The sequence below is a fragment of the Drosophila miranda genome, chromosome 3, assembly GCF_003369915.1.
Source record: "Drosophila miranda strain MSH22 chromosome 3, D.miranda_PacBio2.1, whole genome shotgun sequence".
NCBI classification, from domain to species: Eukaryota; Metazoa; Arthropoda; class Insecta; order Diptera; family Drosophilidae; genus Drosophila; species Drosophila miranda.
Window position 1 is genome coordinate 23,983,125 of NC_046676.1, and position 226,313 is coordinate 24,209,437.

Below are 226,313 nucleotides of genomic sequence, written 5' to 3' on the forward strand. Positions count from 1 at the left end.
TTTTGCTTGCCTTGATGCTGGCTGTGCCTGCCCGCGTGGGTGCGCTTCGTACGTGTGTTGTGTCTATGTGTGTGACAAAGGGATAATGACTGGCAGCCACACCAACTCACACGGCCCCGACCCCGGATCCGATCCCCCGCTTGAAGCAGAGGTGATGACGTCGACCGCGCTGCCCTGCGTGTCTTATCGCCAATGAAGGAAAACACGCATGCCACAGCCAGTTTCTGTCTCAAGGATATTCCACACGGGACGGTGCGACAGATAGAACGTCCATCTGACCCCAAGACGGAGATTATGTCGGGAGTCTAGTTCGCACTGAGCGCCTGGTCAAGTGGACACAATGGATTTGCATCATTTCTGTCTATAGTCAGCAGCTTAAACGGAAGTTTTACATTAAACAATAACTCCACAGTGTAAGATACCAATCACGAATTCAGCCAATTAAGCTTGAATGACTATTCTGAGAGTGGCGGCTTATGTAGCATCTAAACAAAAGGCTATTAAGCCCTTAAAAAACACTCCTCACGAACTTAGGCAGTTGAAAAGATAAAGATGTCGTATTTTGTTACTCGAACGAAGAACGACAGGCTTGAATTCCTTGAATTACTTAAAAGTGGCGCAGAGAAAAACATAAATACAAAATCGTTAGAGTACAAATATTTGAATTTTTCCGCCAAGAACCAAGATATTATCAAGGAAGTGTCATCTCCAGAAAAAAGTACACTGTCTTTTCAATAGAAAACGCTAGGTGGCGGTATGTCAGTTGAAACCAAATTACGCCAGGTGGCGCGGCACAATGTTGGCAACCAGCAGTTCGTTGATATTTTACAGCACTGCTAAGTGCATACTATTTGGCGCAAATATTCAAAATTTAAAATTAACTTTACTTACTTTACTTTATTTTTAAATGAAAAAAACGAGGATATAAATATTATGTTAAACTAAAATAATTGCACTTTATTTACGGTAAGCCCTAAAGCTCATTACATTTACAGAATTATACAATAATTTGTTCAACAAAATCCATTGCGCAAAAAGGCGAACCCTGCCACGCCCACAATGCAATAGCAACGTCAAAAAAAACAACAAAGACGATCAACGACTCGATCTATTAAATTTAAATGACTATTGTTCCTTGACTCAGTTTTTCCATCGGAAGGGGGGTCGGTATGCCTGTGGGAGCATATTTGTGGTTCCAGGACCGAGAGCGGTGCTTTGTGACACGACATCGAATAAACATATATATATTCTTCGCTAATTGTAGTTTTAGTTGTAGATTTAAGCACTAATTATCACATAGTAAACTTATAGTGTAGGCTTTTGTTTCCACTTGGACTTGCATTGACTTGCAGTTGACTCTGGGACTGGACCGCCAGCTCAGCGATATCCCAGCAGATATTTGGGCAGATAGGTGATCGAAGAGAGCAGGCTGTAGCTACGGATTGGGTGGAGATAGAAATAGATTGCCGGGGGCACGTGAAATTTAAGAACTTCTCTCATTTATTGTCATCTGAACATTACAGAATCGTGACACCATCAAAAAGCTATATAACGTATATATGTATGTGTCTGTACAGTCCTTATAAGTACGAGTATCTCAACCACCAATGTTAACCACAACCAAATCAATCGGAGCCCAGAACTCTGTAGTTGTCTGCTCCCCGGATGCTGGGAATTCTGTCCGATCCTCTGCGCTGTGTAGGGTTTTAGTATTTGGTTTTTCGGTTGTTGTTTTTTTTTTGTTTATTGTTGAATGAACCACACCAGTGCAGAAAGTAAAATAACTTGATTATTTATCTTGTTTAAAATAAAGTGTAAGTGAAAATGGAAGATCACGATCACGAGCACGAACTAGTGAAGAACACAATCAAATGGAAAATAACCAACCACCACAGGGAAAACACTTAGGATTAACTGAATAGTACATACGAGTTGGTCAGTCCACGATAGAACCACGACTTCCACGACTTGGAGGACTCCTCATCGATCTTGGACTCGACGTCCGCGCAGAAGTGCTTCCGATCGTGAGAGCGTCCGCTCTTGCAATCGCATATCAGACGCTTCTTGCACTCGGCATCGCAGGTTGGCCGAGCCGGCGAGTTTTTCCAGTAATATCTGTTGAAGGATCAATCAGCCATTAACTAAAGGCGAAGATAGACTTTTGTGGAGTTTAACCTACTTGTAGTAGAGCTCAAAGAGCTCCTGATTGTTGGTCAGTTCGTTGAGGAGGTTGTTCCAGTCGCTGGGCCGTAGGGCCTTCATATTGTAGGCAGCTCGGGCTGTGTATAGCTTGTACCAGATGGGATAGCCATACAGATTGGCCTCCTTGAGGTTCATTATCCACGACTCGTGGTCGATGACCAGCCGCGTCGTAGAGTCGTGATCCCCATCCACGTAGTACACGCGGTAGCCAGGATTCAGATCGTAGTACGGAGACACAGAAGGTCCTATATACGCTATGCTGTTGGGATGATCTGCAACAGAATATAGAAAACAAATAGATCAGAAACGTTGCAAATGCTGTTGATCTGTAGATCGTTTCATACTCAGATCATGTGGGTCGTAGAACATTTCAAACTCATCGTAGTGCGTGTGGCCGTAGAACTGAGCCGTGATGGTGCTCTCGTAGCGGGAAATGATCTTGTAGAAGTTGCGCGACCAGACCTTCAGACAATCCGAATGTCCTGGCGGTATGTGGCCTATCACATGGACCTTCTCATTGGAGAACTCTGCACTCTGCAGCTCGTAAATGAACCTAAAGTGATCAAGAGATTTTGAAGGATCTGGGATCCATTTCATTGACTCAAGTCCCTATGCTCACCATTGCAGCTCTGTGGCCGGATCCGTGGAGTTGAGCAGCAGCCACCAGTTCTTGTTGTTGCAGTAGTTCATGTTCAGCGAGATGATGCGGAATCCGGGACGTACCAGCACCGAGTAGAAGGCACCACGCCGCACCGTATGGGTGACACTCTGGGGCAGCCAGCGCCGCCATTGGACGTCGAGTTCGTCGTACAGCCAGCTGATGGAGATGTCCACCTGGTTGACGTATGGCGGCGGAAAGCTGTTCACTGGGGCACTCTCATGGTTTCCCAGGGCCGGGAATATGGGGATGCCGGGGAACTTCTCCACCATCTGCTTGACCGTCTCCTTAATGATGGCCAGGTTCTCCTCCTTCGTCTGGTTCCAAACATCGTGGGGCGGCAGGTCGCCGGTCCACAGGATGTAGTCGATGTCCTTGTGGGTCTCGGCAATGTGCTCCAGCATGTGGTCCACCGTCCGCTTAGGGGTGTCGCACTTGCGGTAATCGCCCCACTTGCCGGCAGCCGCATTCGGTGTGGCGGGCCGTCCGCTGCTCAAGCGGCAGCAGAGAGGCTCGTTGCAGTCCGCGTTCGAGCCCTCGGCGTAGTGGGGGTCGTAGTGGGTGTCGGAGATGTGCAGCACCTTGAAGAAGGGGGCCGCCTCCAGGGGAATGGGCAGATCGGCGAGACGCGGCGGCTTGGGCACCGGCGGGAAGATGACCTCCCACTCGTGGTACGGATTGTAGACGTCGCCGCAGCCATCGCCAATGATGAAGCTGCAGAGCTCGTCGGGACTGAGGTTCACCCGCTTTATCACGTAGATCAGCTCGCTGCCGAAGAGCTGGGCCACGCCCTGGCACACTCGCGCGCTCTGAATGTTCAGGTTGGTGCAATAGTCTGAGATCATGCGGATCAGCTCCGCGTCCGTCTTGCCCGACTGGATCTGGTGCTGCAGCATCCCGGATCCGGCGCGGCAGGCCGTACAGGTGACCTTCGACATCACACTGTTCTCGATCTCGAACGCCACCTGCTTGAGATTGAGCAGCTTCAGCGCCTTGTCCACAAACGGCGGATACACGAGGCCATCGCCGGAGCCCACATCGTACCACAGCATGCGGGATTTGGACGTCTGGTTGTGCCTGATGCTCACAAGGCGCTGCAGGAACTCAGCATCGGAGCCATCGCCAGATGTGGCAGCACTGTGGGTGCGATTCGGATGGTTGACCAGATCCAGGTGCGGCTCAATGCTCCGCGGCTGCTCCTCAATCACCCACCGCTCCATCCGCGGCTGCGTCCAGTTTATCTGCGGCCTGAAGCGTGTGAAAAGGAAGGGGAGTGCTGTAACTGTAAGTGAAAATCCAATTAGAAACGATCTCCCATTGTGTGAGACGACTCCACTCACGACGGTGCTCCACTTACCCTCTGTCACCATAGATAGAACTGCGAGAAGAGCGAGTATCATGAGTGCGATGAGCCTGCAGTTTCCTCTGGGACTCGGCCATGGCGGCTGCTGTGTCATAATTGCTGGGAGGACGTTCTGCCTCTGGAGCGGCCAGTTCCACGGGCAAGTGGCAGTCGGCAGTCGGCAGTCTGCAGTTGGCAGTCGGCGGCTTGACCTACATGCATCCGAGAGTACATGCATGCATATACCCGAAAGCAGAGACAACGAAATTGAAGAGTCATTATTATGTTAAACGAGTTTCATTATTATGAGGAGTGCTCCTTCATCAACGTTTTTCGGTTTGCTTTGGTTTTAATATGCAGTTTCTTTTTCCTGCTTTTTCAGTCTGTCGACCCAGTAAAAATATAAAAAAATATGAGCAATTTATGTAATTTCTGCCATAGGGTCGTAAATAACCATGTAACATAACTGCGTCTTTTTTTTAGTGACTTGTTAAACAAGCTTCGCAATTAAAAAGCATTGAGGAAATGCCTATATTTGTTACACAATCCTGAACATACATCCCACGACTTATTTGGCTTTATGAGTCTCCCTTCAATATGCATTCCAATATCACACACTTAACCTTTCAATTGCCCAACACTGGCAGAATCTATTTTCCCGTTTGCATTTGCAATTCCATCTGTGTGTGTGTGTGTGTGTGTCTGTTTGTGTGTGTGCATGCGACTTCTATCAGCATTTGACAGCACTTAAAATCTCGTTAGCTGTAAATGGCTGACATGTTGGAACACCCACAACATCAGCGTCAGCAGGGGGCATGCATCAGCATCATCGGTTGCCTGGCAACTGCCACCACTTGACACTGCCATTGCCCCACGCAACATTAGATGAAATTGTTGCAGTGCTGTTATTTGGATTGACAGATACATTTGTATCTCTCTGGCCCCAATGACTCGCGTTCTTTTATTTGGTGTGCCTAAAGCGCATATCACAGATCAAATGTAATAGCTTTTCATAGTTTTTAGCTGCCTTATCAGCGTTTCCCTGGATTAAAAACAAATAGTTGCGCTTTAAATAAGATTTAAACTCTTTAATTGTAGAATTTTCAGATTGTTTTCCTTCATTCCAAGAGCCAGAGAGAGAGAGAGAGAGAGATAGAGAGAGAGAGAGGGTTATCAATCTACCGAAACTGTTGTTGTGCAGCTGCTGCCAGATCTTATCAGTGTGAACTACATATACAGCAAGATGCACAAGGCACATACATACAAATAACAACACTCTTATCAACATATAAGACCTCATGTTATTCAACTTCTGTTTCTTTCCAGTTTCGAGAGAGGTGAAAGTTCACCTATGTACATTTCCAGCCTATGATTCGGTTGAATATCACATTTGAATCCCTCAGAGTGAATATCCTCCTCTTGTATGAGTAATAGCAAGCTAAATTGTATCTTTTTATTCGTATCAATTGCCAGAGCTACGTATCAGAGTATCACATGACACGAAATCAACATAGCAGCAACACTCGTACTCGTATAATCAAAACAAACAAATAAAGCAAATTGATTTGTTTGCCTCCCATCCGAGCCATGGCGGGGCTGCGGCTGCGTCAACCTTCAGTAGAGCTCAATGCCATCACATTGGATGTCATCCAGACATGCCTTATGCCTTATGCCTCATACCGCTTGGCCTCATCTATTGGTTGGGTCTGCCAGACAGATAAAGCGCCACTGTTCAGCCACTGGGCGGGGGCTCTGGGGCTGTGTCTGTGGCTGTGGCTGTGGTTGAGGGTACATTGGCCTCCCTGGAGTGAAATCGTCACCGTCTCGGAGTAGAAAGAAAACCAAACTTTTTATTTGCCATTTGCCATTGCGATTTGTGTAAAAATCGAAAGTGTTGCCCGACCCAGAGCACAGGGTTCACTTGGAATATCCACTATTGTATTAACACACTACAATCGGACGGGGAGGGGAGCGGAGGAGAACTCGTTTCGTGGACAAGGTTAGGCACCGCAGGTTAGGGACAGCACTAATTTCCAGCTGAATGCAGGTCAAGTTAGAGCCGTCAAAATGCTTGAACCCGACAGCACAACAGCTATACAGATACACAGCTACACAGCTAAACAGCTCAAACAAAAGGCGTTACAAAACTATCAAAAGCTAAACGAACACATAAATGTTTTTTACAAATGTTTCTTGGGGCTTATCGAACCGGTTTATCGGTTATGGCTGCTGCAGCACGTGGTCGGTCGGTAAGTGGATTTTTGGCACACCATCTGCATCCGATGGTTCTCAGCTTTCCCATTCAGAGTCGCCTTCATTCAGGGCACGATTCCCCCCCCCCCAAGCGTACAGCCGTCCAGCCCGCCTGCCCCCGAAGAAGGGCCAGGGCAACGCACAAAGAAATCAGCTCCGCTCCCGGCGCAACGGTAATTCCGAAAGAAAAAGAAGTCAAAAATGTTGTACGCGCCCAAAAACTTTCACTTTCTTTAGAAATTATATTTTTGATAATTTTCGTATAATTTCTTCTTTCTCTCTCGCCTGCCCCGTGGCAGCGGCACATGAAATACTCTGGAATGTGCTAACAACCAGCGCTGCTCCCGCACCGCACCGCACCGCACCGCACCGCATAGTCCCGTCCCCAACCCACACCCAATCTTGTTGGCTTTTTATCTCAGACTCCCTCTGCCTCCTCTGTCTTTTTAGAGTCTATTGTATAACGGTGCAGGCAAACAGGCAGGCAGGCAGACAGACAGGCAGGCAGTCACGCTGCATGTAATGATTTAATGAAAATTTCTTGTTTTATAATAATTAGGAGAGAGATGGCAGACGACCCCTAGATGGATGCGGGGAGGGAGGCGGAATGAATGATATGAAAACGAAAGTGAGTTTCTTTTGTTTTTCCAGAAAAGCCTTAACCAAATGTGGAAATGCAATACACGTATGCTTGGATTTCACAAATAAAAGCACGTCAGGGAATCCAATCCAATCCCAAGCAAAGAGCGCGTATAATTCTGAAAAGCATTACATATCAATCCCAGTTGATTTCAAATGACATTTTTGTGAGTTCCAGACAAGGAAGAAATCAGTTCTACTGCCATTACCACTTGAGGCACGTCGTACGGAAAACAATGTAAAATGTGGTAAATTAATCAGCAAAAGTCTGATCTGATCTCTCCTTCAAGAAGCATTTGTTGATCTTTAATCCACACCCCGAAATTTCTGGGATTGATATTCATGGTCAAGCTTCAGTATTCGTACGATGCCTCGTACGGAATAGCCTCGTCATGACCAAACCAAACACTGGCCTATTTATTTGCTTTTGGTTAGCAAGAGCTAATTAAATATGCACCCGCCGAATACCTGACACGCACAGCAAACTGCACGCGAATAGAAACAGAAACATAAACAGTAACAGATACAGATACGGAAAGCCAAAGACGGACAAAAATAATGAAAGCGCTGCGTAACCATCAGCCGCTCAAGAAGTCTTGCGTATGCCAAATGAATACAAATTCAATAGAGAAAAATAGAGATGGAAATACAGAGAGCGAAAGATACATATGTATTTATGGAGACAGAGAGAGAGAGAGAGAGAGAGAGAGAGAGAGAGAGAAAAAAAGTGAAACAAAGTGCAGACGGATGAGATGACAGATTTACAGCATAACTCATGATTTTGCAAGCAATTCAGAAAATGCACGGTCTGCGCATGCGTGACAGACAGTCACAAATCCAGAAGGAGGAGAAGGCAGAGAGGCAAAAGCCAACGCCAAGTGAAATGCGCAAACGTGTTTTTCCTGCGCTTCTGACGAAATGTGTAACAGTAAAAACAGTAAGAAAACTACCACAACTGGTTTAGCAGAAACAAAAACCGAATCAAACCAAAATATTGATAGCCACCACCCCTCCTCAATGGATGGGTGTTCAAGCTTTTTGACTTGCCGCGTAAATAAATAAATAAATAAAAAAAAATAAAAAAAAAAAAAATAAATAAATAAATTCACAAACAATCAATATTTCTTTGCTTTTCACACACACAATCTCACCGGCGAAGACGAAGACGAGCCTGAACTTTCGTTCTTCACTTGACTTGACCCACAACGAACCGAACCGAAACTGCACTGAACTTGCTTTTGTTCTTTTTCTTTGGATTTCGATTTGAGCTTAGGCTTGGAATTGGAATTTGATGGGTTTTCGTTTTCTATTTCTTTCTCTGTTTCGCTTTTTCTTTCTTCAGCTCTGCTTGGCGCTTTGGCTTTGGCGGGTACACTTTATTTATAGAAAATATTGTGCCATAATTCGCGACTCTCCCTTGTCGATTGGCCTCATTTATTTACGTTTCATCTGTTTAGTTTAAGCTTTTGCTACCCACACACAATACAATACATTACAATACAATACGTACTCGTATTTTGATATTTCTTTTTTGGCATGCACTTTACAATCGTTGCTTCTGCTTTATTGGTTGCTTCTGTCGTAGATTTCACCCGCTTTGACTGAGTATTCAATGGAAGCCAAACGCGTTTCTCCGCTCCGAGAAGAGTCAACCCGCCGTGAAACGCGAACAGACAGAATAAATGCGATGGATGGCCAGAGTAGCTTTCGAGCCGAGCTTGTTGATAAAAATTCATGATCTGTACACCAGAGAGAGAGAAAGAGAGAGAGAGAGTGAGAGCGGGAGATCTGTGGAGCGCATTTCGTATGTTGTAGAGAGCTCCATGCTTTCAGAGAGGTAAAGCTTTTTATTCACCGAGACAATAACAGAAGAGAGAAGCGTGTGATGTACTTTAAGCTCCGGCGACCTGCATGAATAACTTTTGACTGTTAATTAGTTAGTCTGATGTCTAATCTCCCTAATAGAAATTGTTCTACTATTGTTTCGAAACGGAAGTACATATACTGTGCACAGCAACCAGCTAATGAGCTTATTAAGTCACCGTAATTAAAATTTGTTAGTTTGGCTTCCATTTCAGTGTTTTAATCGGTTGGTGTGGCTATAACTTTATAATGTCTGTAGTTTTCCACTTCTTTTATTTGAATATTTCAATTACATTTTTTGCACACCCACATTGGTACATTTCAGGGCAGAATTGCAGGGAGTGTGTTGCCTATCAGTGGCCGTAACAATCATTTTCGCGGACTGGATTGGAGGGGGACATTAATCACTCTATTAATCAATCTCTGCTAACCGTTAGAAACCGTTTATGGCAATGCACTCGAGTGATTTATGACGCTGCCTATCAGTATCAGGCTGAGGACTCGATTGACGCACTCTGGGAATCGTCGCGGCTATTGGCGACGGGGAATACGTCATGCTTAAAGCTGAAGAATCGCTGTAGGCTGCTCGGATCGGCCTCCATCTCGACTACTCGCTGGGCAGAGGGCTGCTCCACGCCCAGTACTTCAGTGGTCGGTGGTGGATCGTGCGCGGGATAACAACGCCACGTGATAGTCAGCTGTCGGAGGCCACAGCAGAAGCAGAAGCACAAGCCGCATCGCTTCGCCGGCTCCGGGGATTCCGTGGGCATTGGTCCGTCCTGGCCCCGACCGGGGCGGCGGCAGCAGATTAGGTCCATGGTCTTCTGCTTCAGCAGGGATACAGTGCGAATGGTCTGGGTGAGGAAGGTGTAGAAGAGCGGGTTCAAGGCGCAGCTGAGAAGATTCAGGATACCAAAACTGAAGTAGAGCAGCCAGTCGACGGGCTCCGAGTAGGAGCCGTACAGGCGCATGATCAGAAAGATCCAGGCGGGCAGGCGCAGGCAAATGAAGACGGCCATCATTAAGATCACCACGACAACCATGCGCCGGTGGCGAGCCTCGCGAGCCTGAGCAGCTGGTCCCATGGCACTCGGTGGCTCCTGATTCATGTTGTTGGTCCTTGGAGCTTGTGGGCTGGGAGGGATCGAGGGCAGGGGAGGCTTGTCGATGACAAATGGCAGGGCCACGCCCATCGCACTCGCCAGGGAAGAGGGCATCAAAACATCCCCATTACTGGCCGCCGGGAGGGGCTTGAATTGTCCCTCCTGATCCGGCTGCTGCTGCTCTTGCTGGTGTTGGTGGTGGTGGCGCCGCACCCAGAGCTGCCGCGCTATCACCGCGTTCAGCCAGATGAAGCTCACGATGCAGGGCAGGAAGATGAGGGTGAACAAAATGACGTAGTAGAGGCCCTCGTTGCTCTGCGTATAAATAGAATTGCATAAATGTTTTTTCCCACGCCAAGCGATAAGATAATAATCCCATAATCGCTCCGATCCCCACGTAGTGCGATAATCTATTCATGGACTTACGACGCCCGCCAGGCACATGCTGACCAGCTCCAATTCTGTGACCTCCAGCTTCTGATCTGTCTCCCCGTCGTCGTCTGTTGTCTGCTGTGTCGGGGTCTCCAGCTCCAGGAGATAGATTCTTTGGTACTCGTAGATGCCAAACAGTGGTGCAGAGGCGCCTATGGAGCACACCCATATGAGGCCCACGCAGAGACAGCTGTAGCGGATGTCAGGATTCCAGAAGCCCAGCACTGGCCGCATCACGGCCAGGTAGCGGTCTGACGCAATGGCCACGAGGGTCAAGCTGCCGGAGAGCACCGATGTGGTGGTCACAAAAGGCACAAACCTGCACATAAAGCTGCCAATGGTCTGGAAAAACAACCAAATTCAACAAAGGTCGCCAACCGATTAAGCGCGGGACTCACCCACAACTGGAGATAATCCGCATGGAACTGCGCTATATAGGACACGGTGCAGAAGACACTGGAGACCACATCGGAGAAAGCCAGCGAGAGCAGGCAGGCCCGAAAGAAAGGGCGCAGTTTCCTCCTGGTGTTCACATAGATGGTGCTGAGATTTCCAAAGAATGCCATCAGAAAGAGGGCGCCCACGACGCACATAAAGGCATTCCGCTTGAAACGATTCAACTGGCTGAGGTCCTCCACGAAGATGCCCGGATAGGGCTCTCTCGCAGGACTCTCCGTCACTGTGGTGTTCTTGCCCAAGGCCCATTTCAAGTACAGCTCCAATTGCTTCCACGTGTAATGCAAGAGCGCCATTTTCAGCTGCGCCCACAAGTACGCAACAGTTTTTCCGCGAGCACGCACTCCACCAACCTCGAAAGCGTTGGCATCAAAACTGTCGAAAGATTTACAACAGATATGGGCTTTTAACTCCGGCTACCTACCGCTACCGATTGGCTTTTATGTTATAGTCCTAGTATTATCGCTTCGTCGGAACCCGCTTATCGGGCGACATCCCAGATAGCTATCGGTTGTCATTGTTATGCGCACCCCGTTGCACATCCCATCAGGATGAATTGAATGGATGAATGATGAATGAATGGTGATGATGATGATGATAGTGGTAATCGCAGAATATTGATCCAATGCGTTGTACATACAGCTGAGGTCAACATAATAGTAAGTTGTTTTTCTTGGTCGTCTATATTTTTGAATATAATACTAGAATAATCGTACATGGAAGATGGAGGATATGTGATTGCAATGACTTTTCCAATTTCTCAAGTAAAAGATTGTTGAACACTTAGATTTGAGATAGCTTTCATTTCATATTTATTTGCGACATTCTCTTGGATTTTTCTCCATATATAGCACATTTGTTTATTGTCCACCTTAAGTTGCACAAGTTCAGCTTCAAAAAAATACAACGCCTTCAACGCACATACATACATATACATATACATATATATTCGTAAAGGTATATTTAATATATGTGGTATATAGTAATATATAATTATGCTTAGCTAAAAAATACACGCAAATTCTTTGATTACGGATTAAACTTAACAGCAAAAGCCTAGAAAAAAGTACCTAAATGTAAACTATTTGTAAGAGTGCTAAACTAAATATCGAAAAAACGATTACATATACGCGCAGGCAGGCAAAAGGAAGGCAAACGAAACATTTTATACAAACATTTATAGAGCTAGCTACGGTCGAAATTACAAAACTAAGCACTCGAAAATACTTGGAATCTGTTGGCAAACATAAATCACATACTCGCACAGACACGCGCACACAGATACTGACATACTGACAGATACAGTTACAGACACAGACAATCACTCACACAACATTTGCCACGAACATATGTATATTTGCATAGGTGTATAGTATAGTCTTTTAACCAGCGTAGTATTGGTAGTAGATAGTTTTTTTAGATAGTTTAGTTATCATATAGTAGGTATAGTAGATTAGGTAGCTTTACAACGACGGATAGTTTCTTGCTTTATTTGTGGTATTCGTATTTGTGTTTTTATAGTTGCAAATGCAGCGAAGCTTTTAGTGTTGGGGCCCAGTTAGTAGTAGGATTCGTGGGATCCATCCAGGCACTGGCTGGACATGTGGATGGTGAGCGTCTGATAGGGAAGCGGCTTGCCCATGCTCAAATTGGCCGTCACATAGACGAGATAGCTGGAGCCGGGCATTAGGTTTAGTATGGTCTCCGTTTCGATGTTGTCGGCGCTGTAAAGAATCGCAAAGGTTATAAGACATGACAGATGCACTGAATCTTCGGCTTGCCTTTGCTGCCTCTCCCGACAGGTCATCCACTGGAAGTTCTTGTACTGCATCACCTGCTTGGGCACAAAGTCCATGCAGTAGTTGGTGGAATCCACAACGCTGCGATTACGCTGCGGCAGATTAAAGACAATGATGCAGTAGCTGCAACGAAGGGAGAGCAAACGTGGCTATTGGAGAACTGTTATTCCGATTACTGGTATTTTTATTGATCTACCTGAGATCCCGCTCATCGGGTGAACCGTTCCAGGCTATGGTCGCTCGATTGCATCTCGTACGCACATTGAAGACGCTGATATTCAGCGGCAGCTCCGGGAGATCTCTAAAGAGATGCTCACTGCTCACAGCCACCTGCAGGAAGGGGGAGAACTATTGCTTAGCCGGGGGCTCACCAAAAAGGGGCTTTTTCATCCATCCTTACCAACACTTTCTGGGCACGCACCGCCTCGTCCTCGTTGCTGGGCTCGAAGCGCATCAGATAGCGTTCGCCGGGCTGGACCCCATCCTGCCGAAGATAGGTGGGTCGGTAGAAGGCATCCGATCTGACTACCTCATTTCGCTGGCGCAGCAGGTTGACTCGAATCTCACTGCCCGAGCAGGGAAGAAACAAGTGGCGCATATACGCCGGTGGCGGCTCCGTCTGCGGCACCTTGAAGCTGTATACCTGCATCCCGTGCTGCCCGCCGATCTTGAGCAGAGTGAGCGACTGCTGCCGCAGGGCCATCGGCTGGGTGCGGTTGAAGCTCACCTGGCTGCTGCTCAGCAGCATCGTGAGGTTCTGGCGACTCTGATGGACCCCGTAGAGATCCAGCTGGTAGATGCTCTTGGGCAGCAGGCGGCGGAGCACTTGCTGGCGTCTCTTCCCAGTGCACACAATGTGAAGATTGTGGCGCGGATTTAGGCGACGCTCGCGCTTTGGAGGCGAGCCCCAGACCAGATCCAGGGGACTGCCGCCGGTGGAGCAGCCAGAGGCTTTTGGATGATTTTGCTCCACATAGGCCCCAACGGCCTGGCAGAAGTTGTCAAACGGATTGCGGAACGACGCTGTCACCATGCGCTGGATGACCAGACAATAGTGCATGGCATGGTAATCGAATTTGCTGCAAGGGAAATCGAAGAAAAAGGGATTCAGGCTGTACATTAACATAATTCAGCATTTCCACTCACCTTCTATCCCATTTGACCACCATTTGACGCTTTCGCACCCGATTGTGGGTGCGAATGTGGATGCGATGCGTTTCGTTGAGCAGCGGCCACGACTGCTGCGGATGCTCTGCCAGGGCGTCCACCTTCAGGGCGCCGGCCTGTCGCGCCTGGACAAAGAGATCGTACTGGCCGGCGAGGGCGCAGGGAAGCACGAGACTGCCCACAGCAATGCCAGGGCCAGGTGTAACGGCTGCTGGTCGCAGTACATTCGCTGCGGATCGGGCCATTTGATGATCACGATGATGAGGTTGTGGTTGAGACAGTGCTGGGACAGTGCTTACCTGTTTGATTGTAGTACATCTTGCGGCCCACGGTCACCGAAAAGAGAATCGTCAGCGGCGTCGAGGCGTTCAGGTTCAGCACAAATCTGCAAGACGAGAAGAAGGAAGACGAAGGCGTGTTCAGACGATGGGACGGACTAAGTGAGCTGTTAACGCCCTTTGTCAAAAATGATGACACTAAATTATCACACGCAATTTGTTCTGACTGACGCCTGTGGCTCTGTCCCGAGTCCGGCAAATGAGTCAGCAGGTTTTGGCTATACTATACCCTATCTAAGGCACTTTGATTACTATATATATATGTTCATTCGAAGTAGGAACTTATTTGAATGGCCATGAGTGCCACACGAACCAATCAGTCGCATTATTGGGGTTTTAAAAACTTAAAGGAGTGTATCGTTGCTTGAAAATATTCAAGGAAGAACGAAGAAAGATAATCACTCCATAAATGGTAACAAAGTCAAACCAGACCGTATTTAAAGAGTATCCACACTTTGCCTTGCCTCACAAGCAACTTGTATTTGTTTGTCCATCGCCTTGATGCTGTTGCAACATTGTTGCAGCCAAAGATTGAGTCCAAGTAGTCTGTGTTGCTGCCTGATGGAAGTTCTTTCTGCATTGTAATTAAATAAGAAATTTACGAGCAGTTTTTCTAATGACAAACAACGGCAAAGACAAATGACCGGCCCGATACACCCACACAGGTCCTTATATGATGGGCAGTATAGGATGCAGGATGCAGGATGCAGGATGCAGGATGCGGGACGCAGAGGATAGCTATTGGCCATTGCAGCAAATGACTCATTGACTTGGCTTATGGCCGTTGGCCATCTCAAGTTTTATTTTTATGACCAGCTACTTCCGGCCAACGCCATTTGCCCAGCACAGTCCTCAAGCGGCGCGCCCCCGCAGCAGAAGGATGTTCATGTCCGTGGACATGGATGGTATATATGCATGTTTTTGGCTGGTCTGCCAAAAGGTTCTCTCTCTGGCATTCCCCGGCCCAGCACCAGGCCACCAGCAGAAGAGTGATGGAGTGTTTTAATGCATTCGACCATTGTTGGGCGGCGGCGCCGCAGCGACTGAGCCAATATTTGCTTTAATTTAAGCCTCGCATGTTGCAATTGCATTGTTTGCTGCCACTGCCACTGCCGTTGCCATTGCTGTTGCTGCTGCCACTATCCTTGTTGTCGGCCATCTGATGACAGCAGTCAATTATATAAGGCAAACATCAGCCAAAGACGAAAGTTGAATGCGCTCGATGGGCAATGATTTAATGGATTATGTCCAATCCGACTCATCCGACCCATCCCACCCATCCGAGAGCATAATGGACTCGGAATGGCTGCGAGAGTGCCATAAATTTCCCAAACTCCCAAGGAAGATGACTCAGGACAACCCAGCTCCAGCTGCCGATATGCTGCAGCACTCGTATGTAGGGTGTCGGGCAGGCACATCACATGCAGCGCAGGATTCACAGACATGTGCCCCACGCAGTTGACTACCCATCGTTCAGCGTGACAGACAAAATGTGGTCGAATTACCAGAGTGCGATCTGCCGTCCTCTTCTGCTGCTGCTGCTGCTGCTGGTGGCACTGGAAAGGGTACTCGTCGTGTATGCCATAGTGAATCCCTCAAATGACACAGCCAACACGGTGATTTATATGCTGCCCGCCAAGGATCTGGGCCCAGAGACGTGGCGTGCAGGGGTGGACTGCCTGGACAGCTTTTCCCAGATCTTCTTCTACCGGCATCCCAGGGAACGCTTCACCCGCTCCTATAACCTAATGCTGACCAATGCCTTCAACCTGTCGACGCCCGCGGATCAGATCCAGGAGGGATTCCACAAGCTCATCAACGAGGCGGTCACCCAAGCGGGGGAGCCGCATCGCTCGGAGCTTTTTCAGCTGCGCGTCGTCTCCGACCACATGAGCCACCAGGAGAAGAGCAAGAACTTCGGCGAGCTGCTCCTGGCCGACAACTATGTGATCATTGTGGACACCGTCGAGCGCCTCCTCAGCCTCATGAGCCGCTATGTGAGCCAGATGCGCTCGTGGAATCCAGGCGCGCGCTTCCTGGTGCTCTTCCACAATCCCCAGGTGCACAACCGACCTTGGCGCGTGGCCTCCCAGATCTTCAGCGAACTAATGCACAGCTTCTACGTGCACCGCGTTGCTCTAGTATACGCGAACTCCTCGATGGACTACAACCTGCTGGTGAACGACTACTACAGCAACGTCGACTGCCGCATCCTCAGTGTCCAGAGCGTGGGCCAGTGCCACGATGGCCAGCTCTTTCCCAACCCCAATGCCGTGCACGCGGCCATGACGGACTACATGACTGGCTTCAGTCCGAAGAACTGCACCTTCTTTGTGTGCGCTTCCGTCTCGGCTCCTTTCGTCGAGGCCGACTGTATCCTGGGGATCGAGATGCGGATATTGGGATTTATGCGCAGCCGATTGCAGTTCATGGTGAGTCCAAACGATATTCCAAAATCTGCTTCATTCCGTATTCTTTCCCTCAATCAACTAGATAAATCAGACGTGCAGTCTGGAATCTCGGGGGGAAATGGACAGTTCTGGGAACTGGAACGGCCTGCTGGGCAAACTAACAGATGGCGAATGCGATTTCGTGATGGGAGGCTACTATCCCGACAACGAGGTGGCAGAGTTCTTCTGGGGATCGGACTGCTACCTGCAGGATGCCCACACCTGGTACATCAAGGTGGCCGATCGCCGGCCCGCCTGGCAGGCTATGGTCGGCATTTTCGAGCCGAGCACCTGGATAGGCTTCATTGTGGTGCTCCTGATCAGTTGGCTCTTCTGGTTCGCCCTGGTTAGCCTGCTGCCGGAGCCGGAATACTTCCAGCAGATCAGCCTGACGGCCATCAACTCGCTGGCGGTGTCCATATCGGTAGCCGTCCAGGAGCGGCCCGTGTGCCAGACCACGCGTCTCTTCTTCATGGCCCTCACCCTGTACGGCCTGAATGTGGTGGCTACCTACTCGTCCAAGATGATAGCGACCTTCCAGGATCCCGGCTATCTGCATCAGCTGGATGAGCTCACGGAGGTGATGGCCGCAGGCATACCTTTTGGTGGGCACGAAGAGAGCCGCGACTGGTTCGAGAACGACGACGACATGTGGGTCTTCAACTCGTACAACGTTTCGCCGGAGTTCACGCCGAAGACGGAGAACCTGCTGGCCGTGAAGTGGGGAAAGCGCTGCATCCTCAGCAATCGCATGTACACGCTCCAGAGCGCCCTCGCGGACGACATATTCGCCTTTCCACAGAACGTCTTCACCAGCCCCATCCAGATGATCATGAAGGCGGGCTTCCCCTTCCTCTACGAGATGAACAGCATCATCCGGTCGATGAGGGACGTGGGCATATTCCAGAAGATAGACGCAGACTTCCGCTACAACAACACCTATCTGAATCGCATTGCCAAGATGCGTCCCCAGTTCGCCGAGAAAGCCATTGTCCTCACCACGGAGCACCTGAAGGGTCCCTTCGGTATCCTCGGTGTGGGAGTTCTCTGCGCCTCCGTCGCATTTCTGGGCGAGCTAATGATTCGCTATTGGCCCTTCAGGCTGCAGGTCAAGCAGCAAAGTGAAATCTCTGCTACTCCGCGTACTCGTCGCACTCGCAGGAAAAGGACCTCTCGACATTTGCGGAGGAGCCAGTGGGAACGGCAAGTTCAAGTGGCTCCAGTCATACGATTTACGCCAGTCAAACGACGCAAAGTTCTCTAGAGACAATAGGGAATGTATTTGGATTTGGTCTTGAATTGGGATTGGGATTGGGATTGGATAGATAGACAAGCAAGGCAGAAGGCAAACTAAAACAAACTACGAGGAGTAGCTGCCCGCTTGGGCTGCGATAAAAATTGACTCAATTCCCATAAATTTGCAATTGAGAGACAACCCCAACGCGGTCTTCCTTGTCTTCCTCCTCGTCGCTGTCGTTTGCGTCGTCTGGTCTGGTCTGGTTCTGCGTCTCGTGTCTCGTGTCTGGTCTTTGGTCTGGTCTGGTCTGGTCTGGCCTGGGTCTGGTCGCTTCTGTTACTTTTCACGCGAAATACTTAAAATCAGAGACAAAATTCTATTTTTGCAACTATCACGAGAGAAGACAACAAAAATGAACAGCAGAAGCAGATGCAGGCAGGCGGGCGGGGAGTCTTACAGCACCCCTTGTTGGGCGGCAGCCACCACCCCTGGCACTCCACTTTCCGCAAATTGACAATCAGCTTCTGCTTCTGCTTCAGCTTCAGCTTTTCCCAGCAGGAAAAACTCCAAACCGAAAACAGAGATAAAGAACAAGTTAAGGAGCCATTCCTATAAGTAGCACATTCGCTGATTGCACAGTCCCTGTCCCTGTCCCTGTCCCTTTCCGTCCCGTATATAAGAAAAAGTCACTGCATCCAAACAAATATCTCTTCTAGTACCTAATCGGATTGAACAAGTTTTGATTTGAAAATACTCGTATCTCGTATCACACATAATGAGTGAAAACAAATTCTTTTTGTGGAGAAAAAAGCAAAAAGCATATTGGAAATTACTTTGAAAATTTGAATTAAATCTATAATAAATTCTGAGGAAAGAAATTCCTATAAATCTGTTATCGCTTTGAAAATTTCTTTGGAATTTACTCTTCTGCCGGAGAACATATTGTTCCCTTTTTGTATCTGATACAATTTGTCATCAAGTGCAACAATGGCTTTCAAAAGAAATTTCCATCCAATAGGATTACTATTTGGTGTAAATAAAGTTTGATTTCCACTCGTATTTCACTTTGAATCTTGTCTGTCTGCTACTTATTTCTCTATTATTTGATATCTCTATTATGCCGCAACATACCGATCCTATGAATGAGTCAGACCCATAACAATGCCACACAGAAATGGACAGAGGAGCCACACTCAATTACTCACACCGAAATGGGCGCAGTGAGCACTTAGTGGCTCCTGGCCCCCTACCTTTCGTTCTTTCTGTTTGGCGAAATTTTAGACTATTGAACTATGGCGCTGAAGTACCTACTCGTACTACCCATTTGCCTTGCCTCAGTGTGTCTGACTAAGAGAACTCTCAGCCCCAATGCGTCTCAACACAAATCGAGCGACGACGCTTCGCGACGCCCCTGTGTCTGATATGTTCGTACGGTTCGGTTCTATTCTGATGTCGATTCTGATGGTGATGCTGATTCTTATTCTGATTCCGATTTCAGTTTCAGTCTGCTGCCGTCTCGGCCGAGTATTTTCGTACTCTGGCCAGTGCTATAAATACTATACTATACCCACTGTAGGAGATATTCTCTGGCGACGCAGAAAGTTGCTCCGAATGATGACGATGACGATGCCGCTGATGACTCTGATGTTGATGTCGATGTCGATGTCGATGTCGATGATGGGGCAATGGGTATTGTACGAAATTTCTGCGGCAAGGTCTGTGCTGTTTCACTCAAAAAAACAAAGAATTATGCACAGCTTTTTATTGCAAATTGTTGCCGTAGCTGTAGCTGCTGCTGCTGTGTTGCGGTGTGGTGGCTCCTTTGATACGCTTACAAATAAATAGTTTCACGCCATAAAGCAGGGAACGAGAGCACAGAGAGAGAGGTGTGGGAGGAGACTGTCGGCCAGGGCAATAAAAGTTGTTTACATCGCTTGAGCCTGCGGCGCACATAAAAATGCAACAACAACCCAAAAAACAACATCAACACATTAACAGAGTTTTGTTTTGATATCCTGTAGACATACAAATGTGCCAGGGAAGGGTATACTCGAATGGAAAGATCTTCGATAAATCTGGTAAGACCTAAGAAATGCCGAGATATACATATATTGGATCGTAGTATCCTTGATAAATAGCAAATGACTTATGTAAGGGGTATCCCAGAGTCGAGGTCCAAATGGTGGCCACTACCTGGTGCCTATTGTGGTGCGGTTCTGTTTTGATTTGAGGCCGCGCTGGCTGGATTGGATGGTTGTCTGAGTGGCTGCCGCAACTAGAGAGGATAGCGGATGCTACAGGTGGCCGCTGTGGCGCGGTGGTTTGGCAGCGAATGATCGAATTGGGAATTGGAATTGTGCCGTCGAATTAAGTCGTTAAATTAATATTTATGATTTGTTTGCGCAAAAATATTAACGGCTGGCAAGCAGTTGATTGGCAGGGACCCAGAGGGAAGGCAGGCAGGATATGCGGATACGAACGATACGAGCGATGCCAACCGGGTGGGACATGCACTTTGAGGCGGATCGTTGCTGATTCTAGCAAAACTCTTAATGACTGCACGCGCCATAAATTGCGCTCGCGACTCTGGCGACCGACTCGCTCCTTTTCACACGCTCCGCAAACTGGCAACTCGAGACGAACATCACGTACTCGGAGTCTGACTCTGACTTTGGCTCTGGCTCCAACTCGCACTCTGGAGACTGGAGCTGGATACTGGATACTGAATACTGGATACTGGAGATGTAGTCGGTCAATTGGAGCACTGCCGGGTCGCGCGACTCTGAAACTCAAGAGAGAACCACTAGTAGTCGTACTCGTACCTCCAACAAAATGAAGTAGAAATGGCTCCGAAAAAGGAGATGGCGACAAACCACGACATTAATTTAAATGTTTGCTAGCTGTTTGCTGTATGGCATGCCGAATGATCGAATGTTATACGAGCCATAAGCCAGGGGTCTCTAGTTCCTGCAAACCGTCGAACGGAGAGCACGTCCATTGGAGATGATGGAAATGAAAATCCCTGGCCCGACGCAGGCCTGCCTAAGCGAAAACGTGACGGGCCCAAGGCCCAAGCCCAGGTCCAGGCCCCGTCAAAGCAATGAAACTCGGAAAAAAGAAAAATAACATTGCTCATACGCCACGTGTTACGCTGAAGTGCCACAGTGGTGTGGCGCGGCGCTCATGGGACACTCGTGGTTATCAAAGGGAATTCAGATTTTAGTTTGCAGAGTAGGCTTGCAAGTTCTTGACTCTTTAATAAAGAAGTATTCCATTGCATTCCATTTGACTCAAATAAAAGACGTATTCTCACAGCAGTAATGAGATATCAAGTAAAAATTTTCCAAATATATAGCCAATTTTTCAGGGAATCCCAATCCAATGTGCCAATATGTGGCAGCAGCTGTAAGGCCAACAAAAACCCGCACACTAGACCCACAAAAAGAGGCAGAGACAGACACATGCCCCTGTGTGCACGTACTTATATGGGCTACTGTACAAAAAATCTGGCTCTGGTTTGAATTTTTTTTTTGGGCCAGCCACACGTCGTGGTTATAAATTATTTTTCCCCTGCTCGGTTCTTGCTCGGTTTTCTTTGGAGGCGCCCCTAGGTTTTTGGCGTTGGACATCTTTCGTGTTTGTTTGGCCATAATTTGATTTGTGTGACAGGCGGCGTCGCCATCGCACTTAGCCATATTACAAGACCGCGTCACTACCCGCTACCCCACTTACCGCTTCTTCTGCCGCCCCTCCAGGGCGATATGCACGGGCACATCCACATACAGGTCCTCCACATCATCGATGTCCTTCAGCAGTTTGCGGTATCTCTGCAGCTTCTGACATCGCGCCGTCGCCGACGTTGGCACCGGACCGGGCATCGGGTGCACCGGCGATGACAGCTGCCCGGATGGGCCCATGATGATTCGATTGCTGGCCAGCGGCATGTGGGAGATCTCCGCCAGAAGCGAGCCACTGAGCAGCAGCACCAGCAGCAGCAAGAGTCCTGGCATCCTGGCCAGCTTTTCCTTCACTTCACTTTCTATATATGTAGTAGTTTTTTTAACCAAAGACTTCCTGTTTTACTTTGCTGGATTTGCTTTTGATTTTGTTTATTTGCCTATTTTGGCATTTGGTAAGCAGAAAAAAATTTAATTTTTTGATTCTGTGTGGTGTGGTGTTGTGTTTTGTTTTGAGTGTGTTTGCGGGTAAATTTCTCTATAAGATTTTTGCTCTGCAAACTTGAGTCATCAATTCTGCCATACTGCATAAGAAAGGCATCTTTGCTAAGATCAAAGAGAGTGATGTATTCTTTTACCCTTTTTCAGCTTAAATATCATTCACTGAAGCATTCCGGAATGAGGTGAAAGATTGAATTACTGGCTTTAAGAACTCGAGATAGTACAACAGGTATCTCTGTATGGAAAAATGTGTATATTGGCAGAGTAAGCCATGATGGTGGGAATGCTCTATAAGTAGAGGGCTATCTCCTTGACGATTTTTCCTACAATCTAATCCTTGCTGCACGACATCTGCTCCATTATGACGCACTGTTCTATCTCTTATCCGATTATCCGAAGCCTTTAGCTCTCCTTGAGGATTCCTGCCGCTCCAAAGAGATTCCCAGGCAAAAGTTCAGCAATCCTTCATGGGCCTGCTCTGTTCCCCCTCTGTTCTCTGCACAATTAAGGCCTGTCAAACCTTTGACACACGTCGCCTGCTGTCTGTCCCCACTTCTCCTGCTGCCTCCTCTCCCTGCCCAGCCCTGCCTGCTACTTTCCGTTTTGTGTGGCGACAACTTCTTTGACTTGCCGCAAAATTGACAAAAAGAAAAAAAAGAAAATATGGCCTTCTTTGAGGGGAGGCACACTGCGCCTCGTCTTCCCTTTTTTTCGTCTTTTTCTCTTCTCATTTTTATTTTTTTTATCTTATATTTTTTGTTGGTTGTTTGGGGGCGCCCAATTAATTTGGGGCTGCAGTGAATCGATTCTTGGAACTGTTAGATTTGCTAATTGCGGCTGCCCGCTGACCCTTGGCTCTGCTTCTGCCTCTGCCTGTGGCACGCCACACACCAAAATCAATTAACGTTCTACGAAATTTGCGTGTACCGCAACAATTGGTCAGGGGATTGAATGCAGCAGGGGGGCGGCGGAGAATGAGGGCTTTGCCACCTGTGGCTGGGGGCAACAGCAATTAGCCGGTCACACACCCACACACGCACACACACACACTTAAAGCAGCTCCATCTACTCTTACTTTTGAAAGCACTTTTTCATAAATTGTGATTTGTTGTTGCACGCATAATTGTGCGGGGGCGGGATGGGGGAAGGGTATGGGATACTTTTATCACTGTTTTGCTTCTCCTTTGGAAACTCCTACTCGACGGACGGCACACACGCGACACGTTTCCCGGGTGTTTCGCTCGGTTCTCTGGTTCTCGTCCGCGATACGAGTACGTAACGGAAGCGATGTGGCACAACTGCTTTGGGGCTGCTTGCCTCGTCTGCCTTCCTTGACGTGCAAACACAAAATGCCCGAGAGTCGTGCGCAAAGAAAGCCAAAAGCCCGAGCGCATAGCGCGCCAGCGTCCCACAGAGCAGCGACGTCAGCCGTGGCAGTAGCTGAGCCAGAGGCAGCGCAGCCGGCAGGCAGGCAGCAGCCCCAAAACGAAGAAGAAGTCCGTCCCCATAAAGCACGAAGACGACACGAAGTCTCCCCCACGCACACGCACACATATGTATATGTACATGTATATGTATATGTATATTTATATGTATGTGTGTGCCTCAATTAATGTATTTTTTTTGTGTGTACTTTTGGGCCCGCTCATTGATGAGGCTGCTGCTGCTGCCTCCCTTCTTCTGTCTTTCCTTTTTTTTCGCCCTCTCTTTTTGGACTGTTTTTGTGTTGCTTTTTGCCGCGGCAATTTTTTTTGTTGTTTTTGTTGATTTTTGAATTTCGTTTTCATTTCATTGAAAACAGAAGAACAGAACAAGAGTCGCCTGTCGTTGTCGCTGTCGCTGTCGCTGTCGAAATCGAAGTCTTAGTTGAAATTGAGGCAGAAACCGATGAACAACATGAAATGCGTTGATTTTTTATGCCCGGCACGTGACTTTCGGTGCAAGCATTGAGCGCCACTCGGCCACATCCATCTGCAGATGCTGCATCTCCTGCTTCTCAGCGCCTAAAGTGCTACCCGCCATGTAATCGGAGCTGCCCCAAACACGGAAGATACACATTAGATATGAGATACGAGTGATCCAGTGAGCGGGTGATCTTGTTGCCGCAGCTCTGGCACCGCGACATCTGATCATCGTTTATGCGGAGCGGAGCGTGAAACTCTTGGGAAACCATTCGAAGAGTATATCTCTAGATTCTGCACTGATGATATTTATTACCTTATTAAGCAACAAATAATCTTGCATTAATTCCCCAGCCATTCCGGAGTACGTTTCATTCAGACGCATAAACCAAAAATAGTATGTACATATTGTATGTACATAGCTATGTCTCAATCTGGGGCTGACCAGCCCCCAACTGCAGTTCCCATTCGAAAAACTGCGCCAACGTCAGCGCGAAACCGAAAACGCAAGAACATTGTAAAATTTTCACAGGCCGCTTGCAGTTTTGCTGAATTTTATTAAAAAAAATGTTGTCTCCCCCTATCCTACCCTTAGACGCCTGTCTGGCCAGCGGCCGCCGCCTTTCCCTGGGTTCACCTGTCTGCTTGCATCTGTCTGCTGTGTGTGTGTGTAAGGGGGGCTTTCCCAGAATTCTGACAATTCAAAACGTACGAAAAAAAAAAAACACCATTTATACTGAAACAACATTTCTTCGCTGCGGCAGGAAGGAAATGAGTCTGGCGTCTGGCGGTAGTGAAGCAACAAATTAACAGCAAATTAGTTAGAAAATCAGGCAGCAATTTTAGTGACTTAATCAGCGGCAGCGGCCAACAGAAGGGAAAACAGGGGAAAAGGAGAGGGGAGCAAAGCGGTGGCAGGGAGAAACATCAGATGTTGACAGCGGGGCAACCTTGGAGGCTCCCCCAAAGCGCATTACTCAAGGGTCTCCGTCTCTCCAGCATCAACTCGGTGTCCAGGTCCAGGTCCCGGCTCATGCATAATGCAAGGCCCAGTCTCTGATTGGGGCGGCTCTGATGGTGGCCCAGCGACGGCGTTGCATTTTCAACAAATTAATTATTGGCAAAGAGGTGGAACAAGTCAGTTAGTCGGCTGACTGCAAATGAGTAACAGAACAAGGGTCCAGTCCATCCGTACTCGTACCCTTGAAAAATTTCCGATAGGTTTTCGGTACAATCAAAGGAAATCTTGAAGAACAATCTAAGCAACAACAACAAAAATTAAAGCATTTCGGACCAGAATATTTTCTTAGTTAATTAACCAATCGAACACTTGCAACATGCCTTTATCAGCACTAAAACTTTACTAAAGAAATGTATTTAAAGGTATTATGATTCAGCTTTGGATTTCTCGATGAATTAAGCATCCACCCGCTGTCCAAATAAATGACTACAGAGTGAATGCGAATTGAATGCAATCAAAATGTTGACAAAATACTTCGATTCGCTTTCATCTGTTCATCTATCCGGATGGAGTCAACCGTGGATGTTCCCTCGACAATCGATCAACAATTTGCGGCCCTGCCACCAGCCACCAGCCACCAGCCACCCTTCCTTTTTCACCAACACCAGCAACATATTTTTGGTACAACATTTTTGCCCCACACTCACACTTCATCAACGCGAAATGATTGGCATGCCATCGTCAACCGGCAGAAGCAGCAACAGAAGAGGCAACATCACCACCAGAGGCATCAGAAAGGACAACAGCAAAACAACAATAAATGCGGCAACGTTGGCGGCGACAGACTCCGACATGTGTAAAGGAATCGTTTAAAATAAATGACAGCGGCGCCCCCCCACTCCCCCAACTCCCTCCATCCTCCCCCCGAATGCATAATTACCCACAGAGCAGGGCACACGGCAGATCACAATAATCAATACGGTCAGGCTGATGGGACAGGTAGCATACGCGAGGTAGGGCGAGGAGTGTGGCCGAGTTTTTTTGTTTTGTTCTTGCCCCGCTGCCTCTGCTAGTTGGTGCCACTGGACCTCTGAGGCACTGATCGCTGTGTCCAGGGTGTGCGTGCGTGTGGTCCAGCTCCGGGTTTTTACATGTTTTCGGTGGCTTTGGCTTCGTTTGAACTTGGGCGCCGCTCAGGGGCAAGCACTCAGTACTCAGTCCTCTGCCATCCATCTCCGTCCAGCCTAGATCATTTGTTTACACGCATCCACAAATGGAGCAACTAGGGATGGATACTCAGATGCGGATAAGACATACATATACCAGATTTATTTCCAGTACGTCAAACCCGATCATTAACTATAGAAAGACCACAGACTATTTCATGATTTCGTGCCATGAAACTTCCCAAAGTCTTGACCCAAGTAATCTTCATCATTTGCGATCCTTAAGCACTTCAACCCAGCCCTAGAACACAGAATTATCATGGCAGACCAACCAAGCCTTAGCCTGGAAAAAGATGCACTCAAGTTTTTAGCACATTACAACACCTTTCGAACGAAAACTTTGCCGCGGGCAGCAGCCAAGGCAGAGGCCAAACAACATCTGGGTCTTGGCCCAGGACAAACACTCCTCTCCACTGCGTGCCCCACCTGTCCGTGGCTCCAGTGGATTGACAGATAGCTGGGGCGTGGCTTTGGTAAAATCAAAAACTTTAAAACTTCCTTTCATCCCCGACTGAGGATAAGCTCAGTGAAAATTGTCAACTTGGCACGCATTTTATTAAATGAAAGAATTTTCCTTAGCTACAGTCAGGGGCTGATACACGGCGAGGGGTGGGGGGGGAGGGGGGGTGGGAGGGGGGTGCTTGGGGGAAAGTCAAGAGCTATCCATGCTGCTCCTTCTGCTGTCAAAGTTACGCAAAACAAAATCGGAAAAGGCCATCGCCGTCCCATCTCATACACACACACACGAATACACAGAAAGAGCAGACAAAGATGGCATGGGGCATGGGGCACGGGGCATGGGCATCTTCTCCTTGCCAGCGACAAAGTGAAAATTTTTTAATTGCATTTTTGCCAACTGTCGCAGCGGATTATTGGCAAGCAATTCATTCCGTTGGAAATTGCAGCGGAAAATCTTTTCGCCCCGCCAACACAGAAGTTGCATTAGGCTCTGTCTCAGTCTCTGCCACTGTCTCTGGCTTTGGCTCTGTCTCTGCCTCGCTGAAGAAGAGGAAACCTTTCATTAAAAATTTTTCATTTGCTTGTTGAGCGGAGCGAGCCATTGTATTCGGGAAATAGGAGAAATAAAAAGAGATATCCGTATTCTATGAAAGCAAAGGAATATTGCTACTTATGCTAATGATGAATCGACATGGAAGTCGCACAATGCTAGAAGGTAAAGGATAAAGGTGATTGCGCTAAAATTCTTGCAAATCTTTTCTCTTGGAAAATACGAGAAAGTTTTCTAATTAAGATGCTTGGTGCATTATCAAAGCATCTGGACGTCCATTCATTGATTTGCTTCAAAGGATGGATGAGCAATCTTGAGCAGGGAAAATCAGCATACTTTAAAAAATGCTTAGATTGCTTTAGTTGCTCGCGAGCAAGCGAAGCGAGTGAGCCGGAGGTTGGCGTATATTCATGGCTATGCATAAGCCCCTAGTTATTTATTATTATTTATTTATTTTATATTATGACTTGATTATGGAAAATGATAGTTGCATGTGGGATTCTATTTTTTCTGGCTTGTATATATGTATATTTAAATTTAACACACAAACACACACCCAAAATCAATACGAATTACAATTTAGGTCGTTTTTTTTCTCTCAGGATTTTGTTCAACTTGTTTGCCGTTTTTATTTTTTCTTACGTTTTTTGTTAAACGTTTCGGCCGGCCGCTTGTCATGCGATGAAAGAGCTTTCGATGGCCGAGTGTGTATGTGCGTATGTGTGTGTCCGAGCTGTTATGCGTCGCCACCCAGAAGCTCAAGTTTATAAGAGCCACCACCATCTACCATCTACCATCTCATCATCATCGGTAGCATCATCCTTATTCAGAGTCCCAGGAAACTTCGTCGATAAGTTGTTGCTGCCACGCAACCAGCACGACAACAACAACAGCAGCAACTACACCAAGAACTGCTACAAAAAAAAAGGGGCAACCTTTGTCATGACCACGTTCATCATCATGATGATGATATCATCCTCATCATCATCAGCAGCATCAGCAGCAACAACAACCTGGGGGCACGATGATCATGATCGATGCGAATGTTGGCAATAGGCACAGCGCCCCAAAGGCAAACGGCGTCTGCGTTTGATTTGTTTGCTGCCGAGATTCTGCTGCTGCTTGACCATTAAAAGTACAATGACCAGAGAAAAATAACGTTATTAAGCCATCCAAGCAGGCACCAGCAACCAATGAAAGCTAAACCCTATAACAACAACAACAACAAAAATACATAACCCTACGGAATCGGAATCGGAATCGGAATCAAAACAAAGTGACCAAGAATTGGACCCAAAACACACACACGCAATCCCGGGGCCATGGGGATACGAGTATTGTATATGAGTACTAATGCCCATCAATCCTCAGAAAAGCCAAGGGGTATGTTGAATTCGCTGACACTGATACTAAGCATGTGCCAACGAAATTAATGACAGGAGTGATTAAGCATTTTTTATAATGATCGTTGGACAAGATGATAGATTAACGAGAAGCGTGCTGTTTTCTGTATTTCCGATAACCTTTTTCGCTCTTTGTAACCTCTTTGTAACTTGTCGCGGGTAGAGGGTAACTACCCTTCGAACACATTAACTTGAACTGCTTTACTTTTATTTTTTATAATTTTGCTCCACTTGGCATTCAGGCACGATCGAAAGCGAAAACGCTGGGGGTCCGGTCCGCGCCTTGCGTAAACAAACCAGAAGCAAAAGGAGCGGAGCCCCACATCCAATCCGAAGTCACAAAATACGTATTTCCGATTCATGGTCTTTTGATTTTATGTTTTATGTGGTTTTATTTCGCTTTTGCCTAACTGTTTATCACATGAGAGCTTCAACTAATTGGCTGGAGTCCGTCCTGCTTTTTGAGTTGGGTTTCAGTCTTCTCTTAGAACCTTTTATTAAAAGCAAAAAACAAATTGTGTGTTTTCTGGAAATTGGCGGTAAATATCGGATTAGCAAATGCAATGCTTTTGAAAATATATATACAATTCTAGGAAAAGAAATGTGATTACAATTTTGAAATTAAAACTTCTACGAACATTCTTGGAACTTGGAGGAACCTCAAATGTTGAAACTTCATCCTTGACTACCAAGCTCTAGAGTTTTACCAAAGCATTTCTCTATTATCCTCTTTTGCTGAACGCATCGCTGTGGACTCAGGCGAGTTTCCATTGAATTTCCAGCTTGGTAATTGCAGGCAGTCAACTGCAAAACGGCTAAATTGGTTGGCCCGATGTACCCTTTGTCTCTGGCTTTAAATTGATTGAAATTATCAGCTCTGGTTTCTGGCATGTCGCTCTCTATCTGCCCCTGCCTCTGTCTCTTTCTGATGCCAGTGTGTGCGACATTTAATGGGTTAAACGAGGCAATGTGTCGTCGTTGTCGACATTTGCCAGAAAGGCTGTTACTTAATTGGATTGGATTTAAGCTACAAAATTACAGACAACATGGCTCACAATAACAATAAAGTTGTAGTTAAATTGCTCTGTACGTATACGTGTGATTGTCACTGGGTCCCTGGTCTCTGTGTCGAAATGATTGCCTCAAATCTGTGGCAGCTGCTCTTATCGCACATCGAGCCAGGCCCCGCATAGATATGCGGCATTCCGGCCTGTCAGAAATCAGACAAAGGATCCTTGACACGACCCTACTGCTGCTGCTGCTGCACATTGTAATTAGCCATGGCAGCAAATCCTGGCAACCCGTTACCCAAAATGTCAAAAATTAAACGCTTCGGCAGCAAAAAATAAAAGGATATGCGAATTAGTAGCGGGAGCGGAAGCGGAGAGCTGCAAACACAAATGACAGAAAACCACAAGCCCAAATGCTAACAAAATGGCGATAGGTCAGTAGTATGTTATGGGCGATATTCCGGACAGGAAAAGCTGATTACAAATTGTGTGAAGGGTACTTAAATGTACCAGAATGGACTGGCCTCTAGTTCCTTCAGCTCACACCCACAACACCTGAACGCAAATAAATACAAATATACGCACGAGAGTATGCGAAAATTTGTGAATAAACGCTAACATTAATCTGTGTATTCCAAGAATTTGCATACACATACGATATAAATTTGCTTCTAAATGCGAGCCAATTCGGGATGCAATTAATCAGAGAGCTCTGCGCACAACCGACTAACCGCAGTCTATCTCCAAAGGTTAATGGTTTCCGTACGAAAATGCTCCATTTCTGACATTCCTGCCAGTCAAAATGCACAACTAATGCTTCTGGAAGTAAGCTGGGAATTTCTGACATGCCTTTTACATCTCTAACATGGTTCTTCGGCCCGACTTGAGGTCGGGGCCTGCCAACAGCTAACTGGCAAAAAGGAGCAACTCTAAAGGATCTCTGAAGGAACAGCAGTTCTGTTGATGCTGCCAGGCAACATGTTGGCAGCCACTTCGTCTGTCTGTCTGTCTGTCTGTCAGATACTCCTCTTGTATATAATAATATATACATTTATACATATATATTTATGGTATACGAGTACATACGCCTAACTGGGTATCGTGCTTTGTTTCGTTGGGTTTTTGTTTTTCTTTCGCTATGGCAACATATTTCACTGCATAATTTCCTAGTTGATGTGACTCCCTTTCCCCATCTACCTCTTTGCAACGCATGCAAATGACAAAAACAGAAACTAGGAGTGGCGGTTAGGGGTGGGAAGGGGAGAGTAGAGCCAGCAGGCAAACACTAAAAAAGTTGACAAGGGGCAGGCCGCAACAAACATCTAACTGACAGTTGTCTTTGTCTCCTAGTATCCATGGAATACAAGAAAAGGTATATGGACTATGTTACACTACCGAGAATGAGAGATAGCTAGATAGTACGAAAGGATGAAATCCCCTCTATCTTTTATTTACTTTGAAACAATAGGATCTCAGCCACTAATCTTTCTAACATAAGTTCTCGATATGTGTATAATTTCCTGTATACGATGCACAGGTATTTAACCCAGAGAAGAGCACACCGCCATCTCTCTTAATCTCTGTGCCGTAAACAGAAAAGAATATCATGCTCTTTTATGGTTTAAAGCTCTTAAGAAGATCATTCAGCAGTGCCCATAAAACCCTTTTAGTATCTTCTCTGAAATAACTCAATAAAGATACTCCTTTCGCTATAATATTTCCCTGTTAGGATTTTTTACACCATAGTCAATAGTCTAGACGCCCTTAAATAAATGCCTTTGGTAGCCATTTTCCTGCCGTTCCCTTGGCTTGTTATCATTTTTTAATAACATTGTTGCGCACAGTGGTGAAATTTGCATAAAGCGCACAGCAGGACACTGACGGGACGACAAACAATGGAGAAAGCAGACGGGAAGTACAGCGGAGACAGCGCGTACAACATGTGGTATGAGTAATTTCTTGCTTAAGCACAATACAATGACACGAGCGTGCTTTATGGGTATGTGTATGTGCGTGTTTGTGTGTGTGTGTGAGTCTTGACTGGATGAAATAAAACAATTTTCATACAAATTCCGTGCATTTGCATAAATTTCATGCACTCCGGACGTGGCGATGTCGTCATTCTCATATACTTAGCAAAGTGCAATGCAACACGAATCTCTCATGGAGGATGGGGCCGGTCCTAACGAAGGCATCAGAGCATGACAATTCACTGACGTGAAGAGTGTGGTGTCCCCATCTACTACCGCTGCCGCTGCCGCTGCCGCTGCTGCTGTCCCTGCCCCACTCTATCATACCATTTACCCCCCCTGCCATTGGAACAGGCGGTGTGTTGGGAAAGTTTTGCGGCAAACTTTTTTGTCGCTTTGGCAATAATCATAAAATTTCACTGCATATGAAACAAAAAACCATAAAAACTATACAAGAACGGGAGAAAAGAGAACAAGGAGAAACGTGATTGCAACATAAAAGCGTCATTTACATGCCGTTGTCGTTGTCGTTCAACTTGCATCACTCTCCTGGCATCCGCTGCAGGTCCTGCGGCCCTATCGCAGTGTCTCTGGTCCATTTACGCATGCGCCGGAAACTTTTCCGTTTGCCATTTGCCGCCTCAATAGTTACCGGCTCCACGCTCTCCGGCCCCTCTTGCCCCACGGCTTTATTGAGGTTTTGTTTAAGCTTTTAGCGTAGTTTTCTGTCTCTTTTTATCGTGGAGAGGGTTCTTTAATGGGCTCTGTGTGAGTGTGGGTAGGGCAATGGGACCCCTTAGCCAAAAAAAACTTTTTCGGTTCTATGTGTTGGCCGGCAGCATTTTTGCAATTAGGCAACAGTTCTGTATATTTCCTTTCTACTTTTTGTTTCAGTTTGCCAAATGCAATGGAACTTTTCATTTTCGGCCACAGTTGCAGAGTTTTCATTGCTAACAGCATTCGACAGACACCACACTGACTCCCACAAACACTCGCACATCGCACATTGCACACTGCTGTGAACAGTGCACAGCAATTGGTGCGTAATTGAGACTGACTGTACAGTGAATTGGCGGAGGAGGGGGTGCTGAGCCGTGGCGAAGTGCTTGTCGGAAAATTTTGAAGAGTATTAAATTATAAGTGCGACGGATATCTATGTGAGAAAAAAGTAAAATGTTTAATTGGATGTGTATTTTTTTTGCATATTGGTAGCAGTATCCACATTGAATGGGGTGAGCCTGGGGCTACCTTTTATGGTCTGTTTCATCCGGCACCCATGAAACGTAAGCGACAGGTTCGACCATGTTGAGTTCTGCGCCCCAAAGAGAATGGAAAATATAGGGCTGCGAATTTCCACTTTAATTTAATTTAATTTAATTTAATTTAATTCACATTTGAAATTTCGTCCAGTACGAGTCTATTTCATTCCTTGCGTATCTAATTGCTTGTTAAACTTGTGTTTGTTGGCACTTCACTCCATTTAACACCAGGCAGGCAAACCATGTACGATTCGTGCTGCATTATGGAACGCATTTATTTGGCAAAGAGCATGAGACAAGCAAAAAGACAAGTCGTGGCCAAAAGCCCAGGCATAAAGATAAGCTAAGACGCTCTTATCGCCCACAGATGAAGGCAAGAAAAATGGCAAATAATCTGAGCAGGAAAGCACAAACACAGCCTCACGAGCAAGAGGTGGCACGTGTGCGGGGCAGCAGGACAGGGAGATGGACATGGACATGGAGGATACGAAAATATTGGCCACGTTGACAGCTTAACGTACATAATTAATGTGACAATCCAATGGAATGTGTGTCCGTGTCGTGTCGGTGTGCTTGTGTGCGGACATTAATATATGGGCATTCGGCCGGATAAACATGTTGCCAAAATGATCAGCCACACATGAAGACACAGATACTACACCACACACACATTGCCATTGCCACACATCTGACACTGTTGACATTAATTAGGGCTAAAATGTTTTCTGGCCAGTGCCGCCACACTTAAGCCGCCAACTCATTAAAGAAGCGGGCCCAACAGGGCGTATGCGTGATGCGTGCTCAACAAAATTGAGAGACAAACAACAAACATTAAAAGTTTTTATTGTCGAAATGCGTCCTCCCTGAAAATGTATGTACATATGTATGTATGTATATGTTTGTGGACCCAAACTTACATATAGTATATAATCTATACGATATGCAGTGTAATAGCAATCCCCCACTTGCCCGGGCAGACAACAAAAAGCATTAAATTACTTTATAATCCGTTTATAGCTTGTGCCGGAAGTGATCCAGACACACACACACACACACACAAACAGGGGGATATAGCACAGACAAACACTCACAAACATGCTCTATGGTCTCTGGCTCTTGGGGAGGCAGCTCAACAGCATAATCAAATCAAAGATTACGTTGAAACATTGAAATTACGTCTAGAGCAGAAAGCACTCATAGTCATGGACACAGTCTCCCCAGCAAGCACACATACGACAAACACAGTGCGCTTGCTCGTCAGTCCCTATAGTCCCCACAGTCCTCAGTGCTCGGTCCCTTGTTCTCGGCCATATCTAGCCGAAATGAAATGGTTTTTGGTAACACTCTACCAACTTTATGATACTTTGGGAATGGACTTAGCTAGGGAACTTAATTTTTTCACTTGTCGGAGATCAATCTATCAGAATGATATTTCCATAGAATATTTCTAGAGAATATGCCAATGTACGATATGTTTCTATGTACAGATAGGTTGTCGTACAGATCAGTCACACCCCTTTTCATGAATTATCTGTTGTTTTACTTTTCCGCATGAAAGGCGTTTCAAGTGATATTACCACACCGTTCATTTGCTACCCATTCCTATTCATACTCCTATTACACTGCCTAACATGAGGCGGGAGATGTGGCCGCCGCAGCACAAACAATTACAAACATTAGGGGAAATCCTCTACAACTTTGACCCTGGGAAACGTAAACAGAAAAAAACTATAGAAGCAACAACAGCAACAACACAGCCGACAAAAAGAATGAGAGGCGGTAATAACTTTGCTTCATTCATTCACACACAAGGTGATTCATGTTCCACAAGAGAGCGAGAGAGAGAGAGAGAGAGAGAGAGCGAGATGTCCTGCGCACTCTCTCTCTTAGTCAGCGTCTCTCTCTTTCTCGCTCTCTCCCTCGCTCTCTTTCATTCTTGTGGCCATCTGGCAACGCTACGTAGCAAAGCTGGCTGCGGCCAGCGTCTGCTATCAGTTGGCCTGCTGTCCTCGGCCAAGCACGACGCGTTGGTTGGCTTCCATTTCCGTGTCCGTTGGTGTTCTGCCTGTGTGGGAGAGCGTACGTAAGTGCGTGCCTCTCTCTGCCTGAGTTTGTATCTGTGTGTGTGTGTGCCTGTAGGTGTAAGGGCGCCAAGTGGTTCACCAGTTAAACAACAACAGTCAAACAGAGACATTTATCCTTCTAGAGGAAGACGCAGACAAATATTTATATAGACAGATAGACAGCCGCAACCAAAAATATCAAACCAACTGAAAAAATTGGAGAAATAGGCGTCCACAGCGGAATACGCTGAGAAGCAGGCAACAGTTCTGTTGCCGGCTAACATGGAAATGGATGTTAATCGCCAGACACGCCACAATGGCAACCTAATGACCATATCCGCACGCTGTTCCAACAACAATTCAACAGCAACAATAGCAGCAGCAACAGCAGCAGCCACTACAGGAACTGAGGCAGCAGCAGCATCCTATTCGGCGCCGCCGAGCGGTTGTTGCGGCATCTTGAGTCGCCTCTTTTGTGTTAATCGCCACAAGGCAACGCATTCGGTGGCAGGCAGCGAGTGCCACAGCAGCGATCCATTCTCGTCTCAACTGCAATGCAAGGCGGCCACTGCATCCGGACAGCGACGCCGACGGACGCCACAGGAAATCTACTTCGAGAGTCGCGGCAAGTCCTGCAAGAAGCTATTGAAATTCAATGGAAATTCCAATAAGGTGAGTGCCACAGGAACGGGTGGGGCATAAGATTCACAGCACAAAGAAATTGTGATTTAGTGAAAAGAAAATGAATTACTCAAAGGTCTTGCATACATCAAGCAGAGCTTGAGATTCAATGGCTTCAATTGGGTTGAAAGGGAACAATCAGAGTGGATTCTTGTTACAGACTGAGGAGATCTACAGAGATAGAAAATAGAGATAGATATGAGGATAGATTTACAGATTTGGGGAGATTTAATAGCGTCGCTAGATGGACTGAATTTAGCATCTTCAATAAAGTAAATCTCCCGCGGCTCCCATTGTTCTCCGTCTGTGAAGATCTTGAGAGATTTCCAATCATTCTCGCATAATGGAAGAGCTTCCCTTTTCGGCAATCCTCAAAAGTGCATAAATTTTACAGTCTCCTGGTTACATTGTTGGGCCAAGAGCCGGGACCCTAAGCTAAGAGCTACTCAGCCGTAACGTGGCCAATACGTGGCCCACGGGGGGTGGGCTCTGCTCTTTTCCACATTTTCCCCTGCATACACTTATGCATATGTTAGAGTGTGCTGTAGTGTGTGTATGTGTGTAAGCCATTGTTATAAATTTTTGGAAAATTTGTAGCCAAAGCTATGGAGTGAAGCGGAGTGAAGTTTACTCGATTTCCACCGTTTTGTTTTGTTTGGCTTGTCGGCCTAGGTGAGAGTGGGTCGGAGAGGAGCTGGAAAAGAGAGGGCAGCAGAAGGCACACACTTTTGTCTGCTTATACCACTTTGCATATAAATCATTTGTGGCATTGCGGCGAGAGCGCAATGTGCTTATGAAATATTTCGTTTTGTTTAATGCGCCAAAGGACAAACACTCTGCAGCATGGCACAGCCCTATCCCCTCTTCAGCCGGCCCCACACTCTGCAGACTAATTAAAAACTTGCAAAAAGAAAAGCCAATCAAACAGGTCGATGCACAATAATGGATCTGCCTCCGTTCGTGCCTGTTTCCGAAAACAGACAAAAGGACCATATTCAGATACGAATACAAAAGCAAATACGAATTCGAATACGAATATATGTACATACGTATGTGTGTCGAATGCACATTTCAGGCATTGTTCCACATGTAGAGTCGCCCGACGCCCCAGTGGCAGATAGACAATAGCATGTGCCGGCCATCTCTGGCTCCTAGGCACGCACTGAAGCGCAAGCAACAGGATGAATTTGTTAAACAACACGAACACGAAGGCTCTGGCAGCTCGAGAATGGGGTTTTTGGTTTGAGGAGCGCATGTGAGAAGTGAAAAATGAAAAACCCCCACGCCCTATCAAGTGACATCATCAATTTCAGTCCATTTTGCAACACAGTCCACAGTCCTGGTCCTGGTCCTGGTCCTGGTCCTGGTCCTGGTCCTGGTCCTGGTCCTTGGTACTGTTTCTGGACTAAAGACTGCAACAATGCCAGAGGACATTAGCACCAGAGTCCGTTGACAACAGTTCGCCTTTTGCATGTGTCTGCATTAGGAGCAAGGAAGCTCTAGTTGAATTCAATCGAATCCAAAACTGGTATTGTACTCCTCTCTGTTCTGCTTTCTCTCTAGCACTTCCTTTGACAATCAATCGCATTAACTCTTTTGTACTCCTTGGATGACTCGAAACAGAGGGTGGTTTGCACCGAACCCCCAGGCATCGATTTTTTAATGAAGCAATGGGCAAGTTGAGATAAAAAACAGTTTGTTTTTATCCAATTGCAACCCCCCGAAAAGAGAAAATCCACCCTCGGAGGAATGGATACTTCACGTATAATGCTACATTGAGGTATTTCTATGGTGGGGGGAATGGATTTATCCTTCTAACCAAATGCGCTAATGCTGTAATATGTACTTTGGTACATCCACAGCTGAGCTTATCAGGTGAGAAAGTGGGATGATATTTATATATGCAGAGTGTAAATATCGCACAATTAATGTCTCTACTATTATTTATGCATCGTTCTATTGTACTTTTCCTTTCACACAATTAGTTCATGGCCAGTGCTAAGTATAAAAACACTCAAACATACTCTATTCGAATTATATTCCAATTAGGGCAATCCTGTTCTGACCTAATGTCATAATTCCATAGACGTATCGTATCAAAATTAAGCCCAACCACAAAGGTAATTGCAATCAAGCTCGGAGAGTGCTCAATCATTAGAAAGTCTATTATACTAAAATGGAGGGCCTCATGAAGCAAAGCGGAAATGACCAGCCACTTTCCACCCATCTGCCCCTCCTCTGTCACCCTTGCTTCTCCTCTGAACATAGTTATATGTATGTATGTAAGCTGCTCCTTGTCCGGGGGCATTGAACATACTCGTACTCGTGCATATATATGTGTCTATCTGTGCATACATATGCATAAAAAAGGGAAGAAAAATGCCATCAACATTGCAACGTTGTAATTGCCAACAGGCAATGAAGAGCCACAGCCAAGAGGAGAGCATGAGATAGAGAGAGAGAGAGAGAGTGTGTGTGGTACGGGGCAGGCACTGTAAACTGGCAACTGCCACATGTCCTGTCAACCCAGCTTGGAGAAAAAAGAGAGCTCTTAGCCTGGTCAGTCACCAGCAAACGAGAGTCTACCCACAAACTTCTCAAGAAAATAAGAGAGATTGAAGCATAAATTCAAAAACAGCCTGACCCCAGAAGAAGAAAATACTTCCAATTGTTCCTGTAAAGCATAAAAACCCATAAAACCAACCATAAATCCAATTATTTTACCGCCCCAACCGAAACTAGAATATCTAGTGTAGGATCGACCCTCGTTTTGCGCTGTGTGCGTTGGGGCGACTGAGCTGTGCGACATTTTTAGCACGCTGCTAATGTGTTTTGGCTGCTGATGCTGATGCTGCCACAGTCAGGGGCAGCTACACAGGCTAAAGGCGGAAATGCAGAAGGAATAACCAGAAGCTTTGCGGTACAGTACAGTCTGCACAGACTGACTGATGACCTGATGGCCAGTCGGCTGCCTGTCTCTGCCTCTGGCTCCTACCCCTCCTTGCTCTCCTCTATCTGTGGGTTCCGATGGTGAGCCTTCGCCTTTTATAATTTTGGTTCGGAGTCAGACCACAACTATTCATTATAATCAGGCATGATTATGTCTGGCCAAAAGTTAAACAGGCCAAGTCAATTCAAGAGTGAATTTACAGCCGCAATTCTTTTTGAGCGAAGTGCTGAAAAGGAAATCCCAAACAGCAGAAAGCGGAAAGCTGAATGCTGAGTGTAGAACGTACAATATTTTATATAAAATAAAAAGTCATAAAAATGAACCGTTAATCCAAGTAGTTGAAACACAGAGAGAGATATACTACATATTATATAGAGAGAGGATGGCAGCCAGTGGAAGGGGTACAGGACCCTTTTTTAGGGGCAAGCAGATGAAGCGGTTGCCTTTATTTGGATGCCTCCCGTTGCCGTTTCCCCGATGGCGATGGCGATGACGATGACAAGGGTGCTTTGCCGCCTCACTGACTAAATAAAATTGGAATTTATTATCATGATTTGTAGCAAGAAGGGGAGGCACCAGCAGCCGTAGCTCCAGAGCCGGAGACAGGCTGAAATTGGCGGGCATAAAAGGCACAGCAGTGGCTCCTCCCTATTCCCCATTCCATCCCACCCATAGCTAACTCTGACTCATCGCCAGAGACTGGCAAATGCCTAACCCAAAGTCATGGACTTGGATAAGTGAGAGCGGAGCATTCTTAAATTTATATGCCCAGGCACTGATTTAAATCACTCTGGTCAAAGTTGAAGTCAACGCCTGCTTCGGTGGCTTCTCTGAGAAGAGGCGTGCCACTGCCATTGAAGGAGGCAGCATCACCAGTAGGGGAAACAGCAGCAGAAGACTTAACTGTGCACTTTCTTGCTGGTTTATTAGGGTTTTCCCACAAGCTGGTAAGGCGATTTGCTGCTGCTCCATTCTAATTCCCAGCAGCCACTGCAGCTGCTGGCCAACAGGCGCACGGGTTGGGACACGCGATGTGGCAGTGGCGCTGCCAGCTTTAAGCTATCAATGAGCAACTGAGTGGCAGGCTTTGTAATTGTTACGACGCAACATGGGCAAGACCAATCCAAGGAAATCTGTACAGATTTATGTGGCACGAGGTAAGTCGAGAGGGGACTTTAAAGAGGAAAAATTAAATTTTAAAATAATCCCAGAAGAAAACTTGTTGGTATTGAAACTAAGACTCAAAGTTAAACTTTACCCTCAAAAATAATTAAAGTAATTGCTAAAATAATTCATATTGGAATCTCTAAGCTCCCCAAAATATTCTCTGACATTCTCCACAGATTTAAAATCCCAATTAAGTACTTTTCATCGAATGGAAATCCACTCTACTCTGACTTCTCTCTCTTTGCCACAGACGTATGCCCTCCCCAAGATTACAATTTGGAGTTAAAAACAAGACTTACCATTCCTCCACCTTTTCCTTTTCCATTCCTCCTGCCTGTCTTTCATTGTTAAACCCCTTCGAGAGCTCACCGGCTCGGTATTGTTTAAACCACATTTTCCATTGCCGTTTCATAGTTGGGAAATGGGAGACGACGAGTATCCGTATACATATATCGTTTTTTTGTTGAATTTTTCCCAGCTTTCTACTATTTTTCATTTTCAATAGGATCCTCCCAAGTTGTAGTCTTGAGAATGGGAATGAAACTGAGGCTGAAGTAAAAGCCGCATCAGAATAATGTGTAAATGCAGCCCACGCAATTTCATTTCACCTGTCAGCTCAATGTTCCATTTTTTCTCTCCTTTTTATGTAGCTAAAACATAGACATTCGTACACATACTTACTGCATACATATAGGTCTGCTTATATATAAACAAAAAAATGTTTCTCTCGTTTTCCGTATATTTTTGGGGAGCTCCAAAGTTTTTTGGAAGCTGGCTAAGCTGTCGGCTCTGGTGTCTGCCGTGCTGTGACAAATTGCGTTAATGCCAAGTTAAGCTGGTCAGAAGAGTGGTTGGGGAAGGGGAGAGGAAGGTACTGTGCTGTCTGGGCTAGATCCTTTTACCGTTCCTCGCCTCCTATTCCCCTGAATGCAGTTAATTATTGTTGCATCTATTTAGCCCTGCTGTCTGGCCCTGAAATGTGTGCTATGCCTTTTGCCACGCTCTAAGCCGAGCCTTAATTTAATTGAAACTAAAGCAAGAGTAACTCACACTCTACACTACACTCTACCAAAAGTGAAATATTAAATTATGTGTAAGCTGAAGACCAAGCAAAGTGTAGATGCCACAGTGCAGGTGGATCCCTGCTGCTGGCATAGCTCTCGTGTACAACCTCAAATCCACAAGTATTGGCACTCCTCTCAGTTATGTCTACACATTCCTGGCACACATTCGCTCTCCTACCACATCCCCATATCCACATATCCAGGCACATGCCATGCACACAGCTGCCGCTTGATTAGCCCGTAGAGGCTGCCAAGACCAGAGTCAGAGCAAGATCCAGGGTCAGAGCCAGAAGAGGAAACAATTTCTTTTTCATACGAGTATGCCGCCACATGTGCTGTCAACAATATTTTGACTTTGTCAGCAACACGAATCCAGGACTGGTCCATGTACCAGCCAGCACAAAATAGAAGAATTAAAAAGGCATTTGTGCCGAAAATTAAACCGACTTTTCCCTTAAGCAAGACTTTCTATCTATGTCCTCTTCCAACAAGTGGAAACCTCCCCAATTTAATTCAATTTATTATCTCCTACTGGGTCTGGTCTGTGGGCGTGCGTATGAGGGGCAACTCAATGAAGTAGACAACAAAATAGGCTACAATTTTGATGCTCACCCAAGTGAGTATCGGGTTCGACGAGCACCATCAAGGGGCTCTAAAATGGTTTGATACCGATGGGTTGGGGTGGAATGCTAGAAACCAGGAGCCTCCCCTTTTGCAAATTTTGACAGCACAGAGTCAGAGCCATTGCCAGTTGCAGAGAGCCTTCATCCGAGTACATACTTGCTCGTATAAGGCACGCGACGCGAAGTATGACACCCCCCGAGTCATATTTGATGGATGGCATCGCTGATATGCTAACATGCTGGCAGCCAAGGACACACGGTCTCAGGGTTCACGGGACAGGACGATGGCATGCCTTTGATGTCGAGCACTCACATCCCATCGCACAATGGGACAACCGGGTCGCAGCGAGCGTCTTCTAAGGGTGGAGGCACAAACAGTGATAGGGGCTCGAAACTCAATGATTGGAAATGGGCTGCACTCACAAGGAATTGGAGAGAAAGCTATCATTCTCCTATATGTAGCTATCGAAATATCTTACCGTTTAATGGGCTAATGTCTTTCGATGAAACGAAAGGCAATTTCCCTGTCTTTAAAGCTGACTGAAATAAAATTCTATTTTATGTTAGCCATGCTCCGGATATGAAACACAAAACAGGATGGATGGTAAGAAATGGGGCAAGGGGAGGCTTATACCGGTTTTTTTTATTTTATGTAGCGCCATATAAATACGGTTCGCTTCAGAGTCTCGTGTACAAGTACGCATACCCGTACTTGAGGTCCCTCCGCATTACGTTTATGGCTGCCTAAATTAAACACAAGGAGCCGAAGCCGACGACGAAGTAAGAGCGGAGCCCAGCGATGGCGAAGTGGCAGCGTGGAAGAGTGGCAGTCAGTCCCTGCCCCTAGGGGTAGCCGGGGACCGGGGAGCGCGCAAGGGGAAATTGCTACAAGTTGCTTTATTTTATGCGCATATTTGCGCATATTACTCATACGCCCGGCTGGCATATATCTTCATTTACGGCAAACGTCTTTGGCTGGAACTGAGCGGAGTCGTATACTTTTATTTTATTAAATTTTCATTTCATTTCGCCTGTTAGACAGTGCCGTACATTACACGCTCAACATGTTGCATGCCATGCTATTTTCGAGAGACTTACTCGCTCTAAGCGGCAGGACGACGGAGTCATCTCTCATTAAAAATAATTGAAAGAAACATTTTCCCGCTGATGCGTTGATTGCCAATGAAAAAACCACACAGATGCTGGAGATTTACAGGCTCGGATGGGGATTTCCCATTTCTTGAAATGCCTCTGTCCGTCCGTCCCTGATTTATGCTACTCAATTCCCCATCCCAACCTCCATCCGAATCCGAATCCGCACCGGAGTATGATTACGAGTACGAGTATGAATGGCAAAGTGAATAAGCGAAACTGCGAGGAGCAGTCGCTGGTGGGCTTACCATTTTGTATCCACTAGGATATCTGGCTCAAAGCTGTTTCCGATTCCCAGTGGGTAAGGTCATGCCATGACCTGGCCTCTCCTGCCCTGCCCTGCTTTGCCCTCCTCTGTGCTGTGTGGAGTATCGCACAAATGGGTTATTGATGAGCTATTCTATTCGGTGAGCTGGCAGAAGTGGCAAAGTTTTCAGTTTGTGGCAGGGGGACCATTCAGTTTTAGGCTCACTTTGTGACTTGGAGCGTGACGGGGACCATTGGGGCTGCTCTCCGGTGCCCCTAATGAGACAATCTCAAAGATATCTGCTTTGTATTCGATGCGCAACGTCTCAAGTAGAGCCATCTCACAGAAATGCACCCCTTTACCTACTTCTTACCCTTGACAAGACCAGAACTCTCTCCAACTTCTGGCAACTTTGAAGCCAGAGCTCAAAAAGCATCGGGCCAGGACTGGTTCCAGCCATTTTTGGTCTTGTCGGGCATACATTTAAGTTGCAGCTGCCTTTCGTTTCCACGCAGGAGCTCAAATTTCATTAGTGCTCAACTTTAAATTGTGGCACATGCGTGGCATGCGTGGCAATCCTGCCTCGCGTGCTTATCCTTCTGCCACTTAGCCTGCCCCTCGCTGTCGCTGTCTCTGCTGATGTCGCACTTGTCACATAAATGTGCTTAATCTTTTACACCGGCAAAGCCCAGCCAAGGAGCCACGGAGCCATCCAGGCAGTGGAGGGAAAACACACCACACATTCGATGTGGCTGGGAGTCAGCAATATTTTGGCGCAGTACGGAAATCTCTCAAGGAAATTAATAAAATGAAAATGCATGGCAGTTGAAGCCCTACGACGATACGGGATTGAAAGGAAAACCTGTTTGTTGGCTCCCAATATAATATTTATTGAAAAAATATCTATCCTTCTCAGTCAGTTCTTTTGCAACATTACTTCCTCGGAAATAAATTCGAAATATTTCACCATTATCCCACGTATAGTGTCAATACAGGATGAGAGAAAGTAAACATGGATTTAAAGAGATTCGTAAATTAGATTTTTCAAAGGCAAACTGTATTATTTTTTCCTACTCATTCATTCAGATTCTTTTCAAATAGATAATCCCAGATTAATTCATCCTATACTAAAAATAATATCATTTACATCCAGCCAAAACCCATATCTCTGTTTCCCCCAGCATTAACTCTGTAATTCTCAGCTTGTTATGTCAATATTTCCTTCTATTTCCTTCCGCAAAGTTTTACTGCACTTATCGCCCATGGTGCAGCAGAGCAGCAGCCGCCACAGAGAGGGAGGCTGCCCCGCAGCGGTGGCGTGTGTAGCCAGGACTTGTCTAACATATCAAATTTGTAGCTACGCATATCCTTGTGCGCCTCAACATGTCAACTGGCAGCAAGGAGGAAAGTTTTTTAGCCTCTGCCGCCTGTAGTTTGGCAAAGAACTTTAATTTGTGCATTACTGGAGCTGCCACAAGGCGAGGTGGCATCATGCGGGGCGGCGAGATCCGGAGGCGGTATCCACAAACTTTGCCATGTACAAGTTTACACCAAGCTATGGCTGTGGCTGTGCCTCCGACAGCCTCCGAGAGCTACTCCTCTCTTTAAGTTGCTCGTAATACAACTCATTAAATTTAGAAAATACGAGGCACTCGCGGCCCAAGTTGGGCCAAAGAAAAGTTTCGTTTCTTCCTGAGCCCCGGCATCCGTTGACATCTCCATCTCCATTTACAGAGCAAGCCATAAACTTGGCCAAGATACGGGGGCACGGACATGGTTCTGGCTAAGACACCAAAGCTGCCAAAGGCACTGCCGTGGCCTGAAATTTAAGTTTTCCCTTTTGCAGTTTAATTGCAACGGATGTTGGCGTGTAAATTATTTTGTCTTGCTGCCGCCTCGCCGGCCTCATTTTCTGTGCTAATGAGCAACTTATTAAAACTTTTACCAACCTTTCTCCTTCCCGACCACCCACGCCGATCCGGTCCGAGACCCTTGAACCCTGTCCTGATGCCAGAATGAACCTGGACTTTGGCAAGAAAAGATGGCAATGGGGATAAAACAGAAATAACAGATACAATTGGCATTGCCAATTGAAAACAAAGCCAGCCGAAGCCAGCAGATAATTTTTACAATCAGCGTGCAAAAATACTCTTAACCATAGGAAAACTTCAATTTCCGCCCGCCATGAAATGCTTTTCCGTACACCTAAGAATGGCGTACAGAACACCAAGCGGAAGTTTGCTCAAGGTGCGCTCCAGAGTGAATGAAACAAAGCTCTGCTGCTGCGGAGACTTTCAGAAAATTATTGATCGACTAGGTGTTGTGCTGTTAGTCAATGCAATACTGTTCGTCTCATGGTACTTAAGGATAGGAAGCTGCAAAGAAATAATAGAAAGCAGATACTTTTGTATATTTTCTGTTGTTTTCAATCTACTCAGAAATCAGAAAAAATGAATCGTTTTCTAATCTTAACGGCTTGGGCATGTCTCAATTGGGAAACTCTTAATCTGGAAATATGATCCGCAAACTATTTGACTATCCTTAATCCCCTTCCTTGCTTACAGCAGTGCCCAATACTTTCGCCACCCTTCGTCTTCATCCATAGTAATCTTTGTTAGGCGATGTGGCCCCTGCGCTGCAGCCCCAGAGTGGTTGTCGATGGGGGTGGGGGTGAGTGGGCTCTTTGAGTGCTCAGACAATCGTGTTGAAGCTTTGATTTTCAAGCTTATGCTGGAATCGAGTGCCTCCTCTGGCCTGCTCTGTTCTCTGCAGCATACTTATAAGGCGGGTAATTAAGTTGAAGTGCCCAGAGATATACACATACAAAGCAGAGGCACAAACACAAAGACAATTTGCCTAAGTAATGAGTGAGTCGATGCCTGAGTGACGGGCCGACTGAGTGACTGACTGAGTGCCGGACGAACTGATGGACCGACCGACTGGCAAAAGTGTTGAAATGTCTGTGGCAGCACTTAATTAATTAACGTCGAACGAAATGAGAAAAGTTTCTGTGACGGCTCAGGGCTCCGTGCTCCGTGCTCCGTGCTCTGTGCTCCGTGCTCCTTGCCCCCAGCTCCCGGTCTGAAGGCTCTGGAAAACTTGCCAGCTATTTGTTAAGTTGCAGCCGTTCAATATTTGTCATTGAACTCATTAAGCAAATTAATAGACAAAGTTGCCAATTGCTGACAATGGAGGCAGCCAGCCAAGAACCCAAGCAGCCAAGCACTTTTATTTACTGAGCAAGCTGGAAAGCCAAGCTAGGATGAGGGTCACCCAACAGAACCTATCCCAACCCAACCCGGGAGCCTGAGCGCTGCTTTGGGTACTGTTGGAGGTGGAGAATTGTGGTGGCAATAAAATGGCACGCAATAAAAAACCCCAAAGTCAACAAACGATTTCACGAAGGAAGCCAGTCCCTGTACCAGTGCCAGTGCCAGAAATCGATTATGGACGCCTCAAGTAAGCGCCCAAGGAATCGACGACCCAGTCTCTCTGCCACGTTTTCGATTCCGCCATACGACATTCGCCACCTGATGCCCGTTGCTCTACGAGTGGGTTGCCCCGTGTTCCTCTATGCCACATCTCCGCGACCCATTTATCTCCTCGCCTCTGCTCTCCTCTGCTTTCCTAGCCCGTGGCTGCGAAATTGCCAACGTTGCAGCTCAAAAGCGGAAGTGATTTTCCGGCGTGTACGTGTCTCTCCCTCTTCTCTTCTCTTCAGATGTGTTCGTGGGGGAGTATGTGTGGTGTGTGTGTGTTTGTGCGTAAATGGTTACTTTGATGTGTATGCTAGAAGGCATGCTACCCAATTCCAAAGAAATACTAGATATACATATCATAAAAATACCATGCTAAAACCAATACCCATAGATTGGGAAAGATTTGATTGATTAAATAACAAAGAATTGAAAATATTTAAGACTAAAATAAATTATTCATAAATACTAAAAAATACAAATTTATATTTTTCATATAACATTGTAATATCTATCCTAAGCATTATAAACTGATTAAATACCGAAAAATGGGGAATATCGAAGGACTTTTCACCTATATTTTTCACAGTGAAATCCCCCCAATTGGCTTTTTTCGCCCACCTTCGACGAATCCTATTCGCGCACCCTACAGATGGGGAATGTGGAACGTGTAACGGAAAACGGGGTGGCAGTGAAGGATTTTATGACCCTTGATAGTGGCAAGCGATTTGTTGCGTGCATTGGTCCTCGCTGCCACTGCCACTGCAACTGCCACAGCATTTTCAATTTCGCAGGGCGCACTTCTGGCAGCTTTGAATAATGCAATGGCGACTCCTACTCGCATTTGACTTCAGTTAGCGTATTCTGGCAGCTTATTAAGGCAGCCCGTGCAACTCATACACCGCCAAGGATCCCGATTCTACGAGGGGGCCACGACTATGCTGCTGAACGTTTGTTCAATTTTTCCTTATTTTCTTTTCTAATTTTCAAACACGAGTGCGCCATTTGAGGGAAGCGAAGCCATCTCCATGGCACCACTCACCATCGCCATCACCATCTCGTGGCATGTGCAGCAAGTTGACAAATATACAGCACGTGCCCTGGCTTGCTCAAAGAGCGGTTCCTCCGGTTGGACCCGCCGATTTCTGTGTCATCTTTGCAGACAGACGATGGCAGCTCTGCAGCAAACTATGAAGATTTTATGAAGTTGAACGAAATGAAATGATGTGGAAAACTAATGAATGGAGAATATGTCATATTCTGAACAATCATTTGATTACTTGACAGTCTTTTCTATTCCTCGTACCGAATTTAAAGAATGCACAAAAAATATGGGGTACCTCTCACAGCCGTCCATTCTATCGATCCTTATATAAACATATCAATGAATATTCCATTTCCTTGCGTAAATCATAAGATCACACCCTGAGCTGTTTATAAAAAATGCCTCTGTGCATGCACGTTCGTATTTATTCAGAGCCATCGACTCTCGAAAATCGTTTAATTTTCATTAATGGTGAAGAGGATTTTCATTTCGAACTTAATGTGCCGTGTCGGGCGAAGCTTTTCCCATTCCATCCTCCGCATTCTCCTTCGCATCTGCATCTGCCTGGGCATTGTTTTTGGCCTACCATTGTTTTAAAGCGTGAATAAAGGGCAAATTGATGCATTTTTAAGCTCTTCTGTGAGGCACTCATTTTGAACAGTTTACCTGGGGCCAGGAAATAAAGGGGTTCTTTTTTATTTTGTATTTTAAAGTCACCACAGACCAGTAACAAGCGTAGCAGTCCGAAAAGAGAGGAGGAACAAAGCAGGCAGACCCCGGGAGCCCCTGGGGCAGAGCTCGTGGTTGCAACTGCAGCCGCTTCAATTTCAAAAGCATCTGCTGATGTGGCTCCCAGCCCTGCTCTAGGTTCTGTTCCGGGTGTGGGTTATGGTGCTGTGGTGGCCATTGGCCATTGGCCACTACCTCCTTTCTCTTGTTCTCCTCTGCGCCATTTCTCTTTTGTTCAAGTATTCTTTGGAGTTTTCCCTGAGATTTCCCCTTAGTGATTTACCGAGCAACCTTGAAGCCAGCTTCAGCGTTTGATTAGCTCGCTTCCTCCCTAAAAATCTCTCTGTGGATGGCTTACTTGCTGCCTATTAAGCATACGCCTTGTTGTGCACAAATATTTGGAATATCTGGCATTTAAAATGGACAGAGTATATTAATTAGAATCGAGAAACAACCGCACACAAAATCGCAAAGCACCATGGTCTGGGGCCTCGATTGCCATTTGGGCAAATGATAAACTAACTAACGAATTTTATTTATGGCCTTCGGATGACAAATCCACCATATGCCACACGTGGTAGTGGCTGGCAGACTGCTGCAGTTGCAGTTGCAAACATCCCGTTGCGGTTGCAGCAGTGGCAAAATGTCCGTGCGATAAGATATATACATAGATGTATATGTAGATGTATTTTAACAGGGAATACCCATAAAGCGATAAAACTGGAAAAATCCAGACATGCATATCACTGGAAGACAAACCTATCAAACTATCTTTAAGGAAAGGGGAATATAATAGAATGCATTTATCATCCTTAAGTGGTCCACCTTAGTGAGGTGTCACTGTGTTTGTGCGTGTGCTAAATATGCCACAATAAAAACGACAAAAGCAATTCCATGTTAATTTAACGCTCGTTTATTTTGACCAAATTAAGCGTGTTAACAACGACTGTCAACTTAATGAGAAACACTTCGGCCTGGACTCGATTAAGGTGTATGCGGGCGGGATAGTAAAGCGAAATCTAAATCATGGCCAAACAATTTGCACGATTTTAATTGCGATTTTCAATTAAAGTGCGACACGGAAAACCAATTTGCAATTGGCTCTCGGTCCGAGAATCTCAGTATGCTTCTCTCTGTGTTCCTCTTTGACTCAATCGTCTCATTCATCTTTCGTTGCAGATATTGCTTTATCCTGAAGAGGGCTGGGCGCGCACCGCCTCGTCCAGCTACTGGACTATCACGCCCTGCTGGTGGCAGCCCAATCGGTGCCGCATTGTCGAGTTCTCCGGCACCCAGCGTCGGGCGACAAAGGCACAAATGCTGCCACTGGAGCAGCAGGGTTCCCTGCTGATTGCCGGACACTTTGGCAGGAGCACGCCAGTGGCGTCGGCATCGGCAGCAGCAGCAGCATCCGGAACTGTGGCTGCCACTCCAACATCTGCTGGATCGGGAGCAGGAGCAACAACCACTGCGGCGGCAACAACAGGCTCTCGGGGCAGGTCCAAGGGCTGTGACAAGTCACAGCCTGCGTGGAACGACGAGTTCAAGCTGTATCTGACGTCGAACATCTCGATGGAGGACTACAACATGGGTTACTGCCTCACGGGCTTTGTAGAGAGGCGCTGCCAGCTGACAAACACCTTTCAGATGACTCACTTTGCCGTCATCAAGCGGCAGTGGCCGCCATCGCCGTCCAATCTGAGCAAATCGTAAGATAACCTGGCTCCAACTGCAATTGCAACCTTTACAACCCCCCACACATTTGTGATTGTGATCCGGTCTTTGGTTTAGATTTGATCCCGATTTTTGTAAAATTTTTAGCAATTAAGTAGTGTGAAATAATTGTTGTGCAATCTCAAATCGAAATCAAAAGAAATACACCTTCAGGCAGTGCCCTGAACACGGTGATAGATTAAACTCTGTGGCTATAAAGGAACCTAATTCTAATGAAAGAGAAAACTTAGATGAGCTCAAGCTTACGCAGCGGGTGTATATTTAGCCTCTATTTAAGGGACGACTGCAACTTCGCTTCTGTGTGTATTTAGTGAGTAAATTGTATTTTTATCTAAATGTTCTAGAGAAATGCCAGCAAAAACTTAGCAGAAACCCCAAACCGAAACCAAAACCGAGAAAAAAACTCTATGTGTGCTTTCAGTGTTGTGTACTACAAAAAATAAATATATAAAAAAACGCATGAAAAACGAACTGTTAAATGCCAAATGAAACTAAACCGCTTAGCCAATACACACACACACGCATAGTAGCAGCAGCAGCACACTCATACAGTTGCAGCACTTGAGCTTGGGCAGCTACTTAATTCCTCAAAAAAGTGCAACAAATTGAAACTTGTGCTTGTCGAAGCATGTGATTGTGAGTGCTCCACTAGGGGCACGGCACCTAAGTGTGCAAGTGTGCAAGTGTGCAAGTGCGCTGGTGGGCTTGTGTGTGTGTGTGTATGTGCTTGATGGCTGGGTACTCCCTCTCTCTTCTACGACATACATACATACTCTTATATGTACTTAAACGGCCATGTTTGCGAAACTTATTGCCTTTAAGCTTTAAAATATAAGCAAAGACAGGAGCAAACAAGCCAACAGCTTGAAGGGATGGCATCAGCCACTAGGCAGCGGGAAATGATTGTATTCACTCTGTGGGGTAACTGCTTGAAAATTCAACTCGAACTTACATGGAATTCCATATCCATATAGTATCCCCACAAAGGTGCTGCTGCTTCTGTTGCTGCTGAGTGGCTGGCATCAGTCCTTTGGAAGTCAAGTCCAATGTTTGCACTGTCACACACTGTCTAAGCTTAGCTAGCTCTACGAGTAACTATCTCATCCCAATCACCGACCCACTCACCACTGACCCTACTCTCACTTGTGCTGTCGCTCTGTCCCCTCATCCACTCACTTTTGAGCATAATACGCAACGTATATCAACAATTCGTCCAATAATTGGAGTCTTTTGGCGCACAAATTGCCAAGAGAACAATTGGCAAGGCCAAAGCTCCAGTTGCCAAAGAACCCTAAGTGTTAAAAACAAATAAACGAAAACCAAAGCTAATTAAAAACCAAAAAACTGTATGTAGTTTAAGGAATACATAGTTTAAAAGTCGAATATTTACAACTAGAGTTTATGAAATCTATATATTGTATGTGTGTAGGCTGAAACTTTTTGCGAGAACTATATATGTATATGTATATGTATATGTATATGTGTATATGTGTGTATTTATATATAATTGTATTCCATATACAATAACATTTTTGCTGTAGTTTGCATAGCTCGCTTTTAGGCGCTTTACACGCAAGCGACAAATGGGGAAAAAAACTCTTCTTAAAATCCCCCCATGGATATCCCATAATTTTGCTTCAGACACTCCGACGCCCCCGCCACTGCAATCCTCATCTAATTGATATTTACGTGTCAGGTACCTGCCAGATTCATCCAGAACATTTACATAGTAGGAATACAAATATTAAACAATGAATTATGTGCAAATATTTGAGTCCATTTTGATTAGCAAATACACCGAGAAACTGAGAATTACTCTATTGTTCTATATATTTATTGCATATGGGTAGATTCTAGATTCTAGTACTATGCTCTGTGTGGTGTGTCCCTCTCTGTGTGTAGCATACATTTCTGCGCTTTAGCTCGAAACAGAAAACAGAACAGACCCTGGCTTAAAGCTGAAACCCCCTAAATGAAAATTAAATATATTATAAACACAAGAACACGCAATGAGCTTCTTTTGTAGAAATTAAACAAAAAACAAATTGATATTTAACATTTGTAAGCTGCAGATACATGAAAAACCAAAAACCAATTAGGCCATCTACGTGAGCAAATGGCAAAGGGCTTAAAATTAATTCATTAACATTAAGCTTGTATTTAAATAAGCGATGTGGAAACCCACATATAGATTGTAGCAGAAATATGTATGTACGAGTATGACGATAAAATTGGTAGACAAACAAAATTGCGAAAATATAATTCAAATCAAAGGGAAATCGATTGGAAAATGAAAATAAAAATGCAAATTTAAATCAAAAATGTTGACATTGATGCAAAAGTATAAATCAAATAAAAAACGAGCCAACAAATGCAATTTGAGTCTGCGGTGGAAATGTATATTCAAGGTAAATACTTGGCCACCGGAGAGTAGTTCTGCTCCCGAGTGGAGTGGACAATGAGGCAGAACTCAAAATACAGAGATTATACCGAATACTGAAAATCAAAACATAGAAAATAAAGAAAGAAAGCTGACAACAAATCGGTGAACGCTTATTACTGCTTTTGAAAATGATTTTATAGGGAGTAGAAAAGGGTGAGTTCAAAGCTTGAAAGTTGTCTTCACGGGGGACATCTTGGATACAATATTCAATATTATTTCAGCGTAGAACGTGCCACACCACACACTCCTCTACACACTGTGTACTCCGCTGCCTTCACAATTTGCCAGAGAATCAAAGGGAGATCTAACCCCTGAAGTGGGGCAAGCCATTAACTTTTACCATTGCGCGAGATTCACGCTTCACTCTTGTTTCGTTAGCCAAGTCAAGGGGAAGAATGCTGCTTTGCAGCGACTTCTTCTCACCGATACCCACACTCACACCTGCACCGGCAGCCATTGTGCCGGTGGCATAAATCGCGCCATGAGTCTCTACTTTCAACAAAGATGTAAGCCAAGTTAATTGCTTTTTGTTGCCTTTTTTCCAGCTACCCTTAGCCGCTCTGCCCCGCTCCACCCTGCCTTTGCCAGCGAATGTCAACAATGAAACTAACGTCAGCCAGCTCCAGCTCCTGCTCCTGTCCATGTCTCTGGGCATATCCCTGACCCCGTACCTGTCGGGCACCTAGCCCACCTGCTAGCTCTCTCTCTCTCTCGTTGCCCGTGCTCGTGCTTATTTGAACAGCTCTTCACAAACGAGAACTTGGCAACATGGAAGCATTTACCAGAAGCGTTTCGCGCAACCATTTTGTTGCCTTGGCAGACAAACGGCTCAGGCCCTTGGTGGCTCTTCAGAAAGGCATGGCCTAGCATTAAAGCGGAGGAAATTCCAGAGCAACCAACGTCAAGGAGAACTGAGTCAAATCCAGAAATGGAAATGGTAAATTCTTGAGGTGCAAATGGAAAATATTCAGCAAGAAACAGAAGGCCAGAAGAGAAGGTCATCTTAGAAACATTGCATTTCTTATATCTTGTTGCATCCTCCAAAGGTTACACTTGGCACGGCTCAAAGAGCAACGTTCAAAACGTATTTCCTTTAATCAGTTTTCTTCAGACCTCCTTCACTCAGCCACCATTATTAATGATGACTATAACCGGGATGTGAAACGGACAAACGAATATTGCAGGACCTTCTTTTGGGGGCGCCTCAATCAATTTACAATTCATGGTGTAAGCCCAGGGAAAAGGCGCTGCTAGAAATCGAAATCAGTCGTCTGTGAATATTGCAAAATGAGCTTCCGTCTCCTGCCTGGGCTCCGACTTCCGGCAGCAATTTCCGTTTCCTCATTACCTTATTTTTTTTTCTTATTTTTCTGTTAAGTCCGGAGACTGTTAAGTGGAGGCTGCTGTGCAGGCGTGTCCATGCCTCCTGCCATATGACAATTTATTATGCCCCAAGCTTCGATTTAAATTGCTTGACAATTATTATACAATGACGAGGGCCAACAGTGACAAAAAGGACGATGACGACGACGACGACGACGAGAACGACAAATGAAAAATGTTCTTGTTCGACAATTTTCCCAACCAGTCCGCGCCCCTCAGCTTCGCTCTGCTCCCTGCTCCACTGAGCGCCCTGCCTCAGAATTAATGATGGCAAATTTGCAAAGTTCACAAATTTCTTATTAGTAGTCCATGGCTGACGAAGTTGGCTTTTCCTCAGCCACCGCCCCGCCTCCATCGTCCTTCCTGTGTTCCAGGAGCACTGCCTGGGGTTCATATTTCATTTTAGGCAGTTAGTTTTGCAGGGATGGTGGGAGTTTCCAGAGGGGAGGGGGCCCTTCCCTGAGGTTTTAAGTTTTCGCACTCTTGCCGCCAGCCAGAAGGAAATTTCCCAAGCGTTCTAATTTGAATTTTAATTGAGGTTCTCTTTGTGGTTTTTCTTCGTGCTGCTCCCACATTTTTTTTTTGTGTTGTGTTTGTTCGGTTGGTTGGATGCTTTGAAAATTAACAATAATTATAAATAATTAATATGCCGAGCAGGTTTTCCTTCACTTTCTTTACTTTTTTTTTTTGATGGAACGTGACGACTGAGATTGCTTTGGAAAAAAGAAATACCAGTCAGGGAAAATATTGATATATACTTTTATAAATTGCTTGCAATCACATTTACGTTTCCATTTTAAAAAAATATTACAACTAAATGGTGTATTTTTTTCAGATTTATTCATCAATTGAAAACTCTTTGTAAATATTTGACAGGGAAAATAAATGAGAAAAATATATATTTTCAACGATGTGAAATCAAATCAAAGCGAAAATCTTTTATACAGTTTATGCAAATATAAAAAACAAAAGCAAAAAATAAAACGTGGCTACGTCAATCGTTAAAAAAAGTGAAAAAGTGAAAAGACTCATCAGCTTCGCATAAATAAAAAATCAAATGAATATGGAAATAATGTGAAGCAAATACAATAAAAATAAAAAAAAAAACAATACCATACTCGATCGAAGGGAAGGGAAGCTCGGAATGGCCATCGAACTGTGGCATACATATATCTCGATTGATATATCCCTATGCCGCCGCGGATGAGGAAAATATTGCGGGAAATATACCTACATTTAATTGCATTCAGCAAAAATATGGAGAAAAAAAGTGGTCTTTCTGCGAAACACTCTGCCTGGCTGCCATAGAAAATGTAAATTGATATTTCAACAGCTAACAGATTTTCTAATCAATCAAAATGTCTTTTAAGCATTGGAATAATAATAATTATTGCTGGAATATCTTTGTTATTTTTATGGAGCTACATTCTCCCAATTCCAAATATAAAATATATTTATTTTCAAGCAAATTGGAGTTTTTTCCCACGCCAATGATATCATTGATGATTACTCTCCGCGTAAAAGCCTAATGATTAAATAACTATGACATATCCTTATCAATCAATCAATTATCATACAATTTTTTACCTTTCTCATCTCTCTTTTTCCTGCACTTATTATTTTTCATCTTTAATTTTTCCCACCTGCCATGGCCTGCCCTTGTGTACCACATCCATTATGGGGGCAAAGAAGCAGAATTAATTAAAAATGCAATTCCCATTAAACGAATGCAATTTCTTGAAAACAAAATGCCAGTGAAGGAACAACAGACATGAACTATGGTCTCCCCCGTTGGGGTCTGGCCCCCTCCCCTCATCAAGGGATTTCACCTGACCAGAACCGTCGCGTCAGACGGAAGATGAATGATGAAGACGACGACGACGTTGATGATGACATTATCTCATGCCCATTGAGCGCAAATGTGGCGTGCTTGTTGCACGTCATAAAGGATCCCAGAAAAACCAAAAACATGCAACAAACGAGAATCACTGAGAATTAAATGAAACAAGTTGATCACAAAATACTCTACAGTGCTTTAACATTGCTTATGCTTCATATGACTAAAGATTTTTAGGATCATGCCAAGAAAGAGTCGGAAAGAACAGCACTTATAGCCTAATATATGGTTTAAATAAAGAATTCCATCTAACATTTTTAAGGGTACACAAAAGCCGGTAAAAACTAAAAGATGTAAGAGAGAAAATGACAGACATTCAGTCCCAACCAGACCAGCCCCATCCACTCACACTAGTACTCATGGTTTATGTCACTTTTTTTGAGTGAATTGTTCGGTGATGCCTTTGTGTTACAGCATGAAATGAAATGGGAGCTCGAGTTGTGGTCGAAAATCTGGCTGTGCCAGGGAAATTTTGACTAGATGCTGCCAGTGGCTTTTGTTCTGTGCGCCGAAACAGGTGAATGATCGGTTAAATATTGTGTTGCAATCTGTTGTTTCAGTTCATTGACTTGTTTGTGGACATAATTGGAATATTAATGCAATATACTACAGCTGGATAGTTAAAGCAGGGGAAAGTTCTGTAGTTCTGTTTACGAATTAAGTGGAGGCGCTTGAGGCGCATTTAAATTAAGTTTAATAGTGCTGCCTCAATCCTCTGGAGTTGGCTCCTTGGAGTTCCTTGGCTACATCTCGCTTCGTGCTAGAGCCACATTTACGCCAAGTACTTAACAACTTTAATGAGCGGCCAGAAGGAGAGAAGAAAGCAGGAAAAACGCCCTGCCCTGGCCTGTCACCCACATGAAATGGGAGGACGCGGAGGCGAAGGCGAAGGCGAAGGAGTAGCTTCCAAAGTAGCCAACGCGCACTTAATACTAATGGCTGTCATTATCCTTTATCCTTTTGGCTGTCGCAACAACTGTCTCTGAAACACACTCGCACTCTCACTCTCCCTCTTTTTACGACTATCTATCCCTTTTGTTTGCACGCACATTTATTAGGCAAACCAAAGGGCAAACTTCCGTTCAGTCCACGTTCCAGTCCCCCCAGACAAAAAACTTGTCCAAAACAAAGGCAGCAAAAAAATTAACTTAACTCAATTTAAAAATAAAACTTTTATTCTTATTTTTGCTGGTTGTTTTCTTTGCTGTTGACAAAAAACGAATTAAGCTTCGAGCAAAGGCAAACTTTAAGTAGCTTTTGTGCGAAGAAAGTATTAAAATCGTTTTTCAGATGGACCTAGAAGAGGGGGAATGGAGGATAAGTGGTATGGGGTATGGGGTATGGGGGTGGTTGGGTAAGTAGCCAAAAGGATTCCTCGCCAAGTCAAGTGTCCTTGAATCAAATTTACTTAACTTGAAGCTGCCTTTGCAATGTTGTCTTCGCCTCGCCCTTAGTGCTCCCGCTCAGAGTTTTCTTTATTGGTTTCCCGCTTTCACCATTTACATAAAATTTTCCTCTTTTATTTTGGCAAAAATGAATTTTCATAAGTCTCCTGAAAGCGAGTATATGGTTAATATGTGATGGGTTGCGCATCCGTTTCAGCAATCTTCTGAAAAGTTTCTTTGGTTTCAGGTCAAGTTGAGATTGAGTATTAGAGCACTGGCTGCAGAAGAGAGTATTTAAGTGGTTGTTGGACTTTGAGTTTGAGTTGTAAAAGTGTTGGTTCTATAAATTAGGAATTGGTTCAACGTATGTATCTATCCTCTCCAGGATGCTCTTGTGACGCAGCTAAATAAAGGTAATATTTATGGGGGACATAGCATATATGTACGATTAAAGAAGATACATAATCTCACTCGTTAAACGGCTTTTAATTTTGACCTGCCTCATCTGACTGGGGGAACCACACTCAATTATTGTCTGCCATCCAGCCGGGCCGGCATCCACTCAACCGATTTCGACCTCTATCATTGGGGTGTACGTCACATCTATGGATGTGTAATAATTTCACACGCTCTCGCCCCGCGGTCATTTTAATTAGCACGATTGCATTTTCAACACGTTCAGACAATTCAAATGGTAAATCACATAGGCAGCCCCAACATCTGCTGTTCTGCTGCTGCTGCTGTCCACAGTCATTCAATCACTCAGTCAGTCAGTCAGTCAGACAGGCGTTCATTATACGCATACCTATGTATACGAGTGGGCATGGTCCAACTGCGGCCTGGTGCACTTCAGTGCGTTTCACAGCAGCAAGGCAAATCAGCCCGAAATTGGTCTGTAAATTAATTCTGCTAATTAGTGCATCGAGGATGAATGGGAGGACTTGGGGGCTCTCTTAGGGGCCTGATTACCATCCAATATAATAACACATTAATTGGGAAGATTACAAAATCTTTTAAATGGTGCAGAAAAATGCAAAGTATTCAGAGAATAAAGAGTTGATGAATGACTAGAATATTTAAATCCGAATTAAGAGCTTGAAATGCGGGAGAGTTCTGTTCATCTTTTCTAGGCCATCCTCCTCTGCCCCGACTCACGCCCCGTATGATCCCCTCAATGGCTTGTCAACGGGCAAACAAAAGATGTAAATGTATTTATTTAAAGCAAGCCCCCCTCTCCACCGCCATTCACAGTCACTCATTCAGTATTTGCATTGCGTATACGCGGCGTTTGCCAGAGAGACGCACACAAAACCAGTCAACAAATGCACTGACTGCCACAGTAGCCGCTCGAACGTCACTTGGCTATAACCATGCTCGACATGAAACTTTGCGTAGTCTTTCTGCTGATCAGCAGCAGCTTTCTGCTGAGTGTCAGTCTCGGGCAGGGCCTGATCGACTCCGTCTGCCAGATGGCGCAGCTACATCGCCTCGAGTGTCAAGTGCATCGCGTGCAGACCGCCGACGGGTATCTCTTGAGTCTTCATCGCATTCCCGCGCCGCGCAACCAGAGCTGCCCCCGTGAGACCAGGGCCAGGCTGCGGCCCTTTGTGCTGATGCACGGACTCCTCGGCTCGGCCGCAGACTTCGTGACTGCGGGACGGGGCCAGGCTCTGGCAGTGGAGTTGCACAGGCGATGCTTTGACGTCTGGCTGCCAAATGCCCGGGGCACAACGCACTCCCGTCGGCACCGCACTCTGCAGACGAGTCAGGCGCGGTTCTGGCAGTTCAGCTGGCACGAGATTGGCCTCTACGACCTGCCCGCCATCGTGGACCGTGTACTGCTAATGACAGGCCACCGGCAGGTACACTATGTGGGTCACTCGCAGGGAACCACTGTGCTGCTGGTGCTCCTGTCGCAGCGTCCCGAGTACAATTCGAAGTTTGCCAATGCGGCCCTAATGGCTCCCGTGGCCTTTCTCAAGCACCTGAGTAGTCCGCCGCTGCGTTTGCTGGCCAGCGACAGTTCTGGGGTCACCGTGCGTATATACTTGATGAGCGGACACATCACCAGAATGTGATCCTAGAATCCTAACCCCTCCCCCCTTACAGAAGCTACTCAACAAGCTGGGCCTCAACGAGCTGCTTCCTGCCACGGCGCTGACCCAGGTGGGGGGGCAGTTCTTCTGCAGCGCCACCCTGCCCACCTACACCCTCTGCACGTTCTTCACCTCCCTCTATGTGGGCTTCAGCGACTATCCAGTGGATCGTGTGAGTACGATTATATATGCGGGCCATAATTTAGCCAACAAAGCGGCCCCAAAACTTTTTTCTTGTTGTATGCAAAAGTTTTTATTGCACTCAGGAGTGGGACTGAACCAAAACCCCATGCTGCCACACACACACACACACAGGCAAATACACACATACAGACAGAGAGAAAGAGAAAAAGAGCGGAAGTGGAAGGTTGGAAGTTGGGGGAGAAGCCTTAGTTTTGGTAATAAAAGTTATTTGAATTTAAATGCGTAAACGAGCTGCTCCTGCCGGGTCTCAGCTTCCTGGTTGGAAGTTAGGTCAGAACTATTGTGGATAGGAAGAGTGCAGATGGGTATATCGGTATAGGCTTAAAGTTTATAACCTTTGGACTGTAAATATCCAAACAATCGAGAACTGTGAGATGGTCCGTCAGACATTCAATTGGATCAACAGATTTAATCCATATATATCTGTATATATATATATATATATAGCTTTATTAAATAATCACATCATTAACCATTCAGAGCATCTGCATATAGACTCGACGGCACTTCAACCTTTTGTATATCTCCTTTAATGTGCAGCCAAAAGGTACGCTAAACTTTTCCACTGCCCAACCGAACTATAACCCTTTCCAGGAATACACATACACACACAGTTCCCCACCGCCCGCTCCGCTGGCGCGGCTAACTAGAGTATAACATACATTACGTATACGGCACGCTGCCTTAAACACTTTTTGTTTCCCTCTCGCATGCGAATGGTACACTCGGTACATTTGAATTTTGTTTTGCCGTGAAATATGGCGAATAAATCGCGCCCGTGCAACGAAAGAAAAAACTTTATGGCTTATCTGTGTGTTCGCCATGTTACGGGGGCGCGTGCTTAAAAGGCTTACCTATCCGACTGGAGTGAGTCTGTTGGAGTGTGCCTGGTGTATGTGGCATGCTCCGGACGGACGCCAAGTGCCGCTTGTTAGTTATTAGGGTAAGGGCTTGGGCCAATTGGTTTTTGGACCAGGCCAATGCTGCCGAAGCCGGATGTTCACTTTTTATAGTTGCCAAGAGACAGTGAAAAAATGGTTGGAAACTGTTGGGGAATATAACTCTAAAGACTCTTTCCATATGCAGCCATAAACAAGCATTTAAAACGATGAATAAAACACAGTATAACTTAAACAAAACACTCCCCTTAAAAAAGTACAACATAAAAAATTGATCGTTCATGGAATATGCAACAATGGAAACGCAATCAATTTATTATAAATAAATACGATTTGTCAGATTTCTGAGAGTCTTACTAGCTTCAAATCAAAGAAAGTTTTATCGCAGGAATTTCAGAATATTCTATTTTGGCAACCAATCAAAGATTCATTTTATTTCAATACCAATTCCAAGCGAATCCCTTCAATTGATGACTCTTCCTCCCAGGGAAGAACCAAGTGAAAACCAGTTTCCCTGTACATGAATAAGTTTGTCAATTTGAAACTTCAACGCCGAAACTTCGGAGCGCCAAACGGAGGCAAGTCAACAGCAATTTGGCAGCTACTGCCACTTGACACAGGAATCACTAAGTGCAACCGCGTGCCATATCTGTCGGATCGTCATGGCTTCCATAAAAAAGTCAACAAACTAGTCACTGCAACCAGTACAAAAATAAAAATAAAAGGAGAATATATGGCTAAGCAAATAGGGAGCAAAGACGCTCAGAGTTGAGCAAATGGAGCGAGGCGATGGCGATGGCGATACTTGCGACAACTGTCGAACATGCCACACCATACAGATAGACGTCCGAATAAATATTTGTGCATATTTAGTAGAGGCGGGCTGCCCCTCAAGCCGGGGCCCGCATGGAGTTCAACAGACTTGGCCAACAGCAATGCTGCAATGCGTCGAGTAAGATTCGAGAGGGAATAAAGAATGTACAGAAAAACGCAAGCGAATAATCTTGGGGAATGGGCAAAGAAAAACTCTGGAAACACAAACAAGCTGGCGGCACAAAAATTGCTCGTATTTGCCACAAGTTGCAAGCTGGTTGCAACAAAAATAACAACAACTGTCGTGTGGAAATGCAACGGCCAGGCGGAAAATCAAATAAACATCAAAATAGCAACAAAAAACTAAAACAAAAAATATGTCGCCGCAGGACGCAGAGCGACACTCAACGGGCAACGCGACGCGGGGCGACAGGACGCGACACTACGCCACACGAAGCGCCACGACGCATGCAACGTTTCAATGGCTTGTCATGGAAATTTAAAGTCGCCGGATTTACATAAAATACTATAACACAGTTAAAAACTCCATTCAAGAGTCGTTGCGGCATGGAAAAAGAATGCCACAAACATGCAGTCGACATCCACAAAAAGTGACCAAGTTTTTGCGGATATTCCAAATGAATATCCCATTCGTATTCAATCAAGCAGCGATTTCTTCGTTTTAAATTAAACTTTTTCGATAGAGTTTAATAGTATCAAAGGAAAAATTGGCAAGATGTTTATTCAGTGTTTTTGGGGAATAGAAAAACTAGGCGGAGATGTCTTGTCAAATGAATCCGTAGAATAAAAATCAATTAATCAATTGTGGAATTTAAGAAAAATTGTACGAAAGATAAGCAGATTGAGAATCTTTGTATGTCCGACTCTCTTAATAACAATATTAATGAAAGCTTTTTAATCTTCCGACTCTTGCCCTTAGTTTAATTTATCCACCCCAAATCAATCTTAATGAGTTTTAATTTTAAATGGAAAATTCCTTTGCATTTTCCTTAATCAAAAGCTGATCAACAAATAAGCAGCTAATTTCTAAACAAATAATACAAATTCCAAGCAACGGTCGGAGCAGCCATCAAAGCAAACGGACCTCCTAGCCTTTGGCCTGCGACCTCGCTTCAGTGTTTTCTCATGTGTGTTTGTGTGTATGTGTGTGTGCTTGTGTGGACTTCCGTATGCTTTGTGTCGCAATGAAACGGAAATAGCAGCCTGAACACACACCGATACGACGGCCGACACACACATGAATGGTCGAGAGGTCGTATATCCGGCTTCATATCATACAATTTAAACGTTTTGGAAGTTTAAGCCTAACAAAATGGCTTCATGCTTGCCTCTGCCTTGGCTTTTGCCTTTCACAGAACCTCTTGCCACGCATCCTGGAGACGATTCCGGCGGGCATCTCGCGTGGCCAGTTGCAGCACTTCGGGCAGCTCATCAATAGCGGTAAGTCGGAGAGATGACATATGCCTGATGCGAGTGGGAAGGTACTCCTTCTCCATCCTGCTGATGTCTTTCTCCGTTTCATCCGCAGGCAAATTCCAGCAATACGACTATCGTTCGCCGAGGCTGAACAGCCTGCGATATGGCCAGCCCACGCCCCCCTCATATCAGTTGAGGAATGTTCGCCTCCAGCTGCAGATCTTTCATGGTACACGCGATGCCTTGTCCAGTCAGGCGGATGTACAGCGACTGGTTAACGAGCTGCGCCAGAGCCGAACCCGGCTGTATCAGGTTCCAGGCTACAATCACATTGACTTTCTGTTTGCCGTCACTGCCTCGCAATTGGTTTATGAGCGCATCATTCAACAGGCCTGGCAACTGGATGCAACAGCAGCAGCAGTAGCACTCCAGGGTAGATGATGGTGATGATGATGAATTACAGTGGTAGAGGGACAGCTAAGATACTTTTATTCTATTTTATCAATAGGTTTAATCGTCTCAATCGTGGAAATATTCATTATAGTTTGTTACACTCATAGATTGTTATGGGGAAACAAAATCTAAACTAAAAATAATCAAAAAAAAAACCTTGCTAAACAGACCTCAAAAGCTTCATTCTTTACACATCGTATTTAGGTATCTATGAAGAACTGGAATAGTTGCACTGTCTGCACCGCCTACATCGCCTGCCTATGTACCAGTGTGCCTGGTGGGTCCCTTGGATTGGAGTCGTGTTTTCCGGGTATGGGGATATGTGTACCCTGTTCAAAGGAGAGTGGTACTGTGGGTGTATAGGTGGGAGGCAGATTAGCTGAGCTCGAATCCCACACCGGACTGTATGGCATAGAGCAGCTTTTTGCGCATTTGTTCCACAGTATTAAATGGCGGCAACTTCAGCAGATTGGTGCAGGTGCTGGCCGTAGGCAAGCGCTCCATATCTCCAGCATTTTGTATGAAGAATGGAGGATCCAGGTCCTGCAAACGATATTTAATATAAGATAAAACAGGTTCATATGAAATTCCATCTAGTGGTCACACCTTAAAACCCAACAACGGTGGCCTGGAACAGCTGGTAACGAACTTTAGCAGCTGCCTGCGCTGCAGGTCATCGAAGCCCTCTAATGCCTCCCAGAAGGCCACAATCGAGGGATGCTCCGGCGTGTATTCGCCGCCGTACTTGCAGTGCTTCTTGAGATCCTCCAGATCGATCGGAATCTCAGCACCAGAGATGAGTATTTGCAGCTCCTTGTTGCTGAACATGTACAGCCATTCGATGGGCAGGACATTGGACAGACCCTTGCGGAAGGCATTGCAGTGGCGACGTATCTGGACATTGAGCTTATAGTCGGCTATCAGCTGGATATACTCAATGCGATTTGAGTTGGTCACCGGAGTGCTCTGGCCCTGCGGCTTCAGCTCGACAATCTGTGTCTGTCCCAGCGAGCTGCTGGCCACCGTGAAATCCAAATTCAGTTCACTGACATCCCCCGTATAGTCCTTCAAGTACAATAGATTGCGATACAGTTCCGGATCCAGCGAGGCCAACTGATGTATGTCCACATCCGAGTATTTGCCAGCCAGTTTTGTCAGGAAGAACTCGGCCAGCGGCAGCTCCACGAGCAGATTCTCGTATATCGCCTTGCCCAGAATGCGACCAATGAAATAGTAATGCTTCTCAAAGTCGCCAAAAAGATCCGCCACATTCGGATTCGGATAAAGCTTGTTGTCCGTGGTTACCCTGGTAATGCCAATATAATGAATAAAGGGATTTCCCCCTTGGGTATAACTAATGTGCTCACATGAAAAAACCCCGATTGGGATCGAATGCAGATTTGATAAGCTCTGATAGGAATTCGCGAAAAACTCCGCCGCCATCAATTCCCGCCTCATCCAGACCCAGCGAAGAGACAAACTGTATGCGGAATTTCGGACGTAGATCCGGCTCTGTAAGAAAGATCATTTCATTAAAATCAAACATTATGGAATAGGAGGGGAGAGCATACCATTCTCCGGGCGCAGCTTGTCGTAGGCATCTTCATATAGATGCGTCCGCCGGACAGTGATCATAATGGAGGGACCCTGGAGGAAGGCTTGTAAGTGGCCCTGTACTCGCATCTTGTTGGCTGCCACCAGACCTTGAAGAATGCTCACACGCTTGCTGAAGGCCACCACAAATGGTATTTCGCGCAGAATGGTTATTGAGCGTATCTGCTTGGTGGACATGGGCGGACCGTTCTCGAAGTCTTCGCGTGTAAAGTCCCGGATCGGTTGAAAGGGACGAATGCCGCGCAAACGGCTGCTATGAGTCAGGGGAAGATCGGTTGGCCTATCGAGCGGCAGGTCCAATCGGCTGACAGTCCAGTGCGACTCCGGACAGAAGCCCATGCGCAGGTCACGCGTGTGTATCTGGTTGAGCACAAAGACCACAACATTGAGCAGATTGGCCCAGATCTGCTTCTGATGACGCAGCTTTTTGTCATCGGCCTCTGTGTGGCCCAACACGCTGCGATAGTTGGCCAAATTGCTGCGCGTTTCTGGAAAGGCCAGCTCCACGAGGCCCAAACTAATGTCCTTAAGCGTCTTTGACATTTGCACAATCTCCGCAATAGAGAATGGCATCAGTCGAACGTGCGTCGTCGGCATCAGCTTGTTCTCCACAAACTCTACATCGTGCAGAGTGGGCAGCAGACGTCCAAAGAGCATACAAAACGTGGCCAACAGTGGAATGGTGCGATCCACTCCTTGCTGCTTCGCTGTGGAAATGTGAAAGAAATGGCAATTTGTAATGGAACCAAAGAAGCTGTCTTTCATTTTAAAGAGCACTTACGCACAACCCCCTTGGAAATGAGGGTAAGCGGTGCTGAGAAGCCGAGCTGTGTGGATTCGGCGGCCAGCTTGAACCATACGGCGCGTATAAACTTCGGAGTGAAGGCCAGAGTGTAGAGCAGCCTGCAAGGGCGAAAGATTACTTAACTGAATGCTCATTATTGACCATATTCTCACTTATATTCGAAGACTGCGTGTTTGTTGTAGATCATTAGGTTGTGGCAGATCTCGCAGAGGGCGTAGATCAGTTGGCTGTGCTCGATGTGAGGATCCAGCTGCTGGACAATAAAATCCACGCGCTCCGTTTCGTTCATTGTGGCTATAGACTCCAGCAGACAGTCACGCTCCTTGCTGCTTAGTTCCGCGCTCGTGCGGCATGTCTGCTCCATATCGTAGTCCAGTGTGTGAGCGACTGGCTGGTCCTCCTCTTCCTCCTCATCCGATTCATTGTCGCTGTCCACATGCCGATGCGGGGCATTGGCATGCGTTCGTAGAGTGGACTTGGGAAGGAGCAGAATGTTGGGCATCATTTCGGCTATGATTCGCACGTAGACAGTGAGCAGCGAACTCTGCTGCAATGTGGCTGCAGACACAAGACAATTTATGATGGATATTTGATCCGGGTACTCAAATACAATATTTTTGTAGCGACCTACCCAGCTGCCTGCGGTCGAGCACCAAGAGAGAGTTAAGTAAGAATGAGGTAAACAAGGCATCCATTGGTTGGGCCACGGTTTGCTTAGCGCCGCCGCTGCCCGTGTCTGCTCCATGGAACAAGAAGCTGCGCCGACTGGACGCACTATCTGACTCCGATGTCGCAGTCACCGCTGCTTTTTCCAGGAGATCGATGAGCGAGCGCATCAGCAGATCGAAGGGGAACTCTGGACAGTCTGCCAGGCAGGGGAGTACGAAACAACGTATGGCATCCGTGTGGGGCGTGGCCAGGATATCCTTTATGAAATTCTGGCACACGAGCAATGACACGGGCAATACTTGGCCCCCATTACAGGCTCGTTTGGCCACTGCCAACGGACGCAGCAGCAAATGGAGTAGGGCATCGGCCTGCGGACTGGGGGCATGCAGCGTTTCCCCATCCAGCGGCGGGCATTTTTCATCCAGCAGCCTGCGCAAGCGAAGGAAATAGTTGCGTGCGATTAGGAACCCAAACACACGCTCTAAATATTTGAACAGCAATGTCTCATCGTCCACATAGCGTTCCACGGAGGTGACGGTTGTGAAGGTTTCCAGCATTCGCAGGGGAATGGCCTGGGGAGCCTGGGAGAGCGTCAGCTGGAGCAGGCAAGCGTCTAGGAGCTTGCATACACGAAACAGCCATATCGGATCCGAGGCTGAATGCTGCAATAGGCGACCAGGGCTACGCAGGATTTGTTGACAGACTTCAATCTGGAAAAGCAAAGCATAACCCGGCTAGCGAGTGGAATATATAATTGACAGTTGTACGAGTCATACCAAACGTTCGCCGTCCTTGGCTTCGCGACTGCTGTAGAAGAAGTTGAGGCGACGCAGCAGAAAATTCAGACTCTCATCCTCCGTCAGGCGGTGGCGATTAACCTGGAGGTATATGTCAAAGGCCTCACGCTCCGCCCTTTTGAGACGCTGGCGATGAATGAAAGAACGGACATAGGACTGCAGCACCACCGCGCCGTTGGCCTTCTGGCGCAGCTCATTGCGTTTCTGTCGCTCCTCGGCTGCTTTCCGTATCACAGTCTCCCGGTCGTGTGTGTGCGAAGCGCCACCAAGACTTTGCACCGGACGACGACGGTACTCGCCATCGAATCCAAACATGACGCTGCACTTGTCTTGGTTTAATATTGAAGTTGTTCCGTCTTGTTTCTATTACGTTCCTGTTGTTGTTGTTGTTATTGTTGTTGCCAGCAGCTGATCTCGTTCTCTTTACTACCTCGCACCACCTTCCTAGGACTTTCAAAAGGAAACGCAACACGAAACAGTTTGCAAAAAAGGCACTGTGGCAGAGGGCCTTGCTCTATAATCTTCACTTGAACAACTGAGCTTCCTATCAAATTTAAATGCATAAAATAAAATATCTAATTGCAAGTTTTCGTATGTATTTTTCTGGCATAGATGTCGATATCATTCCAGCTAACTTGTCGTCAGCTGTCCACCTCTAAGTTAAACCAAACTGGCAGTGGACCATCTCTAAGCGTCTGTTAATGGCGACTGTTAACGATGCTGTGTTAACAGACCTGAAATATTTCATTGTTTTTTTTTAAATATATACTAAATAAAATTGAATAAATAATTTTGTAGCACAACGTTGTCATTTAATATGGTATGAATTGCTGTTAGAATGGATGAAATGGTTAAATCTAAACCACTTAATTAGTAGCTTCTGCTGTGTGTTTGCTAATAAAATTTAACACTTATTCCTGCTAATGAGAAAGCAGGAACGTTTTTTGAGTACGATACAGAGGGACTACGTATTTTTGTCCGAGGTTTCAAAGGGTGCTCTGCGTTGTGGCCTGCTGCTTCAGCTGGTGCTGCTTTTCGATGAGAGCGAGCAAAGCCCGGGGCACATCCATTGTTTGATCATCCACCAAGACGATATCAAATGTCTTCATGTACTTATCCATATTGGCCTCCACATGTTCGAAAAGGAAACCAATTTTTATGATATGCGAAGAGGCCGGAACGCCGGAGGCCATGTCAGCGTCTCCCAGGGAATCCCCCATCACGATGATGTGGTCGCGTGTGTGGACCAGGTTGTAATACTCACTGCCGTCCAGGACAGTTTCGTTCTTGTTGAAGGTGTGTATCATGGGCTGCTGGAAGCCGTCCAGAAGTCCATTGCGAAATTGCAAGAAATTCGACACCACCTTTACATTGGGATGCATCACATTTGCCTGGCGCAAAACGGAGACCACAGAGTTGCCCAGTCCGGCGGAGAACACCAATGTGGGAATGCCCAAGCGCTGTAGATCGGCAAAAAACTCATGAGTACGGTCACGTAGCGCGTTTTTATACTTGCTGGCAATCTGATCTATTTCTGATTGATCGAAGGGGAAGCCGGTGGCCAGCGCACCCGACTTGGTCCACCATTCGACCATGTATTGAACCTTCTCGGGGATGGGCATGTGCGGATCGATCTCAATTGGCCTGTACTTATGGTATAGTTTGTCCGACTCCGTTTTGAAGCTATCCGGCAGCGACTGGCAGGCGTTGAAGATCCCAAAACTGGAGGGCACCACACTGCCGTCCTCAGTCCGCTGTTTGGTGATTGTATAGTCAAAGTCCGACACAAGTTGCATGCGCTCCGGGCCGCCCTGTACGAACTCATTGATGATGCGCTCCACCTTGGAGGGATCTAGCATGCGACAGTGGTCCTGCATCAGCACCGGAATGTCCTGGATGCGCAGGCTTGGCTTGGTGGTTTCTTGCTTCTCCTCACAACCCATGTTAGTTTTCTCGGACACAAACAGAAAGACGTCTGCCTTTTAACAGTGCGAACGTTGATATGGAAAAATTGTCGCTGACTGCACCGATGGAAATTCGCTGGGGGAGGGAGCTTTCGATTCAGCAGTATCTGCAAATGTTATAGTGGTTAAGCGAATTAGTGCCGTCGCCTATATCCCGATTGTTTTTGCTTCCCCAGCACTTATGTATGTCAGCGAAGACGAGTATGTGAATGTGGTTGCGCGTTGGTCGTTTTATATTATGTGTGGCTGACCTTGGTTGTGGTTTTTTTTTAAATTTGACAATTCAATTGCTTTGCTTTGCCGCCTCCGATTTCCCCCCTATACCAGTACGAATGAATGCGTGGGCGCTTATCAGCTGACTATCGAAGCTTTAATATGACAAGCTTTTTATTTATATATCATATGAACAAAAACAATGCGGAACAACGCTGTGTAAACAATCAGCTTATTTAACTTGTACTCGCGTCGCGCGGTTTTTGCAATAAAAACTACGAACAGCTGTTGATAGCATTCAATTTCTGGAACGCTGTGGAACTGAAACTAACTTATCGAAATCCAAGCAACAGCTGTGAAGCGCCTGAAAACAAACCAATTTGTTTTGATAAAACAACGAACCGTGTGAAATAGTTTAGTTGGAAAAATTTGTTTTTCAAAAAAAGAAAGCACACATTCTAATATATATAAATAGTTCTGCAACCAACTTTCAGATAGCTGAAGCCAAGTGGAACTGGAACAAAGAAACAGCTGGCCAGCGGTCGAGCGAAATGAATTTGAATCCACATTTTTATAAACTTAAACTTATGTAAATAAAAAAATAGCTTAGAGATAAAAAACATTGGATCATGATCAACTTAAGTTACAAACTAGATAGTTTACATATTTCATATGTATCAGACAGACATACGAAACGATGATGAGCGTGATTGGTAAAGTATGTGCAGTGTATAGCATATACATAGTTCTTAAAACTAAACAAAAAGTGTTTTTGTTCATGTAATGAGACGACAGCAGTGGTTTTTTCTTTTCCTATTTTTGGGATCAATCTTCGATTTCAATGGCGGCCGGTGGCTCTTGATCCTTTGCTGGCCCTTTCGCGGTTGTCGTCTGTTGCCTCACATTCGACTGTGGGTCTGGCCGGAACTTCCAGTCGGCTGGCAGCATGGCCCTGCATTCCGTCTTCCGCATGAGTTCGCTTCAAGAGGAAATTGAATATTGAAATTGTGTGATTTACGTGGACTTTCCTGTGCTACTCACCGATTGAGGTAGGCGCCAGCAGTCACGCGATTCGCGAAGCGCAGAATTCCCACATGTGGCATCTTTAGAAAGAAATCGTCGCCCGACAGCTTGGTGCGATAGCTTGGCAGTCCATTAGACACCATATAGCCATATATACACTTTGCCGCCACCCCTTCCGTTTGAGTCGCACTTAGCTCCGTCGGTATTTTGGCTGGCAGGGATGGCCGCGAGCGGGCCTGCTCCGCGGCAGCAGACGGTTGGCCAGGCAAAGAGACGCGGGCGACCATCCGACCAGGAGTGACACGGACGTACGGTCGGTTTGCCTTCTTTGCCGGTTCCACCTCCCCAGCAGCCGCAGCAATCGGAGCCGTTTCCGGCGGTGGGTCTTTTACCGCTCGTGCTCCTTTGTTGGCGGTGGACGGTCCTACCCTGGAGGGGTACAACCTCACACAGGTGCCCGCCCTTGCGGTGGCGGGTCCTACTGGCGGTGTAGGACGTGGTCGTATCGGCTGATGATTACCTATGGAGAAGGTAGTTGCCGACTGCTGGATAATGGTGGGCCCAGCCTTGGATGTACACGCTGTAGGTGTGGCTGCGCGTGGCTTCTCTGTAGACGCGGTAGTCGGTTTAGGTAATAGTCTTGGCAAATGCCTAGGCCCCCCAGAGACACTACGCTTGGTGCCAATCTTGATGGCTTCACAGCCCTTGCCTAGTGATTTGGAAGTTGCTTTGGATTCATTGCCATCCATTTTGGTGACGGTTATGCTGGCAGGCAGGGCGGCTGTGGCTGTTGCTGTGGCTGTCGGGGTGCCGCTGCTCAGTAGCTCTTGCAGCGATTCGTTGATCCTGACGCCAAAACTGAAGCGACCCATCTTAGGAGCCGGCGGTTCCAAGGAAGTAACATTGGATGGACTTGGCTCGGGGGCGGCGCCGGCTACTGTTTGGGTGAGTTGGACCTGGGGTGTGAGGAGCTGGGTGGTGGGCGCCAGATCCCCAATCGCCGGCACATTGGCTATGAAGGGTACAAAGGCGCCAGTCAGCTGCCAGTTGGTCTCGGTACTGTCTGGACGGGAGGATTCTGGGGCAGCATCTGGAGTGGCGGTGTCTGGGGTGATATGCAGGGCACTACTGCTGGGAATTGTTTGAATGGTAAAGTTCATGCGCGGTAGCTCCTGCACTCTCTCCGGATTGGACAGTGGGAGAGGTTCCACCACCGCCTCAAGATCTGTCACCGTCTCCATTGGCTTCTCGTTAGCACACTGGTCCTTTTCTTTGACATGTTTCTCCGACACTTCATCATCTTCGTCTTCGCTGTCGATGATGACAACCGGCAAATCGTTGGCGGGCACCAACTGTTCGCTGGGATTGCCAGGAAGCGGAACCGGAACTAGGTTCCCAGCGGATGGTAGAGGGATCTGCGGGGCATTGGAATCAGTAAGAGTCTTCTGATCCTCCATATCGATCTCAAAGTGCAGCTGTCCCTGAACTTTGAGCACCCAAAAGGCCATGCTCCGGTGGTGGGGCTGAACGGGAATGGAATGCTCTCTCTGGTAGACCTCTCGCAGCATCATCTTGCCATCGACGCTCTGCAGCAGCACCAGAACGGGTGGCGACATATCTAGCCGCAGCGGCCCGAAGTAGATCTTCTTTCGAGAGGCGGCCGTTACGAATGCATCGTATGGGGCCTGGTGGAAGAACTGAAGCTTCACCAGTTTATTCTTATCACGGGCCACCCGCATCACCTTGTGTATCCTGTCCAGCGATATCATCTCCCCGAAGGCGGGCACAAAGATGTGCGAGAAGTCATCGACAAGATCCAGCACCACCCAACGATGGTCACCCTGGTAACTTTCAGGTATATCCAGTTCATCCACATCGTTGCGGGTGACCTTGCGGAACTCGATATTCGTGCGGATGTTGGAAGCGTTTGCCTTTGTGAGGGCCTGATTGGAGGAGGCTGCTGGTCTTAGATCGGCTTCTGAAGCAGCCACAGATACAGATGCAGATGGAGATGGAGATGCAGATGTAGGTGTAGATGTAGATGGAGTCTGTTCCTCTGGCACAATCGTAATGGCCGGAGCATCAGGGGCAGCAGGCTTCTTATGGTGTTCACGAATGCGCTGCTTCACCAGCAGCGAGCAGAGGACGTTTATCTTCTTGGTGAGCAGTGGATGCGTCTGAGGCGTCGGCTTGGTGCAGGCGCTGCCCTGCATGTGGCGCAAAAAGCCCTTGACCAGCCAATAGCTCTGCCTGCCCTGCATCACCACGGCCAGTCGGCTGGTGTACTCGTTTCGCTTGCTATCCATCAGCATGCGCGCCATCATAGGGGTATCGGGGTTGACGGAAGCGAATCTGGTGTCCCCAATGGCGATGGCGCCGCACACTGCAGGCATCAGGTTGGTGGTGGTGGCCGCCAGGAAGGTGTACGTCTTCATTTTTACAATCCAAATGTACACATAGTTACATTCGTAAGCGGCCAGGAAGTTGGTCCACTTGATGATGCACAGAATCTCCTCGTTGGGTGCTGGTATGATTTTGCTCTCGCGCTGCAGGGCCAAATCAATGTCCTGCATCTTCTTGCTGACTAGCGAGTTCATGTTCTTCACCACCTCGTTGTAGAAGGAGCGGAAGTTGTGCGCGTCCGCATCGGCCGGGGTGGGCCCTATGCCACTAGCAGCCACGGCAGCAGCGGCCGCTGTATTCATGCCAGCCCCTAGCACGTCCACAGAGGCAGAATTCAGCGAGTAGCAGGCTGAAATGCGTGGCACCTGTATATCCAAATGAAGCTTGCCACTCTCCATCGGAGCCCTGTCTGATTGCAGTTTGGTGCGTTTGCTGGGAGGCATAGGTGGCGCATTCTGACGGCCTGACGACGGTACACTCCGCTTTCGGCTTCCTGTCTGCTCGCTCTCATCCGAGTCGTCCCGCACGACGATGACCGGGGCCTCCACCCGGCCCTGGCTCTCAGCCTGCTGGATTAACTGTCGACGTCTCTGCTTTTCCAACTCCTTGCGATAGAAGAAAATGGCGCCATCAATGCGACGCCTGAGCAGCTCCTGCGTCTCGGTCGTCTCCGTCTCCCTCACGTACTCGCGGGTGATATTCATGCGACAGCGATTCCGCCGTGTATAGGAACGCCTGGGCACGGCTACGGCACGACGGCAGAGATAGGGACGCGAAATGTAGTAGGTGTAAATGTTGTCCAGCTCAACGCTGCGTTCATGCGGAGACGATATGCGAGGCTGTTGTTTGGAGGAGGGTGCAGAAGATGCGGAAGGTGCGGAAGGCGCGGGAGATGCGGAAGGTGTCGAAGATGCGGAAGATACTGCTACCTTCGGCGTACACTCGTCTTTACGCACATTCTTTGGGGACTTGGGCAAAACAACTTTAGGCTTTGTAACCAGCATCCCTTCTAGTTTCGGCAAAGGCGGCACCGGCAGTACCGTGGCCTCCTCCTTTTCAGCCACCGCCAGCTCGGGTGGGTTTTGCTTTTTTCTGCCCCTCTTCTTAGGCTGTTGCTCCTCCGGTTGTCGTTCAAAGCTATAGTGCGCTCGGGTGGCCAGCTCTGGGTTGTAATGCGATACGGTCGCGTTCCACTGCTCCTTCTCGATGATCACGGGCTTTCCCTCGGTGACCTCGCCGCCACAGAAGCACTTGTAAAGCTGATGAGTCATGCAGAAGGGTGCTATGTTGTCCATATCGCGCAGGCGACGGATCGGAACAAAGCAATGCTTCAGCTTGGCCAGATCCGTGTCCTTCACGGTGCAGCTCTTGGTGAGAGCGGCAGCGGCATTCTTGGCGCTAGCAGCAGCTGCCGCCGAAGCCGCCGCCGCAGCAGCTGCCGCCGTGGCAGCCGCAGTCACAGCATTCCTCTTCGATGTGGTCCGGGAGGGAGAGACTATTTCGTCGTCGTCGTCAAACATGTTCGAGTCGTCAAAGTCTTCGTAGCGTTTGGGGGCCTTGGTGCAGCGTCGCTTCTTATCGCCCTGCGACTCGTTTATCAGCAGCGTCTCGTTATCCGTGAGCACCAGTGTCGAGGTGAAATCCTTCTCCATTTTGGCCAGTCGAGCAGTGGCCTTACGTCGCAAATTGAACGCATCCTCGTTGGAGATGCTTCGCCCCTAAAACAAGCAAAAACACACAAAACGAATAAGTCTCACCCGAAAAGAGTTCGGAAGAGGTTCCAATGAGAGCTTACATCGGCCGTTTGCACTCGCATCACTCGGGACTGTTCGCCGCCCAGGCAATGACACGCGATTACGCAGTCGGCGCGTCCGCAATGGTCCCGCATCGGCAGCTCGGCTCCGCTCAGACTGGCACAAAGGCAGCCCAGCTGGCAGTGTTCCTTGATGCAAGGCTTTTTGGCTGCAAAAAGGATGCAGGATTAAAGGATTCCTGACTATGACCTCGAATGGGTTTAAATAGCACATACCATCCGCATTCCTGGCGGCCGCATCTATGATGGTGGCATTGAGACGACGCAACTCATTGGCCAGTCGCTTCTGCTTGGTGGGACGACGCTTCCAATTCCCCACGGACTTGTCATCTTCCTCCTTGAGGAGACTCAGGTCGGCGGCAGGCTTCGGTGGGCTGCTGATCGCTGCGGGCTCGTCCATTGTCAGAGTATCCTCGGTGATGAAGCTGTTCTCGCTGCAGCTGATGGCCACCGTGTTGATCATGTCATTAATCATGTTTGCACAGTCCAGCATTTCAGCGTCGGGCTCCTGGGGCAGAGCCTTATGGAAACCGAACTCTTGCAGCTTGTGTGGCTCCTGGTAGAAGCTGGGATCCATCTGTTCAGACCGATCTACGACGCGACGCACTAGGATGTGATTTCGATCGTTTGTATATGGAATAACGAAGGTGAAGCTCTTCCGTCTGCCGGCTGCCGTCTGGGAAGCCTGCTCCTCGGCCTCCTTCATGCAAACAGGCGGCTGCTGCTGCAGCGTCGACACACTAAACTCGGCCCACTCTCTGGTTATGTCATGATGGGGCAGAATATGCTGCAGATACCGCCTGGCAATCTCGTCCAGTGGCCGCCCCAGCTGTGGCATTACTTCCAGCTGGACAGTGGGCATGCTGACCACAGCCATGCTGCCGCCGGCCAGCAAAAGGGCTGCCGTGTCGTCATCCAATGGCTTCTGTAGCGGCTTCATCGACAGCGGACAGGGTGGAAAGATGGCAGATACTGGATACTGATTGAGCCGCTTGTGATGCATGGCATTCGTCGCTGTAGTGGGTAGAATATTCAGCTTGGGTTGAATCGCTGCGTCCAAGCACAGGTCGTTGCAATAGACTGTGGCCGCCTCCTGGGGCGTCAGTTTGCTCTTGTAAGGACGCTTCTCCCGCTGCAGATTGTTGCCTTGGGCACCTGGCAGGCGAACCCTCTTACCGTCCACCTGGATCACCTGTCGGCATCGGAAATAGAATTTTTCAGTCAATGGACAGCTGGAAGGCATTCAAAACTCACCTGATAATAATACTTTGACGTTTCAGTGGCCACATAGCTGGCCGCCTGCCAGCCCTGGCGGGTGAAAGGCATCTGAGTGGTGAGGGCCTGCAGGTGCTGCATCGCCGCAATCTTGACCTTCCGCTGGCGCTGCTTGCGCTGCAGCTCCCTGTAAATGTTGGCCTCGTTGTTAATGATGGCCATCTTTTGGTTCTTGGAGCGCTGCAGGTACGAACGACGCTCGGCCACCGTGCGGAGCCGCTGCAGGGCCTCGGGAACAGCTGGCATATCCATGGGTGGCGGCAAACTGTGTGAGGTTACCTGCCCGTCGTGACCCATGGGCTCCAGGAGTTTCTCCTTGTCATCGTTGATGTGATGCTCGCGCATGTACGCATCGAGAGATTCGCTGACGAAGGCCGAATTCCCCTCCAACGTCTTGCAGCTCTGTGGCACAATGGGAGTGAGCAGCATTCCCGGCTGATGGACGCTCTCATCGAAGCCGACAAAGTCGCCGCTGCCATCCTCTTCGGCTGTAAACGCAGGAATGGACGCTGGACAGGTTTCAATAGGTAAATTCGATTCCCGGGCGTAGGAATTGACGCGCGCTTTATTGATCAGCATGTCCAAAAACTTGGTGCCACCGGATTTCTCTGATTTCTCCGATTTGTCAGCTTTTTCGGTACTAGAGCAAGCACTGGTCTGGCTGGTATTCTCTTTGCTGGGAGTGGCTGGCGTAGGAGCATCTTCCTGGCCGGAAAACATTGATTCGGGTGACTTTGTGGGTGTCTTCTCGTCCGTCTCCTTTGAGGGGGCGATGTCCATTGGTTTAACGCATTCGCTCTGACCATTGTCCTGGCCGATCCTTTCGGCATGCGATCCTATTTTGGCAGCAGTCTGACTGATCTCTTTGGCTTCGAGCATTTCGACATTTTTGTGTGAGTCTTCTATCAGGCAGAGAGTCCGTTTGCCAGTCTTGAGCAGCTCCAGTTGTTGCTTCATTTTCTTGGACAGCTCCTCGGCTGGCAGCGGCTCGGACACGTTGTATAGCTCCGTCTCCTCGTGCTCCTCGATGTGGCCCATTTTCTTGTAATAGTTTACAATGCTAAATGACCATTTTCTGATGTTCTTCTTACGCCTCTTGATCATCCGCTTGAGGCGCGGATCGAAGAGACAGATGCGAACGCGTTTCCGGATAACGACACGGTTGCTGCGTCGCATGCGCCAGGCGTAGTTCCGCAGGACACAGCGTGGCGTCAGGGCATAGATGATAAAGCGCTTCACGTTCCACCAATTGCGATTTAGGAATTCCCTGGACACCGGATATTTTCGTTTTAGGTGACGATATTTGATCAATTGTTTGCCTTGTAATATGATAGGCGGCAGTTCGCTGCTAGTCATGCTGTAAAATATTTACAAGCAAAAGTGTCCATTAGCCCCACGAAAATAATTTATTTTCACTAAATCTATTGTACCCGCCCCAGGAAACGATCGACTGTATATTAATGGCCAGCACTTTTTTGATACAATGCACGATCACGTTTCGCAGGACCTGTCATTTTAAAATGAGTTGACAGCGTAATTCAGAAACTTAATTTTCATTTACATTTACCCGGTGGCGTGGCGTGGCCACATCTTGCGATGCTTTAATTGCGTTTAGGCGAAAGCAGGCTGGTGCATTACACATATAATTAAACAACTTTTAGCCAAGAAAAGTCTCGTAGCCACGTGCAGAATAACAAGCAGCGTGCTGCCGAGTTTGCCGCATGAATCTTGCAGTGGGTTGGCAGCACCGTCCGCCGGGGATACATATGTACATACATATACACCTGGAATAAACCGTATTCCCCGGCAATCATCGACATGTAGCATGCATCTTATTAATTGAAATAAATTACCACGCACTTCTTTCAACACTTCAAATATCACAGGAACGATATTGTTGCGATTTGGTTTTGCGCCGTTTTCCCAGTCGCAGCAGTGCACACAAACACTCACACACAAGCAGACAGGGCAGGCGACAAGAGCCAGAACCATATGCACCAGCAGCCATCAACAAAAAATGTTACACTTTGATTTCTTTTCAGCACTGACGCCAGCCACAATAAACAATTGCATTGCCCAAAGGCATTGCGCATGTGTACACAAAATAGCTTTTATCAGTGCATGCAAACAATTTTTTTAAACGATTTATAATGCAGACAGCGCGTGCGAATTCGCGATCACAAAACAGCATTGATTCCAACCGAGTGAGTGACGCTGCCACCGTCAGATGTGTGTGTGTGTGTGTGTGTATGTGTGTTCTTTGCGTGCGTGAATATTGGGCAATTTCGGTTCCAGGCGTTCCCCTGGAATACATGGCAATGGCACACTGGCTGAACCAAATGTGGGCGGCGAGGGACTGGACCTAGATACATATATGTAAATATACATGTACTGTATGCTTACGTTCGTTTGTAAACGTGTGCACTGATTACCGATGAATTATGTAAACCACAAATAAATGCAAAAGGAGCGGGAGACGAAGAAAGTCCTTACTTTTTTAACACTGAAAATCGGCGTTTAAACGTGGAAAGTAGTGTATCTAGGTGGCGTACCTCCCTGAACCTTAGAACCGCGATCAAAGCTATATTTATTGAATCCTATTTTATATTACCACATCAAAATGCAACCATGTGCAACTGCATTTTATTCATGTTTTATTTTACGAAGTCGTCACTCAATTTCAGAAAATAACCTCAAAAGATTCCCACACTTCGTGTCAGTCAATCGACGTTAATACATCTTAAAACTTAAAAAAAAAACATTGATGTATCTGGTCATTGCAGGTTAATTTCCTTGCGACAATATAATTCGGTACAGAAGCGATCAAATACAAAACAAAATTCAACATGGCGTCTCTGGTCGTCAGCAGATACATACAGAACCGATCACATGCGTCACGCAAAAGCACCCCCTTTTGCGCGGCCATGTAGAAAAATCTCGAATAATAAAAATGTCCTTTTGCACAACTTATTGCTTTCAGATTATTTACCTGTACAAGCAGTGGCTATCCGCACCGTGCAAGTTCCGAAACAATCACAAATCCGTGTAGTTTTTACTATTTTACAAGCTATTTTCACAATTAATCAACAGCCAGCTCTCGTTGCTCACGTCGAAAAAAGCCAGCGAATACACACACAATGCGTGAGACACAGATGCGCACACAATGACGGGCTCGATAATTCCAATATGGAGACCGATAGCTGCCCGCCAAGGGGACCAACGTTTGCAACATTTGGAATGAAACGCAGGGTTGCATATTAGAGTTTGGTCTTTTTATAACTGGTATTTTCATTCTAGAGGAAATGTGCAAACACAATTCGAAAATAAACCTGCACACCAGATAGAAATAAAGGGACAGTAACTAGATATGGAGGTCTTTTGACGGCAAACAAAGTCATTCAATTTAAGCCTTGTCAACAATGCCCAATAAAAAAATGTTGCGCACGCTTCTTCTTGCGCTTTTTCATGGCAACTCTGTACGTCACCTGATTCCCGCACAAAATGCTCAGAGAGAAAAAAATGCGCAAGTGGAATTTTATTCTGTGGGTTCATTTATTTTGAGTTTTTATTCATTTAATTTTATATTTATATACAGTCAACGAAAGATAAGTCGTCAAATAAATATCAGCTATAACAAGTGCTTTAGAAATGAAACAAACCTTTTGCGATTACGTTTCTACGTGGTGAGGCAGGCCACTGTAAATGAATAGAAAACGTGTCGGTTAGTTCTTTCTCAGGATAATCTTTATAAGCTTTTAGCATAGTTTTTATATTCAGTAGGACCTATTGGATTTTGTGTTGCGGTTATGTGAAAATCATGCCACATTATTCAGTTTTTTTTTAACATCATTTTAAAACAGAATCGGTTTTAAATGTATATAAATATTTACCTTGAACAATGTAGACAATCCGTACTTGAGCTGCAAAAGATAAGGAAGGAAAACTTTAGTCGATTGCAGAAAATATAAATGAATAATTAGTTATAACAAATTGAATTCAGTAAGACCAATCTCGCATTCAACAGGAGAAGTTTCATTTTTCAGATAGGGGCGAAAGTTTATAGCTCATCAGAGAGGGGAAAGTAGTGGACCTGTAAGTTCTGTATATTCACCTTTGAGTTGGGCCGATTTTGTATAATCATCCAATGTGAGTAGCAAAGATTGGGACACATCTGGAAGAACAAACAAACAACAAAAAAAAAAGTTCAGTATAGAATCCTACAATATGTTGTCTATTCTATTGCGATGATAAATTTCAGTAAGACCAATCTCGCATTCAACAGGAGAAGTTTCATTTTTCAGATAGGGGCGAAAGTTTATAGCTCATCAGAGAAGGGAAAGTAGTGGACCTGTAAATTCTGTATATTCACCTTTGAGTTGGGCCGATTTTGTATAATCATCCAATGTGAGTAGCAAAGATTGGGACACATCTGGAAGAACAAACAAACAAAAAAAATACGTTCAGTATAGAATCCTACAATATGTTGTCTATTCTATTGCGATGATAAATTTCAGTAAGACCAATCTCGCATTCAACAGGAGAAGTTTCATTTTTCAGATAGGGGCGAAAGTTTATAGCTCATCAGAGAGGGGAAAGTAGTGGACCTGTAAATTCTGTATATTCACCTTTAAGATGGGCTTATCTTGGGTAGTCATTCAGAGTGAGTAGCAAAGATTGGGAGACATCTGGAAGAATAATACAATAAATATTTTTATTATAGAATCCTGTAATATATTGTCTATTCTATAGCGATGGTAAATTTCAGTAAGACCAATCTCGCATTCAACAGGAGAAGTTTCATTTTTCAGATAGGGGCGAAAGTTTAATGCTCATCATAGGAAATACATTGCGTAGAATACAACAGATTATTTCTCTCACCTTATCTTGTGGGTGACAGAATCCAGATCCATCAACGGCTTTCCAGCGACTGCAAGAGATAAAAAGAAACGTTAGTTAGATTTGTTTATTTGCTAATAGAAGTTCAAAATGATAGAAATGTTTTTTTCAGTAAGACCAATCTCGCATTCAACAGGAGAAGTTTCATTTTTCAGATAGGGGCGAAAGTTTAATGCTCATCATAGGAAATACATTGCGTAGAATACAACAGATTATTTCTCTCACCTTATCTTGTGGGTGACAGAATCCAGATCCATCAACGGCTTTCCAGCGACTGCAAGAGATAAAAAGAAACGTTAGTTAGATTTGTTTATTTGCTAATAGAAGTTCAAAATGATAGAAATGTTTTTTTCAGTAAGACCAATCTCGCATTCAACAGGAGAAGTTTCATTTTTCAGATAGGGGCGAAAGTTTAATGCTCATCACAAGAATAATTACCAGAGAAGCACTCCAGAGAGGCACTCACGACACTCACCTTATAATTTTGCTGAAATTTAGTCTTACGTCGGGCCACTGGTTTCTCCAAGCTGGAAATAGTTGCAAAATTATATCCATCAGGAACATATTAGTGTCGGATATGGAACTCTCAAAATTGCTTGCTTGCTTATTCATTCAGTAAGACCAATCTCGCATTCAACAGGAGAAGTTTCATTTTTCAGATAGGGGCGAAAGTTTAATGCTCATCATAAGGCAGCAGCAAAAGCAGAATTTGACAGAACTTTTAATCAATTTCAAATTGAACTTACCTTTAGTTGGGTTTAATGTCTGGCTGCTCACTGAAAAGCTAAACAGAACTGAACTACTGGGAATATAATACAGACAATATTTAGATTCTGCTGGTATATGTACAATAAAATATATAAAATTTATTGCATTGCGAATGTCACCTAAATGCATCTGAAATTTGTTTGCATTTCTAAACATAAAAACACTTGTTTGTAAAGATAGACTCCTCTTTAAGCTTAACCACTAAGAAAATGTGTTGAAAATAATAATTAGATCTCTACAAAAAATCGTAGAGCTCTCTTAGAAAACCTAATCCTATAGGAACATACATATCCTATTCCTGAGCTTCTTCTCTTTCCCTATCCTTATCCTTCTTCTTCTTCTTTTTCTTCTCCTTCTCTACTGGCTCCACATCAGCCGTTGCCTCCTCCTCCGCCGCGGGGGCCTCTTCTTCGCCCTTGTGCTTCTTCTTCTTCTTCTTTTTGTCAGTTTTGGCAGAAGAATCTTCAGCTCCCGTTCCCTGTGCTGCCTCCTCGGTACTGGAGGTGCTCAGTTTGCGCTGAAAAGTATGTATTTGATAAGTGAAAAAAGTATAACATAGAAGGTAATGTATAATCCCCACCTTGGACGGTTCGTCCGAGCCATTGGAGTGGGTTTCTTTGACGGGTGTCTGTGGGGCCACTGCCGCCGCTGGCTTCTTGGCATTGTAGTCGACAAAGCCGGTGAGCCATTCTTTAGGCGTGTTCTCATTGGGCCTGCCAAACTTGTCCAATTTTCCGACAGCGATGAGTGCCTTCTTAGCGGAAGCCTTGGGACCCAATCCCCACTTACGCGGATATATATCGCGCTCCATTATCACACGCTTTATCTTGGCCACAACGCCATGATCACACGACGACATGGTGGCCGTGGTCATCAGAGCAATGGCCAGGCAAATGGCCTCACCCTTGGTTGTGCATATGACAATCTCCTGATCGATCTCAATGCCATCCTCATAGCGCAGGACACCAGGCAACATGATTTTGGCGCCATAGCACACAGCATTCACCTAAGAGAAGAGCAGCATCAGCATACAGATTTGCAAGTTGTGTCGAAGATGATTTCGAATTCGGTCGGGCTTGGAAGTGTAGTCTGAAATTTCTTTGTCGAGTGCGCAGGAAAGAGCGCTGCCCAACATACACACATCAGCACCTTTACTGTTCCCAATCAAAGTCACAGACGCTTATGGGGGATACGGGCGTCTGCCGGCTTAATATCATGGGGTCATGGGGAATCAAAAGTGTAGAAACACTGTTGAACACTTACCGAACTGTCCTTCATTATGATGCGCTTGTGGTTGACCAGCAGACCCTCCAACGGTTTTATCACACGACGCAGCATCGACTCGTCCTTGTGGTTCTCGTACAGCCACATGGCATCGAGGACGTCATGCATGGTTACCATGCCGTCGCCCTCCGATTGAATGCCCGAACGCACACGACGCAGTTCCAACATTTGACCGCCAACGCCCAGGACTAGACCCAGATGGACGCACATGGTACGGATGTAGGAGCCGGCCTCGCAACTAACCCAAAAAACACCTAAACGTGAGTAGGGGGCAGATATTGTGGTGTTGGGGCATTGGGAGGGGAGAGAAGATACAGAGATGTTTTAACTAATAACTGTGCATTTGCATGTATGGGCAAATACTGAGATTTTTTACTGTACTAGCCGAAGCATCCAGCACGTCCCTGCCATACAGATTCATTCAAGCAGCGACGCACAAGCTTCGAATCGAATAAAATTAAATACAAATAAAACGAAAACTTACCCATATTGCGACTCTCATCGTAGTCCAACAGCTTGCTGTCGTACACTGTACGCACTCGGAGCTGTCGCTTGACGGCCGAGATAAGCGGGGGACGCTGGAAGAGAGCACCGCGCAGCTTCTCCAAGCCCTGACGCACTTTGGCCACCGATTCAACAGCACCATGGAGCTTAAAAATAGCCACATACTCCTTGCCGGCACTCTGTTGCGACTTCACTAGACGCGTGGCGCGGTCGATGCAGACAATCAAGCAACCTGCCGAGCAGAGCACAACACATGTGCGTTGGTATTTGGAGGTTATGTTGAGGCGGCACATGCGTATCGCTTACCTGTAACCTTCGGATCCAAGGTTCCCGAATGTCCAGTCTTCTCTACCTTGAGAATCTTCTTAATCCAGGCCACCACCTCATGGGAGCTGGGATTGGACGGCTTATCCAGGTTGATGAAGCCCGTCTTCATGTACTCTTTGATGTCGCGGTTGAGGGGCGAGGAGCCATGTGCCAGGGGCGTATAGTGATTGGATCGAATATTTAGTTTGTCGAAGTTCTTCAAAAGCAACGGCCATTGCGATGTGTCCAGCTCGGCTATCTTCGACGAGGGTTTTATTTGAAAATTACCCTGCTTTTGCAGCGTGCCAATATCGTCGGCATCCACTGGCTCCTCCTTGATCTTCTTCCTTCGCTTCTCTTTGCGTACATCTGCAACGATTCGCAGCGATGCCTCTTGTAATCCTAGCACTAGGTTTAGTCATCACTTTGCTACTCACCACCATCAGCCATTTTTACTTATAAAAATTTTAAAACGCTTGTGCACGCGGTGCTTGGTGGAAGAAAAAGAAAAAAATGGACGATCCAAAGAACACGTGTTGCGATGAGTGTGGCCACTCAGAAATATACCGAAATATACGGTCTCATTTTCAAAATATACCGTACATATACTGACGAATTCAAGTTGTGTTATACATATTCCTCGTTTTTGATATTCCGTCGAATATTACTAGCTATATAGTACATTTAGCCATGCCCACTCAATTTTGTACGATTGATGAATCAATTCTATACGTGATTGGTCTATTCGAAATACTTGCATTTATTGGATTTTTATATAACATTGAAAATTAAATTAATAGATGACAAAAATACCATTTAGCACTAAAAAACACCACATGGGAGCGCGGCGAAAACCAGTTTCTACAGTATGACCCTCAGAACAGCACCGAAATATACGGTCTCATTTTCAAAATATACCGTACATATACTGACAAAGTCAAGTTGTGTTATACATATTCCTCGTTTTTGATATTCCGTCGAATATTACTAGCTATATAGAACATTTAGCCATGCCCACTCAATTTTGTACGATTGATGAATCAATTCTATACGTGATTGGTCTATTCGAAATACTTGCATTTATTGGATTTTTATATAACATTGAAAATTAAATTAATAGATGACAAAAATACCATTTAGCACTAAAAAACACCACATGGGAGCGCGGCGAAAACCAGTTTCTACAGTATGACCCTCAGAACAGCACCGAAATATACGGTCTCATTTTCAAAATATACCGTACATATACTGACAAAGTCAAGTTGTGTTATACATATTCCTCGTTTTTGATATTCCGTCGAATATTACTAGCTATGTAGTACATTTAGCCATGCCCACATAATTTCATACGATTGATGAATCAATTCTATACATGATTGCTTTATTCGAAATACTTGCATTTATTGGATTTCTATATAACATTGAAAATTAAATTAATAGATTGATGAAATTGACAAAAATACCATGGGAGCGCGGCGAAAACCAGTATTTCCACAGTATGACCCTCAGAACAGCACCAAAATATACCGTCTCATTTTAAAAATATACCGTAAATATACTGACGAATTCAAGTTATATTTTACATCTTCCTCGTTTTTTATCATCCGTCGAATATTACCAGCTATATAGATAATTTAGCCATGCCCACGTAACTGGCGTATTCTTAATACTTGTTTTTATTGGATTTCTATATACCGTTTAAAATGAAATTGACCATTATATACCGATATACAGTCGGTTCAATTTTGACCTGAAAAAATACCGAAAAGTTTTCAAAAATACCAAAAGCATATCGATATAAATATTCAGAAAAGTCAGACAGGGATGCAATTGTCACAGAGCCACCTGGCGAACATCATTGGCGATACTATCGCATAAATGCGACTCTGTGGTTGAAGGCGTTGGTTTGTCATCGGGGTTCATCGCGTTCATTGTCATTTTTCATGAGAAAAAAATCGTCGAGTTCAATTCGAAATTTTATAATTTAATACGAAACTATAAGGGCTAGACGCATAAGAATCAACCAGTTTGTGCCATTTTGTAAGCAAATTAAGTGTCGAATTCGTACTGAGTGTTGTAAAAATCATCATAAATTGTAAGTGAGAAAAGTTGAAAGAGCAGTGAAAAAATTCCACAGAGGCACACACACGCACACAGAAGCAGCTAGCGCAAAGGCAGAGACACACACAGCCAACAGCAATGCGAGTGGATGATGAGATGTTTTTGGAATAAAAGCAAAAGCAGCGGGCACGGGACGAGGAGTTTCTTTCAGTGGATTGGAGAAGGGAACGGGGCTGACGGGCACGGGCGGGCCCAAGCCCTATGACGCGACTACTTAGGACAAAACTCGAAAGTAATATGCACCAGGAGTATGGAACTCGATTAAAGCCAAACAATTATGAACTGAATCAAAATTTTCAACGCGGACATTGGTCAAAAAGAAAAGAACCCCCACTTTTGACTATTAGATCGTTGTTCCGTTCAGTCAAGAGCATGACTAAGTGTGTGTGTGAGAGAGACAGGGCGAAAGAGAGCGAGCGAACGTGTGTGTACTGTTGCGGTGTGTTGGAGTGCTGCTGGTGTGAGTGCCGTGCCGTCTGTGCGCCTGTGTGTGTCTTTTTCATTTTGATAATTTTGAACAGCTCGCGCAGTTTTCGCGAATAAATCAAATCAAACAGAACTCGGATTTCGACGAACAGAAGAACGTGCTGCCTAGTATTGCATCCACACTCTCTTCCTTTTGCCATTGCAGAACTTCCAATGACGACGATTCGCAAGAAATTGGTAATTGTCGGCGACGGTGCCTGCGGTAAAACTTGCCTTCTGATTGTCTTTAGCAAAGATCAATTCCCCGAGGTGTATGTACCCACTGTGTTTGAGAACTATGTGGCCGATATCGAAGTTGATAGTAAACAGGTAAGTTTTCTACAAGCCATGCTATACCACACCCTGTCCCCCTTCCCTTTGGCAGTGCCAATCATCTGATCTCGTTTTACGTGAGATTTGTGCATTCAGCAAATTCAAGTGCGCGTATCCTCCTTATTCTCCATTGTACTCACACATCTGTGCCTCTGCATCTGTGTGTATGTGTGCATTGTGTATTTTCTTTATTATTCGTATTTCTCCACCACCCACAACTCCCGCCCCACTTCCCAAATACGTTTCCTTTTGCGGGTCTTAAAAAAAAAAACCGTCGTGAGTCAATACTGGCACACATAGCCAGACTGAGAGAGAAGCACACACACAAACAAAGAGCAGTTGGCAGCACCAACACACACAATAAACAATCATGCAGCTCCCTTCCTTCCGTTTCTTGTTGCTCGTTTTCTTTATTTTGTATTTGACTTATACAAGTCCGTTTGCGCACATACAGTTTTGTGCGTTGCGACGACCCGATAGCCCCCTCCTCTGTTGCCCCCCGGACTACCGCAGCCTACCATACCCTAGCCTCTCTTTATCTCGTTCTCTTGCTGAGCACATTCTCCCTACCTGTGTGTTATGGAGCCAGCGCTCCCGCTCTCTCTCGCTCACTCGCATTTGTAATGAATCTTTTTGCGATTTTTTCTGGGGAGCCATTAAGTCATGATTTTGAGTTTTCGCTGTATTCCATTTCTAATATTTTCATTCGGTTTTCGGAATAAAAACGGAGAGTGTTTGTGCTGCGCAGTATATATGTATACATATGTATAGCTGGTTTCTGGGGTGTCGGAAGCATGGAAGACCTGTGTTTGGGTAACGTTTACATACCCATTCCGCACACACATTCGCACATGTGCACATATGTATGTACATATGCTGACGCTCGCGTCATTCTACTTTGATGTGATTAATACGTTCGGTATTTCCGCCGCCAAGTTCCTTAGCCCTGCTCTCCCTCGCTCAGTCGCTATCTCCAACTTGAAGTTGTTTCCTCTGCTCTTCCATATTCTCCCCATACGTCCCTCTGTCTGTAAAACCGTCTGATGAGCACCCATCTACACCGACATATGTATCTATTTATCTGCGATCGTCCTCTGTATCACCTACTAATGACATTGTTGCCATTATTTTAGGTGGAGCTGGCCTTGTGGGATACAGCCGGGCAGGAGGACTACGACAGACTACGACCGCTGAGCTATCCGGACACAGATGTAATACTGATGTGTTTCTCAGTGGATTCCCCCGATTCACTAGAAAATATTCCTGAAAAGTGGACCCCAGAGGTGAGTGATTGGCGTAGCCTTAAACCGTGACCAACAACTAATCTCTGAAATGCCATTCTCGCAGGTCAAACACTTTTGTCCAAATGTTCCAATCATTTTGGTAGGAAATAAGAAAGATTTGCGAAATGATCCCAACACAATTCGGGTAAGTCTCTCTCATTCCTTTAGAGGGTAATCTAATTAAATTTATGTACCTCCTGAAGGATCTCGCAAAAATGAAGCAGGAGCCTGTTAAGCCGCAGGAGGGACGCGCCATGGCCGAGAAGATAAATGCCTTTGCCTATTTGGAATGCTCGGCCAAGTCCAAGGAGGGTGTCCGGGAGGTGTTTGAGACGGCAACCAGGGCTGCGTTGCAGGTTAAAAAGAGGAAGAAGACCAGATGCCTTTTGCTCTAAAAGAGCAACTAACAAATGAAAATCTTTAACCATAATACAACAAAAACAGCAACAACAACACACATAAACACCACACCCTCTTTCACCACACACCCACACACACAACACACACCTTTTAAAAAAAGAAAAAACGACAGCAACAAACAACAACAAAAACAACATCGGTTGGAGGATGGATCATCAGGAGAACGCCAGCAACTAACGCAGCAAATCGTAGTGAACCCGGGGTAGAGTGTGTCCCATGCGGATTTGATTTTATATACAGTTTAGTGTAGTTATAAACCGAAGTAAATCCACAGTAATAACGATGGCATTATTAATTGTATATCCCAAGGGCAGCAGACCGACCAATCCAGTCGAGCGGCTACAATCCAGAAATATATATCGATATATGTATACATATTCAAGTTGCATCCGTTTCTGTTCACCCCCTATCCTGCCCTGTTCTTTGATGCTTTTTGTGACCTTGTTGCCTTGAGTGCAGACCCGCCTGCTTGTGCGAGGGTGTGGCAAGTTGAATCAGTTGGAAATGTCCTGTCAGACGCGATAATATGATCTATTATGTTCCCTTTTCACAAAAACTACTTTATCAAGTGACACAGAAACCGCCAATAAACGATGAAAGCGTAACTACACTACAAGCAAACACACACAGAAAAGATACAAGATACTTTCAACACAAACGATTAATGTTTATTATTTGACTAAAACGTAAGCCACAAATGAGATGCATTCAGTTTTCGGGAGTGGGTTGAGTCCCAGGAATATGGAATCAGAGCGAAAAGTTTTTAATATTTGTATTTTGCATTAAAACAAATTGAAAAAAATATAAACAAAAAAAACGATGCAACAAGCTACCAAACTAAATGTATGAGGAGGATTTTATAATTTTATAAAATGCCAGTACCACATATATATATATATATATTAATATATATACATACATCTAAATATACAGTGCATATATGTGTGTATGTCTCTTTTTGTATTTTGTACCGTCAATCGTGTAATTTCTCACACAGAAAATGTTTAAACAAAAGAACACTCAAGGGAAAAGTGCCGTTTTCTACAGCAACAACAGAAAAAAGCAACCGCAAAGGAATAAATCTGAATATTTTCTATATAAGTGTAACTACGCTACTATTTTCTACAGTTACTATTACACAATTTACTAAATTTATAAATAAAGAAAACAAAAATAAATACAAAGAAACAAAAAAAAAACTAAGATCGAAAACCAGAGTCGAAAGTAAATTTGTGCATTCAAAGTTTTGCTTCCTATACAATAAAAAAACACACATTTACCAGATTACCAAAATTAGATTTATATAAATTCCATATATGAACATTTAAAACGAAATGATAACTAAAACCAAACAAGCATATTATTTATACATTTTTTTTCAAATTGACCAGAGATTACGAAAATCGAATCCGACGTTTGGTGTCTTTTGTTGTTAATTTAAAGAGCAAAAATATGAAAAAAAAAATTATGTGAAACGTGTCAGAGGAAAGAGAAAATGAGGATTATTAAAATAATAAAGAATTTTTCGAGAGTCTATTGTGCATTTTGCATAATATTCCTTACAACAAATTAGAAAAATAATGAAAATCATAAAAAAAAATTTGAAGAAAACAAAATGGAAATGAATAATTAAAGGTAAAAATATTTTACTAATATACATACATATATTACATATATAAAAAATAAATAAAAAATGAAAAACGATACAAAAATCAAATCATATTTTGAGTTTTATTGAAGATCGCTCAGGTGGTACGTATAGACGGCCTCCAGCTAAACTTGCAATTATGGATTAAATGAGAATGTTCGAATTCTCCAAAACTCTTTTGGTTGGGAATGTAAATTTCGTGAAATTCCAGTGAAAGTCGTACTTTTAACGGGGGGTTCCAAAAATCTTTATTTCTTTTTGTTCATATTTTATTTTTCCATTGTGCATTAGTATTCCATTTTTGTTTACATTTTAAATGTATATAACATTATGAATAAAAATGGGGTTTTGGTTTCTCATTTGTTTGGGCATTACAATCCAAAATTACTCGCAACGCTCCTGGAATATGTCGGCCGTTTTCGAAACGACCAGAGCTACGACAGAACGATGGTGTTACATACAAACTCGTATGTAGGTATAGTTTCTAGGATGTTGGGGGAAAGCGTACAAGGCTGGCTTTTTCTTTAGATTAACCCGCATTCCATGACGCGCTTATCGCTTGTGAAGTTGGCTATTGTTGTGTTTTGTTTTTTTTTTTTTGTTGTTGGCGGGTTTACACAAATTAGTCATCGAATCGTTTCATGAGGGGATTTGTAATAACAATATATATGTAGTTATGGAGTAGTTCCAACGTTCAACTGCTTAAGTGGGTTTCATAACAAATGTTGGAGTAATTAAAGCCGTTTAAAACTGTTGTTTGTGTAGTGTAGTGTTTTCTGTAGTAGTGATGATAGTTAATAATATTAACATGTATGAGAGGAACTCATGGTGAACGCTTAGAGAACGTGATGTGTTGCGTAGAGGAGTTGTTTTGTGTGTAAAAAGTAATTAACAAATGTGTTAAACTAATAATAAATAAACTTAGAAGTAAACACGTGTCCTTAACAATAAACATATAAACAATAAACATTTCTCAAACTTAAACAACAAATGCAATCGGCTGTCTTGGGCTTAAATTACATACATACATTATCTCTCTGTATATTTAGGTGTATATCATATATGTATATATATATATATATATATATCATTATCAATTTGGATTGGATTTGGATTTCAACAAAGCTCCAGGTCAAACACACATTCTGAAATGTTCCCGCGTTTTACATTCTTATATCGTAGATCGATCGATTTATATATATATATATATCTGTATATATGAATTAGTATACATTAAATTCAACATTTATTCGATTAGTTAAATGTGTGCTTGTGTGTGTCGCGTGTCCTGCTGGGGTAATACATGCATTACATAAGTTCAAAAATCCACCATCAATACTTTCTCTGCCAATATCCATCCACTTCCCTGACAGTAACGCTTGGCATTCACACTCACTTGTGTTGTGCTTTGTGTGTCCTTTGCTAGGATGCAGATCTCTCAGGTGTGTCACGATTTGTTATAAGATTATTGATTTTGGTTTTGGTTTCGCGTTGCTCTGCTTCGGCCGGTCTCAGCCTCAGATTGAAGCTTCAGATTGCTTCAGCTTGAATTTAAATGCATGTCTACTTTTTGCTGCTTTTGCCAATTGCCAGCCAATCTGTCACGCCTGCTTCTATTCTACCTCACCTCGCCTTAGGAATCAACGTTATTTGTTTTATTTTGACTACATAAAACATATGTACGTGCATTGTTAATATGTATCATTTTGGATCGGTGCTTAAAAATATTGATATATTCTATCGTCTACCTCCGCTCGCTGCGCCTATCTTTGCTTGTCTGGCCAACAACAAATACGTTAAATAGTTTGTAACAAATAATAAATAAACGACTGACCGACCATCCCTCTTCCTCTCCACGGTGGCCATAACAATAATTATGTAGTTTCTTCTATCTCTCGATTGGTAAATTCTTGTGGTTTTGCCTCTGCCTTTGGAAACTTCGATCAATTACAAATAATCGTAGATATATATAGGATCCTCGGATTGGTTGTGCTATATACAATCCGTGTATATAGCGACACATAGAAAGAAAAGGTTACTCGCATTGGTTAATATTGCACTGATTCAAAGAAATTGTTAACGCGCGCGCACTCTTCTGGCTCCAGCTCCAGCTAAAGCTTTATCCCCCAGTCTAGTTCAAGTTGCGTCGACGACGGAATACCAAGGCGAATATGGAGCGTATGCGCCACCAGCGGCTGCGGTGGCGCGTGTGGATTTTCTCCGAGCTGCTGTCGGTGCCCTTCTGCTGCTCCTTGCGACGGATCTCTCGGACGAGTGTGTAGAACGCCTCGTCGATGTAGTGGCGTAGTGCCGCGGACGTCTCAAAGAACGGACAGCCAAACTGATTCGCCAGATTTTTGCCCTCCTCGGTGGTGACGCGACGCTGAGATTCCAGATCCACCTTGTTGGCAATCAGCACCAGCGGTATCTCTTCGGACAAACGCACCCGGGTAATCAGTTTGCGGTACTCCGATGCCTCCTGGAAGCTGTGGCGGTCGGTGACTGAGTAGCAGATGATGAAACCTTCCCCACAGCGCATGTATTGGTCCCGCATGGCCGTGAACTCGACCTGGCCGGCAGTATCGAGTATATCGAGCAGGGCGGCCTCGTTGTCGATGACCGCCTGTTGCTGGTACGAGTCCTCTGCGGCAACGAGTCGGCAGCATTTAAGGATTAGTCAAACGAGTTCAAGTCTATCGGGATGCTGCAGCACACTCACCAATGGTCGGGTCGTGGTAGTCCAAGAAGCTGTGGCTCACGAACTGCAGGGTAACAGCTGATGTTCGAGTGCGCAGGGTTCAGCCGAACGCCCGAACGAAGGCGCCGAGACAGACGGATTGGGGGTGGTCGGGGCGATGGTGCGTGTGGCGTGTGGAGGGTGGGCAGTGATGGGGGACGGACAAAACAAAGCGTAAAAGAAATTGAGATAATTTATTGATTTTTCGCAACCACAATCAAAATGCGCAGTGATAACTTTGCAGAGCCTGGTAGCCAACTTACCCGACTTTCCGACACCGCCATCCCCAAGGATGACTATCTTGTACACCCGGAGGCCACCTCGCATGTTCTGGGGCGGTGCTGGGGCTTGTTTTACGCTGCCATTGTCCATGCGATTGTTGGCTGCTATGTGCATGGAGTCCGTGTCGCCCCCACTGGTGCAGGACTTTAGTTTGCTCGACCTTTTCAAAGCTGAACAGCCAATGGACATGTCGCCGGCCATTACTTTTACTCCCTACCCCTGGGGGCCCTTGATCTTATACGTTTTTCAACAACACGGCCCGCCACAACCCAGTTAGAACTCACTAAAACCAATTTCTGTATTTATTTTCTTGTTTTTTTTTTTGGGGCTCGGGTTCAGTGTGATTTATCCATAAAATATACCGTCAGTCCGAAGAAATATACCGAAATATACCCAAAATGCCGATGAAAAATTCGAGCTAACCCATTCAACCCCCTCTGTTTAAGCCGGTGAACAACTGCTGTTTGTTGTGTATGCAGTCACATTTCTTTATTTGTTGAACACAGTGGAATAATAATGATATTTATGGGCAAATCAATGAATATTACACTTGCTTGGTGTTTGCTACTGGGGTTTCTTAAGCCGCTAGCCTGGCCGTATTTGAATAATTGTTTACCGCCTCCAACACAGAGCTGCCACCCAGTTCGACTGTGCTCGGGACTTGAAGGACCAAAACAATAAGTTGGCTCAAATGTACTTTTTAACCACCAAGTTTAGTTTAAATTGCAATTTACTATTGCAATATATATTTTCCCATCCACAGGACGTCTGGCAACGTCGAAACGCAACGGCGCACATTTTATAAATAATTTCCAACGACGACGAGCTGCTCGCATTTCGTTACGTACAGCGATCGTGTTCGGGAACGCTGCCAGCCCGGTCTTTGTGGCCGCCGACGACACCTATAGACATCTGGACACAAAACAACATACGTTTCCCCCCCATCATATTGGCATAAATTTAGTGTCAGGCCAGGAAAATGTCGGGGGATGTGCAGCCGCGAAAGCGCAAGGATAAGCGCAGAAAACGCGGTAAGTTCTCCATCACTCCTTTCCCTGTCATCAGTGACGAACGGTGAAATGCAGTGACCGTTAGATTGTGTAAAATTCCCTGCGGCCGCCGCTAAGAGCGTAGCAAGCAGTTCATTTCTTTTATTAGCAAAATAATATTGTCGAGTGCCTTTAAAAATAACTTTGCCCTATTATATAAAATTATACATCTCGCCTGTTTCTGTCGCTATGCGTGTGCCGATCCACTATAGAAAAATATGTATGTATGTATATGTATTGGACATATGCGGGGGTCTATGTGTGGCTTTTATGACTCGTAGAAAGAAAAAGGGCATTGAACATTTCGGGTTGGTTAGCTTAGATTTTAATTTGAAATTATTTGGGGAGACTGCTCTGTCTTTTATCTTGTATCTTTCACTCTGTCCGAGCTATCCCGGGTCTTATCTCACGGCTTATCTATAAAGACTAACAACTGGGGGAGGCTAAGAAATCACCTCGACCATAATTCATGATTCCAACGCTGTTAATGCGCTGCACAAAGACACGGAACGACACTTCCCGTTTCGTCTGTGGCCATTACACCCACAGAAGATTCTCTTTTTGGACAGGCAGTGCAACAAAAACACCGAAATTATATGTAAAGCAATTTAATTTTATTTGGCCATCTGCCCAAGAGCATGACTGGCGGGTTCTTTGTTTATTATTGCACATATTTAGGCATAAACAAATCCCTCTCTTATCGCATTGTAATACCGGTGTCACACAAGTGGGGGAAATTCTGCGGGTACAATAATCCAGGATGGAAGCTGTTTTCGGGGTAGTACATTCTAAATGGCTTTGGCATTCATTGTAACTAACTATTTGTGTTTAGATGATCGCAAATCTGACGGCGATGTGACTGTTCTGCGTCAGTCCAGCTTCCAAGGTAGCCAAAGCCCCTCCGTCCCATATCCCATATCCACATCCGTCGTCCTACCCTCTCCAACCCCCTAAATGGTTTTCTGTTACTAAATCAACCGCTTGTCTATCCCCACGCTGTCTGAAGGTGCATTTAATTAAACAATTTGTAATCACATGTGTTTATTATTCACTACCATGCAATCGCACACACGAACTCACAGATGACGACGAGTCTTCCCATGGCGTCCACATTACGAAGATGGGAAACGACGATGTACACTTGCACGTGCATCACGAGCACGACACCGGTGGCAATTGGTGTGCCAAGATCATATTCTTCTCTCTGATGGCAGTTCTCTTGGGCCTCGTGGGCCTAATCATCTTGGAGAATCGTGGCCTTGAAGATAGTAAGTCCAGAAACCACTAAATGATACTTGTTTGGGTAATGAAAATATATTTTAGTGGACACTCCGTTATCTGAGTCACGCTTCTCAAACTATTTTAATGGTTTGGTCGACGAGCATCGAAGGGAGCATGATGCCCATGACGTAAACAAACCTTCTGGAGAGGCTTTGGATGAGCATGATGATCATGACGATCACGATGAAGAAGGTAGGCCGAACACACTAATGCATAACTCTCTTTTTAAAGCTTTTTCTCTTTTAGAAGAACCCCTTTCGGAGGAAATAGAAGAGGAAGAAGAGGATGATGATCATGACGATCACGAAGAAGAAGGTAGGCCAAGCATTACATAATGCATAAATATATTTTTAAAGCTGTTTCTCTTTTAGAAGAACCTATTTCGGAGGAAATAGAAGAAGAAGACACAGAGCAAGAGCAAGAAGAAGATGAAGAAGAGGTGGAGCAGGAGGAGCAGGAGCAGGAAGAAGACGACGAAGAGGAGGATAACAATGCTGGCGAAAACATCACCGACGAAGATCCAGAAGATGACGATGAAGACGAAGACAATGTTGAAGAGGCCACTGTTGAGGCTACCACAGAGGCCACCGCAGAAGCCACCACTGAGTACGATGTAGAGGAACCCGAAGAAGACGAACCCGAGGACGATGCCGAAGATGAAGTGGCAGAATCGCAGGAGCCAGCTCCTTCTACAGCCAAATTGGATGAGGTAGAGTCTAAGTTTTGTTTAAATATTGAACACTTAGATAACTATCTGTCTGCCATCTTGCAGGAAGATGAGGAGGACAACGATGAGGCTGACGAGGAGGAGATCGAAGAGCCTGTTCAATCGAAAGCACAAAGGGTCCCTGCCACAACTAAATATGCCAAAGTTGATAAATATGATGAGGTGAAAGAAAGCAATTTCTTTGAAAATAAGTTTAATATTCGATACACGATCTGCAGGACAAATACAATGATGACGACTTTGAGTCCCTCGATGAGGAACCCGAAGATCTGGTGCGGCGAGTGAGAAGACCCGACCTTGACGAAAGCGAGGAGCAGAAACAAGACGATGATGAGGAAGAACCGAAAGAGGGCTCTTCCTGGTTAGCATCGCGTAAGTTGAGTCCCTTTCTGAGGCGATACCTAGTGGAACAGTGAACGGATGTCCCTAAGGCCCTAGAACGTTAAGAACTGACAGACCATCTCTTGCTCCACCTTATTACAAACACGCACACACAAACCACAGAAAAAATATTGTACAAGAAAGTGCAAAACAAATCTTGTTTGTTCTCTGATACTAAAACCTGAATCATTTTACAGTTGCCGTTAAATTTGGCGTTGGCGTTGCACTTGCCTTAGTTTCACGTCTTGTATTGATCAGGAAAAGTCCGAATACAAGTGAGTCTTCAATGCTTGACCTACTCCTCCATTGCTCTCTGCTCTGTGATCTGTGATCTCTGCCAAAGCACGCCAAAATCAATGTTACTGCATCTCTCTATCTGGCTGTCTGCTTGAGGACTGTATGTTCGGACAGTTTGTAACCAAAGCGACGCTTTCCTTTCTAACCCACCAAAAGCCATTGGCAACAACACTCTCAATGTCTCCAATTCGATTTGTGACGTATTAACAGAACTAAAACAAAGTCTCGGCTCTCGATTTCTCTCTTTTCGATTTTCAAAATATACAAATTTCTTTTATTTTAAACGAAATACGTTGAGAAATCGGGGCCAGAGCTAACCTTTTGCACTTTCTTTATTATTTATGATTATGATTTTTTTTAATTTTGTAATTTTGTAATTTTGTAAATTTATTGTAGTTACAGCTTTGTTTAACTATTTCCACCAATGTATGTATGTATGGAAATTGCTGTATGGCTTTGTTGTTGCCCGTCTAGTAATAGTTTAATCCGCATTATGTTGACCAAAAATATATCCCGTGATGAATGTGTAGCCGAAGACGAGCCGCCCCCACCGGAGGCGATCATGAGGCGCCGCCTGACGATTGCCACGGACGAGGATCAGATACCAGACGACCTGGAGGAAATTCCGCTGCTGGACGATGGTTGGAGAGCTCATTTATATCCCAATTCAGAACTTCGGATTATCGAAGATGCTTCGAAATCATTTCTAGCTGCAGCTGGAAGTGATCTTGAAGTCTTTAGTTAGGATCCAAAATGTATCCATTAATATTAATTTGTATAATATCACATTCCTTCACAAAAACAAGAATATTCCGAGGAGGAAATCGAAATCGAGGAGGAAATCGAAGTGGAGATCAGCGACATCGAAGAAGAGGATGCCGGTGATGGTGATGTGGCATTGTCGGCCAGCTATGTGCCCGAGACCTTTGAGCAGATGAGCTCTATGTACAAGTCATCGCCAGAACCATCAGATGAAACGAAGAACAAGGAGCCAGAGGAGACAAACGAACCAATAAAGCCTTCGGTCTTCAGTGATCTTTATGTGGAATACGAGGACGGGGCTATTGAGGATTACGAACACGATGGAGAGACAGACGAGGAGGACGAGATATCCGATGAGGAAGAGGACGAGATATCCGACGTGGATGATGCCGATCTAATGAGCAGACTGGAGGCCAAGTACGGCCGTCTGCCGGTTAAGGAGTACGAAAGCGATCCGGACTCCGACGATCCAACCTGGACACGTAATTACTAAATGTACAATTCACACAGTATCGCCTCCGTCTCTCGATGTCCTCCACTGCATTGACTTATCCGACATACTCTCGTATTGTTTAAGACTCTAAAATAATCTCAGTCATGGCCATAAGCTACACTCTACTTTAAGACACACCATCTGATCCATAACCGATCGTAAGTGAAGAACTTCTCCTACTCCTACTATCAATAGAAACGCCTCACTAACACTTCATATGTATAAGGTGGAGCTCTGTCTAGGCCCTAACCGTTCAAAGAACTTTTCATTGCACTGTATAAACATCAAATCCAATCAATCTTTAACCCAACCAGAAATCAAACCCAAGGATCCTACCACAGATGCTCCGGCTTCGGTTCCGGTTCCGGCCGCAGATGATTCGTTTCAACAGGAGCTGCGTCAGGCCAATGCCGAAATGATCCGGGAGGTAGGTCACAGATTTGAAGACTTCGTGCCAAGGAATAACCCAAGGAATCTCTCGATATATCTCTAGCTCAACAATCATTAAATCACACAAAACCAAACTCATTTCATAGCTTTAGTTTCATGTTTGCTTTGCTAGTCACTAGATCTATAAACTGTTTAGCTTTATAAGATCCAAAACGTAAGATTTGGCTTGTTGGAAACCCTCTTGTCAAAGCTTTTCAATTGGGCGCAACCAATGGCGGCCTCCTCCAGCCAGACACACCCACTGGAGGGGGCCTCCTCGATGGGATGTCCCCCTGAAGTCCTCTGAAAATTGTGTTTCCTCTTCTAATGAGCTTCATTATTTTTGTACTAATTGCATGTTCTGTAAACCCTATCTAACCCGTCTTTGTGTGCGTTTTGGCTGACGAACCGCGAACTAATCCCCGCCCAAAGAACTATGCCCAAGCCCTGCGCTCGTTTAACACGCTCATCCAATACTATGCCGACGAGCCCTTGGCCCATCTGGCCCGTGCCCACTTTTTGGAGCGCCTGGCAGAGAGGGAGCGCAGCAACCAGCGACTGTTGGAGGCCATTGATTCCTACAAACGATATCTGGCCTTTGGCGAGCTGGTGGCCAGCGATGGAGAGTTTCATTCTGCTGGAGAACGCTGCATCGAGCATTTGCGATTCATGGGTGAGTTTTGGAGATGCTGTTCTTCTTGAAAAATCTTCTCATGATGTCTCTGCTCCAGGTTATCATCACCAAACAGTGGCCATTCACGAGCTGCTCATCGAGCGTTTGCCTGCTGATCCGCGACTGCGCAATCAACTCTCTTTCACCCACCTAACGGCCAATAAGTAGGTGAGCTAAGGTTCAAGCCCAAATCCTATTGCGGCTCTAATCTGACAAGATTGCTTGCAGCATGCGCCAGGTGAAGCTTGTGGCAGCTGAAACCTTGAAGCTCTGGCCAGCAGATCCAGTGGCACAGCTCCACTTCGGCCTGGCCCTCAAGCAGCTCCATGGAGACTACGTTCAGGCGCTGTCCTACTTGCAGAATGCCATAGAGTCAAAGGCAGATGGCACACAGGAGGCTTACTTCTACCTCGCCCTGGGAGAAACGCTCCAACGTTTGTCCAGACAGCCAGAGGCTGTGGAAGTGCACAGACAGGGCGTGGCTAGGGGATTCTTCGTCAGCGTCTATCAGAGATCGCTCTACAATGAGCCCAAGCTGAGAGCTCAACCCTTTTGGCAACCCTCGGAGACGGGCTACAACTCGCAGTTAAGGAAACTACAGCACAACTGGATAGCCATCCGTGAGGAGGCCTTGGCCCTCCTCAGCCATCGCGGCTACTTCGAAGATGAAACGGAGAATCTGCGCCACATGGGCATCTGGCAGCAGTTCGAGCTCTTCGCGAAGGGGCAGCTTATTAGGAAGAACTGCCAACGGGCTCCCATCACCTGCAGTCTGCTGAAAGAGTTCCCCGAATCCAGCGGCTGTCGACGGGGACAGGTGAAGTTCAGTGTGATGCAGGCAGAGACGCATGTGTGGCCGCATTGTGGTCCCACCAATTGCCGCTTGAGAGCGCATCTCACGCTGGTGGCTCCAGAGCCAGAGCGAACCTCACTTCGAGTGGCAGAGCAGGAAAGGTTAGTGGAAATGGAAGCTTTTCACCATCAAAATCTCATTTGATTTTACCTTTTAGAACCTGGCGCGAAGGCGAACTAATCATCTTTGATGACAGCTTCGAGCACGAGGTCTGGCACAATGGCACTCGCCCTCGGCTGGTCCTCATCCTGGACATGTGGCATCCAGATCTAACTGCCTCACAGCGTCGCAGTCTGACAGCTATCTGAGATCAATATCGAGCGTCTTATTAGATTTACAAATGGTTACGGTTCCTAGGCTTCCCGTATAGACAATTTCCGCCCCTTTTGTTCATTGTTAGTTGAATTCATTCACTAGTTATAGAGTCATTACACTCAAGTACTAAAGTAATTGTATCTCTTAATTGTTAAGCTCAGTTGAATGCGTGTTTAGGCCATAGGAAAATGCACTCTTGATATGTATTTTACATACGATCTGCTTTGGTGGGCAGCGACTGTTTGCCTTTTGTACTTTAAATACAGAATCAATACAATGTTTTTTAAGATTTGAAAATAGCTGGAATTATCTTTTGGGAAGCTTGGCGACATGAGATTGAGATTATTGTACCCTAGAGTGTTCGGTTAAGTTTTTCTATAAAAGGGAGCCGCACTGGCTGCCCGTACATGAAACTAAAATGCGCCTGCTCTGGTCTGGAGCTCTACTGACTCTAGCTTTCTGCTGGCTTTCGGTTACCGGCGATTCTTTAGATGTGTGTCTGAAGGATCTGGGCTGCCTCAGGGGCACACATATGCCAGGATATCAGGGCGAGGTTTTCGAGGCCTTCATGGGAATACCATTCGCCCAGCCTCCTGTGGATTCCCTCCGACTCAGGGTAAGTTCAGGACAGTCCTTTTATAATTTTAGCATAATAATGTATACCAATCTAGAACCCAGTTCCTGCCATTGCCTGGGAGGGCATCTTTGATGCAGGAACAGCCAAGGACAGTTGCCTGCAGAGGAACTACTTTGTCGAGAAATGGCCAGTTTCGGGCGTAGAAGATTGCCTTTATCTGAATGTCTACAGGCCAAAAGTTACGTTTGATGTGCAACGGAAAGGCAGATTTAAACTAACTTTCATTCCTTTCATAGAGACGCGATAGAAATCCCTTTCCCGTCATGGTCTATATCCATTCTGGGGCTTACCTCAGCGGTTCTGCCCATCCGGCTGCCAGTGGTCCCGAATATTTGATGGATACGGAGCAGGTGATCATGGTCAGCGTACCTTATCGCCTGGGCCCATTAGGTGAGCTCTGAGGAAGGAATTGTCAACAGTTTGAAGAGAGGATCTCTTGCAGGATTCCTGAGCACTGGCGATACAAATATGCCGGGAAATTTCGCTTTAAAGGATCAGCGCCTGGCCATGAAATGGGTGCAGCAGCACATCGGCGACTTTGGAGGGGATCCCCAGCTGGTGACGATCTTTGGCCACAGTGCGGGAGGGATGTCGGCCCAATATCACATGCTCAGCCCCAGCTCAAAGGGTGGGCTTTACTGTACAATCATTTGACACTCGATTAACTCTTTTCTTCTTTATAGGACTCTTTCAACGGGCCATGTCCTTGGATGGCACCATTCTATCACCATTATTGAAGATAAACAGGGATCCTCTGGCCCAGGCGATGCAAATTGCTGATGTGACAGGCATCGAAAATGTGGAGACCTTGAGCACCAAGGACCTAGCCCAAGCTCTACGAGAGCTGGATCCCATTAAGCTGCTCACCGCGGTAGATTCCCTAAAAGTCTGGGAAAACTTTCCCTTCATCAGCAATACACCAGTCGTCGAGCCGGTTGGATGTCCGGAAGCCTTCTTCACCGAGGATCCGGTGCAGGCTCACCTTGAGGGACGCATCAATCAGGTCCCCTGGCTGCTGGGCATCAATTCGAGGTCCGGAGAGGGTTCTCTTGCCCTTCTACACGTCTTCGACAATCAAAACCTGCGGACGGAGCTCAACGAGCGCTTCTTGGAGCGTTTTTCACAAATTTTGCATTTGCCTGACGGCACATCGCCTCAGGTTGTGCGGGAAATCTTAGACGCCTATGGATTCGAGGGAGAGACCATTAGCAACGATACACTCGTGCCGCTGGCCGAGATCTCGGGCGACTTTGGGTTTTACTATCCGCTCTACGAGTCGGCCTCCACGTATGCGAGCTACGCCAATCTTCAGGAGAATCCGCTTTCCTTATACATTTTCGAGTACCGTGGTTTGCGCACCCTCTCGCCGCTGTTTAGTGGTTCATCGGTGGAGTATGGAGTCGGTACTGCCCACATGGACGATGCCTTGCACGCCATACGGTTTCCGGCTATTGTCGAGGACTATCCCAAGGATTCGGAGGATGCTGAGGTCATTAAACGAGTGACCTCATTGATGGTGGACTTTGCCAAAAACGGGTGAGGTTTTATTCCATTTTCTATGAAAGAGCTTCTAAGCTATATGATATATTTGCTGTTCCCTGATTTAGGATCTTCCACAGTGGCACATCCTGCAAAGCTTCGGATTTCACGGATCATGAGATGTGCAGCTATGTCCATTTTGGTGGCACCATTGGCAACTACAAGGAAGACATACTGAAGGATGTCCAACTGCTAGCCTATCCAATATGGAAAAGGTTGTTTTTCTGAGAATCCATTTCGAGATCCGACTGTATTCTAGTGTTAATTTTGTTATACTATTAAAACGAATGTCTCTTAATATCTGGAACTGGAACGAGAATTTTGTAATTAAAGAGAAGTGTCTCTCATCTGTTACACAATAAAGAAATTAACTGTAACTCAATATCAGTGGTTATTGTAAATGGAGCTGAAGGTCACAGTGCACATAAAAGGCCAACTTTCCCGCTGGAGAGGAGCTCGCGAATCAACGGTACGGTCTTCTCTACTTTTCGTACGTGCGTCTCCCTGGCATCGGTTGTGGAAGTATTGTTTTTGGATTTTCGGGTGTCGAGTCTTGCATTAATTTGGCGCGTCATGCACATGCAATGTATGTTGTTTTTGAAACTGTTGGGCAATCCTCTTTTGCAGCATTAGCTTGCGTGTGTCGAGTCGCGCAAATGTGTGTAAATAGGTCGAAAAAAGGTTATGGTGGGTTTTCGAAAACGACAATTACCGCCCCCTATTTTTATTGCTCATTCACTAGTTATATAGTCATTATTATAATGTAATTTTATCTCCTAATTGCTGAGCTCAGTTGAATGCGTGTTTAGGCCATAGAAAAATTCACTCTTGATATGTAATTTGCATACGAACTGCTTTGGTGGGCAGCCACGGTTTGACTTTCATACTTTCAAATCAACAACAAAATATCGTATCTTAGGATTTGAAAATAACTGGAATTATATTTCGGGGAGGTTGAGCAAGTGCAATCTACAATTGCGGGACATGATTATACAAATTTGTGCACTCTAATGTCAATGGGAAGTCGTAGTTTTCTATAAAAGGGAGACGTGTTTGGCTGCCCATAAATCAAAGTGAAATGCGTCTGCTCTGGTCTGGAGTTCTTCTGACTCTAACTCTCTGTTGGAGTGCGGCTGTCGGCGATCCTTTAGATGTGTGTCTGAAGGACCTTGGCTGTCTGAGGGGCACACATATGCCAGGATATCAGGGCGAGGAGTTCGAGGCCTTCATGGGAATACCATTCGCCCAGCCTCCTGTGGATTCCCTCCGACTCAGGGTAAGTTCAGGACAGTCCTTTTATAATTTTAGCATAATAATGTATACCAATCTAGAACCCAGTTCCTGCCATTGCCTGGGAGGGCATCTTTGATGCAGGAACAGCCAAGGACAGTTGCCTGCAGAGAAACTACTTTGGCACCTCATGGACAGTATCTGGCGTGGAAGATTGCCTCTACTTGAATGTCTACAGGCCAAAGGTTGAGCTTGAGGGTGCAACGGACGCTGGGATGGTCTAATTTTTCTTTCTTCCACAGAAACGCAATGGAAATCTCCTGCCCGTCATGGTATATTTCCATGCTGGAGGTTTCTTTAGCGGCTCTGCCCATCCGGCTGCCAGTGGTCCCGAATATTTGATGGACACGGAACAGGTGATTATGGTCAGCGTATCCTATCGCTTGGGCCCATTAGGTGAGCTCTGAGGAAGTAATTGTCAACAGTTTCTTGAAGAGAGGATCTCTTGCAGGATTCCTAAGCACTGGCGATACAAATATGCCGGGAAATTTCGCTTTAAAGGATCAGCGCTTGGCCTTGAAGTGGGTGCAGCAGCACATCGCCGACTTTGAAGGTGATCCTCAGCTGGTGACGATCTTTGGCCACAGTGCGGGAGGGATGTCGGCCCAATATCACATGCTCAGCCCCAGCTCAAAGGGTGGGCTTTACTGTACAATCATTTGACACTCGATTAACTCTTTTCTTCTTTATAGGACTCTTTCAACGGGCCATGTCCTTGGATAGCACAGTTCTATCACCATATCTGAAAATCAACAAGGATCCCCTGACCCAGGCGCGAAAGCTGGCTGCTGTGGCGGGCATTGAGGGGGCAGAGAGCCTGAACTCCGAGGACCTGGCCCAAGCTCTGCGTGAGCTGGATCCTATTAAACTGCACACCACGGTAGATTCCCTAAAAGTCTGGGATAGCCTTCCCTTAATCAGCAATCCACCAGTCGTCGAGCCAGTGGGATGTCCGGAAGCCTTCTTTACCGAGGATCCGGTGCAGGCTCACCTTGAGGGACGCATCAATCAGGTCCCCTGGCTGCTGGGCGTTACTGCGAGGTCTGGAGAGGGTTCTCTTGCCCTTCTGCACGTCTTCGACAATCAAAACCTGCGGACGGAGCTCAACGAGCGCTTCTTGGAGCGTTTTTCACAAATTTTGCATTTGCCTGACGGCACATCGCCTCAGGTTGTGCGGGAAATCTTAGACGCCTATGGATTCGAGGGAGAGACCATTAGCAACGATACACTCGTGCCGCTGGCCGAGATCTCAGGCGACTTTGGGTTTTACTATCCGCTCTACGAGTCGGCCTCCACGTATGCGAGCTACGCCAATCTTCAGGAGAATCCGCTTTCCTTATACATTTTCGAGTACCGTGGTCTGCGCACCCTCTCGGCCCTGTTTAGTGGTGCATCGGTGGAGTATGGGGTGGGTGCAGCCCACATGGACGATGCCCTGCACGCCATACGAATTTCAGCCATTGTCGAGGACTATCCCAAGGATTCGGAGGATGCTGAGGTCATTAAACGAATGACCTCCATGATGGTGGACTTTGCCAAAACCGGGTGAGGTTTTATTCCAACTTTATATGGAAGAATTTCTATATGTATTTATGATATGTATGCTCTTCCCTGACTTAGGATCTTCCACAGTGGCACATCCTGCAAAGCATCAGATTTCACGGATCATGAGATGTGCAGCTATGTCCATTTTGGAGGCACCATTGGCAACTACAAGGAAGACATACTGAAGGACGTCCAATTGCCAGCCTATCCAATATGGAAAAGGTTGTTTTTCTGAGAATCCAGTTCGCGCACCGATTTCTTCAAGGTTAACATAACATAAAGCTACAAATTTGAATACTACACAATATCTGGCACTGGAACGAACATTGTAATATTAAAGTCTCCTCTAAAAGACACTTTCGTTCCACAATACGTGTACTCAATGTCAATTGTAACTGTGTGTGGGGGGGGCTCTACTTGCACTTGGGGCTGTTTCTCACTCTCTCTCTCTGTCTATATATCTCTTCCTCCCTTTAGCGATCGGCATGTTGCTGCTGCGATTGCGGCTGTGATTCCGAAGGTCAGTTTTGCATATTGCAGACAATGCAAGAAACGAGATTAAGTGCGAATAAAAGACACGATGGGCCCGATGGGAAGAGTGATGAGATAAGATACCCGACAATCAAGGCCAATGTAAATACATATATGGAAAGACAGGGGAAATGGCAATTCTCCCTTTCAACAGATGCGTGGAGAGTCTCGAAACTCAGGGCAGCAAAATGGAGACGGTTCCAGGATAAAAGGAAAAGTGAACTGGCAATCGATCGTAGTCGGAGCGGAGCCGTTTTGCAGATCAGAGTAAGTATTTCCACTATCCTCTCCCGTTGGTGATCTGGTACTGCTGGATCTGCCCCGTGTATTACCTCAAAGCGATCGCGATTGCGACTGCGACTGCATCAGAAATGCAGTTCCAGATCAATTGATATCCGCTCTGATCAAGCATACGCCTTGTGTGAGTTTTACCCATTGTACGGGTAGTGCTGTTGGTTGTTGAATTAATTTTCCATTTCGAGTTCAGTCACTCAGTCGAGATACTAGACAAGAGCAATAGCAACAACAACGTACGGCTCGGCTAGCGCAGAGCAGAGTTTTCTTCGAAGCAACGACTACAGACCAAACTGTAAGCTCCACCAACGAAACCCCTCAGATCAATTTGGTTCGCCGTCGTGTAACGTTCTCCAGATTTTCTATATTCCGAGTGAGTTTTCCTTTCGAGCTGCAAGGAGTCTTATGCAATTTATGCAACGGCAGCCCCTGGGAACCGTAGAGAGTGTCACATCCGAACCGATTTAACGTTGACATCATCTTGAGGGGCAATAGCAAGGTTTTGGAAGCATCAAAAAACCGTTCATAAATAACCATCCACTCGATATGCATAATTAATGATCCATAAAGATGGCCATTAGCTTGGCTCGGCTTCGATTTCGGTTTCTTTGTAGCCAGACGATGAATCAGGCGATACAGTTACGGATGATGCTGGTGCCGCTCGTGCTCATGCTCGTGCTAGAGCTCTTCTCGTGCCCGACTCTGGCTCTGGACCAGCTGACCGTCTGTCCGCCGAGTGTGGGCTGCGTGAAGGGCACGCACCGAAAGGGCTATCAGTCGGAGCGGTTCGAGGCCTTCATGGGCATTCCATATGCCCTGCCACCCGTGGGAGAGCTGCGACTCAGCGTGAGTTCTGCGCGAAAATCCGAAAGGGAAAGGAGTTCCATGTAATGTCAGGGCGGTATTTTTCCATCTAGAACCCCAAGGTTATGCCCAAGCTGCTTGGCCTCTACGATGCCACCAAGCCTAAGCCGGACTGTATACAGAAGAACTATCTGCTGCCTACTCCCATCGTCTTTGGCCAAGAGAATTGCCTCTATCTGAATGTCTACAGGCCAGAGGTGGTGCTATTCTAACTTGTTTTATCTGCCTTTAGTCTTTATCTGAGTCATTTCTGCAGCTTCCACGTTCTGGACAGGCCCTGCTCCCTGTAATGGTCTACATCCATGGTGGTGGATTCTTCAGTGGCTCCGCTGGACCTGAAGTCACGGGACCAGAATACTTTATGGACTCGGGTGAGGTTATCCTGATAACCATGGCCTATCGCCTAGGGCCTTTCGGTAAGCACCAGTCTCTGTAAACAGTTGTAGTTCATTAAAAGTTCATCCCATTTCCTTGTCCCTTGTTGTGGCAGGTTTTCTATCCACCCAGGATGCAGCCATCTCTGGAAACTTTGGCCTCAAGGACCAGAACCTCGCCCTGCGCTGGGTGCAACGCAACATAGAAGCCTTCGGTGGCGATCCCAAGCGAGTGACCATCTTTGGCCAAAGTGCCGGGGGAGTGGCCACGCACCTGCACCTTCTCAGTCCCAGGTCGAAAGGTCTTTTCCACGGCGCAATCAGCATGAGCGGCACAGCCAACGTGCCCTTTGCCATCACGGAGCAGCCCTTGGAGCAGGCCCGTCTTGTGGCCGAGCTCTGCGGAATCAAACAGGCCCAAAACCTGAGCACGGTGAAGCTGGCACGATCCCTGCGCCATGTGGAGGCGACGAGACTGCTGGACGCCGGCGATGGCCTCAAGTTCTGGGACGTGGATCACATGACAAACTTCCGTCCCGTGGTGGAGCAGGGTGTTGGCGCGAAAGCGTTTCTCAGCGAACACCCCAGCCGACTTGTGGCACAGGGCAGTCGAATGCCCATTCCCTGGCTGGTGGGAACAGTTCCGGACGAGGGAGCGGTCCGCGTGGTGAATATCATGGGCAATGAGACGCTGCGCAAGAGCTTCAATTTGAGATTTGACGAGCTGCTGCAGGAGCTGATGGAGTTCCCGACCAGCTTCAACGAGGAGCGGCTGGCCAGCAGCATGACCCTTATCCTGAAGGAGTACTTTCAGGATCAGCACGAGGTGAACGAAAAGACTGTCCAGGGGTTCATGGATGTAAGTGACTGATCTGATGGACCTATCAATCATATGTATCTAAATATCCTGATGCACTTCTCAGCTCATCACTGACAGGGGATTTAAGCATCCTTTGTACAATGCCATCAGGGAGGATGTGCGCCAGCAGCGCCCGCCTCCGCTCTATCTGTACAGCTTCAACTACAGAGGTCCCCTGAGCTATGCCTCCGCGTACACCTCGGCGAATGTCAGCGGCAAGTACGGCGTGGTCCATTGCGATGATCTGCTCTACTTGTTTCGCACTCCGCTGATCTTTCCCGACTTTGAGCGGAACTCCACTGAGGCCAAGGTGATTCACTCCTTTGTGGATTACTTTGTGCACTTTGCCGGATTCGGGTGAGTGCTTGGAACGGAGCCAAGCGTTGGTCAGATATTAAATAGTTCTCTCCCATAGCAAACCTAGGAATATGGACTCAGTGAAACCTTGTACTGAATCGCTCCTTCAGTCACGCCCCAGTGGGATCTGTGATTACCAGGAATTTGTCAATGCGCCGGCCCCCTACAAGGGGTTTGAGGTGCACGTGTCTAGCGAATTCCAGGGGCCACGAGTCAAGCTTTGGTCGAGTATACTGAACGAAACCTCCTTAAATGAATACTAAAGGAGTCAGTGAATGAATATTATGTATACGCATAGTTCCCCCAAACCTCAAAGATGTATTAGGACCTAAGATGAAACCAGAGAGTACATACATACGTACGTAATGTTAGAAAACACCTAAGTTTTAATCGTTGATGTAGAGGATTCTAAGGTTTCTGGCTTTCTTTCGTCGATACCTAAAAGAAAACTTATTCTCATATATGTATTGCTAATATATGCCCCAACACCTGGAAACTCTTTGTTTGGCATTATACAATTCTGAAAAGTGGAAATTGAATTTCATGGCCTCATTATCCATGAAGCTTCTGTTTGAAGGCAGCAACTAGATTTTCAAATACAATATACAATATTCTACCTATAATAGCCATGTTTGCAATTCAACATTCTTTAATTGCTGGACGGGGCGGAAGAAAGGTGGCGGATAGTTTAAGCCGGTTTAGCAGGAACGGGAAATTAAGTACCGTCAATGGGGAAATGGGAATAAAGATTTCTAAATCCATGTTAATTTTCACAGCCTGAGTAATTTGTTGAATATTGTACATATAACACTTATTGCATAACATATGGCATTTCGTAAGGGAAATAATATAATTTATTGCCATTTCCTGGGAGAATTGAAATAGTACTTATTGCCATTTCTAATAATGGTTTGCATCACATTTAATTGCAGTTGTCCTCATTGAGAAGCGAAAGCTCAATGAACTTTTGTATCTGATGGATTACCGTTGCGGGGGTGGGTCTGGTGGGAGTGTCATTAGCCCGTCAAATTGAGTTGGCGCATGCAAACCGCAGATACAGTCAGGTGGCGAGACCCTTGTGGCCAGTTGTGTGCCAATTAAAATCAATAAAGCCAACCCAAATCAGTAGAGCTTATGACAGCTCCTGCAGGACACTGCCGAATCGTTTCAGTTGCATTTGGAAGTGCAGCGCGAGAGCTTCATCCATGGAACTAGCACGGAAGATTCTGATTCGGATTGTGCCCCTGTTTTTGCTCGGATGGCTCCTCACAATGGGCGAGGCCTACCTGGAGAGTGTCCGCGTGGAGGAGATACCGTTTGCCGGCCACAAGGTCCCGGCTAACCGTCGTTCTAGTGGGATTCACCTGATATCCAGCCTTGAGCATCAGCGCAATTTTCTGCACCTTTTTCATGTGCCCTGTAAGTGAAGGAAAACATAAATTTTACAGATATATTAGATATATATTTTATATTCATATTACAGACATAATCTGTTTCTATGCCGCCAAAGGAAAGTGGCCGTATGTGCCGGGATTCATGAAGTACAAGGTCGACAACGCAGCTCGCAATTTGTTCCACAATAACGATAGTGCCATAAGGCAGTTCTGCAACAAGTGGATCCAAGTGAAGGAGTGCTTCCGGCCCATTTTTGGTGAGCTTAAGTAAGAATTTTAAGAAAGCCCCTCATCTGCGACATCATTCTTGCAGACAACTCCAACAGGACCAGTACCGATGATGTTGAGACACTGAACGGAAAACTCCAGCAATGCAACTGCGAGAAGCTCCTAGCCACGGAGTCTCCCGTTGTGTACTTTGATAAGAACTATATTGGAAACGTTAGCTCGGAGACCATTCATAATACGATTGAGTTTTTGGAGAGTTTCCTACCGCCGCCGACTAAAAAGCACAAGCGGAAGAATCGCGTGCGTAGTCGTGTAGATGAAATGGATATTGATACCTAATCAATTTACTCAACACATCATTTACATTTTTACCTTTAAAAAAAACATTTTCTTAATACAACATTTCTAAGCCGCTGGAAAATTAAATTTCATTTTGAATTCAACCGAATGTCGTCATTACTTGTGTGGTCACACTGACAAATCGAGGCAGAAATCTGGTTGCAGGGGGTGCTAGGACAGCGAGGTGTGCTATGTGCTTCTATGAATTACCAAGTACCAACAGAATTTGTATACTAATTAAAGGAAATAGGGTATAAAGATGTCCATACTCATACCTGTTGAAAAACAATAATGACTAACGTTCTTACGTTCTAACGAAAATATGTAGTTCATATGTACAAATATGTAGTAATTATGTAGTTACCATGTAAGAAAACCCTTATTTTATAAACAACCCTGTAAAATGAGGTCGTTAAAATTAGCCGTCGTTATATTTACGGTATATTTTGAATGTGATACCGTATATTTGGGCATTTATTTAGCTCTTATAGCTCTCTTACGTTTTATTTGTTTGACCTTTTTCGCTATAACTTTTTTTTGACAGAATCTATAAAAAGGGAGTATTTAAAAATAGCCGGATAAAATCATGTGGGCATGGCTAAGTGTGCTATATAGCTAGTAATATTCGACGGAATATCAAAATCAAGGAATATGTACAATATAACTTTAATTCGTCAGTATATTTACGGTATATTTTGAAAATGAGATCGTATATTTTGGTATTTATTTGAATCGGGTAGAATCGGTAATAACCGGTTGACAGCAATGAGTCTCATTCCATACACACATACCCTGGGGGAAATGGATGGTATAGAATTCTGAATATGTTTGTCATCCCAGGCAAAAACAATTTATTTTCAATATATTTTAATATAATTCATTATTATTTAATATTATTTTCATTATTTCAACGATATTTTAAAGCTTAATGTCTTCTTGTAGGGACCATGAATAGGTATCAGGATCGAGATATATATACAAAACACTCATCATATACATGAATATGTCTAAGAAATGTCAATTTGAGAAAAGGTCTTTATTAGTTACGTTTTATCTTCATATAAAATTAACAAAATAGGGTATACAAAGGCCTATACTACGGCTTACACGCAATATAGCGACTCTTTTTTTGTTGAACTTTTTCGTTTAAACCTTTTTTTTACAATAAATACAATAAAAGCAAGGATTAAAAACTATCCAATCTTGTAGAAAATTTATTCATCAATGGGATAAAACTATGTGGGCATTGCTGAGAAATTTAGCTAGCCAGCATTATTCAATGGAATATCAAAATTGAGCAATATGAACGAATTTCTTTTTTCGTTTGTCTTGATTGACCTATTTCGCTAGTTGTTTCTTGTTTGACTTATTTCGCTAAAACCTCATTTTACGCAAAAGGCAATAAATGCAATTATTTCGAATAGGCCAATCAAGTAGGAAATAGATACACCAATCGTATAAAACTAAGTGGGCATGGATAAATGTGCTATATAGCTAGTAATATTCGACGGAATATCAAAATCAAGGAATATGTACAATAGAACTTTAATTCGTCAGTATATTTACGGTATATTTTGAAAATGAGGCGGTATGTTTCGGTATTTATTTGAATCGGGTAGAATCGGTAATAACCGGTTGACAGCAATGAGTCTCATTCCATACACACATACCCTGGGGGAAATGGATGGTATAGAATTGTGAATATGTTTGTCATCCCAGGCAAAAACAATTTATTTTCAGTATATTTTAATATAATTCATTATTATTTAATATTATTTTTATTACTTCAACGATATTTTAAAGCTTAATGTCTTCTTGTAGGGACCATGAATAGGTATCAGGATCGAGATATATATACAAAACACTCATCATATACATGAATATGTCTAAGAAATGTCAATTTGAGAAAAGGTCATTATTAGTTACGTTTTATCTTCATATAAAATTAACAAAATAGGGTATACAAAGGCCTATACTACGGCTTACACGCAATATAGCGACTCTTTTTTTGTTGAACTTTTTCGTTTAAACCTTTTTTTTACAATAAATACAATAAAAGCAAGGATTAAAAACTATCCAATCTTGTAGAAAATTTATTCATCAATGGGATAAAACTATGTGGGCATTGCTGAGAGATTTAGCTAGCCAGCATTATTCAATGGAATATCAAAATTGAGCAATATGAACGAATTTCTTTTTTCGTTTGTCTTGATTGACCTATTTCGCTAGTTGTTTCTTGTTTGACTTATTTCGCTAAAACCTCATTTTACGCAAAAGGCAATAAATGCAATTATTTCGAATAGGCCAATCAAGTAGGAAATAGATTCACCAATCGTATAAAACTATGTGGGCATGGATAAATGTGCTATATAGCTAGTAATATTCGACGGAATATCAAAATCGAGGAATATGTAAAATAGAACTTTAATTCGTCAGTATATTTACGGTATATTTTGAAAATTAGGCGGTATGTTTCGGTATATTTCTGAGGGTCAGACCGTATATCTTATCGATAAATCCGCGGTCACACTGGCTATGAATTTGTTGTTTTTCTTGTTGTTATCGTCAGAGTCGCAATCAAAACTTTTCCAATTTCTTGCTTAAAATTCAAGTGCTCGGTCTGTTGTTATTCGTCAGAGTAGGCTATTTGTTTCGCAATCCAATTTCTTGCTTAAAATTTCATCGTGCTCACGTCGCGGATGAAAAAAAAAAGTGATAAATATAGATGAAGCACTGCAAATGCTTTTAGCACATAATCGGGCAAGAACACCGCATTCGATTAGACAAGTTAGCAAATAAGTGGCAAGTGCTGGCCAAGCCAATTGATTAAACGCCCTAATTGAACTAAAATATACCAGGCGCGAGTGACATAGAGAGATAGAGAAAGAGCGAGATCGAAGCATTGAAAAGCTGCCAAAGAAATCTTGCCACCAACACACATTTTTTGCATTCACTCTTTGCTCTCGGCCGCTTTCATCGCGTGTTGTTTGTGTGTGTGCGTGTGTATATATTTTGCCGCGTTGCCTTGCTGGCTCATTCGTGGTCTCCTGAATTTGTTTTTGTCGCTGGGAATCGCCCGAAAGCGCTGTTGGAAGAGTGTGCAACAAGAGGCACGTGAATGTCGCAAAAACACCAGAAGCAGTCCTACCAACCGCTCCCCACCGCCGCGGCCGCCATGGACAATCCGGCGATGACCCAGAGCAGTAGCAGTAGTGGCGGCAGTAATGAAAATGTCGCCAACATACCTCCGACTTACTCGTCACAACAGTTGATGCCCTCGGATTCCGACAGCATGGAAGAGGAGCGTCAGCTACGTCCCACTGGAACTGCAGCCAACCTCGGTGCCGGCCTTGGTTTACCGACCGTGCCCACGCGCCTCTCCGCGGTCGGCCGGTCGCAATGGTTTACCGTTTCCGTGCTTTGCTTTGTCAATCTCATCAACTATATGGACCGCTTCACGATTGCGGGTAAGTGCTCTCTTTCTTCTTGACAGCATTCTCAGAAAAGCCGTTACTCCCAAAAAGCGAGGGCTAGTGATTGTGACGTCAGTTGTTGTTATTTACTTAAAAGATAAGGAAAAAGTATTGTTGATGATAGAAAAACAGCCGTTCTTATATGAATATTATTGTGAAGTACAGGGTCGGGTCTGTCGAGAATTGCCAACAGAATCGTACGAGTTGTGTATGTGATAAACGCCTTTGGGGATGACTAATCAGCGTTTACATTTATTTTTGAATCATCCGATTCGAAAACACGGACATACATATGAGCACACTCATTTGGATACTTTTTTTATCGCTTGCTAATAATATAGCTATTTGCTTCCTCTCTTTGGGTACATTTCCACGGGAAATCAATCAAATCGGGGGTGCGATATCAGCACCTGACCATGGGGTGGGGGCACCAAAGGCTGAGCCTCAAGTGGCTCCCGCCCGCGTGACAATTGACAGAAATCGTATGTTATGGAAGTAAACTCCCCTCTCCTCAAATATCATCTAATTCCTGGGTAATTGTTTGTGCTCTTATGCGGGTCTTTCCAAGTTTTCAGCTTCATTTTGATACTAAAACAATAATTTGTGGGATTGAGTGCTTCCTTCGGCGTGCAAGACGAGAAATAATGATACCAGCCAAGTGTCAAATTGTCTAAATTCCTAGTAATTGACATGATTCGAATAGAATCTTTGTGTTAAAATGCGGGCCTCTAAACTTTCAAAAGAAACAATAGCAATGCCACCGTTTCGAATAGCTACAATTCTGAAGTAATCGTCTACATTGTTTCTTTGCGGCTCAATGCGGGTCAGCTTTGGTCTTGGATCGTTGTGTCATTTCAGTGGAATTTCTCCCAAGTTGGATTGAGGATCAAGTGCAATGGGGATTTTTAGTTATCAAGAAAACAAAGGAAGGAAATAAAACAGTAACTTTATTATTTATAGAGCTCTCTCGACGCCGATTGCCAGGTGCAACAGGTTACGTGTATGACGTGCCGTCGTCGGGGGCGGCCCCTAGAAATGGGACGGGTGGCTGGTTACACAAGTCGTATAGCTGTGCAACTGGTTAATTTCCGCACACAAATACCCATAGTTTGCATTTCACATTAACGATCTTGGAAAAGTCTCTGGTCTCTGAACCTGAACTTTGCCAATTGCGATATCAGCGAAAACTCTTAGCCAAGCCAAACGCACACCAAGGTCAACAGATAAATTATTTTTCACAATTTGCACTTCCAGGGAGATTAAATGTAAAGACAGTTGATTGATTGATATAGAATCGATCACAAATTGATTTTAAACTCATGTGTTGATATTTTAACCCCTTTGTAGTAAGCTTTTAATGGGTAATGAGTGGCCCAAATGCCTAATATATGTATATGTATGTACATACTCGGATATGTGGTGTATCGTATGACTTTTAATCAAGCAAAGTCGGTCCCGTCAGACAGGAAGCGGATTTTCACCGAATTCTTTACCGAAAGGGCGATAACATTTACATTTAAAGCTTCCAATGAGTCCATCATCCATCATTTGCACTCACTCGCACTCATTTTGGGGGGCCTCACTCATTCATTGACTCTCATTCTCTCTGCCGCACGAGCGCCCACTATCTTATTTGCTGACTTCCACGCAAATTCATATTTGCATACCCTTGAAAACAGGGTATTATAGCTTTGATCAGGTGCCTGTAACTACCAGTATTTTCCAGATTTCCGAAAGCTTTCCATCCCTTTCTCCAATTGGCAAGGGTATAAAATCGTTGGCCTTAGAGCCTGCTTTCCTGAATTTTTCATATTTTGCTTGTGCCTCTAATTAATTAGGAAAAATTTTGTATATTTAGAACAAAAACTAAAATAACGGCTATCACATCTCTTCTCTCCAGTCGTGTCTTATCAGTTTCAGTGGGGCGCAGCTGGTGGGGCCAGCGGCCATGGGACACGTGTCGGGAATTTGTTTAAACAATTTCGCATTGATTAGATTGGCAGTTTCGTGGGTTATTTATTTACTTTTTGGTTGGCCTTTTGTGTGAATTTCAACATTTTCCACATAGATAAATAAGCAACAATGCATTTACTGTTAGCTATATGCATATTTTTATATATATGTACATGTATATATACATATGATGTCTGTCAAGTTCAACGTGATGCATCTAATTAATATTTTAAGTACGTCTTGGCCTTTGCGAACGACCCCCGACTTTGCTATGGCCTGATATTATCTCTACTCTTTTCGGTCGAGGTATTCGCTAACTTTTGGCAAAAAGCCTTTAAGGTTCCTTTAAATGGTGGTTCTTGTTGACACCGAAGTGAACTTTGGATCAAAGATATTCTGCTGGTACAGGAATCGGTTATTTTGGTCGCCAGATATGTAGTCTAAATGAACGACACATATGTATCTCTACATAGATCTGTTGTGCCATGCCTCCTACGTAATTTTCTTGGCCACCTTCCAAGGCGCCAAATAGAACAATTGTCGTTGTCCAATTGATTGCAAACAGTTGGTTGGCTTATAGGATCTGCAATGTGATAAAGAGTATCTTTTGCAACCATATTGAGGTGTTTGTTTTTTCTCTTATTTCGATTTCATTATGCGCTTATTTTGCATTTCGTTCAAAGTCGCTGAGTTTGTTTTTATGTCCACTTGAAATGTTTTCTCAACAAAGTGTTTAGGGTACACACCGAAAAACTTTCCATTTTGTTGCCTTCATGGTTGGAGAAAGAAATAAACAAAATGAGATGAAACCTTGACACACCGAAGTGACGTATACCCTTGGATGTACGTATGTATGTACATATATGAATATTAACAGAAATATTAGACAGCGGAATGCATATGCATGGATTTGGTTAGGAAAATACCATTGGCTGTACAGAACCTTTCCCAATTCGTATTTAGGCACACCCGTTCCATAATACTTTTGTGCATTGGGTCTTGCATTATGCAGAGTTTGTTGCAGTTTTTGTAGTTGTTGGATTTTGCACTATTTTGCAGCGTCACTGATTCTATTGTGGCCTTTTTCGGTTCAACGAACTGCAGAGTCAGGGCGGTGGCAGTCGGCGACTTGCAAAATAGACATTTGCCTCGAAATTGAATTAACCAGAAACCCGGAGTCACAATACGAATAACCATAATACAATCTAGTTAATCGGTCAGTCGCCTGTTGGGGTAGGGAAGGGAATGTCTATGTGAATGCGGTAAACAGGGAAATGTAGGGACGTTTTCTAAGTTTTGTTTGTAAGCTTTCACAATTGATTTCCATTTGTGTTTATTTCCACCTGCCCCAAAAATGAAAGTTTTTCTCTGCAGCGAAAGTGTCTGTCGCGCTGCTCCGCCTTTCAGGTGCAAGAGCACTCCAAATATCAACCCAAGTGTCTTTTAAATATCCCGGATTGGTTAATCATTGTCCGATTTTAAAGCTTACGCGGCAGATATCGCGTGATATTCAAGGCCAACGTCACCAGACACACACAGAGAGCGCAGAGAAGAGGATGAGCGACGCGACGAGCGGGACAATCACTTTCAGTCCAACAGCTTTTTCATTCATGGTAATGAGGTGGCTTCCACCCCTTCACCTCTCTCTCTCTCTCTCTCTCTCTCTCTCTCTCTCTCCGATAACATTTAATGACTAGACGTAGTAGTAGCAACAGTCTCCGACCTCCCCCCTTTTGGCCAGGTCCCCTGTCTACAGTACGTTTCGGCAGTGTAAGAATATGATACTGTATCAATTATTCAAACCGATTTGGCTATCAAAGAGAGCCATTGGCTTTTTGTTATGCGACGTACTGTCTTGTGCTAAATAAAAGAGAGCAAACAAGAGTGCCGCAGAGGCCGAGAGGTTGAGAGAGTCAAACTGGTTCTTAAATGGCCAGAACCGGCAACGAAGAAAAACACGTACAGACGTAGGCAGAGGAGACTTGACTTCTGAGTTTACTGCTGCTGCAGTGCCCCCAAGGCAGCGCCCCGTCTGACGGCCCCAGCTGGCAAAGAATGCCATAAACACTCGGCATTCCTTATGCGGGAACCCGATTACACCTCGTGTATGGGAGGGAAAGACCCCACTTTACCACACCACACACTACTATTTTTCTATCGCGCTTTCCGTCTGTCCCCACAACCCCCTCTGCCATTCCACTCCCATCGCATATCGCAATGCATTGCACACACACACAAGCACACACTGTTTATCGCGTGGCGTCCTCCAACCATTACGTCACTGGGCAAACAAAAGCTCTGATTGGTCGAAAAACATCGTACGATAAATTTCTCAAAGCGAAACGAGCAAAAAGAGACCCAGAAAATGAAATAATTAAAAAGCAAACGCTGATTCACGTCCCTCTTCGTGCCACGTTCGCCTAAGCATTCGGCTCCGCTCGGCTAAAGTTCGTTGGGGGTTCGTTCGGCCCACAACTTGTTGAGCTTTTGCTCGTCTCCCGCTGTTGTTTGTGTTGTCTCTGTGCGGTGCAATTACCGGCTTTTGATCTCTCTCTCTCTCTTCTGTCTTTGCTCTCTCGATTGTCACTTTATTTTTGGGTGCTCGAGCACTTTTTTTGTAGACCATTTGACCGCGTACATTGGCCCCGTACGCTGACGGGGGGCTTAAAAGCCATGCTTGAGCTGCAAGTAGAATGTAGGAAATAGCGTTAGATGCTCAAACAGTTATTGGCGGAGGTCGTTTTGGCCATTAATGCGGCTTGCACATCCGTTTGATAATGAATCTTTAAACGATGCGACGAAACGTGCCGCCCGGTTGTCTTTGCATGAAACGGAAATAAACGGCTATTTGTAGGCGAAGGTGATTCATAATATTAAAATTCATCTTTGGGCTCGTCTTGACACGGATTGAGATACTCTCGTATATGTGTACATACATACTTATGTATTTATTTCGAAAGCGGGGAAGCCCATATCAAGATGCATCTGATAGCAGTGCGATATTCCTAATAGATCGAGCGATTTGCATTATTTACTAACAAGTCTTGGTATACCCATTTTTAGCCACTCATAGTGATTGATTTTGCCACTTTCTGCTGCTTTTAGTTTGGTTGTTTTAACATTTTAACGAGTCACGGTGAAGAGGAGTGACTGTGGGACTGTGTGACTGTGGCGTGCTAATTGAGGAAGGCACCACCGGCACCTCTCACCACTCCCATCGAATCCCATGGGGCTTACGTAAAGCACTCGAATATAGCATATTAACAATTTATTTATTTGGACAATTAGCGTCTACTGGTGTTTGAAATAGGTAGTACACACCATAAAATATCATACATACAATATTTATGTATACATCACGCGCTCCCAAGTTGTATCAATATTAAAATTCTTTTAATTCCTTGCAGGGGTTCTGAAGGATGTGCAAAACGACTTTCAAATTGGCAACGATAGTGCGGGACTCCTGCAGACGGTCTTTGTCATATCGTACATGGTCTGTGCGCCAGTCTTTGGCTATCTGGGGGATCGGTACTCCCGGCCGTGGATCATGTCCGTGGGCGTGGCCCTATGGTGCACCACCACGCTGTTGGGCTCGTACATGGAGAGCTTCGGCTGGTTCATCACGTTCCGGGCTCTGGTAGGGATCGGCGAGGCCTCTTACAGCACGATAGCGCCTACGATAATATCGGACCTCTTCGTGGACCACATGCGCTCCAAGATGCTGGCGATGTTTTACTTTGCCATTCCTGTCGGCTCCGGTATGGGGTAAGTTCTATGACCCACAGCGGCGGCAGTAACGGTGCTGGAGAGTAAACAGGGGTCTTATCAGTGGATCGTCTGGGTGTTGCGTCTTCGACTTTGTCACTCCTCGAGAATCCGTTATCAGCTGCTGACAACAGCAGATCGGGTGCAAAGTTTGTCTTGGGGCTCGACTCAAGGGGATGCTCTAATCAGCGTAGCGTGAGAAAAGTCACGTGACTTCACCCGGATCACCTTCAATTAAAAGTGGAACTGGAAACTGGAATTGAAATTGATTTATTTTTGGAACGAAGAGATGGCTTGGCCTTAATTCAATTAAAGTGGGGTCAATTGGGAGGGGGGCCTGTTGCGTTGATTGAAATTTATGCGCCGCGCCAATTGGCAGCCAATGCAATGGCGGACCAAGAGTCAACTAATCGCAATCAACTCTAATATGTTCTCTTCTAACCCTTCCAGATATATTGTCGGCTCGAAGACGGCTCACCTGGCCAACAACTGGCGCTGGGCGCTGCGCGTGACCCCCATCCTGGGCGTGGCTGCAGTCCTGTTGATTATGCTGATCAAGGATCCGGAGCGCGGCCAAAGCGAGGGCTCCCACAGCATGGAGGCCACCTCCTACAAAAAGGACATCAAGGAGCTGCTCAAGAACCGCTCGTTCATGCTCTCCACGGCCGGATTCACGTGCGTGGCCTTTGTGGCCGGAGCACTGTCCTGGTGGGGACCCTCCTTCATCTACCTAGGCATGAAGATGCAGCCGGGCAACGAGAACATCGTTCAGGACGAGTAAGTGTACAATCCTCCCCCTGCTTCCCTGCTTCCCTGCCCCCAATGTCCCCGAAATTCCCCAATCGAGCTCGGCGCCTTATACCTTTACCTCTGGTTCTATCATCGAAGCATCTCGTACAAGTTCGGAATAGTGGCGATGGTGGCGGGCCTAATCGGAGTCCCGATGGGCTCCGTGCTCGCCCAGCGACTGCGCAGTCGCATGGAGAACTGTGACCCGTACATCTGTGCCGGAGGACTACTGGTATCCGCGCCCATGGTGTTTGCTGCTCTGGTGGTGTCGCGGACGAGCGGATCGCTGTGCTTCTTCTTCGTGTTTCTGGCCCAGGTGGCCCTCAACCTGTGCTGGTCCATTGTGGCCGACATTCTGCTGGTAAGCTGGCCGAAAATCGTTTCTTAACAGAAGCAACAGCAGCAAAAGCAGCCACAACAACGAAAGCCGATTACTAATGCGCTCATCCCCAACCCCCAAGCTCGCAGAACAGTTTATACTCTCCGCCTAAACTTTCTTTCAAAAACTAACCTGTTCTATCCCTCCAATTCCAAAATTTTCCCCCCAATCCCAGCGTTGCATTCAATTTCGGAGTGATCACAATGGTGGCGGGCCTGTTGGGCGTGCCGCTGGGCTCGTTCTTGTCACAGTATCTGGTGAAGCGATACCAATCGGCGGATCCGGTGATCTGCGCCTTTGGCCTGCTGCTCAGCGCCCCGCTACTGTTCGGCGCTTGCCTGATGGTGTCGTCCCACGAGCTGGGCACCTATTTGCTAATATTTTTCGGACAGTTAGCTTTAAATTTGAATTGGGCGGTTGTGGCGGACATCTTGCTGGTAAGCCGAAAGGGAGAGACACCTACCTCCTCCAAAAATTTCTCCAGTCTTGCTTTTGTAATCTTGCACTCACTTTTTGTTTAAATATCAGTATCGTAACTGTAATTACAACACGTACAACACGTAATCTTAATATTAACTTTTTACTGTTATAATGAGAACACTATCACACCCACCCACCCACACACACACACACACACATACACACAGCATGCTTACACTCACATTCTAACCAATATACATTTTTGTGTTCTCCTCCGCATCCTGTCTTACCGGTGGTGGTCGTTGTCCCTGTCAGAGAGAGCCTAAAAGGAGTCTTAACTCTAGGGAGTGGTACTGAATTAATAACCCCTTAAATGGTGCACATTTCAAAAACCTTGAATTTATTATAATATTCTAGTCTTTTACTTTAAACTTATATTTCCCTTAAAGATGTGGCTCTTTTGCAACTATCTTAAAGCTGATAAATGCACTGTCCCTTTTTTTCCCTTGTACCCCCCAGAGAGAGAGTTGACATTTCTTCTTATTACCTTTCTTCTTCTTTCTTTTTTTTTTTGCAAATGTAAAGCTCATCTTTATTCTTTTATATTCTGCTCCTTGGCATTTTCCACCCCTCTACGCCAGCTGATGGTTGTCTGGGGGTGAAAGAGAGTGTGACTGCCACCCCCAGACACTTGCAACTTGGAATAAATTTCATCACACTCAACCCCCCAATGGGTAATGGGATGGCAACCTTATTACAGTCCCTCATGGTACACAACCCACAAGTGCAAGCCAACGCGTCATACCCGGCATACCCCCCATAACCCCCATACCCCAATGAAGATAAAATGTCGAAATTTTCGTATTTATATTGTACGCTTCTGTCTGGCAGTTTTTGGGGTTATCTGCACTGGCGAGTCACGTTTGCTGGCTGCCAACTGATAAGCGAGAGATAGTCGCACTCCAGTCACACATATAGATACGCACTAGTAGATACTCTGTCAATCAGATATTGGTTGGTTCTTGATTACTTTGATTTCGGTACGATTCGATAAAGAACCTTTAACGAAAGTTGATAAGCAGAATTCATGATCGATTCGATAGTAGATTTATGATTTAGTTAACTACGTATATGGTATACCTAATTCAAGAACGTATTCCATTTATGTATGACCTTATGTTTGATACTTGACCCAATTCGACCCTGAAGGGGTATTTCCATTTCAGATAATGATATAATCCGTATCTTGTAAGATTAAACTTCTTATCTGTGCTCTACTTCAGAACTCGAGTCATACAATTTCCACCACTTAAACTTAGCTAAGAGCCATAGGCATCTATAAGATTCCTACTTGGGAGCTTCGTCTGCCTTGTGAATGGTCAGGGAGAGCTGTTTAAACAGCTGATGTGCGCAACCTATGCGCCAAGATAGTGGATACTACTCGTAGTATGTAAATATATATTCGTACTGTGTCCAAAGCCACTTGAGTACTCGCAGACGTAATACTTTCAAGTGGTATGTATGTATGTTATGTGGCCTGTTCTAAATTTGGCAGTACGTCAGACCATACTATACATATGTATGTATGTGTATATACTATACGTACACCCCTCTCAATGCATTATACTATTTTATTTTATTTGGTTCCGAGTCTCTTTTTCACCACGCACTTGATTTGAGTGTATGCTTCTCGCTTTTTTGTTGCCTTTTTGGCATTGCAAAATGATTCCGTTCCGTGACAAAAATAAGCAATCGAAAATGATTATCCAACCCAAAAGAGACCCAATGGTGGCGCTATTTTAATTGGTTCAGATAAGGAGCTTTGATTAGAAACCGGGTTTATCTAGGGTTTTCACTGGAATGGGAATGGAATGACCTACACCAAAGTTAGATCTTTCGAGAATGTCTGCAGAAATCATAGGTTTGCTTTGCATAATTTCAGCTTCCTCTTTAGCACACATCTAAAAAAAACACACACACGCACACCTCCCAACACACACACTCTATTGTAATTATAACAGTAAAAACTTAATTTTGCTTGAAAGAAACTCGAAAGTTAATCAATCAAAATTGGTAGATCAACAAAACAATGCCACAATCAAACAATTCAAGGACTTTCCACCCAGTAGTTGATGTCCGTATATCCTTCAATGCCGATCGGCATAATATAGAGAGCCATAACGGTAAATTCTACATGTCGAAAGTACCGCTAGCAGCGCCAGAACTGTTCCCAGGGGCACGCTCGCCAGTGTTCCCAAATGCCGCCATTGTTGACACGAACCTGCACGCGAATTGGGGCGGGAGCCCGTTCCTTATCCCCCGCATTGCCAAGTGGCTCCATCTGTGGCGAGCTTTTGGCAGCATCGCAGCTTGTTTGATTGTGGCTGCTTCTTGCACACACGTACACGTACACGTACTCTAGAACTCACGCACACCTACGCACCCTAATCGATTTGATTAAACATTTTTGGTTGTGGTCTTGGCTTAAAAAATTCCATTGCATTGTTTTGTTTTGATGTTGTTGTTGGTAAAACCGCTGTTGGCTTAAATTAAACATTGATCAATCAAAATTAAACTAATATATAGTGACATATCCATAATTCCCCACATCCCATACACATTATGTTTATGTACAATTCATCCACCCCATCCACACAAGTAACAGGACCCCACTCAAGAATCAATAACTGTTTCTTCCCATACTCCAAGCTAGGGCCCCCCATAATATAAACAATGGACCACATTGTTTCATCAACATTAGAATCACGCCACTCTAGAGAAATCGATTCTTTAGAATCACGCCACTCATGAGGACCAATCAATGCTAGACATAAAACCAAGAAGTATCACATTCCTAGCTCCGTCATGTAATGCAACACCGATCGCCAGCAATGGATGCCTTTCATCAAAGCCGACGCATCCCCAAATATCGATCCAGGCACGTACGCCACCGACACGAAGATGCAGCCGAGCAAAGCAACGCCCGAAGCCAGAGTCGGGAGTTCCAAGAGAAGGGCTCATGGAAACTCACTGATGAAAGGCATCCACTGCTGGCGATCGGTGTTGCATTACATGACGGAGCTAGGAATGTGATACTTCTTGGTTTTATGTCTAGCATTGATTGGTCCTCATGAGTGGCGTGATTCTAAAGAATCGATTTCTCTAGAGTGGCGTGATTCTAATGTTGATGAAACAATTTGGTCCATTGTTTATATTATGGGGGGCCCTAGCTTGGAGTATGGGAAGAAACAGTTATTGATTCTTGAGTGGGGTCCTGTTACTTGTGTGGATGGGGTGGATGAATTGCACATAAACATAATGTGTATGGGATGTGGGGAATTATGGATATGTCACTATATATATTTTCCCTCGTGATGCAGTATGTAGTGGTGCCTACGCGTCGTTCCACAGCGGAGGCCTTCCAAATACTCATCTCCCACGCCCTGGGTGATGCCGGCAGTCCCTATCTTGTGGGAGCGGTAAGTTTTATGATCTCTTAGCTGTGGAAACCCATTACTTATACCTATGTATATGCTTATTTGTACCCTTTTCAGATGTCGGAGGTCATCATGAAGCATCTGCGCAAGCATCCCGACGCTTCGGGCTTGACAAATGAACTGCAAAGCATGTCCCAGGTGCTGGAGGCGCAACTCGTCAATGCCACGGAAGTGGCCACGATAGTGGCCTCGGAGGCTATCCATTCGTTACAAACTAATCTAACAAAGTCAGTTGACAAGCTGGCAGAACAAGTGGGTTTTGGAAGTTCTTTCTATACTGGACTATCTTAACTTTTGCTATTCCCGCAGTTTACGGAACTCGAGCAGTTTGAGGGACTTCAGTACGCGCTGTTCTCTACCAGCTTCGTGGAGGTGCTGGGCGGCATCTTCTTCCTGTTCACCGCCTGCTTCATACTCAAGGACAAATACAAGGCCGCGCAAAGTGTAGCTGGTAAGGATCACCCATGAGTCCGATGCTCTAGCACATGTGTCCTCTATCTATCTCGTTGGCAATCTTCTGTCAATTTCGGATCTTTTGTTTTGATTCTGTTGGTTTCGGCAGGCGATAAGGGACTAGCAGTGGCAGCGAAAGACGTCGAGTCTGTCAATTCGGACTGTCTCGTCCTGTACACTGACATTGCCCTGCGGGAACGCGCGTGATAATGTAAGGCGCCCTCGAAATAAACCTATTTTGGCTTCAGATCCCATAAGGTGGGTTCCTCTAAATTCTCGTTTCGTTATACGTTCTGTTCTGCGTGCCTTTCATCGTTCAGCGTTGCGTTCTACTAATTCGACATGACCGCAAGGCCTGCCCTAACATCCAAATTGTCCTCAGTCCTCAGACATGGCTTTTCATATGTGTTCCTTCGCTTAATGGGATATATCTAATGAATTGTATTTCTTTCTCGATTTTACAGATGCTCAGGATCAGCACCAGCAGCGGGGCAACCAGATTGCCTAATACCAGCCTATCCTGGAAGTTATGCTGCGCACTCAGAGCACTGATGGCATTTTGGGTGAACTCATACTGACTGAAAATCATCTTTAATTTAATCTCCACACACACACGCACACCACGGATTGGTTTCATTTGGAATTTGGATAATGTGTAGCCCTACGTAGGATACATGCTCAATTTCCTATCAGAAGGGAAAGGACAGATAGCCACGACATCCATACATACCTAAACAGTTCAGTTATGTAGATATATACATACATACACTCTCAATCATCCACTCCCAAACTCGCGAGTCATATACTTCTTATTGGTTCATTTTACCTGTAAACGATAATTTACGTAGTCGTAGATAGACCTAGTTCTGGTATTTTAGTCTAAAGAAAAATTAAAATGGAAAAAAAATACAAAATAAAACAAGCAAACACTTCATGCGATTTCGAGGATGTTCTCCATTAGGCGGCCACTGCTCTCCTCTCCAATCAAGACCGAAACTGTTGTAAATAGGTCAAGAACCCTATCCTATTAAGTGGCAGAAGCACCGAACCGCACGGATTATCTCAGGCAACGTATGGAACGCATGGAGTGTCGATTGTTGCGATATTTATATACAATAAGCTACACATTTAGAGTATAATATATGAATACATTTGATTTGTAAATATGGATACGCATTGGGCCATTGTATAAGTGCATAGTCTCTATAGATAATCAAGCTAATCGTAATTCTGTAATTTTATTTTAACTATAACTTTAATCGTAATCTTAACTCTAGATAGATTTGTGTAACAAATTGAATGAAATATCTGCACCCTCAACTATTACTGAATATTACAAGCTAACTATTTAAACAAATGGAAAAAATCCTTTTAGCTACAGAATTAATCTTCTGGGATCATATATGTTTTTGATGTTAACTCTTAGTCCAATGTTAGCCACTTCAAAACTGAAATAGAAAGCGACAAAAAGACTGCAAATAATCAAAATCGATATTCGTCTTAGGAATAACCCAAAGATAGGGCAAACAAATATGTGACAAATATGATTTGACAATTGAGGACTACTGGGGCAATAAAGAATTTTCAAAAAAATAATACCCAATGTACTTATTTCGTTTGACATTTTCGAACGGAGGGAGTTGGTAACAACCCAGCCCGGCTGATAATCGGACTAGTCTGCGTCGGACCATATGTATATGTTACATGTGAAATATACACATATATGTATTTTATATTCATTGATAAGAAATACTTATATGCGAATCAGGGATCTGTTCAATGCGGAACCAAGCCCTGAATACTGTCGACTAAGCGAATCTATGACATCCACATCGGCCCCAACTTTAACAGAAACGAGCACTCGACTGATTAAAGCAGAGCCAGGTGTCGACAGCGAATCTCCGGAAGAGTTAGCAGCGAAGGCAGCCGCCGACTATTGTCCGCCCGTCAAGTGGGCCGCCATGTGCCTTCCGTTTGGGAATGGTTACTTTATTCCCATGGATCCCAACAAAACTTATCCACTTCTTCAGGATGGATGGTCGTCTCGTTATGTGCTTATAGTCTTTTCTGTAGCACCCGAACTGATTTTGTTTTTGTTTTTTTTTTTTTAGTGAATTTAACCAATGGATCAGCGAAGAAGATATGAAGAAATATAAACGAAACAACTCCTGCAATATATACAAAGGAGGAGAGCTTTCATAGATATAGCACTACTTTTAATTGTTATAAACTTTAATGGGGACATCAGCGTACATACTTGTTTGCGTCGCTTGCACTCGTAACTCTCGGCATTTCGGAATGTTTTCGACCCATATGTACTCGTACATATAAGAACTGGGGCACGATACCCAATTCAATAACGAACTTAAATCCTTCCCATACAATTTCGTCAATTTATAGCTTAAAAGAGAAGTGCGAGGGACACTTAAATGCGAGAATCTGGCGGCAGTGGATGATTGGACGGGAAAGGAATTCTCGAGTACAAACAATCTTGACCATAGGAAATGCGACCAAAACATTCTTCTCCACTTTAAACCATTAAAGATTCTAACTTTTGAGTATCAGGCACCAGACGGCTTATGTTACAAGCCCAAGACAAGGACCATTGTAAGATGAGTAACGCCCATAAATTTCAATTGTTATATGCAGCAAGGTTCTTTGAAGCCACCCCGCTCGCACAAATTAGAGAGCGCCCAAATCTAACGAGGGGGAACGTTGTGAGTTGCTGCGGACACCGCAACTCTACGGTTATACCCGATACTAAGTCAGTATGGCTCTCCTCCGGCAGACGCCGCTAATATTAAACGACACGACAAAGAGTGCGTGCGAGAGAGACAGAAAATCAGTCTGAGCGTGACGTCGGGCGCTGCGTAGCCACTGCAAATTGATTTGTTCCTATTGGCTATAAAAATGATCTGATCTGATCCAGATTCAGCAATCTGATAGATATGGTCATTATCTATGATTCTGCGTTTTTGGTTTTCTCGTATCTTTAAAATTGTGGATGCCACAGATTTTCGTCCTTTGTGGGGGCGGAAGTGGGCGGGGCTAAGTTTTGAAATATTTTTGTAGCAGTGACATATCACAGAAGTCTGGATCCAAAACATCGTTGCTCTAGCTCTATATGGCCATACCTTCTGTGTCCATGCCTCCTTCAGTCAAAGGGAATGGCAGCAGAAACACGAGGAGTTGCACCCATCCGCTGTCCAGCGCACCCAACTTCTTGCGTACATGCTGTCGTATTATACATCATACAGCATCCACCCTATTTAGAACCCCCATTAGAATTAAAATTAAGTCAATTACACGCTTGGGCATCCATTAATGCATCATTTCCGATATGGCCAATGGGAGTGCTGCAGAAACACATATGTATGTAGGCCTGTCGCCAACAAAAGGATTAATGCATGAAATTCTTCCATCCGCGGCCCAGCGGCTGACGGGCCATCAGCTTCAGATTAGTTTTCGAGGTTTCAAGACGTGCAACGTTCGATCATCCTATCGAACACTTCTACGATATTCCCAGATAGTAGTGAATCAAAATAATTAATAATAAAACGAGAGCACCATTAATATTAATTACATATTCCAAGTGCAAGTGAAACACGCATTCGAATCCATTTGTGAGACGGAGGGGTAAAACGGAGCCCAGAGACATAGACATACCAAAAGGTGCAAAAAGGTTGTTTTCCAAGCGGCATTTAATCTATTGTAATTTATTTATAAAGAGCTTTCAAAGAGCCATTACACGACTTACATATGTATGTATGTACATACATATGTAAGTGAACGGCAATTATTTAAGCTAACACCACTATGCACTAGTAACTATATATACATATGTATGTACATACATACATATATCCTACGGTACGACGACTCTCTTTTTATCCATCCAGACACGAACGTGCTTGCTCTCCTTCAAAATTTGGTTGCTCTATAGCTCTTATAGTCTTCAAAAACTAGACGACAACGGACGGCTAACGGGCGGCCAGACGGACAGACAAACATACATATCGACTCGGCTACTGATGCTGATCAAGAACATACATACATATGTATGTACATACATGCACACATCCATACAAGGTTAGGTTAAGGCGGTAGCCGGGAGGGGGGGGGGATAAGAGCCTCCCGCCCCCAAGCTCACTTGGACCTATAAAAGGTCCGTTGTGTTGCCATCCATACAATATGTATGCACTTTATGTGTTCGGATACTGTTTGCGGTACCAGGGGGGTCATTTCCACACCCCCGCATTGCTCCTTGGAATAGGGAAGATCTAACCCAAAAAATCATAAATATTATGTTAATTACATATGTATGTATGTATGTACATATGTATGTATGAGTGGAAAATTTTAATTACATACATAATTATATATGTACATACATACATATGTATACATACATATTCATGCAGATTTTTGTTTGTAGATTTATCACACCAAATGAGAAGCAAGGAGCAGCAAGCCCGTTTTATTATTTTCCTCATTCCTCTTTCTCTCGTAAGAACTGCGCGCACTTAAAATGCACACATCCATATGTACATATGTACATATGGATGTATGTATGTAGACATGGTTTTGTGTATTGCCATCGCGTTCATATTTCGCTCTCTCTCTGTCTTCCTTTTCCTCTGTCTCTGATCGCTTGCGCAGTTTTGTTTTGTTCATTCACTCGTCGACGGCAGAAGGGGGAAGTTGAAAACGAAGGAGCTCAGCGCCGTTAGACGACGAGATAAAGCGTGGAATAAGCAAATCAAAACGGAAAGAAGCGCCGAAAACGCAACCTCAACAAACAAACAACTGTACATTTCGCGAAGCGTCTAGAGGAACTTTGTGTCAGCAAGTAAGTGGACATGTGGACTTTGGTTTATTTCAAGATGCTTATGGTCAAAAAGTCAGTTTAACTGCAGAAAATGGACAAAGCATCATCACAGACGGAGGCGGACTTGTCTGGCCTCCACTTGGGATGCCTGCTGTGCGAGAAATGTTTTGTCGGCATAGATGCGCTCCAGGAGCATCACCTGTCCCACTTTCCGTCGGTCAGCCCAGAGCCGATCCCCAAGAGCCACACCTGTGACCTGTGTGGGCGCGCGCTGCACTCGCTGCAGGAGCTAAGGAAACACTACAAGGAATACCACGAGGCCCTTGTTAGCACGGAATCGCGTACGGGCGAGTTTTTCGAGTGCGATCGTTGCGCCAAATACTTCGTTCTAAGAGACTACCTCAACCTCCACTTGAAGCTAAAGCATTCCGAGTGGGAGATCAAGAAACCAAATGATTCAGATCATGTCCTACAGAATCCCCAAAATCAAAATTATCCACCGTACTCCGCTTATATGAACGGGTAAGTTCAGTGATGGATCTTTCTTCGCCCACTAACCCGACGTTTCGTATCTAGGACTCTGCGCACCGACTATTACGTGTAGGAGCGCCTACTTCTCAAGATTGTTATTATGGAATATTATTTGATTTAAAAACCTCTGTTATTGCTTATAAACAGGGTCATATCGGCACTGAATGCTAAATTACTGGATTGACGATAGATGCGATAGTGCGCAGAAAGCGTGCCTGCATTTCTTATAAAATATAAAAAAATGTTGTACGAACAGTATAATAATAAAGACAATATATGTACATACATACATATGAACTATGTATATTGTATGTATATAGCAAACATCTGAATTAAATTCGTTCATTTCAAAAATCATCAGCAGTCCCATGGCACATGCTCCTGTTGAGCATCGTTGTTGATACGAAGTTAGATAAGAAGTTGCAGAAGAGCAGCTCTCCCGGGGTAAACGTTTGTTCCTTTTCAAATAAAATTTACAGCAGACACCCTGTATCGGCATATGTTATGTTCTCATTTCACTTTTCGCTGACATGCGCATTTTTAACCCCCAGCCGATGTCCCGGCCGATGTCTCCACCGCTGGTGGTGAGCCCACAGAGCGGCCATCTCCGTCGATTTTTGTTATCGCTTGCTGCAGCTCTTTCTTAAAATTTTCTCGTTGGCGTTCCGTTCCTCGTAGTCTTCGTTTTGGCCTCGCTGCGTCGACCTGCTGGCCCCCGGGCCCTGTCGTCTGTTCACTTTGCAACCAGCAAAAAATAAAGGTTATCGTTGAAACTACATATTCCCAGCAATTGGCCATAGCGAAGTGGAGCTGCCTAAAAATAGCTAATCACAGACAGACATTGAACAGTCCCGTCCCAGTGAATCGTCGTGCCTCACATGTTGTCGGTGTATGTGTGTGCGTTTGCCTGCGAGTGAAGTGGAAATCTGTTTAAAAATAAAACAACGCCGAGACGGAAAAACAGTGCCAAGTGACATCCATCAGCATCAACAGCATAACAAAGCCCCCAACTGCCTCTCCAGTGGACGCAATCGTCAGGTGAGAAGGGGCAGAGATTTAGTTAATCTTCAGGAGTCCTGGGGAGGTTGTTTCCAACTGCAAATACTCTCACGCTTCCGAGAGAGTCACAACTCTCTCTCGGACCTCTCTCGTTTGCTCTCTCGCTCTCCAGCTCTCCCGTTTTTTTCCCGCCACGTTCAGTGTGACCAGACTGTCTGTCGGCTTTCCAGCCTTTAAACATATTTTGTTCGAGTGTATTTGCAATTACTTCAAGTTTTCAATCAACGGCAGGGTGGTGGAGCTTCCAGGGGTTAGTGTACCTGTCTTATCTTACGCTCAGAATGACTGCTATTGTTGGAGTGCACTTTAGCCTTTTGAGGGTATGTCTTCCAGACCACTTGGCATGATTCCGCCAGGCCTGCCTGTAATTAGTGTAATTGCAGCATGGCTTAGCCGAACTTCCTTGGCAGTAGCTGCAACAGTACACCCCCACACTGCAACGCCTCGATGCACAAAGTGAAATGCAGTCTGTATCCTTGAAACCTGCTGCTGCAATACGAACTGGCCCACGCGCTCACATGGTTACATTTCGTCGTTGCATGGACGGGAAACTGTTGCCATGCTGCTGCAGCTACTGCGTACGCACGATATGTAGTTCAAGGTCATCTGGTGGCCAAGCATCGGCCTCCAAGCAACCCAAAAGCCCAGAGTTTGAGTGTAAGATCACGCTCATTAGCGGCAATTGCCTGGGGAAAACCCAGGAAGGGAACCCTTCTGCAAGTTTAAGGACATACGGATCATGCGAATGTCGGGCCATCAACTTGAGACGCATTTTCTGGCGTGGCACTAATTTGCTCCCCCTCCTCCACTGCCTCTTTCGTGTGAGAATAACTGTAAACGTGGCACTAATGACCGGCTGGCATGCCACGGAAAAGCTACGTGGCCAGGCGACCCCATTACATGGGCAACGTGTTAGTGAACTCTGCCCACGGACCTGGCACTTCGCCAAGACACCTCCAGCTCCAGCAACAGGAAGCGCAGTCATTGAACACTTAATGGAATGCAGTTGGAACGGAAATAGGCGCCAACATTCTGGGCCACTGGGCCTCTCTTCCTACCCGCAGATGAAAGTGACCATACATTTTCCGCTTGCATCAATCTCCTGGGCAAAAGCCAAGAGGGGGCAACCTACTTAGCCCTGCTTAATACCATCTAATTGCATTTTGCAGTTTGGGGGCAGCCAATAGAAAGAGAAAGAGAGAGAGCTCCGCTTAGACAGAGTGTCGTCAGTTGGTCGCCATCGCCCCACCATCCTTGCCACCAACCAAGTTCAATGGAGCGCAAATTGTTGTTATGGCAACGAATAAGTATAGCAGCCCATTCGGCTGGCAACAATCTCCAGTGTCTGGCGGCGTTCCCTGCGGCGGACGAATGACGTAAAAGAAGTCGTTGTGGGGGCGGCGCTATCCTTGGGGCTGGAATAATCATACAGCCTTCTCCCACCCCCACCCTGTTGACATGTTTATGCGCAAATTTTCAAAGTTTCCTTCGTTCCGTTAAAGCCAGCTATTGATTTTGTTAACTCAATTACAGTAACAGCGCCGCGCCGAAAGGATAGCCAAGGATAGTGGTAGTGCTTCGTAGGCCGTTGAGTAGCATGCTAGCTGCAGTTATGGCATCGGACATCAATTGGGATCCAGGTGAGTGGCTTGCCAAGGATTTCAGCCGAAGGGCTGACTCAAACGTTCTCCTTTGTGGGCTTTCAGCTTTGTCTAAATTGTTTACCACGCTCAAGGAGTCAGAGAACCTCTCCAATGACCAGGAGATTGATTTTCTGAAAGCCCTGCTCGAATCCAAGGAGCTGAATGCTCTGGTCAATGTGCACACAAAGGTGGCCAAAGTGGGCCGGGATGATCGCCTGGCCCCAGTGCTCTCCACCTCTGCCCAGGTGCTGTACGAGGTGCTGGAGCAACTATCGCAGCGCTGCCATCTGAGCGATGACTGCAAGGAGGCCTTCCACCTGCTGCAGGATGCCCATGTGCAGGTGAGTGTCTTTCAAACGGAGAGATCAGGATATGTATTGCTGACCCTTCCACTCGCTCTAGCATTTACTGTTTGCACACGATGCCATCGCCCAAAAGGACTTTTATCCGCATCTGCCCGAGGCGCCCTTCGAGATGGACGAGGACGAGGAGACCATTAAGATCGTGCAGTTGGTGAAGAGCAACGAGCCCCTGGTAAGTGCCTCTGCCTACATCTCTAGCGCTCTCTCTCTCTCTCTCATTCCGTCGCTCCATCTCAATCTGCATCTACTTTCGGCTACACTGTCCACCGATTGATCATTTTTCCAGGTCCTGTCGCTCATTGTGATCGTGACAGTGCTCTGTGTTGTCTCTCATTCCCTACCATCCCCCCACCCCTGCCTCTGTCGACTATTCAGCCAACTGCTCCCCCTCTATGCGCCTCCATTCATGCATTCGTCGTATCATCGTATCCGTCCCATCCGCCGCATCTATTTCAATTCTTCTCCAAGCTAATCAATTTTGTAAATTTTGCTTTCGACCAAAATCGAATACGATCGAATCGATATCTCATTAAAAAAACAAACAACTAAAAAACATTTGCTAAACAAAAATTAAATTAAAAAACACAGACAGGAGCACAGAGTGCGGAGCCAATTGTTGTAAGTAAAGTAAACGAATGTCCATAGCTGTAAAAAGTTCCACCATAAACTACAACAAAAGAAATCCCGTTCCAAGCACCACTAAAAGATGGATACGATATGTGTATTCCCACAACGACATAGCAAACTGTACAAAACACACACATGCATACACACCGATGTACTCTGTACTCGTGCGACTACAAGTTGTTGGTTGTGTGCCGCCCCATTTGGTTGTTGTCGCACGTCCATCAGCCACAGCACACGAACACTCCCACATACACATAATACACACATCGGAAACAGCACTCTCTCTCTCTCTCACTCACACACACGCACATGAGCCGACTTTTGATTGGCGGAATATTGAAATGCGTTTGGCTACTTTTAGGGGGCCACCATTAAGACGGACGAGGAGACCGGCAAAATAATCATAGCTCGAATCATGCACGGCGGCGCTGCCGATCGCTCTGGTCTGATACACGTCGGCGACGAGGTCATCGAGGTCAACAGCATTAATGTGGAGGGCAAGACACCCGGCGATGTGCTCACCATACTGGTTAGTGCCCAGCGATCCCATCGACCTGACTCCCACTACATTCTCTCTGTTTGCTAGCAAAACTCGGAGGGCACCATCACCTTTAAGCTGGTGCCCGCTGACGCCAAAGGCGCCCAGCGCGAGTCCAAGGTGCGGGTGAGGGCCCATTTCGACTACAATCCCGATGTGGATCCGTACATACCGTGCAAGGAGGCGGGCCTGGCCTTCCAGCGCGGCGATGTCCTCCATATTGTGGCCCAGGATGATGCCTACTGGTGGCAGGCACGCAGGGAGCACGAGCGCTCCGCCCGCGCTGGCCTCATCCCGAGTCGCGCCCTGCAGGAGCGTCGCATCATCCACGAGCGTACGCAGCGGGATGGCAATGATCTGGACTCCAAGCGTAAGCATCCATCATACCAGCTGGTTCATGAATCTGTCCCTGACTCCCCCATGCCCAAGCCCAGACTGAAATTGATATACTTTCATGTCGCCTCTTAATCCGATCATCCGCAATCTGACTAAAAATTGGTCGCCTCCCCTAACATCAACCATCAATCAGCCGGTTCATGCGCATCACTCTGCAACACCACCCCACCCGGCTCCCCCCGACTGCACACGAGCAGCAGCAGCTCGTCGTGCCGCCAGCCCAAGACTAAAAAGATCATGTACGACTTGACAGAGAACGACGACTTTGATCGCGAGCAGATCGCAACCTACGAGGAGGTGGCCAAGCTCTATCCCCGGCCTGGCATCTTCAGGCCAGTGGTGCTCATCGGTGCCCCTGGTGTGGGTCGGAATGAGCTGCGCCGCCGTTTGATAGCCCGTGATCCCGAGAAGTTCCGTAGCCCAGTACCATGTAAGTCGATTTGTGTCCCCATATTCATGACTTTACAAAGAGTTTCTTTCTTACAGACACCACGCGACCCATGCGCACGGGCGAGGTGGCTGGACGTGAGTACATCTTTGTCGCGCGCGAAAAAATGGATGCGGATATTGAGGCCGGCAAGTTTGTGGAACACGGCGAATACAAGGGCCATCTGTACGGCACCTCGGCGGAGAGCGTTAAGTCGATCGTGAATGCTGGCTGCGTCTGTGTGCTGAGTCCCCATTACCAGGCTATCAAGACGCTGCGCACGGCCCAGCTGAAACCGTTCCTCATACACATTAAGCCGCCAGAGCTTGATGAGCTCAAATCTACGCGCACCGAGGCGCGGGCCAAGTCCACGTTCGATGAGGCGAACGCCAGGAGCTTCACGGACGAGGAGTTCGACGATATGGTAAAGTCGGCCGAACGCATCGACTTCCTTTACGGCCACTTCTTTGACGTGGAGATCGTCAACGGCGAACTGATCAACGCCTTCGAACAGCTGGTCCACAACGTGCAGCGGCTGGAGAATGAGCCGCTCTGGGCACCCTCAATCTGGGTGCAGTAGAAAGCCAAGAAAACCAATCCGTAGCTGCCCATCTATAGGTGCATTTCATGCAATTTGTTAAACCAAACACCAAAATTTTTTTTGCCATACGAATTTAGCGATGTGCTAAGATAGAAGAAATGTAGTTGAATAGTTGAGGAACGAATAGGAACTATAGAGAGACACTATGACACCCGTAGGCGGTCCTGCTGCTGGGCTGGTACACTCCCGTCCAGCTTTAGTCCTTTCACGACAAGTACCTTTTTGCGTAACAGTGAAAACAATGAAATGAAAACAATAAACAATTGAAAGAACTTAGAAACCAGCATCTATAGAACGGATTAACAATTACACTTACCATTACAATTACAATTAAATTATGTGAAATTGTTGTACAAAATTGATTATTTGTGTTCAAATCGAATAACTTAAAAAATTAATGTATTTATTACACGTTGTTAAAATCAAAAGAGTTAATCCCTACGACACATACCCCTATAACTGTAACTTTACCTCTAACGCTAACTGTATTGTATCTCAATTGTATATACACTCTCACTATCTGGGGCATATTGGATACAGTATGGATCTACGTTCTATATGTGACATTTCTCTCATTTCTAAACTGATTTCATCTAACGAGGAGCTATTGTGCGGCGATTCATTGTTAAAAACAAGTGAGAAATTAATAAAAACCTATTTTAAAAGGAAGTTTCATTATTCCCAAGGGGGAACATTTCAATTTAGATCAAATAAAAGAAGACTTAAACACAGCTTTATTGGGCAGCACATTTTGTATACATAATACATATCGACACTAAACTCACATATTAATGTATATAGTACCTACGATGTATAATCCTTCGTCTAAGTATAGCCTATGTGGTACATTGTATATCTTATCCATATCAAAGTCTATGCAGGATGTTTCATCAGTTTTCTTGATTGATTGCTAATTGCAGATTGTAATACGAAGACAAAGACTAACTCCCATCTTTCATTGCACTGAAATCATTGTCAGGTATCGCAGTTCGCCCTCTCTCTTTCTCTCTACCTCTCACTGTATAGCTAGAGCTGCGACTTGGTCCCGGACCAAGAAGCACTCTGTCCGTAAAAGTCTGCCAACCGCTTGGCCTCACGCCACCCGGCCTCGACCGCACCATGCACCGTGGAGTAGTAGTGCTCGCTGGAAGCCTCGCCCGCAAACTGGACAATGGGCTTGTCGCAACGACTCTGTTGCAGCTCCTCCGACGGCTCGCGCTCCCGCTCCGGGGTGGTGGACACCACAGTGAGTGGGTGGGCGAGCTCGCGGGCTCCTGTGCCCAGGTTCTCTGTTTCCATGGAACGGTAGGAGTACGAGCCACGGAAGTTCTCGTTTGTGTGCCAGGCAGAGGTGCGGAAGCTGCTTGGCTCGGGGATGTTCCAGTGCAGGAAGCGGCGGAAGAGATACATGCAACCAGCCAGAATCTCATCCTCAGGCAAGGTCTCCATGTGCCTGCCGTTGACATTGGTTATCCAGCCGGCCAGGATGCGGGGCTGATAGCTCACTCGATAGAAGCCAAAGACGTCCTCCAGCCATGCCCGTGAAGTCCCCCGAATGTCGTCCAAGTCCTCGTCCCGCCAGAGCAGCGTGAAGCCTGTCCAGTCGTCAGGCCAAAAGGCCACCGGAAATTCCACAAAGATCTTGTTGACGGTGCCAAAGGCCAGTCCTTCGATAGCCCGCTGCTTTTCCACTGGGAGCTTTGGCTCGAACAGACGCCAGTGCTGCTCCTTGAGCACGCCCAGGGAGACGGTTACCACCACATGATCGGCGATGCAGTTCTCTCCGTTGCTCAGCTCCAACTCCACGCGTCCATCGTTGCGGTTCCAGTTGATCTTCAATGCGCGGGTACCCAGGAGCAGGCGCTGTTCCAGGACCCCCAACTCGGACTTGAGCTCGCGGGCGCGCATCAGTAGTTTCAGCAGCTCCACGTAGCCCTTATCCTTCCAGTTGAGGAGGATGTCGCCCTCACACTCCCAGTAGTCCAGATATCCACGTCCTGACACCTGGTCCAGCGTGTCGGAGGCCTCCACGGAGTTCTCGAACTTCTGATAGTTGTCAAAGAACTCTCTGGCCACCACCGCATCGATGTCGGCGTTCTCCGGCCGGCGCAGGGTCTCATAAAACTTGTTGGTCAGGTAGCTGCCGAGGGATCCGCTGCAGTGGCGCAGCTCCAGCTGCCGCGAGACCAGTGAATCCCCCACGATCGCCTTGAGCCGGCTGGCCACGTTCTCTGGTACCACCTCCCGATTGGAGCGCACACACTGATAGTTCTCGTAGACAGGGCCGGTGGACTCCAGCAGTTCCTCCTCCTGTCTCCTGGTCAACTCGTACACAATGTTATCCCTCTCACCGTGACACCACTGGGCGCCCAGATCGATCACATTGTCCCCAAAGGGGATGGTGTGTATGCGTCCTCCCACACGCTCCTCGGCCTCCACAACGAGCACGTTCTGGAAACCGTACTCCAGCAGCTTGGTGGCACACGCAATCCCCGAGGCTCCGGCTCCAATTACAACGATCTTGCGATCGAGATTCCGCTGCGACTGGCTCATTCTGGGCAACTAAATCTGGGAATGAATGCACAAAAGCAAATCAAGGGTGAGGTACATACATATGTACATAAGAATACTCGAGCCAATTGATGGAAAATGTGCAAATGCACACTTTATTCACATATTTGAGTGGGAGGGGAGGCATGGGTGGGGTGTCAATTCCAACAGCAACCGAGACACCGTTAGTTGATTTTCTTCGGAAATTGTTTTCATTTGAATAGCTGTTGCAGTGCAATTCCAGGCACTTGAGAGCTTTATCAATTCAACTTCTACAATCATACAATCAAACGAGGGGGAACGTTGTGAGTTGCTGCGGACACCGCAACTCTACAGTTATACCCCATACTTAGTCAGTATGGCTCTCCTCCGGCAGACGCCGCTAATATTAAACGACACGACAAAGAGTGCGTGCGAGAGAGACAGAAAATCAGTCTGAGCGTGACGTCGGGCGCTGCGTAGCCACTGCAAATTGATTTGTTCCTATTGGCTATAAAAATGATCTGAAGTGGGCGGGGCGAAGTTTTGAAATATTTTTGTAGCAGTGACATATCACAGAAGTCTGGATCCAAAACATCGTTGCTCTAGCTCTTATAGTCTTTGAGCACTAGGCGCTGAAGGGGACGGACAGACTGACAGGGCTCAATCGACTCGGCTATTGATGCTGATCAAGCATATATATACTTTATGGGGTCGGAAACGATTCCTTCTGGACGTTACACACATCCACTTTTACCACAAATCTAATATACCCCAATACTCATTTTGAGTATCGGGTATAAAAAAGACTAGCTCTGAGGGACCGAAGCTGACAATACCCTTACACACCGTACAGGGAAATCTTATAGACATGACAGTTCATGGGATTCAGTACATATACGTGTGTAGAACTGGTCTTTTCTGGTTAAAGCCTGAGTACCCTTTGATAGGGTATATACGCTTCCTTTCTGTTTCGATTATGAATTTGTAGTGCGCCCGCACGGCAAACGTAACGGCATTTCAGCCCTTGATAAGAGTCTTGAAAAAGCTCCCCAGCAACAAACAAAAAAGCCATTTCAGCCACAAGTAGGAGGTGGGGGGATGGGGATAGTCGTGTACATACGTACGAATGTTTGGTCTTTGGCTGCATGAATTTATTAATAGTCGCCACATTGTGAGTGTGGGGGGTGGGGCGGGCCGGGGCGCCGTGACCAGTGAGCATAGCATAGGAGCCTAGAGGAACCAGTGGCCCAACCGGACCAGCGGGTTTTACCGAGGCGGCATTCCTCTGGATCTAAAATGAATGCTCAGTGAAAGAGGGAGCGCCGCAACTTCCTGGTCGCGAACAGAGAGTGTGTGAGAGAGAGCGAAGCATTGATTTTATATTTGGCAAAAATTTTCAAGGTTTTCTTCGGCAGGCGGCAGCAACAAACAAAAATACACCAAAAAGCCACCACTTGACACCCCACAAAACATGTGTGCGGAAATATTTGACTAAGTATTTGGGTGTCTATCCAATCAAATCACGCTCCCATCGAGCACTCACCGAAAACTTGTGACTTGTATTTCAAAACTGCCGAATATATTCACAATCAAACATTTTGACTGCACTCTGGAGGATTTTGTGGGTCCAGGTCCTATGCCGAAAACTGGAAATCGAGAAAAATTCTGACTGAAGCGGCTGCTGCGTCTGCCGCGGCGGGTACACAAACAAAACTGAATGCCGAAAAGCAATGAGCATATGGAAACGTGCTTCTTTGGCCATGCTTATGCTGTGCTGCCCAGTGGCGCTGTGGTGTTCTGAGTGGGGGCCGCTGTCGTATTGGTTGCCCCGTCAAATTGTTGCCCACGTCTCTGGGCGCTCTGCGCAGACTTTAAGCTTGCGAAGAGCTTTGAGTGAAAGCTGTGCCGGTACAGCTGACTGCCCGAGGGAATGAGGGAGGGTGGTGTTGTGAGTTCTCTTCGTTGGGTGGGAGATTAGGAAAGAAGGAAAATGTGGTATGATGGATGACATGACCCCTTGACCAGACCAGCATGGATGCAATGTGCACTTGGCGCCATTAGAAAGTGTTTTGGGTTTGGTTTTGAATGATTCACATATATATATATATATATTTACTCAACTGCATACAAGTTTAGTTAAATTAGTGGAATTGGCTAAAACTCTTCATTAAATAACTCACTTGATATATGCGCTCGTGTTTGTGTTTGTGTGTGTGTGTATATAAGATATATTCTTCGATGTATGTACATGTTCCTTTGGCCAAATCGGGAAATTACAGACAGGAAAATCTTGATTATTTGGTTTATATATGCATGTATGTATGTATATATAGTTAGTTTTTATTACATGATCATTCGGTTCGGTCTTTGTCTTTAACTTTGGAAATGCATATGTATTCCGTATACTATATGCACGTTAGTGGATTTAAAATTTAAGTATATGTACGTGTATATACAGCAAGGGAGTTTACTTGGATTCTGCTGATAGTTTGTTTGAATATAAAATATATTATTTACTTTCGAATATCCAAACAAAGGGGAATCCAAAGCATTAACTAATACAACTAATTTACACTAAATAAAATTAAAAATAACTGATTTGGAAACAATCGAAACAAAATGCAATTACAAAATAATAAATAGAATTATCACAAACAATAACAGCCCCGTTAGGATGAGAATAGCAGCCCACTGACGTTTATCTGCAAGAAGGAATTAAATCATTACATAATTTAATCATTGGGTATTGTATTGTATTGCATTCCACTCACCATTATTCATGTGCAACACTTTGGCAACCTTCTTCATGGTCGTGTCCAGCTTTGACTCTGTTGTATCGAACTCGTTCCCGAAATCATCCAGCATCACAGCCTGTTCATCCAACTCGACGCCGATCTGCCGCGATACAGTCTTCAGGGTGCCTATGGAATCACTGATCATGTCGAGCTGCTCGTCCTGACCCTGGATCATGCGCTGCTGTATGGACACCGTCTCGCCCACATACCTGTGGCCGGGGCTGTCCAGACTGCTGGCTTGATGCGGCTGCCCGTAGTGACTGGGACTGTCAAGGGCATTCTCCAGCTTCGAGTACCTGGTCCCGCTGTGGCGGGAAGCAGCTGCTGCCGCTGCTGACATCGTGCCCGCTATGGTGTTGGCCACCGCCTGACTGCCGCTGTTGATCAGTGAGTTGCCGTTCAAGGTGCTGGGGCACTCCACCAGGTAAGTGCGATCGTTGTGCGGATGGAGATGGTACTCGTTTGAGTTTGTGTTGGAATTGGAATTGGAGATGGTGTGATGATTTGGTTGATTCTGATTGGGGTTGTTGCGATCGTTGTCGAGGAGTGGCTGGTGTGCGGTTATGTCTCTGTCCCTGTTCCGGTTCAGGCTCATCTTATCCTTCATCTGCTTGACCTCATCGCGGGTGTTGTCGATGAAGTGGCGCCGGCTGGAGAGTTCGCGGTTGTCGATCCGAAACTTGGTCGGATTCTTCTCGACAATGCGTGCTAGTCGGTTGCCCAGGGTTAAGAAAAACCTCGGAAAAAAATGCAAAAAATGTCTCAGCTAAAAGGGAAAGGTTAGGCAAAGCGAATTGATTTTTCGCCAATGCGGCGTGACGTCGCGCAACACATTAGTAATGCAGTTTAGAAAAGGATATTGATAGTGTCCTCGAGGTCCTCGAGATCCCATTCGATGCTCCGCAACGAGTTACGCAGCTCAGTGGTGGTCCATTCAACCTCTGCTCCGCCGTCCTCCCCCAGCTCGCGCCAACGCAGGTAAAGGCCTCGTGTTTTGTTCAGAGCTTTGAATACCTCGCTGCAGAGAGAGAGAGAGAGAGAGAGATGGAACAGAGAGTAAGAAGGAGATGTGGTAAGATGGGGCTGATGGAACGTAATGACGAAGAAATTGCATTGCAATAAACCACCTACTCCTTAACTACAAAAAACGGATCCTCCAGAGACATTTTGCTCGTTCCTTGGCCAAATGGAAATTTACGGTTGCGGCAAGGCTAACAAAGGTTATTTTTCACGTACGAGTACGGGTGTAACGGTTAGCGCACTTGACTTTTATATTCATGGATTTTTTTCCTCTTTTGCGCTGCTCCACGGACGCGCGCACACACTGACACACAGGAGGAAAACCACCCTCGAAATTGGGGAAACTGCAAGTTGGAAAATATACGAATATTCGTTTCTAAGGGCGCCTGGACGAACCGACCGTTACATCAAAAAAACATGGAAGCTTATCGTTTTTTAACAGGAATTTCACAATCAACTTGGATCTAATCAAGCCATAAAAACGTATTGTTCGAAGTGATGTTTGAATAGCACGTTTATTGATTATTGCACTTTGCCGAGCTGCTTATCTGCTCTTTTTCTTGTTTGCGCCGCGTCAGAGTTTTGTTTCGGCCAGGCCAGGAGAGTACACTGGCCCAGAGTACACTGGCGCTATTTTGCGATTCGGAACAACGGCAGCTGCAGGTCGGCGAGAGTGAAGGCGAAGGTGAAGGCATTTGTTTATTCCACTCCAGCGGCTGCGCACTGGACGCCACCCACCCCCAAGCCAAAAGCTAACCGAACATTATAGTTTTCCAGCAGAAAGTGCCCCTTTTTGACAACACTTTTTTGTATTACAACAAAAAGAATCAGCTAAAGTGCCACCACTGGCTATGACACAGACCAAAACAAAGATTTTGCTCACCTGCTGCACGTTTCGACGTCATTGAGCAAAGCGCTTCTAGCAAACACTGTGACACTTTAAATTCAAAATTCTGCAGAAAATTACGCTAAACTTTTAGCTTAATAATAGAATAATTATTATTTATTATTTATTTGTCCCAGTGTGACCGCGGATTTATCGATAAGATATACGGTCTGACCCTCAGAAATATACCAAAACATACCGCCTCATTTTCAAAATATACCGTAAATATACTGACGAATTAAAGTTCTATTGTACATATTCCTCGATTTTGATATTCCGTGGAATATTCTCAGCTATATGGAAGATTTAGCCATGCCCACATAATTTAAGCCTATTGATGAATAAATTTTCTATACAATTGGTTAGTTTTTAGTCCTTGCTTTTATTGTATTTTGACTAAAACAAGGTTTAAACAAAATAGTTCAACAAAAAAAACAGTCGCAATGTTGCTGGTATTTTAAGACATGTTGCGTGTAGGCCTTTGTATACCCTATTTCGTTAATTTTATATGAAGATGAAACGTGATTTATAAAGACCTTTTCTCAAATTGATATTCTTTAGACATATTCAAGTACATTATTAGTATCTTGTATTTATTTATAGCGATCCTGATACCTACTGAGCCTTGGAAGACAAACATTTTCTCAATTCTATAACATCCATTTCCCCCAGGGTATGTGTGCATGGAATTAGCAACATGTTTGTGTATGGAATGAGACTCATTGTTGCAATAGCGAAACTGCGGCGAATCGGGTATTGCCTATATTTCAAGCTATAGATGCCCACTTAGCTTTATCCCATAGATAAATGCATTTTCTACAAGATTGTTTCTTTTAATTACCTTTACGTAATTTATTTTGACTAAAATACGGTTTTCAAGTAAATGTTGCCGCAACAGTGTGTATGGAATGTGCAACATTGTGTATGGAACGAGACTCATTGTTGCTAAAGCGAAACTGCGGCGAACTGCGGCGAACTCAAATTCGATTCAAAAAACGACCAATTCTTTGTTCCGTTGAATAATACTATCTATATAGAACATTTAGCCATGCCCACTCAATTTTGTACGATTGATGAATCAATTCTATACGTGATTGGTCTATTCGAAATACTTGCATTTATTGGATTTTTATATAACATTGAAAATTAAATTAATAGATTGATGAAATTGACAAAAATACCATGGGAGCGCGGCGAAAACCAGTATTTCTACAGTATGACCCTCAGAACAGCACCGAAACATACCGCCTAATTTTCAAAATATACCGTAAATATACTGACGAATTAAAGTTCTATTTTACGTATTCCTCGATTTTGATATTCCGTCGAATATTACTAGCTATATAGCACATTTATCCATGCCCACATATTTTTATACGATTGGTGAATCTATTTCCTACTTGATTGGCCTATTCGAAATAATTGCATTTATTGGCTAAAAGGGCGGGCGCAAAAATTGTCTGTGATGTAAAAAAACATCGATGCATCGAAGAATATTTTTAATTTTGATACAATAATATCGGTTCCATATATCGATAGGTGAGATATACAAATTGAATAGGTCACACTGTACCACCATTATTATCGTTGCCCATTTTAGCCGTTGCCGCTCGTGTTGGTCCGAATTAATTTGAACACCTTTAAAATGCTCCAAAACGATGCGGTTCGAACACTGCAATACGACAGCGAAATACGCGTGGCACAGCAGTCAAATGCCACAGAACCCAGAGGTAGGTAAATGATGAAATTTAATCAACAAATACATGAATCACCATGGACATTGGTAAAATTTTTACTAACTGAACTGATAAGTGGTTTTGCGCCTGTGTTCGCCAGCCGCTGCATTTGGATTAATTGTTACGGCGTTCACATGGTCTGTGTGTGCGTGTTGTGTTGTGGTGGTGTTACTGATCAAAGAAATATGCGACATAAAATTAGCTATATCTTATCAGCAAAAGTTTTGTTGTGGTATCATTATGGCCAATGGCGTCCTGGTTACGCCTGAAGTGTCTTTGTTCCTAATCGAACTGAGATATTGACCAAGTGATCGTCAAACATGCCTACACATACCCCCATTCGAAGATCTAATAATAAATCCTTTTGTTTATTTGCAGTGTATGATTCCCATATTAGCATAACCTCACAGCCGCGACCGGGATCAGAGGCTCCCAGGATACCCCTGCCCACAGTGACTGGCAGTCGAACATTTATGCCCCTCTCCGGCTACGACTGCCTAGCGGACTTGCCCTCGGTCCACATTGAACAGACATTCGAGTTGAATGAGTGTATGTAGAGTAAAACTATAGACCGTTGCAGAGATCCTTTGAAGCCCTCTTCTTTGCAGCCCTGACAGCCGTTTCTTCGGAGAACCGGTATGTGGTCCGCTCGCCCCTGGGCGATGCCGTCTTTGCCGCCAGCGAGAGTTCCACGGAGAAAAATCGGCTCCTTTGGGGCGCCGGGCGACCCTTCCAGATGCACTTGCTCGACAAGACACACCAGGAGGCGCTGGTTTTCCGCAAGAAATTCGCCCTCGGTTCGATGTGCTGCCAGGCAAAGAGTCTGGAGATCTGGATACCGCCAGGCAATGTCCTGGGCCGGGTGGTGCAGTCGCCCACGTTCATGCAGCCCGAGTTCTTCATTGAGGACGGCAATACGGGCCAGCCCGTCTTCTGTGTGGAGGGTCCGGCGAATTCCGGTTTCTGCTGCTTCTGCCTGCCCAAGGAGTGCTACTTCAAGGTAGATTTCTCTCCACCCTCTCTCCATACTTATCTAATTATTAACCCTGATCCCCATGTACAGGTACATTCGGGAGGAAACCTGAGGGCGTCCATCGATCACAAGTGGATGGCCAGCAAGTCCCAGTACACCACAAATATCTACTTTAGCGATGCCAAACTGACGGCCAAGGAGCGTGCCCTGATCTTGGGCTCAGCATTTCTGCTGGTACGATAAATCATACCGCGAATCTCTCAAAGGAACCTGTATTTCTCATTTGTTTTTCCTTTCCAGGAATACATGTACTTCCAAACGCGCTTCTAAAGCGGTCCAATGACAAAATAATTTTACATTTTATATATTTTCACATTGATTTCTTTATTTTTTGTCATTTTTTTTGTATAAGTTTTCAAGTTTTGTTTTTTTTTTTCGTTCAGTTTTTTTGATATATTTTACAATAATGTAATAGATCACTTCATTTTCTTGTTTCTTTTAACCACATGCATGCACACACAATAGATATATCTATGTATATATGTATATATACGTTGCTATAGCTCTGGCGCTGGATAGCAATTTTTTGTACAATAATTTTCATTTATCTCTATCAATTTTTGTGTAGTTTGTGTTTCGACTAACCTACAACTTATAGCATATATGACAACATAATGATTATTTACAGTTAGTTATTCATCTTATTCTCCACCCTCCATTTCATTCTCTTTCTATACTATTCTTTTACTCTTCGATACACCAATAAAAGTAATTAAAGACAAACAATTGAAAGAGTCTCGTGGTCTCGTTGTTTTACAAAATTAGAAACAAAACTAAGGATATACATATTCTTATTTCTCTCGTCTCGTTGGTGTATGATTAACAATTTCAAATAAGGAAGAACTGCGTGTTTTGTTTTTTTTGGAAAACATGGTTCTTAAGGTTTTGGTGGGTGGGGAGTGCAGGGGCTTGGGCTGGCTAGGCCTTATAAATTATATATGTACATCTCTCGTTCTCCTCGGCTTCTTCGTGTTATATTTTTGTAGATAGACGGCTCACAGCACTTCAGGGATCTATGAATCTATGGATATATCTTTATCTGTATACATATACTACTCGTAGATTGAATTTTCCTTTTCCGTACGTGCTTCGTAGGATATACATACACATGCGGGATAGCTTAAATCTAGGGCTAGCGTACATGGTACCTGGGTTGCATACATATACGTACACGATGGGAGATGAACAGCTTTTCCAAAACCCTATAGCTACATATACATATATTCTCATACATATATTTCTTAGATCAGAGTTGATGACGATTCCTTAAACTAGATACTTAAGAGGCAAATCGATCAGATTCTGCCCAGAGGATTGATTGCAGGTTGCAGTGATTTGCAGAAATCAGTTTGGGCTCGTCTGCGCGAGTGGGAAGGGGTAGGTCTCTTATAAGCTAGTGCTAGAGTAAGTTTTGTGTGCCCAAATGCGATATGCTTAGACATTTGATATGCGCTCGTTGGAGGTTTGGTCATGGCTGCCCCCAACCCCATTGTCGCATCCCAAATCGCAAGGGAACTGTGAACGGATGGCGTTGCTGGCGGTGGCGATGGTCGGCAAGTGGTATCCCTGGAAGTATGGATACTGCTCTATAGACACCAGTTTGGGCGTCGCTGCTGTCGTGGGCCACACTCAGGTGGGCTGCAGCATGTACATGTACTGTCAGTTGCTGGCCGCTGCCGAGGCGACCACGGGAACGCTAACGGCAACGGGTAGGGCCAAAGTAGCATCCTGAGAAGGTCGGGGACGCTTCTCGTTGGCGGTAGTGGTGCTGCCCTCCGGTGGGTTGTCGCTCTCCTCGCCGCCCGTGCTGCTGAAGCTGCCGGGCAGACGTCGCTTCAAGTTGTGGCTGAGCCCATTGGCCACGGTCTCATCTTCGGACATGGAGCTCGCACGCTTCGGCGTGTTGCCAGCACTGTCGTTGTCCAGCGAGGCAATGGCCGTGGCGATGGCCTCCAAGCCACTAAACCCATCCTCAGAGGCGCTGTCCTGCGAGGTGGGCGTATCCTGGGCCAGCTGCATCATGCCCGAGGGCGTGGTGTAGCCACTCAGCTTGTTGGGGTCCTTTTCCAGAAGCTTGTGGGCGAGCAGCTTCAGGGAGATGAGCGAGTTCTCGCAGTCGCTGGTGTCGATCTCAGTGAGACTGATGCCGGCCCGTTCGATCTCCGCGTAGGTGCCGAACGGCAGCTTCTGCAGGCACTCCAGCTTCTGGACGTGCGTCTTCGAGCGCAGATGCTTGGCCAGATGGCCGTGGATGCGGAACGCGATCTTGCAGTCGGTGCACTCGAAGGGTCGCGGATTGGAGGTGGTCGGCACCCCAAACGTCGAAGTCATCATCACCTTGTTCTTGTGAGCCTCGGAGCGTTCGTGCTTCTGCAGATGGCCCTGGGTACGGAAGGAGATGCCGCAGGGCTCGCACTTGAACTTGCGCTCCATGTAGTGGATGTTCATGTGCAGCGTCAGCTGGTGCTGGCGCTGGAACGTCTTCGAGCAGATCAAGCAGGTGGGTCTTGCATCTCCGGCAGTGGGTGGTGGCGGTGGCACGCCCCTTGGATATGTTGGCACAGCTCCAGGCTGCAGTTCGTTGTTGTTATTGTTGTTATTGGTATTGTTGTTGTTATTGTTGTTCTTGCTGCTGGCCGTAGCACTTTTGAAGCCATCTTCGCCCACGATCACAGTCCGTGTGGGCTGCTGCTGCTGCTGCGAGGATGCTGTGGATGAAACTGCAGCTGCAACTGGAGTTGGAGTTGACGGTGGAGGTGGAGCTGGAGCTGGAACTGGAGCTGGAGCTGGAGCTGGAGCGGGTGTGGCAGGGATAGATGCTGCTGCCGAGGCTGGTGCGGATATACCCAGGACGCCGCTAAAGTCTGTGGCATCCGGCTGCTGCACTGCAGCAGGGAGATTCGCATTGTGCGGCGGCTCGCTTGCCTTTTCCTGATCCGACTGTGCTTCACCCTCCTCGCTCTCATCGTTGGCCGTTCCCTTCGCAGCAGGGATGATCGTGGCCGTGGAATTTGATGTCGATGGCAGCGAAACCTCGACCGCCTCCGGGGTCTTCACCTCATGCACCTCGATGCTGGGCACCTCATTGATGGTCATGATGGGCCTGCTCACGGACAGAAGGCTGCTACTGCCGCTGCTGGTGCTGGTGATAGCGCTGGTGCTGCTGCTGCTGCTGGACATGACGGGGGTCGTGGCGGTGGAGCTGGTGCTGGAGAAGAGCGTGCTTAGATAGCTGCGACTGAACTGGCTCTGTTTCATCTTGGCATGCTGCAGGGCGTGCTCCTTGCGGTACGTCTGCATGAGCACATCTTCGCCCTCCGCCGCCTCGTGCTTGGCCTGCTCCTCCTCCTCCTTCATCTCGGCGGAGATGCGCACCTTGTCCGAGACCGAGATGAGGGTCTTCATGAAGCCACTGCCATTGCTGCCAGAGCTCCCGAAGATCACGTCATGCATCTGCTGTGCCTGCGATTTGGGCAGCTCCTGTGCCAGGGCTAGTGCTAGGGAGGGGGAGGGGGAGACGGAGCCGGCGGCGCCAGATGTGCTGGAGCACCGTGGCTTGGTGAGATCCATGGGCGCACTCTCCTCGCTGGCCGAGCCCCGCTTGGGCTTGGACTCCTCGGGATTCGAGTAGTACTGCTCCTGCTTCTGGTAGTCGAACGGCGGCTTTGGCGACGTAAAGGAGCATACCACACCGCGGGGCTTGGGCTGCGATGATCCCGACGAGCCGATGCTGTTGGCCGGACTGCCGGCCGGGGCCGGTGTCTCCTGGATCTGGGGGGGATATGGCGAAACGCTTTGCGGTATGGGCGGTGTCATCGACAGCGACAGCAGGCAGCGAGCGGCCTCGTGTTCCTTCAGCCGCGATTTGGATTCGTCTGTGTCTGCCAAAGGGCCGGAGAGAGGATCAGCGATTAGCGAGATATTCCAGCAAAGAAAACGATTCTGTCGTGCACTTACCGCTGCTTTCGGATTCAATGTCGCTGAAATCATCCGAATCTGATTCGCCATCGGCCATCGAGGAGGTGCGTCCGCCCGCCGAGGTCGACGACTGCTGATCAAAGTCCATATCCACGTCGAGGAACTCGCCATCGGCGGGCATGGGCCCGGGATTGATGCCCAGCTCGATGCACTTCTTGAAGTGCGTCTTCGACTGCATGTGCTTGGTGAGATTCCCCTTGGTCTTGAAGCTGCTTGGAAGATTCCGTATTTACTTTCTCTGGCGGATTGGGACAAATAGAAAGCCTTACCTAAAGTTGCAGTGGCTACAGGTGAACGGACGCACGTCCGTGTGGGTGCGTATGTGCTTCTTCAGCATCGACGGCTTCTTGCAACGGATGCCGCACTCGGAGCAAACGTATCGACCGCGTCCGCGCCCCCGGATGTAGGTGTAGTCCTCGTGCGACTCGTAACCGCCCACCAGGGGCTGTCCCGAGGGACTCACCTCCATCTTCTTGTCCTCGGCCGCCTCCTCACAGGCCTTGGCCGCCACATTCGCCTCGCTGAGCGCTCCCACGGCCACCACCGGCAGTGGAGCGAGCGGATTCTGATGCAGTGCACTGCTGGACATTGTCGAAATGGAGCAGATGGTCTGCTGCGAGTTGACCAATTTGTAGTTGAGCTTCCCCGTGCCTGTGGCCGTGCCTGTGCCCGCCATCGAGGTGCAGCTCCCGTTGCCGAGCATCTTCTGGCGCGAGTCGTACAGAGCCATCACCTGCTTGAGCTTGAACCCGAGCGGATGCGGCTGGTTCTCCTCGCACACCTGCCACACGCTGTACATCGACAGTTTGTGCATGCCCGCCACATACGACGGCTGCGGGCAGTTCACGGTGCAGTAGAACATCTTGGTGCTGCACTTCAGCCCCAGATAGGTGTAGGCATGGCCGTTGAGGTACAGCTGCACACACGACTTGGACGGACGCGGCGTTTCCGGCGAGATCAGCGGCAGGGTGTTGGCTGTCGGTGTGATTCCATGATGGCGCTTCGGTGTAAAGGTGCCCGGCTTCAGGGGCAGACTCGTGGGCCGCAGAAACTTTGATTTGGCTGCCGACAGCGTCTCCTCTCCAGACACGGGCGTCCCATTGGGCGTATCCACGGGCAGTGGCGCCAGTGGTGCAGCCTCCTGTGGCGGCTGCTTGGCAGCAATCACATTGTCCAGGTTGAAGTGCCGCACCTCCGGTTCCGATGCCTTGACATTGTCCGCCATCCGCAGAAAGTTGAAGGGCGCCTTCTTGGGCGTCGTCTCCTTGCTGCTGTTCCACTGCAGGGCGTTCCTCTGGGCGGGCGTCGGCGGCTGCCGGCTGAACTCGCTCGGGAGATTCTGAACGCCACCGAAGGGCGACAGCGACTTGAGTGACTCTCCCGCTCCCGCTGCTCCTCCCAGCAGCAGCAGCGGACTCGGCTGCTTTCGATTGGGACTGCGGCCGCGACTGGCGGGCAGCTGCAGCTGCTGCGGTGGAGGCGGCAGCAGGGACATCTGTGGCGTCAGGCTGCCGGGACCCGGAATCCCCGGCACATACGGAATGGGCGTGACGGGTGCTGTTTTATCCCCAACACCGACGCCGCCCCTCATCGGCAAGGTGAGTGGATTGAAGTCAGTTATCGAATTGATGGGCGGAAACTGGAAATGCTGTGCCCCCTGTGCACTGCTGACACCGAGCATGGGGTGGCCAGCACCAAGACCAGCCGCCAGCAGCTTGCGCTCCTTGCTGGCAGACGACTCTTGATTCTTGGGCGAGACATCCTGGAAGCTCCCTCCGGACAGTAGCGGAGTGCGTATCATCCTGGGACTGTTCTCCAGCTCGGGGCATTCCGAAATGGGTATCATGCTGCCGCCGGAGGAGGTAAGCCTGCGCAGGCGCTCCTCCTTGCTGGACTTCTGCTGCAGCTCCTGGGCCATGGTCATGTTGTGGTTGCCAAAAAAGTTGAACGTTTGCGTGTCGCTTGCGGTCTTCGCACGCTTCGCAGGCTGCGGAGCAGCAGCTGTAGCAGCAGCGTCCATGTCCATTGAGAAATGACGATCCTCGTGCATTTTGGTGATCACCACCGAATCGTGGGTCTTGCGCGGTGCATTCTGCTGGGCAAAATCCACCAGCGGGGTCTTTCCAAGCAACGGACCGGGCGATGGCAGTGGCGCATCCACAAAACGCATCGCCTCCACGGGGACGGAAACGGAAGCCTGAACGGGAACCGGAACCTGAACCTGCACGGGAGCAGATACCGATGCCGTTGGAGCCGTAACTGTCGATGTCCGGGCGGGAGATTGGGCGGCACTGAGGCGACTTAGCACCAGACTGCTCCGCTTCGTCTTCAGCTGCGACCACGCGAGCTTGGCCAGCGACAGCGGGTTCTTCGAGTTGGCCATGTGGCACTTGAGCTCCGGAAGGCTCATCGAGATCGAATTGGAACGAAAGTACTTGGAGCTGGGGGACGAGGCCGGACTCATCGGTGCACTAGAGCTGGCGTCCTGGCAGTAGGTGCTGTTGTGCAGCTTCAGCTCGTCCGCGCTGCGGAACTCGCTGGCGCAGATGGGGCACGAGTAGAAGGCGTCGTCGCCCTCGCCAATGGGCACGGCCAGTCCTCGGGCATTCAGGAGCAGATTCTTTATGATTGAATTGTTTGGCGTTTGGGGGGCACTGGCTGTGACAGTCTTTGCTGGAGGCACTCCTCCTGCTGTTGCTGCTGCTGCTGCTGCTGCTGCTGCTGCTGCAGCCGTACTCGTCGAGGGCGTAGAGGCCGGCATGGGAGTGGCCTCGGGTGTCGGCTGTTGTTGCTTTGGCTTGGCAGAAAGATTCAATGGCATGGCACTGACAGCGACCACTGTCTGCTCCATTTTGGGCACTGGCGTGGCCGGATCCTGGCGATACTGTGGCGTCTGCATGGGCAGTGGCGAGGGGGGCGGTGGCAATTGCTGTTGTTGGAGTTGCTGGTGTTGTTGGTGCTGCTGCTGCTGCTGCTTGGCGGCTGTAGGCATAGCCGGGGCTGGCTTGTAGCTGTAGCTATTCCGTTTAACAACACCATTTGGCGGTTCCAGTTGTGGCAGGGGTTGCAGCTGTTGCTGTTGCTGCTGTTGCTGCTGCACCTGTTGTTGCAGATACATTTGATAGTGCTGCTGGTGTATCTGTTGCTGTTGCTGCTGCTGTTGTTGCTGCTGCTGCTGCTGCTGCTGCTGCTGTTTGTGGACGATGGCCTGGGCCAGATTCACTTTCGTTTCTCGTTCGCTGGCACCGATTCCCATCATCTGAGGATTATTACTGCTGACAGCCGCATTGCTGGCATTGACACTGGCATTGGCATTGGCATTCGCATTGGCATTGTTGAAGCTGCGCGAGCGATTTAGCTGCTTCGGGTACTTCTTCTGCAGTAGAATCTCCTTGTTCTCCACAATCGCCTCGTTCTGCGATATCAGCTTCGATATGTGCTCCTGCACCTTTTCCACATTCTGCAAAATAGAATTTCCCACTGGATTAGCCGCACATTTCCCGTGGACCCACAATGCAAAGTACTTACCACTTGCATGCTGCCACTGGCACTGGCAAAGCTGCTCAGGTTGGTGGCTGGCGTGGTGGGGGCAGTTGCTGTCGCTCCTGCTGATGCTGGCACCACAATCGATGCCTGGCTGTTGGCTCGCACCAACTGAAAATCGAGAGGGAGAGAGTTTGAGTTATAGATTCTCATGTGATTGGATGTTCCCCCATCGCGCTCACCTGTTGGGGAGGAATATTCAGTGGGTGCTGCTGCTGTTGCTGCTGTTGTTGCATCTGTGGCGGAGGAGCCTTCACTAGCGAAGAGTGTTGCTGCTGCTGCTGTTGCTGCTGCTGCTGCAGATGAATATGTTGTTGAATTTGAAGTTGCTGAAGCACCATTGCCTGCTGATGCATGGCCGCTGCCGCATCCTGATTGTAATACGATGGCTGCCCCAGATAGTAGAAGCCTGCTCCCGGTGGCAAGGCCCCGGGATTGGTGGCCAGCATCAGCGACTGCTGGGCGTGTAGCTGCTGCTGCAACTGCAGCTGCATCTTGTGTGAGGTGATGTGATTGTTCAGCTTCATCTGTGTGCTGGGCGACAGTGTGGGATGGGCCAGCGCTGGCTGTTGCTGCTGCTGCTGTTGCTGCTGCTGCTGTTGCATTTGCAACTCCTTGCTGCCACCGGGCGGCACATATAGAGCTGCATTGTGGAACTTCGGTTTGTACGGCTTGTAGTCGATCGACTGGCGGTGCTGGCCCGCGGCTACGGGCATTGGCTGCAGGAGCTGCTGCTGCACGGCCATCAATTTCTGGTGCTGCACGTTGAGTAGGCCTGGAGCTGGTCTGTAAATAGATATTATTAGACCCTTTAATATCAAACAATACACACGGCTATAGGAATAACTATAAGCCCGTACAACTGACTGCAGACGACTCCCAATTCCGGCCGTACATACCCCACAGTTGTCTCCTTTTGATGCTGCATAGCGGGAGCGTGCTGCTGTTCCACTGTTCCTCCACTTGCTACTCCTATGCTGATGGGGGTCTTGTAGTCGAGCGACTGGCGGTGCTGGGCCGTGGCCGAGTGCAGGGTGTCCGCGGTGGCAGGCGGCAGGGTCCCAGCTGCCGGCGAGCCCAGTGGCAGTTGTTGCATGTGATGCGGCAGCGGTGGCTGGTGCTGGATGTAGGCGCTCTTCGATGCCGACAAAGTGGAGGGCGATGGCGTGGGCGAGGCCATGGGCTCGTCGTACGGCGACCCCGAGCGACTGGGCTGCAGAAACAGAGAGAACGAGATTAAGTGGAAATCCTCGATGACTATTCGATGGAAGTGCTTACCAACTCGGAGCTACTGTTGCTCAGGTCTGCATCCTGGTCGGACAGCCCGTCGTCGGCATCCGCGGGCACCTCCAGGCCGCGCACTCGTGCCGCATGCGACCGGGAGCGGCAGTGCTTGTACAGGTTGCTCTTCGTCTTAAAGGCAATGCCGCAGGTGTCGCATGGATACGGACGCTCGTTGGTGTGCGCTCGTATGTGCTTCTCCAGCACCGATGGCTTGGCACAAATCAAATTGCAGTATGGGCACACATATCTGCCAGATTTCTCTACTGCCGCGCCCACTGCTGCTGCTGCTGCTGTTGGCTGCGTCTGTTGCTGATGCTGGGCAAATGTTGCAGGCGTCAGTGTGGCATTGGCCGCATAGTTGCTGCTGTGACTCTGGCTGTTGCTCAACGGTGTTTGGGTTCTGGGCTGGCTCACATTGTTGGCCATCTTCCCGCTGCCGCTCCCACTCCCCCTCTCACTGTGGCTGTGGCTGTGGTTGTGGCTGTTGTGAATGTTGTTGCTGTTGCTGTTGCTGCCCTCCTCATGGCTGATGGCAATGACATGATTGCTATTTACAAAATTGGCACTGAATTCATTCGTCGTCGTCGTCGTCCGCTGCTGCTGCTGCTGTTGCTCTGGCTGGGTCAAATGATGACCATTGGCCACTACTGGCACCACCACCGGGCCCACTGGCGGCGGCGGCGGTGAAAGTGAGCTATTTGAGGATAGCGATGTGGTGCGACCGGCATCCCCGGCTGCAGTGAGGCTGCCGTTGCCACCGCCAACACCCTCCACTTCTGTGGTGCTTGCCAAGCGCTTGAACTTCTTGTGCAAATAGCGAGAGATATTTGAGCAATCCGCAATGCCGGCAGAAGCAGCAGCCATGCTGCTGCCGGGGGTAATGCTGTTGCTGTTGCTGCTGCTGCTTGTGGCGGCTGCTCGCGGCGACTCCTCCTTGGGGCCGTCGACTGCAGTAGACATTTGCTGTAGCGTCATTTTGCTATCACTTACATTTGTTTTAGCTTCATCTTTATCCCTATTCTTAAACTCGTAATTATTCTCATTAATACTATTATCACTGTGGTGGTGGTGGTGGTTGTTGTTGTTGTTGTTGTTGTTGCTGCTGCTGCTGTTATTGCCACTTTTAATGCTGTGGTCGTCGCTCAGCTTATCTCGAGTGCTGCTTGTACTGGGTTTGCTGCCTGCAACATCGGCAACTGTTGCTGTGGCTGTGGCTGTTGCTGTGGCTGCTGCTGCTCTGCTAGCTTTAGCTGTCTTCTGTGTGGCTGCTGTTGTGGCAGATTCCCGATATGTTTGCTTCTTTGTTGCTGGTATGGCTGTTGTTGCTGCCGCCACTGTTGCTGCTGCTGCTGCTGCCGCTGCCGCTGCTGTGGCACGTCGCGTATTGTTGTTCACCTTACTGTTTGTCTTGTACTGTTTGCCCGCCGTCTTGTTGTAGTGCTTGCCCGCCGTTGTGGTGCTTGCATTTTCCATAGTATCATCAAATTTATTGTTAGCCTGCGAGGAATTGGCCGCGGGCTCATCTAAAAAGAGAACAGAGAGAGAAGAGTGAAATTTGAGTTAGTAAAATCATAATTTAATTCATATACTAATGCTAATTTTTGGCAAAACAAATTAATATCAGAGCAGGAGATCAAACGCGGTGGCGACACTGGAAATGTGGATTAGCCCCCCACCGGGGTTACTTTTCTGCCATCCCCCGCTGTCGCACACATTCACTATCGATTCCAAATGGCATATAATTTCCAAAAATCAATTTTTGTTTTACTTTTCATCAACTTTCTACCACAATCCAAATCAGAAAACCCCCCACCGCCACATCAAAATGCGACTCTGTTAAAGCCCCACCTGTTGCACACACACACACACACACACACACACAAGTAGACACGAGCCAGACGACAGGCAACCGAAACGAAACGAAACGACACGAAAAACGGTACGAAAATCCAAAAGAAATGACAAGTGAAAATGTAATGACTCTTTGTTGCTGCTGCTGCTGCTGCTGTCGTTGTTGTGGGGAGGGGGAGGGGCAACCGTGTTATCAGTGAGCTCCACTGTACATGTGCCCTCTTATAGCACAGTACAGTACGTTTCGAAAGTAAACACTTGTACGAAAAGCTCTACGCTAATTAAAAATTATATATGTACGTTTCAAAAAGGGATACTCAATCAAGGGGGAAGGAACAAGGGAAGCCCCGTATCGAAGCGCATCCGTTCTATAAAAGGGAACTCTATGAGGGGGAGGGGGACGCCACTCGGGCACTCGCCATCGACTTGTCGGCTGGCGGCGTTAATTGACTCTCGACTGCGAGTGGCGATGGCGACTAGCTTTAGCATTCAACGCTATTATTATAACACACATTATACGGCATGATGGCGTGTACGTATTGTAACCGATCCCTCCCCCCACCCCACCAAACACTCGCCTTTTCGTCTAATGGCAGCTCGCTCGCGTGTTTACTCAATTTGTTATCAGCGTATATAAGGCTTTCGGCTAAAGAATCGCCTAAAAAATTCCATTGATAATGCCCAAGCTCTTCTAAATACAGATACGATCGTACATACATACATACATACATACATACACTAATAAAATGGTTGTGTGTGTACTTATTAGTTTTATTATCGGTTATCAGGTTATCATGGGGGGGGTGCGGGGTAGGTACTACGAGTATAACTATCGTGTGTGACTCTGACTCAGAGAATCGAAACCCACCCAACGATAAGTGATCCCCACCCCACTGCAATTTGAGTGATTTGTGGCCCAGACAGACGCTTTGACGTCAACTATCCGCCGGACAATTGAGCCATTTAAAGTGCTATTCGACGGGGATTAAGGCTCTCCAATCTTGAAATCTTGATTGCCCGATTGCATAATAACGTGTAATGGCACTACATAAAGGAATATTTATAGGCATCCCATCTCGTGTAGGCTGCCTCCTCAGTAGGTCAATTACAAGGCGCCAAATGCGACACAATTAAAATGTTTAGTATACTGTGTATATAGAACTGTATCAACGACAACGAGCTAGTTAAACGATTACATGGTATTTTCAGCTGTATATGGAAATACGAAACGTACAAAGATCAAGTATATGTGCGTATACCCTTGCAGTTCGGGGAGTTCTTTAGAAAGAAAGTAGTTCTTGGGAAAGTTTTTTCTGCACTTGGAAACACGGGATATATGTATATATATCATACGTATCGTCTATCGTAGTAAAATCCCCATTAAGTGTACCATTGGTGTACTGTAGACAAAGCTCAGATTTGCGGTTCCATAAAAGCATAAACAAGAGGAGGGGACAAAGCCTACGCGCTACGATAGGAGGCCTTAACCACCCGACCAGAAGGCGATAAGCTGTAATCAGCTGCAGAAACCCCAGTAATTATGGGGCAGAATACTCATACGCCGGGCATACCCTGTGGGAGGGTCGCTTGGCTTCATGGCATCGCATAGAATAGAATACATAGTTTCTCATCTCCCATATTACTTTGTATTTACTTCAGTCGCACAGTCCTAATCCATTTGCTACAGCGGCAGAAAATAAATTAAAACTAATATTTAAATGGCATTTTGTTATCACGAATTTTTGTTTAACATTTACTGGCATTGCTGTTGATAGTTTATTTTATATACGTGTGTGCCTGTGTGCCTGTGTGTCTGTTGAAGGCGTGAAGTGTTGCTCGGGTTATTCAGTTTTATATGCATACATAAATATATAAATACACGAGTATATGTATGTATGTATGTATGTGTACTTTGTTTGCATTTGCATGCAGTTTCATACAGCCGGGCAGAGCCAAAGTGCAAAACATGAAAATATCAGGCATTTTATCAGGCATGAAATGAGTGCAGTGGCAGGCGTGCACACGCTGCTCTCCGGCCACCCAGCCCGAGTCTGCGACGTCATCAGAGCGGTTCTCGATTGCCAGATTGACTGACTGACAAACTGATGGGTGGGATGGACACACATGCACCCACTCACACACACACACACTCTTCGCACGGCATACACGAATAAAGTCCAAGGTGCGGCCAACGGCGCCACAGAGTCCGTCCGACTGTCGTCTCTGTCTCTCCGTCAGTCGCTTTGACCGCGTCAACGCGATTGCGGTGCATGACTAGCCCTGATACGACGTCATCACGAGAATATGCACTGGCTAAATGGGGCGTAGGTGTACGTATTGCACGGACTGCAGCTGTGAAACTGCTAAACAAAAAAAGCTTAGACCGCGCCACTTGGCAATTGTTTATAATTTATCGGCCCACTCCAACGAGCAATGTTAACGTTTTACAGTGCTGATAGCGCGTAAAAGTACGTCAAATTCGCGGAAATGACACGAAATTCCAGCGAAAAGCAAAACTCCCAATAAAAGCAACACCGCAAAAATACCAACGCACTCATAGACACAAATGGGAAGACCAAACGGTAAAGTGAGACGCGGCGAGTCGACACATACCCGTCTAATTGTGGCTACGCATGCTGTTACACGCACATACACTCATACATATTTGCATTGAATATCGTTTGTAAGACGCAACAAATGAAACGTAAAGCGACAAAAAACGGTCCAACAATAGCGGGCGACACGCGACAACGACAACGACCGAATCGCCTGAAACATTTAAGGCGACTACGACTAGACGAGGCAAGCGGCAAAATTCATTCAGAGTGTGTGCAAAAGGAAAACGAAGAAGCGACAGCGACCCCGCTGCCGAGTAGTGCAAAAACAAAAAGCACAACCACTGCTGGCGACGGCGACGACGTAAGCAGAAGCAGAGGCAACAGAGAAAAAACGTACAATAATCAAATAATTGCGGCAATGCCTGCTCTTCCCTCCTCCCAGTACCCGATTGAACGATCCACCACGATCTCTCTGCTCTGCTCTCCCATCTCCCCAGTAAACACTCTTTCGCACTCACTCACACTCTCACGCACACGCACACACACAGTGCAATTGTCAATCAAAAGTAAGCACAGGGTCGTCGCTGCTTCTGATTTAGCTGCTGCTACTGCTGCTGCTGCTGCTGCTCTGTCTCTGCCTGCGCTGAGAAATGATCAAATCAGGCAAAAACGTAGGCCCCCCTCCAACAGGTGACGTGAAGTGGGGTATATGACTGTCGCCAGCCGCCAGCCGCCAGTCAGCCGTTGCCGCTATTGTTGATTACGTACAACTCGCACACACTCAAACGAGACGAGAGCTTTATAAACACGCGCACACATACCAGTACACATCCCCAGCGACATACCCAACCTCACCTCCGCACCCCAACCCTCCGCAAAACCATTCCAATGAATATGCGAAATTTTGCTGACTAAGGAAGGTCTGGGGAGCACCAGGCAACGGCAGCAGCGACAGCGACGATACGATAACAACAAAAGCATTTAAAACGTAGAAGCAACAGCACAAAACGTAGCAACGAAAAGAAGAGAAAAAAAAGTGATAATAAAATAATAATTGCTACACATACAACAAAGCAAGGCACTGATCAAGAGAGAGTGAGAGGGGGGAAGAGAGAGCTAGAGTTGCCGCAGCTGTCTATACACACGAGCAAGAAATACGAATGATACGCTGCTCCCCTTCCCCATTCCTCTGCTCCAACAAACCTCCACGAGTGGAGCACGATTTGCCATGTGGCCCAGCCTGTTCGTTCTCTCACACACACTCACTCACTCACATACGAACAACATGACTAAGCCAAACAACTTGACAACACTGTCGGTTCGGTTCGGTTCGGTTGAGTTCGGTTCGGTCGCTGCTGTGCTGTCTGCCCCTATCCTCCACCCCCCCACCGACTCCTCTCCTACTCATGGGCTTGCTCTTGTGTATTATATTGAGTCAATTCATAAGAAACGAGGAAACCCGCCATATCGTCGTTTGTTGCTGAATACATGTTTACATTTCTTTGAGTGTATGAGTGTGCTTGTGCGAGCGTGTGTGCGAGTGTTCGAGTGGCATGAGCATGAATCAAGTTAAAAATTTTAATAATTTGCCCCGATGCGATGTTGTGGCTGAAAACGAGTTTAGCTTGTTGAGCCACCAAATGTTTCTGTCCCTGTCTTCTGTGTGTCGGGTCGGTGTATGTATGCACGTGTGTGTGTGGGTTAGGGTCCCCCCTCGGTTCTTGTGTGCGCTTGCAGCTACTTGTTTTCTTTCCTCCTCGTCCTCGCTCTCGTCTTCGTCTACGTCTTTGTCTTCCTCTTCTTCTTGAACGCAACGGCAATAATACTCAACACAAAAGCAGGCAGGCAGCAAAGCCACAAAACTTTTTATATTGAAGCAGAAAAGAGGAGCTTTCTAGAGCGCTTGATAAGCGGTTTACTTCGTCTCCCTCTCTCTCTTTCTTGCTGTTGTGGCGGCAGTGTGGGGGGCTATGACGTACCATACCCACTCAGCCGTTTCGGTTGTGAAGTGTTGTAGGAAATCAAATTAAGGCGATTAAAGAACGCGCGCGAGCTCTCGTGAGTTGCGTGAGTCGTGCATATCGCTTACAATGAGAGAGAGATAGAAAGTGTCGACCGTGGGATACCCTAATGATGCCTCAACATCGATTGCGCTGATTAGAAGATACACACCAATATAAGCTAAGATCTTAATACTTTTTAAGTTTATTTTTTTTTTTTTTAATTTTCAAGGAACCAAAGAACTCACTCTATACCCTATAAGCTTTCCATCTAAACTTTCCGCGATCCAAACGATTCTCCACCACTCTATACCCGTTTGCACCCTATACAGTATGTGTGAATGATAAGGCCAGCCAAAGAAATCTCACCGTACATATGTACATATATTCGCATTTGTTTATTCGTATGAAATATCATTCTATTCTATAAACATTGCTTAGAAAAATAAACCAAAAACACGAAATTCCCAATAAATAGAATGATAAATGGAAGGGGAATTGCGATAATGATTTCCACAAATTCGTCTGACGTTCGAGTTTTTGGCTAATCGCGGAGCAGAGGCCATCTTTCGTTATGGTCTTGAAATAGATTTGGCTGTTTGGGGCTTATCATCGGGACATACCGATTCTCTCTCTGGCTTCTTTGTCAAGAGTAAAAGGTCAAGGTGCGGCTTTAGCTACTGATAAACAGATAAGATAGTGCTATACAAACACCTACCATATATGGTGGAGCAGCCAGGCAGCCGTCATGTCATGTGACAAATATTGTTAGGGTATGAGTTCACTTGTACCCATTCCCATCTTTATAGCTAATGATTTATACTGTTTGTTTTCCCCATTCATTCTATTATCATCTTTGCAGGAGATCCAAGGTGTTCATCATCATCCAACGGATGAGTAAGCTGACTTTTGGATCATTTAGCAAACAAAACAACATTCTAGGGAAAATATATGTACATACATACATATGTACGTCTCTTTTGGCACGGAAATTCCCAAATATGCTTGACGTCAGCTAAAGAGATTTGTAAAATTTTCTTTCAGGGAAAATCGTATATACATATTCTTTGAGAGTGCCAAGGTTCCTTGGGTTTACTTTACATATGCATAGTTCGGATCGGTATAAACAAATAATGCTTTTTGGCACAGCACAGCAGAGCCGAATCGAATGTTATAAATTATATACATCGTACTTAGAGGAGCTTTCCTCCATATAGATTAATAGATTGGTTTTCGGAAATTTATGCCAGCAATTAAGTGTTGAAATGGGGGAAAATGCAAATTGTTGATTAAATAAATATGTTGATATAGCTAGAGAAGGGGCACACGCCCATGCGGCACCACAACGGACCTTCTACAGGTCCAAGTGAGCTTGGGAGGGTTTCATCACTCCCCCAGGCTACCGCCTGAACCTAACCTAACCTAACCTAGCTAGAGAAAGGGCAATGGCAATCCGTATTGGAAATAGTAAAGAATCCGCACGAAAGGGAATTATAGCTTTTATGGGGTGGCAAGATCTTGCAAGAGTCATGAAATTCGTCAGAATTGAAGAAATTTCAAAGAAAATACTAAGTCCTCGTTCAGTGATTTCTTTAGATCATCGAATAAATCGTATAAATCGAATAAAATTGTACATATGCATATATACATACACCATACGACGAATAATTCGTGGCCGAAAAGTGTTAAATAATTGCCAGGCCCGAAATTTTCATTTTTGTTTACACACAAAACCAGAAAATCCGAGGAAATCGCACGAAAAATCATTCGATGATTTTTTTCTTTCTGTCTTTGACTTTTGCCAGAATTTGATTCTTGTATTTTTTATTTTGTTTTGGCGCTGCGCTAGAAATGTATTTTTAAATGCTCCAACTACGTAAGACGACATTCAAGTGTTTTATTTTAGACAGCAGACAAGTAGACAGCTTTATACATCCACACATCCCATCCGTATATATATGTATGTATGTATGTATAGCATGTAGTGTGCACATATGGACGGACGTACGGCCTGGCATGGGTTATTTTGTATATACTCGTTTATTTATATATTTTTAGTTTCAGTTATTGGCCTTTTGCGTTAGCACATTTTGTGTTGGAAATCATCTCATCTATTTGCATATCATTTATGAGAATAAAATGGGAATCTCACATCGAATCGAATTGGTCTTATGCAATGGATCAGTCCCGCCCCTAATGATCATCATCATTATAATTTCCATTTATACAAAAATTCTTTCGATTCCGCATTTTTATGGCCGCGTTAAAATTCATAAAAAAATTTAATGAAAGTTTTCTTTTAATGTCACGTTATGGGAGTCTCTACCTATCTCTCGGGGTCCAATTAAATGTTTTAGAAATATTTCGTTTCTGTCAAAACAAACAATTAGACAACGAACGTAGAGAACGGAGAAGAGTCTCTGCCACCAAATCGTGCGTTCAAGCGCAAAACAAAAATGCACAAAAATCCAAAGACATTTTATAATAAATTTTTCACAGATTTAGCTGTTCTTCTTTTTTTCCACTTGTCTTGGCATTTTTCTGGCAGCTGAAGGACGGAAATACGTTGGCGGCATTTGGGAATTTTTGCATATTAGCAAAAATTAAAGACAAAAACAGAAAAAAGACACACCAAATTCATAAATAAATACAAGAGGAGAAGATTAGGCAACGTTGTGCCGACCTATTTGATACCCTTGCAGATTGACAGTTTCAGTGGTAGGTAGATTATGATATTGTATTGATTAGCTATTAAAGAACACATATGTATGGTGTATGTGCATGGTATTCCAGCAGACAGCGCAAACATCTATGGGAAATCATAACAACCTCGGTAAAGAGAGGGTATCCTGAAAGTTTGATATATTCAAAGAGCTTACGTAGGCCCCCTGTGGTCGTCTGCCCCCACGAGCAGGTGTGAAGAAGAGGAAGCAGAGCCGCTAGCAGCAGCAGCACCAGCAGCAGCAGCAGGGGAGTAGAAGGTGAAGAAGAAACTGACTTGATTAGGATTTGATGGAGATTCGATTGTAAATGAAAAACAGTCGCTTGGGGCGAGGAAATGTCAATTGAAAAGGCCATCAGACATTTCAAGCTACGCCCACGCCTTCCGCAAGCAAAACGAGTATTTGTATCTGTATCTGTTGGTCTGGTCTTTCTGTTGTCAAGGTCAGGGCATGCTCTTCGGGGGTTGCCTCTAAGCGTCAGCAGCCGATAAACATGTGTCGTCATTTCCCATGGAGGGCATTCCTCAACACACACACACACACGCACGCACAAAAACGGAGAGAGAAACACGAAACACACGGACCAAAGCGGAACGTATGATAACTGTTGCATGTTTAATTGTTCGTACCACACTTAAGAGTGGCCATAAACTGCCAGGGGATGAGATACAGATACTCGAATTCCATCTAGAGACGCACACACACACACACATGCAGGGAGAACCCCCACTGGTGTGGCGGCTTTTGTGTACCTCCTAAGTGGATTTCCACCTTCCTCCGCCCATTGTTTGTTCTTGCTCTCACTCTTGTTGTTGTTGCAATGGGAATGACGTTGCAAGCCTTTTGTCTCGCTCTGCACGAACGCTGATGCCGCCGCCGCCTCTGCCGTTGTCGCTGCTGCTGCTGCTGGCTGCGGCAGGTATCCTGGCGCCGGCTTAATTTACGTTACGTTCCTTTTTAGTGCAGGTAAAACGCCTCAAAGTAGTTCAAGTCCAATGCGCTGCCCTCTTATTGCTGCCTCTGCCGCGGCCGTTGCCTACAGCCCAGCATTTCACAGGCTTGCTCACTCGCGCACACACATGAACTCACTTATGCCGAGATTATCTCTATGCCTGCGCTGTTCACACTCACCCGCACACATTGGTTCCAACTGACACGTACACATCCACACAAATCTGACACACACAGCGGCCCGGCCGCGGGGTTGCCCAAAGTGTGTGTATGGTATGGTTTTGTTGTTGTTGGTGTTGCTTGCTCTCCTGCTCCGCCGCTCTCTCTATTGTATTCCCCTCTTCTGATGTCTGATGCTTCTTGACCTGACCGTTTCTGACTTTGTTTATTTTGAATTTTCACAGTTTTTCTTGGAATTCCTTCCACAATCCACTCCACACCACTCTACTTCTTTTCCACTCACTCACACTCTTTCAGGACCGAATAATATCCGCCCCACGCTGCTTGGCGCGCAGAAACTTTGCTCTCGACGGCGATTTTTGCACTTTGATTTTTGGATTTTGGCCACTTCGATTCGCACCGTACTCAATTAGCATATTATGGCATTCGCTTCTGCCGTAACCTTTACATGCTCACTGTGCTTCAGGTCTTCTTTTGCCTATGATCTAATTTGATTAATACAAAACTTGTTGTGGCGACGGCTGCACTCGCACTTCGCCCACACACATGCACACGCACACGCACACGCACACGCTACAGACTCACTAACTATTCGCGTATTCCGTTCTTTTGTGGTTTCTTTGCCTTTTGTTTATGTTCGGTTCGCTTCGAGAGGCTAGCGTAGCGGTTTTGCTTTGCGTTATTTATTCCGTTTCATCGTCACGAGCACGAACACACGAAGCAGCGAAGCCAACCTAACAGCGCAAAGTATGATCGTGGAATGGCAGACCAAGAGCGTCAGCGTCGGCGTCGGACCGGGCGGGCAGAGTAACGTAACCCTTGGGCGCCGAAGTGTGTGTAGTCTGGCACATGCATTTGTAAGAAGTCTTTAACAGCCAGATCAATACAGATTCCGTGAAGTATTACCACATGGATGTTGTGGGACCTAATTAAGGTAAGTTTTTAACAGAATTGTGTTCCACTCGTATTCAACTATATTTGTATTACTATTTTTACTTGAGTCCGCTTACATTGCATCATCCAATCAGCTGAAACTGCTCTTAGTTAACCGCGCCCCCCTGAACCGGCCCTGTTCATATGATTAACAATAACGACAGCAACAACAACGACAGCAAGTGCCTTGGCGTCGCCAAGTCGTCGGCTGTTGCGCGTCGACGCTGTCACTGTGTGAGAGTGTCTATGTGTGTGCGTTCCTGTTCTTATAATTCTCCCCATCTCTGTCTGGCTGCACGAAATAGCCCCCCACCACTGGTCCAAACGGCAGACATATGGCGCTCACTGTTTCGTTTCGTTCTTGTTCCACGAAACTCAAACAAGCCCTGCCTCCGACGCTGACGCTGACGCTTACGTTGCCGCCTCAGACACGGTCGCGGGCATTGAGCGAAATCGTTTTCTCCGTATTTTCTGCCGCGAGGGAAGCCCGCCCGCGAAATGTTCTATTGTTGTTGCTGCGGTGCCTTTTGCCGCGGTGGCATGAACAAGCGCGAAATAAAAGAATTCGCTGCTGATGTTATTCACAAATAAGTGAGCGCCGCGTTCTTGGCTTATTAGATCAATTGGGTCTGTTGGTTTGTTCTGTTTCGTCGGGTTTATTTTTATTTCTTCAATTTTATATGCGCCATTTTCGTTGGGGCCTCGTATTGTTTTAGCTCGCTTATGTCGGAATATTATTTTTGGCGGCTTAGTTGTAATTTTGCGCCTTTGCGGCGTTGACTGATTTTTGCTGTTGCTTTCTTATTACGTGCGAGAGGAGAGTGTGGTGTGGCTGACATTGCCATTCCATTTTGTAGCCCGGCAGGAAGAGGATGTGATAGGTTTTCAGCAGAAGTGGCAACGTTAGCCATATTCATTGGTCGACAGTTTCACCGTTGAATCTTTGCAGTTATCCATGTCCTTAGTCGGAATCGACAGGATTTATGAATATCACCATGCCAAATATGAGAGGGAATCTAAATATTCGATCTTCAAACGAAGTTTCCTCTTATGGTTTACCCTTTAAAACGGAGGATATGATAGTTTTCTAAAGCAGTTTGCAAATCTATGTATTTCCAGGCCCATATGTACATATGTATATCTATCTTAACAAAATACGCATTTGTTGCTGGTTTCTATACACTCCTTCCTTATGTTGCAATTCGGAATCGTCGGTATGTGGTCAATCGATCTGCAAGGGTGGTATTTTTTACTTCGAGACCCAAACTTGTCGCTTTCTGTTTTTGATTTCCCTTAGCGGTTTCTATCCAGGTGTAAGTGAATGAAGAGAGAATGGAAGAAACACTAATCAATTGTTGCAGATTAATTGCAAATTAATGACATCCTCTGATAGACGGTATCAGACTATCGCTGAGAATACGATATTAATTTGTTGGGGCTGTAAAACGCCAACAGCGCCCAATAAATCAGTTTCCGCGACTCACGCTCATTAAAACTCGATCTTCGATAAGGGGCTATCGGAAACAGCAAGAAGGGGATTCTACATGCACGAGCTTGACAACCCCGATTCCGAGGGGCCTGAAACGTCGACGCGTACGTATTTCTGTGCCAAATCGAACGGAAGCGAATCGATAAGAACTATCCCCCACCCACACATACACATGCATAGAAATAGTTTCAATTTTCCCATTTGGCTCTGTGCATGTGTGCCTGTGTGCCTGTGCGCCGTCTCTGGCCGTCGTTGAGGCTGTTCATATATTTAGACAGTTGACGTACGATAACGCTCAACACTTTGTCGCCGCTGATGATATCACAGAAAAGGTAAACAATCTAATCAATAAACACAATCAAGCGGGCAAGAGTGGTACGCACTCGTCTATTGGCTGATACGTACATATGTATGTATCTACCACATCTGCAGGACTACGTACATACATATGTATGTCCGTACAATCCGCCACATTGGAATACGTCATTTAAAGCAAATAAGCCACATATCATATTCAGAATCCAAAAACTAGGGTTTAAACAGTAGTGGTGTTTAGTAGACGTGTCATGGATTATAGCAGATAAATGTGTATGTATGCCCTATTCATGTGTCGAGGAGTGTACCGCATGCTTATGCACGCTATCTGTGTAATAGCAGTTGTGTGTACGATTAAGCGAACAGGCGACGCTGCTCTGCCCCGACTACACGCGACGATTGATTACAGCAATAAAACGTCTATCGCATCGATTGATTTAAAAATAAAACTCACACACATGCACATGCTGGGGCTCATGCCCATACCCGTGCCCCTCTTCCATTCCGTGTCCTATCGTCAAATGATCGGCAATTGGGCGGCTGCACAGCAACAATTAACTGTGTCTCTCTCTCGGTTCGCCCTCTCTTGGTCTCGCTCTCGCTCTCGCAAACATAAATAGGCACAAGTGGCTGGCCCCAAACTGCAGGCAGCCAGCGACTGCAGCAGCAGCAGCAGCAGCAGCAGCAGCAGCAGCAGCAGCAGCGTACGTCGCCCCCAAAGAGTTCTTACTCATTCACGCATTGGGTAATCAATACAAACACACACACACACACACACACACAGCCATACACCGGTTGAGAGAGGGGAGCCAAATGAAACCATTAAGCGCTACATAAAACAGTCGTCGTCGCTTTTGGTGGATTGAAGGAGAGACGGCGCGTCGGGGAAACATTGCAACCAGAAGCTACGATCGCCAGTGCCGCCAAAGTGGCGACAATGGCAGCAGCGAAGAGACGACGACTGCACTGCAACGGCAACATCGACATCGACAGCGGCTCCAACTCCAGCGCAGACAACACAAACAATCAGAGAGGGAGAGAGAGATAGAGAGGGAGAGAGCCAACAACAATCGACAAAGCGACGGCGACGTGATCATGTCTGGGCCGTTCAGCAATGTTGGCGACGTCGTCGTTTATACCCTTGCCCTTGCAGAGGTCACTATGATTTTGACCAGGTGTGTGCCAAAAAAAGAATCATTTGTGTAGAGAATTCATTAGGCAGGCAATTATCTCAGCTTTGAAGATTTGTTTTAATCTGTTCACTAAATGATTACATCTGTCCAAGTAACGATCGATTTGTAAGGGTATCAAAATCTTCGACTCTCGGAGCTAGCCTACCCCGCTTGTTTTTGTTGCATTCGGCGGCTCCAACTTTGTTATTATTACCGCTCGTGCACATGCCCCCAACTGCCCACGATGCCACGCTGCTGCTGTGGCAGCTCCGAAACAGGTTTGACCATTCACTTGAACTGCTTTAGCAAGCAGAATAGGACAGACCGACAGAGAGACAGTCAGACTGGAGGAAGGGTGGTGCCTGGGGGCTAGGTGGCGTCGTCTCCCATCTCCATCTCCGTCTTCGTCATCGATATTAAGCGTGTAATCAATCGGGCGAACTTCTTTAATTGAGGAGCGCATCGTCGTCAACGGGCGGGAGACAAAGGCAAAGCGACAATCAAAGCTAATTGAATGCGCAGCCAACAAAAAAAAGAGCATGAAAAAGGCACAAGAGAGGAGCGTATACATGCGACGGACATAGTGGCAGAGAAGAGCATCATAGTCTGAAAGTATTCCTGAAACGGATTGTTTTGGGTTAACTGAACAACGTCTAAAACAGCGACAGAAATCCAAATCCCTGCCTTGCCTTTCTAGAATACCCTTAGGAATTGTTTGCTCTTTCTGCATCTAATGTGATTGTAAGCATATGTAGCTCTGATCGAATGTCCGTTTCACATAATTATCTACTACAATACATAGTAGGTAACATCGCTTAGGGTCCACTTAATTATTGAACTGCTTAGAGATGGGCGTATGGCTGGAGCACCCAACAATTTGTGGTTAAATGGCAGGTACTTCGTTCAAGCATTAAGCGGCTATCAGTGTGGCTTGGAGACTCCGATGGTAGTGGTGCTTGCTAATCGATAAGTATGAGGTGCTTATTGAGGTGTGCCACAATCCGGTATGGATTCCATCTTTCAATTGCTTCTATTAGAAATCTGGTCTAATATTAAGCAGCGCTTCCCTCCCCGGACAGTGCAATCCCAGTTATCAGTTAGTTGGCCTTTCATTTAAGTAGTACGCGCGGGTTATCGCTGCTTTCTAGAATTTCTTAGTCAGACAGCCTGGTGGTGGTGGTGGTGGCAGCACTATTTTGCTGCTGCATGCGTCAGCGTTGAATAAATAAACGTTAGACGCCTAGACGTTAGTCAACCGACGACCTACACGCTTCAGGCACTAGGAATACCGAGTGCCGAGTGCCGAGTGCCGAATGTCGAATGTCGAATATTGACCGCAGAGGGTACGGGCCCCCGAGCGTTCTGGGTGTCGAGTGCTTCAGGCCGCTTAACTTAACTTGGCTATTATAATATCGTTGATTGCTCATTTGTTGACACGCAACGCTGGCTCTGGGGCAGGGCGAAGTGTGTTGTGTGTGGCGGGCAGTCAACAAAAGGTATTGTGCGGCAGGGGGCAAGCAAACTACAACAAGAACTAAAACAACAACAGTCCCGTGTTTGGTTTCGGTGTTATTTTCGTATATTTGAACAGTTCAACTACAACCACAAATAGGAGAATGGGAAGAAGCTGTGGCCATGACGAATGCTTCGAGCCCATAGCCATAGCCGTCAAAACCGGGCTAATATATATACATACATATATACGTACATATATCATTTGCAGCAGAATGTTTTGCATATTCTGTGGCATATCAAATGTGTCTAGGCTTTATTGTATATGTTTATGTTTATGACACACTGCAGTCTTAATCCTGATATTTCCCCTGCTGCACTTGTATCAGAGTATCTTTTTTATTTACCAATGAATCTAGAACGTTCTTAAAGGGTATATCTCTTGTATCTGTATCTAGCAGAAGGTATGCATATTTTAGTCCAACCTCTCCCCAAAGTGGTATCCAATATTAATTGTTTTCCACATCATACAGACACCCTCAGAGTATTTGCCATTCGTTTAGTCATTCCAACGATCGATTGTAATTCTCTGGGCTGTGTTTTGTGTGTAAATAAAACTGACGATGTCGATGTCGATGCCGATGCTGATTCTGTCCGCCTTTGGCCGCTGCTGTGGCTGATTGGGAATCGCCAGTTTGGCGGCTTGTGCACACAGACACACGGGATACAGCAACAGCAACAGCCAGAGCAAGAGCAAGAGGCTACAGATGCGGAGATACAGCGAACAGACACGCAGATACTTTTATACACATTCTTTGCCGCCACGACGTACGAGTGTACTTGTAGCGTCTATGAAATCGCTTTAAATTAAGCACAGCAGAGCAGAGCAGAGCAGAGCAGAGCAGAGCAGAGCAGGGAACAGATCAGAGGAGAGTGGAGGGCGGAGAGGAGCGGAGCGGAGCGACGCAGACGGAGGCGACGCCAACGAAAATATGCCCGTGGAATGTTCAGCTGCCTCTTCGACTCTCCGGATTCTCTGATTGTGTATCTGCATCTGTGGCTGTATCTGCATATGCATCTATCTGCAAGTGCCGCGCTCTGGCTGTTCTTTTGTTGGCCATAATGGCCGCATATTTGCATACGCCAGCCAGCCAGCTAGCCCTCTAGCCAGAGCAGCTGTTTGTAGCCTCAGATGTCAGCTAATTGAATCGGCTCAGCGCGGCCCGTTCCGTTCCGTTCCGTTCCGGCCCAGACAGCAACGAGACAGCTTAATCACATGCGTCAATGGATTTGCGCGACTGTTCCTGTTACCTGTTTAGGCCCACAAAAACCAAAAACCAAAAAAGAAAGAAAACATCAAGCAGACGGAGTGGCATCATTACACGTACATAGAATGACCGACGACAGCTTTTCCCGGGTAAAACCCATAAAATCATCAATGCAAAGGAATTTCGAGGATTATCCTGGGCTTACGCTGCCACTTGACTTGAGGCAGCCCTTGAGCCTGGCGCTAGGCAGCCAACCCCTCACGATGCAGGCAGTCAAACAGGCAGATCCTCAGGCTGTAGGCAATTAAAAGTGGCTTTGTCCGAAAAAAAAAAAAGAAAAAGGAAACAGGTAGAACCGATTTCATTTCTGGCGAAAATCCCTAACAGCATAATTGTATCTTCGAGCTGGCAAATGCTCAGCAGATACCCCTTATAATTAGTGCCGCAAATGAACCCTTAAATAGATATGTTAAACAGAGGATTTATCATACGGGTATGTGCATGTGTACGTCACGTATCGTATCGGCTTTTCGGAATGAAAGTGAAATGCGGTTGACTGGCAAAAGTACCTATAAGTATGCCCAGAAGCTCGTAATCATTTCCGATACGCCTTTGCACAGATACAAATACAATACCGATAGATGCGGAGCTTATATTTGGTATATTATGTGCTTTATATACTCGTATTACTTATTTATTTATAGGAATTTATACGAATGTGTGCATGTGTGCGTCGGTGTGGAGTGTTCTTTTGCCATGAATCACGCCATTCGGCCTTATCAAATGAAGCTCTCAGCGGCTCTATTTGATTCGCTTTGTATGTACAGAGCACGCACTTTATCAATATTGCCAGCCACTCACACATGTCCACACTCTGCTGTGGGTGACTGTTTGCGCGGTGCTTTGTGCGTTGGAGCCACCGATAGAGTCCCCATTCCCATTCGCATTTCACTTTTATTTTTGCTGCACCCTCCCGAAGGTCATTGCTATGCGACGCGACTGTCAAATATTTCAAATTCGGTTTATAAATTAAACTTTTTGTACTGTTTTATGGCCGTGATAGCGGTGCACTGATTGCCAGTTCTACTGTGAGTCACGACTGATATAGGTTTGCAGGTATTGATTGAATTATCAGTGATATATGCATACACAAATGTCCCAAAGCTCCTTGTTTATAAGAGAGATTACCGACTGGAATTTCTGGGGGTATACTTAATCTTAGTGTTTCTCAGTGATTTGTAATCATCGTTCGATTTCACCTATCAAACACCGATAATTGCTAATTCTGTAGGTTTAATGAAGTACAATAATTAATCTATTTCGCTGTGATACCGATATTTATCGGTGTTGTAATCGAAGATTTGGTTCAGTAGTTTAGTCATATATAACCGGATGATGGCTTACTGAATTTTGTAATAACTGAAATACTCCGATCGATAATCGATACATTTTCTGGAATACAAATTTCGATCACTTACCTTTCAGCTTTTCACGCGCCGTTTCCAGGGCACTCTTTCGTGAGTTTACTGTGGATTCTGAAAGCAAGCAACGATTTGTTTCAATTAATTTCGATTCTTTGGTGAAAATTAAGATTAAGATGTTTTTGCGGGGAAGATGGGAAATTACGAGTAATGCAATTTGCTTCAAGATCAAACCTCTGCCGCACCCACGCTTTGACACTGACATTTCACTTGATGACGCCAGAACCGATGGCCGAGCGAAAGCAAAAGAAAATGGGGGAAAATACACAGCACACACCGACACACCGACACACCTCCCACCTCCCACCTCCCACATAGAAAATAGAGAATTCTAATGGCGAGCAAACGGATGGATGGGGGGAGAGGGGCAGCCGAATGTTGCCAATTTTCATGGGCCATGGAAAAGCCAAAACAGCGTCAGACAGAGGCCATCAAACCATGGGGAAAATTCATTTCCACAAGAATGTTTACAAGCCAATTTTGTTGCGTTCTTTGCTAAATTTAAAATAGCTGTATCTTTGGGCGGTGCGTGTGTAGCCGTGTGTCTGTTTGTCTGTATTTTGAAGTATTTATGAGAGGATTTTTCGCGCAGAATAAACGTGAAAAACGCATTTGATGAGTGACTAAAAATAGCCTTCAAAGATCTTTCTTGGGAAACTGTGGCGAAGTTCCCTTTTGGAAGGCACTATAAATACCGAGTAATTGTTGGAAAACACTCGTTTTATACGCCAGTACGACGGGTATTTGTTGGGTGACCACACAGGCACTCGAATGACGCACTTTTCGGGATTGATGATAAGCCACTGGCCGCTGCAGAGTGTGTGGCAATAATAACGAGCAGAAATAAACATATGGAGAGGCAGTGGCGCAGGGAATACCCTAACCGATCTACAACCGTGACCTCCGCTGCTACACCTCCTGTCCGTTGCATGTCGTCGCCCGGAATGGGTGGGACCCTCTTCTGGGTAGGGGATCGCATCGACTATAAACCAAATGCGATTAAGAGGCGCTCAATGGGGCCGGGGGATTCTTATCAGTATTTGCCATGGTGAAAACACTGAATAGTCAATTCGAGGCGCTGTCTGGCTGTCCGCTTGGCTCTGGTCGGTCACCGAGACGTTGTAAAGCACTCGGGCTTAATCGCTGCGAGTGGCTGCACTTTGAACGAATCATCGATAAGCCGTGGCCCCTACACTCCTCTACCCTACTCCACCGCCCTACTCTGCCCCTAGAGACGCCTCGTTGAATCGGAGACGCCTCCAAGTATGCAATGAAAGGTGCAGAGTTCGAGCAGAACGCCAGAGAGAACGAGAGTTAGATTAGAGCGAGTGAGAGAGGAAAAAACCTGCATGCAAATTAACGCAGCAACCAGGCAAACAGCAACCGATGGAGGCAGCTGGCCAACACTGCTCCACTCGGCGCAACAGGCAACAGGCAACAGGCAACAGCCAACAGAAGAAACCGCTGCCGTAGCTTGATGCCATGTGCAGAAAAGAAGTTGCCCCAGGTAGGCAGCCGAGGAGATGAGAACACGGGTCGGCCTCGATTGCGCACGCATCGGGGCACTGGGGAGACACGCCGCTCCACCTCTCTGTGACTCCTTCACCTTCTGCTTGGCTCTGGCTCTGGTTTTTGTTTTTTCTTACCACCTGCCGCACTTGTTTATGGCCGCGACTCGTTTGCGACCAGCTCTGTCTGCTGCTCTTCCCCAAAGCGGAAACATGCACATCCAAGCCCCAACCAGATTGAAATTGGCAATGTCGTCGCGGTCGTCGTCATCATCCGACCATCCCGTCTTTTCAGCCTCTTTCTTTGGGGTTTTGGCATTAGCAAAACTGGTTGGGAGAATGCCTCGCTGCAACCAGTTTATCTGCCCTCTCTTTCTGTGCGGGGAAGCCGCTGCTGTTGCTGTTGTTGTTGTTGTTGTTGTTGTTGCCTTACTAATTGCTGGCTCGAATGTTTATAGAACAATTAACATTTGCGGCTCATTACGAATACGCTCTCGGCATGAGCTCAGCTCGGCATGAGCTGCTGCCGCTGCTGATGCCATCATAGCGATCTACCCGGCCACTGGGGCGTATGAGTAATTTCTAGAGAGGGACAGGTAGGAGGAGCGGAGCCAATAAAATGATTCAGCAATTGCGCGCTTAATATTTTTCGAGATTTTTTCGATGTAAACAAAATGGGCAATAGGGCAAAGTGTTTCCAGATGATTTTACTTTTGGGTTTTATTGCAGATTTGCGATTTATTAGGCGTTAATCCATCCGGCCATACTATAACCTCAGAGTGGATCGTAAAATGGGGACTATACATAGATAACTAGGGTACAGTAGGCATAGAAAATGACAATGAAAGATGGAACAAAGATGAGGAGAAAGAAGACCGAACATTCTCAATGTCAAAGGAAGATCTGGTTGGAGGATAGAAGGCTATTATCATGGGGAGTCAATAAATTTGTGGAGACGGTATACGTATACGTATCCCTGTGATTCGAAGATAATGCTTTATTGGTCTAAAAATATTTCAAAACCACGCAAAACGGTTAATCTATAATCCATCTATTCGAGCCCCTATATCTACCCATTTGGTTGTACTTTGGCCTCTCGGTTTCTCGTTTTCTCGTTTTCGTTTTCGATTTCATTAGCAATTCACCTCTTTTTTTTTTGTTTTTGTTGGTGACGTATACGGCGGCCTGTTGATTGCGTAATTGCGATGCGGTTTAGTGATTTATTTTTGCCCAAGTTTTGGCAAATTGTTTCGCTCTGCAATTGCACCCAAAAATAGCATTAGCAATAAATTATTTGTTCTTTGTTTTATAGCAAACAAAGATCTATACAAAAAATCGCATAAAAAAGCGAAATATGCATTCTGCGCATTTTTTGTTGCTGCCAAATTTTTGCAGCTGCTTGCACATTTTATTGAGACACAAAAAAGTATATAACAAATTATATTCAAAAAGAGAGAAGTACATATACAAATATGTGTGTCTGTGTGTGGATATGGATTTGCATACAGGCTCTGTCTCTGGCTCTGACGCTGGTTTTTGGCCAGCTGTAAGCGTCGGGCTGTGCGACCCACATGGAAATACTTGCTGGAGTAGAAGTACGAGTATGGAAGGAATTCGGCCCCCTCTGTGCGTGTGGGCCACAAACCCGTGGGGAAGCCTGACATTTGAACAGCTCTGACTGCTCTCAGGGGATGGGGGAAGGAAAACTAGAGCAGAAGTGCTGAAATTCCTAGGAGGCGACTCTGGGGAGGGTAGGCGGCGCAACAATGGTTTTGCTATCTGCCATTCAACGCCCCTATCTCTGCGGGAATAAACAGAACTATTAAATGCTTATGGTATGAGCATAGAGATTCACAAATTTGATATCTAGATATCAGTTTAATAAGTGATACTAGTTTTAAAACCCTTTAATGGTTTATTTCTGAGGAATTTAAATTAAAAAGCTGTTTGGGGAAAAGCCGGCAATCGAGGAAAAGCCGGACGAGATCTTAAGTGGTGGCGCACCAGAGTTGCGTTTAACAGCTGTCAGAGAATCTACGGCTAATCTGACACACGTACACATTCATGCATATGTGCTTGTGTGTGCGTTCAGTTGAAAGAGCACAAAATGAAATGCCAAAACGCTGACATGGCAATTATCAAAAGTTATTCACTTTTTCACTTTTTATGCTCAATTTCCTTTGAATTGTACCCCCACCATATCATAATGCTGCTCCCTATCCCTCTCTATCTTTCTCTCTTTCGCTCACACAGCCATAGACACAACACATACTATACATACACCTGCACTGCTTTCAATCGTTTCAATTTAACATAAGAGACGGAATTCCCTGTTAACAGCGCTGTCACTGCTTTCTGTTAACTTTCGCCTGCTTGTTGCTCTCTTGCAGCGCACACACACACAATCGCTCGCTCTCTTCTCTCTTTCACTCTTGATTGCTCTTTTATTTTTTCAATTGATTTGTTGTTTTAAGTCGTTTCGTTTTCGTTTCGTTTACCGATTATCATTAGCCGGCGCTCTTTCTCTGCTTGCTGCTCTGTTTCAATGTTTACTGCTTTGCTTGTTGTTGCTGTTGTTGGTGTCACCTTAATTGCTAGGCTTTTTTAGCCCCCACCATCAGCACGGCAATCACTCTGTAGCGATAAGATTTCACGGGTGCTTTTGCCGTTATTATCGTACACACTTCGCACTCGCATTCCCATTTCCATCAGATAATGATAATCAGAGGCAGCTCACGGGCAGTGATGGAAAGCAGTTCAGTTCAAGTTCAAAGGGGAATATTTGGGTGGAAAAAAACGTCACAGATGGAATGGAAACGGAGGCTTAATATAATAAAGGTATGTCCGAGTGTATTATATGGTTGGGGCAGCGGTCCTCTAGGAGAGCTCTCAACCGTAATTCCCAGACCTTATCGAGGGATGTTAATCTCGAATGCCATCCCTGGCTGTGCAGAAATTTATCGCGTCCTTCGCTTTCGGTGGGGCACAAACAAAAACAAGAGGAAGAAAGATTTATTTTTCGATCTGCGTAAACATAAATTACGAGAACAACGCACAGTACGAGCCAAAGGTAAAATATGTTGGCTACGTCATAGTCGTGGCAACACTTTGTCTGTGTGGGTGTATGTGTGGCAGCCATTCCAAATTTAATTTGTACATATATGCGTGTGTGTGTATCTTATACGAAGATACAGGCTCCCATGGAAACATGAAAGTACGAGTATCTGTTGCTGTTGCAAAGTTCGAACACCGAAGCATCCTGGCAACGGCAACGGCAACGGCAACGGCAACGGCAACAGCTGCCAACTTTAATGTTCCACCGAGGGGCACAACAGGAAAAAGGCGCAAAAACGAATGCTGTCTGTCCCGTGTCTGTCTGTCTGCCTCTGCGTGTGTGTGCCTCAGTATCTGTGTGAATCCTCAATCAGCTTCTTGCTCACCTTCTTGTATCTGTATTTGTATCCGAAAGATACAAGTACGTATAGCACTTGCCGCTGCCGCTGCCGCTGCCGCTGCCGCTGCCACTGCCTTTGCCTTTCTTTTTGGTTCTTTTCTTCCACTTTGAAACTTTGTTCGAGGCTGTGCTTCTGCTCGTTCTCTCTCTCTGTCTCTTTCACTCTCTCTGCCTCGCTCTGATTGTATCTACAGCAAGAGCTTGTCGCAAAAACGGGGCGAGATAGAACCGTCTGTTCGTCAGACTGTCTGTCTGTCTGTGAGTGCGACTGCCTGTCAGTGGGAGAGACTGTGCGTGGAGAGCGGTCTATAAACAGAATTCTGAAACTCTGGCGCCTCACCAACGTGCACAACGTGCTGTACGCTGTACACTGAACGCTGTACACTGAACGCTGTACGTGCCACATTTGTAACGTGACTTCCTCCAATAAATGGCCCACAGCAAGCAGCAGAGAGAAGAGATGTGAGAGTGGCAAAGCGAACGAGAGACAACTTTACGGCTTCTGTGTCTATAATTTTGTGGCAAGAGTTAGCTCAGCATTTCTCGCCCTACCACTCCCACTACGAATCACCCTCCCCCCCACACATCTCCTGATTTCACAGGAACTTCATCATTGTCGTCTATTCCTGCGAATTAACATCTACTCGTACTACCGAGTAGCGTAGCACAGAATTCAGTTAGCTGAAAAGCTCTTAAAAAGTTAAGTATTTTGCATGCACAAAGGGAAGTTTTCCACTTTTTCTTTTCAAGGGAAAAGTACGTATCGGTATTACACTTCATAGGTAGGAGTTGAATACATTTCGAGTGGAATATACAATGTATCCGAATCATATTCAATTTCCCTCTATCCATGATTAAATTGCATATCCAATTGCACCTCCGGTGCGTTTCGCTTTGAAAATACCGCCATCGACCAGACAGCAAGACGACAACGTCGCCCGTCGCCAGACGACTGTCGTGGCAGTGGTGGCGGGGGGGGGGGGGGGGGGGGGGGGGGGGGGGGGGGGGGGGGGGGGGGGGGGGGGGGGTGTCGGCAGAGGTTGGGGATGGATGCATAAAGAATGAGACCGTTTTCCATGCTTATTGGTCTTTAAGACGGTTTAGCTGTATAGAGCCAGCTGAAGATAAGCAGTCAAACCGCAAAATTTAAATAAGAGTAAGCAGTGGTAAAGCAGAATACAAAGGACAAGCAAAGAACAAGCAGTGCAGAGGTATAAGAAAAATAATCTGCTGCAAAAAAGAGAAATAAAGAAGCAGGGGTAGATATACCAGTAATATCAACGAACACGATTAAAGTGGATTAACACATGAATGAAAGTGGAACTGCATCAGAACTAAGCAGTAAGCAGCAGTGCTACAGAAGGTGAAGAACGAGCACTGCAGCATTATAAGAGCAAGCAGTGCATCATCAGCGGCATCCCCTCCGCCAGAGGCTAACTTGTCTCCACAAAAGCATACTCCCTACACTCTGTCTACCTATCTGTCCCCATCCCATCTTCAGGCCAGTCCCTTTTGATCTTGGCTTGTTTATTGTCTTGCCCTTTCGGGCGTTGAATGGTGGTCGTTGTCGTCGTTTTGGCCCCTAGGCGTCGACTTCTTCCAAAAAGGGGACTACCTGACGCAGTCACCTTGTTTGTGCCGCGCCTCCCCACCCCCAACTCCGATGCTGCATCATTTTCATATTTATGATACGCATGGACTGAGGAGGAAGACCATCGTCTTGGAGTGTTTGAACCTGCTTGGGCCCTTTTTGTGGGGCTTTGGTTTTGTTTGTCTTTCAAGGTTTTTTTCTTTTGAGGGCACTTAACTTTTTATCGGAAATCACTTTTCGGTATTCTGCGAATTTCCTTTCGACGTTTGTGCAGGAATTTATATTTAATTTTCAATGTAAGGGTTGGAGGATGAAAGACAGACAGACCGTATCACGTGTATCCCTGCCAGCACTTGTTCACCCACCCATCCGAATCCGAATCCATGCATATGGTGTATGTGAGGTACATAAAAGTTCCCTTGTCTTAGCATCTCCCCTGCCGCACATTCATTGGGAAGATTCGAGACCCCGTGCCACAAATTCACGTGGAAAATTCGAGCACTCCCGCCACACAAATTCAAGCTCCCCTGTCACATTGATGGGAAAATGCAAAATCAATTTGAATTCGAATTTGAATTTGAATCTCAATTGGAGCGTAACGTTTGCTGAACGCATTGATTTTGGTAGGCAAAACGACAAGAAATGTGCATTAAATGATTTTTTGGCCAGGCTAGAAATTAAATTGATATTTGTATATATATTGTAGGGGCTGATCATTTATTGATTATTACGATTGATCACACAAGGGACACACACATACAGGTGCGGAGGCGGAAGGCAATGAAATTCCAGGAAATTTTGTGCGATAATTTCAAGACTTTCAAGTGTGTATGTGTCTATGTGTGTGAGCGGTGAGTAAGATAGAGCCCCACCATAAGATGATATAAAACTCGTTTGAAAACAGCACAGTGGGTAAAAGCGAGATAGGGAGAGTGTAGAGCGAGCAGGAATACGGGCGATAGAACCACTCAAAAGCGCTCAGGTGATTCATCGGGAAGCCCAAGAACCACCACAGCAGAGCTGTAGAGCCACTGGGCCCCTCACTCAATCGATTATCAGCTAATATTCTGTTCCGTTGTGGGAGCGGCCGAAAGATCTAAGCCGCAGCAGCACCCACCCATGGCAGAGAACTATTGGTCTATCGGGGTAATACTAAGAATTCGGTTAGAACTTGTTTCTGAATATGTTCCAGCAAAATTTTCATAATTTGATCTCAAATTGTTTGTGCAAGGGTATCTTGAGGTTCGTTCTCCGAAGCTTCCTCTCGGGTTCAATAAAGCTTTGAGCCCAATCCAAGCACACACAGACACACACACAGGCAAACCCCGACAGACACCGTACACCCAATCGAATGAGGCCGAAACAGGTTAACACACAGTCTGCCATTTGGGTGCAAGAAGTGTGGTTTTATTAGTGCATTGTAAGGCAAAAAGTTGGCGGCTCTTGGCTGCCCCCTACCCAAAGCAGTGCAAAAGCAGTGCCAAAGCAGAGCTCGAATCGAATCGCATGGAGTTGAGGCGAGCCGAGCCAAGGTGCGCGCGTGTTTGTCTCTCGTTGTCTCGGCCTTTGGGACTTTGGATTGCGGAGCTTCCCCCCATAATTCTGTTTCGCTTTTTCTCGGGGATCTTCTGGGGACGGGAAGCAGCACACCAATACCAAAAGACTGCTTTCGAAGATTTGGTTACCCTGTCATCGATCGATTTAGTATATTTTTGTTCTGCTTAACTATGAACAATGGACACTTGATACCCTTTCAGACCGTTGCACACTTCACAGGGCACAGATCCGTGTGTATTTTCTCGTTACAAGAAGAAGAAGACGCTTCTACCTAACCATTGCAAATCATCTGATCGAAGTCGTAGTACCCTCTGCAAGGGTATACCTCTGTAACAACAACAACAGCAGCAGCAGCAGCAGCCAAGAGACCCAAAAGCGCTGACGAAGCTGAAATTAAAAGAGAAACCGGTATGACGTGATGTGATGCCTGCGCTGTGTTTTTCTTTCCTCTCCACTCTATTTGCCTTTCTGTTGTTGCCATATTGTTGCTCTTCTGTTACTCAGACTCTGATTCTGACTTTGCATATTTCAGCCGCGCTGGTGCTTTTGTTTTTGCTTTTGCCTTTGCCATTGCCTTTGCTCTGCCTCTCTCATGCTCTCACGCTCTGCTTCTCTGATGTGTTTGCTTTTGTAAGCCTATATTCAACACGTTTCTGTGATATCTCGCTCTCGCTCTCGCTCTCTTCGTCTGTGTTTGTGTTCTTTGCGTAGACAAACAGAAATTAGAAGAAAATAAAACCGAAATGAATACCATAAACAATTTTTATTTTTTTTGTTATTTTATATCTTTTTTTTTTCTTTTCATTTCTGTCACCACTTGAGGCGACTGTGTGACGCCGCTGCTGCTGCTCTGTTGCTCTGCTGCGTCTCCGTTAATTTTTTTGCCAAAGAATTATCTTTGCCTGGCAAGGGGGGACCACGGCGGTCCGTGGGGTTTTGGGCGATAAGAATCTATAGAAGTGATGTTTGTTTGTCCAGCTGATACGCATTTCATTTCAGATTATGGGAACTGTTGAATCTCATAGAATACCTTTCAAATTTAAGTTTTGGATCGGAACTACCAATTGCATAGCTTTATTCCTTATCGGAATATCGGAACATATTCACAGGCCAGGCACATATTTTTCATGGAAAATCATTCAATTTCCATGCATTTTGTGGTAAAACAGAATTTCCAGGAACAAAGAAGTCCGATTTTAAGCGTATTTCCCGTGAAAACCCATGCGTACTAGGGCTTCAGAGCTTTCAGTTTATTGAACACCAAATTGTTGTGTTATATTCAATAGCTCCGATGATTTGCCGGGCAGATTGCCTGTCCGGCGAGGGGGGGGGGGGGGGGGGGAAACGCACTGACCGCATTCAGCACTGACCTATGCTTCGCGGAGGGGCCCCGGGGGTGGGGAGGTTATCAGTGGCTGTCCAAACACACAAGCAGTTCGTTCGATCCAATGCGCACTCACAAACACAACGAACATCAGTCTGTACTAGTATGTACATATACATATGTACATATGTATGTACTTGTACTTGTATTTTAATTGGAAAGTGAAACCCAATTAGGGACTGAACGATTGGTGTATGAAATATCTCCAGGGCAATCTTTTGACGATTGATTGGGGAGACTGAATGCCTGCGAAATTCAGGACGAGCACTGACTCATGAGGAAAACCGGCAAGCCGCGAGCCGTGCGCTGAAAATGCTTAAAAATTAATGAAATTCCAAAAAGTACCTGGAAAATAAGCTGGCCTGCTGGCAATTCATAAATAAATCAACAGCTTTTGCTTAGCCCCATCATTTTGGGGATGAATAGGGGTGTTTTTCTAGTCCCCCCACCGCCCACAGCTAACGGGGGAATTTCCCTCGAATGCATAGACGAGAAAATGCATCGGAGAGTGGATTTATATTTATGTATATTTCAAATTACCAGAGAAATGTTTGGCTAGCAGCTGTTCCAACATCAGTCACAGGTCCTGTCCCCAAAAATAAGGGGTGCCAAAGCTATATGCCACCCAAAGGATATGCCACTTTTCCCCGTAGCGGGGTTAACAGCCCCCAACACCCAATCGTAGGCCCATTCTCCGGCAATCGAGAGAGAGAGAGAGAGAGAGATACACGAGCAAATTCCTGCACGTCCTTAGGCAACAAAAACAGAAATTGTATTGGGTTATCCTTGCACACACACACACACACTCGCGAAAACATAGATACTCTCACACACACAGACACACACACAAAGGAAGAAGGCAAATGGCCTTTCACGGTCGTTGCCGTCACTCACTCGTCGTTGCCTCTGCCTCTGCCTCTGCCTCCTTTGTTGGCGCTGTTGAACAGCTTTCTGCCCCGGCAACATTGGCCATAGCCAACAAGGCCCCTCCACCCCGTCCCCATGCCGCGCCACGACAGGGAAGGTCGGGCCAAACAGGGGGCCTTGCATCCGTATCCGTGGCACTCCCCGTCTCACAGCCCCTCTCTTTCGCACACTCCCACACTGCCACTCCCCCACTCACTAGCCCACCGCCCCTGTGCACATTCTCCCTGTCTCTGTGGCACGCTGGCTCTTGCCTACTCATTTGTGTGAAGCTCGTCTGCCACAGGGTTGAGGGACATCCGATACCCCGCAATCCTTCACTGGAATATCCCTCATACCTCCCCCGTACCTCGCTTCAGCAGATGCAGCCCCCTGATGAGGAGGGGCGGGGCCCTTGTATTATTGTATTTGCTGAAATTGAACACAGTTTAATGCAATTTTATTTCCAGCTCACAAAAGCCCAAAAGGGAGAGTGGGTTGAGCTAGGAACCTTGTGCAGCATCGAGACGTATTCACATAATTCTGTTATAATCACGTTCCATTTGAATTTCATGTTGCCACAGGAGCTTCATTCAATTCTATCCTTTGGATGAAACTAGCGGATTAGAAACGTTTTAAATAAACGTGTTGCATTTGAAAGCTTAATATTTCCCAGACGGTGAGCAGCTCCAAATCTATCAGGAAAAGTCGGTATTCTTTGTTATTTGGTGATCTTGATCTCGATACTGTGAACTAATGAAGCCTAATCTATCCCCCAGAAAGAGATCTTCTCACCCAAGGAACCCATATATCCTTCGGGAAGCTGTGATCACAATTTCACACTAGCCTCATCCTTGAGCGTCCCTTATTTACAGGATATCCTATAGTCCAGTCTCCTGTGGCACATTTCTTGAGGATGGGTCGGTTGACTTGGTTTAATGCTCGCTTTTCTGTGGTAACTACTTGACGATGGGGGAGCGGCGACGGCAACAACGTCATCATCATCATCATCATCATCATCTGGATCATCATTATGAACCCCACAATTCGCATGCCCCTCCTTTACCCTGTTCGTTCAATGTTCGTTTTATTATGGTTGAGTGCTGGCTCTGCCTCTGCCTCTGCCACAGTCTGCTGCTGCTGCTGCTGCTGCCCCACAAAAATCCAATGTGTGTGCGCCCGCAAAAGCAAATAAAACTTTATCATTTGGGGAAGCCCTGCGCTTTCATAGACTCTCCCTCTGCACACACACATGCCACACTCGTTGTATCTGTGTGTGTCTGATGAAGAGGTTTGGCAACACTCACACACAGATACACAGATACACAGATACACGTACACTACACGTGTACTTTTTGCACGTTGCCTTGTTTTTCCCCATTTTTCGCTCTGCTCTTAACTTTTCCCTTAATTTCTTGTTTTCGTTCTTTTTCTTTCTTTTTTGTTGTTTGTTATTGCTTTGTATACGTATTTTCGCCTCTCTTGCCGTGCCTCTTGCCTCTTGTGGCAGGTTCTACAGTGGGCGGGGGTGGTGAGTCTACAGGTATGGTATGGGGTTTTATTTTGGCTTACTCTCGTAGAATTTTCTGGGGCCTGGATTTCGTTTCACGTTTATTTATTTATTTTCCTTCCTTTCCAGTTTCCTTTGCTGCTTTTCTGTTGCTGCCCCCTGTGCCACTCTCCATGGTGCCTTTCTTGTTTTTGTTGCTCCTTGGCACTTTTGGCCACTCTGCCCTGACCTTTTTAGTGGCCCTAGCGGCTAGCGGGGGAGGGGGGATTTCCTGGGCGTGGCTGCTGCCTGCAAGCCGAATCGAGGAGCGAGAGAGCAGAGCCAGAGTGGAGGGTGGATGGTGGAGTGTTTTGTTTATGGCCATGATACGGCCCGGGGGAAAGGGAAACCCCAGCTTTATGCCACCTGAAGTTCGGGCCCAAAGCTGGCTTTTAAGCGAAAAGAAGTGGAGGCACTTTATTGGTAATTAGGAAAACTCTCTCTCAAAAAGGATGTTAGATGCGGGAGAGGGGATTTAGTATGGCTTGGACTTGGAGCTCGTACATTTTACAATAGAACTAATTTCAAAACAATTTTTAATTTAAACAGAAAGATTTAATTTGAAAGGATCCCAACTGAAAATAAAGTTAATTCCCAGTCAAAGGCGGAGTTTTATGAAAATACAAAACGAAATCAGAGCAATCAGCAAATGGAAATGGTTTCTGGAACAGGACATTGGGGCCCCACCTAGACCTACATCCGAGTGTGTTTATTTGCATGGAAAGGAGCTACTTTTGTGGCACTTAGGGGCTCTCCACCTTCAACCCTTCCGCCCCAAAACGACCGTAATGAAAGGCAACCCCATTTTCAAGGAAAAACTATAACAAACTAAAAGCCTTTTTCCATTCAAAATGCAAATGGAAATGGAATGCGGACGAGCGCAAAAGTCGCCAAAGGGAAAACTGGGAAGCAGAAAAGCAGAAAAGAACAGAAAACAAATGCAGAGATGAAATGAAAATACGCAGAAATAAAAGTGTATCAAAGGAGAGCAAAGGAGTGCTCCCCCTCCGACCCCTTCCGACTCTCGGCATTCCCATAAATTATCTGCACAATGGCCAAGAGGAAAAGAGCCAGGCCAAAGGGAAAACCACGAGCCAAACCAAATATAACCCAACGGAACGGAACCCAGGAAAAGTCTATTTTAATTCTGACGTAGCTGGTGACACACAACGCAGATAGAAAGGGGGCCACAGACGGAGGGGGGATGAACCAAAGTCAGAGGCAAGGCAAAGACAAAGGCGAACTCGGCTTAAGTGCTGCCTGCCCCCCGCACCACCCAAATCCCTCCCAATCCCCAGCTGGGCGACCCTGCCACAACAGCTCCAAAGGCTATGGTCCACACCCCAACCATCCTGCCGCACAGTTTCGTTGGCAAGTCGAGGCGTAGCCAAGTGCGACGGGAGTGCTTCGAACATGTTGCGCTTGCCAGTCAGCGCTACGGTGGCTCCTGGCTAAGGGGGCAAGGAAAATGATGGATAATGCGCGGAAAACATCGGGCAGGCTTTCCCCATGGGCCAGTCTCCACTGTGGCTGCCAACGAACTGAAATACTTGGCATATATCAAAGGCAAGGCGTACTTGTATCTCATTTGGCAAAAGTATCTGCAGCAGGGAGCGTGTTTTGGGGCCAGAGGAAAGAGCTAGAAGCGTGTGGGTAGAAGAGGTGCAACACAGTACGAGTATCTGAACGCGGTGGTTGTCTTTTTAATAAGTTCAAACTGTGGCATGAGGCACGAGCAGGGGCAGAGGTAGGGGCAGAGGCAGAGGCAGGGGCAATGGCAACAGCGATAGTAACAGACGAGGCAAGTTGTCTAACAGGCAATGTGACGCAAAGTATCTGTGGCTGTGGCTGTGTGCCGTGCCTGAATTCCAAGTATCTGTATCTGTGGCTGTGGCTTTGGCGCTGCCTGTCTGCCTGTTGACTACAAGTTTGTATCTGTGTTCACAAGCACACACACGCGCAGCAGAGAGTTCATGCCGCTTGGTGTGAGCTTGATTTTGAGGCCATTACAAGGGGGCGGCTCTCCCCGACGACGACTACGTCAGCGTCAGCGTCAGCGTCGGCGTCGCCGTCAGCGTCGATGACTTGCTGCCTTGTTTGTGTCGCATTTTCGCTCCCTCCTCTTTCTTTTAACCATTTTTGTTTTGTTTGCTGCTTCTCTTTGAATCGAGCTGCAGCCCTCTCTCCCAGTCTCTACCGCCCTCTCCGTGTGTGTTTGTTTATTTGCCTTTTGTGTGCGCTTGGGGATTACGTAAGGGAATCCCCAACATTTTGCAGCGCGCACGCCACGCCACGCAACTAAAATGATAAAAGAGGGGGCGGAGGGGGGCGCACCCAGTGGTGGGGCTTGGAATTGTGGCCCGTGGGGGTGGGTGGTGGCTGTAGGTGGGTGTAGTGCGACTGACGATGGAGCGGCCCACATCGTGGCCGTTTGTTTCATGTTTTATGCAAGCTCTTCTTCTCTCTCGCTCTCGCTCTCCCTCTCCCTCTCGCTCTCGTGCCATCTCTGTCGCTTGTTGAGCAAGTGCGCGGCTGCCTGTTCAAGTAGTCGTGGCACAAATAATAATGCAAAAAACATGTATCTTATCATATCAGAAGGGTTGAAGCGGGGGCGTGGCGCACTTTTTCACTTTTGCATATTTTATTTCGCATCACTTGCGGGACTTCTCCTTCTGCCACCGTTTAAGAGGGTCGGGCGAAGGGGGTCGGGGCGGTTGGGTTCTTGGGTTCTTGGGGCACGGTACATAGATTGATGTGCCGCCATATGGCGGCTACAGTTTCTAAAAAGAGATCCTTGACTCTGCCGTAATTGAAAGTCCCTGTCGAGTGCTTCGCTTCGAGAGCTTGAGGACTCTTTCGGGGGAAAGTTTTGCCTGGAAAGCAGCAAAGCTGTTCAAGTTTTCTCGTCCTTGAACGAATGTATCAAATTCCTGCCAAGATTTCGAAAGATGCGTTGTTTTTCGGGGCAAAAGTTTCGTGTGCTTAATGAATAACAATAACAAGAAAAGATACTTACTGCCTCGGCCGCTGCCCCTGCGTCGCGCCATATTTCCTGCTCCCGAAGATGCGAAGTGCGTGGGTGGGGGTTTGGGTGTGGGTCCTTGTTGCGCCTTGTTCCTTGTCGCTATCACATGGGACAACTGTTGGACAGCTAGGAGTATTTCCTTACGCCTGATTGATGTTTATTTAATGGGACCCGTCGAGTGGGTTGCTTTGCCTCTGTGCATGTGAATGTCCTTGAAGCACACACCACAACAATGGCTACCCCTCTTAATGTCCTTGCTGTTGTCGTCGGCTGTAAGTGTGCAAGTGTGCAAGTGTGCAAGTGTGTGTGTGGCCTGGTTCCTGCCTCGCTTTTATTTGCCCGCTAGACAAATGGGAGTAGGGGCCCTGCCCGTGTCCATATCCCTCGCTGTCGCTGTCGGTGTCGCTGTCGATGTCGTCGTGTCCTTCTAATGTTCTGATATGCCTTTAGTCGGATGACGTAGCTCGCTCTCTCATCGCTGCCCTTTTGCGCCCCCCCCGTGTCCTGCTCCTTTCGCTCACAGTCCTTGGTTTGGCATTAGGGGGTTTCCCAATTCCGGTTGCTGTTGCTTCTGTTGCTCTGGGCGTTCCCCTTCTCTTTTTGTTGCTGTTTCTGTTGCTATTGTTGTAAATATGTTTACTCTGGTGTATAGATCCATATGTGTATGTGTTTGTGTTTGTGGGTGTGTTGTATATATTAATTTAATTCTTTTTCGATATCTTCTTGTGAGCTCTACTTTTGATAGTTGTAAATACTTGAAAATGTTTATTTTATTGGTTTCTCTATTTGATATGCTTTTTGCTCGGTTTATTTTGTTGCTGCTTTGATTCCCTCGTTTTGTAGATCTTGTTGCTGGGTTTGTTTTTGTTGTTTTGATTGTTGCTGTCGTTTTTGCTCCGATTGTCGTAGGCCGCTCTTTTAATCCATTTATTAGCGTTTCGTTTTCCGCACGCAGGACTACGTCACCGTTCCGTGTTAATCGGACGCTCTCTAACGTTTATCGTTAATCGTTGACCGTTACGGCACGTTACGTTACCGACGCGGACTAGCGATCGACTAGTTTTGGCACCACCGGGCGTATACGCAGCCTGAACTCGATAGCACGACGTTGCAATCAGCAATCAATTAAAACTAATTCGCGTTTCAAAAACGGGCGCGTAAATTCTTCAGACAGTTCTTCTTCTTACTTTCTATCTCTTTCTCTTTCTTTTACACCATTTGCACTATGAAGATATTTCTTATCATCTGATGGTATGTGTGTGCGTGAGTATCTCACTTTTTAATATGCTCTATATGGCTGTGCGGATTATATAAATAAACTGCTTGAATATATATACTTCTTTCGCTGTTATTCCAATATTAGTTGCTGTTTTTTGCGCATTTACCGTTTTTGCGAGAAGCGCGCCTGACGAGATGCGTGCGTCGACGTCAGCGTTCGCGGAAAAACAGAGCCCCGCCGAAATCACAGGCCCCAACAGTGGCCCCCAACGCTGCTAACACTGAATGAGCCATATCAGCGCAGAACTGAGCAGACACACACACTAATGCACTAGGCACTGCTTGCAATTTGCACTGCTTTCAATTTCAAGTTTAAGAGAGAGGCCATGCAAAGAGAGCGGCTCTTAAGAGTAAAATAATACATTTCAGCTTTTGTCGAGTGACAAATCGATAACCAAAATATAGTTACATGGTGGCGAGCCTTTGTCGAGTGACATTCGATAAGAATTTTCTGACTTCTCTGGAAACATCGCATTAGGCGCGAGGTTCAAATAAATTGAAATATTAGATTAGATTTTGGTTTTCTGACGAATTTCCATGAATCTGTCCAATGAGGATGCAATGGTCCTCCGTTTCAGCCCTTGGACATATCCATAAATTATAAAAGAATACTACTAGCTGTGGCACTCGCATTAAGCGAGGACTCCGTCCTTTGCTTTACCTTCCTTCCTTTTCTGCTTCACTTTTTCAAGCTTGGCGATATTATTGTGTGTTTAAAGCCCACCCACAAACCTCTTGAATTCAAATTCAAATTCAATAATGTTATGGAACGGTTGGCCAATAAGAGCTTTGACACAACCTGCCCCAGTCGAATGCTGTTCGTGTCAAAGGGACACAACAATGTGGTCTCAATGGAAATTAATGTAAAGGAAAAATAGGAAAACATCTGCGGTGGTGGCTGTGGCCGGGGGTTTAATGAACCATTGGCTCTGGCAGCTGTGAGTATTCTCAACCGGCGCCGTGACATGTGAAAGGCGTGGCCTTGAGCCCGTTAACGTTAACCGGCACGCATCCGCCCCGTTGACACCCAAAAAAAAAAAACAACTCAATGCCGGGTGACAGGAGATTATGTCTGCTCAAAGGACTTCTATAATTTTATTGATATATTTCATGGGAAGAAAGTGCACACATCATCGAAACTGATTAGAGCTGCAGCCCACTCGACCTTCCATCCCATGTCCCACACGCCCGCCCCAGTAATTGTCCCGCAATATTCTGCAAATCATCAATGAATCTGCCCCCCGAATGTTGCTCGTGCACACAGCTGACGTTTGTTTACGCCGTGCCACGCGCCTGCGCCGTTTTGCCGGGAAATTCGAGTGCGAAAAACTAATTTGGCGCCAACGCTCCCCGGCGCGTCCAATCCGTTGCAGTCGGGCGAAAACAGAGCACGCGAGAGGATCGCATCGCGCACCGAAAGTGACGGTTAATTTCACGCAACAATTTTGAAACATTTCGAATAAGTAAAACAAAAAACTAAAATCAGCAGAGCAGAGTTTTTTTTAACAAGTGTTTTTCAACAGCAACAAAAAGTACAATTCCTCTAAGGTTTTCTGTTCATCTGGATAATCTCTTAAGCGGAATATAATACAAACATATATTTAAAGGTATATAAGTAGTCCCAAATCTCTTTCAACAATCGAAACTAGTGGCGTTAAATTTCATGTTAATCGAATTGGTATTACGGTCAGAATGTGGAACACAACAGCTCTAAACCGTTGTTCTATGGCTGCTCTGGCATCTCACTTGTAGCCATGTATCTTTGTACTTTGGATCCTCTGTTGAACATACATATGCAAATTATCAGGACTCCCCTAGCCATCTTTACCATCATCAGAATTTGTCTAAGGGCCTTCCATGCCATACTTCATTGCAAAAAAAAAAAAAAAAAAAAAAAAAAAACCAAGGACCAAGAGAACAATGAAGTTTTTAGTTTTAATTGGAACACACAAACCAAAAAACGTACAATTTTTTGTGGCAATCAACCATAACATTTTTCGTAGATAGTTCTGGGAAATACTACACAAATATTTAATTTTTCAGTTGGGAAAGTAACTAAAAGAGAACCGAGAATTCCACTTAATGTGTATGTTTAATTGATGGAAATAAACGGAAATTAAATTGCAAAAAAATTGCTGGAAGTTGCAACGAATAAATGTGTAAATACTCGTAGTAGAATGTTGGCCTTCTACAGGCGATGGCATACAGAGAACGAAATGGCAAGGAAGCTAATATTTGCCAATGAAAAATGGTTCCCGAGAAATCCAAGCAAAATTCCAAGAAATATGTCGCTGTGGCAATGGAATTAATTGTGAAATCATCAGTGCCTCTAACCAGTGCTAGCCACAAAGGATTTTAGGTCATTGTCCTGGATTACAGGAAAGTGGATTTCGCAGCTCGATTTTGGGCAACTTTCCTTCATATCCTTCGCACTGGCTAGGTCTGAGCTGTGGTTCAATGTCCTGAAAGTAACCGGACATTTGCATATTTAACGGATTACTGGCCTAGAAGCTGCCCATAGAAATGTTTGACCCCGTTTAATCATGCGAAAACACAATAGACATACGTGGCCAAGAGCCGAGCTTCTGTGAATTTTTGCGGAAGCTGACGAAGCATCTATGAAAGGGAAACCTCACACCACAGCCACCACTAGCTCTAACCAGCGATGCAGACGGGATCCGTGTGTCATGGATGGTATTCCGTGTGGAATTTTCTGCATTTCAAAGCAATCCAAAATTCTATTCCAGGCGGAATGAAAATTGACGCCATTGCGTCACCTTCCATCATTTCCACTCCTCGCGGGATAGTAGGGATCGCAGCTGGACGCTTTTTAATATGACAGCTTCAATGGCACGGCATGGGTCATTTTAATAAAGAACAATGATGGCTAGGCTAGGGAATTGTCTATGAGCATCTTCCCAGTTCATTATCTCGAATTGCCAGCAATATTCTTGGCCAGGCCAGAGTCTAAGCGAAACGAATAATAATAATGCCAATATACGAGGAATAAATCCTTATTTATGGGTCTTAAAGTTTTGCGTCAGACATCAGGCCATCGGGGCATAAGGCATGGGGCATGAGGCATGGGGCATCAGGCACCAGTATTAATGGAAGTTAATTAGTGAGTGAGCCCCATGTTGACTCCCTCGACGAATATTAAATGGTTTGATTCGGTGGCCCCCGGCCATAGGAACGGATTTGTCTCATTAGGGGGACCTCCAGCTGTGCTCCTTTTCCGGAATGTCCCTCCACTTGACAATATTCAGCCATTTGTCGGGCTAATTGTTCTGCACCAGCTATGGGTGAGCACCCAAGAACTTTCCCGATCAAAGAGCACAGAATATTTGGTTCAATAAATAAAACATTTCACTTCGTTTTTGTTGTATACATTTCCCAGGATGACGAGCGGATGAATGACAAATGGTTCCATTCACTTTTTGATTCCCAATGGGATTGATGGGTTGGAAAGTGGATGCCACTTGAAACGCGAAACGTGAGCCCTGCAAAGGTGCCGGCCTTTTCATGACCCACATCATTGTCTTCGTCATCGTCATCGTCAACAGCATTATAATGACGATAACTATAATATACGGATAAATATAATAAGGAAAACTCTCACCTTTGTCCTTGGGTTTCGCATTACGTCAGGCTAAAAGTATTTTCCCTAATTGGAAAATTTTTAAAAGGGTTCGAAGTAACATCAGATCTTGATTCTTGCAAACGAAAATACTGGGAGGTATTCTTTCGCTGACACTGACTGTTTTTTCCATATGGCTTGATATTTATTTTCCAATAAGGAACAAAGGATAAAAGGATACAAATTTATAACAGCCAATTCTGTTCACATACACGGAGGGAAGATGGCATAGCAGAGAGCAGCATAAGCGCATATTTAAATTACAAATTCGGCTTTTGAATACAAACAAAATCCACTCTCTCCACTTTTTTCTCTCGGTGTATGTAAAGGTACATATGTACCTATATCCATACCTCAATCCCTTATCGTTTGTGGTTGTACGAATGCAATTTCAATTACTCTATTCTACCCAACTGAAACGCTTTCATTCAGCATGAGGAGGCATTCAGCATGTATTTTTGAGGAAGCACACAGACACACAGACACACAGACACACACACACAGGTGCACACGCCACGTACACTGGATCGCAGTCCCACCGCCCGGCAAACCCCAACCCCCAACCATGGATGCGTGCCTTTCAACAAGTCGTTAATGCAAATAACAAACAATAAACAATTCTTCAGGCTCTCACCTCCCAATCGTACAGTCTCCCAGCCACCCTGCCCCCAGCCCGCCCATCCCCACTACAAATGTATGAATACTTTTGTTGAAAATGAACTTTTCATGGCTTTGGCTTTGGCTTTGCCGTTGGCGTTGGCGTTGGCATAGGGGTGCTGTTTGGTCCAAACGCTTCGGAACGGCTCTCGGATCTGTTATATTGGCCATGGCCATGTCTGGTCTGTGGTCCGGTTTCCCGCTCTTTTTCCAGCTCACCTTCTCCATCGCTTTCCGTCGAAGGTTGAATGTGAATTTATGGAAATGCCAAAGGAATTGGCCTTGCTTGAGAGGAGTCAATGCCTGCTAAAGTGGTTGTGGGGGCCCAGTCAATTTACCTGGAAAAGCACAAGAAAAACATAACATATTAAAACAATCGGCAGCAGTTCGACTGCATGATACCCAGGGAAGTGCTGGATCTTGAAAGGGGATATCTCTTCAATAAGTATGTATACACAATTTATGGCCAATAATATCCATACAACTATTGAGCTGGCGGGATCTGGCAGCTCCAATTAAAATATTTCCCATCAAACGATTGTGTTTGTAAGTGCTCGTATATTTGCACTTAATTCCAGTCTGCCATTTTATTTATTGTTCTTTTCGGGTGTTTCCCTTTGAATTGAATTTGTTTTTTTACCGGCGCTTTCCACAGGGCCAGGGCCTGTACCTTTTTTTTGTTTTTTTTTCTTCTCAATTTTGGTGTTTTATTGGTGCGTGCTGGCATTCATTAGCATCGAATGTCTAGCCGTCTGACGTTTGAATATAAATTGTCTAATGGGGCCAGTGGGTATTTATAATTGTATTTGATGTCGCGTTCCAACGGTCATCAGTTAACGGTCATCGCTGAGAGGGAGTGAGAAAACGGGGCTTTAAACGTGGTCAAACGAGTCCATTACTCAGCAGATGCAAGAATGGTAAAAACCGTCCTCTCCAGTGGCCTAGATTGTGCTCTCATGTCCCCTACACTCCAAGGCAGTTTTTATGAATTGGCTTTTGCAGCATTTGTCGCCACTCCACACTGTACCAGTCATGGATTCCCCTCCTATTTTCCTCCAGCATTGAGGGGCAATGAGGTTGTCGTCTCGTCTATTGCTTTTATTACGTATACGCAGTGTGAGCGTTAAAAGTTCCTTTCAAACCCATGTCAAACTGAATGCCTGTCATCGTCGGGAGCTTTGTCGGGGAAAGAGGTTCTTTTGCTCCGTTTCATAAATCCAATGATGGTTGCTGGTATCCTGGTGTACTGGTGTGTACGGAGTATCCCTCACTTCATTTGCGCTGACGAAGAAGTGCTGTTTTATTGTTATGAGCATGTTGCATGTTACGACGTGACCGGGTTGTTGAAATTCCAGCCTGAAAGGATACAAGCTAGAAGGAATCCAAGGAACGACAGGGGATGGGGGGCCTGGCTTCCCATATGTAAGACATACATATATATACAATTTTGTAAGTACAAAAAACAGCTACTAGTCAGCGTGCTAGTTCAACCGGATAGCATCACTGAGAGCGACTCTGGGGCCCCTTGCATATATTGAAAGTCCATTAAGAACAGATACTGTCAGTGCAAGATTTCAACAAGTGAGTCAACACACAGCAACAATTGGATCGGCTGTCAGTGTCTGTCGATAGCACAAATAAGTTGAAGTTCCATTGGCCCTCCGGCATTCTGCTTCCATGGTATTTACAGACAGCATTTACTTTGTTGTTGACCATCAAGTCGTTTGTCTGGCGGCTAACGAAGCTTGAACGTCCGTCAGGCCGGAGATGTGCTGGGGCCGGGGGCTGCTCCTTGGACCCATTTTGTAGCATCAACTTGATTTATGTTTGTGTGCTACGCGCACGTGCCACACGGCAGCTTGTCCGGCTGGCATCGCACCGCATCGCACCGCCTCGGGTCTGTTCGGATTGAAAGAGGGATCCTGGGTCCTGGCTTTACAATGAAGATAAATTGCAAGAGTAAGCGAAAAATTTGCGCGCATTGAAAGCGGCAAAAGCGCGGAACGTAAACGACGGCAAATGCTTATTGGGATTTGTGGACGATAATATGTCACAATTGAATTTCCCTTCCATCAGCGACTGCTGTTCCGGGAGCTCCCCGACATGGCAGAACGCTCTTTGAAGCCTATTTCAATTATGGAAAGCCCCTTGAGGGTACATGAATTGGTCTGGTCTATTGCTGGGCTGGCCACTGGGCAAACGTGCGGAATTCGTAGCCATGCAGCTCATGGTCTGGCCCTTCCCCCGAGGCTAAGAGTTTAAGCGCAGTGTCTGTGTCCCCTTTTTTATTTCAACGAAACTGAACGCAAGTGGGTGTCTTTCCCAGACAAAAATCTGTCGTCTGAGGGAGCGGAGCACAGAGAAAACAGGAACAGCCCCAAAATAAAACGGCGCTATCGGGTTAATGTTTGTGTTCGTCATCAGCGTTCAACAGCTGCTGCCAGGACCAGCAGCAGGTCCAGGACCATTTGCTGGCATTTTTTACGGTCTTTGAAGCCTTCTAAAGTGCTGACAGCTCCAAGTCGCCCCAAAAAAACTATGTTTTCGTCTGGCCTAGGACCTTTTTAATTAAAGCAAACTCAAGAGCAATTCCCTATTTACATGTCGTCGGCTGCCGAGATATACATCTTGTTGTTGTTAAAGCATGAACATGAAACGCAAACAACAAAGTTTTCAAGGGAACAAGGTTGTGGAAATAGTTTCACCTCCTGTTGGCATTTGACCTTAATTTGTGTGTCTTTGCTGTGTTACCAACAAATGAAAAGTTGTGTAAACAAAGTTATTTTTCCTGATTAAAGCATTCTCTTATCGCCCCATTATTAAATAAACCATTTGATGGGCTCGGACTTGTCGAAAAGGTAATCACATAATGGAGTGCACTCCGCCAGGACTCACAAGAGTTCTTCCCACAGCTTACGGTCATCGAAAATCTCATAAAACAGATGGAGTCCCGTGGCACAAACGGGGGAAAGAGAAGGCAAATTCAATTACCATTTTATCATTATCATTTTGGGTGCAAGTAAAGCCTAGAGTACGTCTAGGTAACAGCTTCGTTCGATTCATTTATTCTGTTGGATTGCATTTTCCCCCGTGAGTTTTCCCCAAGCTCTGCTCCCATGGGAGTGTAAGCTCTGGCCTTAGGGGGGACTCCTTTCATTGGATTTTCAAGAGATTTTACCGAGACCCATGCCATGTGGCATCGACTGCTACCTTTTTCGTGGTGCCCCAACTGCTCCTCTAATTTTGTGGCCCCGTAGGGCTGTTTATTTAATGTCAGCGCCAGTTGCTGTCAGCCAATTAAATGCCAAACAGAATTTCAATTTATTCTGAAACCAACATAGCCACACTTTCGAAGCTGTCGGAGGGGCCCCATTAATCACTGTGTGGTTGAAAGAGGAACGGAACTATGTAAGTTCTCCTCACAATGGCAGTATCGGAGACCCGATCGGTGGAGTGGAGTGGTTTGAGGTGCCAAAAACACCAAAGACCAAACGTTCAAATGTCAACTTCGGTAACGCCGTGGTTTGGGTCCCGAATGGAAACTTATTTTCCAGTGAACTTTGTCGCAAAGTCATTATAAAACCCGATAAAAACCGAATCTTGAGCAATTAATTAGGCGAAAATAAGTGACCTTCAGAGGGGGACCAAGGACCATAGACCATAATGTGCTGGGAACATTCCAGAATTTATTGCATGCCCGAAGGCAAATCGACAAAGTTTCCTTGTGCACGTGCCCACGCTGGTCTCTCCTAAAATAATATACAAAAAGCAACAACAACAAATACACAATATTCAGATACAGTGTGAATTTTACACTCAAAACGGCAGCCCGCCAGGCAGACAGGCGGCCTGTCATAATATTGAGGCAAACATGTGGAAATATATCAATGGAGCATTGCGGAAGAATTTTAAGTGATTGAGATATTGCTTGGCTGCTTACAGACCGATGGAAACAAATAAATACCACTTTATAGAAATATTAATGGCACTTCAAATTATACGAGCTCCAAAGTGATCGAAATTAAAATGGAATACTCGACTGCTATTCATAACAGCAAAGGGCAAATATCTATTGCCTTAATGAATGAGTTGGTTCAATTCAACTGGAAATTAGTCCCGTCCGACCGTTGCCTTTTTCTGCTCTGCTCTGCTCTTTTCAGTGCGCACAACTTAATTCTGAGCAGGAATTTCAGCAATTTCTGAAAAGAAGCGTAAACAAATTTATAAATATTTCTCGCCAATTTGCTGTACGAGAAAACATGCACATACACATAAAGTGGCAGCTAAATGAATAGAGAGGGGAAAGCTATTGTGGTGCCCTCTGAGGGGGCAAATTGTCGGAAAGCAGCTTCTTATAACAAAGTTTTCTGCGAGCAACGCCTTACGGCTTTGACGGTAAACTATTCTATTTAAATTACTTCGCAGAACTTCAAGCCACTAGTTGCAATTCTGAAGTTCTAAAGTTCCACAGAGCGGGTTTGCAAACTAAAACGTGGCGCTACGTTGCGGCTCTACCTTGTACCCGTTTCTCAGTCAGTATATACGCGGTCTTATGATTTATGTAACTAATACAATACATTCTATAAGTCTCGTTTAGAGAAATCGGTCGAACCGTTTGGGAGGTTTTTATATAGAATATATATTAGATTAAATCTTATTTACATCTCCCTTATTTCCCTCCGCTAGAGTGCGGAGTGTGTGGGAGAGAGAGAGAGAAGGAATGTGAAAGGGTGTGTCCACGCTATTTTAATTTGATCCTTCTGGGCTATTCTTTCTGACTCTTCAATTTTTTGTATCTTCAAAATTGTGGATGCCATACATATATACATATATACATATATCAAGAATATATATACTTTATCCGGTCGGAAACGCCTCCTCCTAGGCGTTACACGCATTCACTTTACCCTCAAGTATGATATACCCCTATACTCTTTGAGTAGCGGGTATAAAAAAGACTCGTACTAACAAAATTCGCCACAAAAAGTGAGCAAACAGTTTGAAAACACAACTCACTTTTCTTTCTTGAGGGCTACCGATGCTTTTCCTTTTTCCCTTTTGTACCGCATTTCCATGTCAGAAATTAGCTGATATCGTTGGGGAGCTGTCGCACACACCCGTACAGATATAGAAATAGCATTCGTGAAATTAGAAGAAGTTGCACGAAAATGAAAAAATGTTGAATGGAAGCCACTCATCAGATTGTGGCAACGAAAACCCTTCCCTTTGCTATTTATTGCGAGCAGCTCTTAGGTCGGGCTGCAATAACCCGCAGAAAATCGCAAAGGTAATCCACACCGGGGAAGGACGTACTTAAACATAATTAAATATAGCACAAGAAACAGGATAAATGAGCTTCGGGGGTCGCAGCTGAAAGTACCCTGACGGACAGACCCCATAGAAGTTCTTAAGAACTAAGATTTATTGTAAAAGTACAGGCCTGAGCGATTACTTGGTCGAAGAATCTAGCTTCTTTGCGTATCTATGTAACTCATAATAGCCTTTGAACAGTTGGCAACAGGGTATATTGAGCGTCGCGAAGTTTTCAATGCTCTCCTGTAATGCTTACTATAGCGTGATAGCGATGATGATGGTGAAGGTGCTAGGCAACGCGTAGCGGGAAATGTTTACATCTCAGACGGATTGCCGAGTTTCAATGAGTTCGCCGTGTCCCAGTTCAAAGGACTCACTCGCATTAATTTGCATAAATTTCAATGAAGGTGCCTGCGGCAAACAGATTGACGCTGTCAATGGCTTTAAAGTCACTATTAAAGGATATTCCCGTAGATAATATTCAGTTAATGAACAAAGGAAATGACATCTGCAGGACGAGGAGACTGTGAGGGAGAACAATTAACGATTGTGTTGCACCGTTGCACTTCAGTCGGTCTAATGGAGCGTGCACTGAGAAATGAGTTCGCAAATCACAATTAACTTGGCTTCAACTCTTTTGTCAAGTTAGGACAAAGGGCGAATGGACACATGGGGCTGGGAAACCCTGCTTCCTGCTGGCGATTGTTTTAAATGAAGGACAACCCACAAATTGCATAAATTACAACGAAATAAATAATAAATGACGGTTAAATGAATTGGCAATTGCCATGACATGGCCAGACCGTCGGAAGGCCGATCAGACCGTTCTTTGCCTTGAGCTTGTCCAACACGCAAATTGTTAGACCCTCTCGTTGGCTCTTCCTTTGTTTTAATTAATCTGCTATTTATTGCGCCTCTCTTTCTGGAAGCCCTTCATGAGTTTGCATAATCAAGGTCATTGGATCATAGAAAATGTACTCGGCTATGGCATGGTATAGATTGTTACCCCTATGTTGTGTAATAACAATGTGTTTCAAGACCATGAAAGCATTTAATATTCACTGCCCGTTGACTAAAAGCAATTAAGAAGCCTTTTCCCTTAAACGAGCGTCGTGAAATCAAGATAGCGAGCTGCTATCTCGAAAGACGCGTAAGAGGCATTAACTTGTTGCTATCTTAATGGCGGTGTTATTTCAGTTGGAGACTGTTCGCTGAAATGCACTCTCCTCGCTAAGCATAGTTCGCCAAGGCTGCCTTCTGCTGCTCTTGGAGGATTAACTTTGGCCCCCGTCTCGGGTTCAGCTCCTATCTTGATGCTGCACGAAATTCTTTGAAGCTTTAAAAGATGCAAAATCCTACAGGTGTATCCTAGGTGTACAGTAATATTTCCTGTGTCGTTTGCAAAGACCACATTTGATATTGATTGATATTCTATGGTGCTGTGGTAAATCCAATCAAAAGCAATGTTTGCTTGTTGCCGAGCAATCTCGTTTGGGTTTTGGCTCTGGACACAATTTCGCTGATTGTAATCAAATATGCTACTCCGATCGGAGACCAAATAGCCACTCCCTGTTGAACAACATCCAATATATATATATATATAATGTAAATCCTTGTACATCGATGAAGAGTAGACCCGTATGATTAATCGGTGTCTATTCATCTAACATTGTGTCGCGCATATGACCGAACACGCTCTTTGACATGTGGCGCCCGGTTGTCGTCTAACCAAGCCCTGACCGCAGACCATCGACGTGGGCCATCCCCTTGATTTATGGTGAAATATATCACGTGTGTTCACTGGACACACCTACAGCTGGACAGTGGCCAAGCCACTGATATTTTGTTCTGGTTAACACTCGTGGATCCAAATAAATTGGATTTTAATGGAATTCGTGCAGCAGTTTAATGGGCAAAGACTCGGTTTTCCCTCTACGGGAAAAGCAAAGGAAATCCTGTAAAATTTAACCTGCCAGTCAGCAGTTCAGCAGCTCAGCATAATGCATTAAGCCAGACAAATGCCACTAGAAAATCATTTAAAGAACATTACACTTACAGTTCTCTGAACTCAAGATACGAGTATATACCTCAAGATGTTGGCCGGCTCAAACAATGAGTACTCCAGGATTATGCTAATAACCTGGTCTCGGCCATTGATGCCTGTTAATGAGGGCAGACGGGGCCCATAGCCGTCAATGCGGGGCCCAGATTAACTCGGGCGGGTTCACTGGGGTTCACTTCTGTGCTTAATTTCAGTAGATTTGCTTGTGATTTGATTGTTCTTTTTTACATTCTTAGAACATTTGCTTTAGTGCCGACTTGGCATCAGTTTCGTTTATGGCTACAAGCTACCGGTCTCCGTGAGCCATCAATTTTGATGGATACGACACGCAGGCCTGAAGCTAGAGCTTCGGATTCATATCCCGGAAAAACTGTCAGCCATCTTTGCAGCTAACGGAGAGTTTCCCTACACACACACGCATCACACGCATCACATCACACCCATCTGGCACTCAGGAATCCCTATTCCGCATCAATATTCACACACTCAGCGTAATCTGCCACAGGACTTTTGGAAGCGGTTTTGTAGCAACTTTTCCATTAGGAAAGTTAAAGCCGAGCATGAAACAAGTTTAAGAATGTTTTCCCCTGTTTTATCATGTAATTCGCCAATGAACAAATGGATGTTTTAAATTTTTCTGAGTGGGGGGTGCGGCAGGTATTCACAGTTATTTTTGGCATTTATTTTCTTTTTCTTTTTTTTGTTAAACAAGGGCTCATCCATTAGCGAATCCATCCCGTTAGAGAAAAAAAGGTTAATTAAAATATTTAAATTGAGTATTCGTGTTTTGAATACAAACATAGGGAAATTAAATAGAATCCACTTTGATGCAAACGTAAATATATTAAAAAGTCTTTTTAATATAACCTATTTAAAAAAGACTTTAAAATAAATATATCATATTACATTTTATATTGAAAACAAGTTTTGCGTCGTGTTGTCGTCCTGTGGGCTCGTGTCAGCGAAGTTTAATTTAAATATGAAATATATTTATAAAATATACTGATGATATTTACTAATGCAGGGCGCCACTTTTTGGATCAATAAATAATTAATAAAATACTTAAAATATACGATAAAGGGCAATGGAATTGCTGAAACCTCAGCCAAATACCCTCCCCCATATAATGTAAACCACGACTCAAACAAAATCTCTCCCTACCAATATAAAAAATCCATGACAAACTGGCCGCCATAAAAAAACATTAAAAACAAACAAATTCCCGAAAATAATGCCACAAAATGGCCATCGTGCAACAAAGCGCTAATGTATAACCAAAACATCATTTGCACTTGTCCCTCTCTTGACCCACAAAGAGACTCGTCATTAAAAAATTTTAGATGCCATCCAATACACACGATACATAGCTAATCCAAAATTACTAGCCTACTCTCCTTCGTTGCCCCGGTTTTAGTTAAGCTAATAAAATTTATGTTAATATTGCAATGGAATGCCATTTTTAAAGGTGAATAGAAAAACAGTTTTCTGTTAAACCTGAAATTTATTTCGATGCGCTTTTTCCGGCTGCAAAGGGGAACAACATGCTCAAAAACATGAATCAAGCACGTAAATTGTGCGAAACCCATTGAAATTACAATTAAATGCCCCTTAATGTGTATATACAAATTCGAGCTTGCAATGTTATTTATTTTAATTACAAAAAAATTACGTTCTGTTTTTTCATGCCTGACATCCAAAGAGCAAGTAAAGCAGATAAGCGAACTCCCTTTGGGCCACTTTATGACTGACATTTAACTAGACTTTTTTCATAGTAGATGTTCTGATTATCATTGCAAAATTTGCGGCACCCGAAGCTTTGATAAGCAGAGGTCTGCTCTCTGGGTTTCTTTGACTGTTTTCTGGACAGTAATTATCCTTCACTGACTTTCCACAGCTCTGCCATGCCTATTTTTGATATAGTTGTTTGAATGCAAATATTAATGATATCTGGCCATATGCGTGAATGTAATCCAGTGTACCCTCTACTAATTTGGCTGATGAGAGAATTGATTATACATATGTACTCGTGTAGACAGACCCTTCAAAATGTATGAATATTTCGCCAACCATTGACCTGTTTTGTCCCTCCTCTTGCTTCTTGGATTCATCATTACTTTCAGCAAAAACATCAACTTTGTATATTCGATACAGGCCTTAAATCAAAACATCACAGGCTTTTATTGACTTGTTGGGTTGATATCAGATTTCGAATCATTCTGTCTCCCCACAATTTTTATTTTTTTTTGCTTTTTTTTCAGCACGATCCGGTGGCGCCAGTATTTTGCATAATTAAAGCTGCCTCAGCAGATGCTGGACGCGATATGAAGTCGCTCGGATGATGGGTGGAGGTAAGTCACGGTCTATTGATAATGGTTATGGGTCTGGGGCTGGTGCTGGGGAGGCGAATTTTGCATTGCAAATCGATGGATTCTGATCCATGGATGTAGTTTGAAAGCGGTTAACAAATTTATACGCCCGACGCATGCGAGAAATTTTTGTTTCTGCTGGTTGGTTGGTGCTTTTGGGTTTTTTTGTTTTGCCGCCGCATTCCACTGGGGAATTCCTGATCAAAATAAACACTAAAATACTCGTAAACTCTTTAGCGGATGCTCTTGAACATTGGTCGGCGAAGAAGTGCTCGTTAAATGTCATTGTCGGGGTCATAAAATACTAAGAAACCCATACCAATTAGCAGCCGCAGTCGTACATCTAACTAACATCTAACGGAAGGCGAAATTGCAACAATTGGCCAATTAGAGCATAAACAAAGAAAGAGCTTCGAGTAAGTAATGGCTGAAACATACTCGTACGTTAGGCCGACTGCAAAATTTATGGCTGAGGTTAAGAAAAATACGCAAATATTGTCTCGTATTGTACTTTGTGCAAAATTTGTTGCAGTATATTTCTGTACACATAAAGCTGCTGTCCTGTCCATAAAACTTGGCTCCAGGAATCTCTTGCTATAAAATTTACGACTAAGCTTGAGGACTAGACCCGTGAGTCATGGCAGGACTACCTGCGCATATTTCAGAGCCGTGCCATTGGTGCAATGAAAAAATCCATTTAAAAGGGAAATCAGATTACTAGTAGGCACATCAATTGATCCCATCTCCAGCATTGTTTCCTTCAATCACCTGTGGAGTCTTGCCGTTATTAAAGTGTACTTTTATTTCAAATGTCCTTCACTTTGTCCGGCCCATGAATATTTCAGTGACATACATTCCCTGAGTGTAGCCATAAAACCAAGTCCGGGGGGACTGATGATAGCAGGGAATGGGACGAAAGCCTAAGCTCTGTACACACTTTATGTGGACATGTTGGTATTGGCAAATTCATTTCCCTCGACTTGTTTCCGTGCGAGCAGAGACGATTTCCATTTCAATAAAAACTCGAATCCACTATATCTCTTATCCCTTTATGGCCGTGGCTTTTGATGCATGAAATATCGGCATAGCTTTAGCCTGTCCCAGTCCGTGGCACTGACACACAACCACGACACATTATCAACTTATTGATGCCAATATAGTGAGCGCAGTCGACGTTATTTTTGAAGTGCACACTACGGCCCGGAGCGTAGAGATGAGTGAAGGCCGCACGTGGTTGAAATAGTCGATATTTCTAGACAAGAGCTGGATAAACACTCCAGCATCAGATGGAGAGCCCTGCTAAACTTTGCCCAATGCCTTGCAGATCCACTATCTGTTAAACCATCCGCTTATTCCCCCTTTTTTACGCAAGTTATCCAGCGAAAAAAAAATGGTAGAACAATTTGCAAAAAAAAATGTTTGTGTTTTATATCACGTCAGAACTTTATAGAACGAACAGACAAACTTTCGATGCAATGTTTTCGTTGAAAAATGGAAAAATCCTCGTATGGCCACAGACAAATTTAAGCGCTTAAATATAAAAAACAATATGAATATTTTCTTTATTTAGGCTTTACCCCGTCTAATTGAAATATGTGAAACATTCCTTGGGTCGATTGCTTGATCTATGTATGCTTTGTATCGGATCCGACCATGGTGTTGTTAGCCCGAGTCCTTCCCCTCGGTATACCTGAAGACGCCTGCGATATAGGACCACGTGTGTTGGATCGGTCGGGTAGGCCATCTGAACGTGTCCACTGCTTTCGTAAAGCCAAGTTTCCGCAGCTTTATAATCTCATTAGGGAAGGCATTCAAGGAAACTTACAGACCGATGTTATTTACACTGACTTCAGTAAAGCATTCAACGCTGTAAGCCACTCCCTTCTAGCCAAAAAACTTGACCTTTTAGGGCCAACTTTCTGAGATGGGTTTCTGCCTACCTTTGTTCCAGGTCTCACAGAGTACTCTTCAAAAACTCCCTCTCCTCGACAGTTAACGATACTTCTAGAGTACCACAGGGCAGCCGCATAACCTTCCAGATTCCTATTAGATCGATTATTAGTCTTACATCTATCCTTCCTGCATGTCGCACGTCATGCGGCAGCGCCCCTCGGTCGGTTTCCTGCGATCCGCGCGTAATCGTCCTCTGCTGGTGTCGCATGGGCTATTTGATGGTGCAGTCATTGTATATCATAGTTAAGCTTAAATAACTTTCACTTCTGGGTAATTTTCCCCTTGCCGAGAATGTTGCGTATTAGTATTACGAGTATAATAAGTTGTTATTAATTAATTAATTAATTATTATTAAATTATTAATAATTTGGTCTGTTTAGCATACCAGATTGTTATGATAATAAAACGCACTGCAATGCTGGTTTAAGTGCTTGAGCGTCGGCACTGGATATTGTGGTGCAACTCATTACATTGTCTTTCTGCACCAGGGCTTTAATTGAAATTTTAATTAATATCATGCCATCATGCCGTCAGAGAGTAATGTGACCCTGTTTCCCAGGGCTCCCATTCCGGTTCTCTTCTTTATTTATGTTTATTTTTGCCAAAACTAGTGCTGTCGAAATTTCCTTGGATAATACGTTCGAGAATCAAGTTTTTTGGTTATTGCCAGGCAATTAAATTTTAAAGCAAAATTCGATATTTGCCGCCTGCATGAGAAGCAGGTGCTAATTATGCAACTTAAATGCCAATATAAACCGAAGATAAGAAAGCCAATCGGGGGTTATTTTGTTCGTATGTTTATTAAAGAATTGGTGCGGTGGAGATAGATTTTGTACAAGTTGTCATGGGACAGAGAGTGAGTCCTTTCAGTAGTAGGCCACAAATGTGTTTGGATCAATCACGGTGGCCACCTCCGCAGGGTGGACGACAGAGCGTCCTGGAATGCGATTGTAGGCAGCTGCAAAGACGGATGGAAATCAGTTGTGTATGTTCTACAAATATAAAATGCTTTACGCCCACTCACCAATTATCTTCTGGATGGCTGTCTGTGCATCCAGCAGCTGTGCGGCAGGTGCAGGGGCGGCGCTGGCCAGGATCAGGCAGACGGCGGCAAATGCCAGGGCAACCATGACAAATTTCGACATGCTTGTGGTTTTTGGTTTGTTTGGGCTGGATGCTCTTTCTTGAAAGTTGCTTGGAGTCTAATTGATTCTGCACGAGCCGCGCCGCAGCTATTTATACCCATCTTCGAGTGGGAGACAACAACAGACGGCAGCAGCCAAGAACGGGATGAATGAAAGCCCCTCCGCCTAGATATGGGTAGAGGCACATACATAGGTTATAAGAGAGAAAGAGTGAGAGCTTGTTCTAGAGGCAGCAGTTTAGAAATGGAATTTCTTGTTTTGGTTTTGGATTCGGTTTCTGTCTAACCGTCTAATTTTTGTGGCATCCTACACTCTTATAATCCGAGGAATGTGAAACGAGTTTCGCAAAAGAACAAACGATTCGGACTGGGGAATTCTAAGAGCCTCTCGCAGGAAGGCCAAACAATGCACAGCAAATGTGGCAGAAATAAGAAGCTACAAATAAATAATATCAGATACCACTTAGATGTGGAGAAGTTCTGACCAGATGCCAGATTTGTTTATGAAATAAAGAAAGTTAATCCAATGATATTCTAAGCTGAAAATTGTACGCAAAATCTTACCAGATTGACACCCTATCCTCCTGCTGTGCTTCCGTTTGCTGCGTTTTATTATCGAGGATAATTTCCAGCGCCGATTACCAGGCATTTACCAGTCGATAGCGCCTTGAAGATGTGGCCATAACGTACATATGAAACTGTTTTGCATACGATTTGTTTTCGACGGCGACAGTTGGGCGACAGTTCATTGTACGACTGCCCTGTGCTACAGACATTCTGGGCATTTCCCATCGTCACCATAGCCACGACCATATCGGCCACTTGAAAGAGTTAAGAGAAGGAATTGTTTTGCTTATTTGTCGGCTTTTGTTTTGCTGATTTATAAACAAACCGGTTGGCTTAATTTGCCGCTCCGGTCAGGGGCCAAAGGAAAGTAAAATTTGTAGGTATTCTATTCGTTTCATAAATTACGTTAGCTGGAGAATTTCTCCAAATTTGAGCAAAAATTTATGCAAAATTCTTGAGACCCTTCTGGGACTATGTCGTCTGCCTGCTTTGAGTACAAAAGATGATTGATATTTGCTTTTCATCAGGAAGATGGAGAAGCCTTTTATATTATTCAATCAATCCAAGCCATGTAAGGATAATGCAGATATGTGGCTCATTGACACATTTCCCAGCTGACAGGCGAGAGAAGCATAGGCTGATCCACTTATAAGTACCTGAGGAAGACACACAGACTTCCGAGCTCCCACTGCCGACTGGCGACTCCCCACTCGCGAAGGCAGACACATGGCAATTGTTTGGGGAAACAACAATCATGTGTGTATGCGAGTGTGGGTGGGTAATGAGGCAAGCGTTAAGCTGCTTATCGCAATCTTTATGGGCCTGTCATTTTCCCCCAATAATTGTAATCTATGACCCCGGTCCTGGTCTGTTGGGGCTAGAGCCAGAGGGCCAGCGATTTCATATTAATAATGAACCCCCGTATTGAGGCCCTGCACTTTTTTTGTATTTGTATATTTTTATCTGCGCTGCTACTCGTTTAATTTGGGCCGTGTGCAAATTTGTTACAGTCATAGATATATGTAGATACTCTATGGTATTTATGGATATAAATTGGCTTTTGGGCTTTAGAGAGCGAAGAGAAAAAAACAAAAAGAGACAGGAACAGAAACAGAACGCTCTCCATGAAGACGCCACACCACACTGGGGAGGCAGCAGCTGAGTGGCAGCTAAGCATAAACATGTTACCCCAGGGCTTTTTTAAATTATGTGACGATAAATTAATATTTGCTGCCTTAGCTTGCCTTTCTGTGGCTTTTCGCACTCTCACGATACATGTGTACATCTGTTTGTGGGAAAGAACTTTGCATTGCACAAGAAATCGACCCAAAGTCCCGTTTTCAGGCATTTTATTTACTTAGCCAATTCCTTGTTTGTGTGCACCCAGACGCCACGCTGCGTATGCGTAATGTGCGGCAAAGGGATTATGTGCCTGCCCGGAGAGACGGAAAAATGAGAACATCAACATCAGAATTTGATTAATGTCGTATTAATTAGCATAAGCATTACCATTACCATATACTCTTAATGTGCAAAAAAGATACCCAGAGGAGCTACAGACGTATACGGGCTAATTTTCATCAGTTTAAGAAATTGCTGGCACATGTACGACTGAAAGCACAAACAGCTGCTTATCCCAATCTTTATGGGCCTGTACTAGTCACGTGTATATTGCGAAAAAGTAACTAAAAGAACAATCTGCTTTAATCCACTTTTTGAGAGAGTAGGAGCTAAGCCAAAGGACGCTTCAGCCCGCATCGAGAACACGTGCCGAATCAGCAGTGCGCTTAAATTAGATTGGCTGCGGAATTCATCGATCCGATTTGATGGATAAGACGTAGCCCGTCAAGTGGTAAATCACATTATGGAAAAGTTAGTTTCCATCGCAAGTAAAGTTCCATTTGCCAAGTCACTTTATCGTTGGATGGGGGAAAACTTCTGCATATTCAGTATCACAATATCGTAGCCGATAGGTTGATATTAATTCATCACGAAGTTCATGGTGGAAAAAAATCTTGCTCTAAGCCGGACTAGCTGAAAAACAATCGCTTTTGACTAAGTTAATGCATAAGGAGGGATATTACGAGCCTGAGTTCTTAAAAATAGAAAGCCAGAGTGTGTCAGAGGTCTCTCTTTGCGGTGGAGTGTAGAAGGCAGCACAGAGCAAACCAACAGCTGAAATGTCAAACATTTTAATTGGAAAATGGAAAGGTAAATCAGTCAAATTTACAGAGGACAGGCTATTGCTTCATGTGGAAGGCATATACATGGTAGAAACCACAGATGAAAGAGAGCCACAAAGAAATTCAAACCTCAATACCGCCAATAACAGTTCCAGATCGATGCTTTTACGTATAAAGGTGCTATGTACACCTGGCAGAGTGTAATATGTATATTCAGTTCCACTTGAGAACATCATCCCCCGCTGAGGGCTTTGTGCGTCTCTGGTGCTACTTAAGCCTTCAACAGGCAGCCATATGCTGGCTGTTTGTCTTTGGGATGGCAATAGCTATGCCGATGGCGGCACTCGTGCGTAATTTATCATGTCCTGACGTCGCTGGTAGTTGGATGCGCATGTAAGTTGACATGGCCGTACTTTTTTATTATTGCCAGTTCCAACGTAATGCTATATTTATCTTATCACAAGGCGCAATCGTTCCCCGTTGTTGTTTTCTTTATCATTTGGCGTCATAAGCGGTTTGGTCCTTTGAGTTCCAACCATCGTCACCTGGCCCTGGCTTAGAGGAAGCCCCTACCAAAGTTACAATGCCAGCCACGGCAACAGTCACGGCAAGAGTCACGACAACTGCCACGGCAACAGCAACAGCATCAGCAAAGCGCAAAAACAACAAATAGCTAAAACCTAAAGGAGCCGAGTCGAGACGAGACCAGACCAGGATGTTTTTATCAAGAGTAGAAGCCTCTGAACATTCCACTGCGATAATTGCTGACGTAAATCAGGCACAAAAGGAAAATAACGGAGGAGGACTTAAACACATACGCGTGTGCAGAGAGTGACAGGACCTGTTAGCGTTAAAGGCGCCCGAACATCCGGAACATCGGACACATTAATGCCCAACATTTCTCTTGGAGACCGCATCACAAATTGATATAAATATTCATCTTAGCGGCTGGTGAAAGGACAACAATATTACTAAATGTGGGGGGCGGGCAATTTATTGAATCTTGAGTTTTCTTAGCTGAAGATAAACAACACAAAACAAAAGCCTGTCCCGGGAATTGATTCAAATCGAAATATTTGCATTTTATTATTGTATAAGCCATTTGGTTTTGGGACATAGCAATTGGAAATCTTAAAAGCCATACTAAGTGCCCACAAAGCACCTTTTTCTCGTTTCTCGTTTCACTTGTCCTTCGGAAATCGTGCGGAAAAAACAGGCTTGTTGTTGTTTTTATTGGCCAAGTACGCGAGAACACATTTCTCAAATTAATGTGTAAAAAAAGACAGAAACATTATGCAAATCACGTTTTGATTTTTTTTTTTGTTTCTTGCGCATCTACGCGTTGAAAAGTCAGGGGGCCATGGTATTGTTTTAAGACATGGCAAGGTGGGGTGGTTGTGGGAGGGCAGGGAAGGTGTTCTTTATTCTGTTTTATGGCCAACACACGCACGAAATTTGCAGCGAAAGTGAAATTTGAAAGTAACATCCGGTAGAATTATGTTTATTACATCAAATTGCTCTTCTCTGCATCATAAATATTCTAGTCCCACCCAAGATTTCCCACTGTAACGAATTCATATCAGTGTCAATCATTCACTTTCAAATAAATCCACTTTGGCGCGCAGGTACAGCGACTATCCAGTCGATAGTATCGATCAATAGTATCGGTAGCCAAACAGCTGTTTGCTCTGTATACTTTTTCAATATGGCTGCGAGCGGAAAAAAATAAACGCTGGTTCGACGGTATTATTGTGTTAGCCCAACGATTAACCCATTATAGACCATGGCGGTATTTCAATATTCCACCGAAACTAATGAAAATTGTATAATTTTAGCGCAGTTCAGGTGCTAGATATTGTAGTTTTTTTCCGAAGTTCAAAGAAAAGATGGCATGGATCTACATGAAGAACTTACAATCAGTAATATATTCCGCCATTTTCCTCAAGTCGTTGAACTATTTAAATACAGGGGGCTTAAGTGGGCTAAGTTCGTTTTTTCATCGGCATACGAGAAGCTGTATTGCACCAAAATTGAGTCAAAAACAATAAAAGCAATCTCCGTTGCAGGAAAACAAGCCAAGTATTTAATACATGCCAGTCAAGTGGAAAATTGATTCATTAATCGGCTAAAATTATGTAGGCCGGGCTGAAGGTTCCATCCAGCTAGTAATATTCGTCGGAATATCAAAAACGAGGAATATGTATGATGGAGCTTGAATAATTCGTCAGTATATTTACGGTATGAGGTTCGACGGTACATCAGTCCGCTGCTGCGCGAATTGTGTTACAAACTAAAATTGTTATTAAACAATTAACAAACGAATACCGCGAAAAGGCCAGTGCCCATTGATATAAAGTCGCGACTAAAGTGCGCGGAAACAAGAAGAAAAACAAGAAAACTTGCGAAAACCACCGCCGGTAGCCGCGCCAAAAAAATAAGAAAAATAAAAACCCGGGGTGCACCACAAAAAAAGAAGAAAAACACGCGCAGTAATGGAAGCAGACATTGCGCCTGTGATTGCCGCTAATGGCACTGAAGAGATTAGCCCCGGTGTAGAGGTGGCCCCCCCGGTGGTTTACCAGGAGCTGCAGCCACTTACCGACCAACAGCAGGACAAGTCGATAGAAGCCACAGACGCCTCAGAAGTAGTGGGAGAGCTTATGGATTACATAGGAGAGGTAATGGTTATAATCCAAAGTGTCAAGCACAACAGATTTTCTTCATAAAAAGTGTTCATTTTAGGGAGACGCCTCCACTCATACAATGGGAAATGCAGCAGAGACGGAGGAAGTTGCAACAATAACACCAGACGTTGCTGGGGCAGTGCAAATAGGGGAAGCAGAATTTTTGGACGATGAGATGCCCGAAGTGGATGTGCATAAGCTGATTGAGGAGGTGGACAATGCTAATACATCACCCGCAGAGCAGGGCATCGATGGGGGCGCAGACAAAGCCGATGCTGCTGACATCGGTGCGGAAGAAGATAATGCTGCAGAAAAAGACGATGCAGCTGCTGCTGACGTCGGTGCTGAAGAAGATGTCGCTGCCGTAGAGGAGACGGATGTTACCGCTGAGGAAAATTTTGAGTCTGCATCGGCATCGGAAGAGGAAGCTGAACTAATCACCGGTGACGAGCCACCCAAAGAGCAGGTCGATGGCACTGACCCTGTTCCCGCCGTCAGGGAGCGCAAGAAGGAGGAGGAAGTTGACGAGAATCAGTGCCGCGTCTGCACCAGCAAGGAAGATCTAGTCAGTCTCTTCAAAAAGACAGTTGACGCCACACCCGCCGACATGCTGGTGGACCTCTGTCCCAACTTGTCCATTGCCGTCAAGGACTTCATGCCGCAGTTCATTTGTACAACGTGCTTGAACAGTCTCACCATTGCCATACAGTTGCGGAAGCAGCTGGAAACCACAGAACGAGATCTACGCAAGCGCCTGTCGCGCAGCAAGAACAAGGTGCGTCGTCCCGAGGGTATGTGGTCATTGATGCCCCCGTTTCCGACTCAGCCAGCGACGATGATGAGGACGACGATGTGGAGTTCAAGGTGTCGGACGTGGCAGGTTCCACTAGTGCGGAGAGCGACTCACCCGAGTCGGACATCAGCGAGAAACGCAAACGTTCGATGGGTCGCGGTCGTGGACGCAAGAAGGCCACTAAGCGCGGCAGCGAGGACAACGATGACGAATCGGTCAGCGCCTCAAAGAAGAAGGCACATGGCTCCCCCTCGATGACCGGTCCCTTTGAGTGCAATCAATGCGACCTGACCTTCTCGCGCAAACAGTCTTACGTTCTGCACCGCAAGTCCCACGACCCACGCAGTGTTTTCACCTGCGAGATTTGCGAAAAGACGTTCAAAGTGCAATGGGCCTACAAGACCCATATGGAACGTCACGCCCAGGAGCGTGCCCACTTCCGCTGTGAACTCTGTACGCAGGTCTTCAAGCTGCGAGCCGAACTTAAGCGCCATATGGCCGTGCGTCACGACGAGCATGGCTTCATCTACGAATGCAAGCGATGCCAGCGCACCTTCCTCACCCAGCAGCGCTTGCAACGCCATCAGAGCACCAGCTGCCTGCGCCATGGCGAGGAGCGGAGCAGCCACAACAACAAGCGCAGGTCCTCGGAGGGCCAGCCACAAGGCAGGGACCTCTTCAAGTCGGTGGCCCCCCTCACCACCACCTACTGGAGCGACAGCTTCTCGGACTAAACTGTGTGCGGGCCCGGTGCTGGTGCCGGTGTCGGGCAGAGCTCGTGCTTGGAAATTTGGGACATGTGGATTTCTGTTTCTATGAAAAGAATTTAAGTTTATCTAGCTTTAAGATGAAATTAGTGCAAAGAAATACATATACATATTTGTGTAACGAATGCGCATTGAAGGTAAATCTTCTTTAAGATTCTCTTACACTTCATTGCTCTGGTTGCCCGGTGGTCTGCTGCCAATAGAAAGGATTTTCCCCATAAATGTTCCAAATGAAAAAAAAAAACAAAAGTTCCCTAACAGCTGAAGCAATATGGACCACAGCTTTATAAATTAATGTTGTACGGTTCAATGCTTCTTTCCTCTAATGCTCCTCGACTGTGCAACAAAATTGCAGCATTCATTTGTATTTGGTGCGCACAATCATAATTTAGCTGTAGCTTATGTTTATAATGTGGCTGGTTGGCCCTAACAATGAGTATTCAACTGCTGGGATTACATCTGCCAGCCCCTGCTGCTCCGCTGCCATGCCACAAGCAACCGACAAGCGTACTTGACTTGACTGCAGCCACTCAGAAATAAAGTTTCTTCGTGGCATGAGCTTAATGTGGAACGTTCTTCGAGCAGTTGCGTACTCGCTTAAATGCAGACGGAGGAGGACTGGTTCAACACATGTATTTATTTATACGATTATGTACAAAAGCAGGTCATTAGGGAAAGAAAGCCCGAAAGGGAGTCCAATCGTGCTAATGCCAAGAAAAAGTGTAGTATCTCTGCTGCTGCTCTTGTGGGTGCTGTTACTGCTGCTGCTGCTCACTCACGACTCTGGGGTTCATTAGAAGTGATGGTAGGAGTGGAGGGAGTGGATGGAATGGTAGCTGGGCAGGTGATACGACACCGGATGCGCGATGAGCGGTGCATGCGAGATGAGTGGTGCATGCGAAATGAGCGGTGCATGCGAAATTAATGGTGCGTGGTGTACTATAGTCGGTGCGGCAACGTAGTGCGAGGATGTCACCAATGGGGCGTGGTAGCCCAGACCGAGCGACAGGCCACGCTTGGCCTTCACAGAGCCCTCCTCTGCTCCTTGCTGCTGCTGCTCTTCGGCCACGGGCGCGGATTCGGGTGCGGGTGCGGCCAGGATGCAAGTAGCACAGGCAATCAGCAAAATTAACTGTTCCGCGATGTTTTTCCAAGAGTTTTTCATTAACGAGTCATGACCGATGGGCAAGCGAGAGCCATAGAAAGAAAGGGTGAGGCAGTGGGTTTTTAATATTTCGCATTTTCCATTTTAAAAGGAATGTTCACAGAAACTCAATTTCAGTACTTACAGTGAAATTCATGATTAATGATTGACTCGCACGGGGCACGGACACTTCTCACTGGACACTGGGGGCACTGTTTCGACCGGGTTCTCCCGAAAATTCAACTAACTTCGATGGCAGTCAGAACGACTGTATTTATACGATTTTTCCGATGTGCGTACACGCATAGAAACTCACTCAAATCGAAACCGAACTGCACTCATTAGGCAGAAACTATTTGGGCCCAAAAATGAAAATCAAATAAAACATTGACGAGAAAAATATCATGCCCACATCGATCCAAAATTGCACAAACAAGTTGCAGCAGCAGCTCCAGTCTGTGCCGCACAGCCGCAGACATAGCATAGCCATTGTGTGTGTGAGAGTGCGAGTGTGCGAATGCATTTGTGTCTGACAGAACGCCAGAGCGACTGTCTGACTGCCTGACTGTCAGACGGTCTGACAGCATAAGCAGTTTGGTTTTTTGTCTAATTCAGAAAATTATTTGGAGTAACACACGCTCAAGTCACTCACTGGCGAGTGTCAATGGAGACGGATACCCATAAATTACCTGTAGTTCTAATGGATAATCGCCACTAAGTTCTTCTTAGTAATTGCATCGCTTAAATGCCAAAAGCATAAATACCAAAACATGCTGGTCCAGTGGTTAACTTCTGCTGAAATAAATTCATTCAATAAACTGCACAGTTCATTTAATTAAGTTTGCCATGGACCACCAACTGCACCACCGATTGCATATAATCCTCTGCAGTGCTCATTATACAACACAGGTCCTGCATGCCATGGTCGACCATTAAAGCATAGGGAAAATTGTAAATTTCCAATTTACTTTATAGCTAAATAGCTTTTAATAAGTTATCATTCATCGCACAGCAATATACATCCTGCATTTAAGCTCAAGTTCTGGCCTTTGAGCGCCTGGTCATTACGAGTACTTATGCCTTTTTAATGTTCAACAAGTGCATGGGGATAGTAGGAGCAGGCAGAGCAGAATAGGCCAATTGGCCCAGCGTGGCTCCAAGCCGCATCTGTCTCCTGTCGTTCTAGTGAAATGTTGCAATAAAAAATTTTACCACACACTCACAAACTAACACGAGAGAGCCCGGCGTTAATTAACGGCATAGGGAAGTGGCCGGAAAAAAAACCAAAAAACAAAAAAAAAGCGAAATAGCCTGAAGTTCCTTTGCCGCTTAAGTACAGTTTTCTGTTTGTATCACTTTTCCTGCCAGTCCCCCTCGTTGTGCTTGTGGGTGTGTCCGTATGAATGTGAATATGCGTGCCACCTGCCACCGGCTGCGATGAAAAACAGTCTTATGAAAAAGGACAGAAGTAACAGCAGCTAACAAGATAATTGTACAGGGATTGTGTTTTGCAAGTTAGCAAAACAGTAATGGCCATCGACGACACAAGCTTAAAGGGCATAAAGAGAGACGAGACGTAAAGTTAAAGCGGATGCTCTTTAGTGGAACGGAATCCTCAAAATGGCAGGATTTTTCCCTAGAAAAACTAATGAAGACTATCGTTAGCTTATGGCAGAGTGAAGATACGCATGTGGTGATGTTTTTCATTGAAAGACCATTGAAAAGCCTCCAGTAACGAATTGTCTTCTCTGGCCATAAAGATTTGTCGGCAGAAATTTGTCGTTTTAAGAGCGGTCGGACACCTGCAACAAACTGAACAGAATTGAATCGGCTGCCTGGAGACCGTCGTCGCCGTTGTTTGATGACCATTTCGTTTTGATGGAATGTTCAATCGTAAAGAATAATTACCCGCCACAGATGTAGTCGTACGTCGCGGCTCAAAATGTTGACAAAATCGAAAGGCCAATCCATCAGCATCAAAACGCTGACAAGCAGCCAACGACAGGCCAGGTCCAGGCCCCACTCCACGGCATCCACTGAGCCGCCGGACAGCTAATTCAAGAATTATGCATACCTGATGAGGCAATGCTGTCGTTGTAGTAGTCGTCGTTCAGACTGGCATGGACAAGAGGGTGGAGCAGGGTGGAGCAGGGTGGAGCAGGGTGGAGCAGGGTGGAGCAGGGTGGAGTGGTTGGAGATTGCAAAATATGTGCTGCAAACAGGATTCGATTCAGATTCAGATACAGATACAGATTCGGATTGGTTTTTGGGCCATTAGCCGAATGCAACACCTTCGACGACGTGTGGACATGTCGACATTGATTTGCACCACTCACCTGGCCGAGTGTCATATGCTAACCGTCAAATAAGTATCCAAATAAGTAGTTGCAACTGGGTCTGTGTGCTGCCAATTAATTTCTGGGCTACGCCCAGGCACGACCACTTACCGTTGCATTGCATTTTCCATTAGTTACACTTGCAATGCCACGGAAAAGCGCGGGCAGGACGGTATTACACGGTGCTTACCATCGGGAGGAAGCTTACGAATTGCTCGCTCTCTCGCGCAGGATTTTCTTTGGCCTCTGGCACGGGCTTTGGATTTTCAATTTGTTTGGCCCTGGCAATGTAGTCTACTGTGGCCCGTTTAAAGATTAGAGTTGTGTTTGGCTGGTTCCGCACGAATATTAAAGCATTTCAATTGGTTATTTTCAGCACTCGCTTTGCATAGAGTTTCTAATAGGTCGATGGCATAAATTTCGGCCACATCAAAATGCAGCTAACCAGCAACATGCCGCAGTCGCATCTGCAGCAATCGGTTCCCTTCAATGCCACCATACTCAAGGACTTTAAGATAACCAGCAGCGAGATTGAGGATTTTGTGAAGCTCATGTACGAGTTCCAGCGGAAGAACCAGTCGAAGCTGAACGACGAATGCCAAGGGTACTGCCAGGGTGAAATCTACAACTGGCTGAGGGCCTACAACAGCATTCATGGCTATGTATCCCTAATGGTAAGTACTACCCACCCCATCTGCACAGCAACAAGACTAATGATCAACAATACAATGAAACGAATGGCTTGGGGTTGGGACAAGGGTTTGGGCTTGGGACTGGGATTGGGCTTGGGCTTGGGGTTGGGACTATCGTCATGAAATGTCAAGAAATGAAAAACTGTCCGAAAAATTGTGCAAAATGTCTTGCCACGAATTGTGTATCCGTCAGCTCCTGCTGATGAATCTTTGGGGCTCCGACACCTTTGAACTTTTGCCAAGCCCATGAAACTGTTGGTACTTTTTCGAGCAGCTCGGATGAATAGGAGAAATGCGTTGGGCACAATTCACAAATCATTGTCTTTCAGTCTGTCAGGGTTTTCCTTTGCATGGATATGAAGAAGGTTTCGATGTGGCCCGAAGTTAATTTACATATTTCAAATGTTCAGCAAACACAGTTATTGCCGAATAATGGTTGGTTGGTTCAAGTCGACAATTAGAGCAATTATTTGATTTTTATCATTCGGTTTGGGAAAATGGAAAAGGTTAAATGGAATATTAAAAATTAATGTTTAACTGAAATCAAATGAAAAGCAGGATGTAAATCCAAGGGAAACTCGAAAAATAAAGCATTTCCATTTTGATGGGTAGTGTGGCCTGGCCCTGGCAGAGAGTCAGTAAAAGTGTGGAGATGGGGCGATGTGGCAGAGTCCGATAGAATATTTTTGAATAACTCATCCCTTGGTTGCTTTTGTTTTCCCTTTTCTGTTGGCCCAAACACACACAGATTTGCATTTTCGGAACGATAGCAAACATCTTGAACATAATGGTGCTAACCAGAAAGGAAATGGCCAAGGCGCCCATCAACAACATACTGAAGTGGTTGGCCGTCGCTGATATGTTTGTGATGCTCGAGTACATACCCTACACCTCCTACCAGTACATATACATGGAGCCGGGTAAGCGTCACCGTCTTCTCCCCCTAAGGAGAATGCTAATGCCTTGATTACGCACTGTTTTGTAGGTGAAAAGGACCTGAGCTATGGGTGGGCCGTGTACCTGCTGGTGCACATGCACTTCACTCAAATCCTGCACACAATTTCCATTGGCCTGACAGTGATGTTGGCCGTGTGGCGCTATGTGGCGATTAGGTGAGTGGACTGGCTGGCCAGGCTATTGTGATGCGCTGCAGTAGCGTTCGGCTGCTATCATTCATTCTGATTAAGGCATTTGTGCAGAACAATCCATACCGTCTAACCCACATCGACATCGAAATCAAAGTCTGAGTAGATATGGACGTGGACGTCTGTCTAATTTGATTAACACGGCAGCAATATGTCTGTTTCTGTTCTTCTTTTCTGTCTTTCGTTTATAGCCAAATGTTACCATCTCTTTTCCACAGACATCCAAATGAGGGCTGTGCCAATTTTCTGCTCGCACATTCCAGGGAGGCCATACTCTTTCCGTTCATCATTTCGCCGATTCTCTGCTTGCCCACGTACTTTGTGTTTCAGGTGCGGGAGACGCACGATGTGGACACTGTGGACCACGAGGCCCTTTACCATGTGTACTTTGATGCCGACTCGGTTCTGTACAGGTGCGTGTGACCCGCACATTATCATCTCCATCCCATTTGCCTTCCTTCCTCCGACAGGTTCAATTTCTGGATACATTCCGTGATCATCAAGCTGTTGCCGTGCAGCGCCCTGACCGTCATCAGTGTCGTCCTAATGAATGTCCTGTACGAGGCCTCGCGTCGTCGCCTCAAGCTGAAGGACTACGGCCATGCCAACAAATATGCCACCCAGCTATGCCTCAATGACACCAGGTCCAAAAGGTGGGTACTCGATCGATGTGATGTCTGTTACTTCTGCCGTGAGCTATCATTTCTTTAGGCCTCCACGCTGCGATCGCCGCAACGATCGCACCACTCTGCTGCTGGTGGCAGTGCTGGTGCTGTTCCTGGTCACCGAATTTCCGCAGGGATTGCTCGGACTGCTGTCCGGGATGATGGAGAAGTGCTTCTTCGCCCACTGCTATCCGCCCTTCGGGGAGCTGATGGATCTCCTCGCCCTGATCAATGCGGCTGTCGGCTTCGTGCTTTACGGCCTCATGTCGAAGCAGTTCCGCACCACCTTCCGTTCGCTGTTCTTCAAGCGGCACTTCGGCAGCACAGAGATGACCCGCTTGACCCGCGTCACCACCACGTGCGTCTAAGGGGGGAGAAGATTGAGCAGAAGGCCAAAGCCCGACAGGATATGGCATCTCAAAGATGCAAAGATGGGCTTGCCTCCATTGGAATTTCCAAACTATATATACTTTCTAAAAGTGTTACTATCTGTGAGCTGAGAATTTTGATCGGTTAATTGATTAATTGATGGATTCGACATGTGATTTGGCTGTTTGAGCAAGTGCCATTTCCCATCCCATTTAGCTGCTGATAAAAGTTATTGGATTACGGCTTAAGATTAAAGATTAAAGGATTTTATCCCTTATCCATTATCCATTTGATGTTTCGTATAGATGTGCGTTTCGGTAGCTTAAGATACATACATGTGTAGGTCTTGCCCCGTAAGAAATTAAACATAAAACTACAGATTATTCCAGTGTTTCGTATACTCTATGCCTAAGATATGCCTATGTCCTATATACATGTTACATCTCTATGTGTATCTATATCTGTGACCAGAGCTGAAGCCGCATGCCATGCCAGGAGGGCAAGAACGCGAGAGCCCCCGCGTTATACTGCCCCTCCTGTCATCAGGCAGTACCCAGCCTCTACAGTTTATTCGATCTATGTTTGTATTTATTGCACTTACGGTTGCAGTTTACTCTATAAAGTTAAGTACCGATGCATTTTACGAGTATCATCCAAGTAAAACAAAGAAACGTTCTATTTAAGTGTATTCACGTTCGAATAAATGTTTGATGTGAGTTAAGCATCTTTGATGCCAACAAAGATTCTTATGGGATGGGAATAACCCAGCAGACTTCTCAGCGGTGGAATTGTCTTCTTCTTCTTCTTTATTCATATCAGATTTACATCATATTATACGCATCTATGTAGAGTACTTCCCATGAAGAGCTTTCCACTTTAGTTCTGGCTGACAACGGCATTCACCTCCAGTGGCAGCTCATCTGGCCGCAGCTCCGGCGCCGTTGCCAATGCCGCCTCATCCGACTCTGCGGCCTCCAGCAGCATTCCATTTCCTTGATTCGAGATACGAAGCAGAGACTTGAGTTTCGTTGCCTGGAACTTGTACTGCGAGAAAGCGAGAATGTTAAAGCGTTTAAAGAAAGTAGCCAAAACGAATTCGTTTTGGAGGCATTTGCTATTTGCGTTGCATTCGAGGCGACTTACTTCCGTGGGCAGCATCAGGTCCTGGGCCTGGCCCATGAATCGATTGTACTGCTCCGTGGCCAAAGCGAGGCGTCCCCTCTCGTAACAGAAGAGGGCAAAGTTCAGGAACACCAAAGGATTACGTCCGGCGCCCTGCTGGCCAGTGGCCATGCTACTGGACCGCTCGAGAGCCACGAACGCGTTGTCCACGTCGTCCAGCTTGCGCAGACAGACTGTGGATGGGGAGGAGTAGGGCGGATATCATCTTGAGGACGAAATGAACATAAGCATGGCTGGCTCCTACTTACGGCCCAAGAGCATGTAGCACTCGGCATTGTCCTTGCGCAGGTTTATGGCTGCGGCCAGCGTGTGAAAAGCACTGGCGTATTGTTCAGCTGCGTCCGAGATGGGGTGAAGATGAACAGATGCCCAGCTTTAGAAAAAAAGTGCAACGAACAATGTGGGGAAGCCCAGCGTCCAGTTGGGCTTTTGGTTGGCACATTTTCCAAATTTATGAAATATGAGTCCCCTGCTGTACAGCAGCTCCCCCAAGCATTTATTTGCATCTTTAGCCAGTGTACCACTGGACTATGCCCTCTGCCACACTTATTGTTCCCATTGTCCGACTTTGGTCCATTTATTGCGCCTCGATGCCCCACGGCACGTGCCTAACCCGGACTCTGTAATCCTACAAATAACAAGAGCTGCATGCGTTCTTTTTGTAGAAGAATGGTATTGACTTCCAATTCCAATAAGCCCCGCTGTGCAATTCCACTCAGCTTCAACCCAGCTTCTGCATGGACATGGCAGGTCAACATTTACATGCCGGCCACAAAGGGAACACAACAGTAGGCAAACCAAGTCTTTAGGATCACAGACATCTCCGTTTGGAAAGGGAAATAGGTCAGAGGTAAACAGAGCAACATCAGAAGGGAATGGGCAACTGATACGCATACGAATATTTGGGAGTAACGAATTTTGGGCGTAACGTTACTCAAATGAAAGGCTTGAGGTGGCAGATGAATCGATTTGAACTTGTATGCAGTAGATTCCCTAGGGGTTCCCTCCCGCTCCCATTGTTGGCCACACTTTCATTGTACAAACTAAATGCAAATCCAGGACACCCAGCACCGACTGTCAGTACTCACAGGCTATGTAGATGAGGCTCAAGTTGTAGAGAGCATTGTAATTAAGCGGCGAGAGCCAAACGGATTTGCGCAGCGATGAAACGGCCTGGAAAGAGATTAAATATTGAAATGCCATCAGAACGTCAAAGCGCCAGCGCGAGAGTGGCTCATTCAAGTGTAATTAAGCCCCTACCGCAATGAATTTTTGCTTCTTGAAGAAGCACAGACCAATGTTGTTCCAAAGCTCGGCGATTTCCGGCTCAGCGTTTGCGATTTGGCTGTACTTGCCCAGGGCGCCATCCACATCGTTGCGGGACTGTCGAAGAGAACACCAGTACAACAGTTGATTGGGTTTGGGGTGCCGCAATTGTGCTACGCTACCTGCAGAATGGCGCCGAAGGCCAATAGGCCCTTTGGGGAGCATTTCCGTTCGATGACGACTTCCGCCAAGCGATCGTAGGCCTTTTGGGTCTCATTGATTTTCAAGTACAGAACGCTGATTTCAATCAGCACCTCCGCATTCTCCGGCGTCAAACTGAAGTCAATTGTTGGGTGATAAGGGTCCACAGCAGAGACGTCATTAGCATCGCAAAGCGGATGGATACTCACTGCAAACAGTTCTCGAGGACATCGATGGCCTGCTGGTATTGCTTGTCCTTGCGATAAAGCTCTGCCAGCCGGACGTGGCTCTCCATCTTCTTGCCCGTCTGCACGGCCAGCTCGAAATATGCGCGTGCCTCGTCCTGCTGCTTCTTGGCCATCTCCAGCTGGCTCTGAGTGGTCGCCGACCGGTACAGCAGCTCGCCCAGATAGTGATAGATTTCGTGATCCTTTCGAGGACTGCTCTGCTCGGCCTCGCGGAACACGCCCAGCGCCTGACTAAAGCGACCCATCACGTAGCTGGGTCGGGGGCGCCGTGGATGAGTGGACACGAGATTCATGAGTGCTTGGTGTAGGCTAATGACAATTGACTTACAGAGTTCGTCCGATTTCCTTGTACGTCTCGATGTTCTTCGGATTGAGCTCCACGGACCTTTGCAGGTGTCGCAGCGCCTCGATGTGGTTGCCCTCTTCGCGGTCAATTAGGCCCTAGGCGAGGGCAATCAATTAGAAAGAATACCCGGCATTAGCACCGGTACTTACCAGGACAAAGTACAGATACTCGGCATTCAGGTGACGATTCAGCTCACGTCCGATGAGACGGCGGCAGCGGCTGAACTCGCGCCGCGTAAAGTAAATGTGGAGCAGCCAATCAATGTTGGCATCGCTGGGCATTTTGGGAGCTAAAAGCAAACACAAAAGTATGTAAATCCGCAATGTTTTTGCACAGTTTGTGAATGAATGACAGGACTAACCTGGACGCACCACCTCCAGGCTGGGCAACTCGATGATTCTGCCGTTGCAATTGATCCGCTCCGCGCCGGCCTCGTACATTTTGGGTTTTATTCTACACAAAAAAAGGCTTTTCGATTTGTTTTGACTGGCAGCTTTAAAGGTCGGGTTGCCATGGCGGCCATAGTGGTGTGGTGTGGATAGTTTTTGGGGGGAGGGAAGGGAGGGGACGGTAAACGACGCATTAGGGTTGCCTAGAAATTGACTTGTTAAGTGGATTAATGCCTGCTGGCCAAGAGCTGTCTGGCCGCTCCGAAATCGGGGCCTGTGCAAATTCCACGGCTTGTATTTTTAATTAGCTGCTACGAAAATGTCCAAAACTCATTCGAAGCTAATCGAAATGCAATAAAAACAATCTATAAATGCACTGGGCAAGGTAAGGTAAATAATTGCCAGGCCAAAGATACGAGTACTTTGTAGACAAGCAGTTTTTCTTTTTTCTTTGGTTTCTCCAACAAGTTTCCACGGTACGCTCTTTGTTGTCGCAGCTCCTATCTATGACACCGCCTAATTACTCAATTTAATTCACACCGACAAAAGTGGCAAATGTTTGCAAGCGTTCGCTTAGGTTCGATTCGGTTCGGTTCGATTCCATTTGCGGCCGTACTCGTAGTAAACATGTGATCGTGAGCTACATTTCAAGTGCTTACCTGGCCAAAACCAAAGCAATTAATGCACTAAATATCGTACAAGATCACCAAGATAACCATCGGCCGCATGATCGCGGCGCTGATCTCAAAGCGTTTCCAAAACACGCTGCAACGGGAAGTCGCAATGCAATGCTTGTCTCTCCCGCTCCCGCGAGGACGTTTGAGCGATTGACCACTGAATGTATATGAATGGTACATGAGAGCGAGCGAGGGGGAGAGAGTTAAAGTGCAGTGCACCTGTGTCGGTATTTGGTGCGAGAGGGGCGAAGAATCCAAGCAGTTTCTGACACTTTCCTTTTGCAGTAGTGTGAATTAGGAAGAACATCAATGCTATTGTTCGCCGTCATTGGCAAGTTAGGCCTAAGAGATAGTTTTATGAAGAACAGAGAGTCGTGCAACTTTTCGTTTTCCTAATTTTATTTTGCGGCCTCAAGATTAATGTAAACGGTTTGCTTTCAAGCGGTTCAAAAATATATATTGTTTATTTTATTTTTCGCGCTAAACCTAGGGATGAGGATGTAAAATATCGATGCACAAAATAATATATCGATATGTAACTCTGACAAAAGCTTGCCACCATGAATCGATTCGACATTCGACAAAAGCTGAAATGTATGAATGATATCGTAAAATTGTAGTGCCGCCATCTGTGAATTGCTTCTCGAAATATTTAGTTCATTGATGTGCCGTACAGGTGACGCATTGAATTATCGGCCTGTGACATGATATTTTTTCCACCGACGCTTTCTGAGAAAACCTAGAAACGAGTTTTGTTTTGATTATGTTTCTAAAGGGCAGAATAAACAAGAGAATGAATACAAAAAGGGAATAATTCGAGTGTGTCCATCATGGCCACATCATATTGGGAAAGGTAAGAATCAAATATCAATAAATAAGACCACTCTTACATCTTATATATATACTTGGGCGCCGCTTGGAGGTAGGTTAATGTACATAGACAGCCCCTTGAGGTCTCTGATCTGTCCAGTCCGTTGTCGAGTCTCTGCTGCTCGAGGGTGAGGTCAAGTTCTTGGATAAACGTAACCCCGAGCGGAAGGGTTCTGGGGCCTGGATAAGAAGATGGGCCAGGAGGAAGTAGTGCTTAACGAAATCATCCTGGAACAGACCCTCATCTCCTTTTACGAGACGATTCGCCAATCGATGGGCAGCATTATGGATCAGTCTTCATATTTTATATGGCATATGGAATATTTCTATGTAAATGGCTTGATTTCCCGCTTTCAACTGCTGCATGTTGAATTATTTGAGTATGAGACGAAATACTTTTACCAAGAAATCAGGCAGAGAGAAAGAAGGTCGAATGCTCTTTTATGCTTAATTAAATTTCGTTTTGTCCTTCCGTTTGGTGTCTGCGACTGTCGGGGTGCCAGGGGGGTGGGAGGCAGTGGGGGGGGGAGGCCTAATTCAATTATGGTACCATTGTAAATATGATTTACACCCAACGACACTTCAGCCCGGTCGGCATGGAGATGGAGGTGGCGGCGACTCCTCGTTTCGTGTACGCACATTTGTGCGGCTAAAGGTCATAAAAAAGCGACTTATACGGCATTCAGCAGAGACAGAGGCCAGCCCCCCAATCAGCCTGCAGGCTGGGAATCATTCATGTGAATTGCAAGTGCCGCTCACGTTTGCTTCTGTGGGAGGTCGTAATTCAGTGGAGAGCACACAAGGCGCCTGGCAGGACAGCCGAAGGAGCCGGGGCCAAGTCGTAAAGAAGCAGCAAAGATATGGGCCTGGCCTGTAGCAAATACGCGGGCCCGTACGCGTACGCGGATCGGACCAGATCCGACTTTAGCTCCAGTCTCTCCAGCCCAGCCCTCTCCGCCAGCTGTGGCGCCCCCCAATTTATGCAATCCCAGCGAGGACAAGGCTTTGTTCGAGTGCCCAGTTTATTATTTGTCCATGCGCCTAGACACCCAAATATAGTCGTAGGCGGGGGGCGGCAGGGAAGTGGCCAATCTGTGCAGAGACAACAGCACAGCAGAGGCGGCAGGCATTTGGATATACGTGAGTGAGTGAACCGAATAAGTGTGCTTTGTTTCTGCCTCTGAAGATGCCCGAACGGGGGGCAGGGAGGGCCCTTTATGCCGCCTGCGATAATATTTAATCGCAAATTGGTGTTTACACTTTCGATGGGGAGTACTACAGCCCCGTCGGGGTGATTTGGGGCCAGAGATTGGCAGGGCTTAGGCATGACACTGCTCGGCACGGCATTGTTTTGTTTGCCCTGCACTTGGCTCTGGTTTTCCTGCCACAAACTGCTGCCGAAAATCTTTTGACACATTTTCGGTAGAGGGCCAAAGGTGCGGGGGGCCATTAGCATAACTATGGAATGTCAGGGACAACAAAAAGCCAACAAAAATTGTCAATTCTTGCAACTGGCACTGGCACTGGCAGAATGTGGCTGTGGATCCTCTGTGGA

General features: G+C 45.8%; 29 protein-coding genes and 8 non-coding genes across 71 annotated transcripts; 15 read left to right on the forward strand and 22 right to left on the reverse strand.

Moving 5' to 3' along the window:
- Positions 1–979: 979 nt before the first annotated feature.
- Positions 980–8,772, reverse strand: LOC108160450 (sphingomyelin phosphodiesterase). 3 transcript variants are annotated; one of them, XM_017294463.2, is made up of 7 exons: positions 8,605–8,772; positions 4,218–4,414; positions 2,822–4,142; positions 2,547–2,755; positions 2,180–2,474; positions 1,930–2,115; positions 980–1,435 (listed from the first exon to the last, which is right to left on the reverse strand). In XM_017294463.2, the coding sequence occupies exons 2-7, from the start codon at positions 4,315–4,317 to the stop codon at positions 1,378–1,380; spliced, it is 2,169 nt and encodes a 722-aa protein (XP_017149952.1). In that variant the 5' UTR covers positions 4,318–4,414; positions 8,605–8,772; the 3' UTR covers positions 980–1,377. The 3 variants fall into 3 exon arrangements, with proteins under 3 accessions (XP_017149952.1, XP_017149950.1, XP_017149951.1); XM_017294461.2 differs by lacking the exon at positions 980–1,435 and adding an exon at positions 1,478–1,694 and having other exon boundaries at positions 8,605–8,771; XM_017294462.2 differs by lacking the exons at positions 980–1,435; positions 8,605–8,772 and adding exons at positions 1,478–1,694; positions 8,246–8,349.
- Positions 8,773–9,268: 496 nt separating this feature from the next.
- On the reverse strand, positions 9,269–11,305 carry LOC108158416 (gastrin/cholecystokinin type B receptor). The gene is made up of 3 exons (XM_017290683.2): positions 10,891–11,305; positions 10,487–10,834; positions 9,269–10,375 (listed from the first exon to the last, which is right to left on the reverse strand). The coding sequence occupies exons 1-3, from the start codon at positions 11,242–11,244 to the stop codon at positions 9,446–9,448; spliced, it is 1,632 nt and encodes a 543-aa protein (XP_017146172.1). The 5' UTR covers positions 11,245–11,305; the 3' UTR covers positions 9,269–9,445.
- Positions 11,306–11,743: 438 nt separating this feature from the next.
- On the reverse strand, positions 11,744–23,455 carry LOC108160904. 2 transcript variants are annotated; one of them, XM_017295177.2, is made up of 8 exons: positions 23,278–23,455; positions 21,672–22,056; positions 14,214–14,299; positions 13,894–14,143; positions 13,148–13,826; positions 12,944–13,077; positions 12,730–12,870; positions 11,744–12,672 (listed from the first exon to the last, which is right to left on the reverse strand). In XM_017295177.2, the coding sequence occupies exons 2-8, from the start codon at positions 21,947–21,949 to the stop codon at positions 12,507–12,509; spliced, it is 1,734 nt and encodes a 577-aa protein (XP_017150666.1). In that variant the 5' UTR covers positions 21,950–22,056; positions 23,278–23,455; the 3' UTR covers positions 11,744–12,506. The 2 variants fall into 2 exon arrangements, with proteins under 2 accessions (XP_017150666.1, XP_033247894.1); XM_033392003.1 differs by having other exon boundaries at positions 23,193–23,455.
- Positions 15,743–18,038, forward strand: LOC108157938. The gene is made up of 2 exons (XM_017290082.2): positions 15,743–16,684; positions 16,746–18,038. Exons 1-2 carry the CDS (start codon positions 15,743–15,745, stop codon positions 17,964–17,966), a joined length of 2,163 nt encoding a protein of 720 aa, XP_017145571.1. The 3' UTR covers positions 17,967–18,038.
- Positions 23,456–34,862: 11,407 nt separating the features above from the next.
- Positions 34,863–52,329, forward strand: LOC108161000. The gene is made up of 2 exons (XM_017295308.2): positions 34,863–35,591; positions 49,233–52,329. The coding sequence occupies exons 1-2, from the start codon at positions 35,202–35,204 to the stop codon at positions 49,764–49,766; spliced, it is 924 nt and encodes a 307-aa protein (XP_017150797.1). The 5' UTR covers positions 34,863–35,201; the 3' UTR covers positions 49,767–52,329.
- A 5,918-nt stretch (positions 52,330–58,247) lies between these two features.
- LOC108158937 (lipase 3) lies at positions 58,248–62,952 on the forward strand. The gene is made up of 4 exons (XM_017291747.2): positions 58,248–58,931; positions 59,005–59,163; positions 62,284–62,368; positions 62,457–62,952. The coding sequence occupies exons 1-4, from the start codon at positions 58,266–58,268 to the stop codon at positions 62,783–62,785; spliced, it is 1,239 nt and encodes a 412-aa protein (XP_017147236.2). The 5' UTR covers positions 58,248–58,265; the 3' UTR covers positions 62,786–62,952.
- Positions 62,817–67,346, reverse strand: LOC108158935 (ubiquitin-protein ligase E3C). The gene is made up of 8 exons (XM_017291744.2): positions 66,662–67,346; positions 65,848–66,595; positions 65,369–65,774; positions 65,193–65,314; positions 64,369–65,118; positions 64,165–64,309; positions 63,404–64,103; positions 62,817–63,340 (listed from the first exon to the last, which is right to left on the reverse strand). The coding sequence occupies exons 1-8, from the start codon at positions 66,995–66,997 to the stop codon at positions 63,173–63,175; spliced, it is 3,375 nt and encodes a 1,124-aa protein (XP_017147233.1). The 5' UTR covers positions 66,998–67,346; the 3' UTR covers positions 62,817–63,172.
- Positions 67,347–67,469: 123 nt separating this feature from the next.
- Positions 67,470–69,156, reverse strand: LOC117188227 (7-methylguanosine phosphate-specific 5'-nucleotidase). Its single transcript, XM_033391737.1, has one exon. The coding sequence runs from the start codon at positions 68,623–68,625 to the stop codon at positions 67,669–67,671; it is 957 nt and encodes a 318-aa protein (XP_033247628.1). The 5' UTR covers positions 68,626–69,156; the 3' UTR covers positions 67,470–67,668.
- A 117-nt stretch (positions 69,157–69,273) lies between these two features.
- Positions 69,274–78,498, reverse strand: LOC108158933. 4 transcript variants are annotated; one of them, XM_017291743.2, is made up of 6 exons: positions 78,363–78,498; positions 75,353–76,730; positions 74,315–75,290; positions 74,081–74,247; positions 69,901–74,003; positions 69,274–69,838 (listed from the first exon to the last, which is right to left on the reverse strand). In XM_017291743.2, the coding sequence occupies exons 2-6, from the start codon at positions 76,727–76,729 to the stop codon at positions 69,685–69,687; spliced, it is 6,777 nt and encodes a 2,258-aa protein (XP_017147232.1). In that variant the 5' UTR covers position 76,730; positions 78,363–78,498; the 3' UTR covers positions 69,274–69,684. The 4 variants fall into 4 exon arrangements, with proteins under 4 accessions (XP_017147232.1, XP_017147228.1, XP_017147231.1 ...); XM_017291739.2 differs by lacking the exon at positions 78,363–78,498 and adding an exon at positions 77,327–77,583; XM_017291742.2 differs by lacking the exon at positions 78,363–78,498 and adding an exon at positions 77,234–77,583.
- An 862-nt stretch (positions 78,499–79,360) lies between these two features.
- On the reverse strand, positions 79,361–79,447 carry LOC117188535. Its single transcript, XR_004472629.1, has one exon. It is a non-coding gene; the product is annotated as a small nucleolar RNA Me28S-Gm1083 (small nucleolar RNA).
- Positions 79,448–79,618: 171 nt separating this feature from the next.
- Positions 79,619–79,708, reverse strand: LOC117188532. Its single transcript, XR_004472626.1, has one exon. It is a non-coding gene; the product is annotated as a small nucleolar RNA Me28S-Gm1083 (small nucleolar RNA).
- A 166-nt stretch (positions 79,709–79,874) lies between these two features.
- LOC117188534 lies at positions 79,875–79,964 on the reverse strand. The gene has a single exon (XR_004472628.1). It is a non-coding gene; the product is annotated as a small nucleolar RNA Me28S-Gm1083 (small nucleolar RNA).
- A 161-nt stretch (positions 79,965–80,125) lies between these two features.
- LOC117188530 lies at positions 80,126–80,217 on the reverse strand. The gene has a single exon (XR_004472624.1). It is a non-coding gene; the product is annotated as a small nucleolar RNA Me28S-Gm1083 (small nucleolar RNA).
- Positions 80,218–80,368: 151 nt separating this feature from the next.
- LOC117188528 lies at positions 80,369–80,458 on the reverse strand. Its single transcript, XR_004472622.1, has one exon. It is a non-coding gene; the product is annotated as a small nucleolar RNA Me28S-Gm1083 (small nucleolar RNA).
- Positions 80,459–80,611: 153 nt separating this feature from the next.
- On the reverse strand, positions 80,612–80,702 carry LOC117188529. Its single transcript, XR_004472623.1, has one exon. It is a non-coding gene; the product is annotated as a small nucleolar RNA Me28S-Gm1083 (small nucleolar RNA).
- Positions 80,703–80,873: 171 nt separating this feature from the next.
- On the reverse strand, positions 80,874–80,962 carry LOC117188531. Its single transcript, XR_004472625.1, has one exon. It is a non-coding gene; the product is annotated as a small nucleolar RNA Me28S-Gm1083 (small nucleolar RNA).
- Positions 80,963–81,115: 153 nt separating this feature from the next.
- On the reverse strand, positions 81,116–83,669 carry LOC117188225 (H/ACA ribonucleoprotein complex subunit 4). The gene is made up of 6 exons (XM_033391736.1): positions 83,569–83,669; positions 83,132–83,500; positions 82,806–83,057; positions 82,301–82,575; positions 81,618–82,043; positions 81,116–81,554 (listed from the first exon to the last, which is right to left on the reverse strand). Exons 1-6 carry the CDS (start codon positions 83,579–83,581, stop codon positions 81,330–81,332), a joined length of 1,560 nt encoding a protein of 519 aa, XP_033247627.1. The 5' UTR covers positions 83,582–83,669; the 3' UTR covers positions 81,116–81,329.
- On the reverse strand, positions 82,121–82,259 carry LOC117188524. The gene has a single exon (XR_004472618.1). It is a non-coding gene; the product is annotated as a small nucleolar RNA snoR639/H1 (small nucleolar RNA).
- A 1,376-nt stretch (positions 83,670–85,045) lies between the features above and the next one.
- Positions 85,046–89,287, forward strand: LOC108160368 (ras-like GTP-binding protein Rho1). 2 transcript variants are annotated; one of them, XM_017294340.2, is made up of 5 exons: positions 85,046–85,226; positions 85,884–86,047; positions 87,184–87,333; positions 87,398–87,478; positions 87,537–89,287. In XM_017294340.2, the coding sequence occupies exons 2-5, from the start codon at positions 85,892–85,894 to the stop codon at positions 87,726–87,728; spliced, it is 579 nt and encodes a 192-aa protein (XP_017149829.1). In that variant the 5' UTR covers positions 85,046–85,226; positions 85,884–85,891; the 3' UTR covers positions 87,729–89,287. The 2 variants fall into 2 exon arrangements, with proteins under 2 accessions (XP_017149829.1, XP_033246397.1); XM_033390506.1 differs by lacking the exon at positions 85,046–85,226 and adding an exon at positions 85,439–85,484.
- A 701-nt stretch (positions 89,288–89,988) lies between these two features.
- LOC108160574 (GTP-binding protein Rit2) lies at positions 89,989–92,764 on the reverse strand. Its single transcript, XM_017294660.2, has 3 exons — positions 92,402–92,764; positions 92,121–92,177; positions 89,989–92,044 (listed from the first exon to the last, which is right to left on the reverse strand). Exons 1-3 carry the CDS (start codon positions 92,619–92,621, stop codon positions 91,533–91,535), a joined length of 789 nt encoding a protein of 262 aa, XP_017150149.1. The 5' UTR covers positions 92,622–92,764; the 3' UTR covers positions 89,989–91,532.
- Positions 92,765–93,239: 475 nt separating this feature from the next.
- LOC108160291 (aspartyl/asparaginyl beta-hydroxylase) lies at positions 93,240–99,977 on the forward strand. 14 transcript variants are annotated; one of them, XM_017294184.2, is made up of 16 exons: positions 93,241–93,451; positions 94,302–94,355; positions 94,552–94,737; positions 94,793–94,942; positions 94,997–95,065; positions 95,107–95,459; positions 95,523–95,639; positions 95,696–95,849; positions 96,056–96,133; positions 96,686–96,796; positions 96,962–97,399; positions 97,725–97,837; positions 98,272–98,512; positions 98,571–98,676; positions 98,741–99,466; positions 99,523–99,977. In XM_017294184.2, exons 1-16 carry the CDS (start codon positions 93,400–93,402, stop codon positions 99,671–99,673), a joined length of 3,099 nt encoding a protein of 1,032 aa, XP_017149673.1. In that variant the 5' UTR covers positions 93,241–93,399; the 3' UTR covers positions 99,674–99,977. The 14 variants fall into 14 exon arrangements, 12 of the variants coding, with proteins under 12 accessions (XP_017149684.1, XP_017149673.1, XP_017149675.1 ...); XM_017294186.2 differs by having other exon boundaries at positions 95,122–95,459; XM_017294187.2 differs by having other exon boundaries at positions 95,125–95,459.
- Positions 99,978–100,010: 33 nt separating this feature from the next.
- On the forward strand, positions 100,011–102,154 carry LOC108158080 (esterase-6-like). Its single transcript, XM_033390504.1, has 6 exons — positions 100,011–100,296; positions 100,352–100,495; positions 100,554–100,707; positions 100,760–100,945; positions 101,001–101,853; positions 101,925–102,154. The coding sequence occupies exons 1-6, from the start codon at positions 100,099–100,101 to the stop codon at positions 102,082–102,084; spliced, it is 1,695 nt and encodes a 564-aa protein (XP_033246395.1). The 5' UTR covers positions 100,011–100,098; the 3' UTR covers positions 102,085–102,154.
- A 751-nt stretch (positions 102,155–102,905) lies between these two features.
- Positions 102,906–105,063, forward strand: LOC108160295 (esterase-6-like). The gene is made up of 6 exons (XM_017294205.2): positions 102,906–103,132; positions 103,188–103,331; positions 103,389–103,542; positions 103,598–103,783; positions 103,839–104,691; positions 104,767–105,063. The coding sequence occupies exons 1-6, from the start codon at positions 102,935–102,937 to the stop codon at positions 104,924–104,926; spliced, it is 1,695 nt and encodes a 564-aa protein (XP_017149694.1). The 5' UTR covers positions 102,906–102,934; the 3' UTR covers positions 104,927–105,063.
- A 729-nt stretch (positions 105,064–105,792) lies between these two features.
- Positions 105,793–108,593, forward strand: LOC108160294 (esterase E4). 3 transcript variants are annotated; one of them, XM_017294202.2, is made up of 7 exons: positions 105,793–105,889; positions 106,098–106,362; positions 106,434–106,577; positions 106,637–106,796; positions 106,871–107,613; positions 107,678–107,970; positions 108,029–108,593. In XM_017294202.2, exons 2-7 carry the CDS (start codon positions 106,138–106,140, stop codon positions 108,231–108,233), a joined length of 1,770 nt encoding a protein of 589 aa, XP_017149691.1. In that variant the 5' UTR covers positions 105,793–105,889; positions 106,098–106,137; the 3' UTR covers positions 108,234–108,593. The 3 variants fall into 3 exon arrangements, with proteins under 3 accessions (XP_017149691.1, XP_017149693.1, XP_017149690.1); XM_017294204.2 differs by having other exon boundaries at positions 105,831–105,889; positions 106,087–106,362; XM_017294201.2 differs by having other exon boundaries at positions 105,841–106,362.
- Positions 108,594–108,888: 295 nt separating this feature from the next.
- Positions 108,889–110,003, forward strand: LOC117187725. The gene is made up of 3 exons (XM_033390505.1): positions 108,889–109,389; positions 109,454–109,621; positions 109,678–110,003. The coding sequence occupies exons 1-3, from the start codon at positions 109,176–109,178 to the stop codon at positions 109,929–109,931; spliced, it is 636 nt and encodes a 211-aa protein (XP_033246396.1). The 5' UTR covers positions 108,889–109,175; the 3' UTR covers positions 109,932–110,003.
- Positions 110,004–112,478: 2,475 nt separating this feature from the next.
- On the forward strand, positions 112,479–126,043 carry LOC108159976 (protein spinster). 5 transcript variants are annotated; one of them, XR_001775379.2, is made up of 9 exons: positions 112,479–113,398; positions 118,765–119,122; positions 119,573–119,899; positions 120,011–120,272; positions 124,091–124,189; positions 124,265–124,459; positions 124,517–124,658; positions 124,770–124,918; positions 125,125–126,043. XR_001775379.2 is itself a non-coding variant. In XM_017293663.2 (8 exons), the coding sequence occupies exons 1-8, from the start codon at positions 113,050–113,052 to the stop codon at positions 125,166–125,168; spliced, it is 1,776 nt and encodes a 591-aa protein (XP_017149152.1). In that variant the 5' UTR covers positions 112,480–113,049; the 3' UTR covers positions 125,169–126,043. The 5 variants fall into 5 exon arrangements, 2 of the variants coding, with proteins under 2 accessions (XP_033246993.1, XP_017149152.1); XR_001775380.2 differs by lacking the exon at positions 120,011–120,272 and adding an exon at positions 120,466–120,727; XM_017293663.2 differs by lacking the exon at positions 124,770–124,918 and having other exon boundaries at positions 112,480–113,398.
- A 3,275-nt stretch (positions 126,044–129,318) lies between these two features.
- Positions 129,319–130,310, forward strand: LOC108160756 (uncharacterized zinc finger protein CG12744). Of its 3 annotated transcripts, none has more exons than XM_017294955.2 (3): positions 129,319–129,509; positions 129,566–130,010; positions 130,065–130,310. In XM_017294955.2, exons 2-3 carry the CDS (start codon positions 129,580–129,582, stop codon positions 130,090–130,092), a joined length of 459 nt encoding a protein of 152 aa, XP_017150444.1. In that variant the 5' UTR covers positions 129,319–129,509; positions 129,566–129,579; the 3' UTR covers positions 130,093–130,310. The 3 variants fall into 3 exon arrangements, with proteins under 3 accessions (XP_017150444.1, XP_033246550.1, XP_017150443.1); XM_033390659.1 differs by having other exon boundaries at positions 129,571–130,010; XM_017294954.2 differs by having other exon boundaries at positions 129,321–129,509; positions 129,562–130,010.
- Positions 130,311–130,634: 324 nt separating this feature from the next.
- On the forward strand, positions 130,635–136,337 carry LOC108159674 (MAGUK p55 subfamily member 7). 4 transcript variants are annotated; one of them, XM_017293161.2, is made up of 9 exons: positions 130,635–131,057; positions 132,612–132,718; positions 132,785–133,062; positions 133,124–133,255; positions 133,672–133,701; positions 134,072–134,239; positions 134,297–134,618; positions 134,778–135,074; positions 135,131–136,337. In XM_017293161.2, the coding sequence occupies exons 2-9, from the start codon at positions 132,676–132,678 to the stop codon at positions 135,649–135,651; spliced, it is 1,791 nt and encodes a 596-aa protein (XP_017148650.1). In that variant the 5' UTR covers positions 130,635–131,057; positions 132,612–132,675; the 3' UTR covers positions 135,652–136,337. The 4 variants fall into 4 exon arrangements, with proteins under 4 accessions (XP_017148650.1, XP_017148652.1, XP_017148651.1 ...); XM_017293163.2 differs by having other exon boundaries at positions 130,636–131,057; positions 134,898–135,074; XM_017293162.2 differs by lacking the exon at positions 133,672–133,701 and having other exon boundaries at positions 130,636–131,057.
- Positions 136,338–136,389: 52 nt separating this feature from the next.
- On the reverse strand, positions 136,390–139,928 carry LOC108159675 (spermine oxidase). Its single transcript, XM_017293165.2, has 2 exons — positions 139,748–139,928; positions 136,390–138,240 (listed from the first exon to the last, which is right to left on the reverse strand). Exon 2 carries the CDS (start codon positions 138,223–138,225, stop codon positions 136,699–136,701), a length of 1,527 nt encoding a protein of 508 aa, XP_017148654.1. The 5' UTR covers positions 138,226–138,240; positions 139,748–139,928; the 3' UTR covers positions 136,390–136,698.
- Positions 139,929–140,494: 566 nt separating this feature from the next.
- Positions 140,495–142,772, reverse strand: LOC108159676 (syntaxin-10). The gene is made up of 4 exons (XM_017293166.2): positions 142,131–142,772; positions 141,860–142,017; positions 140,976–141,704; positions 140,495–140,906 (listed from the first exon to the last, which is right to left on the reverse strand). Exons 1-4 carry the CDS (start codon positions 142,163–142,165, stop codon positions 140,830–140,832), a joined length of 999 nt encoding a protein of 332 aa, XP_017148655.1. The 5' UTR covers positions 142,166–142,772; the 3' UTR covers positions 140,495–140,829.
- Positions 142,773–144,473: 1,701 nt separating this feature from the next.
- Positions 144,474–146,961, forward strand: LOC108158174 (phospholipid scramblase 3). Of its 2 annotated transcripts, none has more exons than XM_017290391.2 (5): positions 144,474–144,635; positions 145,020–145,190; positions 145,250–145,641; positions 145,705–145,848; positions 145,915–146,961. In XM_017290391.2, exons 1-5 carry the CDS (start codon positions 144,551–144,553, stop codon positions 145,942–145,944), a joined length of 822 nt encoding a protein of 273 aa, XP_017145880.1. In that variant the 5' UTR covers positions 144,474–144,550; the 3' UTR covers positions 145,945–146,961. The 2 variants fall into 2 exon arrangements, with proteins under 2 accessions (XP_017145880.1, XP_017145881.1); XM_017290392.2 differs by having other exon boundaries at positions 144,479–144,639.
- LOC108158904 lies at positions 146,040–189,261 on the reverse strand. The gene is made up of 9 exons (XM_033392189.1): positions 187,815–189,261; positions 172,850–172,906; positions 154,474–156,002; positions 154,095–154,408; positions 153,378–153,981; positions 153,181–153,306; positions 149,922–153,112; positions 149,632–149,861; positions 146,040–149,555 (listed from the first exon to the last, which is right to left on the reverse strand). The coding sequence occupies exons 1-9, from the start codon at positions 187,843–187,845 to the stop codon at positions 147,334–147,336; spliced, it is 8,304 nt and encodes a 2,767-aa protein (XP_033248080.1). The 5' UTR covers positions 187,846–189,261; the 3' UTR covers positions 146,040–147,333.
- A 1,202-nt stretch (positions 189,262–190,463) lies between these two features.
- LOC117185706 (sex peptide receptor) lies at positions 190,464–220,316 on the forward strand. 3 transcript variants are annotated; one of them, XM_033392191.1, is made up of 8 exons: positions 190,464–190,708; positions 203,030–203,119; positions 217,085–217,382; positions 218,149–218,320; positions 218,386–218,512; positions 218,737–218,958; positions 219,016–219,198; positions 219,257–220,316. In XM_033392191.1, exons 3-8 carry the CDS (start codon positions 217,143–217,145, stop codon positions 219,576–219,578), a joined length of 1,266 nt encoding a protein of 421 aa, XP_033248082.1. In that variant the 5' UTR covers positions 190,464–190,708; positions 203,030–203,119; positions 217,085–217,142; the 3' UTR covers positions 219,579–220,316. The 3 variants fall into 3 exon arrangements, with proteins under 3 accessions (XP_033248082.1, XP_033248084.1, XP_033248083.1); XM_033392192.1 differs by having other exon boundaries at positions 190,466–190,708; positions 218,764–218,958; positions 219,257–219,578; XM_033392193.1 differs by lacking the exon at positions 217,085–217,382.
- Positions 205,865–206,304, reverse strand: LOC117188391. Its single transcript, XM_033392194.1, has 2 exons — positions 206,115–206,304; positions 205,865–206,048 (listed from the first exon to the last, which is right to left on the reverse strand). The coding sequence occupies exons 1-2, from the start codon at positions 206,233–206,235 to the stop codon at positions 205,957–205,959; spliced, it is 213 nt and encodes a 70-aa protein (XP_033248085.1). The 5' UTR covers positions 206,236–206,304; the 3' UTR covers positions 205,865–205,956.
- LOC108158899 (uncharacterized zinc finger protein CG2678) lies at positions 211,198–213,370 on the forward strand. The gene is given in 3 exon segments (XM_017291686.2): positions 211,198–211,662; positions 211,727–212,453; positions 212,456–213,370. Coding segments are annotated over 3 exon segments (1,653 nt in total). The 5' UTR covers positions 211,198–211,476; the 3' UTR covers positions 213,196–213,370.
- LOC108158902 lies at positions 213,853–214,752 on the reverse strand. Its single transcript, XM_017291690.2, has 2 exons — positions 214,518–214,752; positions 213,853–214,360 (listed from the first exon to the last, which is right to left on the reverse strand). Exons 1-2 carry the CDS (start codon positions 214,527–214,529, stop codon positions 214,022–214,024), a joined length of 351 nt encoding a protein of 116 aa, XP_017147179.1. The 5' UTR covers positions 214,530–214,752; the 3' UTR covers positions 213,853–214,021.
- Positions 220,317–220,365: 49 nt separating the features above from the next.
- On the reverse strand, positions 220,366–224,623 carry LOC108158900 (Bardet-Biedl syndrome 4 protein homolog). The gene is made up of 10 exons (XM_033392190.1): positions 223,184–224,623; positions 222,972–223,111; positions 222,805–222,917; positions 222,438–222,728; positions 222,210–222,363; positions 222,022–222,144; positions 221,850–221,934; positions 221,010–221,096; positions 220,723–220,934; positions 220,366–220,623 (listed from the first exon to the last, which is right to left on the reverse strand). The coding sequence occupies exons 1-10, from the start codon at positions 223,260–223,262 to the stop codon at positions 220,456–220,458; spliced, it is 1,452 nt and encodes a 483-aa protein (XP_033248081.1). The 5' UTR covers positions 223,263–224,623; the 3' UTR covers positions 220,366–220,455.
- Between the last annotated feature and the right edge of the window lie 1,690 nt (positions 224,624–226,313).

Excerpts from the sequence above, each read along its gene's own strand:
- LOC108158416 (XM_017290683.2), bottom strand. The coding sequence starts at position 11,244 with ATGGCGCTCTTGCATTACACGTGGAAGCAATTGGAGCTGTACTTGAAA. Across the intron at positions 10,835-10,890 it reads CGGATTATCTCCAGTTGTGG|ACCATTGGCAGCTTTATGTG; the intron begins GTGAGTCCCGCG and ends TTGTTTTTCCAG. Across the intron at positions 10,376-10,486 it reads GCATGTGCCTGGCGGGCGTC|AGCAACGAGGGCCTCTACTA; the intron begins GTAAGTCCATGA and ends ATTTATACGCAG.
- LOC108157938 (XM_017290082.2), top strand. The coding sequence starts at position 15,743 with ATGTGGTCGAATTACCAGAGTGCGATCTGCCGTCCTCTTCTGCTGCTG. Across the intron at positions 16,685-16,745 it reads GCAGCCGATTGCAGTTCATG|ATAAATCAGACGTGCAGTCT; the intron begins GTGAGTCCAAAC and ends TCAATCAACTAG.
- LOC108160294 (XM_017294204.2), top strand. The coding sequence starts at position 106,087 with ATGGCCATTAGCTTGGCTCGGCTTCGATTTCGGTTTCTTTGTAGCCAG. Across the intron at positions 106,797-106,870 it reads CTATCGCCTAGGGCCTTTCG|GTTTTCTATCCACCCAGGAT; the intron begins GTAAGCACCAGT and ends TTGTTGTGGCAG. Across the intron at positions 107,971-108,028 it reads GTGCACTTTGCCGGATTCGG|CAAACCTAGGAATATGGACT; the intron begins GTGAGTGCTTGG and ends TCTCTCCCATAG.
- LOC117188391 (XM_033392194.1), bottom strand. The coding sequence starts at position 206,235 with ATGTCGAAATTTGTCATGGTTGCCCTGGCATTTGCCGCCGTCTGCCTG. Across the intron at positions 206,049-206,114 it reads AGCCATCCAGAAGATAATTG|CTGCCTACAATCGCATTCCA; the intron begins GTGAGTGGGCGT and ends CCGTCTTTGCAG.
- LOC108161000 (XM_017295308.2), top strand. The coding sequence starts at position 35,202 with ATGGAAATGGATGTTAATCGCCAGACACGCCACAATGGCAACCTAATG. Across the intron at positions 35,592-49,232 it reads TCAATGGAAATTCCAATAAG|ATATTGCTTTATCCTGAAGA; the intron begins GTGAGTGCCACA and ends CTTTCGTTGCAG.
- LOC117188227 (XM_033391737.1), bottom strand. The coding sequence starts at position 68,625 with ATGGGTTGTGAGGAGAAGCAAGAAACCACCAAGCCAAGCCTGCGCATC.
- LOC108160368 (XM_033390506.1), top strand. The coding sequence starts at position 85,454 with ATGACGCGACTACTTAGGACAAAACTCGAAA. Across the intron at positions 85,485-85,883 it reads ACTTAGGACAAAACTCGAAA|AACTTCCAATGACGACGATT; the intron begins GTAATATGCACC and ends TTGCCATTGCAG. Across the intron at positions 87,479-87,536 it reads ATGATCCCAACACAATTCGG|GATCTCGCAAAAATGAAGCA; the intron begins GTAAGTCTCTCT and ends TACCTCCTGAAG.
- LOC108160574 (XM_017294660.2), bottom strand. The coding sequence starts at position 92,621 with ATGGCCGGCGACATGTCCATTGGCTGTTCAGCTTTGAAAAGGTCGAGC. Across the intron at positions 92,178-92,401 it reads TGGCGGTGTCGGAAAGTCGG|CTGTTACCCTGCAGTTCGTG; the intron begins GTAAGTTGGCTA and ends CTCGAACATCAG. Across the intron at positions 92,045-92,120 it reads CTACCACGACCCGACCATTG|AGGACTCGTACCAGCAACAG; the intron begins GTGAGTGTGCTG and ends TCGTTGCCGCAG.
- LOC108160291 (XM_017294184.2), top strand. The coding sequence starts at position 93,400 with ATGTCGGGGGATGTGCAGCCGCGAAAGCGCAAGGATAAGCGCAGAAAA. Across the intron at positions 95,460-95,522 it reads CTACAGCCAAATTGGATGAG|GAAGATGAGGAGGACAACGA; the intron begins GTAGAGTCTAAG and ends GCCATCTTGCAG. Across the intron at positions 96,134-96,685 it reads CAGGAAAAGTCCGAATACAA|CCGAAGACGAGCCGCCCCCA; the intron begins GTGAGTCTTCAA and ends ATGAATGTGTAG.
- LOC108159675 (XM_017293165.2), bottom strand. The coding sequence starts at position 138,225 with ATGAGCCAGTCGCAGCGGAATCTCGATCGCAAGATCGTTGTAATTGGA.
- LOC108159674 (XM_017293161.2), top strand. The coding sequence starts at position 132,676 with ATGCTAGCTGCAGTTATGGCATCGGACATCAATTGGGATCCAG. Across the intron at positions 133,063-133,123 it reads TGCAGGATGCCCATGTGCAG|CATTTACTGTTTGCACACGA; the intron begins GTGAGTGTCTTT and ends CACTCGCTCTAG. Across the intron at positions 133,256-133,671 it reads TGAAGAGCAACGAGCCCCTG|ACAGGAGCACAGAGTGCGGA; the intron begins GTAAGTGCCTCT and ends TAAAAAACACAG.
- LOC108158080 (XM_033390504.1), top strand. The coding sequence starts at position 100,099 with ATGCGCCTGCTCTGGTCTGGAGCTCTACTGACTCTAGCTTTCTGCTGG. Across the intron at positions 100,496-100,553 it reads TGAATGTCTACAGGCCAAAA|AGACGCGATAGAAATCCCTT; the intron begins GTTACGTTTGAT and ends TTCCTTTCATAG. Across the intron at positions 100,708-100,759 it reads TTATCGCCTGGGCCCATTAG|GATTCCTGAGCACTGGCGAT; the intron begins GTGAGCTCTGAG and ends GATCTCTTGCAG.
- LOC108158900 (XM_033392190.1), bottom strand. The coding sequence starts at position 223,262 with ATGTACGAGGCCGGCGCGGAGCGGATCAATTGCAACGGCAGAATCATC. Across the intron at positions 221,935-222,021 it reads AGAAGCAAAAATTCATTGCG|GCCGTTTCATCGCTGCGCAA; the intron begins GTAGGGGCTTAA and ends ATCTCTTTCCAG. Across the intron at positions 220,624-220,722 it reads ACCTGATGCTGCCCACGGAA|TACAAGTTCCAGGCAACGAA; the intron begins GTAAGTCGCCTC and ends GCTTTCTCGCAG.
- LOC117185706 (XM_033392191.1), top strand. The coding sequence starts at position 217,143 with ATGCAGCTAACCAGCAACATGCCGCAGTCGCATCTGCAGCAATCGGTT. Across the intron at positions 218,321-218,385 it reads GTACATATACATGGAGCCGG|GTGAAAAGGACCTGAGCTAT; the intron begins GTAAGCGTCACC and ends ACTGTTTTGTAG. Across the intron at positions 219,199-219,256 it reads AATGACACCAGGTCCAAAAG|GCCTCCACGCTGCGATCGCC; the intron begins GTGGGTACTCGA and ends TCATTTCTTTAG.
- LOC117188225 (XM_033391736.1), bottom strand. Across the intron at positions 83,058-83,131 it reads CTTGGATCCGAAGGTTACAG|GTTGCTTGATTGTCTGCATC; the intron begins GTAAGCGATACG and ends TCTGCTCGGCAG. Across the intron at positions 82,576-82,805 it reads CGATGAGAGTCGCAATATGG|GTGTTTTTTGGGTTAGTTGC; the intron begins GTAAGTTTTCGT and ends ACTCACGTTTAG.
- LOC108158937 (XM_017291747.2), top strand. The coding sequence starts at position 58,266 with ATGCTCGACATGAAACTTTGCGTAGTCTTTCTGCTGATCAGCAGCAGC. Across the intron at positions 58,932-59,004 it reads GCGACAGTTCTGGGGTCACC|AAGCTACTCAACAAGCTGGG; the intron begins GTGCGTATATAC and ends CCCCCCTTACAG. Across the intron at positions 62,369-62,456 it reads CGGGCAGCTCATCAATAGCG|GCAAATTCCAGCAATACGAC; the intron begins GTAAGTCGGAGA and ends TTTCATCCGCAG.
- LOC108160450 (XM_017294461.2), bottom strand. The coding sequence starts at position 4,317 with ATGACACAGCAGCCGCCATGGCCGAGTCCCAGAGGAAACTGCAGGCTC. Across the intron at positions 2,756-2,821 it reads CCGGCCACAGAGCTGCAATG|GTTCATTTACGAGCTGCAGA; the intron begins GTGAGCATAGGG and ends TGATCACTTTAG. Across the intron at positions 2,475-2,546 it reads CTACGACCCACATGATCTGA|ATCATCCCAACAGCATAGCG; the intron begins GTATGAAACGAT and ends ATTCTGTTGCAG.
- LOC108158933 (XM_017291739.2), bottom strand. The coding sequence starts at position 77,466 with ATGCGCAATGCCTTTGGGCAATGCAATTGTTTATTGTGGCTGGCGTCA. Across the intron at positions 74,248-74,314 it reads GGCCGCCAGGAATGCGGATG|CCAAAAAGCCTTGCATCAAG; the intron begins GTATGTGCTATT and ends TCCTTTTTGCAG. Across the intron at positions 74,004-74,080 it reads TGCGAGTGCAAACGGCCGAT|GGGCGAAGCATCTCCAACGA; the intron begins GTAAGCTCTCAT and ends TGCTTGTTTTAG.
- LOC108159976 (XM_017293663.2), top strand. The coding sequence starts at position 113,050 with ATGTCGCAAAAACACCAGAAGCAGTCCTACCAACCGCTCCCCACCGCC. Across the intron at positions 124,190-124,264 it reads GTCCCTATCTTGTGGGAGCG|ATGTCGGAGGTCATCATGAA; the intron begins GTAAGTTTTATG and ends TACCCTTTTCAG. Across the intron at positions 124,460-124,516 it reads TTGACAAGCTGGCAGAACAA|TTTACGGAACTCGAGCAGTT; the intron begins GTGGGTTTTGGA and ends CTATTCCCGCAG.
- LOC117187725 (XM_033390505.1), top strand. The coding sequence starts at position 109,176 with ATGGAACTAGCACGGAAGATTCTGATTCGGATTGTGCCCCTGTTTTTG. Across the intron at positions 109,390-109,453 it reads GCACCTTTTTCATGTGCCCT|ACATAATCTGTTTCTATGCC; the intron begins GTAAGTGAAGGA and ends TTCATATTACAG. Across the intron at positions 109,622-109,677 it reads GTGCTTCCGGCCCATTTTTG|ACAACTCCAACAGGACCAGT; the intron begins GTGAGCTTAAGT and ends TCATTCTTGCAG.
- LOC108158935 (XM_017291744.2), bottom strand. The coding sequence starts at position 66,997 with ATGTTTGGATTCGATGGCGAGTACCGTCGTCGTCCGGTGCAAAGTCTT. Across the intron at positions 66,596-66,661 it reads CCAAGGACGGCGAACGTTTG|ATTGAAGTCTGTCAACAAAT; the intron begins GTATGACTCGTA and ends TTGCTTTTCCAG. Across the intron at positions 65,119-65,192 it reads CATTTCCAAGGGGGTTGTGC|CGAAGCAGCAAGGAGTGGAT; the intron begins GTAAGTGCTCTT and ends ACATTTCCACAG.
- LOC108160295 (XM_017294205.2), top strand. The coding sequence starts at position 102,935 with ATGCGTCTGCTCTGGTCTGGAGTTCTTCTGACTCTAACTCTCTGTTGG. Across the intron at positions 103,784-103,838 it reads GCTCAGCCCCAGCTCAAAGG|GACTCTTTCAACGGGCCATG; the intron begins GTGGGCTTTACT and ends TCTTCTTTATAG. Across the intron at positions 104,692-104,766 it reads GTGGACTTTGCCAAAACCGG|GATCTTCCACAGTGGCACAT; the intron begins GTGAGGTTTTAT and ends TCCCTGACTTAG.
- LOC108159676 (XM_017293166.2), bottom strand. The coding sequence starts at position 142,165 with ATGTCTCTGGAGGATCCGTTTTTTGTAGTTAAGGA. Across the intron at positions 141,705-141,859 it reads GGACCTCGAGGACACTATCA|GCATTGTCGAGAAGAATCCG; the intron begins ATATCCTTTTCT and ends ACCGACTAGCAC. Across the intron at positions 140,907-140,975 it reads AGTGTTGCACATGAATAATG|ATAAACGTCAGTGGGCTGCT; the intron begins GTGAGTGGAATG and ends TCCTTCTTGCAG.
- LOC108158904 (XM_033392189.1), bottom strand. The coding sequence starts at position 187,845 with ATGGCGCGACGCAGGGGCAGCGGCCGAGGCA. Across the intron at positions 172,907-187,814 it reads CAGGGGCAGCGGCCGAGGCA|AATCCACAGTAAACTCACGA; the intron begins GTAAGTATCTTT and ends GCTTGCTTTCAG. Across the intron at positions 153,307-153,377 it reads TGAATATTCCTCCCCAACAG|TTGGTGCGAGCCAACAGCCA; the intron begins GTGAGCGCGATG and ends CTCGATTTTCAG.
- LOC108160904 (XM_017295177.2), bottom strand. The coding sequence starts at position 21,949 with ATGCCAGGACTCTTGCTGCTGCTGGTGCTGCTGCTCAGTGGCTCGCTT. Across the intron at positions 14,300-21,671 it reads GAGGGGCGGCAGAAGAAGCG|ATTTGTGCTGAACCTGAACG; the intron begins GTAAGTGGGGTA and ends CTCGTCTTGCAG. Across the intron at positions 12,871-12,943 it reads CCCGATGAGCGGGATCTCAG|CTACTGCATCATTGTCTTTA; the intron begins GTAGATCAATAA and ends CCTTCGTTGCAG.
- LOC108158174 (XM_017290391.2), top strand. The coding sequence starts at position 144,551 with ATGCTCCAAAACGATGCGGTTCGAACACTGCAATACGACAGCGAAATA. Across the intron at positions 145,191-145,249 it reads GACATTCGAGTTGAATGAGT|CCCTGACAGCCGTTTCTTCG; the intron begins GTATGTAGAGTA and ends TCTTCTTTGCAG. Across the intron at positions 145,642-145,704 it reads CCAAGGAGTGCTACTTCAAG|GTACATTCGGGAGGAAACCT; the intron begins GTAGATTTCTCT and ends CCCCATGTACAG.
- LOC108160756 (XM_017294955.2), top strand. The coding sequence starts at position 129,580 with ATGGACAAAGCATCATCACAGACGGAGGCGGACTTGTCTGGCCTCCAC. Across the intron at positions 130,011-130,064 it reads TACTCCGCTTATATGAACGG|GACTCTGCGCACCGACTATT; the intron begins GTAAGTTCAGTG and ends TTTCGTATCTAG.